The 288,358-nt window shown below is 45.2% G+C and overlaps 5 protein-coding genes and 1 long non-coding RNA gene across 9 annotated transcripts in view; 2 read left to right on the top strand and 4 right to left on the bottom strand.

The window, feature by feature from the left end:
* The window catches only part of MANBAL (mannosidase beta like), a 19,904-nt gene extending 18,574 nt beyond the window's left edge, over positions 1-1,330 (top strand). For both annotated transcript variants that reach the window (XM_084853952.1, XM_084853953.1), the window contains exon 3: positions 1-1,330. This exon is cut by the window's left edge and continues 4,368 nt beyond it. The gene's annotated coding sequence lies outside the window, so the exon portion shown is untranslated.
* A 27,406-nt stretch (positions 1,331-28,736) lies between these two features.
* Positions 28,737-168,063, top strand: SRC (SRC proto-oncogene, non-receptor tyrosine kinase). 2 transcript variants are annotated; one of them, XM_084853954.1, is made up of 13 exons: positions 28,737-29,594; positions 109,285-109,360; positions 120,148-120,393; positions 121,002-121,101; positions 136,149-136,247; positions 139,153-139,256; positions 147,340-147,489; positions 150,193-150,348; positions 152,765-152,944; positions 153,574-153,650; positions 156,206-156,359; positions 160,377-160,508; positions 163,260-168,063. In XM_084853954.1, exons 3-13 carry the CDS (start codon positions 120,156-120,158, stop codon positions 163,466-163,468), a joined length of 1,599 nt encoding a protein of 532 aa, XP_084710080.1. In that variant the 5' UTR covers positions 28,737-29,594; positions 109,285-109,360; positions 120,148-120,155; the 3' UTR covers positions 163,469-168,063. The 2 variants fall into 2 exon arrangements, with proteins under 2 accessions (XP_084710080.1, XP_084710081.1); XM_084853955.1 differs by lacking the exon at positions 28,737-29,594 and adding an exon at positions 105,193-105,386.
* On the bottom strand, positions 125,604-209,902 carry LOC146348759 (uncharacterized). Its single transcript, XR_014790708.1, has 3 exons — positions 209,830-209,902; positions 147,251-147,549; positions 125,604-126,142 (listed from the first exon to the last, which is right to left on the bottom strand). It is a non-coding gene; the product is annotated as an uncharacterized LOC146348759 (long non-coding RNA).
* On the bottom strand, positions 195,243-195,700 carry BLCAP (BLCAP apoptosis inducing factor). The gene has a single exon (XM_084853956.1). It carries the CDS (start codon positions 195,606-195,608, stop codon positions 195,345-195,347), a length of 264 nt encoding a protein of 87 aa, XP_084710082.1. The 5' UTR covers positions 195,609-195,700; the 3' UTR covers positions 195,243-195,344.
* Positions 209,903-212,358: 2,456 nt separating the features above from the next.
* On the bottom strand, positions 212,359-228,730 carry PIGT (phosphatidylinositol glycan anchor biosynthesis class T). 2 transcript variants are annotated; one of them, XR_014790709.1, is made up of 13 exons: positions 228,531-228,730; positions 225,068-225,245; positions 223,220-223,347; positions 222,883-222,983; positions 222,577-222,663; positions 221,419-221,506; positions 221,226-221,323; positions 219,243-219,408; positions 217,782-217,982; positions 216,314-216,479; positions 215,894-215,977; positions 213,182-214,545; positions 212,359-213,095 (listed from the first exon to the last, which is right to left on the bottom strand). XR_014790709.1 is itself a non-coding variant. In XM_084853957.1 (12 exons), the coding sequence occupies exons 1-12, from the start codon at positions 228,706-228,708 to the stop codon at positions 214,293-214,295; spliced, it is 1,728 nt and encodes a 575-aa protein (XP_084710083.1). In that variant the 5' UTR covers positions 228,709-228,730; the 3' UTR covers positions 212,359-214,292. The 2 variants fall into 2 exon arrangements, 1 of the variants encoding a protein (XP_084710083.1); XM_084853957.1 differs by having other exon boundaries at positions 212,359-214,545.
* Positions 228,731-240,068: 11,338 nt separating this feature from the next.
* On the bottom strand, positions 240,069-276,121 carry DBNDD2 (dysbindin domain containing 2). Its single transcript, XM_084853958.1, has 4 exons — positions 275,918-276,121; positions 254,228-254,383; positions 252,872-253,018; positions 240,069-242,997 (listed from the first exon to the last, which is right to left on the bottom strand). The coding sequence occupies exons 1-4, from the start codon at positions 275,958-275,960 to the stop codon at positions 242,795-242,797; spliced, it is 549 nt and encodes a 182-aa protein (XP_084710084.1). The 5' UTR covers positions 275,961-276,121; the 3' UTR covers positions 240,069-242,794.
* Between the last annotated feature and the right edge of the window lie 12,237 nt (positions 276,122-288,358).

Here is a 288,358-nt window from a genome sequence, read left to right on the forward strand (position 1 = left end):
CTATCTTTGCCGAGAAGGGAAATAAATAATAGCAAGACTAAACTGACTTTTATTTCCCGTGGGATGATTCTACTCTAAGAGGAGGGAGAAATAATTAAAAATGCTCCTTGAGAGCACCATTGTGCTCTTGCATTCTTTCCCATTCTTTTTCGGTAGGCCTACTTTGGAAGTTCCCAATGGACAGTGCCCCAGATTTGTGCAGCAAATTTCCTCTCCTGGATTCAGTTTTCTCCCACTCAACAAGAAGAAGCTAGGATGCCGGTGCATCATGTTCACAGGAAAATAACACTTGCGGGTTGGGCTTTTCCCCACCTGCCTTTGCAATGGTACACATCACTGCAAATCGCCCCCCCCTTCATTATGACCCATTATGCATTTATTGTCCCTTTGAGTGAAAGTGATTATGTTAACAATGTGTCTTTTATGCAACTCCTGAACTGGTGGCACAACCCCCTTGAGGCCCAGTGAGAAGTAGCTCATGACCAAAAAATCCTGGTGGGCACAGTTCACTTAAATCTTTATTAATCTTTTTTCAGACCTCATTTACTTATGTGCCAATGTGCTCCCTTTTTATCCGCCACAGATGCACTTGGGCAGAGAGTTGTGCACAGAAGAGAAACAAAAAAGAAGCCTTTGGACTGGTTTGGAAGCAGACAGGTGCCTGCCTCCATTTCTTCTCGTATTGGGAATGGATGGTTTGGGGCTGATTCTCTGTTGTCTCTTTTATTCCTAATGAGGCAAGATCCTGGAGCTGAAAACATGCATGAAATAAGAACATCCTACTGGCACGGACATGGTTCTAATTTAGGGGATGGGGAGTGAGTGCCATTTCATTATTTCATTAATTTATATCCATCCAAAAAACTCTGAGCATCATACACAAACGTTACGTTCAGAAGCAGGGGCATCACTAGGCCTGGGAACCATGGGACACTGGCCCCAGATCTGTTTCACACAGCCCTTGGTCTCTATTGGTGCCTGCCCATAGAAAGTTTCTCAGCTTAATTGCCATTTTCAAGGGGAATTGAAGCGGGGGGGGGGGGTTAACTCTTCCCTCTCCACATGCTTCAACCTCCACCCCCAAAAATCTTCCTCAGCAATTATGTTTAGGGGTGGGGGTGGGGACTTTTTCCATTGGTTTGGGATGATCTGTGGCATGGTGCAAATTAACTCTGTCGTTTATTTTATTTGAGATTATTTGAATGAGAAATTAATTGGCTGGCTTTCTCTCCTGTGCAATGTAAATAACTCATAATTATTTCAAAATTTGCTTATATAGATATAAATTAACATATGCAGATTTCTGTCTTATGGGTTTGGGCCCCAAATATTTTACATGCCTAGCAACATCTCTCTTAGGAAGCAAGAGTGGATTGTGTATATGAAGGTGCTGTCCGGATGTCTGTGCACCAGAGAGCAACCCCAATGGCTCACCTTATCTCCAGTGGTGTCATTTCAGCTCAGGGTAACCTGGGGACTGCCCAGGGGGGTGGGGGGAGGCAAGTTTCACAGTACATTTCAATGGCTTGCACTTGGCTGTATTCAAGACTAAATTGCAAATCAGCAGTGCCTTTTTAAGTAGAGTTGCACCCAGTGTTGACCTGTAAGCACTGTGCTTTTGAGGGGAACAAAATGTTCCCCCTCAAACAATGGCACTGTTCACAGCCATTGTTTCCCTGGGCCGCTGTTGCTGCTTCTGTGCCAATTCTTCCTTTGATGTCTCCTTCCTTGAGTATTCCTAGCCAATCAGGGATCACATTAGGGAGCTGACATTGCTGAGGTCAAACAAAGGCAAATTAGAATGAGTCCAGGACTGGTCACATGCATGATCCTAATCAATCAGGAAGGCGTTGCCTGTCCTTGTAAGCCTGCAAAAGAAGACACTCTTGCAGTTGACAAGAGAAGTGAGGGATTGCACCCAGGTATCTGTTCACCTAGATATGAGCATATCTATGCTATAATCTTAGAGGTTTAATACTAGTTTAACTGCCCCAGCTTTCCCTCAAGAATTCTCGGGAGTCATTTGTAGAGGATGCCAATAATCCGCCGAGATCCTTAGCCGTTGTTGTCGGGTGCTAAAGTTCCCAGGGCTTGCTTCCAAGTGGGAATGACGGTTAAACCCTGTCTTAATTTCTTCAGCATTGAGCACATACAGAGCTCCCCTGAAATCTGAACCTCCTAAACCCACATCCAAGTTCCTGTCCACTGGATCGCATTGGTTTTATAGGAGCATTCAAATATTCCAGCAACCTGGATCACAACGCAACATGCAGCCTGGGAGCAGGGGAGGGCATAGATGCAACACTCCTTTCGGTAAACCACCACCAGTATTGCAGCAATCATGTCAGTGTTTCCTTAGTTGTAGAGCTTGTTCACTCAACTGAGAATGATGTACTGGGCATTCCACATATGTACACAGACAAACGTTCAATGTCAGGCTAGACCTGGGCCAGAGAAGGTAAGTATGAAAGTCTCCTTCAATTAGATCAGTCTTAATTGTTCTGTACTTTTGCGATCTAACTGAAAATCAACTATAGTTTTTGTTCTGTTCTTTTACAATCTAACTGAAAATCAGATAGATAGATAGATAGATAGATAGATAGATAGATAGATAGATAGATAGATAGATATCCTTTGACATTTGCCCTACCAACTGGCAGGCATGTGCCCAAAGATTGGCTCCTAACAACACCCGTAGGCTGGCCACAGGCCAATTTAAGTAGCCTGTCTTTCTTGTTCCTTGTCCTCTTTCCAAACCGAACTATCTGGGAAAGCAAAAACAGAAGAGAGGCTGGCGTGCAGAATATGCTCCTCCCTAAATGAATCATTCCACCCATAATTCATGCTCCCCACCCCCCCACCCCCAAGAGTTCTAGGGAGGTGAGACAAGGGCACTGCAAGAACGAAGGATGAGGAACATGCATGTGAATGAGAAAGGGTCTCTAGTAGGGCTGCAATGTTTAGTTGGTTACTTGTTCCATCTAACCAATGTTAAAACATGATTAGAAAGGTGTTTCAGATTACCTTTCAAAGGAAATTAATGTGTTTATTTTTAATATACATAGTGTCAAAAACTGGATTGCAGGCACCATACTCCTTTAGAAGAGGCCTTCCCCACTGTTCTCTCCCACACAGGAGAATGCTTCTTCTGACATGGGGATTGATGCAACACATGCAGGCATCCCCTAAAACAGAATAGGCTTCTTTTTCTTCAGAACTGTTCTTTATTCCAATGCAGATGTATGGAAATGTAACCGATCAGTTAAAGCCAGATGAATAATTGACCCAAGTTGTATTTACCAGCCCTAATCTCTCAGCAGGATATACCCATCTACTGAATACAGGAGATTAGACAAATACATGGAGGAAAAGTCAAACAGTGGCTGCAACAAAGAGAGAGGCTGTTACCTTCATGCCGTGCCCCTGAGCTTCCTAGAGGCCTCTGAATGTCTGCTGTTGAAAACAGATGCTGTTCTACCTGGACCTTTGGGATGTTATGTTCTTATGGCATCAAGTCTTTAGAAATGTGCCAAGGAAGCCTGCAGCCACATTGCAATGACCCCTAGGTCAGCCCTCAGCAACTTCAACTCCCATCCATCCTGGCCAGCCAGCACAGACAGTGGCTGGGGATGATGGGAGTTGGAATTCAAAGAATCTGGGGGGCACCAGGTTGAGGAAGGCTGCCCTAGGTTATACTACTGCTGCTGTTATGAGTGAGGGGGGAAATAAGAAATGGCTGGATTTGCCTCCCAGCCAGCTGAAAACATATTGTGAGTCACAGCAGCAGAAAGGAAGAGGCAGAACATAATGAGAGGGACGAGTGTGGCATAATGGTATTTTATATAATCAGATGTGACCTACAGATATTTGTCTACACTGCATATCAGCCAACTTTTGTTGAGACTCTCTCATAAATCAGAAGTGTGTATAGGAGCATGTGATCCAATAGCAATAGCAACTACTGCAGGCCCCGTATACAAGGATTACTCATTTTCAACTGCAGTCAGTGTTCTCACTGCTAGTTCCTGGACTTGTCTAGCCTAGCAAGAATCCTCACACTTTGAGACTAACAGTCCTAGATGTGTCTACTCAAGGAGTGAGTCCCATTGAGTTCAATGGGGCTTATTCCCAGGTAAGTGAATATAGGTTTCAAGCATAAAGCTACATTTTGTTACCATTATTAGTAGATCTGCTGGAGCAAAATAGGTTGTGAGTTCTGCGGTCCCTGGTTCAAATCTCACGTGAGCCACAGACTCACTAGGCAGCCTCAGCTTCCCCAAATCTATCTGTCATGGGATATTAAGACGGGCTTCCCTTAGGGCGCAATCCTATCTAGATAGATGGCTGCCTCCGAACACGGAGGTGACCGCCTATCCAAAGCAAGGCAGGGCAAGCACGGGGGGTTTGTTCCCTCTGCACATCTCCCATCTATTTCTGCTAGACAGCCGATTTTGGCTGTGTAGCCAAGGGGAGAGGGAGGCTGCTGTATGACACGTAGGATGTGTCGCACAGGCAGATCCGCTCTCCCTGCCCCGGAATGCCTCCAGCCCCACCCCTTTTCAGCTGCTCTGCACTCCTCTTCTGAACGCAGAGCATGGGGCTTCTCAGGCAACATGGACGTAGGGGGAGGTCAGTTTTCCGGGAACCAACTTCGGAGCGTGGGCTCCGAGGTCGGTTCCCGGAAAACAGCATATCCTATGGTCATCTAGCCACTGACTAGCAGCCATAGAATTGCTCCCTCCCAGGGTTGTTATGAGCAGGACTAAAGTAAAGTGCTTTCAATATTCAAGAAATGTCAAGTTATGTTGTGCGATGTTTATTTTTATTTTCGGCTGAGAGGCCCCCAAAGCAACATAGAAAGAATAGATAAAAGACATGAATACCTAATGAATGAAACCATAAATGAAATTACAAAGGAAGCAAAAACAGCGAAAGTATCACAATAAAACTGAGCAGGCAGCAAGAAACATGGGCCAAAATCAAGGAATGTAATCTTCATTAAGGGCACAATCCTATGCAAGTTTAGACAGAAAAAAAAGGCCTGCAACTCCCAGCATCCCCCAGCCAGCCATGCTGACTGGAGAATGCTGGGAGCTGCAGGCCTTTTTTCTGTCTAAACATGCATAGGATTGCACCTTAAAAGCTCAAGGGAAAAGGATAGTCTTTACCATTCATCAGAATGAGGAGAGGGATGGAGCCAGATGTACCCCTTAGCAAAGGGAGTTCCAAGCCCTAGGCACCACCACTGCTAAGGCTCTGTCCTATGCACCCACCAATCTAATCTCAGATGATGGCTAGATGTGGAACGGAACCGCCTCTGAAAATCTCTATGGGTGGGCAGTCAGCTATAGGAGCAAAAGATCCTTAGTGATACCTTCAACCCAACTGCTATATAATTACAAAGTATTACGATTAATATCGTTGTTTAACATGTGATCATCAACAGCACAGAGATAGGGTGGCCATGAATACTCTTTTACAGAGGACTGTCCTCTATTTGAAGGGCTGGCCTGTCCACTTCCGGTTTAAAGATAATGAACCATCAGAACTTTTGCCCATCAAGCGTTAGCACCAGGACAGCAGGCTGAATAGGCAGACAACAGGTCACCTGGTCACAGTCTTCCATGCTATGGTGAGATGAACTTGTATTCCTGCTTATAATAATTCATTCTACATTCACAGTTATACATATAAATTGGCATATGCAAACTTCAGGCAAATTCCTCTCCTCTTTTCTCCTCTTTTTTGGCAATGCATTTCCAGACCAACCATTGGACCTTTTAAGAGCAGCATTGAGTAATCTGTGGCCCTCCGAGTTTTCTTGGACTCCAGACCCCATCAGGCCCAGCCAACCAGACCAATGGAGAGGGATTATGGGAGTTGTAGCTTGACAACATCTGGAGGGCCACAGCTTCACTGCTGCTTTAAGAGCCTCCACGGCTGGAGTAAAGGGATGGAGCTGGGGAGGAGACAGGTGGACTGAAGACAGCGGGCCAGTTCACATGATTAAGCAGCCCACTGTGGCTAACTTAAGCCATGGTGGACTGTGGTGTGTGCTGGTGGCCATTTTGAATATCCAAGCCATGACTGCAGCTTGTCGTGTCATCCAAACCTGATGAGGTTAGGTTGTTGGCACCCACAACCCTAAAACAGCCCCTGGGTTCTGGGTGGTTTGTTAACCACACCAACAACCCACCCTCGCTGAGTTCAAATGACGTAACAAGCCACAGTCGGAGCTTGAATATTCAAAAGTTGCCTGGCGTGCACCGCAACCCACCATGGCTTAAGCCGTGGTGGGCTGCGGTGATCATGCAAACCTAGTCAGGGGGTCTTGAGGCCTTAGTCCATCTGCAGCCCTTGTTGGAGCAAGTTGCACACTTGGAAGTCCCCATGATGCCGTCTGGGTCTGGGTACTGGATACCAACAGATCAAAACAAATATGTCCTGGCTCTTTCCTTGTAAATCTGCCCTTGTGACCGAGAGGCTGAAGGAAACTTTTCACCTTGAGAACCTTAATCCTGAAAATCACCTCAGACAAACCCTCTCTTAACAGAGAGGATTTATTGCCTTGAGGAGCAGGAGTGTCTTAAGGTCACACACTTCCCGGGCTGTTCCAGCGCAGATTTACATTTGATTGATACAGCCGTCCCCTAGCCCCTTAGTAACAGCTCCAGCCAGAGCACACAGCCATTGTCAGGAGAGAAATGAGTCTCTCTGTGTGATTGCAATGGATTCACAACCGTCTATATTGGATTTGGAGTGCTTAGATCAGACTGTTGAAATGTACTGAGGATTTTATTAGGCAACTTTGCTTCTGCTATTATCTGACAAGAATTGTGTTGTTTAATTATTGTGCTTCTCGATTGCATGGCTCTTGTTTTAACGTGTAATATTATACTAATCTGGAAGTTTTCATGAGAATTGTGACCTGCCCTGAGGGGGCCTCTGAACCATGTGATGGGATATAAATTTCAAAAACAAATAAATAGCTTTCGCCCACGCAGTTCATCCATGTGGATATTTGACCTGTTAGGGCCTTCTAACCCCTGTAATTGGATCTTTGCTGGTCCAGCACAACAATCACAGGTAATAACTGGGCCAGAATGGATGCCACAGTCTGCATCAAAGGAGGAAAAGAGGTGCAATTTTCTCCAATACTTCATTGTTCCTGGTGTGCGTGTGTGTGTGTGTGTGTGTGTGTGTCTGTCTGGGGGGACTTTTTCAGGCATTTCAAGATTTGTGCTAAAAAGACAAAGCAGGAGCTTGGGAGACTCATGCAGATGGCTGCTGTTGTAACTTACCTGTAGTTTTGCACAATCCATAAAATCCAAGAGTTGGATGTGGCCCTGTAGGCCATCAAGTCCAGCACCCTGCTCAATGCAGGAATTCCAGAGATAAGAGAATCCCCAACAGACGGTTGTCCAGCCTCAGGGGAGGGACCGTAGCCCAGTGGCAGAGCACCTGCTTTGCATGCAATGAATCATTCCACCCATAATTCATGCTCCTCCCCCCCCCCCGAGTTCTAGGGAGGTGAGACAAGGGCACTGCAAGAACGAAGGATGGGGAACATGCATGTGAATGAGAAAGGGTCTCTAGTAGGGCTGCAATGTTTAGTTGGTTACTTGTTCCATCTAACCAATGTTAAAACATGATTAGAAAGGTGTTTCAGATTACCTTTCAAAGGAAATTAATGTGTTTATTTTTAATATATATAGTGTCAAAAACTGGATTGCAGGCACCATACTCCTTTAGAAGAGGCCTTCCCTGCTGTTCTCTCCCACACAGGAGAATGCTTCTTCTGACATGGGGACTGATGCAACACATGCAGGCATCCCCTAAAACAGAATAGGCTTCTTTTTCTTCAGAACTGTTCTTTATTCCAATGCAGATGTATGGAAATGTAACCGATCAGTTAAAGCCAGATGAATAATTGACCCAAGTTGTATTTACCAGCCCTAATCTCTCAGCAGGATATACCCATCTACTGAATACAGGAGATTAGACAAATACATGGAGGAAAAGTCAAACAGTGGCTGCAACAAAGAGAGAGGCTGTTACCTTCATGCCGTGCCCCTGAGCTTCCTAGAGGCCTCTGAATGTCTGCTGTTGAAAACAGATGCTGTTCTACCTGGACCTTTGGGATGTTATGTTCTTATGGCATCAAGTCTTTAGAAATGTGCCAAGGAAGCCTGCAGCCACATTGCAATGACCCCTAGGTCAGCCTTCAGCAACTTCAACTCCCATCAACCCTGGCCAGCCAGCACAGACAGTGGCTGGGGATGATGGGAGTTGGAATTCAAAGAATCTGGGGGGCACCAGGTTGAGGAAGGCTGCCCTAGGTTATACTACTGCTGCTGTTATGAGTGAGGGGGGAAATAAGAAATGGCTGGATTTGCCTCCCAGCCAGCTGAAAACGTATTGTGAGTCACAGCAGCAGAAAAGAAGAGGGAGAACATAATGAGAGGGACGAGTGTGGCATAATGGTATTTTATATAATTCGATCCCTGGCATCTCCAGGTAGGGCTGGAAAAACTCCTGCCTGAAACCTTGGAAAGCTGCTGCCGGTCAGTGTCGACAGTACTGGGCCAGATGGACCAATCGTCTGACTCCGTATAAGGCAGCTTCCTATGCACCTATGCTCCTATGCTCTGCTTGGAGACCTCTGGAGAGGGGAAGCCCCCACCCCACTAGGTCATTGGTTCCATTGGCCATACCGGTTGGGGAGGATGGGAGTTGTAGTCCAACATATCTGGAGGGCACCAATTTAGAGAAGGTGCTGTAATGGTCCTGAGATTCCAACACCCGCTTGGCTCCACTACAGTTGAATTTTCATACGGCTTTTGATTTTCAGAACATTAGAATGGAATTTACTTCTTTATTCAAGTATCTATGCCCTGCATTTCCTTTCCCCCAAAACAAGTCACTCAAAGCGGATTACAAAATATAAGAACACATTATTAAAATAATAATTGATCATTAAAACAATCATTGCACTAAAACAGCATAATCAAAGACAAAAACATGAAGAGCCAAAGCAAACAAATTAAATTAAGCAATAGAATCAATCACCTGTTTTACAGAGAAATAGTTTCACTTCCCAACATGTTGCCACCAACCATGCCTCTGAAGGTAACGGCACATGCAAGAAGGATGCAACAGCCAATCTTTAAGGATGGGCAGGTTTACATGGGAGGGCACTATCCTTCAAATAGCCAGGTCCCAAGCCATGTTAGTACGTTAAAGGGAATAACCAGCACCTTGAATTGCACCCAGAAATGAACTGGTCACCCATGCAGCTGATACAATGAAGTGCATGATCCCAGTTTTTGCCCCAGTCAAAACTTTAGCATGTGCTGGAAATTTAAAATAAAAAATACATAAAATGTTTTTTTAAAGAACATTATCATTCCCAGTTTTTAACAATATGGGTTGTTTTAAAGTACAATTATGTGGAGGGATTAACTGCAATGCCCCTTGGGTGGGGAGAGTTCATTTGTTAATGTACTGTTGTTGTGTTTTACTGCAAAGGAGAAGAAATGGCTTGCAAAGAGCTGGAAGTGTAGCTCTGACATTTTGAGCTCCACTCCGATAAACATATCTGACACAGCAGAACCTCAAAATCTGTGTTGGAAGCTGGCAGAGGATGATTCTGTCACCATCCTTGGTATACTCAGTCAAGGAGCTGTAACTGGCTTGAAGCTCCCCGTTGAGTGAACGCTTTGTGACAATGCCAGGTTTGTCTGTGCAAACGTGTGGGATGATCTTCTGATGCATCCTGCTCTCTATAACTTCCTAATATCTGTCTGGTTAGTCTCTTCCAACATGGAAATCACTCGTTACAATGATAAAGTGCAACACCCACACATAGATTGTCACTCATGATTATTACAATTGTCTGTATTTTCCTGCATATACATGACGCCATGGCTTCATAGCATATGTACACCATAGGATCCAGCTTTAGGCGCTTGGAACTGGGCTGCCAGAAACAAGACTTCCCTGCTCCCTTCTCCCCAAGGCAGCCCCTGCACACGCAGAGGGTCAGGGGAAATCTGTTTCCACCCACCCAGTTGCACGTGCCTACATCTGGATCCAAGCCTTTGTGTGCACATAGAAAACACATTGGTGGTTATTACATATGACCATTTACATGAGTTTCCCCCCTTTTCTTACACAGATGTGGTTTACCATGCAGGAAAAGTATAAAGTAGCCCCTGGTTTAAATAAGCAAAGATTTTATAAAGCATAGTTCATGAAAACACCAAATACTGCAACTTTAAGAACATAAGAAGAGCCATGCTGGATCAGACCATGGGTCCATCTTGTCCAGCATTCTGTTCACACAGTGGCCAATCAGCTGCCCATGGGAAACCCATAAGCAAGATATGAGTGCAACAGCACCCTCCCACCCATGTTCCCCAATAACTTTGCTGTTAAAAGGATAAAGACAGCCACCTCACCCCACCCCACCCCATGGAACTTTCTCACTATTCCAGTAAGAGCTTATAAGAGGAAAGGTAGGAAAGGTTCCTCCTGTGCAAGCACCGGATCATTACTGACCCCTAGAGGGATGCTGCTTGCGCTGGCGTTTTCATGGCAGACTATAGCAGGGTGGTTTGCCATTGCCTTCCCCAGTTGTGACTACCTTTCCCCCAGCAAGCTGGGCACTCATTTTACCGACCTCGGAAGGATGGAGGGCTGAGTCGACCTGAGCCAGCTACCTGAGACCCAGCTTCCGCTGGGATTGAACTCAGGTCATGGGGAGAGTTTTGGTTGCAATACTGCCGCCTACCACTATCCATTCCATCTTTTTTATCAACCACATTCCATTAGTCTGCATTAAACCAACCTTATCAGAAGGCCCACATTATTGCATCATGTCACTCGGAGCTGCTCCATGGCAGGAAGTTAACATCTCTGTAAACTTGTATAAACCAGTCTGGCTACTTTCTCGTTATGGCTTCTTTACACCCACCAGGTGAGACTGTGCAATCCACCAGGGTTTATGCACGTATGGTGCTTGGCTTATGCACCAATGTCTGGTCCCTGCTGCACTAAAATCAGAGTTTTGCTGTTTATCTTATAACTTCTACTGCTAGGGGTTATTCTTTTCATTCCATCATTTTGTGGGATCTCAGAACATTCAATCTTCTGGCATTTGATATATCTTAAGGGGGTGCTGTACACTGATCAGATCATTGGTGCATGCAGCCCAGTGCTATCTACTTTGGCAGTGACTCTTCATGGTATCAGATAGGGATGTCTTCCAGCCTTGGTGAGAGAGAGAGAGAGAGAGAGAGAGAGAGAGAGAGAGAGAGAGAGAGAGAGCGCGAGCTGCTCCACGTCAAAAGATATCAGAGAGGTGTACAAAAAATTTAAATACAAAAATATTACAATAAAAACAAGAACATCAATAAAAGAGTGGCTAGAATTTAGTCATTAGTCAGGAAATGCTGCCTGAAAAGAAAATGCAAGAACAAAGTAACGTAGATCCATGCCTGATTTCAGTTGGAAGGGCATTCCATAGGATGGAAGCCAACACACCAAATGCCCTACTCCTGGTGGTTTCCAGGCAGATCTCCGACCCACATGGGACCACCAGGAGTGCTCCTTCAGAAGACCTCAGCGATCAGGCAGGATAAGAGAGATTGTGTGTCTTCAAGTATCCTGCTCCCAAGTTGTTCAGGGCTTTATAGGCTAGAAACGGGACCTTAAATCTGGCCCAGTAGCAGATAAGCAGCCAGTGCAGAGTCTTCAGTAGAGGCCAGAAAGATACCAGGAACTGAATTGTACCTTCTGCATGCAAAGCATATATTGCACCAATTCATGTCGTGCAGTGGTTAAGGGACCACAGACACAATCCTACAGCCCCTGGGAGGGTGTCCTGGCGCCTTAGGATAGGGTGCACTTCCTTCTCTGCAGAGAGGGAGGTCAACCACAAGAGGACTCCTTGTTGTAGCAGTGGAAACCTCCGCTGCCATTCCCCCTCTGCTATTGGTACTTTGAGGGGGGGGGGGTACATGCCAGGTGCAGGAGAGGCCTTGGACCCAGTGGATCCAAAGATCTCCCAACACGCTCCAGACAAGATCAACAATGTACACCACCACTAGAACTGGCAGAGTGATTCCCTCAACCTATTGAAACCACTTGGAGGGGAAATTTTTGAAAAGGTCATCCAAGTCCCCCCCAAGAAAGTAGCCCAAGAAAGGGAAAAGAGTCCCCTGTGCACACACATCTTGTCCCCTGGCTGGTGCTAACCTGGCAGGACTTTGGGTTTAGGGGTGGGTGCGTTACTGATGTCCCCTGTCAAGGAAAGTAGAATGACACTGCCCTCTGTAAATTGGGAAGTCCCCCATTCAAATTTTGCCACGAGCTCCCAAGGTGGCCTGACAATATGATCCTGTGCATGTTGTTTAGAAGTAACTCCCACTTTCTTGAGTGGGACTTACTCTTTAGGAAGTGTGTTTAAGATTGTGGCTTCTGGCATGTCAGCATCTTGCTGCTTCAGTCTCACATCTGCAATACTGGAACCATGATATTGACCTACCTCATAGTGTTGTTATGGAACTCATTTATGTGAAGCATCTCAAGTACTCAAAATTTCTATGTATTATCTATTTGTTATTATTTCTTTATTTGTTGCATGGCTTTGTTACAGAGGTTCTCTGTATCCATACAGACAATCATCTGCATTACTCGTGTTTCCTATAGCAACAGAATTTACATTGGAAGAATCCCAGAAAATGATCGAGCGTCAGAGGCATCGACCTATTCCCACTTCGCTTCTTGACCGAAGCAAAGCTGTGCTCAAGTTGCAACACCGAAAGTTTCCTGTTGTTTTAGCTGAGCATTTGCAGCACCAGCAGCAGGTCCAATCCAGGGTGCTGAGTCATGCCTGCTGGGGCCCATTAGGACATGTTCCATTCGCCACAAGGGGCCATCTTCTCAGTAAGCTCTGCTATTGCTTGATGCATATTGCAGCAGGGCATATTTGTATATTTCTCTGTTGTTATCTTTGTTGCCTGACAGTAACTTCTGATAGTTGATTCCACTGTTAAAAAGGTAAAGGTAAAGGTGTCCCCACCAGTCGTGTCTGACTCAAGGGTGCGGTGCTCATCCCCGTTTCTAAGCCAAAGAGCCAGTGCTGTCCGAAGACGCTTCCATGGTCATGTGGCCGGCATGACTGAACACCGAGGTGCACAGAACGCTGTTACCTTTCCCGCCGAAGCGGTACCTATTTATCTACTTGCAATTTCTTGCTTTCAAACTGCTAGGTTGGCAGGAGCTGGGACTGAAGACGGGAGCTCACTCCATCACGCAGCACTTGGGTCTCAAACTGCTGTCCTGCCGACCTTCCGGTCTGCAGTTCAGTGTCTTAACCACTAAGCCACCGCGGCCCTGATTCCACTGTTACATTCCCCCAAATGTTTAGGATCTGGTTCATACATTCAGAGGGGCATGTGGCACAGTCCTGCACACAACCAAAGTGCCTCAGTGCAAACCTATCCATGCCCATGGAAAACTGACACCTTATCAGTGAGGAATTATCCTTCCAAATGCAGGGAGACTTTGAAATGGAGCTGCTTACAAGCAAGCAATTTCCTATGGTATTCTGAAATCATGTTGAGGACTTTTAGGGTGGCCATTTATCTTGTTTTACAGAGAACAGTCCTGTATTAGAAGAGCTGTCCAGTCCAAGTACAGTGTTGATAAAGACCCATGAATAGGGACAGCATTGCTTCATTTGCCCATACCATCTGGTGATATAGCCTGCGACTATGTAGGCGACTATGACATAGCCTGCGACTATGGAGGTTCTCTATGGAGGCGACTATGACATAGCCTGCGACTATGGAGGTTCTCTATGGAGGCGACTATGACATAGCCTACGACTATGGAGGTTCTCTATGGCGGCGACTATGACATAGCCTGCGACTATGGAGGTTCTCTATGGCGGCGACTATGACATAGCCTGCGACTATGACATAGCCTGCGACTATGGAGGTTCTCTATGGCGGCGACTATGACATAGCCTGTGACTATGGAGGTTCTCTATGGCGGCGACTATGACATAGCCTGCGACTATGGAGGTTCTCTATGGCGGCGACTATGACATAGCCTGCGACTATGGAGGTTCTCTATGGCGGCGACTATGACATAGCCTGCGACTATGGAGGTTCTCTATGGCGGCGACTATGACATAGCCTGCGACTATGGAGGTTCTCTATGGCGGCGACTATGACATAGCCTGCGACTATGGAGGTTCTCTATGGCGGCGACTATGACATAGCCTGCGACTATGGAGGTTCTCTATGGCGGCGACTATGACATAGCCTGCGACTATGGAGGTTCTCTATGGCGGCGACTATGACATAGCCTGCGACTATGGAGGTTCTCTATGGAGGCGACTATGACATAGCCTGCGACTATGGAGGTTCTCTATGGAGGCGACTATGACATAGCCTGCGACTATGGAGGTTCTCTATGGCGGCGACTATGACATAGCCTGCGACTATGGAGGTTCTCTATGGCGGCGACTATGACATAGCCTGCGACTATGGAGGTTCTCTATGGAGGCGACTATGACATAGCCTGCGACTATGGAGGTTCTCTATGGCGGCGACTATGACATAGCCTGCGACTATGGAGGTTCTCTATGGCGGCGACTATGACATAGCCTGCGACTATGGAGGTTCTCTATGGCGGCGACTATGACATAGCCTGCGACTATGGAGGTTCTCTATGGCGGCGACTATGACATAGCCTGCGACTATGGAGGTTCTCTATGGCGGCGACTATGACATAGCCTGCGACTATGGAGGTTCTCTATGGAGGCGACTATGACATAGCCTGCGACTATGGAGGTTCTCTATGGCGGCGACTATGACATAGCCTGCGACTATGGAGGTTCTACGACTATGATATAGCCTGCGACTATGGAGGTTCTCATCAGATGTGATGGCCAATAGCCATTGACAGACCTATCCTCCATAGGGTGGCCATGTGTCCTACTTTACAAAGGATAGCCCTCTATTTGAAGGGCTGTCCAGTCCAGGTCACGTTTAAAAGATAACGAACCATAGGAAGGAAGAGCAACAAGAGCCTTGAAGTAGCCCATCAACAGCTCCTGGGCAGCAGATTCAGCAGCAGGCACACAGGTCACCTGGTCACTGACTTTCTCACTATGTGGTGTGAAATGTCTTGTATTCCAGTGTAAATTATAGTCATTTTTTGCAAACTCGCATCTGCACATGGAAATTAGCATATGCAAATTTAATGCAAATCTGGCCTCTTTTGTCCTCTTTTTTGGTGAGCTGTAAGTGGCCAATGTCATCCAACATGAATGTATCTAAGCCTTCTTTAAAAGCTTTGAATCCCTTTATAAACCATCAAAACATTTCCAGACATGTGTAGGAAAAAGGAACACCAGAATTGGCTCTGAACAGGGAAATGTTCCATGGGATCAGGCCATCCATATGGTCCAGTGCAGGGGTGGGCAACCTGTGGCCAGAGGACCACATGTGGCCCTCATCCTAATTCCATGCAGGGGAGGGGAGCCCAGAGGGAGAGAAAGATAGAGCCTGCTGGGCAGGGAGGAAAGGGAGGAGGAAGAAGAGAGATGGAGTGGGAATATGAATGAGAGGGTCTTTTTGGTGCTGGCCCCAGCAATTGTGGAATGCTTTCCCCAATCAGGTCCACCTGGCACCAATATAGTCATCTTTTCAGGGTCAGGTTAAGACTTCCCTCTACTCCAAGGCATTTGACAGAATATGATGGGGCTTTTTTCGTGTGTGTTTTTTAAAATCAGATCCTAGTAGTTTTATTGTTGTTTTTAATGTCTTCAAGCTGTTCTACATTTTTTAACATTAAAGCATTTATATTATGCTTTATCATGTTGTGTACCACCCAGAATGCCTTAAATGTTGGGTGGTATAGAAATTAATTAATGGGTATGGGTATGCAGAGCACTCATAGCCACAGAGTATCTCCCTTCTTCAAAGTAGGGTGAAACTATGTACTAGCTTAACAGCCTTCTCTTACTCATAGGCTACAATCCCATACACATTTTCCCAGGAGTAAATGCCATTGAACTCAATGAGGCTTCATTCCTAGTAGACATGTATAGGATCATACTGTTAAGCATCAGAGCTCTCCTGATGCGCCTGATCTCATCTGATCTCAGAAGCTAAGCAGGGTCAGCCCTGGTTAGTACTTGGATGGGAGACCGCCTGGGAATCAGGCTTCCTGCATTGAGCAGGGGGTTGGACTCGATGGTCTTGTAGGCCCCTTCCAACCCTATGATTCTATGATCATGCAGAGCAGAGGCAGCCATTCCTCACACTGCAGCTGCTGACATACCTTGCACAACATTGATCATATCATGTAGAACAAGCATGCCTTTTAAAAAAAAATCCAAAACCTGCCTTCTTGACTTTTAAATCAGTGGAAGACAGGTTGTCATAGCAGCAAAGAGTCTCCAACAATGCATAACAGTGGCGGAAGACAGTGGCGGGCTTTGGCAGTGACCTTTGCTCTGAGAATTGGAGTGTGAAAAAGCATTCCCTCTTTTCATCTGCAGAAACCTTGGAGGGTATGGATTCCACATCCATATCAGCTGGTTATGGTTATTCAGAAGGGAGGGATGTGTACTAGGTAGAGGCTGTGGCTCAGTGGTAGTGCTCCTGCTTTGCATGCAGGAGGTCCGAGGTTCAATCCCCAGCATCTCCAGGTAGGGCAGGGAAAAAAATTCCTCCCTGAAAACTTGGGAGAGCTGCTGCCACTCTGTGTCAACGGTACCCGACTATATGGACCCATGGTCTGACTCAGCATAAGCAGCTGCCTCTGTTCCGATGTACTCTGTAAGGGCCAACCCTACTGTGCAGCAAGGTGAAACAGGCTGCTTCGGGGGGGTGAAATTTGGAAGAGTGGCTCTGAAATATCCTACCCCCTGCCCCCAGATGCTGTCTATGAGCCACTTAACATTGCTCTGTTAGAGTAATTATTCTTATTTTGTAAGCCACTTCAGTTATCTGTCTCACAGAGAGTGTAGCACAGAAGCATCAAGCAGAGAGAGAGAGAGAAGGATTTGTCTCCATGCCAAGGATCCTCTGCTGATTTCTACAGATCAGACTGTTGAAGGCACAGTTGAACTGGTATGTTTTGGTCAACTGGCAAACCCGGCTCACTGAAGACAGGTACTCAGGCTACGCCCAGTACATAAAATACTACCCAGTACCCAGGCAACCATATTAGTTAGCCATTGACCTCTCAGGGGCATTGTCACAAGAAAGAACTTTTAAATCTGCAGTGCCACACTTGTGAATGCTGTTAGTGCAAGACAGAAAAAAGGAGATTCATTTCAAACTCAAATATACACCAAGCTAATGAGCTGGTTCACATGTCACAGTTATTCAAGGCTGCGTTACAAGTATGAGTTGTTACTCCCCCCAAGAACCTAAAATTCCACGTTTGGACATCACAGTAAACAACCAGGGACAGAGTGTCTCTAGCTTGTTTAGCACCACCTGGCTGCAGTGGGAGTGACCAGGTGGGGAGAACTAGCACGGTCAGTCAGGCTTCCTTCTCAACAACCCACGGTTTAACAAATCGTGGGTTGTTGCGATGTGCAAACCGGGGCTCTGTAACCCTTTTTGTTCAGGAAATGCATGCGCACGCACACGCACACCCACCAAGGAATTTAAACATGGGAAAAAGCAGCAGAAACAAGCAGTTATTGAACCAAATATTCTCCTTTCTGTGATGATCAGAACCTCAGAAGCTGCCTTATATGAGAGTCCAGCTAGACCTGTATTATCTTCTCCAGCTGTCCCCAATGTGGTGCTCTCCAGACATGTCAGATTACATATCTCATCACCTGCAGCCAACGGGGCCATGTTGGCAGGGGATGATGGGAGCTCCAGTCCAACTCATCTGGAGGGCCCCTCATTGGGAAAGGCTGATCTGCTCAGACTGGCAGCAGCTTTTCAGAATTTCAAGTGGGGGCCTTTTTCGTCACTGGCTACCTGATCACGTTAACTGGAGATGCCAAGGACTGAACCTGTGACCATCTGTATGCTCTACCATTAAGCTACGGCCCCCCAAGCTACAGACTGGTATCACAGGGGCAGGCAGCCTGCTTCAACTGCAAACTGAAGTGATCAAGTGAACATCTCTCTAGTGTAATAGCTCTGGGTATTTGTGTGCTGGACTCTGCAATAACAAAAATGGAACTGTACTTCTGTGTGAAACTGAGTGGAACAGTACCTTTGCTCCCAATGATTCACCAGCATGTCAGTTTTCTGCACTGTCATGGAAAATAATTAAATAAAGGGGAGCAGGTGGGAGAGATGAGGAAGCAATGTTATTTGCTGAGGATTTCTTTTTCTGCTGGTTTTTTCTGTTGCTCATGGCCTGCTCTCACTGGAAACAGCATTTTTCTTAAAGACAAGGCAAAACAGGCTCTCTGCAAGGTGTTATTTTCTCCAGATGCACAGCTAGTAGATTAGGTTTTTATTACCCGATGTAATGGCTCATAGAAAAGCAATAATAGTCCTGGGGATCTAATAACAGGTTGATTCACCCAGTTTCCTCCTCCTTAATAGACAATAACGTGATTGGAAAAGACTTCATTGTTAATTGAGCAGCACAAGGACTGGGGCAGGAGGGAGGTTTACTGCAGAGATTCCCAAATGGTGGATTGGGCCCCTACCACTGTGCTCATCTAAAAGGTATGCTAGCCATGTTTTCTTACCCGTGAACCAATTGTTGGCTTTGACTGAATGCATATCAGAACCCATCCTCCAAAGCCACATTCATGAGATCTTTCTATCTCCTCGTTTGTGTGATCCTACCCCTGATTCCATTGGGCATGGGTTAGACTGCCCCCAAATCCCCCAGTGCCAATGGCGCCCAACGATAAGTGCACATCTGAAATCTATGCTGGCATAGGGCCACTGTTTCATTGGGCAAAGTTGGGGATGGGGCAGGAAATGAGTGAGGCTTTAGTCCAGGTGTTGCATTCACTCAGGGGTGTGCCTCATCCCACCTCTCACAATGGCATAAAATTTCACCCTTAAGAGAGGTGGCATAATTTAAAATGCCCCCACTGAAGTCAAAGGAGACCCCCACATGACTGACCTGCCCTCCACCCCTACAGCCAGTGCTGTCACACTACCAGGGGTATAAAATCCCCAGAAGGGAAGTCAGATCAGGGGTTGGATCCAGGAACTGTCTTCCATGAGAAGAAGGCACCTTCCACAACAAGAAGGGCTCCACTTGCAGAAGGTCCCTCCACCCAATTTAGGGGGATCCCCCTCCCTACACACACCACAGCTCATCCAGTTCACCAGGGTCTTCTGACTCTCTGTATAGCCTCGGGGGGCGGGGTTTGCCGTGGGAAGAAGGGAGCAAGGAAGTCCACTTCCACCAGCGCAGTTGATCCATCGTAAATCTGGATCCAACCCCAAATACAGAAAAATGTGCAGATCTGCCGCCAGAGAACTAGGAGTTCATTTGATGATGGGACATTTTGTACAGATACCAGCAAACACCTAAAAACCCAGTAAGGGTAGGAGGGAAGGTTAATGGACAACACTGGTCTTCTTTCAGAAGTAGTGCAGTTAGGTAATCTAAGACTTTGGACTGAATGGTCTTACTGGGGAGGGAGGGCTCTTTCGACAATAATGGGTAATGGTTCTCCAAAATGTGGTATGTCAGCCCTTCTGTGTTTGGGGGCACTTCAGCCCATTCTGCTGAGTGGAGGGCTAGACCTCTGTCCCCAAATCCTATCCTGATGGTACCGCTGCTCAGGAACTGTATAGGTCCCCAGCCCCCACCACAGACACACATGCTCACCAGGAAATCCACTGTTACAACTGGAGCGTCAAGAAAAAGGCACATTACACAAGCAAACAAGGGAAGGGGTCATGGCTTTAAAGCATGACTTCAGAGCACCCTCCAGCAGATCACACAAATACTTATGGCCTATCCCTCCCCTAAATATTGGAAACTGGCTAAACCACCCTCTTTTATCCACAGCTTCTAGAAGTGATCCCCCCACACCCCGATAGGATAAGTATACACTTCGTAGGAAGTGGAGCCATGTTTGCCACAACCCCCTAAATAGGCAGTGGGGAACTTGTGGCCCTCGGCCGAATTTCATGTGGCCCTCGGCCGAATTTCAGAAACTCTCTGCATGCAATCAGTTCAGACCTCTGGCAAGAGTGATCTATCCCTTCCCTGACAGCCCAGTGGGTGGGAAAGAAGAAGGGGGGAGGGGGGGAGGGAGAGAGAAAAGGAGGCAGAAGAAAGAGATAAGGGGGTGACCCACCCCGCTTTTAATAAAAGCTATGTTTGTTCTCTTGATTGGCAGCCGATAGGGTTGCTCACCGTAAGGCACAATCCTATGCAGGTTTAGACAGAAAAAGGTCCTACAACTCCCAGCATTCCCCAGGACTTTTTCTGTCTGAACATGCATAGGATCACACCTTTAGTTGTCTTCACAGGGGGGCACATGCAATGACAATGGGGGCAATGGGTCCTCCACCAGAAGACTCCACTTGGACCATAGGGCTACAAGTTGCAAGGAATACTAATGAAGTGTATGGGGGGGGGGGAGGTGAAACTCAATGTCCCAGCAGGTCAATGGCCTCCCACCTGCTCAAGTTAATAATGTTCATCACACCGCACCTTGTGGCTACTAGTCCAGATATCTATATGTTACCTCCAGTATTAGAGGCAGTATGCCTATGTACACCAGTTGCTGGGGAACATGGGCAGGAGGGTGCTCTTGCACTCATGTCCTACTTGTGGGTTTCCTGCAGGCAGCTGATTGGCCACTGTGTGAGCAGAATGCTGGACTAGATGGACCCTTGGTGTGATCCAGCACAGGTCTTCTTGTGTTCTTATAATAAACCACATAGAATTTGGAATTTCAGCATCTCCTGCAGAACCAAAGTTGGAGTCCTAGCACATCTCTCAAAAGCGATAGCAAAGAGTCTTGTGATACCTTAACGTTTATGCCACAATACATCTGTTAGGTTTTAAGGCTTAAAACCTAACAGATTTATTGTGGCATAAACTTTTGAAGACTAGAGCCCATTTCATCAGATACATGAAGTCCATGAATGGTTACACCACAATAAATCTATTCGTCTTAAGGTGCCACATGCCCTTTTGTTATTTTTGCTGCAATGGACTAATATAGCTCTCCCTCTGGAAGTAGTCCCATATCAAGGGTTAGCGTTTACTGATTAGCCAGCAAAGGGCATTACTTAGAGCATGCACAGAATGCATTTTCTTCAGCCAGCATTTACACATAAAGCCCAATCTTATGCATACTTATGTGAAAGTTAAGTCTCACTGAATTCCATGGGGCTTACTTCGAAGTATGCATGCATAAGAGTCTAGCTTTAGAATTAGAAGGCAGCATTTCAGGGTCAGGAGAGCAGAATTTCCAAATCCAGGAGCTTTGAGATCCATCAGCTCATTTTAACAAATTGAATGCAAACTATGTTGCCAAAATTAGAAATGAAATCACAAAAATGCTGTATGTAATACCTCTAATATAAATATAGTTTTTGTAATAAAAATGATTTTAAAGCATATGAATTACTTTTAAATCAAACCTTTTTGTTATGAACATAGGAAATGTGAATACTTGCAGTAGGCAAAAAGCACTAGCCACAGTGAGGAGAGGGCAGGGAAGGAAGACAGCTGGAATATCTTTAAACAGTGGATTAATAAATACTAATAAAACAGCTTATTCAGGCTTTACTGGACAAAAAGCATGCATTTTATAATATTTTGCACAAGGATCTTGGTAGCTTCAGTTGCGCTCTGAGCAACTGCTTCATTTAGATTTCAGTTCAGCTTTAACATGAAAGCTCATGGTGAGTTACAAGACGCTTAAAAAAAAAAGAACCAACCAACATAAAATCAGGATTTACAGCACTCTCACAGGCAAAGCATTTCCCATTTTTAATCTCTCTTCCACTCACAACAACCTTGGCCGTAATTCACAAGCCCCATTGAAATAAATGGGGCACCCCACATTTGCAAGGAGTTCCATGTACATCCAGCTCTGGATCAATGCTGCAATCCTATACCCACTTTACTGGGAGTAAGCTGCATTAAACTTAATGGGATGTATTTCAGAGTGGACGTGTGTAAGATTGCATTATAAGGCTGCAATCCCATACCAACTTTACTGGGAGTAAGCATCATTAAATTTAGTGGGACTTTCTTTTGAGTAGGCACGTATAGGATTGCACTGCTAGGTACACAGGTACCTGGAAGAAAGGGTGCTTCCAGATCTGAAGGGCTTCTAGCAGTACCAAGCAAAAAACATTTTGCAGAGCTGTTCCATCTTTTCCTCCTTAACATATTCTTTTTCTAGAAAAAAAAAAGATGGAAGAAGCAATGGGAAAATGCAGGAAGGTTACAAATGGAAGACAATGCCATCTGGAGCCCCCATAAAATTCTTTGCATCAGGCAGGACAACAGTGCAAAAGCATCCAAAGTCTCTATATATTCAATAGGGCTTATATCTGAATCAACATGTCTAGGATTGAGCTATGACAGCCTGATCTGATGCAGATTTACGTGAAAGTAAAGTCCTGCACTTGCTTAGATGGGAGGCATACACCCAATTAAGGCTGCAATTCTGTGCACACTCACCTGGGAGTAAGTCTCCTTGAACTCAGTAGAATTTAGTTCCAAGTAGACATGCATCGACCCCTTCATGGATCACTGCCTTGTTGTGGCGAAGGGGCTTGCGTAACTCAGTGAAGCCATAAGCTATGCTGTGCAGGGCCACCCAAGACGGACAGGTCATGGCGGAGAGTTCTGACAAAATGTGGTCCACTGGAGAAGGAAATGGCAACCCACTCCAGTATTCTTGCCCAGAATAACCCCATGGAACGTATCACAAGGCTAAAAGATATGATGCCAGAAGATGAGCCCCTCAGGTTGGAAGGTGTCCAATATACTACTGGGGAAGACCAGAGGGTATTTCCAAGTAGTGCCAGAAAGAGTGAAGTGGCTGGGCCAAACCCGAAAGGACACTCAGCTGTGGATGTGTCTGGTGGTGAAAAGAAAATCCGATGCTGTAAAGAACAATATTGTTTAGGAACCAGGAATGTCAGATCAATGAATCAAGGTAAGCTGGAGGTGGTCAAACATGAGATGGCAAGATTGAACATTGACGTCTTGGGAATCAGCAAACTAAAATGGACAGGCATGGGCAAATTTAATTCAGGTGACCATCATATCTACTACTGTGGGCAAGAATCCCTTAGAAGAAATGGAGTAGCACTCATAGTCAACAAAAGGGTGGGAAAAGCAGTACTGGGGTACAATCTTAAAAACGATAGAATGATCTCAATACGAATCCAAGGCAAACCATTCAACATCACAGTAATTCAAGTCTATGCCCCAACCACTGAGGCTAAAGAAGCTGAGGTTGATTGGTTCTATGAAGACCTACAACACCTTCTAGAAGTAACACCAAAGAAAGATGTCCTCTTCATCATAGGGGATTGGAATGCCAAAGTAGGAAGTCAAGAAATCACCGGGATAACAGGCAAGCATGGCCTTGGTGTACAAAATGAAGCAGGATAAAGGCTAATAGAGTTTTGCCAAGAGCACACGCTGATCAAAGCAAACACTCTTTTCCAACAGCACAAGAGGCGACTCTACACATGGACATCACCAGATGGTCAATATCAAAATCAGATTGATTATGTACTTTGCAGCCAAAGATGGAGAAGCTCTATACAGTCAGTCAAAACAAGACCTGGAGCTGACTGTGGCTCAGATCATGAGCTTCTTGTTGCAAAATTTCAGCTTAAATTGAAGAACGTAGGGAAAACCACTAAACCATTCAGGTATGACCTAAATCATATCCCTTATGAATACACAGTGGAGGTGATGAATAGATTTAAGGGATTAGACCTGATAGACAGAGTGCCTGAGGAACTATGGACAGAGGTCTGTAACATTGTTCAGGAGGCAGCAACGAAATCCATCCCAAAGAAAAAGAAATGCAAGAAAGCCAAGTGGCTGTCTGATGAGGCTTGACAAGTAGCTCACGAAAGAAGGGAAGCGAAAAGCGAGGGAGAAAGGGGAAGATATATCCAACTGAATGCAGAGTTCCAGAGAATAGCAAGGAGAGACAAGAAGGCCTTCTTAAATGAACAATGCAAAGAAATCGAGGAAAACAACAGAATGGGAAAGACTAGAGATCTCTTCAAGAAAATCAGAGATCTCAAGGGAACGTTTTGTGCAAAAGACGGGCATGATAAAGGACAAAGGCGGCAGGGACCTAACAGAAGCAGATGAGATTAAGAAGAGGTGGAAAGAATACACAGAAGAACTATACAGGAAAGATCTGAATGTCCCTGATAGCCATGATAGTGCGGTCACTGAACTTGAGCCGGACATCCTAGAGAGTGAAATCAAGTGGGCCTTAGGAAGCATTACTAACAACAAAGCTAGCAGAGATGACAGTATTCCAGCTGAGCTATTTAAAATCCTAAAAGATGATGCTGTTAAAGTGCTGCACTCAATATGCCAACAAATTTGTAACACTCAACAGTGGCCACAAGACTGGAAAAGGTCAGTTTACATTCCAGTTTCAAAGAAGGGCAACGCCAAAGAGTGTTCAAACAACCGCACAATTGCGCTCATTTCACATGCCAGCAAGGTGATGCTCAAAATCCTACAAGCTAGGCTTCAGCAGTATGCGAACCGAGAACTACCGGAAGTACAAGCTGGGTTTCGAACAGGCAGAGGAACTAGAGATCAAATCGCCAACATTCGCTGCATCATGGAGAAAGTAAGAGAATTCCAGAAAAACGTCAATTTCTGCTTCATTGACTATGCTAAAGCCTTTGATTGTGCGGATCACAACAAACTGTGGCAAATTCTTAAAGAGATGGGAGTACCAGACCACCGTACCTGTCTCCTGAGAAACCTGTACGAGGGCCAACAAGCAACAGTAAGAACCGGACATGGAACAACGAGTGGTTCAAAATTGGGAAAGGAGTACGACAAGGCTGCATATTGTCGCCCTGCTTATTTAACTTATATGCAGAGTACATCATGAGAAACGCCGGGTTGGATGAATCACAGGTCGGAATTAAGATTGCTGGGAAAATTATCAACAACCTCCGATATGCAAATGATACCACCCTAATGGCAGAAAGCGAAGAGGATCTAAAGAGCCTCTTGTTGAGGGTGAAAGTGGAGAGTGCAAAAGCTGGTTTGAAACTCAACATTAAGAAAACTAAGATCATGGCATCTGGCCCCATCACTCCCTGGCATACAGAAGGGGAAGAAATGGAAGCAGTGACAGATTTTATTTTCTTGGGCTCCAAGATCACCACAGACGGTGACTGTAGCCATGAAATTAAAAGACGCTTGCTCCTTGGGAGGAAAGCTATGGCAAACCTAGACAGCATAGTAAGAAGCAGAGACATCACCTTGCTGACAAAGGTCCGTCTAATCAAAGCTATGGTTTTCCAAGTAGGAATGTATGGCTGTGAGAGCTGGACTATAAGGAAGGCTGAGCACCAAAGAAGTGATGCTTTCGAACTGTGGTGCTGGAGAAGACTCTTACGAGTCCCCTGGACTGCAAGGAGGTCAAATCAGTCAATCCTAAAGGAAATCAACCCTGAGTGCTCATTGGAAGGACAGATAATGAAGCTGAAGCTCCAATATTTTGGCCATCTAATGCGAAGAGAAAACTCCCTGGAAAAGACCCTGATGCTGGGAAAGATTGAAGGCAAAAGGAGAAGGGGACAGCAGAGGATGAGATGGCTAGATAGCATCACCAATGCAATGAATATGAACTTGAGCACACTCCAGGAGAGAGCGGAGGACAGGAAGGCCTGGCGTGCTATGGTCCATGGAGTCACGAAGAGTCGGACACGACTTAACGACTGAACAACAACAAGACATGCATCAAACTGCAGTGTGTGCATCCATGCATACTTAACAATAAATATTAATAATACTTAGCATTTACTTAGCTACAAAGAGAATTCAAATTTCTTCACATACATTATGTGCTTGTAATCCTCACAACAACCCTGTAAGGTGGGGTGATGCTGCTATTCCCACATTGTAGCTGGGGTGCTCAGGCTGAGGAAAAGGTGGCTTGCCTAAAGCCATCCATCAAGTTCATGATTCAAACTGGGGACATGCTGCTTTGCAGCTCAGTCTCTTAGTCGCTCTCCCAAATAAGTTCCACTGAAATCTGTGGGTTTTATCAAATGTTAGCCTAACGGAAGTCCCATTCATTTCAATGGGTCTAAGTAGGACTAACATTGGGTACAACCCAGTGAGAATTATTGCTAAGTAAATAGAGTTACGTTTTTAGACTAGGTTCACCACTTTTTGGACAAGAAGAGGGGAAAATTATCCCTCGACCTGGATTGTGATTCCCTACTCCTAACAGATGATAGGGGGCCAGTGACAGCTTTGTCCCTAGCTGCAGTCCAGCAGAGCCAGTGCTCAACCCAGTGGATGGGGAAGGGGCATTTGATACCCCCAGTCACTCCAAATTCTCCATCAGCGCCACTGTATTGGATGGGGTGGGAAGGTACATTTGGCCTGACCTAGGTAACATGCCTGTCTAGATTCTAGGCTGGGCCAGTGTATGCCCTGGCCATGGGCTGCCAAGATTTAGAGATGCCATGAAAGTGATAAGCCAGATCCAGGTTTGCTTACAAGAAGACTTTATTGCGTACTTACAGTGCACAGGCATACCCAGTGGTTGGATCAGACAGCTTCTCTGAACAAAGAGCTGTTGTGCGCAATGGGTTTTATATCATACATGTTATCCAGGCATAGCAGTGAGGCAGTATGACAGGAGCAAGAGTTAATTAGGGTTCATCTACCACTTTCCCAGCATAGCCTAACATTGCTTAGTAACATATTTGGCAGAAGCAAGACTATCAGAATTTTCCCAGCACAGACACCTGTAGCTATGTAATAAACATAGCTGCACTTCTCAGGCACATCCGAGACTCTGATAAGATAAATGGGACCAGAGCTCGTTAGCATGGAATGGGCTGAGGTGGCCATATTGACCTTTGACTCATCTTACAAGCCAAGAGGCCCACCTGCAAGCAAATTGCAACTAATAATGAACCAAAGCAGAGAGCATTATGGATCTCTGAGACTCTCTAAACTACTATTAGGTTGCTTACAGGCCTAGAGCCTTACAGCCAGGTGTTGAAGAAGCCATCAGGTGAGGTGGTGGCAACTTCTATTTTAGACTAACGCTGCAATGCTGTGGATGCAAACTTGGAATACTTCAGTCCTGTGAAAAGCAGGGTGGCACTTTTCCAAAGGAAGGCTGCAACCCATTAGCAACAGGGAAGCATAGGAACACAGGTCAGACTGTTTGTATATCTAGCCCAGTACTGTTGACACTGACTGGCAGCTGTTCTCTAGGGTATTCCGCAGGATTTTTTCCTACCCCTACTTGGAGAAGCCAGGGATTGAGGCTGGGGCCTTCTGCACGCAAAGCAGGTGCTCTGCCACTGAGCTACATCTTTCACATCGCCGCCTACCTCATTGTATATATCTATGTATCTGGCGATGCCAGGATGGACTGTGGTCCCTCCCATGACTGCTAACCTGGCTGGCAACAAGAAACCGGGAGTACTTGAATTACAGGTGGGAAGCATCCCCTGTACCTTTTATTGATTGCCTCTTTTGCTATGGATGATTTGGCAAAAATTGGGGGTGAATAAGGGGCCAGGACTTGTGGAGTCCATTAATGGCCCCCATACACACCTTCTTCCACTGCCCACCCCCCATCATTAGAACACTGCCTAGGAGTAAACCCCATTTCATTCAGTGGGAGCTACTCCCAAGCAATAGTGCATAAAATCGGACTACACAATTGCACTCCTAGGCATACTTAGCTGGAGGAGGTAAACCCCATTCAACTCATTGGGGCTACCTTGTGAATAAACATGCACGAGTTCAGGCTCCACGGCTGCAGTCCTGGGCATACTTACCTGGGAGTAAAAGCCTTTGGATAGCAGTGGGACTTACTTCCGAGTAAAGCCGCACTGGAAAACCGGGTTCCATGGCTGCAACCTCCTATGTACACTTACTTACCTGCGAGTAAATCGTACGGGATCCTTTGGATGCTTAGGATCGCACAAAGGTGGTGATGGAGAGGGAACTGGGACAGGATGCCCCCCCCAAGACAATTGGGACCGGATCTCTCCCCCCCCCCAAGACAATTGGGACCGGATCTCTCCCCCCCCAAGACAATTGGGACTGGATCTCTCCCCCCCCCCAAGACAATTGGGACCGGATCTCTCCCCCCCCCCCCAAGACAATTGGGACCATCTGCGTATTTCTGAGCGTTATGAAATCCCGACGGCTTCGAGATCCCTCCCTTATACAGACCATCGTCCCCTGAGCGACGCCCCATTTGTCTCTGGCCGGCGGCTTGCCGGGCAGACAAAACACTCGACGTCAGTTCGTCGCTTGCGGACGTCACAGCTTCGCTCACAACTACGCCATAGCCTCGCTCCGACCCAGCTCCGCTCCCCCACGGCTCCTCGAGTTCTTTCTTTCTTCCTCTTCTCCAAAATCAAGCAGGAGGGGAAGGAAGGAAGGAAGGAAGAAGGGAGGGAGGGATTTCCCCCCCCCTTCTTAAAAGCTGTTTCCGGTTCTGCTGCCATATTCCTTTTTGGGGGGAGTGGGGGCGAGAGGAGGAGCCCTTGTAAATGAAATAAAACAGGGCAGCCGACCGTGGCGGCAGCTGCGCTAGAGAAGGGGGGGGGGGAGAATGAGTACAAAACCGTGGTGACGCGAGAGTGCCTCATGCCACGGTGACGGGGCAGAAAGGAGGTGGGGGTGGAAGAACTTTGGATGCTGCTCTCGAGTCCCTTGTTGTTACTGGTCTGGATGCTCCTAATGTCGAAGAGGCGCTGAAAGGATCCCCTTGGGTTTGGGGGTGGGGGGAGAGAGGGAAAGAGAGAGAAAGGGGGCTGTGTCTGAGCCGCAGGCGGGCGTGGACCTCTGCTGCTGACATCACTTCTCGAAATCACTCCAAGTTACAATCAATCCCTCCAGCCATTTGCTGGTTCTCTCGCCTTTACGCCGGGAAGGGGGCTGGTGCAGGAGAATCAGGAGAGACGGGGTTAAGTATACCCGTCACCCAGGAGAGAGAGAGAGAGAGAGTGAGAGACGCGCAGCACCCTCCTCGCTCGCTCTCTCATTCACTGGCTCACTCCACACAAAGCGAGCGCTCTGGTTTCCCTCTCCCCCCCCCCTCACCCCGGCCGCCCCTCGGTTATTTCCACGCTGGGGGCAAGAAAAGCTCCCGAATGGACCAGCTGGCCGGCTCCTAAACTATCGCGTGTGCGATAGTTTCCTTTCATCTGAACTGCTGGTTCGTTGTTGTTGTTTTAAAACGAGTCGCGCAGAAGATCTGGTCCGTTCGCCTGTTTGGGAGAAGACAGACGGAGACAGAGGGAGGAAGGAAGGAAGCCAGCCGTCTCCATCTGGCTGTTGTGTTTCTTGCCTCTGGGAGACTTGAAAGGAGAAGGGGGAGGAAGTAAAAGGTAAGCGATTGCCGGGTGGATGCTGTTTGGGGGGCGGGGGGGGGAGAAAGAAACAGGGTGATGGGTTTAATATTCCGGCTGTCTCTGCTTGCCTGGCCGTGTGCGATATTGACTAACCCTTGGCTGCAACTCACTAGACGAGCTTTGTTAATATCCTGTTCTTGAAGAGGGGAGGCAAATTGGATGCGAAACTCGCAGCAGCACACACTGTTATTGCTGCTCTCCTTAAAACAAAACAAAAAGAGCAATTGTGAGCGGCACAGGGTGGTTACGTCTCAAGGGGCTTTAAAAAAAAAAAGAAGAAGAGGCAAAGAAAGGTATTGTTTAGAAGATAATGATGATGATTGCTGGGTTTGGGTTGTGGGAGGGGTGTGTATGTGTTTGTAAAAGGATAAAACCGTCTGTCTGGATACTGATGCGCGCGACTTGGTTCCGAGTCACTTTCTTTTGTTGTGGTTCCGCGTCTGGTTCACCGGTCATGATGCGATCGATGATCGCTGTATAATGCAAGCCTCTCCCACTCCCCGCCGTGGTACGTTTTCAATCAAATCGCTTGGGGGAAAAGAAACCAGGGCAGAAGGTGGGGTGGGGGGAGGAAGGGGGCAAACCGGTAGCTGTATCTAGGCCAAAATATGAAAAATTAATAATGCCCGCTTCGATGGTTTTTCCAATCCATCTCCTCTTTAACGATTGGTTGAAATATTCATTTTCAGTGGGGCGTTAGAGGTCGTGGGGGAGAGGGGGTCCCTGTGTTTATGTTGCGATAGTATCATCTCGGAGCGCGCCTACTCCTCTGCTTCCCCTTCTCGCTCTCTTAACCTGGCTACGCCTTAGGTAGAATTTAATCCCGTGGAAAATTGGGAAGCTGTTTAATTAAGTAATAAATGGGGCTCTCACCGCCTTCTAACTTTTCCTGCGTTGTGTTTAAAGCCCGCGGATGCAGTGCAATATAATCTACTAATCATTGTCGCAGAGAGACCGTTTCTGTCATTCTTAAACCATGGAGATCGAGTGATTCTCGCGAAGACCTTGGGGGGGGGGGCAAACGGGGATTGGTGGGGGGTGATTCTGAGAAATGACAAGAATTCGAGGTAGCAGCGTCGTTAACTCTTTAGTCGCTGCCGGGGGGGGGGGGGGCAAGCTGGCATGTTCAATCAGCTGCGAGTCTTGTTCTCTGCTTGCACCTGGAATTCATGCTATTCTTGAGGTGCTGTAGCCCAGAATACCTCATCCCGGTGGGCTGTTCAGTTCTGGAGTTTGGATCCAGAGTTAGTCATACTTAGAGCAGACCACTGGAATCAATGGGACCTAAGTTAGTCCTGATCCAGACTTAGTTATGCTTTGCGTAGACCCATCAAAACCAATGGTGCTTAAGTTAGCCATAGCTAACTTAAGTCCCATTGATTTCAATGTGTCTGCTCCAAGTATGTCTAAGCCTCGACCCAACCTTGGGTCTTTCTTTCGCCACCCGTGCGCTTCGTCTGTAACCTTGCATCTCACTAAGATCTTCTGGTTTGTTCCACTGAGGGATGATTCCTGCTCCCTCAAATGCAAACTTGCTTTTGCTGTAAAGAGTTGAAATGAAATGCCTCTTGAAAATGTGAGCTGGGAACCAGGAAGTCCCTGGCTCAGTTTCACCTTTGCCCCAAACTCACCAGACGGCCTTAAGAAAGCCACATCAGCCCCAGCTGGAATATATGTAGATGGTACTGGCCCTATCTTTCAGGGTCACTGTAAAGATTACTTGCAATATGCTACATACATACTAAGAATTGATGTAATCATATGGATTCAGACTTTTGTGAGCAACTGGGCTATCCTTCCCTCTCCTCACCATTTCGATCCCTACTGCCCCCAGAAAAGCCTCACCTGAGGGTTAGGAACCCTCCAGCATGACATGGCGCAGATGGGGCTGCGTTAGGAGCGAGGCACTGGCAAAAAGTTGGGCCAAGGCATATTGTGGGAGCATTCCTCTCATACAAGTCTGGGACCAAACTAATATTTCCTGTAACGTATGTGCCTATACTTGCTATGTGTGTGCCTGCATATGGGGAAATTAATCCCACTGCTATCACCATGTAGGTGGGATTAATAGCATTCTTTCAGTGCATATTGCAGCTTTCCCCAACCTGGTGCCCTCCAGATGTGTCGGACTGCAACTTCCATCATTCCCAGCCAGCATGGCCATTGACCATGCACCAGGTTGGGCAAGACTGGTGAGTTAAATACCAGCATGAGGAATGTCTTGATGGATCTTTTGTTTGATCCAGCTCATCCCACATCCTCTTTCTAAGAGTGGCCAGATAAATGTCCCTGGGAAGGTTTTATAAGCAGGGTGTGATGACAAGAGCCCTCTCCTTTTGTCTGCCTTCAGTCTGTGGTATCCAGTGGCATACTGCTTCTGAACATAGAGATTTCCATTTAGCTATCATGGCTAATAGTTACTAGGTTATCTATCATTCATGATCTTGTCTCCTCTTTTGTGAAGCCATCTAAAGTAGTGACCATTGCCCCCACTTGTGGTACTGAATTCCACAAGCTGATCATGAGTTGTTGACCAAGTACTTTCTTTGGCCTCTCCTGGACTTACGACCAATCTGCTTGTGATGCAAAGTCAAATGCTCTGTCTGACATATCGGAAAAGCCTTCCCTAAATTGAAAAGTATGTGCTTTTTAATGAAACCAGTTAGAACAGCTTGGCTGGGACATGCTGGGAGTTGCAGTCCAACACATTTGGAGGGCACCAAGTTGAGGAAGGCTGAATTAGAGTAACTATGAAGAAACTTGTGATACCTTAAAGACTAGCAAATATATTGCACCATATGCTTCTGTCCCTGCCATTTTTATATTGCCCATTGCAATCGATTTTAGTGCCTTATTAAGGTGCCACAGGACTCTTTGTTGCCTTTGCTGCAACAGGCTAACACCACTACCCTTCCACAATAAAAATGTATGTTTCCAGTTTTAAGCTCTCTCTCTCTCATACACACACACACACACACTCTCTCTCTCTCTCTCTCTCACACACACACACACACACACACGCTCTCTCTCTCACGCTCTCTCATGCTCTCACTCACTCACTCACTCACAGTGTCTGATCATGCCATTACTCAATAGTCTAGCTCACAGATCAATGCGTGATTTGGCTTCACTGTTTAAGCATTATGTTTGGTAGAGGGGATTGCAGGGTTGGGTTCAGAGGGTAGCAAGGTTGGTCATTTGCCAGAGGGTCCCAAGCCCAGTAGAGAGCTCCCAGCCCGAACAGTCGTAGTGTTTTTGCTTTGCATAGAGTATCCAAGAAGATCAGATGTAACCTAAGGGCACAATCCTATGCATGTTTCGACAGAGAAAAGGCTTTTCCCCTGAAAAGGCTTTCCCCCTGAAAAGGCTTTCCCCAGAAAGCTGGCTGGGGAATGCTGGGAGTTGTAGGCCTTTTCTCTGTCGAAACATGCATAGGATTGTGCCCTAAGAGAATCCTCAGTTTTCATGTTTGCCTCTTCTGAGTTAAGGAGACACTAAGGATGCCATGCTCCAAAGCCCCTAAGATCCTGGCACCAGCCTTGAGTGATTATCAGATGAAATGGAAACCCTGATCAATATGGATGGGCTGTTTTGTACCTAGAAGGGAAGGGCAGTAGCTCAGTGATAGAGACCTGCTTTGCATGCAGAAGGTACCAGGTTTGATCCCCAACATCTCCAGGTAGAGCTAGGAAAGGATCCTGCCTGAAACCCTGGAGAACCACTGCTGACTCAGTATAAGGCAGCTTTCCTATGTTCCGAAGTCAGTGCTTGGTTGCCTACAGGCGAACTCTCTTACACTTCCTGTGCTAAAAAACATAGGGCAAACTAATCTCATGAGTGATTCTGTAGCAGCTTTGGTTGGCTACACTGCTGGTTTTCCAGGACAATTGAAAGGCAAGTGAAAATGACTCACAATGAAGCATCTCTCCCAGTTGCAACTAGTCTGGGAGTGGCCAGCATTCCTGCTGGCTTTCAACTAAGCTCACTATTTCTTTTTCTTTCTTTTTTTAAATATATTTTTATTTATTTTATCTTTATAAATGAAATAAACAATATGAAAATTACCAACAACCTGATCAATACTACAATTTCCCAACAATACTGATGAGGACACCACAATAACAAAAAGAGAAGGGGGGGGGAAGGAAAAGGGAGGAGGAAAGGAAGTGAAGAAAAAAGAAAAAGATTCTTTCCCCTTCCCTCCCCCTCTCCCTCTCCCTCCCCTTTAAAGAATTAAGTTTAAACTCCAATACCCCCCCGGCCTCTGATGCCATTCTGTTTTAAAAACTATATCTATAACCTTAACAATCTTACAATTTAATAAACAACCTTACATTTCAATATCATATCATCAATCTTATATCTAAGAAACAGGTCTACAGTTCATTCCCAGTAGCCTATATTAATATTAATAATAATTAGAAGAAATATAGTGTTATATAATAAAACTTAAAATAAACCTTCAACAATCAGTAATATATTTTATATATAAATGCATGTACACAATTACCCTCAAACAATAAATTTAAATACAGCATACCATATCTATTTTGAAATAAAAAATATAAAGAAAAGCAAGAAAAAAAAGATGAAAGAGAATAAATGAATATATGTATAATTTATCTTCTGACCTAGCCTGGATCATGTAGACTAAACACAAGCAGTTAAAGTGTGTTTAAAGATTCCAGTTCATGGCATTGTAACAGAATTCTCATTCATTTTTATATTCAGCCATGCCTCCGCCATTTCATGATTTAAAAACTTCTTCATCTGACCTTCAGACACAATACAAAGTGTAGCAGGATATTTTAAGTAATATTGTAAGTTCATTTGTTTTGCCATATTTTTTGCTTTGATAAATTGCCTTGTTTTATTCGCTACCTCTTTGATGTAGTCTGGAAATAACATAACTTTATTTTGTTTCCAGGAAAGGCTTCCACCCTCTCTTGCCAAACGCAGGATATAATTCTTTGTGGAGACTTCTGCAAATTGGACTATGATCGTGTAATCAGTCCCTTTAGCATTTGGCACACGAAATGCCTGCTCAGTATCAATAAATAATCAGATGGGATAGGGAGTATCTCATGCAAAAGTTTATCCACAAAAATAGGCAATTTTACATCATTAGACAGATTTTTAATCCCAATAATACGTACATTGGATCTCCTCGTGAAGGCCTCCAGTTGAGAAATTCTATCAGAGGCATTTTTAAAACAAATTTGTGTCACAGTTTCGTTTCCTGCCACTCGGTCTTCTAGCTCATTAATTTTCGTCTCCATTTTTTGCCATGATGCATTAATTAAAGTTACAGCTCCTTGCAAGGCGGTGATAGAATTTTGGATTAAAACCAGTCTTTTGGCTTGCTCTGTAAATTGCGAAGATAAAGTCCTTATTAGAGTAAATAATTCCCCTATATCTTCTGTTCTCGAAACTTTTGACACAGGGGGCGTGGGGGGAGTTGATGCCGGCTCCTTTCTTCTCCTCTGCGGAGACATGTGTCTCTCAAACAGATCTTGCAGGTCCTCAGATGTTCTCAAATATTGTTAACATTTCTTAAATCATCCCTCAGAAGTTGTTGATATTTCTTAAAGCATATATTATTATGGAACACGTCAGCCCTGTTTTCTCCTGTGAAATAGGAGTCTCAGTACAGCTTTTTGCGTTGGTAAAGCTCTGAAGAGATAATCCTGGAATCCAGCCCCCCCCCCCCACTATCTCAAGGGGGGTATTTTTCTCCAAGATATTATCCAGATGTTGCCTTGCCCCCCCTTTAATTCCGGGGGGAATGAAAAGGTTTTTCAACCTTTTAAAAAGCTGTTTGAGAAAGCTCCCACGGGAGCGCCCGTGGGATGCTACCAGAGCAAAATTGGTTCCAACTGGACTAAGCTCACTATTTCAAAGCTCTTCTCAGATGATGGAAAGTGTCATTCTCTTGCCAGAGAGCCATATAGCTAAGCTTTGTGTCTACAGAGCTCTGCTTTGAAAAAGAAGAATCCCAAGTTCTCTGTTCAGTTTAGGGCACAATCCTATGCATGCTTAGACAGAAAAAGGTCTTACAACTCCCAGCATGCCCCAGTCAGCCATGCTGACTGGGGAAAGCTGGGGATTGTAGGACTTCTTTGTCCAAACATTGATAGGATTGCTCCCTTAAGGACTCCAGAATGTTAGTAGTTAAGAACCTAAGAAGAGCCCTGCTGGATCAGACCCAAGCCCTGTCTGGGTAGACCAGCTTCCTGTTTCCCACAGTGGCCAACCAGATGCCTATGAGAAGCCCACAAGTAGGTCATGAGGGCAACTGCCCTCTCCTGCTGTTATTCCCCAGCCACTGGTGTCCCAAGTCATATTGACTAGTATCCATTGATAATCTTATCCTCCATGGTTGCTGGAGCCCCACTGTTTGACCTTCAGCCAATGGCATCTCTGGAAGCACCTCCACATGCATGCAGACATCCAGTCCTCTGAAACAAAACACCAGAATCAAAGCCACAAACTACACATTAGAAGGGAGATCTCCATTCTGAACACTGCCGATCATTGCAGACTACTCAGATCAGCACAGAAGACAAAGCTACTATCCTACTAACCAGCACTGGCCTTAATTCCATAACAAGGACCAGCTCTTTAATGAAGTGTTTCATCTTTGTTGGCTACAGTCTTGGGAGTGGGGTGTGTGGAAGTGCCCACTGTCATCTCCAGGGGTGGGGAAGTAGAATTACTGAACCGGAAGGAATGACAAGAGTTTATCTAGTCTAGAGCAAGTCCCACAATGGTAGGATTCTTGTGACTCAAATCATTCCTCTTTTTCAAAAGCTGCTGGAAGAGGCTAATCCATACCTCCAGAGGCCAACCCCATCTGTTGTTTGATTGATTTTAAGGGAAAGAACTTGGTTTGATAGTCAGTCTAAATCAGTGCTATAATTGGAACTATGGATGTATGAGAATTTCGTTTCAGTTTGTTTCTGATCAGGATTTACCCAGCTCACACCTTCCAGACTGACTGCTGATGGATGCAATCTGCAGTCAAAGTCTCTACCTTTTTGAGCTTGCAGTGTGATTTGTGGACTGGAAAAAATGGTATTTGAGAGCACATGTACATTGGGAAAATGTGCATGAAAAAATGTGTGCTTTTGAAAAATGCACATAAATATGCTTTAACCAATGGGAGAAGAATGTGTACATTTCAAAAATGCACACAATTGTTGCATACATCTGGAAAAATATGCACAGAAATACACATGGATTTTCATGTGAAAAACAAACAAACCTTGCAATCTGATACAGACTCAAGTCAGAACGACCTTTGAGATGGAATCCAGAGGATTCGGCAAGCTCAGGTTTTGCTTTTTTACCCATCCCTAATTAGAACACATTATCTAGAGACTAATTCCTCTTTTTGATGGGCGGGGTGTGGGGAAGTGAGGATAGATAAATATCTGATACAAAATGAAACTGACTTACCAACAGGAAAATGATCCACCTTTTCTGCCTCCTGTGAGGAGTATGTTGACAATTCTCTGGAAGTCTGAACTTCATTTGCCCATCTTGACCAGTAAAAGCTGTCATGAGAATAAACCGAGAACTACAGGTGGTGGAAAGCAAGCACAGCTATACAAGCTTCCTGTTCCATGCTTCACATCCAAAGGGGAGCTTTCATACCTCCCTAGAGATGAGCAAGCTGTCCCCATGTCAGGAACTTGTGCTTCTCTCTCCACTAAAAGAGATGTGAATGTCCCCTTCAGACATGCTAAAGAAGCACAGGAAAGAAAGTGCAAATTAGTTTCACTTCATCTTTCTCCTGCTAGTCATCCCACTCAAAACAGTTCCCATGTTTGAGCATTCTAGGTATCCATTGTTCGATATAAAACTTAGGTGCCAAAATGCTATAGTATGCTGCAAACAATTTGTTCTGTGTTACTCATCTTGAAATGAAAATCCAATGAAATATTTTTCTGACATGGAAGCAACTGAAGTTCAACAGATCAGTGGAAAGTCACTTCTGACTCGCTCATGGGTGAAGTTTGGAATTCCCCGCCATCAAGTGATGATTCTGCAGTTGCCTGGAGGAGCCTGTTTAAAATAGTGAGCCACAGACCCTAATTCTGACTGTTGGTCATATCTTCTGCTGAATGGAAAGGAATCACACACACACACACACACACACACATCACTGGGTGGATTTCAGCTAGCAAGGATGCATCATCATGAGCACATAGAAGAATAATCCTGGATTAAGAAGAAAATGATCACGTAATATGTACTTCAGTTGTTTTAGATCTAGTTGTGGCCTAAAGTGTTGTTGAAGTCCCTGTTTTGTTTTTTTGTGAGTGGGGAGTAAATAGTTCAAATCTTCAGATGGTGCCTAGTAATTTCCAACCCTGGTGCTAGTATTTCCATCAGTCTAGTTTATTGCACACCAGACAGCAATTATAGTTCTAATCAAGCCACTGTTCTATTTATTTATTTATTTATTTACAAGGTTTATACACTGCTCTGCATCCAGCAGGATTCCTATTTATTTATTATTACATTTATATACCACCCAATAGCAGAAGCTGCCTGGGCATTTCCCAACAATTAAAACCACAAAATACAGCATAAGACACATGACACTGTAGTTTTAAAATTTTAAATTTTTATAAAGTAAAAACCAAAATAAAACCTAGCAGCAATGAAGAGATTTAAAATACAATAACAGATTTAAAACAACAAAACTAAAAGACTAAGAGTGTAATCCTATGCAAGTTCAGGGAGCAAAAAAGTCATACATCTCCCAGCATGCACCAGCTAGTATTGCTGGCTGGGGCATGCTGGGAGTTGTAGGACTTTTTTTGCTGTCTCTATATGCACCCTACATTAATTGAATGGGTATCTCTTCCTTAGAGGAGCTTCCCTCGTGTGTTACTAGCTTGGTATGCTCATTTCAGTATATGTACTAGTAGAAACGTTTATGAAGGAAGGGCACTGGGGAGCATCTGAATTTCACTGTGTGTTAACTGGTGGTCGTTTATGCTACAGAAGTTTATCCAGAAGCGGGAGGGAATGTGTGTGTTCTGGCTCTTACTGCAGGATTCTCCACATTCTGTAGAAGGAGGTACCATTATGCAGATCCCATTCATTTCAACGGGGTGTGCACTGGAGAACATCCCCAGCACATAGTACGCAAGGAAATTTGATCGGCTTTTGTAGTCATTCATGAAATCTGTTTGACTAGAAAGCTCAAGTACTTGCTACTCTCTCCCTATCCAGCACCAAACTACAAGAAGGGTCTATTTGAGGGAACCGACAAGCTAGGATCCCTAAAGTGAACCGAGTTCATTCATCCTTCTCCCCTCGCCCTCCCCTTTGATAGACTTTTAAATTAGCTCGCTTTTTAAAGCCACTTCTACTAATGGTGGCATTTCTTTATTCGAAATCACTTGAGGAAACTTGAAAGGCTATCTTAAGATCTATTGTTTCCTGTGCTGTCTAGTTTGCAGCTCAGTTCAGTTTTTAGCAAGTTCCATTCTCTCTCCGAACCGATTCCCAGGCTACCTCACTTCCTCAGCGTTTCTGGCCTTCTTCTTTCACACAGCCTGTCTGGAAGGCCTTGTGACTATCTTCCATTTAGCTAACGTTAAAAGCCTCACAAGTTCTCTCCAAAGTCACCTCTTCAACTCCTACTGCTATCACCTTTTCTCTCCCCCGTGGCTCCAATCCAGCATGTCTGCACGTGTTGTAAAACAAACCGAAGCTAGTTGTAACCATTTGCTAGAAGTAGAGGGGAAGCTTTTCCTGGAATGGATCACTTCTGAGTGCAGGAGGTGGGTGTAAATTTGAATTCTTCCCCATTCCAAAAACTTCCCGCTCATAGAAAGCTAGCAAGCTAAGGACAAGGGCTCAGTCTGATCCATAACGTGCCTATGTGCAGGAAGTTTTTTGTTTCTGCTTTTTGGACTAGGGAACATTCAGGAATGCAGTTTTTCATCTGTGGCTTGACATTGTACAGTCCAGGACAGAATTTACTATTGAATGTTGCTGGTTTTATAAACTGGCTTTCACTTTCAGTATGAAGATATAAATTGGTTTAATGTGGTGCTTCTGAATTAGAGATGTATGGATTTTGTTAAATCCGTTTCATCTGTGTTTTGCGGATTGTCAGATATCTTTTGTTCTGTTGTCTGCTCATTGATGAAATCATAATTTTTTAACCAGAATTTCATTCTACTTGTGTGAATTAGCATAAGCGCTAATGCACATTAGTTAACAGGAATCCGAACTCATTTGAATCCATTGTGGATTTCTGCAACATCTGAATAAGAAGCTTAAATAGCTCTGGCATGGAGGTGACCATCTCTGCTCACTGATTCATGATCCGAGTGTTGCAGTTCTAATAATGCCCTGGCCTTTTAGGGAAGGGAGAATTGATATGAAGTTTGTCCTCAAACACTGTTGGCTCTAAGTCAGTCTGGAAACATAGATTGCCAATATACGGTGATGCCACTTAAAGGCATCCTTTTAAAAGTTTGACTTTAGGGAAGGGAGAGAAAAAGCAAGTGAGGAGTTTATAAACTTTTTTTTTTTAAAGCAAAGGAAGCTGTTTTTGTCCATAAGAAAAATCCCCAAATCCACAGTCGGCAATGCCTTTATTATGAAAGTTTACTTGCTATTTTGTTGCATTTTGGTTGGTACTAATGAAAGTATTACCCTAGTAAAGGTATTGTCAGACTGCGGATTTTGGAATTCATAAATGAAGAATGATACACTAGACTGGCTAAAAACTGCAAAATAGAACATTGAAGACTAGGGGACACTGTGGTGTTGCGTTGTGAGCCATCTGTTCTACAGCACTAAAATGCTCTAATATAAAGACTGATTATGTTTATAGGGTCTGGATTATGTAACAATCCTTTTTAAAAAGGGCCATCCATTTACAGTAATGGAGATCTGGAACTCTGTGAAGCAACTTGGGAAGCCAGAGAGGAACTGGAAGTCTACATGTGTGTTTTACACTACACAGCACCCTGAAAATTCACTCCTATATTGCTGTCACCAGCATTTCATTGGGAGAACCTTAGTTATGCTGATCTGACATCCATAAGCAAAGGATACCTACCTACCTGTCTATCTATTTCTAGGGCTAATTCACACAGCTAGGGCTGGTTCAAGATTTCTTCCTGGCCTAGGTGGTGCAGTGATGTCCCTGTATGAACTTGGCCCACCCCAGAAACTGTTGATGTCACAGGGAATTTGGGGATGGATTTTATGGGAGAGCTGAGCCATGCTAGAAGCCATGTAAGAGGCCAGATTCGAACGCTGCCTTTAGTGCAATGGGAGCTTCTTGAACTGTGCTGCCCTAGTCATCTGCCAAGTCTATTACTGTAATAGATGTACTTTGCTTTGAAGGATTCATAGTGTAATCTGGACCCATCCTGATTCCAAACACAATGTCTTACATTTCAGAGCATCTTACAGCAAGCCACCCAATACTGTAACATCCCCTAATTTTCAGATTTCCACTTGGCAACCTTAAAGTTCAGAACACTATTGCCATTCAGAGTCTTACCAGTGTGCTTGCGATCCACTGACAAATGAAGTATGTGCTTGTCAGTGGTGTGGTGGCAAATTTTGACGTGCAGGAGCACTACAATAAACTGATAGCATGAGGGGGTTGTTTAACACTCACATAACCCCAATGGCCTAGTTTGGGTGATACGCCACAACCCCCATAAATAACCCATGGTGAGTCCAGTGTGTCATGCGAACCGCACCATTGTTTGTGGGAAAAGCCATTTCCACCAGCTACTGTGAAAACTGCAGCTAAACTCGGAGGGAACAGGGAAGTCCAGTGGGTGTGGTGGGTAGTGGTGGTGGGGGGGGGGTGACAGATGACATCAGCACCCTACTAATTAAAAGCAAGTGCTGGTGCTGCGTCCCTGCGAACCCTGGTTCCATGACACCAGCGGTGCTTCGGGATAACAAGTTGATCAAAGTGTGGTTTGAAAACAAATGTGACTTGAAGTGTGTGTATGTGTGAGAGAGACAGAGGGGGGGGGGAGAGAGAGAGACAGAGGGGGGGAGGGAGAGAGAGAGACGGGGGGGAGGGAGAGAGAGAGACAGAGGGGGGGAGGGAGAGAGAGAGACAGAGGGGGGGAGGGAGAGAGAGAGACAGAGGGGGGGAGGGAGAGAGAGAGACAGAGAGGGGGGGAGGGAGAAAGAGAGACAGAGAGGGGGGGAGGGAGAAAGAGAGACAGAGAGGGGGGGAGGGAGAAAGAGAGACAGAGAGGGGGGGAGGGAGAAAGAGAGACAGAGAGGGGGGGAGAGAGAGAGAGAGACAGAGAGGGGGGGAGAGAGAGAGAGAGACAGAGAGGGGGGGAGAGAGAGAGAGAGACAGAGAGGGGGGGAGAGAGAGAGAGAGACAGAGAGGGGGGGAGAGAGAGAGAGAGACAGAGAGGGGGGGAGAGAGAGAGAGAGACAGAGAGGGGGGGAGAGAGAGACAGAGAGGGGGGGAGAGAGAGACAGAGAGGGGGGGAGGGGGGAGAGAGACAGAGAGGGGGGGAGGGGGGAGAGAGACAGAGAGGGGGGAGGGGGGAGAGAGAGAGAGAGACAGAGAGGGGGGGAGGGGGGGAGAGAGAGACAGAGACAGAGAGGGGGGGAGGGGGGGAGAGAGAGACAGAGACAGAGAGGGGGGAGGGGGGGAGAGAGAGACAGAGACAGAGAGGGGGGAGCGGGGAGAGAGAGACAGAGACAGAGAGGGGGGAGGGGGGAGAGAGAGACAGAGACAGAGGGGGGAGGGGGGAGAGAGAGACAGAGAGGGGGGGAGAGAGAGACAGAGACAGAGGGGGGAGGGGGGAGAGAGAGACAGAGAGGGGGGGAGAGAGAGACAGAGAGGGGGAGAGGGGGGGAGGGGGGGAGAGAGACAGAGAGGGGGGAGGGGGGGAGAGAGACAGAGAGGGGGGGAGAGAGAGACAGAGACAGAGAGGGGGAGAGAGACAGAGACAGAGAGGGGGGGAGGGAGAGAGAGAGAGACAGAGAGGGGGGAGAGAGAGAGAGACAGAGAGGGGGGGGGGAGAGAGAGACAGAGAGCGCAAGCAAGCAAGCAATCACAGGACAGGCCAAAGAATTAGGAACTTTAGAGATCTAATTCTGTCTTTGCTGCCTACTTCCCCTCAGGATATTTATATGTTCCCTATCATCAATTTCCCCTTTGGTAATATGAAGGGTCAAGTGAGGCTTAGTGTGTCTGTGTTTAGAAAGTGTTTCAAAAAAATTGAGTTTGAGGAGTGCTGTGTGATGTTCCAAAATGTATACTTATTGGTAGAACTAATTTCAGATTTGGAAATAACTATTTGCTTGGTTATCCGCAGTGAGCAGCAGTCATAAATCGGAAGAGAATGGATTCTTCCACCTCACCCAACTCCACTTGGCAGTCTTCTTCCAAGACTGTCAAAGTGCCACAAAAAAGCTTGCAGGCAAAAAAAATAGTAGATGGGGAACTTTGATGAGATTATTTGTGTGCTGGAACTGACCATGTACCTTCGAGATCCAATGTGAAAAGAACCAGGTATAAACCTGGGAGCTCAGCACTAGTTTGGCTGGCTGGCCTTAGCAGTGGCTCGGTTTCTCACCTGTAGAATTAGAATTCTAGAACTTGCCTTGCAAGGGCAGGGCTTTGATTTGAGATAGGGGGTCAATCCTGGAACATTGTTTCAGGCATAACACAGAGATGCCTTGGAGTGCATTTATTTATTATATATATTTCTATTTACCACTTTCCAGTGAACTACCAAAGCATTTGTTATTATTACTATTATTGATTTTATTATCATAATCAATAACAAGAATTCAGTAAAGCAATTGCTAGGCAATAATAAAACTGTAATTCTACTGGCTGGGTCACACTTCAAGGAAAGCCGGTATGAAGAAATGGGTCTTAAGCAGACACCCGAAGATCAAGACTGAAGGTACCTGTTTAACGTCAATAAGGAGCACGTTCCAAAGGGTGGATGCTGCAACATTAAGGGTGCAACCCTATGCATGTTTAGACAGAAAAAAGTCCTGCAAATCCCAGCATTCCCCAGCAAGCTGGCTGGGGAATGCTGGGATTTGCAGGATGTTTTTTCTGTCTAAACATGCATAGGGTTGTGCCCTAAATGTTCTGGATGCAGAATCTCTTGCCATTGCTGCTGAATAACCATAGCTAGCCCCTAAAGATCTGATACTTGACAGCAGGGCTCCCAGGCCAAAGTGTGTGGCTTTTGAGCAGACTTCTTGGCAACCCCATATCAAACCTCTTCCTACTACTACTAGTAGCTGCTTTTAAACAGGGTTGCTTGCTCCTCACAAGTACTGAAATGCTTGCTCTTGCCTGGTAATTCTGATATGGATATTCAATCAAATGCTTCATCTCCATACCAAAGTTGATGAATCCAATATTTATTTATCATAATACTTTTATACCACTTCATACATTAAAGTTTTTAAGCAGTTCATGGTAATGTACAATATAACAACAGAATGAAATTTAATAGGGATAAATGCCTAGTTCTGCACTTAGGAAAAAGAAACCAAATGCACAGTTACAAGATGGGTGATACGTGGCTCAACAACACTACAAGTGAGAAGGATCTTGGAATTGTGGTAGATCACAAGCTGAATATGAGCCAACAATGCGATGTAGCTGCAAAAAAGGCAAATGCTATTTTGGGCTGCATTAATAGAAGTATAGCTTCCGAATCACATGAAGTACTAGTTCCCCTCTACTCAGCACTGGTTAGGCCTCAACTGGAGTACTGTGTCCAGTTCTGGGCGCCACACTTTAAGAAGGATGCAGACAAATTGGAGAGGGTTCAGAGGAGGGTAATGAAGATGATCAGGGGACTGGAAACAAAGCCTTATGAGGAGAGACTGAAAGAACTGGGTTTATTTAGCCTTGAGAAGACTGAGGGGTGATACGATAGCGTTCTTCAAGTACTTGAAAGGTTGCCACAGAGAGGACAGCCAGGATCGCTTCTTGATCATCCCAGAGTGCAGGACACGGAATAATGGGCTCAAGTTACAGGAAGCCAGATTCCAGCTGAACATCAGGAAAAATGTCCTGACTGTTAGAGCAACACGACAATTGAACCAATATCTAGGGTGGTGGTGGGCTCTCCCATGCTGGAGGCATTCAAGATGAAGCTGGACAGCCATCTGTCAGGGATGCTTTGACTTAGATTCCTGCATTGAGCAGGGGGTTGGACGTGATGGTCTTATAGGCCCCTTCCAACCCTACTATTCTATGAAAACAAGATTAAAGTAATAATTAAGAACACTCAAACACTGAAAAACATTACAGCACAATTACATTACAATAAAACAGAATAGCAGCAGAGACTTCACAGGTCAGAGGGAAAGCCTGTGAACAACTGTGTTTTCAAGAGGCATTTAAAACTAGCCACCGTTTCTGCTTCTTGAACTATACAAGGGAGAAATTCCAAAGAGTGGGTGCCGCTGCTGAGAAGGCCTATTTACATGCTGCTGCTTGGCAACATTTCATTGGCTGTGGAATGACCAATAAGGCCGCCTCAGACGATCTCAGAGGTTGACTGGGTATATGTAGGGGAAAGATGGTCAGCTAGGTATGAACGTCAGAGTTTGTTACAGTGGGAAACTCTCCGTTCTTTCATTGCGCATGACACAAGGTGCCTTTAAGGTTTGTAGAGGGTAAACTTTAGGCCCTAAAGAAAGGTGGAAACTTCTTAGGGTTCCACCTTTAATCCAAACTGCCATAGGTGGGATGCTGGAAGGGAGATGCAAATGAAAGGAATGTCATGCATTGCTCCTGAAGCTCTTTTTAGTGTTTAGCTATCTGGTTTGTGTCTGGGCTGCAAGGTCCTTCAGACTGAGGCTGCAGTCAACTTCTGCTTTGTGGGTGGCCTGCTGGGTCTTGGAAACTATGTTGCCAGAATTGCTTGAGGCACCACAATTAGTTGAATTTTAGGGAAGCAGGTGTTGCAAGGAATATCTGAGAGGAAGACAAGAATATTGGGGAGGAGACATTCCTTGAGTATCAGCTTTTTTTCCCAGTGCAATGCTATGCACTTGCCAAGAGGCAATGGCGTAGCGTGGTCTTGGATGGCCATGGGCATTGATCTCAAATTGACCTGTTGCTGGTGTAACATACTGGCCTAGTTCACACATAATGAGAAGCTACTGTGGATGAAGTTCCCTGTGGGGCTTCTTGTTGCAGTGGTGGCTGCCATTTTGAATATTTGGGGCATGGTGGGGGCACATCGTAGCTTCTCATTACACATGAACCCAGCAAGGGTGGGTTGTTGGGGTGGTTGACAAGCCACCCGCAACCCTAAAACAGCCCATGGATTCTGGGTGGCTTGTTAACCACCCCAACATTCCACCCTTGCCAGGTTTGCATGTAGCGAGAAGCCATGAGGGCTTGGATCACCAACCTGGCACCCTTGGGCATTGCAACCCACTGTGGCTAATAAGGCTAAGCCAGAGTGGGCTGCCATGATTGTGAATGGCTAAGAGAGTGGGCTACAATTTAAGAAGTCTTGCCTCTGCCTTGAACACAGTGCTCGAATTACAGGAAAGCTGGGAGGGTATCTTTTGTTAATGTACCCTCTAAGCTACTATTTTAGAAGGCTCAGGGCATGATTTGGTCCCCTACCTCTATTCAAGGCCCATTCCTCTCTCTCTCTCTCTCTCTCTCACACACACACACACACACACACACACCCCTGCAAGGGTGACACACACCCCTGAACTTCTAAGAATATAAGAAGAGCCATGCTGGATCAAACCAAGGGTCCATCTAGTCCAGTATTGTGTACACAAAGCAGCCAAGCAGCCACCTGTGAGAACTATTTCCTTCTGTGGCTAGTTGAGGAGGATGGTCTGGTCTCCAATTCTGCCTTGCTTTGTTTACTCAGGTTGTTATCTGTCCAGATCTACCACAATGCTGAAATTGGTTACTAATTCCCAGTTCCTTATTTGCACGAAGGTTTGAGCTCATTCAAATGTAAAACAACAAATGTTTCTATGTCCTTGCACCCCAAACTATGCTTTGGCCTACCCTATATCATATCTCCATGACTGAGGGACTCTAGTCTATGGGATCCACAAGAATTCTCTCCTGTTGTTTTTGCACAACGCTCAATGCAGGATAACTAATCCACAATGTGTTACAAATCTAGATGACAATTACAAAGAAGGAAATGGGAACGTGAACCTCAGACGAAGCTTTAGTCCACACCCAAACGTCCAGGAGACCGTCCTCTACCATACCATAATTAAATCAAATATAGTTTATTTTGTATAGCAGACGCCATTACAAAACAGAACACATAAAAGACAAAGACCAGAGTAAAATACATTAGTCAGCTAAAATAATAACAAAACCTAGCATTCTAAGAAATAAAAGATTGCTCATCAAGACAGTTCAACTTATCACAAACTTCCCCCTTTAAACTGCTGCTCTAAAAGCAAAGCAGGCCACCTTTTCAGAAAAATGAGGGCACTGTCCCCCGATAAAAATTAATCAAATCCGTCCTCTACAAGAAGGCATAGAATTGTATGTTGCCCGACATGTTGTTTTCGTGCAAGATACTGACCCGGTTGGCACATAACGGTGGTGAATTGTGGGTTAATTGATTAACCTATGATTAATTAACCCACAATTTCTGGACCGTGTGCTGCTGCTGCTTTAAATATGCAATGTCTTATCAGCCCGGTCGTAGGTTACTGCATGCTGTGCAAACCCAGACACTTTGGGTTGTTCGTGGGTTAAACAACCCAAAGTTAATCTATGATTAGTTGTTAGATTAACTGCAGGTTGTTTAATGCACAAACAACCCAAAGTGTCCAGGTTTGCACGTCACACAGGAACATATGATTGGGCCACTTGGAGGCTGCATATTTAAAATGGCAGCAGCACACAACCCAACAAATTGTGGGTTAATTAACTCATGATTTGCCACTGTTATGTGCAAACCAGCCCACTGTCAAGCATGGCATCCCCATGCCAATTATAAGTACTGCATGTAGAAGAATAAGGAACTGGAGACTGCACCGCCAATTGAGCTTTGGGCACCCTAAATCAGGGGTCCCCAACCCCCGGGCCACAGACCGGTACCGGTCCATGGCCTGTTAGGAACCAGGCCGTACAGCAGGAGGTGAGCGTAGAGGTGTGCGAAACCCCCTTACCTTGGGTCCACAGGGGTCCACGGGGGGGAGGTGATCCATCCCTCCCCCCTGGAATCCTTGCTGGCCTTGGCCAGCTCCACTCTGCGGCGAGTCCACAGATCTGCCGGCCGGCTCTGGCCACTGGCAGACTTCTGGCCACTGGGACGCATTTGCATCCCTGTTCTTCAAGTAATAGGCTATGTAAATCTTTACATAGCCTATTACTGCAAAGTAATAAATGTAATGCGCTTGAATCATTCCAAAACCATCCCCCCTGGTCCGTGGAAAAATGATCTTCCACGAAACCGGTCCCTGGTGCCAAAAAGGTTGGGGACCGCTGCCCTAAATCAAACACCCACACCTCCGGGAGAGATCATCCATGAGGTGGCATACACTTGCATCTGAACCAAAGCTTATTGTGAGGCATGTATCTCCAGTTCCTTAGATATATCTACATACTTTGGGTATTACTGGCATGGAAGCACCACGCTTGACAATGTCTTGTGCCCAAACCAAGCACTGGGCTGGATGCAATTTTATACATCTTGTAGAGGACTCTCACCTGCAGGTGTGGGTGGTCCAAAGCTTAGTTCAGGGTGTACACCCTCAGCTCCTTATTAGTAATTGTCCTCTGGAGTCATCATATATTAAAGAGTCTTGCACAAAACCATTTTTGGTTGGAGAGAATTATTGTGGATCTTGGAGAAGGTAGTCCCTCCCAGCGATGGAGGTATGGTATAAACCAAAGCTAATTTTGAGGTGCAGGGGCATAGTAACTTTAGTTCTTTATTAAGTTTACTGACTGAGCTCTGTTTTGAACTTTTGTGTGAACAAGGAATTGGGAACTAGCAACTATCAGTAGCATCCTAGATACACCCATGTTCAATCCTTGAACTACAGGGAGGCCAGAGAGGGGTTGGCCCTTTTATCTTTTGCCATGGCCTTAGCTATTCTTTTTTTAAACTGTGTGTGTGTGTGTGTGTGTGTGTGTGAGAGAGAGAGAGAGAGAGAGAGAGAGAGAGGTTTGGGGTGCTTCCAGACAGAGGGCTCTTAGCACTAACAATCAGAAGGTATTGTACAGCTCTTCCATTTTTTTCCCGTTATGGATTTTCTTCTGTAAAGAGAAAGATGGAAGAAGTCATGGAAAACACAGGAAGGCTACAAGTGGAAGATGGCAGCATCTGGACTATTTGTAAAATTCCATGAATGAAGCAGGGTGATGGCACCATAAAAGCCTTGTCTGGAAGCACCCTTGCTAAAACTGGGATAGTCAGAGGTTGTGCTTATAGATGTTTACTTAATTATCTCCCATAATTTGAGCACTGACTTCAGGCAGGCCCACCATCTGCACTAGGGAGATAATAATACTAACCCACCACACAGGGATCTTCTAAAGATTACCAAGGAATAATGTATGTGAAGTAATTTGACTGTTTAAAAAGCTGTATAAATGTTAAGTGCTGCACCATGCTTGAAGCTGCTTGAGTCACCAGGAATGCCCCAGAATATAATGGACAGGAACAAACATGAAATGCAGGTGCTTCTTTGAGTTGGGAGGTGGTCTTGTCATGGTGGTGGGAGAAGGTCAGGTTTTGTTTTGCTAAAACTGATTTTGATTTCTCTGCTTCACTAGCTTATTTTGTCTTGATGCTCGAGCTGGCATGGTATGCGGCTTTCAGATCTATATTTATTTCCTCTTTCTTCCCACATATGCAAAGCGGAAGAAATTCTTGTAGTCGGTTCTGCATGTCCCAGTCTTGCCCTATGCAGTGGTGTAGTGGTAAAGTTTGAATTTAAACTCATGATTACAGTCCCCAGAGTCACATCCCCAAAGAGAGTTCAAAAATGCATGCAGCTGTGTTGATCTGTGTACACACACACCCTAAATAGCAGCACCGCATAGCATAATACCCAATTTATTAGGATCAGCTGACAGTCATAGAATAGGAAGCTGGCAAAGGCCAATGTAGTACTTAGCATGTCTGCCCTTTGGCTGACAAAGCCTGAGACTGCATGAAAAAGGGAAAGAGGGGACACAACAGGTTCTCAAACAGTATAAGACCATCAGCTCAAGACTTTCCAGGAGTTTCTTTTCCCAGAACCAGGGAGAAACAGTTAATCTCAAAGTCAACAAACCAGTTCTAGCAATTTTCACCTTCATCAGGAACAGGTCTTTTGTAAAGCCAATGGGTCTTAATTGTCCATTCAGGACCAAGCCACCCCCAATGCCTTGCATTGCAACAGGGATAGCTCGCAACGATATATTGTTGCTAGGAAAATCCATCCCCTCCACTCCCAGCAAAATACTGTGGGGATTACAGCTACACTCAGAGGGAGTAGGGAAGTTTGGGGAGGGTGCTAGGGTAGCCAGGTGTACTTCTCTACAGAGGAGAGGACAGTCTTCTGTTTGAAGAGCTGTTCAATTCAAGCCAGGTTTAAAGATAAAGAACAATAAGAAGGGAGAGCAGCAACTTGAATTTGACCATCAACATTTAGCCCCCCAATGGCAGACTGAGCAGGCACACAGATCATCTGGTCAATATTCTCCACTATGGTGAGATATATTGTATTTCTAGTTAAATTATAGTTGCTGTTTCTAAATTTGCACCTACAGTCAGGGCCAGAAATATTGGAACAAGGATAACAGTTTTGGCAGTTGGCCTCTGTACACCACCACATTGAAGTTAAAAGGAAACACACCCAGATGGCAGCAAAATCAGGACTTTCAGCTGTAATTCAAGGGGTTGGACAAAAGTGGGGCACTAACCATTCAGGAAGGACAGCCAGTGGCATACACACACACCCATCGTTGGTGGCTCACAAGTAATGGAACGAATGGCTGACAAGCAAGCTGCGTGGCCAAGTGTGGCCCGTTTCCTGGGTACCCCATGACCAATCAAGCAGATAAAAAGCCTGGAGGTGGTTCTGAGTGTTACATTTGCATTTGGTAGCTGTTCACTGGAACTCCCAACATGAGGTCCAAAGAGGTGTCCATGCGAGTGAAGGAGGCCTGAGGAAACAAAATAAACCCATCAGAGAGATAGCAAAAACAGTGGGAGTGGCCAATACAACAGTTTGGAACATCCTGAAAAAGAAGGAATTAACTGGCAAGCTCAGCAACAGCAAAAGGCCTGGAAGACCACAGAAGACAACTAAAGTGAATGACCGCAGAATTCTGCTCATGGTGAAGAGAAACCCTTTCACAACATCTAGCCAGGTCAAGAATGCTCTTGCGGAGGTAGGCATGTCATTGTCAACATCTACAGTTCAAGAGACGGCTTTATGAATGTAAATATAGAGGCTTCACAACAAAGTGCAAACCACTGGTGCAAACAACAACTGGTGCAAACAACAAAGTGCAAACCACACTCAAGAACCAAAAGGCCAGATTAGCCCTTGCCAGCAAACACCTAAAAAAGCCTGCCCAGTTCTGGAATAAGATTCTTTGGACTGATGAAACCAAGATTAACTTGCACCAGAATGACGGGAAGAGAAAAGTATGGAGAAGGAAAGGAACAGCTCATGATCCAAAGCATACCACATCATCTGTCAAAAATGGTGAAGGAAGTGTTATGGCATGGGCATGTATGGCTGCCAATGGAACCGGGTCACTGGTGCTTATTGATGACCTGACTGCTGAGAAAAGCAGCAGGATGAATTCTGAAGTGTATAGGGCTATACTTTCTGCTCAGATTCAGCCGAATGCTGCCAAACTGATAGGATGCCGCTTCATATTGTAGATGGATAATGACCCAAAACATACAGCAAAAGCTACCCAAGAGTTTCTCAAGGCAAAGAAGTGGGATGTTCTTCAATGGCCACGTCAGTCACCTGATCTCAACCCAATAGAGCATGCTTCTCACCTACTGAAGACAAGACTGAAGGCAGAAAGACCCACAAACAAGCAGCAGCTGAAGGCAGCTGCAGTAAAGGCCTGGCAAAGCATCTCAGGGGAGGAAACTCAGCATTTGGTCATGTCCATGGGTTCCAGACTTCAGGCAGTCATTGACTGCAAAGGATTTTCATACAGGTATTAAAGGTGACCCTTAAGTTTGAAATGATGTTGGTTTGTTCCATTACTTATGAGCCACCAATGATGGGGGAGGTATGCCACTGGCTGTACTTCCTGAATGGTTAGTGCCCCACTTTTGTCCAACCCCTTGAATTACAGCTGAAAGTCGCTCTCATCTGGGTGTGTTTCCTTTCAACTTCAATGTGGTGGTGTACAGAGGCCAACTGCCAAAACAGTTATCCTTGTTCCAATATTTCTGACCCTGACTGTATACATATCAATTAGCATGTGCAAGTGTTATGCAAATTGGCATCTTCTTTTTTTGGTGACGTATTTTCTCTTCTTTGGCGATGCATAAGTGATCACGCTAGGGGCTTCATCACATAGAGTTTTTATCCTGGAGCTTTTATCCTGCGATTGAGATTGCTCCTTCACAGAAGTTTGCGGGCTCTTTACATGATGCCGTGACCCTCCTGCACTAAATGCCCTTTGATCCATTTTTAAATAGATTGCAGAAAATGAGCTACCCATTGTGTTCCGCTTGAGTTTCCTCCATGAAAAGAGGAAAAGCGGCAAGAAGAGACATATGGAAGAGATACAGGGAGTCAGTGGTAATCCTGCATTTAAAACGGAAGCAGAAAGCCCCATTTTAAATGCAGGATTTTAGGCTGGTATAGAAATGCCCTAGGAATGGGAGATGACTTCATCATCTCTGCTATTCAGAAAGTCCCACCACTCCAGCCCTGTGAGCTCTGGCTCCATGACAGCACTGGTTCCACCGCTGATCTGCATGGCCTTACTCCTGTGACCATAGCTTTACTGGCTGGCATGCACTCAGCTGCAACAAACGCTGGAGAAAAATCCAGACTTCCATTGTAGTCCCAATTGGATTACTGAGTTGATTGTTTCCAGTGGGCTGTGTTCCACTTCCTATTAACTGCTTTGTGGGAGGCAAAGCAATAGCTCACTTTAACCAATGCCGATGTATAACTGAGATGGTTGAGATTGTTGGACCATCATGTCTTCCCCAAATGGCAGTGGCTGTCCAAGGTCTTCTGGCTCTGACTTCAGATCTGAACTATTTATCCTTCACCATTGAGACTAAACATTCTGGAGCGTTTAGTTTGTGAGGCACAAAAGCTAGGAGGAATCCTTTGCTTTACAAGGACGGTGGCTTGATGCAAGAACTGTACGGAAAATATCACCCTGTTCCCTTATAAGTAAGCAAGAGCAACGGAACTGCTGACCGGACAATTGTTTGTTCTGCATTTTTGGCCTTTCCTATGGAAGCAGGCTGTTTTCAGTGAATTGTGGCTTTAGGCAAGCTACTGTCTTTCAGCCTGCTGTCCCTCCTGCACCACGGGGATAACAACACTGACCTTCTCTGCGTGATTGTTTTAAAGGTTAGTGATATGAAGTGTTTTGCACAGTCAGAAAGCATAACAACCCAGTATAATGGTTAGAGTCTTGGGCTGGTGCCAGGGCCAGCGCAAGACATTTTGCTGCCTGAGGCAAAGAACAAGATGGCACCTGCTCCCGTTCCATATACAAAAGCTGACTGAACGTTTCTTCAAGACTGACAATGGAACAGCATCCTCCACTGCACCTGAAGGCAGCTGGCTGGCTTAGGGGGCGCAGGGCAGGCCGCCTGGCACTCAGCTCTGTCCTCGACACCTTGCCGCCGTCTCCCAGCCTCTGCTGCCTGAGGCAACCGCCTCACTCTGCCTAATGGTGAGGCCAGGCCTGGCTGGTGCCTGGAAGACCAGGGTTCAACTCCCCATTTGCTATGCAGCTCACTGGGTGACTTTGGGCCAGTCACTATTGTACAGGTCATGAGAATGAACTGAGGAAGGGCCATATATGCTGCCCTGAGCTCCTTGGAGAAAGGGTGGGATAAACATGTAACAAATAAAGTCAAATCTACTATCTCGATAGGGGATGAAAAGAAAGCAGTGCACTGGCATTATGCATCCATGCATTTGCACTAGAGTCAGGATACATCCACCCTTCCCTCCTGGTTGGAACCCAAAAGACTCTGGTGCACACGTGGAGACATCAGATCTTTTTTTAAAGGCATCCTCAAAAGGCAAAATAGGGGCAGGTACCAGGAAACTGTCCCTGATATATAGCAACAGCTGGAGACTATGGGCTCACTGCCCTGAACTTATGAAACAACATGCTTTTGGGCATGTTGTTAAATGCCTTCCCATAGCTTCTGAGTATCCACAAGCAGCCCCACACTTATGGGATTAAGATGAAGGGCTTCTGGCTCAGATGCATTTATTTAAGTTAACCCTTTCTGAGTTCATACCATAATTATCACTGATAGGCAGTTCGTATTCCCTACAAGCCCATCAAAACAGCAGAACCACAGTATGCTCCACTGCTATCGCACCTCAACAAATTCATTCATTGATGGGGCTGTTCACACAACACGCTAACCCACACTCAGTGGTTAAGTGTAGGTTGTTGTTGAACTGTGGTTTGTTGGTTGAACCATGGGTTAGTGTGTTGTCAGTTCAACAGTTGTCACAGCCAGTGAGAGCCAGTGTGGTGTAGTGGCAAGAGTGTTGGACTGGGAGCTGGGAGATCCGGGTTCTAGTCCCCACTCGGCCATGGAAGCTCACTGGGTGACTTTGGGCCAGTCACACACTCTCAGCCCAACCTACCTTACAGGGTTGTTGTTGTGAGGATAAAATGGAGAGGAGGAGGATAATGTAAGCTGCCTTGGGTGCCTTGCAAGAGGAAAAAAGGCAGGATATAAATGCAATAATAAAAATAAATAAATAATAAATTGTCTGAACCCAGGACATTTTCTGCAGGGTGGCATGTTAACTATGCAGTGTAGCTTGTTAACCATGCTGAACAACCCAACAACGAACACTGGATTCTCAAGGTGGCTTGTTCAAGAAAAACAAGCCACCCTGTGGAAAATGTCCTGGGTTCAGACAACACTCTAACCCACAGTTCAGCAAACAAGCCACAGTTCAACAGGGTTAATATGTTGTGTGAACAGTCCCATTGACTGGCCTGTTCTAGGGTTATGGGAGGGTTGTTTAACCCTCACATAACCCCTGCCAGCTGGGTTCACATGACACGACAACCCATGGTTGGATTGAATATTCAGGATGGCACCTGTGAGCGCTGCGGCTCATCACAGTTTAAATAAGCCACGTGCTGTGGTGTTTTGTGCGAACAGCCTCAGTCTCTCTCTCTCTCTCTCTCCCTCTCTCTGTCTCTGTCACACTAAGTACAAATAGACATAAACTACTGAGCATATTAAATACAGAGATCAATATCAGAGGTAGGGAACCTATGGCCTTCCAGATGTTGGTCTCCAATTCCCATCAGCCCCAGCCAGTATGGCCAGTGGTCAGAAATGATGGGAGTTGTAGTTTCCAAAAGTTGGACTACAGGTTCCACAACCTCATCTATACCTTTTCATGTCAATGCACCATATAATATTTCAATTAAATATAAATAATTATTCTTTCTATGAAAGGTACCTGAGAGAAAATTGACCATTAGTATCAACCATGACATATATTTTGTGTAGCAGCACTCTTAACTATAGGGCTCTCTCCCAAGGGAGGTCAGATTGCCTCCATCCGTACCAAGTTTTAGACAGGCCATAAAAACGGTACTGCTTTGCCGGGCCTTTGATGGATTTATAATATTTTGGCTTGTTTTAAATGTTTTGTTCCTACTTTTATTCTGTGATTTTTATTGCACTGTATTGTTTTAAATTGTACATTGCTTTGAGGTCCCTGGTCAGAAAAGTGTTCTATAAATACTTTTAAAAATAGTGAACGATTTTCTACTTAAAATGTGTATTTGATAAGCTATTACAATTTGCTTTTTGATATGCAATTAATTTAACTATCGTAATTAAGTCCCACACTTTGTAAAAACCATTTGTATTTTGGGTAGGGGTGCTGACTTCCAATACCTTGCATATATGATTCTTGTTGCAGTTTTAGTAAGTGCAAAAGTGGGTTATGGGTATATCTCGGATTGATATTCTTCACAAAATTAATAAGCAAATCAATAGGGTCAAGACATATAGTTGTAATTGAAATATTTCATTACAGCTGTATGTGTTATCACTGAGCCTCCACAGACACAGCCCTAGTAAATACTTTCCCAATGATCACATTTGAAGAATCTTCATGAAGTGGCTCTCCACCCATTACATCCAAACGCCCCAAGTCCCAGAAGATGCAGTTAAAGGATATGCATGCATCCTCGTATCAAGTCCCTCCATGCACAACTCAAATGAAATGCTGGAGTCCTTTGTATATCTTATACTGCTGCCTCTTCCTGACAAGGGACTTGTAATCACCTACCCACCCATCCCTTGCAGACAGACAGCTCGTAAGCAATAAGCTGAAGAGTCAGTCTTTTCCCTCTCAGAAACCACCTCAGCGCAGCAGGGAGAGCAAAAAAGATGCTTGTCAGGGGATCCTGGGAGCTGCCTCAGTTGGTTACATTGGTGACGCATCACACTGGCTCCAAACCAAAAGCACTAAGTTGAACTTCTTGGATACCCCCAGAGAGAGAGAGAGAGAGAGATGGAGATGCACACACATTAAAATGGAAGTGAGCATCTGTGCCTGTTTAGCCTCCTCTGCTACCCTAGAATACAGCGGAGAGGAGATAATTCCATCTCTGTTTATCTAGAGATCATATTTTTTCTATCTGAGAGAGTAAGGCTCTTATGGTTTTGACCCCTGTTTCGTTCTCATTAGGAATATCTGAGTGGGGGCCCTTTGGTTGCTCATGCATGCACATCTTTTGCAGGTCCTGGAAGTCTGCCATTCCTACTGTAAAAATGCAGGTGGGGGAACCCCATTTGCTTTTCAAAGGGGAAAACAATCCTACACTTTTTTTTGTGCAAATAAATGTGGATTGTTGGCTATCTCGATTTGTACCATACAAGCTCGAACCTTCTATAAGCTGGGGCCTGGTCACTGTTTAGTATTAATAAGTAATACTGAGCATTTTATATGTATGATTTATATCCCACTCTTCCTCCATGGAGCTCAGGGTAGTGGCATTCATGGTTCTCTCCCACTTTTCCCTGCAAAATTTATTCTCACAACAACCCTGTGAAGTAAGTTGGACTGAGGGATAGTGAATAGCCCAAGGTCACCCAGTGAACTTGGTAGCTAAATGGGGATTTGATCCCAGGTGAAAGTCCAACACTGTACCATTACACTATGATGTCTCATATACTGGAGAATATGATTTGGGTTGCAGCTATTCTGTAATTAATACAACCCAGTCCATTTTGTGATTACACATTCTTTTCTTTGTAAAGTGAAACTGTCAGTAACAGGCCCTGCTTGGGAAGCAAGTGGAGCACAGGTTACTGCAGAGGAAGTGAATACACAGCATTGTGCAATGTGAGCATGGGCTGGGCTTCACGTATTGATGGTCCAGTGAGAGAACAGGTATTGCCAATGGAGGAATGTGATTCCCTGGCACAGGAGACAGGTTATGGGGCTGAAACTTACTAAACCCTAGCCCAGATTATTTTGTCAATCTTACTTGCGAGAGAGAAACTTCCGTTAATTTTGGGGAAAACAACAAAGACTAAGCTGCATCATCAGATGCATGAGGTGTTATCCTTGGTTGACAGGTATGACGTGCACGCACACACAAAAGGGGTAGAGGGGGGAAAGTAATTTTCAGGGGTCAAATGGGATTGAAATGCAAGACGTACAGTCTGTGACAACTCAAAGCTTTACGTGTTTGGAAAATAAGCACAGTGACCATTGCATTTCATTGCCATTTGATCTCACAATACTGTTGACAGCATTTTTTCTCTCTACATCCATTTGTAGTGGTGCTTTGTTTGTGAGATGCCCTCCCCAGAGAGACTAGACTGGCACCTACTTGGCACCAAGTGAAGGCCTTTTTATTTTCCCAGGCATTTTAAGAACTGTTTTTAGTGCACTTACATCTTAGCACTATTTTATTTTGCTACTAGTTTAATAGTTAAACTATGGAATTTGCCACCATAAGATGTAGTGATGGCTTTAAAAGGGGATTAGACAAATTCCTGAAGGAGGAGGCTACAAATGGTGCTGATGGTTATATGATACCTCCAGTATCGAGGCCGTATGCCTATGTACTCCAGTTGCTGGTGAACATGGGTGGGAGGGTGCTGTTGCACTCATGTCTTGCTTCTGGGTTTCTTGTGTGCAGCAGGTTGGCCACTGTGTGAGCAGAATGCTGGGTTAGATGGACCCTTGCTCTGATCCAGCATGGCTCTTCTTAGGTTTTGCTCGAGATCACTCTTTCCTCACTGCTAGCGACTCCCCTATGAGGAAAGGTTACAGCAGCTGGGGTTGTTTAGCTTAGAAAAATAGTGAGTAAGGGGGAACATGATAGAGGTGTACAAAATTATGCATGGTGTGGAGAAAGTGGATAGGGAGACATTTTTCTCCTTCTCTCATAATATTGGAACCTGGGGTCATCCCATGAAGCTGATTGGTGGGAGATTCAGGACAGATAAAGGGAAGTTCTTCTTCACACAGCGCATAGATACACTATGGGATTCACTTCCACAAGATGTAGTGATGGCCACTTTGGATGGCTTTAAGAGGGGGATTGGACACATTCATGGAGAATAAAGCTATCAACAGCTACTGATCCTGATGGCTATATGCTACCTCTAGTATCAGAGGCAGCATGCCTTTGTACAGCACTTGCTGGGGAACATGGGCGGGAAGATGCTGTTGTGCTTATGTGTGGGGGTTCCTACAGGCAGCTAATTGGCCATTGTGTGAATAGAATGCTGGACTAGATGGACCTTTGGTGTGATCCACTATGTCTCTTATGTTCTTACTTTGGTTTTATGTGTTGCACTGTCTTTATTCTTGCAGCTGGTTTTACTTTGTGTTGTTTCATTATCATTGTTTTATTGCCAGCTAAAGATAACACTTCAAGCATCTGATGAAGTAAACTTTAATCCATGAAAGTTTATGCCACAATAAATCTGTCAGGGGGCCTCCAGAGGAGGCTTTTATCATGCCATTGACCTGCTTTGTTCACAGAATTGTATAGGGGTGGGGAGGAATCCACGTTAACTTGTAACTCTCCCATTTTTTACCACCACTTCTTATATCTTTTCTCTTATCGCAGAAAATCCATTGAAGAAAAGATAGAATAGCTACATAGAATCATAGAATAGTAGGGTTGGAAGGGGCCTACAAGACCATCGAGTCCAACCCCCTGCTCAGTGCAGGAATCCAAGTCAGAGCATTCCCAACAGATGGCTGTCCAGCCTCACCTTGAATGCCTCCAGCATGGGAGAGCCCACCACCTCCCTACGTAATTGGTTCCATTGCCGTATTGCTCTAACAGTCAGGAAGTTTTTCCTGATGTTCAGCCGGAATCTGGCTTCCTGTAACTTGAGCCCATTATTCCATGTCCTGCACTCTGGGATGATTGAGAAGAGATCCTGGCCTTCCTCTCTGTGACAACCTTTCAAATACTTGAAGAGCGCTATCATATCTCCCCTCAGTCTTCTCTTCTCAAGGCTAAACATGCCCAGTTCTTTCAGTCTCTCCTCATAGGGCTTTGTTTCCAGTCACCTGATCATCCTTGTTGCCTTCCTCTGAACCCTCTCTAGTTTGTCTTCATCCTTCTTAAAGTGTGGCACCCAGAACTGGACACAGTACTCCAGATTCCAAGATCCTTCTTGCTTGTAGTATTGTTGAGCTAAGTATTCCCCATCTTGTAACTGTGCATTTGGTTTCTTTTTCGTAGATGCAGAACTTGACATTTATCCCTATTAAATTTCATTCTGTTGTTTTCTGCCCAGCACTCCAGCCTAAAGATCACTTTGAATTTTGTTTCTGTCTTCCAAGGTATTAGCTATGCCGCCCAACTTTGTGTCATCTGCAAATTTGATAAGCATTCCCGACACCTCTTCATCCAAGTCATTAATAAAAAATGTTGAAAAGCCCTGAGCCCAGGACTGAGCCCTGCAGTACCCTGCTTGCTACCTCTCCCCAGTTTGAGAAGATCCCATTGATAAGCACTCTTTGAGTCCGATTCTGTAGCCAACTGTGGATTCACCTGATAGTTGTCTCACCTGGCCCTCTTTGAGCTAGTTTGCTCATCAGGATATCATGGGGCACTTTGTTGAAAGCTTTGCTGAAGTTGAGGTATATGATGTCCACAGCATTCCCACAGTCCACAAGGGAGGTTACCTGATCCAAAATGTTGGCTTTGAGTAATCTCTGCATTGTTTTCAAGGTGCTTACAGATGGATTGCTTTGTAATCTGCTCCAGGGATTGATGTCAGACTAACTGGTCTGTAGTTCCCAGGTTCCTCCTTTTTGAAGAGAGGGACAACATTAGCCCTCCTCCAGTCATCTGGCACTTCACCCGTCCTCCATGATTTCTCAAAGAGAATAGACAGCGGTTCTGAGAGTTCTTCTGCCAGTTCCTTTATGACTCTAGGATGCAGTTCATCTGGCCCTGGAGATTTGAACTCATTCAAAGTAATTAGGTGTTCCTTGACCATATACCTAACAATCTCAAGCCTCAATCCTGCCCCTTCAGCCTGTACTTCACCTTTGCCAGGGGGCTCATAGACCCTCTTTTGGGAGAAGACTGAGCCAAAGTAGGAATTGAGCACTTCTGCCTTTCCTTTGTCATCTGTTATCATTTTGCCATCCTTATTTAACAGTTGAACCACCATTTCTTTCCTCTGCCTTTTACTATTCACGTATCTAAAGAAAGCCTTTTTGTTGTTCTTAGCATCCCTCGTCAACCTCAGCTCGTTGTCAGCTTTAGCCTTCCTGACGCCATCCCTGCAATTCTGTGCTACCTGCCTGTACACTTCCTTTGTAGCTTGGCCTTCCTTCCACTTCCTATATGTGTCCCTTTTTGTTTTCAGGTCACCTCTAAGCTTTTTGTGATGCCATATTGGCTTCTTCTGTTGCCTTCCACCTTTTGTTCTTGTTGGAATTGTTTGTAATTGTACCTTTGTAATTTACTTTTTGAAAAACTCCCACCCATCTTGGACTTCTTTTCTCATTAGAGTTGCTTCCCATGGGACCTTACATATCATTGTTCTGAGTTTATTAAAATTGGCCTTCCTAAAACCTAGGGTATGCATTTGGCTACACTCAGCTTTTGCTTCCTTTAAAACCAAGAACTCAAGTATAACATGGTCGCTTTCCCCCAGAGTTCCTGGAACTGCTACTTTATCCACTAAGTCATCTCTGTTGGTTAGGATCAAGTCAAGGATAGCCAATCCTCTAGTTCCTTTCTCCACTTTCTGTAGAGAGAACTTATAAGCAACACAAGTCAGGAATTTCCTGGAGGGGCCATGTTTTGCAGAATTTGTCTCCCACAAATATAGGGGAAATTGAAGTCCCCCATTACTACTATATCATGCTTCCTTGAAACATTGGCAATTTGCTTTTCAAAAGTTTCATCCTCATCTTCTCCTTGATTGGGTAGCCTCCGACCACCATGTTCCTTTTATTCTTTGCTCCATTTATTTTAACCCAGATGCTCTCGATGGGGCGACCAAGCTCCTCCTCCTGTATTTCTGTGCAGAGACATGTATTTTAACATATAGTGCAACTCCACCTCCCTTTCTGCTCCCTCTGTTCTTTTTGAACAAATTATATCCTTCAATTGCTGTATTTCAACCATGGTAGTCATCCCACCAAGTTTCAGATACACCTATCAAGTCATAATTTCCCTCCTGTATTAAGAGTTCAAGTTTGTTCTGTTTGTTTCCCATACTCTGGGCATTAGTATATAGACACTGAAGACTATGTGCTTTATAATCTGGCATTCTTCCTACATGTTTTTGAAGATTATTATTGGGCACTATTAGAGCTGTTCTCTCCCTTGTGGTGCATGAGCCTTCGTCCATTGTTACCCCCAACATTACATCTCCCTCCCCCCATAGGATTCAGTTTAAAGCCCTCCTGATGAAGTTCTTCATGCTGTGGCCAAACACATTCTTCCCAACCCTTGTGAGGTACAACCCATCCCTTGCCAACAGCCCATCTTCCAGGAAGTATAGCCCGTGGTCCCAGAATCCAAATCTCTCGCGTCGGTACCACCTTCGTAGCCAGTCATTCACCCAGAGTATTTTCTTTTCCCTTTCTATCCCTCTTCTAACTACTGGAAGGATGGATGAGAAAAGTATCTGGGCCCCAAAGTTCTTGAGTTTCCTGCCCAAAGCTTCAAAGTCTGACATAATTTCTTCATAGCTCTGCTTGGTGGTATCATTTGTTCCCACATGGATGAAAAGAAAGGGATACCTGTCAGTGGGCTTTATGAGTATAGGCAACCCTTCAGTCACGTCTCTAATCCATCCTCCCGGGAGACAGCATACCTGGTGAGTCCATGGGTCTTCATGACATACTTGGGTTTCAATCCCATGCAGCAAGAAGTCTCTCACAAATACTACTCTTCTCTTCTTGTTGTTGTAGGCCTTGTTTTCATTGCCTCTGCTTGACTGACCTTCAGCCTCTTGCTCACTCTCATGTGGGGTGCCCTGTAATTCTTTTTCTGCAAGCTGTCCTCCAGTCTCATCCTCAAGTACCTGAAAATGGTTCCATAGTTCCACTGCTTCCACTGATGCAGAGTGGCCTTCGGATTGGTAGGCCTAGGAGCCCTCCATCTGGATGCACTCTTAGTCTTTACAGGGACACAAGGCTGTTTGTTAGGTTTGGTGCAACAGATTATCATGGCTACTCTTGCCATTTAATTTTTTTAATAACATGGTTAAAATCTCAAAGTTAGTTTGTGTGTTGGTACCTGCTGCCATCCCCTGCCTGCCCCCAGTCTCATCTACATTATAGTAAAACAGATACGTAGCATAAGAAGAAGCAACACAGTTTATTCTCCGGGTAACCTGCACTGGACAATTTTAAAGAGGAATGTCTGGCTTACATGTGATGAGCAAAGATAACCAACACTGGGCAGAAGCCAATGCTTTGCAAACAGACTTCCACTCATGCAATAGGACTTCCTCTCTCTTCCTCCCTTCTCTGCTGCAGCCACCTGAAAAGCTGCTCCGGGGGGGGGGCACACACACATGAGCATACACACACACACACACACGCACACTCTGTCCAGAGCAGATTTTGAGGGCATGCAGTAGGAAGAGGAATCACCTCCCTCCCAGTTCCACTAACAGAAGTCATTCCATCAGCAGAAAAACGTAATTGGTTTTAACCAAATATTCAGTGGATGACATATTTCCATAGGAAATAGTCTCCATTTTTTAACCCTGTGGAATCAGGGCAGGGGGTTGACAGGAGAGGTAGATCCTCCAATCAGCTAGAGCCATGTTAGCTTGAGCATGCCTCTGGGGGCAGAATTTTGATACCTGGGATGCGGTATGTCCAACGGGTATATAGGGAGAGATGGGCCACTGGCACCTTTCAACAACAGGAAGGTGGAAGTAAAAGGTGAGAACTGGGAGAGATTTCAGAGTTAATCCTAGAAGAAAAAAACATTTGCATGTGTGTGGGGGGGGAGGGGATTCTAGCTTATGTGAATGGAGGATGCTTGAAACATGACAGCTATGTTGCTATGTTATGGGGAAGTTAGGCAAGTGTGAAAACAATTTTAGAAAACAAAACAGCACTTATTGGAAATCTACATTAAGAAGAATCCTTAATGCAATAACCTAGAAGTTGTCATTTGAGCCATAATTTTGCTTGGTCAGTTGAAACATATTGTGGAAAAGGAGTTAATGAACAGATTATTGATTGCTGCAAAGATGAAGTTGGCCTTAAAATTGGAAGGCTACAACTAGGGATGTCGGAAAAATCCACAATGGAATGAAATGAGCTCGGATTTGCATGAATCTGACCCGCAGATTCCACAGCGGACCGACTTTCCCCCTGTCCAGCAGATTCCATGGACTTGTGGACTGGTTTTCTAACTTTCCCAAATTTTGCACAAATAAATTAAAAAAAAAAAAACCCTGCCAAAAATACTCATTTCCCCCCCATAGGTTAAAGTGTGAAAATGTGCATTTTGAGGGAATTTGTGCATTTTCACATGTGTGAATTTGCACAAATGCACATTTGTGCAAATTTGGGAAAAATCCGATTCCACCAGTGGGTGGATGACAGAATGAAAGGCACCTGACAATCTGCGAAACACAGATGGAATGGATTTTTACACACATTTTACAACCCATCCAAAACATATGCCTAGGTGTTAAAAGAGTTTAGCATAATAGTAATCAGTATTGTTGTAGTTCATGATGGTCATCAAAGCCTAAATACGTCTTGGGTACAATTGGACTTTATTATTATATTCCTGGTTGAACTCCAAATTTTCCATGGCTTTCTTGATATAAGATATAGAGAATAACTGATTCCTTATGGGGAACCAAGGGAGCTGCCTTATACTAAGTAAGAATCTTGGTCCATCCAGGTCAGTATTATTGATACTGATTGGTAGTGGCTCTCCAGAGTTTCAGGCAGGAGTCTTTCCCAACCCTACAAGGCAATGCTGGGGATTGAACCTAGGACCTTTTGCATGCAAAGCAAAAGCTCTAACATTGAGCTATGGCCATTTTATGCCGGTTTATTTAGTAGTTTTATTTAGAGGAGCTCTAAGCATCTAAGTTCCTATATCATAATACTAGAACACAGGATCATCACATGAAGCTGATTGGTGGATGATTCAGTACAGATAAAAGGAAGTACTTCTTCACACAATTTATAATTAAGAATTCACTCAGTACCACAATATGTAGTGATGGCCACCAATTTGGAAGGCTTTAAAAGGAGATTAGACACATTCATGGAGGAGAAGGCTATTGATGGCTACTAGTCCTAGTGGGTATATGCTACCTCCAGTATCAGAGGCAGTGTGGGGTTCCTACATGCAGCTAATTGGCCACTGTGTGAATAGAATGCTGGACTAGATGGACTTTTGGTGTGATCCACTATGTCTCTTCTTCTGTCCTTATTTTAGTTTTATTATGTGTTACACTGCCCTAGTGGGTATATGCTACATCCAGTTTCAGAGGCAGTATGCCAATGTATACCAGTTGCTGGGGAACATGGGCGGGAGGGTGCTATTGCACTCATGTTCTACTTGTGGGTATTCACAGGCGACTGGTTGGCCACTGTGTGAAGAGAATGCTGGACTAAATGGACCCTTGATCTGATCCAGCATAGCTCTTCTTCTGTTCTTCAAGTTGAATTTGGATATTCAACATATCACATGTCACCTTGAGTGCCTTTTTTCTTGGTAGAAAGACAGGGTACAAGTCAAATAAATAACTAAATATTTCAGGGTGCATACACTAACAGGGGAGCAAGCAATTGTGGCTGTGAGCTTCCTAGAGGCATCTAGTTGGCCACTCTGGGAAACAAGATGCTGGACTTGACTTCAGTCTAATCCAGCAGAGCTTTTCTTATGTTCTTATAAATGCAGGAGGCACATCTGTATTCATTCAGATAAAGTGTGCCATGGCTACAACCTCTCTTCTAATTGCAGAGCAGTAATAGGCGAAGGGGCTTGCGTAACTCAGTGAAGCCATAAGCTATGCCGTGCAGGGCCACCCAAGACAGACAGGTCATGGCAGAGAGTTCTGACAAAATGTGGTCCACTGGAGAAGGAAATGGCAACCCACTCCAGTATTCTTGCCAAGAAAACCCCATGGAACGTATCACAAGGCTAAAAGATATGACGCCGGAAGATGAGCCCCTCAGGTCGGAAGGTGTCCAATATGCTACTGGGGAAGAGCAGAGGGTATTTCCAAGTAGCGCCAGAAAGAGTGAAGCGGCTGGGCCAAACCCGAAAGGACACTCAGCTGTGGATGTGTCTGGCGGTGAAAAGAAAATCTGATGCTGTAAAGAACAATATTGTTTAGGAACCTGGAATGTCAGATCAATGAATCAAGGTAAGCTGGAGGTGGTCAAACATGAGATGGCAAGATTGAACATCGACATCTTGGGAATCAGCGAACTAAAATGGACAGGCATGGGCGAATTTAATTCAGGTGACCATCATATCTACTATTGTGGGCAAGAATCCCTGAGAAGAAATGGAGTAGCACTCATAGTCAACAAAAGGGTGGGAAAAGCAGTACTGGGGTACAATCTTAAAAATGATAGAATGATCTCAGTACGAATCCAAGGCAAACCATTCAACATCACAGTAATTCAAGTCTATGCCCCAACCACTGAGGCCGAAGAAGCTGAGGTTGATCGGTTCTATGAAGACATACAACACCTTCTAGAAGTAACACCAAAAAAAGATGTCCTCTTCATCATAGGGGATTGGAATGCTAAAGTAGGAAGTCAAGAAATCACCGGGAAAACAGGCAGGCATGGCCTTGGTGTACAAAATGAAGCAGGACAAAAGCTAATAGAGTTTTGCCAAGAGAACATGCTGATCATAGCAAACACTCTTTTCCAACAGCACAAGAGGCGACTCTACACATGGACGTCTCCAGATGGTCAATATCAAAATCAGATTGATTATGTCCTTTGCAGCCAAAGATGGAGAAGCTCCATACAGTCAGTCAAAACAAGACCTGGAGCTGACTGTGGCTCAGATCATGAGCTGCTTCTTGCTAAATTTCGGCTTAAATTGAAGAACGTGGGGAAAACCACTAAACCGTTCAGGTATGACCTAAATCATATCCCTGATGAATATACAGTGGAGGTGAGGAATAGATTTCAGGGATTAGACCTGATAGACAGAGTGCCTGAGGAACTATGGACGGAGGTCCGTAACATTGTTCAGGAGGCAGCAACGAAATCCGTCCCAAAGAAAAAGAAATGCAAGAAAGCCAAGTGGCTGTCTGATGAGGCTTTACAAGTAGCTGAGGAAAGAAGGGAAGCGAAAAGCAAGGGAGAAAGGGGAAGATATACCCAACTGAATGCAGAGTTCCAGAGAATAGCAAGGAGAGACAAGAAGGCCTTCTTAAATGAACAATGCAAAGAAATCGAGGAAAACAACAGAATGAGAAAGACTAGAGATCTCTTCAAGAAAATTGGAGATCTCAAGGGAACTTTTTGTGCAAAGACGGGCATGATAAAGGACAAAGGCGGCAGGGACCTAACAGAAGCAGATGAGATTAAGAAGAGGTGGAAAGAATACACAGAAGAACTATACAGGAAAGATCTGAATGTCCCTGATAGCCATGATAGTGCGGTCACTGAACTTGAGCCGGACATCCTAGAGAGTGAAGTCAAGTGGGCCTTAGGAAGCATTAGTAACAACAAAGCTAGCGGAGATGACAGTATTCCAGCTGAGCTATTTAAAATCCTCAAAGATGATGCTGTTAAAGTGCTGCATTCAATATGCCAACAAATCTGGAACACTCAACAGTGGCCACAAGACTGGAAAAGGTCAGTTTACATTCCAATTCCAAAGAAGGGCAACGCCAAAGAGTGTTCAAACTACCGCACAATTGCGCTCATTTCACATGCCAGCAAGGTGATGCTCAAAATCCTACAAGCTAGGCTTCAGCAGTATGCGAACCGAGAACTACTGGAAGTACAAGCTGGGTTTAGAAGAGGCAGAGGAACTAGAGATCAAATCGCCAACATTCGCTGCATCATGGAGAAAGCAAGAGAATTCCAGAAAAACGTCTATTTCTGCTTCATTGACTACGCTAAAGCCTTTGATTGTGTGGATCACAACAAACTGTGGCAAATTCTTAAAGTGATGGGAGTACCAGACCACCTTACTTGTCTCCTGAGAAACCTGTACGAGAGTCAAGAAGCAACAGTAAGAACCAGAGATGGAACAACCGATTGGTTCAAAATTGGGAAAGGAGTACGACAAGGCTGCATATTGTCACCGTGCTTATTTAACTTATATGCAGAGTACATCATGAGAAATGCCGGGTTGGATGAATCAGAGGTCGGAATTAAGATTGCCGGGAGAATTATCAACAACCTCCGATATGCAGATGATACCACCCTAATGGCAGAAAGCGAAGAGGATCTAAAGAGCCTCTTGTTGAGGGTGAAAGAGGAGAGTGCAAAAGCTGGTTTGAAACTCAACATTAAAAAAACTAAGATCATGTCATCTGGCCCTATCACTTCCTGGCATATAGAAGGGGAAGAAATGGAAGCAGTGACAGATTTTACTTTCTTGGGCTCCAAAATCACCGCAGACAGTGACTGTAGCCATGAAATTAAAAGACACTTGCTCCTTGGCAGGAAAGCTATGGCAAACCTAGACAGCATAGTAAGAAGCAGAGACATCACCTTGCCGACAAAGGTCCGTCTAATCAAAGCTATGGTTTTCCCAGTAGTAATGTATGGCTGTGAGAGCTGGACTATAAGGAAGGCTGAGCGCCGAAGAATTGATGCTTTCGAACTGTGGTGCTGGAGAAGACTCTTACGAGTCCCCTGGACTGCAAGGAGGTCAAATCAGTCCATCCTAAAGGAAATCAACCCTGAGTGCTCATTGGAAGGACAGATAATGAAGCTGAAGCTCCAATATTTTGGCCACCTAATGCGAAGAGAAAACTCCCTGGAAAAGACCCTGATGCTGGGAAAGACTGAAGGCAAAAGGAGAAGGGGACGGCAGAGGATGAGATGGCTAGATAGCATCACGGATACAATGAATATGAACTTGAGCACGCTCCGGGAGAGAGCGCAGGACAGGAAGGCCTGGCGTGCTATGGTCCATGGGGTCACGAAGAGTCGGACACGACTGAACAACAACAACAACAATAGGCACCAGCTTCATCTAGTATGGAGTGCCAAATTCAATAGCATCTTGAGAATCTCAACATTCACATTTAAAAAACAGCCAATTTTCTAGCCCTTATGGCAGCAATCAGAGGAGTGAGAGTGTGGGGGCAATATCTGGTAAAATATCACACTATTGTCCTGTTAGCTTTTAAGATTTCTGCTGATCCCTGGGGCAAGACTTTACTGTAGTTCCTTGCCCCTCCCCATGAGCAGCAGAAGCAGAATATATCAGGTAAATGAACTTAATTTTCATAACTAATGGAGATCACGGAATTCTGTTTTCTTGGTGCAGAATGTGGGTTGTGTTAGCACGGAATTATATTTTATTTTAAAATGTATTTATTTTCTAGTGCCCAGCACACCCACATCTAATAACGGATTACTCCTAAGTCTCTGGAATAAACTGGGATCTTTGGAAGAGAAAAGGCTGATACAACTTGGCTTACACAGCTATTTGCATAATCAAACCTATATGCGAGATTTATAGTATATTATGGTATATTACACTGCTACTTTTCATGCTTATTGTGAGGATCTGTTTAATACCCATAAACTGGTATACATATGTTACAGATGGCAATGACTGCTTATTTTCTCCACTGCTTGGCAGAAGGCAAATGAATTTGCACAAGGCTGTCTAATGGTAGTACAGAAATTTCCTCTTCTTTTGTGCCATGCCAGCAGTTATTTATTGCTTACCCTTGCGGAATACTAGTGATGTGGCATTTTTGCAAAATCTAAATGAGAAAATCAACTTCGAAAGAAGATAACAAAATTAGTTGGAACTGAGATTTATTGTTGAGTAAGCATTCATGGACTAGACTCCAACGATGAAATGGCCCAACCTCAGTCACTACCTGCCTCACCTCAATAGGTGGGGGTACCTTAGAAGGGCCTGCTTCCCAGATGAGTTTATGAACCTCCCTAGCTTCATACAGGAGTAGACAGTCCTTGAGATATGGGGTAGAGATCTGTGGGACTTCATTACGTTGTTCAATGCAGGCCCCACATTTTAATCAAGGCCTTGCAGTCCTATCATTATGGCAAGGAATAACCTCCACAGTGGCTATCAGGCAGGGCTGGCCCTACCATGAGGCAGAGTGAGGCAGTCACCCCAGGTGGCAGATGCTGGGAGGTGGCAGCAAGGTGCTGCAGGAGAGAGCTGTGTGTGCCATCTTTCCTGTCCTGAATCCCCAGAGCTACTCTCCTGCCTTCTGGTGGAGAAGAGGATGCTGTCCTATTGGTAGCATCAAAGAAAGATTCAATTGCCCATCCAGTCGGCTTTTGTACATGGAATGGGAAGGGGCATCATCTTGCCCTTTGCTTCAGGCGGCAAAATGTCTTGGGCTGACTGTGCTATCGGGTGACTTTCATCTAATGAGCAGGATCACAGCACAGTGGTAGAACACATGCTTTGCATCCAGGTTCTGTCCCCGGCATCTCCAGATAGGGCTGGGAAAGGCCTCGTCTGAGCCCCTGGAGAGCTACCAGTCGCCAGACAATAGCGAGCTAAATGGACCGGTGGTTTGACCTCAGCATAAGGCAACTTCCTAGCAGCTGTGTGAGAGACTGTCAGAGCAATCCCATGTATGTTTACATGGAAGTAAGTCCTGCTGTGTTCAGTGAGTCTTTCTCCCATCTATGTGTACCTCAGATTGCAGCATCTGTAGTTAGGAAATAATTGTTTTTTAGGGGTTATTCCTATATGCTAATATAATGGACGATTGAGTTTTAAAGCACAAAGTGAGCAGGAAGCCAGCATGTGCAAGGACGAGTGACTGTCAAGGCTGTTCTATTTCGATAGATGTTTGTGGGTGGTAAGTGAGAGAGATGAGCACATGTGGGGCAGCTGTCACGTAAGGAAAATTCATCCCAACTGGCTCTGGGCCTCTGTGTACAGCAGCCATCTGTCTATCTCTGAAACAGACCTACTCACCACTAGTTGCATGCTGCTAGGAAAAGATCTCTCAGTACTCCTTTTGGGGTGATTTGTGGGACATTGCTCACACATGGTTCCAAACTGCTTAGATCTCAATACACCCGGAAGTGAGCCCCCCAGAATGGCACACCCAAAAGGAAAACGATATAGCACGATGCTATGAATAGCCAGAATTTTCATAATATGGAGTTGTTGTTTATTCGTTCAGTCGCTTCTGACCCTTCGTGACTTCATGGACCAGACCACGCCAGAGCTTCCTGTCGGCCGTTGCCACCCCCAGCTCCCCCAAGGTCGAGTCCGTCTCCTCCAGAATATCATCCATCCATCTTGGTCTTGGTCTTGGACTCTTGGACTCTTCCTTTTGCCTTCCACTTTCCCTAGCATCAGCACCTTCTCCAGGGTATCCTGTCTTCTCATTATGTGGCCAAAGTACTTCAGTTTTGCCTTTAATATCATTCCCTCAAGTGAGCAGTCTGGCTTTATTTCCTGGAGTATGGACTGGTTTGATCTTCTTGCAGTCCAAGGCACTCTCAGAATTTTCCTCCATAATATGGAGAGTAAATAAATTATCTGGTGGCTTCCACAGCAAGTTTGAAAGAAAGACCAGCAGCTGTGTTGAAGGAGAAATGCAACTGCCTCTCCCAGAGGAGATAGCCCCTCGTTTAATGATGTCAAGGTTTCACTTATGACCTGGACCTCCTGAACAACTCCTTAAGGATCTCTTGCCTCCTTAAGAGTCCCATCTTCCTTCTTTTAAACTTCCCCTTCACAGTAACGTTGACTGTAGACATGAGGTGACTGACATGCTAGACACAGGGTTTAACTACAACAATTTACTGGTTAATTAAAGCCAGTGTGGTGGAGTGGCTAAAGTGTTGGACTAGGAGTCAGGAGACCTGGGTTCTAGTCCCCATTCAGCCATGAAGCTCACCGGGTGACTTTTGGCTGGTTACAGACTCTCAGCCCAACCTGCCTCACAGGGTTGTTGTTGTGAGGATAAAATGGAGAGGAGGAGGATTATGTACGCTGCCTTGGGTTCCCTAAGGAGGAAAAAGGGGGTGGCTATAAATGTAATAAATAATAATAATAATTAATTAAAGCAAGCAAATTATAACTAAAGGTATTTACACAATAGAGCTGAGTGACACAAAAGACATTAAAAGAAAACAAAAGTTGCAAAAGTTTCTTTACCCTTGCTGTCCTTAGATTTTTCTAGGCTACTTCTTCCTGCTCACTCTTCAAACTCTGCTCTCACTTCAGGCTCTGGCTATCTCTGCTCCTGCTGGCTGTCTCGCTTTTTTTTATATACCCTCCTTCCTCAAAACCGAAACTACTGTTTCAAGCCTGAAGAAATGAAACTTAAGTGGAGAAATGAAACTACTCCTCTCAGGGTTACCCCTTCCCAACAGAAAATTCCAGGCCTCTAAGCCTGACTCCCCCCCCCCCTTTGCTTCTGTAGGCCTCAAACCTTCACAATTGAATTTTACCTCTCCTCCCTATTTCTCCTTTAAGCCATGAAGGACTATAACAGTAGCATGCCTACATAATACCCACCCTAATTTTTCTGTAGAACTGCAGCTGTTGCCCAAACCAGAGTGTTTTAGGCATCCTATGGGCCCTGGGTGAGCATCCCAGGGACCATAGAATGGCTCAGAAAACCCCTTCCGAGGTCGGAGACAGCTCTCTGACTTCTGAAGGGGGAGTTAGAGATCCAACCCCGACCTCTTACAGCTGGCATGAAGACCACACCAGCTGCCTCTCCACGGTTGGAAAATCAACTTGAGAGAGGGGAAATAGGGGGTGTTCCAGTGGGTGGGGAAAGGAGAAGACTGGAGGGACCAGGATATGATTTATCCTGAGCCTCTTTCAGTTTCCTTCCCTCCCGCTCCAAAGCACCCTTGCTAGATCGGCTGAAAAGCCTGCCTCGTGAAAATCTCAAAAATTGGAGGGTGAGGAAGGAAAGATCACCTCCACTGCTCCTTCCACACTGCCAGCTTCAGCCCAGCAGTGCATAGGAATCTTGGAAACCTCCGAATTCTGCAACTTCCAATCCGTGAGGGCACCGTCCATATGACTGCGCCCTTAGTCTCTTGGTATTGGTGAAGACTTTGCTGCCATGATCCATTCTGTTTTGTGTTTTATAACTGGAGGATGCTAACCTTTAACAAAAACAGCAGGTATAACCTACCTGAGCTGTGAACTACTGAGTGTCCTATTTAGCAAAGCGCTTTTCAAATCTCCAAATTGTTAGGGTGAGGCTGGAACTCCTTTTTAAAATGTGAGCCAAACAGCAAGGCAGAGTAGAGGCATGTATTGAGAGTAAATGCAGACAGCCTCTGAATATGAAGGCAAAACACGTTTAGCTTAAGCAATGCAATATTTATTTAAGACTTAAGCAAGCTAGCCTTAACATAGAAAATAAAGCATAAAAACAAATACTCCTATATACCCTAACTATGCCAGATATCTTCAGCAAGGGTGTCTTACGTTACTGAAAGCACATCATCCTCATGGTAGATAGCTGAAGTGTTCATCTTCAAGAAAATGCCCATTCCCCACAGGACTCTCACCCAGAACTCAGACCTCTGAATGTCCAACTAGGCCAATTTGAAATGGCAACAAGTCAACTCAGTTATATTTCCAGCTTTCCCAGACTGCCGGGAAATGACAAAATACATGAGAAGTTCATCTTTCCTGACACCATAAAGATGCTAACCAGCCAGGAATTAATGATGATACCAGGCTGGATATTGATCAATTAGATTAAATGTCTAAGCAAACATTAATTATAAATGGCAAGATTTCCAACTCAGAAAGTGCAGTTACGTGAGGTCGAGAGGGATCAGCAATGACTCCTAAGGAGTCTAGGAGATTGCTGTAAATGCATCTGAAAGTGACTGAGCGAGATCTTCCAGCAACGTGGAAAACAAACTTAGCATTAGGCATGGGCGGATTACTTACTCCATTCCGGTCTGGGGCATCTGCGATGAGAGGGAGGCAATCCGTCCCTTCCCCTGGAATCCTCCCCAGCTGGCTCCGCTCCATGGTGAGTCTGCGGAGCCGCCAGCCGGGCCCACCCGCAGCCGGACTTACGTCCGTTGCCAGGCTGCAGCCGCAAATGGTGTCCGGCATAATGGGTGCCATTTGCGTCCCTGCGTTAGCCGTGATAGGCTACGTATATATTTACGTAGCCTATCACAGCAAAGAGTAGCAACGCAAATGCCATTTGCGTCCCTGCTCTTTGCCGTGATAGACTAAGTAAATACTTATGTAGCCTATCACGGCTAAAGTAGGGAGGCAAATGGCGGCTGCAGACCGGGGCAGCCATTCGTGGCCGCAGACCAGGGCAGTGGATGGACCAGACTGGCTGACACCAGGTAGGGTCCATCCTGAGGAAATTTCGTGGGGTGGCGGGGGGGAGTGCTCCGTTCCACCATGGACTCCGGGGGGCCGGATTCTAAAGAATCCGGCGTCATTGGAGTCCATGGCGGAATTCTCTAACATCCCTACCCAGCATTATGAAAGTCTCTTACAATGGCTGGCATTCTAACAAGGGTATTCTAGGAATCATTTTTAAGTAATGGGCAGCTAATAAGTTGATGGCAATAAAATGTAAGCATTTCATTGTTCTGCCAGGGCTTGAACCTGTAATGGCTTCTGAGAATATCAGAGAAGTGTTTCACCTGCATACCACCCACCACTGCATACTGGCCCCAAAAGGGAACTAAAGGACAACTAGCCAGACTGGCCAAAAACGTATTGAATGCTAGTGAACAGACCCAGCTTCACATGGATTGGAATAGCCCTTAGTTTGATATGGCGAAGCCTCCAAGCAGAGTTATGCAGCTGTCAGAGTTGGGCACATTGTGTCCACTCTCTCTGAGTGAGACTATCACCCTTGACATCCCCAGGTACAGTCCTTGCCATGGTGCACTCCTATAGCTCCCTGAGGGAGGGTCCCCACTCCGTTCCCCTTCAAAGCTATCTGTTGATTGTGAAGTCTGCCATCTAGTGACTGAAGGTGGTACTGGAGGCTTAAAACATTCAGACTGATTTAAATTATAAAGTAATTGATGTGTTTAAAAAACCAAATAACCTGGAGATGGGCATCCCTAAGGTCCCTTTAGTATGCATGCCAAGTTTCAGGCATCTAGGTTTCATGGTCCTTGGAGCTATGGCACAGGCACACACAGACACACATGCACACACTTTTATTATTGTAGATCAGGTGTGGGCAACTAGTGGCCCTCTGGATGTTTTGGCCTAAAACTCCCATCATCCCTCACCATCGACTATGCTGGCTAGGATTGATGGGAGTTGTAGGCCAAAACATCTGAAGGACCACAAGTTACCCACCCCTGCTATAGATTGAGAAGGTCACATGACAAGAGAAGCTTCCAGACCAGGCTTGATCTTTAGTCCAAGCAACAAGTAAGAGCGTAAGACTCATGCTGGATCAGACCAAGGGTCCATCTAGTCCAGCATTCTGTTCACACAGTGGCCAACCAGCTGTCAACCAGGAACCCACAAGCAGGGCATGAGCGCAACAGCACCCTCCCACCCATGTTCCCCAGCAACTGGTGCGCATAGGCTCAATGCCTCTGGTACTGGAGGTAGCACATAGCCATCAAGACTAGTAGCCACTGATAGCCTTTTCTTCCAGGAATTTGTCCAAGCCCCTTTTAAAGCCATCCAAATTGGTGGCCATCGCTATGTCCTGTGGCAGCGAATTCCATCGTTTAACTATGTGCTGTGTGAAATAGACTCCTCTTTCTATGGAACGGTGTCTGTCGGTCCTCCTCCTTGCTCGGGCCACTGCTCTCACACATGGAGAGAGCCAGTGAACAAGCAGCAACAGCCAAGATGAAAAGGAGCAAGGCTGGGAGTGGGATGCTCTAGGACTCAGCAGTGGGCCCCCCGCTGAGTGTGGGCCTTAGCTGGTGCCCCACAATGCTGACCCTTGACACCAGCTCTATAGACAGGTCCTCTACAGTCTACTTCTGAAGGAGAAGGGAATAGTTTTAAAAGAAAGTAGGATTCTCTTCCTGCTCTGAGAACATTCTTGACTGTGATCGGGTTAGGGTAGAGGTGTGTTGTTGCATTTTCCTGTGTGACTAAGCCGTTGCCGCAGGTGGAACATCTGGCTCTGCGTCAAAATGGGGCCCGACGTGATGCTGTCTGAAATACTCAATCTCCTGTAGTCCTGTCATATGGTGTGGCTAATGTGTACTGATGGGGGCACGGGGGAGAGGAAGAGATGAGAAGAGAAGCAATATGGTGCTGTCTTATGGAGAGGCGGGGTGGGGGGAACAGATTAAAGGATGCAATGTAGATCTGTGGAAGGGGGAGCGCGCCCACAGATCTACATCTTTCCAAACCTGTTCCGTGTCTCCGTCCAGCTGCCTTGACATTTGGCTGCTGCCTCGGGAGAGCCCACCGCGCATCTCACACCATTGTTGCCATTTTAATGCATCTGTCTGCAGCTGGAGTAACAAAGGTAGCTGTGCTCCTGGCTGCAAGTGCGTGGACTCTCCGGCTGGTATTTTGCACAAGCTGTCTTGTTCTGTGCTATTTCCAGTCACTCTAAAGGGGATGCTCTGAAATGGATTCGCCCCTTCCTTTTTACGGGTAAAAAAAAAAAAACTAAAAGAAAAAACCCTGCCAGACCATTCTGAGGATTAAACCGATGAGGCTTTTGCCAAAAGGAGGCTGAACCATCTAAAAGGAATCCTTAGGAAGAAAGCCACCCTGTTACTCTGTTCCCATCAGAAAGATAATCTTTACATTCGATAGGATTTTCCCCACAAGGGTTAATCTTACCATTTGCCTGCTGTCCTTTTTTAATTGAAAAAACTGATCTAAGGCAAGGTTGGTAAACGCTTCTTGTGCCAGTCCTACATCACATCAGCATTAGGCGCCTTTTGTCTTGGTTTTTGTTAAACAAGGGTTGTTGGTATGGTACAGCTTATCGATGCGGCTGGAGCCCAAAGCGGGAATGGAGTGGTGGAGGGGGAGAATATGAACACAGACTTCAGGTTATGTTGCATGTAGGATTGCCTTTGCTTTGTGACAGGTTTTTAAATGTCAGTTACTTATACACACGAGACTTTCTTAAATGCACATTTAAAACTATCCATTGTCAAGAGCCGCTGTCAGTTGGCTGGGTTTGATTTTACAAAGCCGTGCAAGCAGGCTCACGCGCACACGCTTATGTACATGAAATGTAAATCCTTGGTGAGCCCATGTTTTTAATTCTGCAACTCTGTGAACTCTGCTTAGAAGTCGGAATTCTTTTGGTGCTAATCTTTTGAAGAAGTTAAATTAATAAAATGAATATGTATGAGTACTCATGCATAAAATAAAATGTATGGGTATAATTAATTATACAAAAAGCAGCGGGATTGATTAGGCAGAACACAGTGGATTAACATGTTGGTTTGTTATGATGATCTGTATTGAGTTTGTGTGTGTTTCTGTGTTGACTGTACCCTAAACTTATTGCCACATGGTCATAAAATGAACAGCTGATTGTCAAGCACACATTGAAGTGAGCAGCGTGTTGGCATCCCTATTCTTATACAGTGTTGTACCAAAAAAAGCCCAATTAAGCGTTTGTCTTCTACAACCATATGGAGACTATTTAGGGCAGCCATTTATGAATCTCCAAAAAAAGAAGAAATGCACCACCACCACCCAAAAACGAGGACACAAATTTGCATAAATGTGCACATGATATTTATATATGCAAATTTAGAAGTAATAGCGAACATTTAAATTTCACAGAAGGCAAGCCAATTAATTTCACATTGAAATCACCCCAAATCAATTATTTGATTAATTTGCACCCCATCCCCTACATCAGTTCCTCTTCAGTTATCTTCCCCCTATTAAAATGTTTTGAGGCTGTAACCCTAAGTGAATTTACTTCTTATGCAACTGAGACAACAAACTTATTCTCACTTCATCCAACTAGCTTGTTTTCTACACTTGAACTGGTGTACCTGAAATTCACCAGATCAAGAGAGAATACAACAGCTTTAAGGACAGACCCCACTCAATGACAGATTTACAAATCCTTACTGAGTGTTTTGGGCTTCAAGAGTTAATGTCTGGGTGGTGGTCCCTGAAACTTCTCTCAAGCCAGACAACACATATTTGGTATTAAAGGATATATATATATTGCTCAGTCGTATGAGAATAAGGGCACAATCCTATGGGAATAGGCCGCCGCTGCCAAACTCGGAGGCGACTGCCTATCCAATGCAGGGCAGGAGAAGTGTGGAGAGGATCATCCTCTCTGAGCTTCAGCTGCCCTGCATTTGCAGCTAGACAGCCAATTATGGAGTAGAGCGGAGCTGAAGGCGGAGCAGAGGAAGCGGCTGTCGGATGACACATAGGATGTGTCGTACCAGCATTTCCACCTTCCCCCCCCAGAACGCCCCCCCCCCCCAGAATGCTCCGTTTTCGCTGCTCCATGCTCCTCTTCCGAGTGCGGAGCACGGGGCCATTAGGAGCTGCCTGTGAGGCAGTGCAGGAGGGGGGAAGGTTGGTTCTCCGGGAACCGACCTCAGAGCATGGGCTCTGAGGTCAGTTCCCAGAAACTGACATATCCTATGGCTGTCTAGCTGCTGACTAGTGGCCATAGGATTGCTCCCTAACATGCTTTTCTTATGATAAGGCAGTTCACAAACATCCCTAAATACACAAAGTTATAATAACTAAAAGTATAATGAAAATAGTAGCAAGCATATTGTTAACATGGTAAAATCTAAGTTCCTAATATCAAAGTTTCATATTTACTTAAATGGAAGGCATGTTGGGCAAAGCCAGCATAAACACTTTGGTGGGTTCATTCTCCCAGGATCTCTCTCCCAAACAGCTCAAACTCTTGTCTTTTATTGATGACCTCATCCTTAGTTTCGGACCTGGTCATACCACTATTCCTATTTCTCCCAATGTAGCCAGGTTTGCCACTGACACAACTAACACCTAGATGAAGGTATCTCTGCTAAACTAAGCAGCTTTCTGCTTCTAGTACTTGACTGACTGGCTTTTGGCAACCTTCCTCCATTTCCAAGAATACATTCCATTACTCACAGCTATCTCACAACACACAGAGAACTAATCACATCTACACAATACAATAGATTCTTATCAATTTCACACACTACAATGCATATTCCACTACATAACTAAGATTGTAGTTCTATATTACCTGAGAGTAAGCCCCATTGAACTTTATGGGGCTTATTTCTGAGTAGACATGTATAATAGGATTGTGCTGTAAGGCTGCAAACCTCCTCCAAAGTAACCCAAGGCCAGTTTAGTACTATTAAGTGGCAAACCTGTTCTTGGAGTTCTTGTTCCCCATCTAAAAAAGCCCCTGCACACAGAAAACTAGCATGCCAGGCAGACAAGAATCAGCCTAGTTTATACTCAACATGCTATATTTTTAGGTGCAGGAATGTTTTTCCTTTTTGTTTGTATGGTATGGGGAGGAGGGAGGTATTTCATTTTGCTGACATCTCAATGGCTTTTTCTTACTACTAACAGATGGAGATCTTCATTACAGACCTTCTAACAGTGAAACCATAAAAAAAATCCCCAGTATTCTACCCCTCCCATCTTATTACAGATGCCTTGCCGAGATTTCAAGTCATCAAGTGAATCATGTTACTTATTATTTGTGCATGCTTAAGGCTGCAATCCTAAACACACTTACCAACAAGTAAGCCTAATTGAACACAATGGGGCTTATCCACAGGATTGCACTCTTAACTGAGCAGTATTTAATCGGATGAGAACTATTTGGCCTATTTTCTACTTGATCATGTTTTCCTATCCAGCCCATTAAAAGCAGGAAGAGATCGGGGTGGGGGGTGGAGAGGCAAGGTAGAGTAACAGAAAAAGAAAAATATCCAGTTTCATTGAAAGGTAATGTCTGGTTTTAAAGCAAGGATACAGTTACTCTTACTTTCCTATATGGCAAGAATGCAGAATGGGAGGAGTTCTCAATTCCTCAGGCTTCTGCTGCTACAATAAGGAATGGAGCTAGGTGCTGGCAATAATTCCACACAATGAGCCAATCACTGCCTGCTGCAACTGGCCAGGCAGGTCATCCTACCTCCACTCTGTTTCAGAAGAGCTGTGGCTCAGTGGTAGAGCACTTGCTTTTCAGGCAGAAGATCCCAGGTTCAATGCCTGGCGTCTCCAGCTAGGGTTGGAGAAACTCCTGCCTGAAACCTGGAGAGTTGCTGCCACTCAGTAGGCCCATTCGCACATAATGGTGGCAAATCGTGGGTTAATTAACCTATCATTTGCTGAGATGTGTGCTGTACGTGAGCCACTTCCACTTGGCATAATCAACCTATGATCAGCCTGATCATAGGTTGTTGTGTGATGTGTGAACCCAGACACTTCGGGTTGTTCACAGGTTAAACAACCCAAAGTTAACTTAAGATCTAATTGTAGGTTAACCTTGGGTTGTTTAATCTGCAAACAACCCGGCAAGCCACAGGCTAATTAATTCAGGATTTGCCGCCATTATGTGTGAACCAGGTCAGTATTGACAATACTGGACTAGACGGGCCCATGGTCTGACTCTGTATAAGGCAGCTTCCTATGTTCCAAGAGAAGAGGTCTGAGGAACAAGGTCAAGCGCCAGCCCTGGCGCAAGCTCTCTCACCGCCTGAGGTGGGCGAGAACACGTGCCGCTGCATTGCGCCTCTTCCTGCTGCATCATGTCCCGCCTTCCCCTGTCACGTCCCTCCTACCCCTTATCTTTGCCGCTGCTGCGTCAGCTCTGTGGAGAGCCACGCAGCTGGAAGAGGCTGTTGGAAAATGTGAGGGCAACACACAGATCTCTGCAGTCTGCCCCCCCTCCATGGACCATGTGCTGCTGCCTCTTTGCTCTTCTCATAACAAGCCCAGTGAGATGTTCAGTACATCTTATCATAGTGTGACCAGCTGGCATGTGTGCCTGCTCAGTCTGTTGCCCAGGGACTATTGAGGGGAAACTTCGAGGCCCCTGCTCAACCTTCTTATGGTTCTTTATGTTTAAATCAGACTTGGACTGGAGAGAGAACTACCCTCTGTCAAGTAGGACATATGACTGACCCAGTTACTTGCCAATTACACGTAGAAATAAAAGGCTATGTGCCTGAGAGAGGCATGGTAAAGAATCTCTATTTTGTTGTTCCAAAAACTCCAGTTCTTGTTTTTGTTTCCGGACTCTTCTGTTCTGTCACCTCCAGTGGAGGCTGGTAGCTCTGATGCCGCCAGCCTCCACTTCTCCATTCTGCTGTTAGGAAACCAGATGTACCTTTGCTCCTATGATCTGCTGAGTTTAGTCAAAGTCTGCTCTTAAAATTTGCAAGGTTTCATAATATACTGTGAAATTTGTGGGTTCTTAATCTTTCCATCAGCCTTCTCCAATGTGGTGCCTTCCAGATGTGTTGGACTACAGCTCCTGACATCCCTAGTCATGCTGGCTGGGAATGATGGGAATTGTAGTCCAACACATTTGGAGGGAACCAGGTTGGGGAAAGCTGCTCTACATTATTTGGAAGAGAAGGAAGCAAGTGTTTTCCTTTAATATTATCTCTCTGAATGCCTCCATCTGCTAGGAATTGTCCCGAGCATGAAGGCAATATGTCTTGTGCTGGAGAAAGCTATTAAGAAAACAGGCAAAAAGCCCTATAGGGCATTTCTTATTTCTATTGTGTCTTGACTCATGTACCATTTTGATGTAATTTGTGGCTAAAGAGAGTTTCAGTGGGCCTGCCATAAGCACTGGGGTTATTTAAAATTATTTTTAACCTGTCTTGCCTTAACCTCAACAACCCTCAAGGCTGCTTACAAACCAATAAAAACAATATAAAATTCTTACAGTCATAATTAAAACAACATACAAAATCAATTACAGCCAGAGAAAAGGAGCTATCACAGGCAATACACTTGAATTGCTATTAAACGGCCTGGCAAACAGGATGGACTTGGCATCTCAACAGTAGCAATGATAGGGCCAGGCAAATGGAGAGGCAATCCCACAACCAGGGCACCATGTAAAGGGGATTGTGAGTTAGGGTGGCCACTTATGGGCTTTTTCTGCTGTGGCACCCCAGTGTGGAATGAGGTCCCTAGAGAGGTTCACCTGACACCTACGTTGTACTCCTGCCAGCACCAGGTGAAGACCTTTTTCATTTTCCCAGGAATTTTAGCATTTTAGCATTCCAGTCTTTTAGGTCTGCTGTTTCAGATTTGTTCCTGTATTTTAAATCTCTGCATTGCTGCTAGGTTTTATGCTGCTTGCCCTTTTGTACTGCAGTTTTAATGCTTTTATATTTCATATTGTTTTTATGATGGACTTATGGTTTTAATTTTTATGAACCACCCAGACAGCTTTGGCAATTGGGTGACATAGAAATGTAATAAATAAATTATGCCTTGCTAAAAAAAGAGGATATGTATCCCCTCCTCCCCAGAACAAAAGAGTACACAGAGTTCCATAACATTTGCATAGACTAATTTATATGTATGGACATAAATTTAGAAATTCCTTTAATTTAAATAGAAATGCAGTGCAACCCACCCAGATGCTAAGTGTTGATGGGCAACTTGAAACTTGTTCTCTCTTCTCCCTTCTTATGGGTCTTCTTCTTTATAGCAGACTAGGGCCTGACAGCACTTCAAATATAGGACTGTCCCTTGGCAGCCTTTCAAGTAGAAGACTAAGGTCACACCTGGCCACCTTTGGGGGAGTGGATTCTGAGGTTGTGGTGCAGATGAAGGGGAGGGTAGTGCCTGGGCAGCTGGCCAGTTAGGATCATAGAATCATAGGGTTGGAACCCCCTGCTCAGTGCAGGAAGCCCGATTCCCAGGCGGTCTCCCATCCAAGTACTAACCAGGACTGACTCTGCTTAGGTTCTGAGATCAGACGAGATCAGGCACATCCATCCCAACACTTCGATGCTCTTCCTAGAAAAAAACTCTGTTGGCATGCAATGTATCAGGCATATAATGTGTGAACATGTAGTTAGTGGCTACTGGTTGTTGTTAGCGGCTATTTAGCAATTTCTCTATGATCTCACCCACAATATATACTTGTGTTCCTTTTTTATCCTCAGGTTTGCCTGACCTTCCAATCATCCTTTCAGGATCCATGGTCTGTTTTGTTTTGTTTTGTTGTTCTGTTTCTTTCCTCCTTTGACACTAACCAGCAATCAAAGCAGTTGGTGCTTTGTGTTCATGCCCTAAAAAGTACAGTCTATGAATCAGTGGGTGGTCGTAGGGTATTTGGTATAAACATGCATTGCACTTAGTGCATAGCAAATAGGGAGCAACCGACTCATCATTACTAAAGTTCTGCTTGGCCAGCTCTGTTCTGTGTATGCGGACCCAATCTTCCTTCTGTGCAGAAGTGCTTTCTCTATGCGGTGCTAGAAAATGGAACATAAATGTTACTTTAGGAAATTATTAGTGCTAAATAGCAGTCTTCAAGAAGAGAAAGATCCTTTTCCCCTAAGAAATGTTCATTCTCAATTTGACCCAGAGAGTGTTTATAATTCTTTTATTGAATCTTCAGGGTTATTGGTGCAGATATTTGTAACTGCTGTAGATTTTTGGCTCAAGAAGGCTTTAATCAGGCATAAACAGATCAACAATTGTGCTGCATTTCTGGCCTGATGGCTGGCTCATGAAAATAAGGAGATGTGAGAGAGTGCCCTCAGACAATAGGCTGATTCACCTGTTTAATTTTTTTTAAGCTGACAGTCTCATTTTTTCCTAGTATTAGTGTAGGAGAACACATCATTTGATAATGGATGTGACTACCAGCAATTTTCATTACTGTAATAGCTGGAAAAATATGCCACCATGCTCACAGAAGCTGCTCATAATTACTTATGGCTACCTTCTTGCTCTCTCTGTGCCATCATCTTGGGCCGTTTAACAAGTGAATATGAGAGATAGGGCCTTCTCGGTGGTGGTGCCACAGCTCTGGGATATCCTCCTGGTGGAGCTCTGTCAGGGTCTCTCTTTGCTGTCTTTTTAGACAGAAACTAGAAACATTTTTTATTTTAACAGGTTTTCAATGTGCTGCTTTAAACTGATTTTTTAAAAGATGATCCCTGCTTTTAGATTGCATTGTTCTTAACTTAGTATTTTTATTGATACTTTTTTAACTGTACTGTATTTCTTTCATGCTATAAGCTGCTCTGGGCACTCTATGAGCAGAAGAGCAGAACTTAGTACAGATATTTGTTGTTGATGCTGGTGATAATAATATTCGTTATTAAAATACATACTGTCGCTTTGCAAGGTACAAAATGCCCACTCTATTCATGAGTTAATGTTTGTCTACATTACCACAAGCTGGGATGGCTGGGATTGCTCTTGTGGAGAAAGACACAAGAACTCGGAGGTGTCTGATCATCCAACGCATGGCGGGAGGGGGTGATCCTCACCTCTCCGTCCTCCTGCCCTGCAGATTTTGCCAGATGGGCTTTTCAGGCTGTCCAGCAATGGCACTTCGGAGGGGGAGGAAAGAAGGTTGGAGGAGGCTCAGAATAACTCTCGGGTCTTCTCCCCTCTCTGCCCCTGGGCTCTCCAGTCTTCTCCCCTCTCTGCCCACTGGAACGCCCCCTTTCCCCCCCCCCCAAGGTCGACTTTCCGACCTTGGGGATAGCCGGCAAAGTTCTTTCTTCACTGGCTGGGAGAGGGAGGGTGATCGGATCGCTGACTCCCCATTCTGAAGTTGGAGTGCTTTCTCCGTCCTTGGAAGGGAGAATCTGAACAATCCTATGGTCCCTGGGACACTCACAGGGATCATAGGATTGCTCTCTAAGGGGGGTTCAAATGACCCTCCATGTCTTGAAAGAAGATGAGAGGGGGTTTGTGGGTATGTGCAGGCTAGCCATGCCCCCCCTCTGTCCATGCATTCAGAGCATGTCAGAAGGTGTTCTATACGCGCACCACAAGGGGGGACCTTGATTGGGCCCAGGTCCCCTGGGGTCTTCTATGCATGTCCATTGGGATGCTCCAGCTTGGGGCTGGGGGCTGGGCAAGATACCTCAGTGAGCTCCTTCTCGCTTCTGTCCCTACTGCCTGTTCACTTCCCCTCTCCTTTGTGCCCCATCTGTACAATGGCCCAGAAGCAAAAGCCCAAAGCGAGTGAAGGAAGCTGCTCGCTCTGCTTGCTGTTGTCACTGCTTGCATGCTCACAAAGGGTGGGTGAACAGACAGTGACAGTGAGGAGGAGGAGTTGCAGAAAGGCCAGGAGTTTCCATGGGCTCATGGTGGACCCTCTGCAGGAGTGTGGGCTTCTGCAGGTGCCCAGCAGTGCCTGTCTCTGACACTGGCCCTGGGTACACATGTACAGCTGCTTCTGACATGCTCTGTCTGAATGCATCGATAGCAAGGGGTGCAGCTGCTGGGCACAGCTACCCATGGAGTGTTGTGACATCCCTCCTCCCTTATCAGTGCACGGTGGCAGTGCTTGCTCCAGGTTTTTGAGGACCCTTGGGTAAGGCACCCCCAATTGGCCCCCTACCCTCTCACCAGGGGAGACAGGGTTCAGCACTTTGGATAGCTCCGTTAGAGTTCTTACTGGTTCTGTCTGAAACCCAGAGCAGATACATAGCCCCACTGCAGGAGGCGCCATCAGCCTCCACTGCTTTTCACCACCATTTTCACCAGCTGTTACTGCTCCTCCTCCTCATTCTCATCATTGCTACAACTTGCTTTCTTGGCAGGCAGAGAGCCGGTGAGGGAGGAGGAAGTGGCATCTACTCCTTCTCACCACCTTCATTGTCTGGGCCAGGGCCAGAGGCAAGTGAACAAGCAGGCTGCAGTGGTGAAAAGGAGGAGCAAGTCCAGGGGGCTCTTGTCAGTGGGACCCTGTAGGCCCTTGTAGGCCCTGTAGGCCCTTGGCAGGTGCCCAATCATGCCTACCCTTGACACCAGCCCTGCGTCAAGGGATCATCTGGAAGCTACTACCCCTTACTGTCTGAATACATCCCAGATGGTTCAGAGGCACCATATTTCTGAATGCAAGATAATGGGGTCATACAGGTTTGGGCCTGTTATCTCCATGCCCTGCTTGTGAGGTTCCCGAAGGAAGCTCTCTGACCATTATTTGAAACTGGATGCTGGACTAGACCTGGACCTTTGGTCTGATCCAACAGGGATCTTCTTCCTCTCCCCCCCCCCCCGCCCGCCTGCCTGAGTTTAATTGAATAATACACAATAAAATAACAGGCTTAAAGTAGACGGCTTTTAAAAATCCCTTTGTAATATCAGATGGTTAGAAAATTCCTGAGATTCAGAGTCAAGTCAACCAAATACATTCTCATATTTGGGGTGATATGAGAGGTGATGATGCATGAATTGAAGCTGAGAGGACTTGACATCTTTGGATTTTTGATTATTGGAATGATCTTGAAATGTCATGCCTCAACACGCTAGGTTCGACGAACCTCTGCACATATTTTTCAACTCTTGGCAAAGACACTGTCCAAACATAGGTACCTGCCATTTGCAAGACTTGACCCAGCAAAGCAGCTGTGCGAATCCAACCGTGGACAGGGGATCCTATTATATCTCAGCCCTTGTAAGTTACGAGATAAAGAGGGGAGCTTTTATGTAAAGTGGCATAACCAAATAATAGTTGTGCCGATCAATATAGCTTGCAGATTCTTTTTCTGGCTAGGAGATCAAAGTACGTGTGTTCTGGGAAGAGGGGGCAGGATTGGAGGGAATGAGGAAGAAGCTGGGAAGACTGCACTGGCTTCTTCTTTTCAACCGTAGCACAGCAGACCAGGGCCAAGAAAGCTGCATTGTTCAGTTCTTCTTCTACAGGAGCTGCTTTGATTGCTCGCAGCAGGAGTTCTTGGCTTTGAGCAAGAGAGTGCCCCCAAGCGCATCTACGGAGGGTGTTTTTCTTCTTCCCCCACGTTGGTTCAGAGCCCATTCTACTGACAAAGCTTTACTTCACACCAAAATTAAAAGGGAGTTGGAGGGCATAAAGGGGCTGTTTACTGGAGCCACCCTGCATCAAGGGGAGTGAATCAGGGCAGCACCATAGAGTCAGAATAAGGCCAGTTTACCGGCAGGTCACTTGATTGCCTTCCAGGGCTCATGCACAAGATGGCACACAGGTCATGCACACAGGTCGGTTACTCCAGTAATGTGCTTGAACCACCCTTTTTGTACTCTTATTCTCTCGACCAGGGCAATTAAAGGATAGGCTTGTGTGTGTGCTCTCCCTCCCCCAGTGGTCCATATTAACCAAGCAGGGCCAGCCCTGCCTTTAAGCAGAGTGAGGCAGTCACATTAGACCGCAGATGCTGAGTGGTGGCAGCAAAATGTCGGGGGAGAGAGCTGTGGGCCATGCTGCTTGCCTACCATAATGATATGTGATCCTTCGTGTCGGCTCTGGGTTTTGAGGGCCTCCCTTCCTCAGTGCATCTATGTTCTCACAGCCATTGTCACCACACCAGCTGCTATTGCTCCTCATCCTTTCTCATCATTCCTGTCACTCGCTTACTTGACAGGCCGAGAGCAGGTGACCAAGTAGGCTGTGGCATCTTCTGTTCCACCTTCTCACCACCACCATTGTCTGGACCAGAGCAAGAGGCAGGGGAACAAGCTGGCTGCAATGGTGCAGAGGCAAAGCAACTCCAGGGGGCTTTTGTCATTGGGCCCCCACTGGGGTGTGGGCCCTCAGCCTGTGCCCAACCATTCCTGCCCTTGATGCTGACCCTGGCAATCCTTCTGGGTTTTTAAAATCCCAGATGTTTCTTTTAAGTCAAGCTTTTTAAAATGTGGCATGTGTCTGTGTTTTACTGTGGCTATTCTTCAGATTGTTTGGGGGGGGGTTGCTGGCTTTTTTTGTTCCTTGCTCTGTTTTGCATATTATTGGTTTTCTAAATTCTATTATTCTTGTAAGCCACCTGGAACTATATAAGGAAACACATTTATTTAAAATCAATAAATAACCCCCACCCCACCCAAAGGTCTAGATTACAGGCCTGTGTTTATGAGTACTGTTGATGTTCATGAGGAAGAACTGCTATCCAGACAACTATGCTTATGGGGCAACTATGCCTTTGTCTACCATTGTCTTCAGTCCAGAGAATGCACTCTCTGCTTCTAGGTCCATGCAGGACAAGTTACTGCAGAGCAAATTAATGCAGTAAGTAGAGAAGAGCCTTCAGGAATGTATATATCGGGAAGGGGCTCAGGCATTGATACTTGGTGTGAGAATAAGGTGTCCTATTCTCATCTGTGAAATGCTGAAACATGCATATGCCAGTCTTCCTCAATCTGGCACCCTCCTGATATTTTCACTACAAACCCCATTATCCCCAACCAATAGCCATGCTGGCTGGAGCTGATGGGAGTTGTAGTCCAAAACACCTGGAGGGTACTAAGTTGGGGAAAGCTGACAAGACACATATTCTCTAGAGCCATACTATTTATTGCAAGAGAGGAATGTTGTTCCAGACTAATCAGGAATAACATGTTATAGTCCTATGTTTATATATAGTCTTCAATACAATGACTATCACAGTACGCTGTTGACTACCACAACTACTGTCAATGTAGGCTTTATCTGGACTTGCTGACCAGAAGCCAGACACATAATGCTAAACCATTATAAGGATGAGCCAGAGCAAGTCTCACTCGCAAGGTTTCCCCACTCCTCTGGCATGGCTGCAAGGATGAATTTGGAAGCTTTTGCTTCCATTGGAGATTGTTGACCTGGTTCACACAGCACTGCAAGCCAGAGTACAAGCTGAGTGTCGGTTGTTGTGCTATGTGAATCCAGCCACACTAGCAAACAGTGGTTAACAACGAAAATCCCACAGTTCACAACTGAACAACAAACCATGGATTATGGGTTGTTCATGGTTAACAAACCATGGTTTGTTAGTGTAGTCGGGTTCACACAGCACAACAACCCATGATTCAACAGCAACCCACATTCAGCCCATACTTAACCATACTCTGCCTTGTCATGTTGTGTGAACCCAGCAGTTGTGATGTCTGAACCAGATCAACCATGGTTAACCTTAACTATAGCTTGTTGAAACAAGCAAGCTTCAAACTGTAGCTTATGAAGCTAGCTTGTTTCAGTAAACCATAATTAAGATTAACATAGTTTAGGGTTCAGATGTAACACTAAACCACAGTTAATCTAATATGGAAGTGAAAGTTTCCAATCTCCTTGTGGCTATGTTACATGTGTATACAGCCACTTTTTCTGTAGCCATTAGGTCTGATGTCCATGACCACCTCTTGTAGTTTGGAAGCAAGAGGGCATAATCTGGGGCCAACTGTTTTGGTAATACAGGCACCTACCCCACCAGGTAGAAAATGTGGCTTATTGCTTGGCAGACAACCTGAAGAAGTAGTAAAAAAACACACCAAAAAACACACCATGTGGCATAACAACATGATAAACTGGTTATCTACATCGACTTTTAGGAAGTGGGCAGATTATACACATCGGGGGTGCTTAAGGCGGGGGGAGTCCAGTGTTCACTGCAGGTACTACTTTTGAACTTATATATACCTGAGTTGGCAATCATTCTGATCAGATATTTTGGAATCCTAATATAGCAAGTGCATACATTTGGGACCTTGTGATTAGTGTAATCTGCAAAAGTGCAGGTGTTCTGGAGAATTGTTATTGTGTAAGTGTCTGTGTGTGGTTAGGGATATGCACATTCAAGTGCTCCAACTTTATTTTTAAAGTTGCATGGATGATGCAGCTGCAGTTCACATTTCCTTTTTCTCTGTGTACCATGCACTGGGTGGAGCAAACACTTCCCCCAGATATGTCTTCCTTGTTTTCCAGATGTAGAAACATGTGTCTCAAACTCACTATGGGGAAAACATTAATGGTCTCATAGGATTGTATCCTGGCTGTTTATAAACTGGTGCAACGTTTTTGACACATAGTAGCATTGTGAGTCACTGAATGGACAATTTCTAAAACTTGCTTGATTTCTCTTCTACTAAAAAATGTGGCAACCCTAAGAGCTGGTCCAATTACAGATATATGCTACAGCCCAGTCCTTCTTGGACTTCACATCAAAGAAGATGCGAAGGAGGGTTCTTGTACTGGACTGCTCCCCTGTGCAGGGGGGTGGGGAGTAAACAATGTGCTTTTGCAGTTTGTGCTTCCCGATAACACTTGCTACTTGCACATGATTTCATCTATGACTCCATGCATGAATTCTGCATGCATTTGCATCTGTTTTTCAGTGCTTCTTGTAATGTGCAATGTGCATGCAGTGCGATCTGAGAAAGGTCAACTTGTGTGAGATACTCACAGCTCAGCTTATAGAAAGTATGTTGGAGCCCTAAGCATTTGGTCATTGCTTCTCCCTAGAGCAGCAGATCTCAACCTTGGGCCCTCAGATATTGTTGGGTTACAATTCCCATTCCCCCGCCCAGGCATATAGTTTACCAGTGACAATGGGAGTTGTAGTCCAACAACATTTGGGATCCTAATGTTGGGAACCCCTAAGGGTTCACTTTGAATGTGTTTCCCTTTTCAAACATGTGCTCTCTCTTTCTGAAATGTACACTACATTAATTGTCTAAGGCCCTCCTTCAGGTACCTCCTCCAAGGGAGGCTCGGAAAGCAGCAAAAAGGGAGAGGGCCTTCTCCCAATTATGGAACAGTCTTCCCAATGAGGCCCACCTGGTGCCACCATTGTTACCTTTTCAGCTCCAGGTTAAGACCTTCCTCTTCTCTCAGACATTTGACAGCATATGATGAGGTTTCAATCAGGTCCTCCATTTTTCTTTTTATTGATGGTTTTATATGGTTTAAATATATGTGTGTCTGTGTGTGTGCTGTTTATGTGTTTGTATGTGAATGGTTTTTATACTATGTATAATGTATTTTAATGGTTTTTAATCTTTGTAAAGTGCCCAGAGAGCTTTGGCTATTGGGCAGTATAGAAATGTAATGAATGAATGAATGAAATGCTCTCTTGGAGCGGGATCATTGCTTAATAGTAGAGCACATGTTTTGCATGTATAAGATTCCAGGTTCAATCCCTGGCGTCTCCCATTATTAAAAGGGTCTGGTAGCAGGGGATGGCAAAGACCGCTGCTTGAGACCCTGGATAATCCCTGCCAGTTGGAGTAGTACTAGACAGTGCTGGGCTAGGTGTACAAAATACTCTGAGCTGGTAGAAAGCAGCTCACTATGTTCCTGTGATTAATCTGACGAACCTGAATGAAAGTAAAAAGTAAGCTCCAAACAGGCAGTTGTTACCCCATTACTTTTCCTCTCTTCCCTTTTGTTTGCTCGACTCCTCACTTCCTCTCGTGTTGCATCTGGACAGACTCAAGACACCACGGGCTATCAACTGGTGTGTTGTGGTTTTTGCAGACAGAAAATATGTGGGGGTATTTGTTACTGTTGTTGCTCAGAACAGGTAGGGGGTTATTCTCACCCACACAGTGGGGGACATGGGGAATGGAGCATGGAATTGACAGCCACTGTGTACAGCAGGTAATTTATGTCCAATGGAATTGGTCCTTCCCCAAATGTAAGCTGCTGCTTCCTATGCAGGGGGTCAGTGGGGTGTTCGAGGTAATTACTGAGAAGCAGCGTTGAGTGTAGAAGTCCTTAATGAAGCTCTTTAGAAAAAGCCAGCTCCTCCCTCCTCACTTCAGCTGTTGATGACAGCATGGAATCCAAAGAGGAAACAACATGTCTAGACAGAGCTGAGTTAGAAAGCAGGTGAGCCGGGTGTCTGAGATAAGGATTGGGTACTTTGATCACTCAGAATTATGCCACTAACATGGGGGTGACTCATGGGTTAAATAACATCAATCTTCAAGGGATGCTGGTACCTCCAAATAGCAGGGTTGCTACAAGTCCTGCTCACCCCACCAATCCCTTCTTCTCTCAATTCTACCCACCCAAAGCTCTGTCTGTGAAAGCCCCTTCTATCAGCTGTGATATCTAAATGGAACCTCCATGTTTTAGAAACAGTACACTTTATTTCCCAAAGGCTTTGAATATGGAAGTCCTATTCAGTGTTAATGGGCTGGTTAGCTTCCCAAAGGCTTTGTCTACTGTGGAAAACATAGTACTGGGTTGTATGGAAGCAAGTGACTTATCCAAGACTGCAAAGTGAGTACAAGACAGAGGTGGAATCTGAGATCCAGCCCTGTCCCCAAATCATTTCCCCTTCCAGAAATGGCCAATCTTGGCCCAACACACGCCACAGTGCCATGCTGTGAGTGCTTCCTCCTCCCTCAAGCTTCCCATGCTGGCAGAGACAAAAGGGGGTGGGGTGGGGAAACAAATTCAGGCAGCCTCACAAAGCAATACTGCTCACATAACTTCTTCATGTAACACAGCTAACATACAGAGTCCAGTGCTGCAAGGTGTAGTCTTAGCTGCTAGCTTGGGTGACTTTTAAAGGTGGGGGTGGGATAGTCAAATTCATGGAGGATGTGTGTTAATGCTGTTATGACCCAGATCATTGAATGGGGCTTCCATGTTCAGAGGTAATATACCTCTAGATTCTGGAGGCAAACAGAAAGCTCCTTCTTTTACTGCCTTGTCTGTGTGCTTCCTGGGGCACCTGTCTGGCCCAGATTCCACCAAATGAGTCCCTTCCCCTGCAGATGCCCCCCAATTAATTATCCCCTCTGCTCCCTCCAGAAATGAGCAAAAAAATCCTCAAGGTTCATCGCTCACTACCCATTCTGTCTCCCTCAGGCATCGTCTGCATATGTAGCCTATCCTCCACTTTTCATCTTCTCCCACACAGGCAGTCTAGCATGGCCACTTGCGCATTGCCAAAAAAGAGGACAAAAGAGGCCACAGATTTGCATAACATTTGCATATGCTAATTTCTAAGTATAGATGGAAATTTGAAATAATTACTGTCATTTCAGTAGAAATATACTACACCTCACTATAGCTGGGAAGATGGTGACACTGATGTCCAGGTGTTAACTGTGGATGCATGGCCACCCTAGCTTGATCCTAACATCTCAGATTTCCTGGCTCAGCCTTCTGGTGGGAGAACAATGGTACAACATTTAAAATGGGCAGCCAGTTTAAAATACTGATATCTGACTAACTTGATGTCAAATGCTGATATTTAATGTGGCATATTGAACATCAGTGTTTGAAGAGGAGGACTTTGGAGTAAAACTGTTGCAGCTCTAATGAATTCCCTTCCTATTTTTTTTTCTATCCTGGTCTGGCCTAAACCTTCATATGCTTACAGTATGGCTGAAGACTCCCCCCCCCCTGCCCCCCACATCTCTTGGCTCTTCCTCCTACTGGTTCTTCTGATAGCAATCCACTGCAGCATGTTTACAGACCACTTATGTGGAATGTTGCCTGTCTTAGCAAGTTGTTCATATCTTGTTTGCTTGCCAAGTCAAAATACAACTGATGGTGATGGCAGGATTGTCTCTTATCCCACAGGAAGGCTATGTGGTTTGTACGAGAAAGACCATAACTCCTGTTTGCCATCTAATCACGGAGATGAGCTTCAGGATGTTTGTTTGTTCAAGGCTTTCTTGGCCAGACAAAGTTGGTTGCTCTTTTAAAAGACAGTCTCATTTTTTTTTTTCCTTATTGATGCAAGTAAAGCCAGGACTTTTATCTTTGGCCCTTTCCTCTTTGCGGAGTGGGAGTGAATGCTTTGGTGTTTAATTAAATTCTCCTTTCCTCCTCTGTGTAACCTTTGACCTCCATTTAATTTTATAATGGAGCAAACAGTATCTGGGTCATGGTCCGTGGATGTTTTTGTGTCTCCTCTTGGTGAACAGACACCTAGGCATGGCTGTTGCGGGGAAATCCGTCCCTTTTCCCCGAAATCCAGGATCTTTCTCGCCCCCCTTAAAATCATCATTTATGCAAATTGCAGCCTCAATTTGTGTAATTTGTGTGATTTTTGGCCATAATTTGTGCAAATTGCAGCCATAATATGTTTGATTTTGTGCAAGTTACAGGTGCAATTTGTGCAAATTAAGCATATTATGGCCACAATTTGAGCAAATTAAACATATTATGGCTGAAATTTGTGTGAATTATGCAAATTGTGGCTGCAATTTGCATACATTGTGATTTTAGGGGAACCACCACCCCTGACAATCAGCGAGCTGCCCTAACTCGATACAGATTGAGTCGGGCCAGCTCGCGAGTAAGCAAGTTGGAGTGCAGGGGGCTGAGCTGCTGAAAGCTCAGCAAACTTCACCCCCAGACAGATTCCTTTGACATCCAAGAGTGTTCCGAATGCATTTGCAACCTTTTAAAAAAATCAGTCTTGCGCAATTGCACAGATATGAAAGTCTGCTGATATGAAATTTGCATAATATTCCCCTCAGTTTTACTGTTCTGGCTTGAAATTTGTGTATGTTTACTGAACCACTTCACTGCTCTGCTTTGAAATTTGCAACGTTTAACCTTGAAATTTGTGTAACTTTACTGGTCCCCTCACTGGTCTGCCTTGAAATTTGTGACCCCATGTATATCTGATCGCTAACAATGGAGACCAGTGGATGGAAGCGACAAGCACGAAGTTGGGTGGGGAGCGAAAAGCACCCAGCAGCTGCAGGAGAAGGATCCTTGGGGGTGGGTGTGCTTACTTCAAGAGTAGGTGAAACAGTCTATTTTAAAGAAGTGTTCACTAGCAAGGAAACCCTGGAAGGGGAGGATGACATTGACAAGGACATTGACAAGAGGAGGATATAGGTATGCTTGGCTAAATAGCAGACAGGCACTCTTGCACACTTGCACACGGTCCTGAAAAAAAAAGATTGCAAATGTGTTACCACATTCATAAGGGCTCAGAAAATTCCATTTGGTGATCTGATGTGATGTGGGTAGGGGGGAGATCCCTTGGGAGCTGGCAACCCCAGCAGACCAATTGCAGAAAGGGTGCTGATATATGGACTGAGGAAACGAGGAGTTCTACCACCAAGGTGCCTGGGATACATGCTGGGAGGTGGTGGCAGGACAGAGGGTGGGGAACAAGCCACAGCAAGCTGCAGAGCGCTCGATAGTTTGTCAGGTTAGCGAGCCAACAACCAACCCATTATGCCTTATTGTCAGGGTGGCTTAGCCTGACATGATGTGTGAACTCACCCATTAACTACGTTTAGTTTAAACAAGCCAGCTTCAGAAACTGTGGTTTGAAGTTGACTTTTTTTAAACAAACTGATGGTGACGATGTGCCTCCAGATGACACAGCAAAGCACACACTTCCTCCTGGCTGTGCAGGAAGCGCAGAGGGGATGTTGGGGGGAGCATGCAAGCCTGAGGCCCATTTGTACACTTTACTCTAAACCTTCATTCAGCATGATGTGTAAACATGGTCTCTGAGGGTACACAGGGGCTGCAGGGGAAAGGGAGAATCACTCCCCTCCCCATTCTGCTGACAGAAACAGTTCTGTCAGCAGAAGGACTTAATTGGATCAAACCCTGTGTTTTGTGTTCTCTGAGAAGACACCATCCCTACAACAAAGGAACAGTATCTACTAATGAATGATCGTGTTTGATATATTAAAAGTGGAGGATCTTTTGAACCTTCCTGCATATTCTGCTTCCGATCTAAATGCTACTGTATTTAAAAAAAACATGCGTAGGAGTATAAGATCAAGAAAGTGCCCAGTTGGAGTTTATTAACAAATCTGACACAGTATCTCTTAGCTTAAATAAAGATTTATGAGCGCTTATCTCATTAGAAAAAGTAATTATTGTCCATGTGGTGTTTAAACAGCTACTGTTTAGTATTCTTGGCAAATAGAGATTGTGTGTTAGATTGTGGTGTAGCCTGGCTATCAAATGTGTTCCTTGCATTTTTGTTATCTTTTAAGGCTTGCTTTCTAACTTGAGTCAAGATACAGTGAAGGAAGAAATCATTGCCATTCCAGGAGACTTCATCCATCCGATAAAATGGTGTTTTGCTTATGAAATGCCACAATACACTAGTTGATGATTGGTAAAGCACCACAGGATAGTGTGATTTTGGTCAGGATTATGGAATATGCTTAATCCTGAAGTAAAGGTTTGTTGTTATTGTTCAGTCGTTAAGTCGTGTCCGACTCTTTGTGACCCCATGGACCATAGCACGCCAGGCCTTCCTGTCCTGAGCTCTCTCCCGGAGTGTGCTCAAGTTCATGAAGTAAAGGTTAGGCTGACTATTACAGTGTATAATGAATTCATCAGCACATTGGAGTATGGAATGACGTTGAGAACTGTATTTTACCTTTCACAGCATGCTAGAACTAAGGGTGGTGTCTCCAAAATTGTGTTCGAGGGCACATTTTATTTATTTTTAAATCCCACCCTTCCTTCAAGGAGCTCAGGATAATGTAAGCCCCCCCCCCCGCCTTTATCCTCACAACAATCCTGTGAGGTACGCTAGACTAGAGGTTATGACTAGCCAAAGGACACCCAGTGTTGCCCATGACTGAGTAGGCTGGCCACTTATGCATCACCCCAAAACAGGAAATGCTTCACCAAAAAGAAGACTTCTAATTGCATAACATGTGCATATACTGATACGCGAATTAAAAAAAAAATAGTTGCTGTAATTTAAATATAAAATATATCTTACCATAGTGGAGAAGATGATGACCAGGTGACCTGTGTGCCTGCTCAGTCTGCTACACAGGTTCTAATTCTTGATGGGCAATATCACGGCATCTGTTTTTTGTTCTTATGGTTCTTTGTTTTAAAACTGGACTTGGACTGGACAGGCTTTCAAATAAAGGACTGTCTTCTGTATAATAGGACACATGGCCACTCTGTGGCTGAGTGGTGAATTTGAACTGGAGTCTCCCCAGGCCTAGTCCAACACTCTAGCCTTGGGGTCCCCAACTGGTGCCCGTGGATGCCAATGTGCCCAAAAACACCTCCCTTGGCACCTGCCCCTCCCATTTTTTAAATGTAAGAACAAAAACAAGAACAAAAATTGGGTGGTTGCAAAGTGAGGCACCTGGCTTGCAGCTGTCCACCTTTATTTCTTTTTCCCAGAATCCCTCTGGGCTCCATGCAGGCCCAGAGGCATTCTTAAGGAATGAAGATGGCCAGAGGCTGCGGCCAGACACTTTGCACCATGCTGAGCCACCCACTAAAACTGAGAGAGAGACAGAGAGAGAGACAGACAGAGAGAGAGAGAGCGAATCCTGGTTCACACGACAGGAGCTGCAGTGCATGCTGGCAACCGTTATGAATATTCAACCTCTGATCGGGGCTTGTCGTGCCGCATGAAACCTGGCTGGCTAGGGTTATTTGAGGGCTAACGTTTAAAGTGTAAATATCCCCCACCAGCCAGGTTCAGATGACATGACAAGCCACAGCAATCCCCTGTTGGGGGTTGCGTATTCATAATGCTGGCCGGCATGTGTTGGAGCTTCTCGAGGGTAAATTAACTCATGGGTTGTTGTGCAAACTGGCCAAGAAGGGGGGGGGGGCTGTTTCCTGGTAAGTGTAGTAGCAGGGGAGACTGGTGGCTCCCATTTCGGTGGGGCAGAGATTCCCTTCTGGGTTTTAGTTACAACTAGCCAGAAGTCTAAAGGAGCTGTCCAAGGTGCTGAACTCTATCCCCAAAATGGGTCCAGCACTTTGGATGGCTCCTTTAGATTTCTGGCTGGTTATAAGTAAAACCCAGAATGGACTTTCTGCCCTACTGAAATTGGAGCCATCAGTCGTCCCCCCCCGCTTAGTAGAGGGCTAGGCGGCAGCCTCAGAAGAGTAATGGGTGGGAAGGCTGGCAGGTAGAGTTATGGGGTACCCAGGCAGCCACCCACCATCTAGGCAGTGGCCAGATCCAGACCTGCTTAGCTCTATCAAGGTGTCTCTTTCAGGTGCTTGCAGACCATAGCCAAGGACAATAGCCCTCTGTTGGGAATCTCTCTTTACTTGCCGTCAGAAACATTGGTGGGGAGCCAGATTTTCGAAGCACTGGATAATCTTGATTATCCAGTCTTGATTTCCTTAAGGACTCTGTGCTAAGAACATTCTCATTGTACTGTACTGTACTGGATCTTCCTCCTTCCGCTGCTGTCCCTAATTGTGAAGCACAAATAAAGAGCTAGCTGTCTTTCACTCCATCCCTCCCATGCTGGCTGGTGGTGTGTGTGATGTGTGTTTTTTTAAGCTGAACTGTCAAAACTGCATTGATATCGCTGTAGCCTTGAGATATTTGGGTGCAACAAGAGTTCCTTTATGCAGGAGCAGCAGCAGGCAGTCCATCAAGATTCTATGATTCTATGAGAACAGAATGAACCCCCCAGTGCAGCTGGATGTCCTTGGGCTGCAGCCGTTGATGTAGTCTGCCTGCATCAAGGGAGGTGCTTGGGCACTGGGCTGGCTTTTTGCCCCTCTCCCCAGCTCTCTTGGTTTATACCCCAAGGGAACACCAGGCCAGGAAATTGTGATAAGATGTATAAATTGCTAGAAGATCTTCTTCCAGCCTTATTGCAGACAAGACAATAGCTCAGCTTGCCGCGTGGGAAGAGTACTGTCATGTAATGCTTATTTAGTGCCATTTTGTAGTAGTTAACATTTACTTAGCTCAGTGCTATACACATCACAGGCAGTTTATTAGCACTACCAGTCAAGAGATATCATACAGCTATTCTGTCTTTCCCTCCTTAACAGATTTTTCTGGGGTTGGGGGGTGGGGGAAGGCAGAGGGTTGGAATGAGGGCTGGCATCCAAGATAGGCATGATTAGGCACCTGCTGAGGGCAGATGCCCCTTGGTGAGCCCTCTGGAATTGCTCCTCCTCTTCACCATTGCAACCTGCTTGTTCTCCTGCGCTGGCCTACACACTGGTGGTGGTGTGGACGGGCAATAGGTGCCACTGCCTGCTTACTCACCGACTCTCTGCCTGCAAGCAAGTGGCACCAATGATGAGAAAGAATATAGGGAGCAATAGCAGGTGGTGACAATGGTGTTGAGAGGGTAGATTCACTGAGAGAGGGGGCCCATCTAGAGCCAGCACTGGTTGGATCCAACCCTCACGTAAGCGGCTATCTGCTCATGCAACAGGACTTCCCCACCCAACAGGACTTCCCCTCTCTCCAACCAGTGGTTCCCTCCCACTGGCAGAAAAATGCCACTGGCTACAACCCATTAGAAGCAGCAGGGGTGTGTGTTTCCACCAGCAATTTACTCTGAGCTGGCCGCATTTTGAGGTTGTTAGGGATATAGATGACGTCGTGGCCATCCAGCAGCCATCCCAGAGCTTATCAGGGATAAACTGGATTTCCTGAGACTGCTTAAAGTCCGATTCTTTTCCTTAAGTTGGGTTCTCTCTGGTATAGTTGTTGTGTGCCCCACCCCCCACATTTAGCTCAGGTATGCTAGCCCTGCCCAGGGATGTGCCTTTCACCATGACCCCAGTCAAGGGGTGTTTCCTCCCATCGTGCTGAATGAGGCTTGCCCTCTGAATGATGACAGAAATTACAGAGAACCCTTCAACTGACATGGCACATTTTAAAGCCCAATTCATTAAGTGCTATTAAGCATGATCTCGAGGCTCCGATTCATTGCCTTAGGAAATAATTACTTCACAGCTTCCTTATAGAGATCGTGTGCATTAAAATGGGGGATGGTTTCCATCTCTTTCCCACAACAAACCCATTAGTGGCTCCTCAGAAGTAACTCCCATTGTGGTCAATGAGGTCCTGTGGGTTAAAATGGGGGCTGGTTTCCATCTTTGTGTTCTCCCCCTCCCCCACTTTCCCAGCACAAGCATATGTGTGTCTACTCAGAAGTGATTCCCATTGCACTCAACAAGGCTTGCTCCTGAAATGCAGGTGCATCTGGACTTTCAGGGGAAAGGAGAAAGGGCGGGGAGAGGGGGGCAGCCTCTCTTATTGGCTTAGCAGCCCCTGCCAGTCAGATGACGTTCATTCCAACCCCACCCTCACCAGGAAGTATGTTCTGTGAAGCGATTTTTACTGGTCTGGAGAATCTGCTCGTGGAGCCCTATTCACAGCAAAGCCAATTCCTTTTAAAGAATCTGGTACTCCTCCATTAGCTTTTCATTCGGTTGTCATGGAAACATGGCCAGGGAAACATGGGAGGCCTGAAAATGGAAAATGGTGGTGTCTGGACCCCTTGTAAAATTCCAGCATGTTCATGCATTGCAGCTTACTTCATGCATTGCAGCCTACTTCTTACAAAAGTGTCAACTTTTCCCAACCTTGGGTCCCCAAATATGGTTGGATGAAAACTCCCATTATGCCTCACCATTGACTATGATGGGCTGGGGATTATTGGAATTGTAGTCCATCCGCATCTGGGGACCCAAAGTTGGGAAGGCTGCACTAGTCCTTGAGGAACCCGACAGGGAAACTTCTGCTTTGTGCGTGTGAAGAAAAGAGTCCTGCGGTATTGCCTAACTTTGTAAGCCCAAGCTTGGTGAACTGTTACTGCCACAGAATCATGCCACGATTCTGTGGCAGTAACAGAGGCCTAGTTCCTATAAAGAGCAGACGAGACTGGTAAATCTATGTCTGGACTGTACCAGTTCAGACTGCAGGTGGGGTCTCACTTCACTGAGTGCTCCTCCATACGTAAAAATGATCTGTACATAGAAAAGTAGATATTGGGAAGAAGGGTTCTAGCCAAGCCAGGCCTCTCTGATCAGCCAGGTTTTAAAAATGTGCAAGGTGATATTTTTTCTATGGAAGACCACCTGATAATATGAACCCCCACCTGCAGTCTGAAGTGGTACAGACTATAGACTGTTTTGCCACCTCATCTGTTCTTTTGTGAGAAACAGCGCAGAGAAAGCTCTGCTACGCACTGCAGATAATCTCTAAGGACACCCTAATGCGAGCCTTTCCTTGAGATCATAAAGGAACAAGACGACTGTCTCCTAGCAGCAGTGTCCTCCCATACTGGTCTTGTTGGCACTTCGGAGGGAGCTATAGACTTCTCCTGTTACTTGACTTGGCCTTGTCCCTACTCAGAATGGAAAAGGAATAAAAAGGTAAAGGTGTCCCCAACCAGTTGTGTCCGACTCTAGGGTGTGGTGCTCATCTCCATTTCTAAGCCAAAGAGCCAGTGCTGTCCCAAGATGCTTCTGTGGTCATGTGGCCGGCATGACTGAACACCGAGGTGCACGGAACGCTGTTACCTTTCCTACCGAAGTGGTACCTATTTATCTACTTGCAATTTCTTGCTTTCGAACTGCTAGGTTGGCAGAAGCTGGGACTGAACACGGGAGCTCACTTCGTCACGCAGCACTCGGGCCTCGAACTGCTGTCCTGCTGACCTTCCGGTCTGCAATTCAGCATCTTAACCACTAAGCCACCGCGGCCCCCAGGAAAAGGAATAGCAACTGCATATACTTTTTGCCCTGTCTAGGAGACTGTAGTCTGCTGCTTTCAAAAGGGATATTATTTCTGTCCAGGATGGCTAGTTTTACCATTGTTTCTCTGGGGATGTTTGAAACTGTTGCCGCACCTTCCACAGGTAGTTCCCGTAGAATAAGGGTGGGGAATCTTTTTGCTGTCACCACATTCCATTTGGGGTAGTCTGTAGAGAGCTGTTTGCCAGCAGTAGGTGCCATTCCCCTTTTCTCTCTCTGTCTGTCTCCCCCTCTTCCTTCCCACCCAGCAGGCTGTCAAGGGAGGGACAGATTGTTCTTGCCACAGGTCTGAACTGATTGCTTTGAGTGGGCTTTTGAAATTAGACCAATGGCCCCTTGCACCTTTGTCAAAGAACACCAGCAGAATGTGAACTTCATAGTTTACAGGATACTCCAGTGGCTCTGGATTAAGCCCTTTAAAGAGATCTAAATTCTTAATAGTTCTTTCTTCTTTTAGGGCTTTGCATGATGATGTACTGTTTATTAACCCATTGGCTCATCCAAATCAAGAGCACCGGAGCTTTCAAAGTCTTGCCATGTATCAGTCTGGGATATTGCGGGGAGGGGATTGTGCGGGGAGGAAGAGATGTTTCTGTGCTCTGATATGCTCTAAGCTGAATTTTACAGCTGACTGTCTTGTTTTTAATTGCTTTGGCTGAAGGGGAGGGGAGGGGAGGGGGTAGCAGAGAGCAGTGAGAGACCAATTGTTAAGTTCTGCCTTGTTATTTTGTCTTCGGAGAGAGAGAAAAATTGCATGTCTCAGCTTATCCAGAACTTCCTCCACTGCTTCATCACTGCCATAGGGGAAAGAATGGTTAGTTAGCTAGTGGGTTTTCAAAACACGTTTTTTTCCTGGAAGGCGATCTGCCCAGCTTCCTAAATTCAAAGAAGAGGTCTCTTGGGTAATTCATAACAAGTCCTTGGCTATTGTGCATCTTGCTTTGCCACCTGTAGAATGAATGGAGGGGAGGGAGAGGGAAACCACTCTGCTTCACACAAGAATTGTGGCACTAAGCTAGTAGGGATGAGCAGGAGTGGAACCACAGGCAAATCGATGGGGTGGGAATTATAAGCAGGTGTGTGTGTGTGTGTTGCACATGCACCAGGATTTTGTGGAGGCACAGAATGCGGCACTGATTGCAGAATTCAACTTCCTAAGAATCCCTGGAGGGATTTTTTTTAAATTTCTAGTCATTATTACTACAGATATGAGCATGAACATGTGTGGCCAATGCCTGCTGAGCTCTCAGATACCGGCAAGGGGCGGGGGCTAAATAAGATTTCTTGGGGCTGAGTGTAGTTCGCTTACATAGCTCACTGACCTTCACTGTGAAAAACAACATCAGAATGAATTATGCACCCAAGATGGTTGGGTGTAGATTTTAAATTTCAACACAGAGAACCTGCAGCCTTGAATATAAAGGAACCCATTACTGTACCGGGCCCTTAGTCTTAAGGGTGTGTGTGTGTGTGTGTGTGTGTGTGAGAGAGAGAGAGAGAGAGAGAGAGAGAGAGAGCACTGGTCTGGCCATAGTGATTTTCTTTATGGCACTTGTCACAAAAGTCTTTTGGTGTTGTTGTGGTCAAAAGAAATCTTTTCCTGGGGAACACTGACATGTTCTGTACATGGCCAGAAAATCTATTATGTTGATATATACAACAGAGTTTTGTGGCACGCTTAAACACAAAGACTGCTTCTAGATGAGGCTTTTATAGTGCCATCATCCTGCCTCATTCATTTTATGGGGGATCCAGACATTATCTCCCACTCATAACCCTCCCATGTTTTCCCACCTATTTTCCCATCTTTTTCCTTACTGCAGGACAAACATTAAGAAAAAAAAATGGAACTGCTACACAATGCCTTCTGATTAGTTGTGCTGGCAGCCCTCTGCATAGAAGCACCCTAACAGGTTTATTGGACAGAAACCTGTAGTGGGCTAGAGTCCAAAGCATGAAGTGTTATCCTCAATTGGCAGGTCTGCGTTTGTGTGTACATTTATTTGTTAACGTGAACATACGGATATAGGGAAGACAAAACATCTGTTGATACAAAGGCCCTTTGTTCAATAAAGGAATGCAAGCAGTGAGGAAGGGGGGGGAAAACAATTTGCAAGTGTAGCCCAAACCCTCCAGGCTTCACAAAAATATTTGAAACAGAGGGAATAAAGCCACATGATGCTCAATAGTTAGATTATTATATGTGGTAGGCTAGATGCAACTTGGACTAACGGTATATTTGATGAGGGTAGGGAGGTGAAGGCTCAGGGAAATAACCCCAGAAAAATGCAGAAAATGTTTTTTCCCTAAATTTTCCAAAATTCCCGGGCGGGGAAAATATATATATTTTTCCCATTCCCTCCCTCCCCATTTTTTCTGGGGTTTTTTCAGGCCTTCACATCTCTGGACAAGGGATACTAGTGTGTCTATGTTATCTGGATTGACAGTGTATTTTGAATGGAACAGGAAAAGTCCCCAAGAGAACTGTGAGAAACGTTGCCAGAGTACGGCACCCACACTTGTCCCAGGCTGTACCTAAGGCTCATGGTGGTCCCATATAACAAAAGGGTAGGGGGTTAGGGAATTGAAGAAGGGGGGAAGTTCCCAAGTATTCCAATCTTTATTCAAGCAAAGGATTTCCTTTTCCCCTGCCTTACAAAGAACTTTCATCAGCCTCAGACAGCATCAAAAACTGACATCTTACCTTCATAGAAGTTTATACAATTATGAGCAATGCAGAGAATGCATAGAGATAAATCCATTCGCTCATTCGTCCCTCAGACTCACACAATACTCGAATGTATTTATTTATTACATTTATATTCCACTTTTCCTCCAAGGAGGTCAAGGTGACATACATAATTTGCCCCTCCACACCGCCCCCATTTTCCCAATGGCTCTGTGAGGTAAGTTAGGATGAAAGATAACAATTGGTCCAAGGGCACCCAGTGAGTCTCAGAAGGTCATGGCTAAGTAGGGATTTGAACCTGGATCTCCCCACTCCTAGTCGGACACTGTGACCACTACACTGGAAACCTTGACTGCCTGTAAATTCAGGACAGGAAGAAGAGAGCATTTTGATTTAAACTAAGCTTCATCTTTTTTGGTTAATATTAAGTAGCTTCTCAATTTTGTTTCTGTCTTCTATTCTTTGTACCTCCTGTGCTGCTGGAGTAGCAGCAAGAAAATGTGATTTCTAAATTCTAACTCATGAAAGTAGGAGAAAAGATGCCCTTAAAGTTGTACAGAATTCTCCTCTCCTTATATCAAGAAAAATAAATACAACAATCATCCCTCAATGTTCTAGAGATATCCTTTATTCAAATGTCAAATGCAATGTCACAGATGGGGGCAGGGAAGGCCTCATTTGTATGTACTGCAGTCCTTAGTTGAAACACTTAATTCAAGTGCCTGGCTTTACGCAGTACAATTATTTCTAGGGAAATATTAGTCAAGTACAAATTATAACCCATCCTCTCTTAAAGGGCTGTCAGTCAAATGCTGCTTATTTTCCTAATCAAGCACACTTAAAAAATGTGAGGAAGAGAGATAGTTGACAGCGGAAAGATTGGCACGGTAAAATAAAGTGACTGCTCTATTGTACTGCAATGTATAAACAAAGCTTTTTTTAAAAAAAAGTTTGAGAATAGCTACACACATGGCCACACCTGATAGGTACAATACTCATTTCCTCCCAGTGGGTATATTCACCCCAATTATTTTTCTTATGATATCTCCTAGGAACAACTGGTGAACAACCACAAGTCCTAGAGTTTCCTGTATATGCATGCATGCTCATTCTCTTTCTCTATTTGTGTATGTGTGTGTGTTCAGAAGGCTGATTGTTCTGTCCTAACCCTCTGGTTGACTGTCTCACAAGATCAAGGCACACCATATGGATAGGGGAAATACGTTTCCATTAATTTCCTCAATTTAGCCTCAATATTTTCCCTAATTGTTCTGGCCTTGACTCACGTTGGGCTGAGTGTCTATCCCGGTAGTTAAACTCACACCCAGTCCAGTTCTGTATAACTCAGAACTTCATCTTTCTTGAAACAGAAACAGTAAACTAATAAATACAGGATCACTACTTAGTAGTCAAAGGATGAGGAATGGATGAGGTGGCTGGATGAAATGGATGAACAAGATGGATAAGATGAAATGCATGGATGAGCAGCAAAAGAAACGCAAGGTCAGTTCGCGATCCAGAGCGCAGCAGAGAACCAGGTCTGATGGAAGTTTCTTCCAAACCAAGGAAGAGCTCTGGGAAACCTAACAGAAACATTTCCTTTCCTAGGGACAACTAATCAATGCATGGCATCAAGGCCTGATCAGTTGCTAACAGATCCATAGAGAGTGAGGTCGAACAATGACAAATGCAGAGCTTAGGGGGCCATGTAACATAATGTCCAACTGGGGCAGAACATGGTAATGAACTTGCAGCCCAGCCTCCACCCCACAGACTTTCAGGCCCAGATGTAGCATCCAACCCATGCTTGGGCCTTGTCCTTTGCAGAGAACAATCCTTGACATGTATGGACAGGTACTGTAATAAACGTTGCCCTCTTCCTTGCTGGGGGATTTGCTCTACTCAGGAGGAGAAGCCTGCTAAAGCTTCCAATCCAATAGGAAGCCTGATTTAAGGGCTAGGAAAGGGAAGAGGTTTTAAGCTGGGCAGTTGCCTAGCAACCCATCCATACTTAGTCCAGAGATCTTGCTCTGATCAGAGATCAGAGAACTGCAAGGCCCAAGGGCCATTGGTGGCTCCCATTCACCTCCTGGGTGGCTCCCCCCGCCGTCTTTGCAGTAGCTGTTCACCCCAGTAGGGCCTCTCTAGCCTGGCTTTGCTGTTTGCTTTACCAGTGGGCTGGCTGCTGAGACCTGGGCCACCAGAGGAGGCTTTTGGGGTGGGGAGTCAGGACACCTGCCCTCACCAGCTGTTAGGCAACTTGAGTGGGGAGGAAGAGGAGAATGCAGGAGCAATCAGCCAATTAGAAATAATTACTATCACTTAAATTGAAATGCAGCACATCTCATTATTTATACTGGGAAAAGGTGGCACCAAGGGACCTGTGTGCCTTCTCAGTCTGCTGTCCAGGTGCTAAGTGTTAATGGGCAACTTCAAGGCCTCTGCTCTCCTTGTGGTTCATTATCTTTAAACTAGACAGTGCCCCAAGTAGAAGATGCCTTCAAATAGAGGACTGTCCTCTGTAAAGTAGGACACATGGCCCTCCTAACCCAGGTTTGCCCAACGCCATCTACTGTGTTCAAACCAGGATCTTTGTGATTTATAACTCAGTTTTTTAGCTGCTATGCTACAAATTCCAGAGAGGATGCCATTTTTCTGACTCCATCTTATGAAAGGGGTGTGGTGGTGATGAGGTTCTAGTGTAGAGCAGAGGATGCTGTGTTATCTTCAGGTGGCTGGTACTGCTGCTTAGGATGATTGTCGTTGCTAACATTTCTAGAAGTCAGATGAATGTTAATTACAAGGAGAACTCTTCAAACACAGCAGGACAAAAAAAGGCTTCAAATGTACAGTTCCTGTTTTAAAAAATGACTACACACAGCTGCTGCAATGTTTCTGCTCTTAATAAAAGATGCAGTTAGGTTAGTAGCTAGAAGCAATTTAGCAGTGGCAAGAAATGCAGCTATTAAAACATATTGTTGGGTGACCACGCATCCGACTTTACAGAGGACAGTCCTCTATTTGAAGGGCTATCCTGTCCAAGTCTGGTTTAGAGATAAAGAATCCTAAGAAGGAAGAGCAGGCAAAGGGCCTTGATGCTTCCCATCTGGGCAACAGGCTGAGCAGGCACATCGGTCACCTGGTCACAGTCTTCCTCACTATGGTGAGATGGACTGTATTTCTATTTAAATTAAAGCAACCAGGAAAACTGTCTCCCTAATTCTCAGGTGTAGGTAGCAATATACAAGGAAGAACCCAGTCACTGCCCCAATAGTGTTTAAAGAATAAGTATGCTGCCCTGGCTAGATTCCATATTGAATAGCTTTGTATTTTGTCTGTCTGTCTGGGCTCTAGATAAACATGGGATTCTTTCCTCATCAACTGCTTTGCTGCATAAGCATGGTTGATAGCCTTGGGCTGCCGGCAACCACCACCTCTTTTCCTTGCCCCACTGACTTGGTGAAGTGGAGCAGAGAATTGTCCCTTCTTCACGCATGACAGATCAGGAAGGCAGTCTGCTGCCTCCACCCATTTTCAGTAATCTACGAAGGTAGAAAGCATGCAAGGTGCCCATGAGACCCTTTTATACTAGCTTTAGTGCTATGATGTTATCCCTCTTTTAAGACAAAATTGGCAACAGAAGTGTTTTAAAACTGAAGAAAGAGCAATTGCTGATAGTGGGCATTTCTTTGGTATCTCCAGACCTAATTTTGTTGTGCGTGTTTTTTCTTGAGAGCAATAATTGTACAACTGTTTTTCCTAGTGTGGGATCGCAAAGTATTTCCTCTATATAGTTCTGCTCTTGTAGGGACATTGCATTTTCCCCATAGAAAATGGAACTCTTCGCTCCCCATCCCTTAATACTTAGCATAGTTATATTTTTGATCATCATGAATTAAAATATTTCCCTCTCTGTTCCAAATGGAAACCCTCAAGGTGACTGATAACCATATAATATTTAAATCAGGGATGCACAGTCGGCATCCCATGGGCTGCATGCATCCCCCAGAGTTTCCCTTGTTAGTCCTAGCTAGGAGAAGCCTGGGATTTCTCTTGCCAGTGCTAGAGCAAGCAAGAAAAACAATTCCCTTACCCCCAGTTTCTAAGGAGAAGTCTGAGATAAGGGAAGGTGTTCCTTTGCTAGTGCTAGCAAGGAACAACCTGGGATTTCCCTTGCCAGCATTAGCACTAGGGCTATTGAGGGAAACAGTTCCCTTATTTCAGGTCTCTCAGATAGAAGAGCACTAGTTATGGCGTAAGTGTGAATCAGTGTGTGTATGGATGTGCCTGTAGGTATGCATACATGCACATCTTGGCTCCTGGCACTCTGGCAGATGCCCAGTGTGGTTCTTGGGGCTGAAAATGTTTTGCTTCCCTGAAATCAATCAAAAACATTTATTGCTTTTGTGAATGCTGTATGGAATGTGATTACATGAGTGTTGTAGGGATAGCGCAACTCCTTTTCCACAGCATCATTTTCTGTATTTTTTGAAACAATGTTTGCTTATTTCCATTATGTCTTAAATACCTTTAGAAGGTGAACAGTCCTCAGTTGTACCACTGAATGCCCATCTGGTTCTTTAAACAAACAAGACCAAAAGGTGGCTGTGTGAGGAGCTGAGGGGTTGCCGGAAGCAAAGGATCCCTTGCGGCAACACCAAGGACATGAGAGAAGAGGGATCTGAGATCAGGAACAACAGTAGAAATATAAAGGCTGGACTAGGAAGAGGTTATCTAGGCCAAAGGATAGCGGTCAGGAGCGGAAGCATGCACTGGATCCAGGAGTGGCGGAGAGAGAAGGAGGTAGCTGAGAAGGTGCAGAAAGAAGTGGCATGAAACGGAGGCCGGGAGGCCCAACAGCTGCAGGAGGGTGACTCTGGCAAAGGTGCACAGAGTCTGTTGCTGGCTGCCAAGAGTAGAAGAGAGAAACAAGGAGAAAGGATGCAGTATCCTGGTGGGGAGGGACACGAGAAACGGGAAGCCACGGTGTGGCGAGAGCTATAGGCAAGAGCTTCTCAGTGCCTGAGACGGGTGTTATACAGAAGCAGGGTGAGTCTAACGGCTGCCAAAGTTTGCTTGTTTGTACCAATAAATCATTCCTTTGAATCCAACTGCTGGGGTGACTGCTCGTCTTTGAGAAAAAGCAGGCAACTGAATATTGAGCCTTGTGGTGTAGAATTGCTTCCAGCTAGCTCAGAATTAATAGTAACAAAGAAGTGGCAAGGTTTTCACCTCCATGCTAAAAAGAGAGTCAGTGATAGAGAATAGACTTGCACTAGGGAGATTTGGGATTAAATCCCTGCTCAGACATGAAGCTCATTGGCCCATATCAGACGTAATAGAAAACCATGGCTCCTTGCGCCATCAGTGAGCAGAAGTAAGACTTGGGCTTGCCTGCTCCCCCTCCTCTCTTGTCCTCTTTTACATGCCAGGAGGAGGAGATTGGAAGCACGTGCTCATCTGAACTCCCTGTGTACGTCTGAACTCAGGGAACTGTGGTTTGTTTAAATTATGACTTGAGAACAAGTCGGGATCTGAAACCACAGTTTAATTCTGGTTTGCTCTGGGATATAAGAAGTGCTCCGCTTTTAAGAAAGAGGCATGTAGTCCCAAGCTACAATCCTAGGCACACTTACTTGAATGTAAGTCCCACTGAAATAACTATTTCAAGGTTACATGTGTAGGATGGTGCTGTGAAGTCATCTTTGGTTGTGAGGCTTCTAAATTAACATTTATGTTTTCTCTTTGTTAGATTCCAGAAAAGCTGCCCTGGATTGATCTTCTGCCACCTTGTCCTCCATAAAAAGGCTGTCGCCTGACAGAGCTATGTGAGTAATTTGTACTTCTAAATTCCTACTACAGATTCCAAATACTCCAAAATTGGGAACCTTTCCTCTAAAGGCGGTGGCCATAGCTTTTAAAAGCAAATCACAAGGCTCTTGTACACCATGTAACTTGTGTTTGGAAACACCAAATAAATATAATTTCTTAGTATGTATGCATAAATACTGATGCATTTTATAAAATCTAACATATGAAGCAGTCCTTGGATCAAGGAGACCTGGAAGCTATCTGTGAGTTCCAGATCAAGACCCCACTTTACACATTGCAGTAGTAGTGAAGAAGCCAGAGACCCATCCTGCTTCAAAAATTGCTCGGATGTGACTAAAAGTGGATGTTAAATCACTTGTCTCTCCCTTGACACCAGTCCAACAAGGTACTGATGTGAAGGAGCCTATGTCCTCATTTTCTGAATAATAGTCTTTGCCTTCAGGGTGTGATGACCATACATTGCAAAACAGTGCAAATTGCAAAACCACACAAGGGCACAGACATGGACCTGAACATCCATGGCATGCACAGCTGATTCAACTGCCCCTTTTTGGAAAAGTTACCATCACCATGCACATACTTGCAGCCCTTCACTTTATGAAGGCCAAGAGCCTTCGTCTCCTCTTCACCTTGCTTCCTAGGAAGGAGAGCCCAAACTCTGAAGAGCCAGGAGCTGTTCTAAGAGCGCCCATTAGCAGTGAGCAATCCCTACTCTGTGTAAAAGAACACCTTCTCCCATTCTTTTCCATTTGTGAAGGCTGGAGAATTGCCCTGGATTTTTAGACCAAGAGCTACTCTGAGAAATGATTAGGCATTAACTTTGCAAATGAAAAATTGTATCACAGAGGATGTGGAGTAGTCAAAGCTTCCTGGTATTTGGAGTCCAAGGAGCCTCTCTGACTATACTTATTAGACAATGTATCCAGCATGGTGTGTTAGTGAAATAATGAATGAATAGGGTGTGCATGTATGTGAGTCTAATATTTCCTGGAAAATGTCACAAGTCTCCACCTGAATTGCTAGATCATCCTTAGTTTAATCATTACTTATTTAGAACTCTGCAGGTACAGTCAGTACTTCCTGCAGACATGCAACAGAACATGCAGGATGAAGCCGTTTATGTTGCAGACTACTATGGGTGCCAGAATGGCTACAAACTTTCCAAGAACACATTTATGATAGAAATTGGGTTTTAAATTGATACAGTTATGAAGTTAATGAATGGTCTGTCTAGAAAACTTGATGGGATGTGAAGAGTCTTATATTTTAGGCCTGTTAGGATCTGGAAGCCTTTCTTTCCCATCCCCATGTGATTGTGAGTTTTGTTTCCATAACTAGAGAAAAGATCATGGGTGTTTGCGGAGTTGGAATGAGAGAGAAAGAAAAAGAGAAAGCATGTCTCTTCCTTCATGAAGTCCGAGTGGAAGTATTTTGTCCACACTCAAAGCTTGACCTTTCATATTTGGATCTGGGAATGAATTCTTCCCGCCACATCAAATTGGCTAGCGATTCCTGTATGGAGGAATGTATTCCCCTCCCTTTGAAGAATGTGGCTTTGCTTCTTTGAAGCTTTTCTTTTACAGGCACCTTTCCACTTGCCCTTTGCTTATGCTGTATTGTGGGCTGGATAGCATTGATCGATAGGCAGTGGATAATTTTGCCTTGCCCCCATGGAAGGAGATTATAGGGGTGAGCAGAGGGTAGATGGGTATCTACTGGTAGATCTCTGGGTGATTTGCAGTAGATCTGCAAGTGTTTCTAACTACCGGATGTTTAACAACAGCAACAACTAAAAGGCTCCTCCCTCCTTTAGATTAGGCTGGTGAAATGAAGAAATCTTGGGTGGGGGTAGACCAGGAGTGGATTTTTGTGTAAAAGGGCTGCAAGCTCAGACCTGACACTGAAAACTAATTCTTGGTCTGAGCCATGTGCTCAGAAGCACCCTGTTCCTTACTTCTACTAGGTATATGTCTGCCTCTCATCCACTAGGCAGAATATTGTACCTGGCTGTAGCTGGTAGACCTTGAGGTTCTAGTGAAAAAGCCCAATGTAGATCCCTGAAGACTGACATTTGCCCACCCCTGTACTATATGATCTTTGTAGTACTCCCTGATTTTTATGCCTCTTGGGACATAGAGCAAGGAATTTACAAACCATTCCAGCAATAGCTTCAAAACAGTTCTGCCCCTTCTCTGTTCTTTTCCCTCAAGCCTCAGCCAGTCCGGACTTGCCTTCATTACTAATCCAGTTGCAGGAAAGCTTCCCTTATTATGCCATGTCTAATGAGTCAGAAGCCAGGCTTTGAGAATGCTGGCTGCTCCCAATTGCTCTCTGCCTTGGCAAAAAGACAGGGTGGGAGGAGAAAAAAAAAATCCCCATCCTGTCAAACGTTCATGTTTGATCCACATTACCAGCAAACCAGGTGTGCAACCAATTGCAAGCACATTAAACAAATTGAAGATGGATTGTAATACCTACCCTTGGATATATGGAGAAAAGCAGTAGGAAAAGCAAGCGGTAAGGAAGAGGGAGAAGGAAGTGTATATCTTTCAGGGCAGCACAGATGATGGCATGCGGATAGTGTGACCAGGGCCACGTCCATGGTAAGTAGATTTCAAATATCAGGAGGGGCCATAGCTCAATGATAGAGCACATGCTTTGCATGCAGAAGGTTCCAGATTCAACCCCTGGGATCTCCAGGTAGGAAAGAATCCTGCCTGAAACTCTGGGGAACTGCTGCCAGTCAGCGTTGACAATCCTAGGCTAGATAGCCCAGTGGTCTGACTCAGTAAGGCAGCTTCCTGTGTTCCTGAATATGATGGTCCTTGTGTGGAATACCTCCACAGGGAGAGGTTTCTTTCAGTGGTCTCTATGTGTGTGTGTGTGTGTGTGTGGGGGGGGGGGGTGATATTTGAATTGGTCCCAAGTCATGGAGCTCTAGAGTTCAAGATCTCTCTCCCCACCCCCAAAAGAACTGCTGAAAGTGTGGGGAGGTCTTACTGCATTTCTGCTTTATAATTTGGATCTATCTTTCATCTTGCAACTGTACGGGTTAGGTTACTATTCTCGAAGCTGAGAGAGTGTGACTTTCCCAAAGCGACATAACAGATAACATGGCTGAAAATGGGCCTTGAATCCAATGGCTTCCAGGGTGGCACTTTGGAATTGGTCTTGGCTTCATCCACATGGAGTGAGCAGTCCTGCTGGCATTCAATCTACTAGCTGATCTGATTACTGGGATCAAACCAGCCAAGATGCAGGAGATCCATGATTGATTCTTCTTTATAAAACTTCCAAGTTTTATAAAACATCTGCAAGGAGTCTCCAATTTTGATCAGAGCAGTGGTGCTGTGAGAGAGGTAGATGGAATTCTCCCCACCTCATGTCATTTTCTGAATCACAGTCATCCTCCTGAAGATGGTGTTATCCCTTCTGAGGGGAAAAATACAGACATAATACAGGTACTTGTATTCTTCCCCAGCAATGCTGTTGCAGGGAGTTAATTTCCATCAGGAAAGGGTTAAACGCTCCCTCCCCAAGCAATATTGCTACTATGAATATTGAAGCCCCTTACAGCTCGTTTGACATAAAAGAAACGTTGGGATACCCAATCAAGGATTTTTGAGATTTGCCATTTTCTTCCAGTGTTGGTGACAGCAGCTGGAGACTGGGTAACAACTGGGTACCGATGCAACACACTGGTTGCATTCACACATAATAAGCCGGGAATCCAGGCTTATAAAACCCCAATGTAAATAGGGGGCAAGCTTGTGTATGCATCGCTTTCACTCCTACTTCTCCATTTGCATGAGCAGGTAAACTAACCAGGAGGGGGAGAACTTTGTGTGATGTCCAAATCCAGGGTTATGATTAACTGTGCCCAAACAAGCCAGGATTTGTACGCCAAGAAACCTTGATTTAAAGCTGGCTTAATGATCTTGCCTTATTTGGGCTCATTTAACTATAACCCCAGGTTTGGACATCACATGAAGCCCTCCTCTTCCTGATTTTTTTACCCACTCATGCAAAGGGAGGAGTGAACTGGCTTGTTCCATTATGGTTTATTCAGCCAGGAATCCTAACTTAGTGTTACTGCAAACATGGCCATTCCTTCACTAAGAGGAGTGCTTTCATTCTCATAGACCGTAGATCATATGAAAACATAAAATACAATTATCAGCATTCTCTTACCATGAAAACAATGTGACAAAGTAATTTTGGGGTTTTTTCTTGCCACTGCAAGGCAAAAAAAGATGGCCCTACATTTATCTGTGGATGTCTCTAGAAACGAGTGGGCGTGGTTGATGTTGTTGTTGTTGATTATGATGATGAACTAACAAGGTCTCAGTAGTACTCATGTTAGCAAGTTGTTAGTTTTTTCAGTTATTAGCCTCTTTCCTCACTGCTGACTTACCTCGTTTGTCCCTTGGCTCCCCTTTTGCCTCTGCATCACTGCTCTCCTTGTTTTTTTCCAAAGTGAAATGAAGGGCTGTGCCTGTACTGATACAGTGCCCTACAGCACTTCCTTTTCAGTTCATGTGTTCTATTTTTTTTTTTGCACCCAATGCCCTGTAAAACATGTGCAGGGAAAAGGCCAAACTCAGCCTTGTCAGAGCAGCACATATTCAACTCTGGCTCAGCAATAACCCTCTGAGAAGGAAGCTTTGTACAAGATGCACAGTCAGGCATAAATCTGAAGCTGCAATGGGCTTTTATCCAAAGCAGTTGATCTTCCAGACATACAGATTATGGAGCTAAATGGACCGCATGTTCATACCTGCCAAGTTTTGAAAATCTGAAAGAAAGAGATTGAAGTTCCTTCTTGCTGAAAGTAAATTTTTTTTTGATTCCTCCAGATCAGCCTTCCCTAAATTGGGTCCTTCCAGATGTTTTGGCCTACAACTCCAATCAATCTTGACCATTGGCATGCTGGCTGATGGGGGGTTGTAGTCCACAACATCTGGAGGGACCCAGGATGAGGAAAGTTGCTCCAGATCATATTCCTAAATAAATGTTAAAAGAAAGAAGTGTTGTTGCTTTACACCTCTATGATTCAAAGGTTGGCAATAGGTATTTTATAAACTGATCAGAATACATTTTGACCTAGATTAAAGCCTGCAAGAATTTGGGTCAGAGGTATTTAGCAGTTCAGGTTTAGCAAAGTTGTAATGGAGCTGAGGTCTTGAAAGAAAAGAAGAAGCTGCCTTATACTAGGTCAGACTATTGTCTATCTAAGCCAGGATTGTCTGCTCGACTGGTAGTAGCTCTCTGGAGTCTCAAGCAGAGACTTTCCTGCCATCTGATCCTTTTTACTTGGGATGCCAGGGATTTAACCTGGGGCCTGCTGCATGCAGAGTATGTGCTCTACCAAGGAATTCTGCTCTGCTCCAGCACTCAGGTTTTGCAGGGCATATTTTAATATGCCAGCTTGCAGAGGAGTAGTCTTGCTATGCTTGCTTTGTGACTTAAAACTCTTGCAAAATTTACCTTAATTGTCAATGACATTAGCCCTTTTCAGACATCTGTGTTCACTGAATGCACTTGACCAGGTAGGGGAGCAGGATCACAGAGTAATGCCTGCCCCCACCTATGTGTATTAAATAAATAGTATAAGCGTACCTGCCTGCATACAGATATAGAATCATAGAATCATATTTATTTGTTTATTAGATTTATTAGCCACCCATTTGGCCGGCTACCTGGCCACTCTAGGCAGCGTACAATACTAATAACACGAAATACAACGAATTTACATAATCAGCTGAACAAAACAACATAACAAAACTGAACAACACTGCTCTAAAAAACCCTAACCCACCCTAAATGCCCGCCTGAACAGCTAGATTTTTAAAGTCCAGCGGAAGCTCATCAAACAGGGGGCATGGCAGAGGTCACTAGGGAGGGAATTCCACAGAGTGGGGGCCACTATAGAAAAGGCCCTCTCCCTAGTTCTAACCAGCCTAGCTGACCTGGCTGATAGGATAGACAGAAGGCCTACCAAGGCTGATCTCATAACTGGCGTCCCTGGTGTTGTTGGAGGTACTCCTTAAGATAGACTGGGCCGGAACCATATACAGCTTTAAAGGTCAATGCCAACACCTTGAATTGGGCCCGGAAAACAACTGGTAACCATTGCAACTCCTTCAGCACTGCAGTGATGTGATCTCGCCCCTGGCTACCTTTAATCAGGCGGGCTGCTGCGTTCTGCACCAGCTGCAACTTCCAAACCGTCTTCAAGGGTTACCACACATAGAGCGCATTACAGTAGTCTAGGCAAGAGGAGACCACAGCATGAACTACTGCTGGGATCAGATGGTTAGAGAGATAGGGATGAGAGCCAGTGTGGTGTAGTGGCAAGGGTGTTGGACTGGGAGCTGGGAGATCTGGGTTCTAGTCCCCACTCGGCCATGGAAGCTCACTGGGTGAGTTTGGGCCAGTCACACACTCTCAGCCCAACCTACCTCACAGGGTTGTTGTTGTGAGGATAAAATGGAGAGGAGGAGGAGAATGTAAGCCGCCTTGGGTTCCTTGCAAGAGGAAAAAAGGCAGGATATAAATGCAATAAATAAATAAAAATAGGGGCGCAGCCGCCATATCAGACAGAGTTGGTACAGCACTGCCCGGCTCGCAGAGTCTAAAATGACCCCCAGACTGCGGACCTGGTCCTTCAGGGGTAGCCGCACCCCATTAAACACCAGGTCAACCTCCCTCAACCTCCCCTTGTCTCCCACAAAAAGTACTTTGGTTTTGTTGGGGATCCATTTCAGCTTAGTCCTTTCCATCCAGCCACTCACCGACTCCAGACACTTGGACAGGGTTTCTACAGCCAACCTTGGCGAGGATTTAAATGAGAGCTAGGGTTGCATGTCATCCGCATATTCGTGACACTGCTCCCCAGGCCTCCTGATGATAGCCCCCAGTGGCTTCATATCGATGTTAAATAACATCAGGGAGAGAATAGAACCCTGTGGCACCCCGCAAGTGAGCAGCCAAGGGTCTGAAGTCTCCTCCCCCAGATCCAACCTCTGGTACCTGCCAGAGAGGAAAGAACGGAATCACCGTACTACAGTGTTCCCTATGCCCAACCCCTCCAGGCGGTCCAGGAGGATACCATGGTTGACAGTATCAAAAGCTGCTGACAGATTGAGGAGAACAAGGAAGGAGCATTCGCCCCTATCCAGAGCCTTCCCCATATCATCCACCAAGGTGACCGAGGCAGTTTCTGTCCCATGCCCATGCCCAGGCCTGAAGCCCAACTGAAATGGATCCAGATAAACTGCAAAGCCACCACCTGCCCGAAAACAGCAGATTCGAGACCAGGCAAAAGTTGTTCAAGTCTGGGGGATCCAAGGAGGGCTACTTTAACAGTGGCCTGGAAGGGGCCTACAAAACCATCGAGTCCAACCCCCAACTAAGTGCAGGAATCCAAGTCAAAGCATCCCTGACAAGTGCCTGTCCAGCTTCATCTTGAATGCCTCCAGTGTGGGAGAGCCCACTATCTCCCTAGGTAATTGGTTCCATTGTCGTATTGGTCTAACAGTCAGGAGGTTTTTCCTGATGTTCAGATGGAATCTGGCTTCCTGTAACTTGAGCCCATTATTCTGTGTCCTACACTCTGGGATGATCGAGAAGAGATCCTGGCCTTCCCATGTGTTATAATCTTTCAAGTACTTGAAGAGCACTATCATATCTCCCCTCAGTCTTCTCTTCTCAAGGCTAAACATGCCCAGTTTTTTTAGTCTCTCATAGGGCTTTGTTTCCAGTCCCCTGATCATCTTTGTTGCCCTCCTCTGAACCCTCTTCAGCTTGTCTGCATCCTTCTTAAAATGTGGTGCCCAGAACTGGACACAGTACTCCAGATGAGGCCTAACTAGTGCTGACTAGAGGGGAACTTGTATTTCATGGGATTCGGAAGCTATACTTCTATTAATGCAGCCCAAAATAGCATTTGGCTTTTCTGCAGCCACATCACATTGTTGGCTCATTTTCAGCTTGTGATCTATGACAATTCCAAGAACCTTCTCCCTTGTAGTATTGTTGAGCCAAGTATCCCCCATCTTTTAACTGTGCTTTTGGTTTCTTTTTCCTAGGTGCAGAACTTGGCATTTATCCTTATTCAATTTCATTCTGTTTTCTGCCCAGCGCTCCAGCCTATCAAGATCACTTTGAATTTTGTTTCTGTCTTCCAGGGTATTAGCTATCCTGCCCAATTTTGTGTCAGGTCACAAAACCTAGGATGCAGTTCACCTGGCCCTGGAGATTTGAACTCATTCAAAGTAATGAGGTGTTCCTTGACCATATGCCTATCGATCTCAAGCTGCAATCCTGCCCCTTCAGACCGTACTTCACCTTTGCCAGGGGAGTAATAGACCCTCCTTCGGGAGAAGACTGAGCTGAAGTAGGAATTGAGCACTTCTGCCTTTTCTTTGTCTGATATCATTTTGCTATCCTTATTTAATAGTTGAACCACCATTTCTTTCCTCTGTCTTTTATTATGCATGTATCTGAAGATAGCCTTGTTGTTGCTTTTAGCATCCCTCGCTAACTTCAGCTCGTTCTTGGCTTTAGCCTTCCTGACGCCATCCCTGCAATTCTGTGCTACCTGCCTGTACTCTTCCTTCGTAGCTTGGCCTTCCTTCCACCTCCTATATGTGTCCTTTTTTGTTTTCAGGTCATCTCTAAGCTTTTTGTGAAGCCACATTGGCTTCTTCTGTTGTCTTCCACGCTTTTTTTTCTTGATGGAATTGTTTGTAATTGTGCCTTTAGAATTTCCTTTCTTAAAAACTCCCATCCATCTTGGACTCCTTTTCTCATTAGAGCTGCTTGCCATGAGACTTTACTTATCATTGTTCTGAGTTTACTAAAATTGGCTTTCCTAAAATCCAGGGTATGTGTTTGGCTACACTCGGCTTTAGCTTCCTTTAGAACCAAGAACTCAAGTATAACATGGTCACTTTCCCCCAGAGCTCCTGTAAGTGCAACTTTATCCACTAAGTCATCTCTGTTGGTTAGGATCAAGTCAAGGATAGCTGATACTCTAGTTCCTTCCTCTACTTTCTGTATTTTCCTCTTCTGCCTCAGCTTGCTGTTGCTCTCCTGGCTTCTGTACTTCTCTTTGGTGCTATAGTTCCACCATTCTGTCTAAGAACTGTTCATCTTCCTTATTCCCTGGAGGGTTGACACTCGCCGCTCCAGTCCTCTTACTTTTTCTTCCAGCAGCATGATCAACTTGCACTTGTTGCAGGTGTAGGCCATGTTGATCTCAGGCAAGAAAACAAACATTGCACAGACTTTGCAGGTCACCACCACTGGAGAGTCTTTTCCTTCCATAGTCTCTATTCCCTTTACATTTCTAGCTTTCTGATTGTCCTGGAATAGCCTGTGCTTTGTCCTCTATTCACTGGAGAGAGTCCCACTGGTATGGAAGTATGTGTTACAAGAAACAGAATTTAAAAAAATGTTAGGGGCCTCACCCTTGACCTCCCCTTCCTAACGCCCCTGGCAAACTCCTGTTTGCTCTCCCTGTTTGCTTGCTGTGATCGTGAATCCTGCTTTTTTCTCTCCTTAAGTCAGGGTGGGAACTTTCCCTAGCTTTGTACCAAGTTTGACACTCCAAATACACCCACCACTGGATCCCTGATTGCTATGTGATATGGAGGTTAGCACGTTTCTAGTCTCTTGATGGCTGTTAGTCATGAGAGCCAAGAATGAAAGTTCCATGACTTTGCTAATTGCACAGAATTAATTTGTGCTGCTATGACTTGGGGCGCAAAGGGAGTCAAGCAATAATGCTTCATAAGTGTTCAAAATGGTTCATGCTAGCTTGGTAATCTTTACAATAGCCTTAGAACGTAGGTTAATATGGTACCCCCACACTGGAAAATGGGGTAGGCCACCCCAGTTCACTCCATGCATTCAGTCAATGCATGAAAAGGAGTGCTTCATGGCAGCTGGCCCCACCCCTAACCTCCATGTTGGGAGGGACATGAGAAAATACTCTACACTGGTATAGTTGTATGCACATGAAGCTCTTTCTCATTTACCACCCACATGAACATATGAAGCTGTCTTCATAGAATCATATAACAGTAGGGTTGGAAGGGGCCTATATGAGCATCGAGTCCAACCCCCTGCTCAGTGCAGGAATCTAAGTCAATGATAAGCAGTCTTTGAGTCCGATTCTGTAGCCAACTGTGGATCCACCTGATAGTCTTATATGAAGTCAGATCATTAGTCCATCTAGCCCAGGTATTGTCTGCTGCAGAGGTGGGCAACATGTGGCCTGCATGCAGCCCTCCCTTTTTTTGTGGCCCCTGTTGCCATTACCAAATTTCTTTCGGCAGCAGCAACAACAAAATTGGCAGGTAAAAAGGGTCAATTCTACTTTAAAACAAGGCACGTGGGGAACGTGAGCCTTGTTTCCAAGCGAAATTGCACTCCCGGAAGTATCTCAGGAACATGATTTTCCATCCTACTCTTCCTCCAAGAGATTTAAAAATGGTGTAAGATAGCCAGCTTCTCAAAAATACTGCATTGCTGTTAGGTCCAAAGGTGGGTTCAGTAAGCAAAACAAAAACTTTTCCATGTCAGTTCTGGTTGTTCTGAAATTATGTTCCATAGAACAGAGTGTCTCTCTCGAGAAAAATCCACTTCATCTTATTGTTTAGTCTTTGATGAGATAACCCTACTCTAAGGTGAGAAAACATCTGGTATCATCCGGAATCCAAGAACTTGCAGTTCATAGAATGCGGTACTTAAGCTTTGCTGTCATCTTCTCTTGCAGCTTGGGTCATGGGGAGCAGTAAGAGCAAACCCAAAGACCCCAGTCAACGGAGACGCAGCCTGGAATCCACAGAAGATATCCATGGCGGCTGCTCTGCTTCTCAAACACCCAGCAAAACCACAGTCTCAGATACCCATCGGACGCCCAGTCGTTTATTTGGGAGCACAACTCCAGAACCAAAGCTCTTTGGAGGTTCAAATACATCTGATATGGTCACCTCTCCTCAGCGCTGTGGGGCTCTGTCTGGTCAGTATGACTCCTATGCTGGGTAGAACATTTAATTCTCACCTCTTTCATCCATCTGGAATGTATTTCCCTGCATGTCTATTGCACCTAGAAAGGTGAAGTGCATTCCCTGTATTGCTGTTGCACATAGAGAGGATGGTGCAATAGTCCTCAAAGAGGGGAGCTGAACTTCCATGTCTGCGGAAGGTAGCCATGCTTACCTCCAGTAAGAACACTGTGGTTGTGAGGTCAGTATCACTGAAGCACACTTTTATTGAATTAATAAAATTAATGTACATGCTTGGCATGGAGGAGGTGAATGGCAGCATTCTCTGAGGTGCACCTATTCATTTTATTCTCTAGAAAAGGAGGTGTCTCCAGACACACAGAGAAGATCCCTTCGGACATACAGCTCTGTGTGCAGGGATTTTCTAAGACTGTGCAATGAATGTGTGTATGTTAAGGGACTGAGCCAGTTGGCCTCAATGCTGCCCTTCCCACACTCATTCATTGTAAAAATGTCTGAAAGGGGCTTCAGTGCATTAATTGCTTTTCTTGTGCAATAAGAGCCCTAACTAAATGAAATGTGGAATGGCGTTTGGCTATTGACTGAATGTGTATTGTTCCAGGTGGAGTTACCACATTTGTGGCCCTTTATGACTACGAATCACGGACAGAAACAGATCTGTCTTTCAAGAAAGGGGAACGCCTCCAAATCCTCAACAACACGTAAGTGCCTTTTCCCCAGGTACAGGACTACTACATTTAATTTGTTAGAAAACTTGTTCTTCCACTGTACCCCCACAATTATCTATGCCCATGTCTGGAAGTAAATATAATATAATGCTTTCCGTTTTGTTCTGTTTTTGTTTCTAGTTCTCAGTTCCTTTTTAGCTGCTGAGTAGATATGTTAGGTCATTTTAAAAACCTGAACTTAGATGAAAGTTTGAGTACAATGTATGTTGTATTGTCCGAATCTCCAGTGGATGATAAGCTCCAACTGGCAGCCCATGCTGATCCGAAGTTATATCAGTTTCCTCTTCTGTCCTTCAAATAAGCTTCCAGTTTCTTTCCCTAGTGCAGAAAAGGATGGGGGATCATACAGTCACTGTACATGCAGTAAGTTCCTTCCTCTCTGTTTTGCTTCTGCCCATGAAAGATTGTAGGGTTCAGCCTCAAGGCAGGATTCACCATATAGAAACCCTTCTCAGGCTGAGGCCTAGCTACATTTTACAGGGCATGACATGGCTGCCCCACTCCACATTTCCTCCCTGATAACATTTGGCTAAACAAGATATGTGATGTGATAGCATTGCATTTCATGTTTCCTCGCCTATTCTCTACTTTATTGGCTGCTGGGTGCATGTGTAGAGTGGGGGTGGGGTGGGGACACCCAGTAGTGTAGTGGCAAATTCAGAAGTGCAGGGTCCCTTTGTGACAGTCACAGTCACAGCCACTCCCACTCACAGCCACACACCTTCTAAGACTGTACAACCTTGTAAGATATGCAGCCTTCAACCTGGATCCAAAAACAATGAAGCTGAGAGTAAGGCAGGGGTATTTCAATTGGATGTCTGAGAAAAAAGGCAGGGTTGTTAAAATCTTTTTCACTCACTCACTCACTCACATTTTAGGTTTTCAAAATATGATACTCTCTGGAAGCTTCAGCCTCTCAACTCAGCCCTCATGGACAGATCACTTCTCATTTAAACAGCCCCCTTGCACACTCCCTTAGCGCCCCAACGTTACCCGTTAGCCTTTCCTAAGCTCCTTCATTATATCTCTCCCATCCTGCAACAGAAACGTCCACACATCCAGCTGGATTGAACCACATATACACACACAACACACACACACACCCCTTCTTTCTCCTCTCCCCCCCAACTGATTTTTTTCTGTTTCCCTTCCCTCCACCAGGGTTTGTTTGCCCAGATACCTGCCAACCTTGTACCAAAAAGTGTAGCTGACATAGCAGGTTGCATATGGCAATTCTGCTTACTGTAGAAAATAATGTTCAAGAATTAACAGTGCAATCCGATGGGTGTTTATTTCGAATTATATCTTGGGATGGCAGCTAAACCTGCAGTCCTACGCACACTTACCTGGGAGAAAGCCCAATTGGAAATTGAACATAGTGGGACTGACGTCTGAGTAAACATGCATAGGATTGTGTGATAAATCCTAAAAACTGGCACAAACCAGCCACCTGCCCTGCCCCATAAGTAAATAATGGTGGCAGCGCTCCCCGCCCTGCTGCTGCCGTGGCCAGCAGCAGCAGCAGGCCTGAATGGGTGGCCGGTGTTGCAGGAGACAAGAGCAGCGCTGGGCGCTCAGGCATGGAGCAGGGATGGGTGGAGAAGCCAAGAGCTGAGGAGGAGAAGGGGGGGCGAGAGGAGGCTGCAGAGCTCCTTCAGGCTCCCTGTCTTGCTCGCTCCCTTTGTCTGGCTGGCTCTGCTTAGTAGTAGACGAGAGGCAGCCAAAAGGCAGCTGCCCGCACTCCCTCTGCTCCCTCCTCCTTCTCTAGCAGACTGCCACCCGGCTGGGGGCTGGCTTCAAAAAAAGTGCTGGAGTGAAGCCCCAGCGCAACCTGCCACCACTACGCCGCTGGGGGCACCATATATATATGGTGTCTGTTTTGGCTACGGAATGCCAAAAGGGTCAAAATTAGCTTGCAAACAAGCTAATTTGTGATTCTTTGGGTGCTCCAGGGGTTGCAGCTGGGGTGGGTGGGTGGTGTTAGTTACCCCTGTGTTAGCAGGAGGTGGAAATTAAAGTGTGGATGCCTGGCAAGGCATGGAGGTATAGTCAGAGAAGAGCAAGGCACTCTGTAAAATCTGTTTGGGTTTGCAACAAAAGGACATGAATCTCTCCTTTTATAATAATTTCCAAGGTTGGTACAGTGGCTGAGCCAGGTTTCTTAGCTAAGATCCCACTATGGTTTCAAACATTAAGTTTTTTCCTATCTCGTATTATATACTCACTGTGGACTGGAACATCCCTACTCCAGCATGGATGGAGAAGGAAGAGAGACTATGGGATGGTTTCTGGAGTGATTCCCACATACGCATGTACACATATATATGCTTGGGATTGGTAATCTAGGCCACTGGATCCAGCAAAGTTAACTGTTCCTCTGTCCTGCTTCATCTCATAAGATACTTGGCGGATGGGCGACCCATGCCAATGAGACACCTTTATCCACCTTTCCTGAGAGCATTTAGCCCTCAGAAATAAAGATTCCTTTTCAGTGATAAGTGTGGCCTAAAAAGAGAGCAGGGAATTGCTGCATTTCCATCTTAGATGCTGGGAATCATTATTGTCCTACGTTATAGCATCATTGAAAAAGCAAACAGGATAAAGACTGTAGAGCAGTTAGCACATTAAAAACACACTGTAAACAATTCACGATATTATAGCCATATGACTGAGCAGATGGAAGTGGACTCTTCGTGGCAGACGTTGTGCCCTCCTCCTGCTACCTTCCAGCAAGCACATTTTTCACTCATTGTTCTGCTATCCAAACATTGCATCTGCGCTGTACGCTATCTAGGCATCTCTTGGCCTGCTGGAGTCCTCCCTCTCTAGGCTTAAAGTTGGCCAGAACAATGAGACACCTTTATGAAAGGCTGTAGTTAGCTAATTCTTATTCCGCCCCTCCCCTTCATTTTAAAGGCAGGTGTCTTTAATCTGTCTACCTTTCCTTAGTAGGCAATGTGCATGCAATTATAAGATACTGGGGACAAACAACATGCAGGAGGGATGGTTATCCCCGTATCATGCCCTGTTTGTGAGTTTCCCAGAGGCACCTGTTCAGAGACAGAAAACTGGATGAGATGGATGTTTTGGTTTGTCCCAGCATGGTGGCTCTCACATGAAGAAGGTTAACAGCATGTAACAAAGCGAGAGTTCATGTAAAACCGCAAGTGATTTGGGCACAGGTTTTGTTGTCCCCTCAGTAAGAGTGGATAGATAAGCCAAGCGTTTCCTGAGGTGAGCAGAATTCCTGCCCTCTTCAAATCATAACAAGTCAAATGAGTTCCAAAAAGTGCTTGCAGCTTAGGAGACAGAATGTTGCAGGTTTACCCTTTCTTGGGCGGTGGAGAAAAAACTAGATTGGACTAGATTGTGCTCATCCTCCTGTTGCTAAGATATGAGCACTAGAAAAGCAAGATCATGATTGTTCTTGAATATTCTACCTTCGCCATACCCTTTCCATACTTACCTGTGTACCAAGGAACCCCTGCGTATTGCAAAGGATTCTGGGACATCATGTTATAGGGTGCACAGTTAGTTCACACAGGTCACTGGCTAGTTTTTCACCCTTATTGGTGTTCTTATTGAAGAACCCTTGATAAGTTTTTGAGGAACACCCAGGGCTCCTAGGAATACAATTTAAAAACCACAGTCTTAGAGCTATTATGCCTTGTGTATGCACCTTCTCATTTTCAATAGCATCTCAGAACTGCATTTCTTTTAATCTAAGCCCTGTCTCTTTCTCTCTCTCTCTCTCTCTGGCTGCTCATGCTTTCATTTAGGAGAAAGGTGGATGTCAGGTGTGTATTTTCTATTTGATTGATATTGGCATAAACAGTAAAAGCTAATCTGATTTCTGATGTCTAAACTGTGGAAAAGGGATTGGAGAGTGGGGAGGCAGTTTGGAGCTGGGGCGGACAGTAATATTATAGATTAAGCTTGAAGTCCTTATTGTACTTGTTCACATATATTGGCCCAGTTCACATGTCACGACAACCATTGTCATTACTGAGGCAATGTATTGCCTGGCTAAACAAACTAAGGATCTTTATCCGTTGGTTGGTGTTACATGCAAACCAGGAACTCCGGCTTGCCTCTCCCTTGACAAGCCAGAGAAATAACTCACGGTTTGTTGTTAGGTTATTTCTCTGGCTTGTCAGGGGAGAGGCAAGCCAGAGTTCCTGGTGTGCATGCCACAGTGTGCAATCTATGGATGGAACGTGCACAAGCATGTTGCCTCATTCATGATAACCCACAATTTTATTTTTAAATGGATTGTTGTGACATGTGAACCAAGCCAGAGACTCCACAGTTTTAACTCTAGTTTTGAGCATTCTTATTTTTTGTATCCAAACAGATGGTGTATTCCAGAAGTATTGTTCCCAATAAATTTTGGATTTGGAGTGTTGTGGGTGCACTAATGGTTCTAACTGGATTGGGAGAGGAATGTCATTGTTTGATTAAGACAAATTCTTAGTCCTGACTTTCAACCTTAATATTTTAATAAGTGAAAAATCAAGATTCTCTGCAACACGAGCAAACAGCATTAGATACGTGTGTGAGAGCTATTTAGAAGGACATGGCTTTCTTGAGCCCTGCTTCACTGTGTTTGAATAAGAGTGGAGTACATAGAACTGGATTTTTCGACTTCAAAGAACCACAGACGGTGAAATCATGCAGGGGTATCCCAGAGTTCTAACAGTGCAAGTTGCCATACTCCCTGGGACGGAGAAGTGTAAAATCCACTCCAATAGTATACAAAATAAACAGTGGAAGAATTTGAGTAATGCTTAAAAAAAAAAAAGAGGAACCAAACTATGCTGTTTTTCCTGCATAGTTGTCCTGTTTTTGGACTGGAACATTTCATATTTCTGGAACAGGGGGAACTGTATAAAAAAATCCCTGCATGTCCTAGCATGTTGTTAGGAGGCGAGGCTAGAACCGTTCTCTCTCTGCAGTATAGTCCAAGAAGATCCATGCCATGTGATTTTGCTGAATGTGTAGCCCAGTGTGAGCACTGTGATACAAAGAGAGAAAGAACATTAAGAAGTTAAAGTGCATTTGCTAAACTGAAATAGCTATTAATTGTATCGTGGCTCAGTGACGGCCGTATATACATTAACCCATTTGTGCGCATGGAAGTTATATGACTTACCTCATCTTGCTCTGAGCAAATCTGACCCACCCCCTTTAAAGGGCACAACCCAGATCCAGCTGACTTGTGGGCACAACACAATAATGGTGTGTTGAAGTCCACTAATCTGTAGTTTGAAGGGCGGGGGTGTATGCTGCCTGTGCTGTGATCTTTGCTTGTGCTTTAGTTTAAGCTTATATTGGTTCTTGTATAATTTCACTTGTTTCTTCCCCATACAGATAAGATACTTGCTTATCTAGTGCTATAATCCTGTACACACCTAGGCATTTAAAGTCAACTACAATGGGATATTAGCAGCTAAATCTGCAGCTTGTGCATTTTAGTCATGGGGTGATGAAGCTGACAAAGGATTGCTCCTCATTCTGTTCTGTTTCCTGAGAAGCACCCGCTCTGCTTACCTGCTGTCAACAGTGTTCTTTCTGCTGCCCCAATTGCATGTTCACAGTCTCTTAATGCAATGTGCTTCCTTGGGGTTCCCGACAGCAGAGTGAGGAAGTGCTGGAGCAGCACAGATTGTATATTTGGGCTAAAGAAATAGCTTTTCATATATACACGTGCAGAGATGACCACAAAAAATGTACCTGTTGGAGCTTTATGGTGTGGAAGCTCAATAGCTGTTTTTTCCCCTGAAAAGTCCCTGATTGGCCCAGCCAAAGTATATGGCTTGCACAAGTCAAGCGGTTCTGACTTTCTCCTCGGTTTTCCCCTACAATGTTTCTTACATTCTAAGACAAGCAATTTTCCTGAATTTTTTAAAGCATACAATGTCGAGGTCAGGAAATGTTCCGAGCTGAGGTTTCTCTGAAATATTAATGTTTTGCAGTAATAATTTATTCATGGTTTTGAAAAATCCTGTGATCTTGAGCATGGGTGCATTGATGCTGCAATCAAAACCAAGTTCTGTCTGTTTCTTGCTTCTTTAGAGGACAAATTCTTCTTGAGGACTTAATTCAGGCCAGGTCTGAGTGCTAGAACCTGTTTTCAGTGCTGAGGTCTCAGGCCAGGGATGTGTAAAGTAGGAGCAAAAAGAGAATGCCTTTGAACATGTGCAAAGTATCCTGTCATGATGGAGATTGTGTGCAGAGTTTTGGAAACCTCTCTTCTCAATACCACTGAGCAACTACCAGTAGGGTCCACAACTCAAGAATACTTCATAGCTTAGGGTGCATCTGCAGGGCACTGCAATGAACATCTGTACTTTGCAAAGGGGATATCTCAACTGCAGGGGCTTAAAGCTACTGTCATGCTTTTTGGCAAAATGGTAACACACATGTAAACACACACACCAGTGTTGAATGAGTGGCATGTGGGTAATTGGCAGTCCAATTTAGATTTCAGGAATGGATCTAACATGCAGCAAAGTCAGGTGGCAGATTTTAAGCATCATAAAGGCTTTCGGAATGGAGGACACAGACATTGACCCATGGAGTTACAACTCATGAGGAAGTTCTCTTGCACAAGATCTGTTAAAACTAACAGTATCTGTGCAAAAGCACTGTAGGCCTGTTGCTTAGTTCCCTATCCCCAGAGCAGAAATCAGAAAATCAGAAAGCAGAAATCTTCAGACGTTTTCGACTTCAATTCCCAGCATTCCTGACCATTAGTCATGCTGGCAGAGGATTCTAGTTGAAGTCCAAACTATCTGGAGATATCCCTTCTGCCCACCGTCGCTTTAATGAGTCTTTCACAAGAGAACTTCCAGCTGGGTTGTAATCTGTGTGTGTTAAAAAAAGGAGTGCCATTTGGACTTTCCTAGCCAAGGATCACAATGTGCTGGGTCAGCCCTGCCAAAGTGTCAATCATCTGCCTGTTCATTGGTCTCGAAGTACCCTCATACATTTGCTTTCTTGAATCTCTCGTGACCCAAATATAAGGATTGCTGCCATCCAAACGTAAATGTTGCAGCAAAGCTAGTATTTTTAACCTAATATTCCCCCTTTTTAAATAGTAAAACCAAAAATAAATTTTTCTTCCACTGAAAGCTCTGGTTTCTGAGTGTTTGACATACTTTTCTAGGCACAAAGCAAATTGTGCACTTTTTCACTTTAATTAATAAAAGATTATGACTATTTATAATTTCATCGCTGTCTCTTGTATAAATAACACTGAGGACAAAGTGATCCTCAGAGGATGTGTGTGTATGTGTTTTAAAAAGTCATTATACTGAAACCTGTAGGAGGGAAATGAGTTTCAAGCTATGTATTCCACAGTATCCAATATCATTGCACTGTTGGAGCCAAGGGTAACTGCTAAGTTCTCACCATCGTATTGTGTAAGTAATGAAGTGCAATTAATTGAATGGCTGAGGTGCTTGGCCTTCGACCTAGCAACACATTGCATGTGGAGGAAGTTTCTTTGAGAAACACACACCCCTTTGGCAGGTTGAACTCACCCAGCAGTAGCTATGGCTATAGTTAACCCCTAGACCTGAATCAGGGATATGCAAAGGCGAGGAAGCCATTTTTGACCACCTTTGGTTGAGGTGGTGCCTTATATGAAAAGTAGATGAAACTTTGACACCATTAATGTGGAAGCGTGTTATATTCACACTTCACAGAAGAGGAGTCACAGACTCAAAAAAAAAACTTTGTTTGGAATGTGGGATATATATATTATTTTATGCTGTATTTTGTGGTTTTAATTTTTGTGAACTGCCCAGGCAGCTTTGGCTATTGGGAGGTATAGAAATGTAATTAATAAATTACTGGCATCACAGTGCCCTTATCATAACATTGACAACTTCACATGGAAAGGAGTCCCCATATTTTGGAATGATTTCCTTCATCTTTGAAACATTGGTGAATACTCTGTGGACAGTAGCAGTGGAGTCTGTGAGAATTGTCTTTAGTATGGGGAGGAGAAATGGGTTTTACTTGATCAGGATCTGGCGTTTTAGAGCAGCCTGGACTGCTTTTTACACCTAATATACACCTAAAGCTAATATAACTTTTGCATGACTTGCATTTTTGAACTATACAATTTTTCCCCTGGAACTGTACATTTTGTATCTGGTTGCACATTTTTAAAACCCCTTCTTGATTTGCACCTGCACAAAGCAATATCTCAGAAACTTCTAGAGCTTTAATAAAGTGGGAGCTGGTAAACACACCACCCCTCATGAGGGGGCGGGGAGGTGTCCCTGCTGCGTGTGCATGCCTCCAGAGGCAGGTGAGCGCCTCCCTGTCCCAACTGTGAAGTGTCATTGAGAACTTTCATCTCTTAAGCATTTAGGAGCTTCATCTTTTTTGTGAGCAGAGCTTTAAATGCGGTTCACATGTCATGGCGGCAAATCATGGGTTAATTATGAGCATGAGCCACTTCTGGTTTGCATAAACAACCTTAGATTAACTCTGGGTTGATTAACCCATAAACAACCCAGAGTGTCCAGGTTCAGTCTTCATGCTAACAACCTACGAATGGGGCATCTGTAGGTTGTTTATGCAAACTGGAAGCAGCTCATGCGTGGTGTGCAGCCCAGCAAATTGTGGATTAATTAACGTGATGTATGAACTGACTCTTAGCGTCTAGCTTACTTCTGAGTATTAATTCTAACATCTTCATAAATATAACAAGTTTTGGCACCAGCAACGGTTGGCTGTTTCCAGTCCTGGGTCGCCAGTATCTGACAAAGGTGCTGCTTATTACTTTATCGATTTTACTCAGAAGCTCTAATCTTTCAACTTGTCACTTATATCTTTCAAAAGGATCTGATCTCTTGCAACGTCTTGACCTAGCTGCTTGTCTATGACAAATCTATCTTACTTCGCTGTTAATATCTTTTCATCTTAAAATACGGAGTTTTCCCAAGTAACTGCTTTGCAAAATATTGAATGAAAGCAAATTAGAAAATCAGATATAATGTGAATGCAGAATTATGGTTACCCCAAATATGTGGTTAGACATGCATATGGGCTTCCCCATTAATTCCAGTGGAGAGGTTCATGTATAGGCTGATGACGTCCTTCAACTGAAATAAATGGGAAAACCCTTGTAGGCAGGGGAACTGCTCACCTATAAGCATCCACCAGATTGGGAGTGGATAATGATATTCAGACACCCTAAGATGTGAAGATAATAGGCTACATACCCTGCTACTTCCTTGCATATCTAACAGTGGATTTTCCTGACACGTGCTCACCCAAGTGGTACTTTCCTGTCACGTTAGCCGGGGTGGGAATCTTGGGGCTTTCCTTCTACTTGGATTTTCCCTTTGTTGCTGTCACCTCCTCATTTCTTCCTCAATCTGCTCTCCTCCTCCCATGTCATAAAACTTAACTAAAAGGGACTGAGGGAGGAACTTAGAGAAGCACCTGATATTTTGTAAGTGGTAGTTGATGAATCATAACTGAGCAATATCTAGGCTCTTTCCAGCTATACCAACTAAATATTTGGGTTTGATGTGAAAATATTGCCATATTACTAACAAACCATTTCTAGCTAGGCAGACTTCTTGTGACCTTAGCCTACTCTGCCTGTGGAATTAATATAATAAAATGCCCCTCTTAACAGACAGCTGCTGGTCCACACACAAGATATACTGCTTTGTCAGCTAATAACATCTCTCTAAGTCTGAAATGTGTGTGTAGTGAGGCATCCAAACATGCCTAGAATTTGATATGGACTTCATTAAGCTGCATGGCTCCATTATGCTGCATGACAGAAGGCTCCTAGTTCCATTTGTGGCACTCCCAGTTAAAAGGACCTCTTAACTGATGGGCTGTCAGTCACACAGAAGAGAGCAAAGATGACTTCTTTGCTGCCTTAGGGGGCAGGGCTAGATCTAGTGGGCTTAAATTATAGGAGGGTAGATTTTGGTTGGTTGTTAGGAGAAACTTTTTAACAAAAAGAGCTGTTTGACAATGGAACCAATTGCTGTAAGGGCGTGGTGGTTCTCTCCAGTTGGAGATCTTCAAGCACAAGTTGGCAGCCATCTGTGGGGGATGCTGTAGCCCTGCATTTCCTACAGGGAGTTGGTGGCCTACAAGGCCCCTTCCAGCTCTATGTTTCCATGACTTTTGGACCACTGGATGACAACAGAGTTGAAGGAATACTAAAGGAGGATAAGGAGACTGCAGAGAAGCTGAATGAATCCTTTTCATCTGTCTTCATTGCAGAAGATGTAGGACAGTGCCTGAACTGATGTTTTCAGGAAGGGAGTCTGAGGAACTGAGACAAATAGTGATGACAAAAGATTATGTTCTTGACCTTATTGGCAGATTGAATGCTAATAAGTCACCAGGCTCAGATGGTATCCATCCTAAAGTTTTTAAATAATTCGAATGTAAAATTATGATCTTCTAACAAAAATATGTAACATGTCCCTAAGGTCAGTGCTGGCCACCAATTTGGATAGCTTTAAATTCATGCAGGATAAGGCTATCAATGGCTACTAGTCCTGATAACTATATGTACTATGCCTACGTACACCAGTTGCTGGGGAACATGACCGGGAGAGTGTTATTGCACTCATGTCCTACTTGTGGATTTTTTGTGGGCATCTGGTTAGCCACTGGCTGCACGGAATGCTGAACAAGATAGATTGCTGGTCTGGTCCAGCTTGGCTCTTCTTATGTTCTTATGACCTCAGGTGAAGGTATTTACAGACCTGGTACCTAAGGCATCAGCAGCGAGGATCCCGAGATAGTGAGCACCCCACCCCCCAAAAATTGCTCCTACGCTGAATATACTGCAAGCTTTCAGTTGCATTATATTTGTATTTAATATGTATAGCAGAATCCTTGATCCCCTAATAATAGGCTTTGCCACCCCTTTACTCCCTCATTGTTTTTTTCTGGAGTCATCCCCTAGAGAAAGCTGCTGCCAGTTGTTGGCAATGGTACTGAGCTAGATGGACCAGTGGCCTGCCTTGGTGTAAAGCAGCTTCATTTGCTTTGATTGTATGACCATTCCTGAATTTTTAAAGTTGCACATCTTCCCGCTTCTTCCTGCGCACGTTTTGCATGTTCTAAAGAAAATGTAATGTGAGAAACTGCCTCTGAGCTCCAGGTGGCAGTTCTGCTTAATGTGGCATGCTTTAAAGGCCGTATACACATGCTTGCTTCTTTCCAGGATTTGGAAAGATTTTGCCTTTTTGGAAGGTTTAACTCCACAGCATCACAATCAGTAAAACACCAGAAACTCTTGACAAACATTAGATTGACACTTGGCCCAAGATGCCCATTTTGTTGTTCCCAGGCTATTGTGGAGAGCTGGACTAAATATTTGCCACCCACTGCCTCTTTGCTAGTTGCAGTCTCTGTGTGATTCTGTAAGATAAAGACATTCCAAGCCACCTGGACTTTCATTCTGTGAGTGTTTCTAGGCTTAGTCATGTAGAGCGAAGAGAGGAATGTAGGCCTGGGGGAGTCCTGACTGCATTCCTCATCTCTGACCTGTTTTGCCCTGGATATATTGCAATACCTTACTTTGCATGGGATGCAGCTGGAGTCTGCCTGCCTGCCTGGAAAACACTTCGAGATTTCTTGCCTGCTTTTATGGGGATTGGAATATATTTGGTGTATTAAATTCCTGTATAGGCGTTGCTCTTCCCATTTTCCTAAAGGGTAACAAACCATTCAGAATGTAGCACATAGGGGCTGTTCACATGTAGCGCTAAGCCACCATGGGTGAATTTCCCTGCTGGGCTTAGTGGAGTGCGCCGGGCGCCATTTTGAATATGCAAGCAGTGGCACGCTCATAGCTTGCCATGCTGTCTGAACCTGGCGTCATGGGTAGTTTGGGGGGGCGGGTAGACAACCCTCAAATAACCCATAGCTTGTTTTAGGGTTATTTGAGGGTTGTCAACCCCTCAAACAATACACAATGGCGGGTTCGCATGACACGGAAAACCACGACAAGCAGGGGGACCTGCGGGCATCATCCCAAAAGGGCATCCATGGGTGCACGGCACAACACGACAGCCTGTGCAGCTAAATTAAGCCACAGTAGACTGCTGTGTCATGTGAACCAGGTCACTCTCTTTTACATGAATGTGTTCTAAGGCACACTAATGTGTGTCTTGTAGGAGAGACGGCAACTTTGCACAATTGGTACTCTTTCCAGTAGAGAAAGTGAGGGTGCTTCCACATGAGGCTTTCCGCCCTGCCTCATTCATGGAATTTTACAAGGAGTCCAGATGACATTGTTTTCCATTTGTAAATCCACCCACCCTACCCCGTGTTTTTCCCACCACTCCTCCCATCTTTTTTTTTTCTTACCAGACTCCCTGTGACTCCAGTAAAAAAACTGGTCCATCTCTTATGTCACTATGGACTGGTGCAGACATAATGGCCCCCATCTTATAACTCTGGTTACAAATTTTGGAACAGGCTGTGGAATTGTGCACTGCGTTGTAGCTGCTCCATTTCCTGCAGTAAATCCCCCCCCCCTTGTGCCTTAACTGTGATTAAGGAAAAAGCCAGCACTTGCCTTAATGGCAGTTAATGTTAGTGCAGGAGGGGGGGGAACTTGCTCCAAGAAGGGGCTGCAGCTGGAGCGCATGATGTCACAACTAGCTCCTGATCTCTTAACTGTTGCCCATAATGCCTTTGCTAGCTGTGTCTGAAGTGACTGTGGGTGGTTCCAGATGAGGCTTTTCTTGTGCAATCGCCCTGCCTCCTACATGGAATTTTACAGGGGGTCCAGACATAGTCCTCTTACATTTGTAGCTTTCCTGCATTTTCCCATAGCTTCTTGTATTGTTTTTTCTTAACAGAAAAAAAAATCTGTTAAGGAGGGAAAGATGGAATAGTTGCACAACATGATAACGCTAGGAGCCATCCATCTATAACCACCCTAAAACTAAGCTGTGTTAAATATATAGATTTTACATTTCTTTTTCTTTACATCCTGCTTGATGAGGAGTTCTGTGCAACTCAGAAGATTATATAATCTTCCCACGAACAGAAGTTGCCTCAATAAAATATGTTGCCTCACCTTTTTTATATAGCTTAGCTTATTCTATTCATTGGCATTTCTTCTACTGATTTCAAATGAGGCATGTTTGTGTCCTTTTCCAGGATATACTTTCTCCTTCATCACTTATTCTTCCCTGCTGAGCTGCATGTATGTGCTTTGATATTTAGTTCCTAATATTGCTTTATGCTGTTGTGTATTTAAGCTTTGCTTTTGGGCTATGTGTTCCCTTTCTATTATCACAGTTTTTCTTTTTTGTTTGTTCGTATGCCTGCTTCTTCCCCATTCTCACCTCCGCTTTCTTGGACTTCCAATACTTCATACAGCAACCAGATCTGGTTCAGATTCAAAGGGCTCCAAAGGTATTTTCAGTGGGTACTTGACATGCCTTTTTAAGTAAGGAAGTTCCTTATTTAAAAGGATCTTGTGTTATTTGTCACTTAACCAAACTAATAAGGTGTCAGCAGAGGAATCTCTGATAATGACACAGTTCAGTTGCTATGGGGACCACCTTATTTGCTTCTGTTATCCTCATTACCAGCATATCCCATAGTCACGGGCTGAAAAACTTGCTGTAAAGAAATCCTGCATCCTTTTGATGGAATATATTGCATAGTTCATGCATCCATTAACTTAAATTGTCTGCAAAACTGTGTGTATTCGTGTGGATAGATTTTTATCTCGTTGACATTCTCCTCTTTTCATCTAAGCCAGGACGGCCAACTTGTAGCCTGCAAGCTAGGGATGGGTGCTTCTGTCTTATTTCCAGCCTGTGTCAATATTGCATGCTTTTTCCTATAATTCCATTACGTTCAGTTTTTGCATGAATCTGCAGGGTTTTTTTTAAAAAAAGAATCCTCTCAAAATATGTTTTGCATATTTTAGTACACAAATATGCATATTGTCTCAAAATCTTCATTTTAAACCATATTTTGATATATTTAAATTATGGAGAACTGTGTCAATACTTGGAGAAGTGTGAAATCCAGTGAGTAGCTAATTTCTGATCCGCACATTAGCCCAAGAGGTGCAGATCAGGTGATTTTTGTACAGGAATGTGCAAAGTTCCTTACTGCAAGCTAGATCTCACAGCAGCCCTATCAAATTTGAGCCAAGGTGTGCTTTAAAAATTGGTCAGTTTCACTAACAAGAAAAAGAAATAGCAAATTGCTCACTGTATTTCCCAAACATTTTATAATACTGCTTTCTCTTGTACATTCTGGAAATGCAAAGGAATACTGAGGACCAGCTTTGGAGGGAGAGGCAAGTTCTTTTGGGAAGCACATTCATTTTTCACGCATGGGCACGTACACACACAGACAAGAGTTGATGACCTCATGCCATTCCAGCACATGAACATTACTGGCTGATGCTAACTACATTATAGAGCAGGGCTGCCATCAAGGATAGGCATGGTTGATCACCTGCCAAGGGCCCACACCCCAGGAGAGGCTCACTGATGAGAGCCCCCTGGACTTTCTCCTCCTCTTCACCACTGCAACCAGTTCGTTCACCTGACTCACTTTGGCTCAGACATGGTGGTGATGAGAAGGAGGAACAAGAGATGCCATGGCCTACTTGCTCATTGCTTGTCAAGCAGACAAGTGATAGCAGTGATGAGAAAGAGGATGAGGAGCCATGGCAGCTGGTGACATTGGTGATGAGAAGCTAGAGTCACTGAGGGAGAGGGCCCATTGAGGGTATCTTGCCCAAGGGTCCTCAAAAACCTGGAGCCAGTAATGTTACACAGCCTGATCTTCCATGAGTGGGTTGGAGAATTTTGGCTCACAAGCTAACATAGAGTGGGCCCCCAAAATACAATTTGGTTATCTCTGGTCTAAGCAGTAAAGGCAGGAGGAGCTGGATTGGAATACATGGGAATACCAGTGGGTTGGGAAGGTAATTTGACCTGTCTTGATTTTGCTAATACAGTCTTTTGTTTTGTATTTTCCAGGGAAGGAGATTGGTGGCTGGCTCACTCCCTCACAACTGGTCAGAAAGGCTACATCCCCAGTAACTATGTTGCACCCTCAGACTCCATCCAGGCTGAAGAGTAATTGAAATCTTTTAGATGCTTTAAATAGAACAGTGCAATAATTCTGCTGAGTCTTCTAGTTATAACAGCCAGGGGCGCCCCTCCAAATAATTATCTGAGACATGGTTCCTGAGTTTGTGACTTTGGGCTGGTTCACACGTGCTTATTTATCCCTTGATTAATTAATTGTAGTATCAAATGGTGACTTGCCATCTGTGAAGGAGTGTTCACAGATCAGACACCATAGATCAGCCTTCTCCCACCCTGGTGCCCTCCAGATGTTTTGGACTTCAGCCCCAGCTCCAGCCAGCATGGCCTGTGATCAGGAATGCTGGGAGTTGTAGTCCAAAACATCTTGACGGCACCTGGTTGGGGAAGGTTGCCATAAATAGAACTTTCATATTGTCTTGGGCACAATGCTCTTAGATGGGATCAGTTCACACACGCAGCTTCAAGTCAAGGACAGTTGCCAAGAGTAGAGTAATTGAATGATGTACATGCCTGAGTAACTGGACCTCAAGATATTTATTTATATATTTTTACTCATTTAAAATATTTTAGGCCATCTTTAAGGGTACAAACCCTCTAAGTAGACTTCCAGAATGAAATATACATATGCTTAACATTTCCTTTGAACAAGATGTTCTAGGCCCCCTGTCATATTTCTTTGGAAAGACACTGGTGCACACTACAATATCTGAAGATCCTTGAAAATATGTCAGTGATTTATATACTCACATGAATCTCTCTGAGAAGACATAAGAACTCTGCACCTGCTTTCTCCTTTTCTACTCCCTACATGGATCTTTCATACCACCCAACTCTATTTTTTAGGTACAGTAGCTATTGTGTGGCATGTACACGCTGAACTTCTGGACACTTTTAGCATTTAGCAGGTATATCCATGACCATACAAACATATAAGTTCTATCTTTGTTGTGTTGATCTATAAAGGCTCATCCACCCATGGAAGTCACCACTTAAGAATATGTATTTCTTATATGGGATTGTATTGTTTTTCATTGTTGTAAGCCACTCTGTGCAATGCAAATGCACTGGAAGGGTGGGGAAGAGAGAGAGAGTGTGTGTGTATGTATGTATGTATATATATATATATACACACACACACACACACACACACACATATTGGGTGTGTGTGCTTCGTTAGGTCTTGTTCAGAATCCATCTTAAATGTTTGCTCACAATCTAGGAAACATTCACAAGGTTATGAAACAGCTTCCTTCTTTGTGACCTAGGATGGCAGACACTTAGACACTTTGGGAGAGTATCTGTCTCATTGCAAGATGCATTTACTGCAGTGCAACATTTGTTGCACGGGGGTCTGTGGTGGTGAACCCCAGACTTTCCAGCAGTCCCTGGTAACATCCAGGTACATTTCCAACTGTCATCTTTTATCTTAGGCTTTTTTTAATTTTAAATTTCTGTAAATATAAGAAGAGCCCTGCTAGGTCCAGCATTGTTTCTGGAAGCGGCTAGCCTGATAACTCTCGAAAGTCCACAAGCAGGGCATGAAGTCAATAGCCCTCCCCTCTAGTTTGTCCCCCAGTATCTGGTATTCATTGCTAACTAGTTCACACATAATGCTAAGCCATGGTGTGGTTTGTTGAAATCTGGCTTGTTGTGTCTGAATCCATTCCCTCAAACAAACCATGGTTTGTTAATTAGCTATAAACCATAAATATAAGCCACGATTTGTTGTTGGCTTATGAAGTCTGGCTAGTTTAAACCATGGCTTGTCATGATCTCTGAACCCAGAACCATGGCTTGTTTGTGCTGCTTTCTGCCCTGAAACAGAGGTACCCAGCAAGAGCAACCTGAAAATAAAACCACCCTGAAGGTTGGCAAAATAGGCAGGAGAGAAACAAACCAGAAATAGGGAAAAGAAGCCATGATTACTTTGCTCGTCTGCAAGATGATTCATGGCTAAAGCAATAAGCCATGGTTAACATAAACCATAGCTTAGCAGTATGTGTGAATGCTGCTACTGTGTCTGAACATGGAGTTTCAATCTAGCTAATAGCTTTTCATAGACTTCTCCTCCTCCATGAATTTGTCCAATCTCCATGTAAAGCCATCTTAAGTCAGTGGTCATAACTGCATCTTGTGATTTTTTCATGTGTTGGTTATGTATTGCGTATTTTTGTCTGTGCTGCACTTTCTTTTGCCTGCCAATTAGAAGGATTGTTCTCTCTCTCGAGTTCACAATTATTTCTATATTCTATAGAGCCCTAACATTTACTGTTCTGTGTCATTTCAAGCTCTTATCCCAAACAGTGAAAACTCAGAACTTCAGTTCAGACATTTAATAAGTAGTGCAGTCCCCAGGGGCCTCTACCACCTTACAATGCAAGGTGGAAGATGGTATATTAGACTGAACTTCCACATTAAAAACAACAATACACAATGCACTGCTCATGGAAAGCTAGCACATCAAGGGAAAGTTTTCCTACCTAGTGTTTCTAGTCCTAATGTGTCAGCTTTTCAAGTGTAGAGACATTAGATTCGGGAGAACAGTACAACATTACATGCTGCCTGCATTCTGAGATTATATTGTCCCATGAAGTCTGTACCACTTGCTTTTCCTAAATGTTTAAAGTCACTCTCCTCCTCCTATTTATAGCTAATAAAGCCTTAACATTGTGCATTGCAAATCTATATTTTTGCTCTTTGCAGTGCAATTTCTTGATTTGGGGGGGTGGGGTTCAGGTCCACTGCATCAGTTGAAAGATACCTGGTGTTCCTTCCCGTTGATCAAAATTCCTATGCTTAGGTCTTAACACCTGGATGCTGTCCACTTAATAGGAGAGGATGTTGATCCTTCAGATTTTAAAGATTTAGCAATGACTAAAGGAACTTGGGAATATGGGATCTCTCCACGCTGATCTGTTTTCTGCTGTTGCAGGTGGTACTTTGGCAAGATAACTCGTCGAGAGTCTGAACGACTACTGCTCAATCCTGAGAACCCCCGGGGGACTTTCCTGGCAAGAGAGAGTGAGACAACAAAAGGTAATGGACTTTGGTGAAGAAAACAAGTATCTCTGGAAAGGACAGTGCCTGTGAGAAGATTACGCATCCCCTGCATCTGGGTCAATATAAATTTTCTGTGATACGAGAATTTGTTGTTGTTGTTGTTGTTCAGTCGTTCAGTCATGTCCGACTCTTCGTGACCCCATGGACCATAGCACGCCAGGCCTTCCTGTCCTGCGCTCTCTCCCGGAGCGTGCTCAAGTTCATATTCATTGCATCCGTGATGCTATCTAGCCATCTCATCCTCTGCCGTCCCCTTCTCCTTTTGCCTTCAGTCTTTCCCAGCATCAGGGTCTTTTCCAGGGAGTTTTCTCTTCGCATTAGGTGGCCAAAATATTGGAGCTTCAGCTTCATTATCTGTCCTTCCAATGAGCAGTCAGGGTTCATTTCCTTTAGGATGGACTGATTTGACCTCCTTGCAGTCCAGGGGACTCGTAAGAGTCTTCTCCAGCACCACAGTTCGAAAGCATCAATTCTTCGGCGCTCAGGCTTCCTTATAGTCCAGCTCTCACAGCCATACATTACTACTGGGAAAACCATAGCTTTGATTAGACGGACCTTTGTCGGCAAGGTGATGTCTCTGCTTCTTACTATGCTGTCTAGGTTTGCCATAGCTTTCCTCCCAAGGAGCAAGCGTCTTTTAATTTCATGGCTACAGTCACCGTCTGCGGTGATCTTGGAGCCCAAGAAAGTAAAATCTGTCACTGCTTCCATTTCTTCCCCTTCTATATGCCAGGAAGTGATAGGGCCAGATGACATGATCTTCGTTTTTTTAATGCTGAGTTTCAAACCAGCTTTTGCACTCTCCTCTTTCACCCTCAACAAGAGGCTCTTGAGATCCTCTTCGCTTTCTGCCATTAGGGTGGTATCGTCTGCATATCGGAGGTTGTTGATAATTCTCCCGGCAATCTTAATTCCGACCTCTGATTCATCCAACCCGGCATTTCTCATGATGTACTCTGCATATAAGTTAAATAAGCAGGGTGACAATATGCAGCCTTGTCGTACTCCTTTCCCAATTTGGAACCAATCGGTTGTTCCATCTCTGGTTCTTACTGTTGCTTCTTGACCCTCGTACAGGTTTCTCAGGAGACAGGTAAGGTGGTCTGGTACTCCCATCACTTTAAGAATTTGCCACACTGTTTCCCTACTGTTTCCCAAACGTCTGACAGCCAAAGCATACTCTTTTTTAAAAAATGAATTGAGATTGGAAGTACACCACTCTTACACCTCAAAAGGCCTACTTCTAGAGCAGCCTTCCTCAATCTGGCACCCTCCAGATGTGTTGAACGACAACTCCTATCATCCCCAGTCACTGTCCCAAATGGCTGAGGGTGATGGGTGTTGCAGTTCAGCACATCTAGAAGGTGCCAGGTTGGAGAAGGCTGCTGTAGAGGTTGTAAGAGATACGAATGACCAGATTGCAGCAGATTCCGTATTCTCTGTTTTTGAGCAAATCTGGGTTTTTATTCATGTAGCGTCTGTTGACTCATGTAGAGATGCAACAGGCAGCTGCCTCCGAGTATGGCTAATTCTGCTGCATCTGCGTAATCAGGAGTGATTAAAGCTCCAATCATACCTGAAGACAGAGCAGAATTACCCGTCTCTGAGGGTGATTAGAAGGAAATCACAGCCAGAGCAATGCATTGAACAGAGATGTGGTGGGACGCTTCTCCTGCAGGCAGGAAGCTGAGCTCACAGAAGCCTCTAATTAAATATATTTCTCATGGCCCACTAGTGCACACAGTTTGGGAACTGCTGTTCTCGAGAGACCTTTTGTCCTTCTCTGAAGCCGTTTGGGGCAAGTTCACACATTCAGACTGCTAGCATGAACCATTGTGCAGGGGATCACCATGGGCTGATACCTATTTTGCAATACTTCTGGGACTAATACTGGCAGTTGCACATTATATGGTTCCCACATGATAAACTGCCACAGACATGCAAATAATGGGCCTGTTCGCATGTCACAACAGCCCACCGTGGCTTAATTTACCCACGGGGCTGACACACTGCTGTGGGCACCCAGCTTGCCATGGCTTGTTGTGTTATGCGAACCCAGGCGGCAGGGGTTGCTCAGGGGTTAGACAATGCTCAAATAACCCTAAAACAAGTCATGGGTTATTTGAGAGTTGCCTAACTCTCAAACTACCCTTGCCACTGGGGTTTGCATGACGTAACAAGCCATGGAAAGCTGGGTGCACATAGGAGCTATGCAGAAATAGTGCCCACGGGTGCCCAGCATGACACAACAGCCCCCACAGATAAATTAAGTCCTGGTGGGCTGTCATCCCATGCAAACCAGGTCAATGTGTGAACTCACTTTTAATCGTGGGTAATGCTATTGTATTGGAAGTCAGTAGACGTGTAGACAGGGATGATCCAGTAGATTGTTTACTTGGACTTCCAAAAGGCTTTTACAAAGTCCCTCACCAAAGACTCCTGAGCAAATTCAGCAGTCATGGAATAAGAGGAGATGTCCTCTTATGGATCACTAACTGGTTAAAAAACAGAAAGCAGAGAGTAGGAATAAATGGTAAATTCTCCCAATGGAGGGAAGTAAATAGTGAGGTCCTGCAGGGATCTGTATTGGAACCAATGCTTTTCAGCTTGTTCATAAATGATCTGGAATTAGGAGTGAGCAGTGAAGTGGCCAAGTTTACCGATGACACCAAATTATTTAGGGTAGTTAAAACAAAAAGGGATTGTGAGGAGCTCCAGAAGGATCTCTCCAAGCTGGGAGAATGGGCATCCAAATGGCAAATCCGGTCAGTGTAGGCAAGTGTAAAGTGATACACACTGGGGCAAAAAACCCCAACTACAAGCATAATCTGATAGGATCTTCGACCACACTTGGAATACTGTGTACAGTTCTGGTCACTGCATCTAAACAAGGATATTGTAGAGCTGGAAAAAGTACAGAAAAGGGCAACTAAAATGATCAAGGGGCTGGAGCATCTCCCCTATGAGGGAAGGTTACAACAGCTGGGATGGTGTGGAGAATGTGAATAGGGAGACATTTTTCTCCCTCTCTCAAAATACTAGAACCCGGGGTCATCCCATGAAGCTGATTGGTGGGAGATTCAGGACAGATAAAAGGAAGTACTTTTTCACAGCACAAAGTTAAACTATGGAATTCGCTACCACAAGATGTAGTGATGGCCACCAACTTGGATGGCTTTAAAAGGGGGTTAGACAAATTTCTGGAGGAGAAGGCTATCATCGGCTACTAGTCCTGATGTCTCTATGCTACCTCCAGTATCAGAGGCTGCCTATGTACACCAGTTGCCGGGGAACATGGGCAGGAGGGTGCTGTTGCACTCATGTCCTGCTTGTGGTTTCCTGGTCGACAGCTGGCTGGCCACTGTGTGAACAAAATGCTGGACTAGATGGACCCTTGATCTTATCCAGCATGGCTGTTTTTATGTTCTTATGTTCTAAACCTGGTGCCTTGAAGCTAGTGCAGTCTCTTCATGCCCCTTTTTTTCTGGCTCAAGACTTTTAATAACAGCCATTGTGACACAAGGAAATATGTTTTTGTTATGCCCATAATATCTCCATCCTTTGCTTGTATATGCGATTTACAGTCAGCTTTGTCAACAAGGCAGTACTCTGTCTGCCTTCCTCCTTATTCCAATCTGATTGGTAGAGAACTGGGTGGGATTTAAATGTAAACAGAAACTCCAGATCCTGTGCCTGTCCTCTTTGCAAGAGAATGGTACTGAAACTGGGTCATTGAGCTGGGAATAGCTGGGTAACCAATGGCAACAGGAAACTCTGCCGTTCCCTCCTGTTGTTTATTGCATTTCTGGGAACAGTTTTATATGGAATTTGTGTTTGTGTGTGAATGGCACTGTAGGAAGTGGTTGGTGGTAGGGACAAAGGATAGCTGAAATATATGTATATAAATAGCATATATATACCAGCAGTAAAAGCCACAAACACAGAATTCAGCTGGAGATATCCTCTGCCCTGACCTCCTGGTTCCTATCCTATATGATGGGTTTATCCAAGATGGGCATAAGATCACAGAGGGAATGGCCATCACACCTATGAACAGGTCAGATATTTATTAGAAGAGAAGGACACTGGAGACAGCAGAAGTGCTTGATCATTACAGCAGTGACCAAATGTCTGTCTGGCCTATTCCCTTCACTATGTTCAACTGAAGATTTCTTTCTACATTGCTCCCTGAAATATTCCTCATTGCAGTGTACTAAATTGCAGTAAGCCTACGATGTGTCGAAAGGAATGCTGCATTTATTATTTTTATAGAAGCCTTCATATTTGGTTGCTTGCATGTTTTGCATTTCCCTAATGGTGAAACATTGGGAAATCTCAAAGCTGTGTGCATTCCATTGTTCCAGAGCAGGTACAGATGGGTGCAAAATTCAGGTCCCTGGGAATCTCAGTTTTTGGTGTGTGTGTTTTTAGAAAAGCAAGTTTCTAGTCCTTATGGTTGTGAGGATGGACTTGAGAGTGGGCAAGCAATCCCTGCTCAATCTCAAAAGCAAAAAGGGTGGCTAAATGAGATTTCCAAGTGCTAGGAGTAGGCTTCAGTGCTGTGCATAACTCCTCTCTGTGACTAGGAGTATCATAACAAGTTAAATAAAATAAGGAAAAGGTCCTTAGGGTGCAATCCTATGGTCCCTCCAGAGTTTCCCAGGGACCACTTAAATGTTTCCCTCCTGAAGCCATAGACATGCCTACAACCTCAGGAGGGGGACAAGATCTGATCCCTCCCCCTCACAGCCTCTGCAGGAAGAACCACCGTGCCTGCTTTTTGAGGTTGGAAAAGCAGCTTTGGATGACCTCAGAAAGGCCAAAAGGGGTGTTCCAGTGGGTGGGGAGGGGGAGAAGCCAGAATACACAAAATCCTATGGCCTCTCCATCCCCATCCTCACTACCACCCCCAGCAGCTCAGCAGCCGATCTAGAGGGAAAAGCTTAAAAAAGGAGGATGGAGAAGCGAAAATCACCTCCATCGCTCTTCCTGCCCTCCCAGCAGGATACTTGGAAGATTGCAGCCTTCCATCTTGTGGGTGTCAACCCAATAAGTTGCACCCTTAGGTGCATAATTTATGCAGGGTGCAGAAGTCAGTATTTTGGGTACAAAATTTGATTGCCTTGGTGTAATATACTCTGTGCTTTTCTTTTCTTTTTTAAAGCATAGGGTATGCACAGCATTGACCCTTGGTACTTCAGTCTCCAGTCATATCTTTATAAATAACATTTCCCCATAAAACCTCTCTTACTTGGTAGTTATATAATGGATGGGTTTTAACTTGAACAAAAAGTAAGAGTTGGTGTAATTGCTGTGAACTCCCCAGAGAGCTTCAGCTATTGGGCAGTATAGAAATGTAATAAATAAGTAAAAATCATAGAATCATAGAATAGTAGGGTTGGAAGGGGCCTACAAGGCCATCGAGTCCAACCCCCTGCTCAATGCAGGAATCCAAGTCAGAGCATCCCTTACAAATGGCTGTCCAGCCTCGTCTTGAAGGCCTCCAGTGTGGGAGAGCCCACCACCTCCCCAGGTAATTGGTTCCATTGTCGTATTGCTCTAACAGTCAGGAAGTTTTTCCTGATGTTCAGCCGGAATCTGGCTTCCTGTAACTTGAGCCCATTATTCCGTGTCCTGCACTCTGGGATGATCAAGAAGAGATCCTGGCCTTCTTCTCTGTGACAACCTTTCAAGTACTTGAAGAGTGCTATCATATCTCCCCTCAGTCTTCTCTTCTCAAGGCTAAACATGCCCAGTTCTTTCAGTCTCTCTTCCTAGGGCTTTGTTTCCAGTCCCTTGATCATCTTTGTTGCCCTCCTCTGAACCCTCTCCAGTTTGTCTGCATCCTTCTTCAAGTGTGGTGCCCAGAACTGGACACAGTACTCCAGATGAGGCCTAACCAGTGCTGAGTAGAGGGGAACTAGTACTTCCTGGGATTTGGAAGCGATGCTTCTATGAATGCAGCCCAAAATAGCATTGGCCTTTTTTGCAGCCACATCACATTGTTGGCTCATATTCAGCTTGTGATCGACAACAATTCCAAGATCCTTCTCGCTTGTAGTGTGGTTGAGCCACGTATCCCCCATCTTGTAATTGTGCATTTGGTTTCTTTTTCCTAGGTGCAGAACTTGGCATTTATCCCTATTCAATGTCATTCTGTTGTTTTCTGCCCAGCGCTCCAGTCTATCCAGATCACTTTGAATTTTGTTTCTATCTTCAAATAATATTAAATAAAATAAAGTACATGTAACAGGGGTCACTGTCAGATGACACTTTGCTTCTAGCAGGTTGAAGGAGGCAGTTATGCTACCTAGGTTGCAACTGTTGGGCTTTGTCCTTAGAGGATGAATTTTCTGCACATTTGTAATTGCATCTGTTCCGATGATGGGACTGAGTTTTTTATGTAGATCACCATCACTGCTATATTAGTGGGTTCATAACGCAATTAGGGCAAGTAAGTTGTCCCAGGCTTATCTGCAAGGATGGGATCAACATCCTTTGGCCCAGGTATTGCTTGTGACCTGGTGAGCTGCATACTTTGTGCCTTGGCTCAACTCATACTTCTATAGTTAGCCCAGGCTGCAGTACTGAAGAACCATTCCATTTGCACGACACAATTATTTACATCCTTATTTACAGTGGGTTGGATCCAGGCCAAGTTAGTCATGCTTTAGTCCCACTGAAATCAGTGGGATTAAGTTGGTCATGACTTAACTTCTCCAATTGATTTCAATGAGAATAAAGCATGACTAACTTTGTCTGGTTCCAACCCAGTTACCATAAGCCACATATCCAATGGAAATTGCCCAGGGTGGTAAAGATGGTTAAAGAAAAATTAACTACTTTCAAAAAGAGAGGATGAATGTCACAAATAAGATAATAAATTCCTTTCCTATTTTAAAAAAAAATCTACATAAATGCTAAGTAATAATTTTAATAAGCCTGTGTTTTACTAATGGCCTCTGAAACTTCTACAGAGGTCCCCAAGCATTCCTACCCCATTCTGGCACTTAACAGTTAGAGCGTGTTGTTAATTGCTGTCAATGTGTTGCCCACTGCCAGACTTTCAGATGAAGGTAACACACAGGAAACTGGCAACTGAGCCTGTCTCAAAAGCCAGTCTCAGAAATGAACTGTTCTGTGTTTTGGAAAAGCCTGCCCAATAATCCTGGCTTCCATGTAACATCGAAAAGCTGACACTTCTGACAAGTTAACACAACAGCACTTTCCCCATGTAATTGGAGCACTGCATTAGCAGCCGAGGAGGAAAGCACATTTCCCTATAGATCTCCTGCCAGTATCTATTTTTTTCTCCCTTGTGGCGCTGCAGCAAAGGTCTTCTGAGTCTGAGCTCTATGTTAACCTCACACAAATTAGCTGGTGAGGTTTGACAGGCTCAGAGTGATGGCTGATCCAGCTGGAGGCCATAATTAGACAGACCAGGCCTTGCTGACTGCTTTTGTTCTTCAAAGATATCCACTCTGCATCCCCCCTCCCACCCCAAATTCTTAATCCTGCTGTGAAATTACTGTCCTACTGACTGCAGCATCACCAGCTTTCTTATGTGAAAGTGGCATCTCTTGAAAATCTCTGTGTTTTCAATGTTTTCCCCGTTCTAAAGTGCCACAAGGAAACAATGAATCAATAGGTCTTTTTATATTAGTTTCCCTGTACTTTGTTCTCCTCTCTTACAAGGTGGGCCAGCCCAGTTGTATATAAGATGAATAGGAGTGCATGCATAGGCTTTATCTTGGGCCATTCTGTTCCTTGGGTGTCAAAACCTTTACAGTGTTGTTAAAATATTAACAATGCTGTAGAGATTTTGACACTCAAGGAACAGAATGGCCCAACGTAAAACCTGTGTATATGCTTCTATTCATCTTATGCAGAAAATATTCTATTGACCTTCAAAGGAATGAAATAAATAAATAAATAAATATATATATATATATATATATATATATTCCTACCATGCTGTGGGCAGTCAGTCCTGCTAACCATTGGCCCCAGTGTATCTCTTAGGCAGAATACTTGAGCTGTGCGCGCTCTTTTTCGCCAGGTGCCTACTGCCTCTCTGTCTCCGATTTTGACAATGCCAAGGGCCTCAACGTGAAGCACTACAAGATCCGCAAGCTGGACAATGGTGGCTTCTACATCACCTCCCGCACGCAGTTCAGCAGCCTTCAGCAGCTGGTGGCTTATTACTCCAGTAAGTGTCATTTCAAGTCGGCTTCTTATAATGCAGGATTCTTTGCAGAATACGGCAGCCCTGTCCAAGGTACATTCGAAGCAAAGCAAAGCAGTGAATCAGTTTGGACAGCACCTTAAGGGCAGTAAGGGTTTAAGGCTAGAATCATACTGTTACTGTCACCTTACTATAGCACAACGTATTTCTTATATCGGCTCCCTGCAGATTAATCCACACAGTTCCAATGGACTGATCTAACAAGAAATCAAGCATTCATTATGAAAACAAAAGAGGGCCTTTGTCGGGTCCAGGTTTAAGGGAATTAAACCAATGTTTGGCACAGCATGGCCTACCTGCCACTTCACAATAAGGCCCTGATCTACCTATTTACATGACCACACTCAGGATGGCAAGACTGAATGAGGCACACCATTTCAGTTATTCCTGCTTCAGAAGAAAACAAGAAAAAGATACATGCTTTACGAATAATTTGATATTGGTACAGAGAAAACTGCAATGCCAGATAATAAGAAGGTGACGGTCAGCTTACAGAATGGTAACATATGCGACAGGGAGCTAGGGGGACAGTGAAACCAAGGTTTAATTTGGTTGCTGTCCAGTATTCTTTCTAGCACAATGTCTGAGATGGTAGGGGCTGGAAACCTGGTGATCACTTTCATCCAGGACTAGAATAGTTGCTTGCATTCAGATGGACGTGCAAAGGATGGCCTTGTTGAAGCAGTGATGCTGGTTAGATTCTTGGGTGATTCTCAGCTATAAGCATAGATAATTCTGGTCACCTTGGTAATACTTCACTAGATCCAAGTAAATATGTAGTGCAGTTTCTGCTCACATAACAGAACTCTTGTTTCTTATGAATGACCCCAAAGTTGACCTGTCAATTTAAGCCCCAGTTGCACTCGCCCTTAATGAAGATGGGTCTCCTGTAGCTGCTGGTGATTTTTGAAACAACCATTTAGTTGTGCTCAGGGCTGCAAGACATTAGTGTGTTGCAAATGCCCACAGTTGTTTCTAGCAATGGGGTTCCAGTAATTCAGGGGTGGGGAACTTCTTTCACCTTGAGGGATTAATTCAATTATGAAGAAGCTCTTGGGGGCTTCATTCTAGGGGCAGATGGGGCTGAAGGCAAAGGCAGCAGGCTCAAAACAACAAGAAAAAGCCCCAGCATCTTGTACCTTGAAGCTGTTACTGCCAATAACTAAGCCTTAGGAGAGGCAGTTCAATCTTTTAGAAAGGGGGGAGGGGACAGACACTGAACAAAGGCCAGGAAACATTCAAACAATTGGTGTTTGGGAGGAAATGGGTGGGCCTAGGAAAGGGGGCAGGGCTATCTGGGGAGCACTGGAGGGGCAGATTGGGATGCTAGGAGAGCTGGATTTGGTCCCTGGGCCTGAGGTTCCCCACCCCTGCCCTAACTGATGATTTTTTAATTTGATTTGATTTGCACCCCATGTTTTTACCCAGAAAAAATGGCACGCAAGGTGGCCATTTATGATATACTAATAAGGGCAACTATGAAGTGGTGATGAGATTCTGACCCTGACCTGTGTCGTCCTCCTCCTTCGCAATCAACAAAACAAGAGACTAGTAGTTCAAGCTATTGCGGCTTTATTACGCTAAAAGCAAACCTTTCCACAATGCAGATTCAAGGAAGCTCTCAAACTGCCGCAGGCTGTAAATGACTATTCTAAGATCTCTATTAGGGAAGATAATCCACAGGGTATTAAAGTTGCAGACAGTTTGCCCTGGACAAAACCTACCTAACGGTGATGCCCCTCCCTTAGGGTGGCTCCCTTCTATGTTGTCTTCCAAGAGTGGCTATCCTCGCAGAGCGTCTTAGCCCCATCCCCAAATTTGGTATCTTTGACTTGCGATGTGCTCGATGCGCTCTGGCATCTCTCAAGTCACACCCCTCTTCCCCCTCCTCGGAAACTTGGGTTCCTATGGTGGGCGGGGAGGCAGCGACTTGGCCTGGGCCATCTGTTTGTCAAGGCCTTGGGAAGATTCTCTCCTAATGCCTGGGGGCTGTGGGGGAGGTTCCTCCCCTGTTCTAGCTGTTCCTGCTCTAATGCAGAATCAGAGTCCTCAGAACTCTCAAGGGGCCTGGGCTCAACCCTGACATCCTGGAGATTGTAGTGGCAGTCTTCTTGAAGTTAGAACTAGACACTGACCTATGCCTTTCACAACTGTATGTTATGATTTTAATAGCTTTTGCTTCTAAGCGTGGTAAAGTGTTTGATGGACCTCTGAGCTTGCAATGAGTGCTTTCCAATCTCTGGGCTTGTGAGGAGTGCTTTCCCCTTCTTATTAAGTAACTGCAACAAGTTCTCACATTAGGGGCAGGGTTCCAAGCAGATCTATTGAGTCCCTTTATAGAAATAACCATTGTTTTCATCTCCGCAGTAGATAGAATATTAGGGCAATAAATCCTTATAGGAAACTCAGCCTGAGGCACCTTAGGAGGTGTTCTGATGTTTGTGCCCATTTAAGTGCTTCCTTGGTGGTTTGTAGAACATCTTATATAGACAAGTAGTGTAAAATATATATAAAGCACTGAGCTCCAGATTTTAAAAAGTCCTATATATTGAAGTGGCGACTCAAGGGGATTCAAACTGGGTTTAAGAAGGAAAGAAGAAATGGATATTCTTTAAAAAAATGGTTTGTCTTGTGTCTTATTCTGCTCTGTGCATTTGCCTTTCCCAGAACATGCAGATGGCTTGTGCCACCGTCTCACCAATGTCTGCCCAACCAGCAAGCCTCAGACACAAGGCCTGGCAAAGGATGCTTGGGAAATCCCTCGGGAATCGCTGCGGTTAGAGGTGAAGCTTGGGCAAGGCTGTTTTGGAGAAGTGTGGATGGGTAAGGATTTCTAGCAGGTACCTGAGCCACAAAGCACAGATACTGATCTGATGGCCATTGAATTTCTGGGAAGGAAAACGAATTTTTGGCAGTGTCTTTTAGAGGGAGGAGATGCAGAAAAGCAGCCATTAATGCTGCTTGCAGAACTAGCATCTATTTGGGCCTCTTTCATTACTGATGAGATGATCTTGGTTTTCCTGAATAATCTGCAGCTTGGTTTTAATGTCGACCATGCAAACCATGATAGGATCAGGAGCACCAGCTCTCTTTCACCAGTGAACCCCCCCCCCGGATTTGCACTAAAAACAGCTGGGGTGTTGCACTAGAGCATTAGCTGAAGGCATTAGGGCTGTTCACACAGCACGCTAACCCACACTCAGTGGTTGAGTGTGGGTTGTTGTTGAGCCATGGGTTGTTTGTTGAAATGTGGGTTAGCGTGTTATCTGAACCCAGGACATTTTCCACAGGGTGGCTTGTTAACCATACAGTGTGGGTTGTTAGCCACCCTGAACAAGCCAACAACAAACAAACAAACAACAAGAGCCAGTGTAGTGTAGTGGTGAGAGTGACGGACTGGGAGCCGGGAGATCCGGGTTCTAGTCCCCACTTGGCCATGGAAGCTCACTGGGTGACTTTGGGCCAGTCACAGACTCTCAGCCCAACCTACCTCACAGGGTTGTTGTTGTGAGGATACAACGGTGAGGAGGAGGATAATGTAAGCCGCCTTGAGTTACTTGCGAGAGGGAGAAAGGCGGGGTATAAATGCAATAAATAAATAAATAAATAAATAAAACAATGTGTTCTCAAGGCGGCTTGTTCAAGAACAATAAGCCACACTGCATGGTTAACAAGCCACCCTGTGGAAAATGTCCTGGGTTCAGACAACCTATTAACCCACATTTCAACAAACAATCCACAATTCAACAACAACCTACACTCAACCACTGAGTGTGGGTTAGCATGTTGTGCAAAACCAGTCACAGTAACAGTCTTTATGGTTTGCATAACTTCCTCCTGATATGTGAGTAGGGATGTGAGAACCCACCTAGTACAATTGCCTTGTGCAAGGTTTTACTTGGGTCAAGTGTGTGTGTGTGTGTGTGTGTGTGAGAGAGAGAGAGAGAGAGAGAGAGAGAGAGCGTGCACAGTAGCATTAAGCATAATCAACCTTCCATGTCAGTTGTGCTAAGGATTCGCCTTGCATTAGCACACAGTAACTACCACAAAATCAAAACTAGTCTCGTTTAGTTACAGTTCCATATTGGCCACAGACCATAATAGAAATAAACAAGAGTTTTCAAAAGCATGACTGGCCAGTGTGAAATACCATGGGTTGGTTCATATGTGGTCATAGTTAGAGTAGACCCATGTCTCACTGATTTCAGTGAGTCAGCTCTAAGTATGACTAAACCTGGAACCAGTCTCATGTCTCTAACAGACCACAGGATGTTGGCAGAATAAGGATGTCAATTCATTTGTGCCTGTGTAAATCCAGGCACCCTATATGACTGAACTTCTAGAGTTCCCATAAATGACCTTAAGGGACACAACAGGCTACATCAGCTTGAAAGCCAGCTACAATCCAGAGCATGGTTCATTCAAATGTACCTAATAGTTCCATCTCTGAAGCAGAAATGTTTTGAGCCTGAATAATACCTGGATGTGAGGCTGTTTTAGGAACAGCATGTATGTCACACTTAACTCATTTATGGAAGGAAGGATACAAAAATTTAAGTAACTTTGAATGGTCAAATCCCCATTTAAAACCATTCATGTTGGTGGCCATCACTATATTGTATTGTAGCAAAATAAGAACATGTGATGGTGGCCTTCTCATATGAGGACAACAAAAGGTGCCATCCAGAAAATAATTTTGGAAGGGGAACAGATTCGCATCAAATTCACAAGCATCTCGTGGTCCATCTGTATTTGCCTGCAACTGTATCCTCTACAGTTCCTCTTTGAAGGTTTTTAAGCAGGTATTAAAGACTGCCGGCAGGCTTTCCTTTAGAACTCTTGTTCTTTTGCTGACTTTTGTATACTGTTTTTAAGCTGTGTTGTTTTATTGTTGTTGTTTTTTCCAATTGTTTTTAGTTCAAAGTTGTTTTTAGTTATATGTTTGTATATATTGTCTGTATGCTTTTATGTAAATGGTTTTTAAACTTTGTATATTGTATTTTAATGTTTTAACTTTTGTAAACCACCCAGAGGGCTTTGGCTATGGGGCGGTACAGAAATGTAATAAATGATGATGATAGTCCTTTGGCTGTACTTGGCTATACACATTATATGACAGTGAGCATGGTACCAGCATGCCCTAAATGTGCTATCAAAGATATTTTCATATCTGGAGATACCAATATCTGAACACCATGTTTCTCAGTGCCTTGTTAACCTACTTCTATTTCTACTCCAGGGACCTGGAATGGCACCACCAGGGTGGCAATAAAGACCCTGAAGCCCGGGACAATGTCTCCAGAAGCATTTCTGCAGGAGGCACAGGTCATGAAGAAACTGCGCCATGAGAAGCTGGTGCAGCTATATGCTGTGGTTTCAGAGGAGCCTATCTACATCGTGACAGAATACATGTGCAAAGGTGCTCAATGTACTTATGGCAATGTACTATGTGCCGGAGTGGCTGGATTCCTTGTGTGGATGGCCTTTTCTTCCAACTCAATAGGCAAAATTGGACAGGATAGAATTCCAAGGTTGGGAGGGAAAATATTCCCCCCCGATCTTCCTCATTTAGCTATAGCTGGAATAGGCAGAATGTGGAACATGAACGCATCAGCTGGGCATTATTTTAAGACCAATTCACACAGCCAAACTGGTGTGTTATGTATGTGGGATGAATGGATTCATGCAGTGTTTGGCAAGTGCTGAAGGGACTATGTACCAGTCAACTCATGCTTCTTCTTACTCTTCTCCTTCCTCTTTTCCCATTTTTAAACCAACTCACTATTCAACACTCACCATGCTGCTAGAAAACTTGAGGAGTGGAGAATCACACCTAAATCAGAATATGAAGGGGGAAAAGACACTAATTAAAATTTTTATAAGGCTCAAATGCTTTCCACACTCTTTAAAACAGCTGATTGGCCCAATTAAAGGGTATTGTTCATTCGGTGAGATTAAAACATCTGCACATCTGCAGGGGAAACGCACCTGCAAGAGTTTAGGGTTTGCCCCTACCTTAATTACAGACAACTGTATGTTCCACCATAGGAAGCCTCCTGGATTTCTTGAAGGGGGAGATGGGCAAGTATCTGAGGCTGCCCCAGCTGGTCGATATGGCAGCTCAGGTGAGTATAGCCTGCTTTGAGAACCAATCTGCCTGTGCTGCAGAATTGCACGGTGCCACTTTTCCAGGCTGAATGACTTCAGGCTGCAGGTGGGGGAACTGCATGCTACACAAACTGCTAGCATGTTAGGGAGAAGGCTACCCTAGAACCTGCCTCCCTAACACACTAATTTTCTTTCTTGGGGTGGGGGGGTTCATCACGACAAGTTGTCAGGGTGGAAACTGAGCCCATAGAGCCCCAAAGCAGTTCTGATTCTGAGGAAGAACAGCAATCCGTGGGAGAGGAGCTCGCTCATCTCTCACAAGCACAGCAGCAGGCAGAGATTCCTCCTGCCAGCATTCCTGGGATAGATAGTGACCCCGGCAGTGAGAGAGTGCTGGAGGGGGGCTTGCTGGATGCTCGGCGCAGACGCAGGAGTGACGACAGATGGAGGGCGCCGAAAGGAGGCGCTCCACTCGTTTGGCGCTCAGACAACGGTCGCGTCCCGAGGACCCAAGGGAAAGAGGGAGGATCTCTCCATAGCCCATAAGTTCAGAGTCTTCCTGTGGTTCCCCTTCAAACGGGGACCAACTGCCTTACCTGGAGCTTAGGCTACTCTGCTATCTTTCCCCAGTGCTGTTCCTTGCTTAGTCACTAGTGATTAGTATCTGAAAGAGTCATAAAGTAATAAAGGAATAAAGCCTTGGAAAGAATCCTCATCGTCTGTGTCCTGAGTTGGCTATTGGAGGGGACTGCAAGAGGCAGCTAAGGCACTCCTGACACAAGTGTTCAGACATGAAGCCTGTAGCAAGAAGTGGTACAGGCTGAAAAAACTATACCACGAGATCCTGGGTGCTTCCAGACAAAGTGTTTGCTCTGCAATAACTATGCTTTATTCACTTTTCATTGGGCAGCCTGATGTTGCTGTCATCACGTAGTCTGCACTACAGTTGGATGATGTTGGCAGCGCCCTGCCTTTCTGCATTGCTTGCCAGGCATTTCCTTGTAACAGTCGTTTCCCCTTCAGGATTTTGCCTTTTCCCTTATTTTCTTTTAAAGAACCCTCTTTCACCCCCACCCCCATGAGTGAGCTCTGGATGGAGGGGGCTACATAAGGCTACGGTGGTGGTGGCGGCAGCAGCTGCTGCTCCCTCCACCCTCCACACACCCTGTCCATGTCAATTAGTCCAGCGGCCATTGGAGCAGAGAAACGCCCCTGCCTCCTTCTGTCTTGGTGTCATGGGCGTTGGGGGGAAAGCGAGCGGGACTGCCTTGACCCAACAAGACACTGGCTTTGGGAGGAGGACCCACAGCTGTACCAAGGGATTGGCTCCAAGTGTTAGCCTCCTGAGAGGCACTCCTTGGTGGGGTGATGGTGGGGGGGACCTAGCCTTCTCTAGCTTGTGCAGAGCTTAGCAAGTAGCAAGAAAAATCCTGCTACTTCCCCAACTCCTCTGCTCTGCGAGAATCTGAGAAGGCTTGCAGAAGGGAGGAGGGAATCCCCCTCACCTGCACCCAGTTTGGAGAGGGTTGCAAAACACCAGTCCCAGCCCTCACAGTGGCCCAGTTGGCACATAACGAGAAGCCACCATGGCGGAATTTCCACACAGGGCTTCTTGTTATGGCAGCAGCAGCCATTTTGAATATTCAGGACATGGTGGGGGCATGCTGCAGCTTGCCGTTACATGGAAACCCGACCAGGGTGGGTTGTTGGGGTGGTTGAGAGCCCATGGGTTCTGGGTGGCTTGTCAAGTACCCCAACAGCCCACCCTTGCTGGGTTCGCACCTAATGAGAAACTGCAGCAGCTTGGATTGCCAACTTGAAGCCCACAGGAGTCATAACTCACCATGGTTAATAAGCCACAGTGGGCTGCGGTGATTGTGTGAACCGGGTCATTGATGTAAGGCGGCGGAGGGGGTGGCTTTCACCCTCTCCACCCACTCCTTTTGGCATAAAAATGTAGATCCCCACCGCAATTTTGTAGGTAACAAATCCCTGCTGGGCTAAAGCATTCCCTTTTGCCCTTTTAAAAACCAGCAGAGCCAAGAGTTCAGCAGTCCTTTCTCCGTTCCACCCTGCCCCTGCAAGTTGCACCCTGTTCCGTTGCTCCATTGCACCCTGCCCCTGCGGGAAGGAAAAGGCTGAGGGAGGGTGCTGAATTATCCATTCCCTGCGGACTTGACTATGTCCCAACCAAAAGTGTGGATAGAAAGTATGTGTATGTACATCCACAAAAAACACTATGTCCCTCTTAGTGTGGAAAGTCAGTTGCTATTCCACTTGCGCTTTATGGTCATATAGTGGAACAGCAGTGATTCAGGAGCATTAGAAGCTGCCTCTCCGGAAGCACCCTCTGATGCATAGAGTGGAGATTTGTGCTGAAAGGTCTTTCAGTGCCTTGTTGGTTTAAAGCAGGGGTGTTGAACCTCTTTCAGCCCAAGGGCTGAATCCCATTTCGAAGAAGCTCTTGGAGGCTGCATTGCAGTGATGGGCAAGCTGAAGGCAAAAGGGGTGACTGAGCATCATGCTAGTTCAAGCAAACTCAGAATGTCTTTTGTGGTTGGGATGGTTCTAGATTGCATCTGGCATGGCATATGTGGAGAGGATGAACTACGTTCACAGAGATCTCCGAGCTGCCAACATCCTTGTCGGGGAGAACCTGGTGTGCAAGGTAGCCGACTTTGGGTTGGCACGGCTGATTGAGGACAATGAATACACAGCAAGGCAAGGTATGCACCACACTTTTCTTCGTTACTTGTTTGGGTGAAATTATTTGCTTCAAACTAATTAGGGCTTCAGAGGGGAAGAAATCTGGGTGGCAATGCAGGGTGAAAGCCCCCTGGCCTAGAAGCAGGAAGGTATTATACACACTGTTGAGTATGTCTCAGCTTACTGCACTTTTACCATAGCTTGTTAATGATACAAAGGTAGTAACAGACATTTTGTTTGCACTTAACATTAACCCAAGGTTTATTTAACCCATGGGTTGCTGAATTCTGGATTATTATGGTGTGCGAACCCAGCTGCGGTAACAAACCATTGTTTATTAACCACGAACAACCCAGAAAACCCCTTCATGGATCACTGCCTTGTTGTGGCGAAGGGGCTTGCGTAACTCAGTGAAGCCATAAGCTATGCCGTGCAGGGCCACCCAAGACGGACAGGTCATGGCAGAGAGTTCTGACAAAATGTGGTCCACTGGAGAAGGAAATGGCAACCCACTCCAGTATTCTTGCCAAGAAAACCCCATGGAACGTATCACAAGGCTAAAAGATATGACGCCGGAAGATGAGCCCCTCAGGTCGGAAGGTGTCCAATATGCTACTGGGGAAGAGCAGAGGGAATTTCCAAGTAGCGCCAGAAAGAGTGAAGCGGCTGGGCCAAAGCCAAAAGGACACTCAGCTGTGGATATGTCTGGCGGTGAAAAGAAAATCCGATGCTGTAAAGAACAATATTGTTTAGGAACCTGGAATGTCAGATCAATGAATCAAGGTAAGCTGGAGGTGGTCAAACATGAGATGGCAAGATTGAACATCGACATCTTGGGAATCAGCGAACTAAAATGGACAGGCATGGGCGAATTTAATTCAGGTGACCATCATATCTACTATTGTGGGCAAGAATCCCTGAGAAGAAATGGAGTAGCACTCATAGTCAACAAAAGGGTGGGAAAAGCAGTACTGGGGTACAATCTTAAAAATGATAGAATGATCTCAGTACGAATCCAAGGCAAACCATTCAACATCACAGTAATTCAAGTCTATGCCCCAACCACTGAGGCCGAAGAAGCTGAGGTTGATCGGTTCTATGAAGACCTACAACACCTTCTAGAACTAACACCAAAAAAAGATGTCCTCTTCATCATAGGGGATTGGAATGCTAAAGTAGGAAGTCAAGAAATCACCGGGATAACAGGCAGGCATGGCCTTGGTGTACAAAATGAAGCAGGACAAAAGCTAATAGAGTTTTGCCAAGAGAACATGCTGATCATAGCAAACACTCTTTTCCAACAGCACAAGAGACGACTCTACACATGGACGTCACCAGATGGTCAATATCAAAATCAGATTGATTATGTCCTTTGCAGCCAAAGATGGAGAAGCTCCATACAGTCAGGAAAAACAAGACCTGGAGCTGACTGTGGCTCAGATCATGAGCTTCTTGTTGTAAAATTTCGGCTTAAATTGAAGAACATAGGGAAAACCACTAAACCATTCAGGTATGACCTAAATCATATCCCTGATGAATATACAGTGGAGGTGAGGAATAGATTTCAGGGATTAGACCTGATAGACAGAGTGCCTGAGGAACTATGGACGGAGGTCCGTAACATTGTTCAGGAGGCAGCAACGAAATCCGTCCCAAAGAAAAAGAAATGCAAGAAAGCCAAGTGGCTGTCTGATGAGGCTTTACAAGTAGCTCACGAAAGAAGGGAAGCGAAAAGCAAGGGAGAAAGGGGAAGATATACCCAACTGAATGCAGAGTTCCAGAGAATAGCAAGGAGAGACAAGAAGGCCTTCTTAAATGAACAATGCAAAGAAATCGAGGAAAACAACAGAATGGGAAAGACTAGAGATCTCTTCAAGAAAATCGGAGATATCAAGGGAACGTTTTGTGCAAGGACGGGCATGATAAAGGACAAAGAAGGCAGGGACCTAACAGAAGCAGATGAGATTAAGAAGAGGTGGAAAGAATACACAGAAGAACTATACAGGAAAGATCTGAATGTCCCTGATAGCCATGATAGTGCGGTCACTGAACTTGAGCCGGACATCCTAGAGAGTGAAGTCAAGTGGGCCTTAGGAAGCATTAGTAACAACAAAGCTAGCGGAGATGACAGTATTCCAGCCGAGCTATTTAAAATCCTAAAAGATGATGCTGTTAAAGTGCTGCATTCAATATGCCAACAAATCTGGAACACTCAACAGTGGCCACAAGACTGGAAAAGGTCAGTTTACATTCCAATTCCAAAGAAGGGCAACGCCAAAGAGTGTTCAAACTACCGCACAATTGCGCTCATTTCACATGCCAGCAAGGTGATGCTCAAAATCCTACAAGCTAGGCTTCAGCAATATGCGAACCGAGAACTACCGGAAGTACAAGCTGGGTTTAGAAGAGGCAGAGGAACTAGAGATCAAATCGCCAACATTCGCTGCATCATGGAGAAAGCAAGAGAATTCCAGAAAAACGTCTATTTCTGCTTCATTGCCTACGCTAAAGCCTTTGATTGTGTGGATCACAACAAACTGTGGCAAATTCTTAAAGTGATGGGAGTACCAGACCACCTTACCTGTCTCCTGAGAAACCTGTACGAGGGTCAAGAAGCAACAGTAAGAACCAGACATGGAACAACCGATTGGTTCAAAATTGGGAAAGGAGTACGACAAGGCTGCATATTGTCACTCTGCTTATTTAACTTATATGCAGAGTACATCATGAGAAATGCCGGGTTGGATGAATCAGAGATCGGAATTAAGATTGCCGGGAGAATTATCAACAACCTCCGATATGCAGATGATACCACCCTAATGGCAGAAAGCAAAGAGGATCTCAAGAGCCTCTTGTTGAGGGTGAAAGAGGAGAGTACAAAAGCTGGTTTGAAACTCAACATTAAAAAAACGAAGATCATGTCATCTGGCCCTATCACTTCCTGGCATATAGAAGGGGAAGAAATGGAAGCAGTGACAGATTTTACTTTCTTGGGCTCCAAGATCACCGCAGACGGTGACTGTAGCCATGAAATTAAAAGACGCTTGCTCCTTGGGAGGAAAGCTATGGCCAACCTAGACAGCATAGTAAGAAGCAGAGACATCACCTTGCCGACAAAGGTCCGTCTAATCAAAGCTATGGTTTTCCCAGTAGTAATGTTATGGCTGTGAGAGCTGGACTATAAGGAAGGCTGAGCGCCGAAGAATTGATGCTTTCGAACTGTGGTGCTGGAGAAGACTCTTACGAGTCCCCTGGACTGCAAGGAGGTCAAATCAGTCCATCCTAAAGGAAATCAACCCGGAGTGCTCATTGGAAGGACAGATACTGAAGCTGAAGCTCCAATATTTTGGCCACCTAATGCGAAGAGAAAACTCCCTGGAAAAGACCCTGATGCTGGGAAAGACTGAAGGCAAAAGGAGAAGGGGACGGCAGAGGATGAGATGGCTAGATAGCATCACGGATGCAATGAATATGAACTTGAGCACGCTCCGGGAGAGAGCGCAGGACAGGAAGGCCTGGCGTGCTATGGTCCATGGGGTCACGAAGAGTCGGACACGACTGAACGACTGAACAACAACAACAAAACCCAGAAAAAGAACCCATGGTTTGTTCTTGGGTTGTAAACTCAGGGTTGTTTAAACCATGGGTTGTCATTGCATGTAAGCCCAGAACATGGGTTGTTTCACCAGGCTACAGAGGCGGTGGGCAAGAGTGGTCAAAAAGCCCAGCTGCTACACATACCAGTAGTACAGTGCCGCAAAGGCATTTGGGATACAGGGAGCAGGCAGAGGAGGGAAACAAACAGCCCAGGAATAGAGAAAACAAAACATGGTTTGTTCAATTGTCTGCCAGACAAACCATTGGTGGGGCAACAAACCATGGGTTAACCATGTGTTAAATAAACCATGGTTTAGCATTATGTGTGAACCAGGTCTCTGTCATCATCCCTCATTTCTTCCCTTTTTGTGGGCTCTGAAGAATTATATATGACTGGTACTTTTTGAGCTTGTTTTTTTTCTCCCATCTACCTCCCTCAGGTGCTAAATTCCCCATTAAGTGGACTGCCCCAGAAGCTGCTCTCTATGGCCGGTTCACCATCAAGTCAGATGTATGGTCCTTTGGAATATTGCTGACTGAACTGGCCACTAAGGGCCGAGTGCCCTATCCAGGTAAGTGTGTATCCAGTTCTGCTGCAGGTGCTGCTAGGGCCACTGAATCAGCTGTAAAGTACTCCTCGTTCACTTGGGGAGGGGACATAGCTCAGTGATAGCGCACGTGCTTTGCATGAGGAAGACCTCGCATTCAATCCCCGGCATCTCCAGGGTCACTTTGCAGGTCAGGAAAAGACCTCTACCTGAGATCCTAGAGAGTTGCTGCTAGTTAGAGCAGATTTTACTGGGCAGATAGACAAATAATCTGACCCGGGGTGCTTCCAGATGGACAGCTCCTAGCACTACCCGTCCAAAGGGCCTGTTCAGCTATTTCATCTGTCCCTCTTTTAACAGATTTTCTGTAATAAAAAAGTGGGGTGTGGGAGGAAGGGACACAGCAGGGCTACAAATGGAAGATGTCATTGTCAGGACCCCCTGTAAATTTCTGTGAACAAGGAAGGGTAATTGCACAGTAAATGCCCCATCTGGAAGCAGCCCTGAATAAGGAAGCTTCCTATATTCCTTTGGGGTTTTTTTTCAAGCATATCAGAAAGTTGTTCCTGCCCCCATACATTACAATCCTGTTTGAAACAGTCTATTTAGTTTCAGTTCCACTATTGTTGAAAAGCACCCTGTTTTTCTGTGTACTTTTGTGCGAGCCTTCCCCACCCCACCCCAATGTCATTGGTTAGTTTTACCTAAGCCTTGGGACACAATTAGGAACCGTGCAGAAGCCAATCTTATTTACTTTTAAGGCTCCAAGGAACACTGCTGTCCCTGAGCTATTGGTCCACAGGACATATGTTCAGGAAGCTCCCAAACCTTGAGACAAAGAAGCGATGCAATATCTGAGCTTGGCTTCCCAGCCTGACTGAGCTAAAGCTTCAGCAGAGTGTCCTTGTATGCTGGCTGTAAGGCTGTCCCCCAACCCCACCCCACCCCACCCCTCCCAGTCCATGACACTGGTAACAGCCCTGCCTTGGCTCTGACTACAGTTATATGATATGGGAAGGGCTATGAAGGAGCTCTGTCTAAGCTTTAACTCAGTCACATTGGGGAGCTTTCCTGCGCTTGCTTAGCTGAGCTGAGAGATTGCACAGCTCCCTTGATCCTAAGGCTTGAGAACGTCTAGCTTAGGTACTGCACATTTCCCCGGAACCTTAAAAGTCTGTCCTTGGTTTGGGATGAGGTGGAGGGACAGGGTTGCATAATTCATAAAAAATACATGTATTTTTTATGAATTGTTGTAAACTGCCCAGAGAGCTACAGCTGTGAGGTGGATAGAAATGAAATAAATAGTAATAATAATAATTCTGAGCTGTAATTAGCATCCACTTGGCTCTCCATTTTCATACAATTTGCTAAGGTGGTTGACAAAATCTTCTCCCTCATCCAACATGCCAATGTTGACACACATGTGACACTCACAAAAATTTGACTTGGCTCTAATTCTAAGGCTGTCATGTCATCTGCCACTGACCTTGCAATGTCCTGCCTGCACATACCGCTCTGTCTCCCAAATGTAAGAAAAGGCACAGCTTTGAAACTGTAAGATAGCCTTCACAATGGTGGATGCTTGAGAGGAATGGAAGCAGTATTCACCATAGTCTGCCCATAGCTTATGACAGGGGAAGTTCATATTTTTGCTGCTTAATGAGGGATATACACAATGAGGCCTTTTACACTGGGAGGTACAATTGGTAGGTATCTGGGAAAATAATGTCTGCGGAGTTTGAATGCAACTGCAGACCTCTGTCTTTCTGTAAAGCCCAAGTCAGAGATGCAGACCTCTTTCAGGCAGAGGACTGAATTCCATTTCAGAGAAGCTTTCGGAGGCCGCATTCCAGTCATGCATGGGGTGGAAAGCAAAAGGGACTGAGGCCAAAATACCCCAAACACCAGCATATTTCCGTTTAAAGCTCTTACTGCTGGCACCTAAGCCTTAGGAGAGGCATTTCAATGTTTTAGAATGGAGGAAAAACTGCACAAAAGCCAGGAAACTACCAAACAGTTGGGTTGGGAGAAAGGGGATGGAACCAGGGGAAAGGAAAGGGGTGTGACCATGTGAGGAACCCCAAAGGACTTGATTGGGACTCCAGGCAGGCCAAATTTGGCCCCCGGGCCTTTGGTTCTGCACCTCTGGCCAAATTCATATGTTAATTGTTGCAGCGTAGTTGCCTCTGAAACAACCTCTTCTGCTTTCCTCGTGGTTCAGTTGCACATCACATCAGTAATATTACATTGCGTTCTTACCACGTGGGTGGCTCAAGTCATATGATTGCTTCTCATGCTGACATCAGTAGGTCTGATGGGGTGGGGAGAAAATGCAGGAGGAAGCAGCAGTGTGATCTGGACCACCCGCGTGATCAGAATGTCCATATGTTACAAATACGTTGCTAAGGGAGGATTACTGTTATTATTATCATTTTCATCCCCAGCAAGTTTCCAGCTCTGTATTTGCTGGCAGTAGAAAAACCATCTGAAGAACAAGAAGACAGATAATAAGCTCTGTGCCAAACGTCAGGAGAACTACTTAAAATTGCTCTCTTGTAATTCAAATATAACTACACTTAATTAAGAGGAAGTTAGGTTATTAGCAGTGCCTCTGTATATTTCAACTGAACCATGCTGCTGAAGAGCCAAGTAGCATACGCCTTTTAAAGAGTTGTGACAAAGTTTGGGATCCAAGAGGAGTTTGCATGTGCACATATGTACATGCGAGTAGTGCCAGTACTACTGGTGGTGCCAGCTCTCTTTCTGTACCAATAGGGATGGTGAACCGGGAAGTGCTGGATCAAGTGGAACGAGGCTATCGAATGCCCCGCCCTCCGGAATGCCCAGAATCTCTGCATGACCTGATGTGCCAGTGTTGGAGGAAGGATCCCGAGGAAAGGCCGACTTTTGAGTACCTCCAAGCTTTCTTGGAGGACTACTTCACATCAACAGAGCCTCAGTATCAGCCAGGCGAGAACCTATAGTTCTGGAGCCAGAATCCCTTGTCAAAGACTCTACGCTGCTCCTGCTGCGTATGCGCTCAAGAGAGAGACTTTGAGACATACTTGGAACACCTCTGGAACCCCTGGCAGGTTCTGCTCCTCGTTCTGGCGATTTGCCCTTCCTTTCAAGGATTGTACTAGGCCCCTTATTATGCCAATGCGGTGCCCTGGGCTGTTCTGGGTTAACAGAAGACATCATGGCTACTTTTTACTTTGAAGTTGGCTGTGGTGTAGCAGACAGGGTTTCAGAAAAGCCAAGTCATTCCAGAAGAGAAGAAGCCAAGTGAAAAACAGGGATCCTATTCACGAGGGCTGTGTGCCTTCTGGAGTTTGTCCTCCCTCCAGACAACTTCTGACTACAGTCAGAAGGAATATGATAACCCTCCCCTCTGATGGCAATGATATGGGCTGCTTTGCACCCTGCAGGACTTTAAAGCACTTGGGTTATCTCCAACTGAGTGGTGATGCTATAGAATAATGCCTTTCGGATTCATATGGCTTATGTTCTCATTTATGTATAAAACCAGCACAATTTTCCCTTTCCTTCTCATATTCAGATCCTGGAACTGAATTGACTGCTTCACTCCAGGACAAAAAAAAATGTAGCTCACATATATTGTGGATACGTCCTGTTTCCATGTACTTATGATCCTCTTTCTGTGTGTATGTGTGTGTGTTTTTTAAATCTGCCACTATTTTCTCCTGTGCCACTGAGGATGAGGCACTTCTGTCCCATTTGTGTGGGGTGTAGTTGCAGATCTTAGCCATATAACAAGATGGAGTGGAGGTGCTGGGTTTGCCTGGAAGAGCTGCAGTGTGTTTGGTTTGGTTGTTCTCTGCCTGCTTCTTGGTGGGGCTGCAGCCACCAATTGTACTTAACGATGCTTGTGGCGCCAGTGATGACTTAAGAATTTTTCTGGACTATGTTAGCTCTTGGACTGCAGGCTTGCCTTCCATTCCAGCCTGTCAACTAATTATGAATGCAGATTTCTTAGATCTGTGAAAAGGGATAGTCTAGCAGGATCATAATTCTTTCTTTCCCTACACATAGCATACCGCCAACCCCTAAGTGCCAAGCTTGAGTCCTGCCCAGGTAATACTAGTCTTCCATATGGCATTCTAATCATTCATTAAGCACCCGGTTTCTGCTCTTTTCACATGGATGCATTTAATCTTAAACCATTCTGGGGCTCCTTAGCACCTCAGAAGCATAATGTTGCTGCTGGGTGAACTTCAGCTGAATGTTCTGCATAGTGGGTGCAGTTGTACTTCATGCAGGGTAAAGGGACCTTGCAGCCCCATCCTCTGCTACAATTTGTGACTGAGCCACCCACATTTGAGGGGTGGGTCCAACAAAGAGAAGTTAGCAAAGCCCATAGAGCTCTGCAAAACCTGTTTTTTCTCCTGGAGCACTTCACCTGCTTCTCTGTCTGTATATGATCTGGGAGTAGGCTTGCTGGAGAGAATTTTAGGTCAAGTTTAATCCACTCTCCTGTTCTAGAAAGCACACAAAATAGCTTGCACACCTCATGCAGGCTTCTTGCACAGAGTGATTAAACTCCCAGTTTGTGCTTGTTGACTGGTCATGACCTGAAATTGTCCCAGTTATCCCTTGCAAACAAATCATGCCAAATATCCTTGTTTTGCAAGACACAGTTAACACATGCAATTAGTTTTTGTCTAACTTTTTAATTTTAAACTAAAAGTGGTTCTTGATGGGTGGGGGAGGTAAGTTTCAGCAGAGGACCAATGGAGGAGGAGTAGCTTAAACTTTGGCTTCCTGGCTTTTTTCACTCTAAATTACCCCTCCCATGCTGCTTTTCCATGGGGGAAAAGATAATTATGTGTGTGGGTGTGGCTTTGAGTGGGAAAACAGGTGGTAAAGGGTTAAGCATACATGTGCACACACCCTGTGATATTCCTCTACTTAAAACTCACAGCTTGAAAGGCTGCTTTCAATTAAAAAAAAGTCAGAGAAGTGATCCATACTACTGCATGCAATGTGTAGTTTGGCCTTCAGAGTCCTTATTCATGGTGTATGACCCAGGCTTCTGCTGGGTCATACACCGTGCAATCTCTTCCTTGATCATTTGTTAATTTCCATGAATCCTGCAAGAGCTTTCCACACTCATTTCCATCCTGCTGTGCATCAGAAGCTGTTTTAACAGTGACTGGCATCTGAGCAGCTGGTTGCAGCTTACCTTCTAGCTTGTGCATATGTGGCAGAAATCATCTTGGCAATATATGCACTGTGTGTGTGGTGGCGGGAGGGGGGGAGTTCCTAGAATCAACAGTCTGTTTTAAAGTCTGTAAGACATTGTTTCTTTGTTACATGCCAAAACCATCCCTTCTCAGGAAAGGGCAAAACAATTGGACAGAATGGAGACTTGGACACCAGCTCCTAGTCCCATCAGCAATTGGTGCTACGGTGACCTTGCTCAGTGACCTTCACCCAGAGGAGCAACATGTATAAAGCTGCTATTGATTTGGCTAGAGCATGCCTGTTACATTAGATTCTATAAGCCAGGGAATCTGTGCCTTGGGGACGGATAGGCAGATGGAGTGATTGTGCGCAGCATGCTGGGAGAGACCCAAAATGCACTCCAAGAGCTGGCATAAGAGTTCAGACTTGGAGCCATGTCGTTTTGTTAACTAGGGCAACTCTGCAAACAGAGCTATGCATGCCAGATTCATAGCCTGAGACCATGCCTCAAAGTGACTGAAAAGGCAGCTTCTCTGAAGCGCATCTGCTGTGGCCATGAGTTGAGGCTAAAGAAATGTTTTAAAATCAAAAGGTCGTTGCAGCATCTTAAGCAGGAAGATTCTCTGTGGTGAAATGTGGACCACCTGATTAATCATACTTTTACTCAAGGTGATCTTTCAGCTGTTGCTTCCCCACTACTACCACACATAACACATTTCTGACACCTGTACTTTCAGATTCCTAGATTTCTATCAAAATATTAGTGAAATGGAGCCAAATACCACTGTGGTTTATACCGAAATATACACCACAGCATCTGACTAGATTTAAACCCAATTATTCACACTTGTTCCATCTGACAAAAGAAGACAGGTAAACAATTTACATAGGTAACACTTGTACTGAATCTCTCCAATCCACAGAAAGCATTTTTTTGTCTTTCCCACATCCTATTACAAACAATATGACGTTAGTCACAATGTTGCCCTATTGAGACTTAGGCAGACTAACTTTCTCTGGAATTAGGCCTCTGATTATAACTGGGGGTCCCAAGCCAAGAAAGGTCCAAGAAACAGCCCATCTCCTTACAAAGAAATGAAGACTGAGATGGCTTTGGGCAGTCTTTGGAATGGAATCTTGCTATTCTTGCAACACAAGAATGAGGAAAAGATAGGGAAAGCCAGCTCAACAGTCGTCTCTGACGTGGCCTGCCACTTCCTACAAAAAAACCTTGCAAAAGTTAAGCCCCAAGCAGAAACAGCAATCCAAGCCATATGTAAACAGATCTGCCTTTTGTTGCAAATGGTTACTTCCAGCGTGGTACAGAAAACCCTTCTGCAGCACACTGGTTTCTTTTTATTGGGACGTTTCTTACCAGTTGTAAAATAGCCCCTTTTGTATATAGCCCTTGAGTCATCTGAGTTCTTGCTGCTCAGTGGCTTTGGATGTTGACTTACATGCATGTGATTTTTAAGGTAATAATGTTTGTTGCAATTATACTTAGCTGGAATTCATTGTTGTTGGCTTGCCATCACTTGGTCATTTTATTTCATATTTTTGTCTAAATTTTCAATGTTCTCTTATGTGCCAAAACCAAAAACCACCACTTCCAAGGGCAGAAACTTTTTCATTTATCTGATTAACTGTTCTTCAGGATCAACTTAAGTCAGGACTTAAGAGCTTATTTGCTTTGGACAAGTGTCTTATTTTTTCATCCATTTTCCATGGTGTCATCTCATATCTGCAAGATGTAAGCCCTTTTTGCTAGCAGCTTAATGTTAGAATGGGAAGTTGCGTTGGAGTTTTTTTGCTCAGAAAGATCCAAAGATCTGATACTTCTGCCCAGTACAGAGAGGAAGGTGTGTGATTATACAACTATGTATTTGGAACCTAGAACCTCTGTCAGTGCTCCAGTTAGTCCTCCAAAGATCATTCGGCTTAACAAGAGATGATTTCCACCAGAGAAACCTGAAGCACAGCTGAGAAGGCACCAAAAATGGTCTGAAGTGATGACAAGATTTCATGTGCTTCCTTCAACTCAGTTCTAGAACCTTGCCTGTTGACAGGAGAGGGGACCTGGAACAGGGTAGAATTTCCATGTTTTGCACAAGCTCCTTCCCCAAATAATCCTGATTCAAGTGTTTCTGATATCAAGGACTTGACCTCCATATCCTTTTAAGGTAACTGAGCCAAATCTCCACCGTATGCCAAGGCAGTGTGTGTACCTCAGAACCACAAAATGCTCAGTGCATCTCAGCAATAGTGTTTAAAATCTAACCATAGGTTACCATTGGTAGAACAATGGGGCAGCCCGATGACTATTCTTTTGGACAACTGTTACGTGCCAAAATCCCCACCTCCCACAGAACAACTGAAAAAAAAATATTTTCATTGTGTTGGGAACAGGGTCTGGCCTATCTCCAATGTGGACAGGGTATAATGCATTGTGGGAGGCGGTGTCAAAGGTCACCAGCTCTTTCCTGACTTTCTGTATCTCTTTTGCATTGCTCATTCATAATATGCCTTACATGTTTCTTTCCATATGTACCCATGAAGCTCAATGCTGGAATGTCTTGAATTCAAATTCTGGTCCCTTTTGAAATCCAGGGTCATCCTACAGGGGCCTTCTAAAACTGCCTGTTGCATCACATGGGAAAGGAGGTAATCCAGGAATGAAGGAGACTGCAACTTCCCAAGCCTCCAAACCTTCAATTTTTCATTCCTCTTCTTTTTCAAGCTGAACATTCCCTTGTTATACCTCTTCTTCCACAGCTGGGATTGCTGCTGGGACCAGAATGACTTTCTTCCTTCAGCCATTTTGGGGTATTCCAATATGCCAGCATATATCTACTTCCCATCAGTACCATCTTTTATTAAACCAAGGTTATGTGAAATGCCAATGTGGATTGATAATTAGTCTTGGGCAAAGGCCTTTATTTTATATTGTATTTGTGATTAAATGCTCCCTGTAGTCTTTTCAGTTAATGCTTTCTGTACTACCCAGTTCTAACTGTGGTGGTAAATCTGTGGCTGGGATGTACCACTCCTGACTCCAGGTGAGGGCTCTTTCTCTGACATCTAGTTCTCTGTGTACATGGCAGCAGGTTGGTTGGTTAGTTGAGAGGTAGGTGTGGGGTGGCGTGTTCACTCATTTCAGCTCCCACCTACAGTCTGAGAAAGTACGGCCCAGATACAAGTTTACTGCCTCATTCAGAACTTGGCCTAAAATTCCACTGTCTTCAGTCTGTTATTGAGCCATTTCCCCACAATATAATACTGCTGTATTATTATTATTTTAAAAAGCACTCTCCATTTGTGAGCAGGACTTACATTTACATATTCATGTTATGTGTCCAGGGCTTTTTTGTACAATTGTGAATGGGTTTTGGAGAGGGGGGGATTCTTCTCTCCAAAGAGATGCCACTGTTATTATTGTTGCTGTTTAATTACATTTGGAAAGAAGCCCCTTTTGCCGAAAGGGGAAGAGGGTACCACAGTTTTGTGCCAGTGATGCTTGAATAACTTATATAGTTTATTTTAAAATGTCTGCCCCTAAGAAGAACCAGCTTCTTGACAAATACAAAATGGAACATACACCATGCTGGGGAAAGCTTCAACCAGGGTGTGTGTGTGTGTGTGTGTGTATGAGTGTGTACAGATACATATAGATAGATATAGATATTAATGTATAAAGATTCCTTTTTTCCAAGTATGTACATTTTTTAACAAAACAAATCAAGACAAATAGATCAGTTTAAAATCACAGATTTCTCTTCTGGTTTTGGTATAGCAATAACGATGATGAATGCTAATTTAAATGAACAATGTAATTAGTCTTGCTTTTCTTCTTTGTCAAGGGCAAATATTTGAAAGAAAAAATGGTTCAAGGTTCCCTTTTGTGAGTTCCCCATCCCCCCTTTTCATGCATGATCTTGATATTGGTACAGATGCTTTTGCAGCTGTGTGAGTCCTAGAATTGGAGTCCAACTGGCCTTTGCAATGAATTTGTGAACCAAAGGAAGCATTAAAAGAGCTTCCTGTGTTGGCCTTGTCCTTCCTTATTCACTTCATTTCTTTTAAAGCAAGCCCCCAATAGAGGAATCTGTCGAAGTGAGGCTCTGGCCGTTGCTTGAATGAAGTTTAAACAAGTCCGTACATGGATTTCTTCTGCTATTACATTTCTAAAAAAACAACCCACCACCACACGCATTTTGTAAAATCTCCAGATAACTATGCAGAGAATGTGATGATCTCTCTCCCTCCCCACCTCACCTTTTTAGTGTCTGAATACTTAAGTCTTTTTTTTAATAAAATGTTTTGGAAAACTTAAATTCCTAAACGTATGGAGATGAAGGTCCTCTTTTCATTCAGTGGTATTTCTCTCCCTCCCATTTACAATTTTGTTAAATGCAAGTAGATGTTGCTGTGTGCATGTATGGAAAGACAGTTGCAGAGAAAAAAATGAGATAATATACCTACTGTAAGCAATGCCATGTAGGTCGATATCATCATTGGGAGGGAAGTGTCATTCCCACTCCCCCCACCTCAGACCACATGTGTTTCAACTCAAGAGTATATTTTTGGCCAACTCACTATTTCTACATGCTCAGTGACAAGTGTTATATAAAACATTAAATGGGTTTATGTGCTAGGTATACATGCCAGAAACACAAATAACTTTGCTTCAAAAAGGGATTACATTGACTTGTGTTGATAACATTGCTGTAGCTATGAAATGGTGTGTGTATAATATTTTGTTGTTCAGTCGTTAAGTCGTGTCTGACTCTTCATGACCCCATGGACCATAGCACGCCAGGCCTTCCTGTCCTCCGCTCTCCCGGAGTGTGCTCAGGTTCATATTCATTGCATCGGTGAGGCTATCTAGCCATCTCATCCTCTGCCGTCCCCTTCTCCTTTTGCCTTCAATCTTTCCCAGCATCAGGGTCTTTTCCAGGGAGTTTTCTCTTCACATTAGGTGGCCAAAATATTGGAGCTTCAGCTTCAGTATCTGTCCTTCCAATGAGCACTCAGGGTTGATTTCCTTTAGGATGGACTGATTTGACCTTGCAGTCCAGGGGACTTGTAGGAGTCTTCTCCAGCACCACAGTTTGAAAGCATCGATTCTTCGGCGCTCAGCCTTCCTTATAGTCCAGCTCTCACAGCCATACGTTGTTACTGGGAAAACCATAGCTTTGATTATACAAACTTTTGTCAGCAAGGTGATGTCTCTGCTGTCTAGGTTGGCCATAGCTTTCCTCCCAAGGAGCAAGCGTCTTTTAATTTCATGGCTACAGTCACCGTCTGCGGTGATCTTGGAGCCCAAGAAAATAAAATCTGTCAGTGCTTCCATTTCTTCCCCTTCTATATGCCAGGAAGTGATGGGGCCAGATGCCATGATCTTTGTTTTTTTAATGTTGAGTTTCAAACCAGCTTTGCACTCTCCTCTTTCACCCTCAACAAGAGGCTCTTTAGGTCCTCTTCGCTTTCTGCCATTAGGGTGGTACCGTCTGCGTATCGGAGGTTGTTGATATTTCTCCCGGCAATCTTAATTCCGACCTGTGATTCATCCAACCCGGCGTTTCTCATGATGTACTCTGCATATAAGTTAAATAAGCAGGGCAACAATATGCAGCCTTGTCGTACTCCTTTCCCAATTTTGAACCAATCGGTTGTTCCATGTCTGGTTCTTACTGTTGCTTCTTGACCCTCGTATAGGTTTCTCAGGAGACAGGTAAGGTGGTCTGGTACTCCCATCTCTTTAAGAATTTGCCACAGTTTGTTGTGATCCACACAATCAAAGGCTTTAGCGTAGGCAATGAAGCAGAAATAGACGTTTTTCTGGAATTCTCTTGCTTTCTCCATGATGCAGCGAATGTTGGCGATTTGATCTCTAGTTCCTCTGCCTCTACGAAACCCAGCTTGTACTTCCATTAGTTCTCGGTTCACATACTGCTGAAGCCTAGCTTGTAGGATTTTGAGCATCACCTTGCTGGCATGTGAAATGAGTGCAATTGTACGGTAGTTTGAACACTCTTTGGCATTGCCCTTCTTTGGAACTGGAATGTAAACTGACTTTTTCCAGTCTTGTGGCCACTGTTGAGTGTTCCAAATTTGTTGGCATATTGAGTGCAGCACTTTAACAGCATCATCTTTTAGGATTGTAAATAGCTCAGCTGGAATACTGTCATCTCCTCTAGCTTTGTTGTTAGTAATGCTTCCTAAGGCCCACTTGACTTCACTCTCTAGGATGTCCGGCTCAAGTTCAGTGACCGCACTATCATGGCTATCAGGGACATTAAGATCTTTCCTGTATAGTTCTTCTGTGTATTCTTTCCACCTCTTCTTAATCTCATCTGCTTCTGTTAGGTCCCTGCCTTCTTTGTCCTTTATCATGCCTGTCTTTGCTTAAAATGTTCCCTTGATATCTCCGATTTTCTTGAAGAGATCTCTAGTCTTTCCCATTCTATTGTTTTCCTCAATTTCTTTGCATTGTTCATTTAAGAAGGCCTTCTTGTCTCTCCTTGCTATTCTGGCGCTACTTGGAAATACCTTCTACTCTTCCCCAGTAGTATATTGGACACCTTCCGACCTGAGGGGCTCATCTTCCGGCGTCATCTCTTTTAGCCTTGTGATACGTTCCACGGGGTTTTCTTGGCAAGGATACTGGAGTGGGTTGCCATTTCCTTCTCCAGTGGACCACATTTTGTCAGAACCCTCCACCATGACCTGTCCGTCTTGGGTGGCCCTGCACGGCATAGCTTATGGCTTCACTGAGTTACGCAAGCCCCTTCGCCACAACAAGGCAGTGATCCATGAAGGAGTGTGTATAATATATATAACCACAAATGATCTCAAGATGAACTACTTTTTTGCAAATGAATCCTAAATCTATCCAAGAGCTGGGCCTTTAAACCTTTCTTGCTCCCACCCACACTGGAATCTGAAATGGCAGTCCTTGACCTGGCCAACTTGCCCATAGAACAATGAAACATTCTGTCTCTGGTAGCTAACTGGGAAGGGGTGGCTGTTGAGCTGTGCCCTGGATACTCACCGCTGTGAAAAGCTAACCGCATATTTGGCTTCTCTGGTAATGTCAGGGGTAACAGGATGAAGGAAAGTCAAAGGACAGGGATAGCAGTTGCTACCATGCCTTGACAGAAGAAAAGAGGAAGCTGAAGGCCAGGGAGTGGTGTGCACAGCAGAATAGGGTGCATCTAGGTGTACTCTGCCTAGGGCACTAGAAGCATGTCTCCCTGGCCACTGGAAGTCCAGTTTAGCCGCCTCCTGCCTTCTAAAAATTAGCAAAAGTACTGCTTTCATGTGTTCAAGTTTATTTCTGAACCCATAATGGCTTTCAAAACCAAAACCAGTTTTCAAGTGCTGTGTTTGCATGTTCCAGGTGTGAGCCTGCAGAAGACATATAGCCCTCATATCAATCTTACCATTCCACAGCAGAACTGGATAGGCCTGAGTACAGATCATTCTCCCTGTACAGCACCAGTGGCTTTACAAAGATTCTTCTTCAAGATGTTGGCATTCAGATGGCTGGAGCTGGTTTGATGTCTTGTCATCAACATGCCTGATAAGCTGTCAGGCCAGGGGGTCACTATTCCCAAACCCCTTTCACATCTGCTTCTTTCAAGATTGTAAAGTACAGGCAACCCTGTTGCAATAGAATCTATGTGAGGACAATGAAATTGGCTTAGTGCAATCATGCAGCCATTGAACCTTAAGCCACTGCCAAAGTTTTCTGGATACAGGCAAGCAATTGTAATCTATCTTAATGAAAGGGATGTTGGGTGTTCTCTCAGGCAAGAGAACACCCAACATTGCTCCAGTATTCTATTATGTTTCCCTAGGCTTGACAAACATGACTGTTGCACCAGATGTTTTGCAGCTGGATCAGATTTTTTTCTGGCACTTCCAAAAACCTCAAGTCTTCAAAAATAATAATCTAAACCTTGTGGGTGTGATTTGCCTTAACTGCCAAGTAGAACTTTTAAAGCTCTCTCTTTTGCACTGTCTTTTGCGACCCAAGAGATGGAAAACTGAGACTTGAAATTCCCTTGATTCTGATGTTTTAAAAGAAATACAGATTCTTGCCTAGTTATTCCTACCATAGTGCTTTTCTATTTGCTTGCTGCCACCTGGTGCCCAGGTGCAGCATAGGAATCTTGCCAAATACAACTCCTTGAAAAGCTGAATTTGGCAGGTAGACATGTCAGTCTTACTTCCATTCAGTGTCTAATCCAGTATCCTGTGTGGCGCTTGTCATCTGAATGGCCACAGGAAGGCATTGGAATGAGTTTGGCTCCTGCACCTTGACCTCCAATTTGCCACAGTTTTCCTTTTAAAGGTATACCCCCTCCCCAAATCAGCTCATTATCATTTTCAGCTTTCTTCGCCCTCCTGTATCTGTCTCTTATCCTTCCCTCATAACAGTGCTGACCCAGAAGTCCTGAACTGAACCTGGATGCTCTTTTCCTTGTGCCGATGATCATCAGTAAGGTGAGAGCTGCTGCTGCTTAGGCAGAGGTTTTCCAGGTTTTTCCAGGTTTAGATTAGCAACTGGCCTCTGTGTGTGTGTGTGTGTGTGTGTTTTAAAGGAGGGCGTGTAGGCTAGATGGCAGCCATAGCAGTGTGTGCAGAGAAGGATGTGAATATTTTAACCATGGAAACTAGAATTCTCAAGGGCTCAAATGGTCAGTAACTGACATACAATCTAATAAAGGGCAGTTTTTGAAATCTGTTTGTACAATACCTAGTTGTTGTAAGTGCTCATTAAATAATAAATAGTATTAGAATGTGGCTACGTTACAAACACCTGAAGTGGAGCTCTGAATAAATAACAATCTAGACTAATGAGTCCAATTATGCTGTGCACAGATGATAGGCTTTTCAGAGCTGTGGAGGTGGTATTGTAAAGCCATCACTGCCTGTCTTAGTTTCTGGTCATACTAGTTTTGCAGGTTTTAATTCCTATTGCTACCCTGGAAAATCCAGAACAAGCTCCCAGAACCGTGCCCAGCATTGCACCAGTCATATGTAGTATGTGTTAGTGTGACTGCTTTGGAGCTGTGTGTGTCTGTAATGTAGTATGTGACAGGAAGGGTGCACAGCCACACATGTTCTCATGCAGTTCTCTTTAAAAAGTTAAAAAAGAAAGAAAAAAGATTCTGTTCAAGGCTCTGTCTTACTCTCAGCAAGATCCACGATTCCAGAACATGTTCTTTCTCTATTTTCCTATTCCCCTTCAGAAGTGAAACTGGCTAGACCAGAAAACTCTTATTAATCTGGTCTAGTCAATTTCACAGTCCACTGACTTGTATGGGCCATGCCATGGGGGGGGGGGGGGTTTGGATTCAATGACCTTGTAGGCCCCCTCCAATCCTACTATTCTATGATTCCCTCCATTACATTTGTATAGCTATCAAGCTACCAGTGCTGTGCCACAGTACTGGGAAGTGGGAAGCCACTCCTGTCGCACTTCACACAGTATTCTCTGTATGAAGTCCCACTTCTGAAGTCACCAGGCCCAGGAAACCCTGTACTTGCTCAGTTTGCAATCATTGATTTCCTACCTTCAACCTGCTTGGCTCTTTCTTCTGGCTCCTCTGATCTACCAGGCTGGTAAGGGAGTCAGCCTCATCTTTTCAATGTCTAGCTTTGTACTACACACCCCTCTTTAAAGCAGCTTACAAAAAGAAAGGGAATCTCTCTCTGCAGTAACATCTTCCCTGCAAGTCTCTGACACATGGAGTGATTGCTTAATTGGTACATCCGTTTCTACTGGGGAAAAGGTAAAGAGGATTTCTGCTAGCCATTATTTCCCTGAAATCTAAAAAGCACCGAGACAGCATGATGCTAGGAAGAAGTAGGGCACAGTGCTTAGCGCAACTGTTTCTTAATGGAGGTGGCATGAAGGAGGTTTTCCTCACCTGCCATGAAACTGTTATCAAGGCAGAGGCTTCTGAGGAATATTCTAAGGCCTGTTCTGCACTACCAGTTCGTGCAATAAATATGCATGTGCATGCATTAGTCTTCTTGGTCCAGATATTCCCTGCTGTGCAGCCTCAGTGTTAAGAGCGCTCATCCAGACATCCAGCACTAGGTTATTTTTTTAAAGGAAAGTCTCAAAGAGCTAAAAGGCCATTGCCATCTCCATACACTCCTCTGCCACTTCAGGAACCATGTTAATTTTTAGTTAAATATGTAATTTCTGTGATGGCTATCTGATTCCAGTCCTGGTGCAGAATTGGGCCTACACAACTTTCATACTAACTAGGGGGGGACTTTTTTTGTGATTGTTGGGAATGGTGTATTTGCAGGGTTATGGCACTACACCCTGCAGATATGCCCTGTGTAGCACCATCACCTTATCCCATTTCTTATTATGGATGTGAGTGCTCCACAGCAAAGGTAGAAATGGCTTGCCTCCAAGAGAAGAGGAATCTTCTGCTCCCTGAGTCAAGATGGATGAGATGGCCTATGCATTCAAAAGTTACATACACACAGAGAGTGTTTGAATCGGGGTATATGCATAGGAGGGGTTTCACATGCACAGTTTCATCTGAAGTCTTCTGGGATGGAGGTTTTGTTTTTGGAAAGCCTGAATGTGGCCCCCATTAGGATGCGTGGAAAAGATTATTGCATGAACGGATAAATGGAGGCAGTCGGATTGTTTTTCAATGGCAAAATCTTCGCTTCATAACTTGTCTTCTACTGCATATTCCTGTCCAAGTACACCCCATCCAACCCAGATCCTACCAGCCTCATTTCACAACGCCATGGCACTGTAATCCTTTACCAGCCAAAGGTCAAGACTGTTGCTCGTCTAGAACTGAGCTGGCTGATGAGCCTTTGAGGGGTTATGTTACTTTGCTCCTAAAGGAATTAATCTTATTATCTGTATTAATATTTGATTGCTTTGCAATCTAGGGATGGGATTTTATTATTGTGCTGGGCCAGCCCCATTTAATGATAGCATCTTATCTCAATAGGTAGCAATGCAACATCTGGGCTAAGTTTCGTGGTACTTGCTGGTAATGTAATCTCTGAATGCCATCAAAGCAATTTTTGGAAATGAAGGGGAAGGATGTTAGAAGGCTAGTTAGCATTTGCCTTCTGTGCTGAAAATCTCAGTTGCATGAAAGGGAAACCCACATTTGTCCTAAAATAAAGCCAAAGCTTAAAAAGGATCTTGTCCACATTCTCTTTTCCCCCCACCCTGCCTCCCATTTCTTGGTCACAGGCAAATGGTGAGCCACTGAAGCATTCAGTTTTGGAAATCGAAACCTTTCAACCATCCAGGAGGCAAAGTCACTCTGCCTTCCAGCTTGCTGGAAAGAAATAGCTCTTGTGTTGATGGATGAGCCTTCCTCCCTGTAAGAGGTGAGAGAGAATAAGAGGAAGAAGCAAAAGAACAAGACGGTGTAAAAGTATACCCTTTCTGAAAACAGAGGAGTATCTTATATCAGGGAGAATTAATGGGTGGCCTGCAAAGTATATCCATTCTTCAAAGCAATTGGTGGTGATTCAACAGAATGTTAATTAAGCTTTGGTAAACAGTTTGCCCGTGTTTAGCGTTGTTCTGTTAACATTTCTCTTTTGCACTGTGAATGCAGTATCCTGGCTCTGCCTGAGTGCATGTGTTTTAGAACTGCAAAGCCGTTGGTGCAGGGGGGCCCAACCCTTTTGGGCACATTTGAAATTTGTAAAGGGTATTGTGGGCATGACCAAAAAATGGCTGCTCTGGGGAATAGCCAGTCACAAAATGGCTGCTCTGATGTGTGGCTCTCACTCTCTGTGTGTTTTCACCCCATTCCTTTTATTAATCTTGTTATCCCAAATCTGAGAGAAAGCAATTCCCACCCACCCTACTTACCTAAGACAAATGATGACAGTTGGAGAAACATTGTTTTAAAGGGGATTTTTTTTTAAACTCAGTTTCGTAGCTGACCTCTGGTGTTTAGCGGTCTGTTGAATAGTTCAACTGAAGACAGGGCAAGGAAGGAGGCTTCTTGGTGAGAAACTGAACATACGAATGCTCTTAGCAGGCAGCAAGCAAGCTGTGGTTACAGAGAAAAAATGGCAAAGGGCAGATCAGACAGAACCAATAATAAATTGGTTATGTGGGAAGAAGTCACAGAGGGAGTTTCATGCTTCTTAGTATGGTGTGGCCAGAAGATTCTGCAGTAAACGAGGCTGGGGCACACAAGTTTCTGACTTTCAGCTCACCTGCCTTTCTGAAGTTCCTTATCCTTGTCAAAGTGTAGAGTTTTAAAATAGACTGGAATAAAAATCAAAACCTCCTATCCCTGCTACTCCAATAGGGTGAGCTTTCGGTCCACCGCAATGAAATGGCAAAAATAATTAAAGTGGCAACTGCCACCATCCACCAATCTGCAGATTACAAGGATATTTTAGAACAGAATGGTACAGTCGTTGCCCAGCCTCTACAGTGCCCCCCTGTTTCAAAGAAGCAAAACAGACAGTTTCTACGGCCTATGACAACGTAGCTGGTTTGGGCATCAGGAAATATTGCACAACGCCATCAAGCGATCAGAAAGGGGGAAATCGTCACAGCCATTATGTATCCCTCTCCTCTCCAGAAACGGTAGCACGGGGCTGAATTCCATTTCGGAGAAGCTCTCAGGGGCTGCATTCCAGTGCTGGGCAGGGCTACAAGCAAAAGGGACAGAGCAAAGAATAGCAAAAATAATCAGCATATTTTAGCTTTAAAGCTCTTACTGCCAATAACTAAACCTTAGGAGAGGCACTCCAACCTTTTAGAATGGGGGGGGATTGCATAAAAGCCAGGACTCCACCACATGATTGGTGGTAGGGGGAAAGGGGGTGGGGCCACCTCGGGAACCTCAAGGAACTGCACTGGAACCCAGGTGGTCTGGATTTGGCTCCCTGGCCCAAGGTCCTGCACTCCTACTTTAGCACCACATCAATTTCACAACATTCTTTTTCAGTGACAAGGACTGCGCCACCCAGCCTCATCCTGAACAAGAGGAGGTGCTGTGGCTGAGGATCTGACCTCAGCAGGCCTTTGAGGCATCTGCTGCTGGTGCCATGATACTCGGGTATTTGAGTTCTAGTATTCCACTAGGATGTGGTACCAGCTGACTTCACAGCACACCTGCCTTTCTGCATTCTGAGATTATGGGGCACCATGGAGTAGTTGGCTCAGAAGTGCCTAAGTTATGAGGAGAACTATAAAGAGGAAATGTTTTCCCACTCTTGATCACTTTAGATCAGTGGACCCTGGATTGTCCATAGTATCTGTTGGGATTATTTAGTAATGATGCCTCCTGTTAGAAAGGCAATTAGCAGAGAAAAAACAAAAGGCAAAACAGAATGAGTATTTACTCGTCCCACATGCACACAAGGCTACCTTAATAAAAGGAGACCACACTCAGTGAAGAAAAACAGTTTACTCACAATATTCTTGCATATACAAGGCAGGTACGGCATAGAGTTTCAAAAAGAAGTTTGTTCAGTCTATTTTGTGTTCCATTACACTGGCAGGAGTGAGAGAGCAAACACATATGCTCCCAGCAATGGTGGAAGTCAGAGAGAGAGAGAGAGAGAGAGAGAGAGAGAGAGAGAGAGGGAGGGAGGGAGGGAGGGGAGGAGAAAAAGGAAGAAATCACAGGAAACCACATTGTAGGGTAGAGAAATCCTGAGATAGCTGTGGTCAAAATTCCTATGAACTAACTGCAACGCTGCCCCCTTCCAATATCTTGCAGACAAGGTTGCAATATTCCTAACAGTATCCACAGCCTCTAGGCTGCTAGGCCTATTTTTCCCACTGAGATGGTAAAGCCATGTCTGGACTGTACCAGTTGGGGGCTCTCATATGACTGAATGCTCCCCCATTGGGGGGGGGGAAATCTTCCATTCAGAAAAGGAAGATTCTCTAGGTACAAGGAATTTTTATATGGAGGAGCATTAAGTGATGCGATCTTTCACATGCAGTGGTAGAGTCCGGGCACAGCTTCAGCACATCAATGAGCATGAAGTTCTAGATTCTACAGCAGGGGTGTTTAATCTCAGTAGTAGAGCATGTGTGTTGTGTGGAGAAGGTCCCAGGTTCAATCCTCCCATCACTGAAATGTGACTCCCAGGCAACTTCTCTGAAACTGAATTTGGCCCTCGGGTTGAAAGAGATCAACACCCCTGTTCTAGAGTCTTGAAACTTACTTTTTTAAGAAAACAGACTCTGAATTTCCAAGTAATCTTACCTGTGATAACATAACACTGTTTCCACAATTACAGGTGGAATGTCTGTGGGTCATAAGTTGCCACCCCAATCTAATTACATGAACGTGCGATTACACTGCTTTTCAGACTAGCTTATAGCAAGCAGCAAGTCTGGCATTAAACTCAACTCTCATTTACTGACCCATTTACAGGCTTGCAAGTTAAAAGACATTTGAATGTCTCCGCGCCGCAATTCCGCCCCCCTTCTGTTTGATGAATCTTCATCACAGTCAAAGTTACTAGTCAGGCTACTGCTGCATTAATGAGGCAATAAGCCATGACACATAAGGCCATCCTGCCAATTAGTGGAATGCTTAAACTGGGCAAGAGACATCACCACCAAAAGTTAATCATCTGTGTTATTGTGGCTGAAAAGGCTGAGTTCTTAGACGTGCAATGAGCTTGGAGCTCTCAGATGCCTGCTTTATTTGCCCTCACACAAAGCTGCATTATATTCCACTGCATAGTAAAGCAAAGGAAATGAGAGTAAACCAAGCATTCAAGTACCTAGAAGGTCTGCCAAGGGGGGCGAGTCATGGGAGTGTGGGGTTCATGCAGTTGAATGTAGAGTTCAATTACCTGGGCTAAGGTTAAAATGCCTGTTAAAATAAGTAGTCTCTGGAATAGAACACATAGGTTGTCTGAACACACATGAGACAACTCTATTGCAGAAACTAAGCGGGTCTGGCCCTGTGGTTGGGTGAGGGACGGGGTGATAGTTCAGTGGTAAAGCACCTGCTTTGCATGCAGAAAGTCCCAGGTTTGATCCCTGGTATTTCCAAGTAGGCCTAGGAAAGATCCTGCCTGAAATCCTGGAGAGCTGCTGCCAGTCAGCGTCAACGGTACTGAGCCAGATGGATCAATGGCCTGACTCAGTATAAGGCAGCTTCCTATGCTCCTACCACCCAAGTTCCATATATAAGCTGCTCTGAGTGCCCTAGAGAAAAAGCAGGGCTTCAGCGACAGAGGGGATGCTTTCTCACCCTTCCCCTTGGTTGCTGTTTGATGTAATAACAGTAACCTGCCACCAGGTGTCCTCCCTAACTCAGTTTCCTAAGGCAATAGTTTCTTCACAAGCAAGAAGAGAGCAAGCAGCCGATCAGGTTTCCCAGATGTGCAGACTACGGATGTCAGAGAATTCCGCCACAGATCTCGGGGAGGCCGAATGCCAGCGCATTCGGCCCCCCGAAATCGGTAGCGGAACGGTCTGCCCCCCCCCGCCCCCCTCCGGGACAAGGCTTACCTGGGGCGGATCTTCCTGGCGGCGGTGGCTGCGGCGGTTCAGCGGTGGTTCAGCGGTGGTGGTGGTGCGGCGGCGGCTGCCGGTCTTCTGAGCGGCCGCCGCCGCCATTTCCAGTTAAAAAAAAAAAGACGTGATAGGCTACGTAAAGATTTACATAGCCTATCACGGCTAGGTTTTTAAAAAAAAACCGTGATAGGCTACGTAAATGTTTATGTAGCCTATCACGGCTGACTTAAAAAAACAACAACAACGCGCGTATGCAAATGGCAGCAGCCACGGCCGCCATTTGCGTTCCTTATTTTGGCACGTCTTAGTCTACGTCAAGATTTACGTAGACTAAGACGGCGAAAATAAGGGGAACGCAAATAGCGTAGCGTCCGCAGAATCCCTGCACAATCCCTGCGGAGCACAGCTGGCCGGCCAGGATTCCAGGGGGGGGGAGGAACGGAGCGCCTCCCCCCCATCCAGGATTCCGGGGGGAGGGACGGAGCGCCTCCCCCCCCCACCATCAACATAATCCACGAAAGGTAAGTGCCTTTCGTACATCCCTAGTGCATACAGACACATGTACATGCATATTTCATTTCCAAACTTCAGTTGCTTCCTGCAGCAATTGTGATGTGTAGCACTATGGAAGCATTCATGGACAGGAACACAGGAAGGTGCATTATAACAAGCCGGGCCCTTTGTCCATTGAGGCCAGACTGCTTGGCTACTACTATGACTGGCAGCAGATCTACACAGTTTCAGGCAGGGGCCTCTCCTATCCCCTACTACCTGCTCCTTTAAAAACTGGATACCAGGGACTGAACCTGGAACTTTCTGTATGCAAAGCATGTGCTCCACCACTGAGCTGGGGTCTATATCCTCCAGAAAGCAGCCTTCTCCGACCTGGTGTCCTCCAGAAGCTTTGGACTTCAGCTCCCATCAGCCCCAGCCAACATGGCCAGTGGTCAGGGATGCTGGGAGTTGTAGTCCAAAATCTCTGGAAGGCACCAAGTTGGGCAAGGCTGCTCTGAAGAACTATCTCATCAATGATCTGTAACTAGCCTAGTTAATCCTCGCCAGGTCTAGCAGATCAGAAAGCACTTATTTTACACACACATGAAGAAGGCCAGAAACATATAACTTTGTGAGAGAGAAAGGAACTACTCAGAAAGTTGGTCTGATGTGATGTTAAATTACATGGATTTAAAATGCCCGTGCGTCAAGACCCTCATGGAATACAGGTGACGTACGCAAGCCCACATGGCTCTGTGACCCTGCAAACTCACCTTCCCTTTAAGAAAACAGATTTGGATTTTATGATTCTAGAGAAAATGTGATTGCACTGTGCAGCTTATGCAATCTCTTTCACATGCAGTCCTTTGTCTGCAAAGGACCAGCAGAAGGCACGCATTACTCCGCAAACCTCTCGCTCCCTTTTCCCCAGCCTATCCTATGATGACACAGAAGTATTTAGCATGCAGAAGAGGAAACAGGCACATGACCTAAGCTGCTAAACAGAAGCATTTGGAACCACCAGAATAGGAGATGGGTTAGACTGACCTACAGAGAATTCTCCCAAGAAGCCAGGTCTTTGGAGTTTACTTGCTTCCTTGGACGTCTGTTGCAACCACACAGTACAGCAACAGGCTATTAGGAGGCAGTAAAAGTTTTGGAGTTTTGGAGCTGCGTACGTAGCCCCTCCTTGCCATCTTACACAACTAAATGTGATTAGAGGATCCCTGTCATGCCCCAACTGGAGAATTCCTCCTCATAGGAGGAGCTAGAGGCCCCAGAAGCCCAGGGTACCCCAGACCAGGGACTGGCACCAGACCCATAGGACCCTGAACCCTCGGGGGGAGTGGTTGCAGGGCCACCCCTATCAGGAGAAGGGGACTCTGCCTCCAAAGCAGAGGATGAGCCTCCCCCTGATCCCCGGGAGCGTTGTCACCTCAAGCAACAGGCTAGTAGGGCGCCTGTGCTTAGGAGTGGTCACCTCTAGAATACATCTCAGGAGAAAGGGACTTCTCAAGAGTGGGGCTCTGGAAAGGGAGCTCTGATTGCTGCAGCTGAGCTCTGGGTGGGATCCAGCTGGATTTGGGCTTAAAAGCCTTCACTAGAAACCCAGCCAGTGGTAGAACAGCTTGGTCCATCTAGCCTCTGCTGTGTTCTTTGCCTCCTGAATTGTGGCCTGTGATTGATGCTCCGTTTACTGACCTTCTGGACTACATAAAAACCCTGCTTCTGGACTGTGTAACGTACCTGACTGATTTACTCTGTTTGACTTCTTGCTTGCTACCTTGACTAGTCCTGCTGCCTCATCCTCATTGCCTGTGTTCTGACCTCTGCTTGGATTTTGACCACTCCTGCCTCAGCCTAAACCTCCTTGGACTAAAACCTGTGTGCTTGACCATTTGCTTGCCACCTTGACTACTCTATTGCATTGCTCCCTGTATTTGCTTGCAAACAGCTAGGGGTTGATCTAGAGCAGGACAATCCCAGAGATCAAGCATGGTCAGAAGATTAATTCTGTCAACCATGTTTTGTCAACCAAGTTTGGACAAGTTACAAAACAGCAGAGTGACTAGAAATGTCAACATGTATCAGGCTGTTTTAGACAATGAGGTCCACTTCATTCCCTCCACTTGGTGACTGCAAAGATATTTGAAAGGAGAAATACTTGTCTGAATCCACCTCCTAGAGATTTTCTTCAGAAGCTTGTGAAAGTCCATAGTGGGTGGGAACCTGTAGCCCTCCAGGTGTTGGACTCAAGTTCCCATCAGTCTCAGCCAGCCTGGCCAATGGTGAAGGATGATGGGAGTAGTAGTTCAACCACATCTGGAAGACTACAGGTTCCCCACTTCTGGCCTACAGCTTAGTGGTAGAGCACATGCTTTATTTATTGCATTTCTCTCCCACCCTTCCTCCAGGGAGCTCAGGGTGGCATATTTAGTTCCCCTGCCCCCCTCAATTTTATCTTCAAAACAACTCTGTGAGGTAGATTTAATCTGAGAGAAAGTCACTGGTCTATGATTACCTAGTGAGCTTCATGACTGAGCAGGGATTTGAATGTGGGTCTTCCTAGTCCAACACGCTAAGCCTTGTAACACACTGGCTTATATGCAGAAGGTCCCAGGATCAATCTCTGGCATCTCTGGTTAAAAGGATCTCCAGTAACAGGGGATATGAAAGATCTCTGCTTGAGACCTTGGATTTCTGCTGCCAAACAGAGCAAACAATATTGGGCTAGATGGACTATTTATTTTATTTACTTAAAATATTTCTTGGCCGCCTTTCAGGACAGAAGCCCTCCCACAGTGGCTTACAGCAATAAAACACACAAAAACAGTTAAAATGTTAAAAGTGATAAAATCCAACAATAAAACCAGCAATACTGTTAACAGCAGTAACAGCAGCAATAGCAGTCATATCAGGAGAAGGCCAAGGTAAAATATGTTTTCAAGACCTTCTTAAAAGTCTGTGACGATGGAGTATGGCGGACCTCTGATGGCAGCTTGTTCCAAAGGTATGGGGCCACTGCAGAGAAGGCCCTCTCACATATGATCGCCCACCTGAGTGCTCTCAAGGGGGGGCAAATGAGAAAGGCCTCTCTTTCGGATCCTAAACTACAGGCAGGCTGATATGGGTGAAGGCGGTCCTTCAACTAACTTGGTCTCAAACCATTTACGGCTTTAAAGGTCAAAACCAGCACTTTGAATTAGGCTTGGAAACACACTGGTAACCAGTACAGTTGGCGCAGTATAAGCGTTATCTGATTGAATCGCCTTGCCCCCACCAATACTCGGGCGGCTGCATTCTGCACAAGCTGGAGTTTCTGAACCATCTTCAAAGGCAGCCCCAAGTATAGCTCATGACAGTAGTCCAGCCTGGATGTCACTAGTGTGTGGATAACTGAGGCAAGGTCCGTCCTCTCCATATAGGGCCGTAGTTGGTGCACCAGCCTACATTGGTAAAAAGCACTCCTAGACACCACAACCACCTGGGCTTCCCCAGTTAGCTCAGAGTCTAGTAGGGCTCCCAGACTGCACACTTGGTCTTTCAGGGGGAGTGCAACCCCATCTAAGACCAGTTGTAAACCTCCATCTGAAGTAGTTGGTTTCCCAACCCACAGTACCTCCACCTTGTCTGGAGTGTTTCAGCTTGTTCACCCTCATCCATCCCCAAGCAGCCTCCAGACACTGGTTCAAGAGTGCCACAGGCTCCCTGGGATATGTAGATGGAAACGAGAGGTAGAGCTGAGTATCATCTAATGGCATTTCAGCCCAAGCCTCCTGATGACTTCCCCCAGTGGTTTCATGTAGATGTCAAAAAGCATGGGGGACAAGATAAAACCTTGCGGCACCCCACAGGCTAATGGCCATGGGGTGGAACCAAAGTCCCCCAGCACCCCTTCTGAGACCACTTCTCCAGAAAGGACGGGAACCACTTTAAAACTGTGCCTCCCAAGCCCAATCCAGATAAACGATCCAGAAGGATACCATGGTTGATGGTATCAAAAGCAGCTGAGAGGTCCAGAAGAACCAACGGGGTTGTATTTGTCCCATCCATTCCCTGGCGTAAGTCATCAACCAGGGTGACCAAGGCTGTTTCCGCCCCATAACCAGGCCTGAAACCTGATTGGAATGGATCTAAATAATCAGTTTCATCCAAAACAGCTTGGAGTTGTGAGACCACCACACACTCCACCACCTTGCCCAAGAATGGCAAATTTGACACAGGGCGGTAATTATCTGAAACCATAGGATCTAAATTTGGTTTCTTCAGCAAGGGCCTCACCACAACTTCTTTCAAAGGTGCAGTGACCTCGCTGTCCCTCAAGGAGGTATTTACTACCGCAGAGGTCCAGATATCCAGCCTAGCTCTGGCAGAATTCACAAGCCAGGATGGGCAAGGATTTAAAGGGCAAGTAGTAGGCTTCAATCCTCCAAGCAGTTTGTCCACATCCTCAGGTTGCACAAGACAAAAGGTATCCATAACATGACTAGATGGTGCACCAGCCCCGTCCATATCAGACTCTGTCAAAACAATGGCAACCAAGTCAGCACGAATACAAGTGACTTTATCTGCGAAGTGCCTGGCAAATTGTTCACAGCGGGCCTTTGACAGTTCGAATTCTTGTGTTCCAAGGCCTATGGCCAAGAGGCCTTTAACCACACGAAAAAGCTCTGCTGGACGACACTGAGCAGATGCAATGGAGGCAGAGAAGCAGGATTTCTTCACCGCCATCACCTCCACAGAATAAGATCGCAAGTGGATTCTTACCTGTGTTCGATCGTATTCGTTCTGAGTCTTGAACACGTATTGCGTTCTAATCGTTGACACAGTTGATCACCCTCAGCCACTCAGAATACCAAGGAGCTGACATGGTTCTATGACTAAGCTGAGGACATTTGGGAGTGATCAAGTAATCTGTTCTACTATAAGTGGAGGAAGGTTGACACTATCACAGTGTCTGGAACCTCTTGGGTCCTCCTTACCATGGGTCCCACCCTAAGCCCCAAGTCCATCTAGCCCAGTGTTGTCAACACTGACTGGCAGCAGCATTCCAGGGTTTCAGTCAAGAATTTTGCCAGCCCTACCTGGAGATGCCAGGGATTGAACCTGGGACCTTCTGCACACAATGCACGTGCTCTACCACTGAGCCATGGCCCCTCCAAAGCTGGCTAGGGCTGATGGAAGTTGTTGGCCAAAACATCTGGAGGGCCACAAGTTGCCCACCACTGATTAAACCTTCCAAAACCATGGGTAGGGAGCCTGAATCAGTAGCAACATGGGCCAGGATCCAAAGAAGAGCTACTGAGGCTCCCAGAAGGGGCTCATGCTACCCTAATTAATTATCTGTTTGCTCCTCCGTGAACAGCCAAATCCCACACCATCTCACAAGTGCTTTTGAACTCCCCTGAAGTTCAAAAATGATTTGTCACAGGCTGTGGACAGCTGCTGTTGGTAAAAAGCAAGTTGAAAGGCCCCTGGGACACTAGTTTCACTGCTCTTTGGATCCCAGTCAGTATCTACAGATGGTTTTACTGGGCTACATTGAATGTCTGCATTTTAGCTGAACAGCTTAAGAAGCTATACCAGCAGAGCAGAAGATGTGGTGGGTGTGTTTTCCCCCATGCCAAAGTAAAAGCTTTTAAGGCCCTGGCTTGAAGTGTCTGATGTGCTTTTGGCTGCAAGTCAGAGTAGCTGCCTGCCCTTCCCCTCATGGGAATCTTCCCAGGCAGAGTCAAAGGGCACATTAGCTTGTCAATGGAACTGCACAGCAGGCAAACTTGTGCCACTGAGTATTTCCCAATGCAAACTAGATGTGACACACTAGATAAAAAGCCAGCAAGAGGGAAAGAGGAGGAGGAAGATGGGGCACCAAGCAACACTCCGCTGTTCCACACGAGTAACATCTTTTTGCTAGATCCAGGCTGGGATTTCCAAAGCCACCTTTGAGGCCATACCATGAGAATGAACTTGTGTGGGGAAGCAAACTAGGAAAAGCTGCTAGAGAAACCTTTTTCAAATAATACTCATTCATATGGTGAGGTTTGGAGTCCTTAATCACATCAGTAAGTCTGAATGTAAGAATCACCCTGCTGGTTCAGACTACATGTTCATCCGGATGCCTCTGGGGAAGCTCCCAAGCCGGAAATAAAAATAATACCCCTCTTCAGCTGTTCTCCTCAGAAACTGATATTTAGTGGTATTTTCCCTATGAACAGGGGAGCAGAGCCTCAGGTTCGGGGGTCCAAACACAACTATCCTGCCCAGGGGGGACAAATTTGCCCCCCCGGTTCTTCAGAGGGCTACACCCCCTTTTCCCCAACCACCAGTTGGTTTCCCAGCTTTTGCACATTTTTGTTCTCCATTCTAAAAGGTTGAGATGCCTCTCCTAAGGCTTAGTTACTGACAGTAAGAGCGTTAAGCTACAATATGCTAGTAATTTTGGTTTTTTGGCCCCACCCACCACTGGAATGCAAACCCCAAGAGCTTCTGAAAAATGGAATTCAGCCCTTGGGGTGAAAGAAGTTCTGCACTCCTAACTTTGAACCTGAAGGTTCCACATTAGGGATGTACGACAGTTCTGCCACGGATCTCAGGGAGGCCGAATGCCAGCGCATTCGGCCCCCCGAAATCGGTGGCGGAACGGCCCGCCACCCCCCCGGGACAGGACTTACCTGGGGCGGATCTTCCTGGCGGCAGCGGCGGTCAGTCTTCCGACTGGCTGCTGCCGCCGCCGCCATTTCCAGGTTTTAAAAAAAAAAACAAAAAAAGTGACAGGCTACGTAAAGATTTACGTAGCCTATCACGGCTAGATTTAAAAAAAACACCGTAATAGGCTACATAAATGTTTACGTAGCCTATCAAGGCTGAGTAAAAAAAAACCAACAAAAATGCGCGTACGCAAATGGCGGCGCCCATTTGCGTTCCTTATTTTGGCACATCTTAGTCTACGTAAATGTTTACGTAGACTAAGACGTGCCAAAATAACGAACGCAAATGGCGGCGCCCATGGGTGCCGCTATTTGCATACGCGCGTTGTTGTTTTTTTACTCAGCCGTGATAGGCTATGTAAACATTTACGTAGCCTATCATGGCTGACTGCAGGGACGCAAACGGTGGTGGCTACGGCTGCCACCATTTGCGTCCCTGCTAGCCAACGGCCAGATGTCCGGCTGCTGGCGGAACCGGCCAGCGGCTCCACAGAATCGCTGCGGAGCACAGCTGGCTGGCCAGGATTCCGGGGGGGGGGAGGAACGGAGCGCCTCCCTCCCCCCCGGCGAGGATTCCGGGGAGAGGGACGGAACACCTCCACCCCAACCATCAGCATAATCCCCGAAAGGTAAGTGATTTTCGTACATCCCTATTCCACATAGGCATATCCTGCATGAATTTGTTTAACCCCCTTTTAAAGCCATCTAAGCTAGTGGCTACCACATTTTAGAGCAATTCATGCCCTCAAATTAATTGTGCATTGTGTGAAGAAGTACTTCATTTTGTCTGTCCTGGATCTACTGCCAATCAGTTTCATTAAATTAACTTGAGTTCTAGTATAATGAAGGCAGAAAAATGTCTCTATCCAATTTCTCCACACCATGCATCATTTTATATAAATGTCTGTTGTGCTCACCCTTAAGTAATCTTATCGTTTAGAAAAATAAGACCTGCAGATGGCCAATGAACAATTGTATATGTGGATCCAAAGCACAACATTTTTGAAGGCATTCAGAAGATCATACATTTTTAAAAGAAATTCTGGATTAATCCAGGTCAGTATAGTTCTTGCTGTCAAATAAGAGTTTTAGAGTCTGTAAATAATCTATTTAGAACTGTGTTTTTGGTTGTGGTGATCTGTTAAAAGAAAAACCGAACTCCAGAAAACTGCCTGAACTAATTTAATCAGACACACCAGAAATTGTTTTATTACCTGGATGCCAAACTTAGTTCATAATTACAAGTCAGAGATTTTCTTGTTCTTGATGCAGTCAGTGTGGCAGTGAAGCTGACGGACTCAGAGCCCTCTGCCAGGGCAAGTGAATGCAGAGCAAATGAAAACTGAACACTCAGTCCAAAGAGCACTGCATGTGCAAGAATAGTAAGAATTACAAAAAGGAACTGAGTAGCTTTTGGAAGAAAAGCCTCTATCTGCCGAGAGATCTGTTCGAGGTTACAGGGAATAAAATGTAGCAGAACAGTTTGTTCCAGCCTTAAGAGTTGAAGTAGCTTAAAACTCCCCAAAATAAATTGATATGGCGAAAGCACTGACCTTCAGTTTATAGGCAGGACTTCTTGAACTCCATTCTAAAAAATGCCATGATAAAACGCCTAATTATTTATGTTGTGCAAATTAGCATTCATGTAATGAGAGCAATACAAGCAAACATTTGTCAAGATGGACATTTCACAGATTATTGTGCCCGATTCAGAGAAATTTCAGATGCTAATAGAACTTTAGTCATATCTTGTCCCGCTGGTTTTAATGGGCACAACTAACTTGCTCTGGGTAGGAGCCTACATTTTCAACCTGAAATGTTTTAAGCCGGGGTGGGTGGCCTATTGCCATCCAGCTGTTGTCTCCCATCAGTCCAAGCCAGCATGGCCAATAGTCAGGCAAAATGTGAGTTGTAGTTCAACATCTGGAGTCTCACTCACAAATCTCCCCACACCCTGATTTAACCAAACACCTAAAACTGTGAAGCATGTATAGTTATATTACCTAAACGATAGCTGTTCACTCACATGAAATAATCTTGTTAATATTCTGCCTCTTATCCCATAACTGTTATTGTGGGCTGACAGGAAGGAGATCAAAGGCCTTCACTGATCACCATAAAAGCCTTTGCTCAGCTAACAACAGAACTTATGAAAGGTTTAGCGTTATGCACAGCACACCAGAGAGGGGTGTGGTGCATAAAACTGGAAACCTGACTGATCATCCTTCATAACCTGGAAGTGTACGGGTGATATGACATGAAGACTCACAGTTCAACAGCAGTAACAAAGCAGATCTTTCAGCAGCAGGGAGGCAATATTTCAATATCAATTCACCCAGGGAAATTATTGCCTGTCCCTGTCCCCTTCATTTGTTGACCACCTACTCCCAGTCTAGTCCCTTCTCCATTTGTAGCTGACACTCCGAGTTCTTGCCAAATATTTTGCATGCATATTTACTTATTCTTCCCTCCAACTAAGTCTTTGGAATGGGGCATGCTAAAAAAAAAAAAAAAAGTATATTGTTCCACATTTTTTGAAAACCTGGACTGTGGTATTTGCATTAAATAATACCTTCACCATTATCTACAATAATAAAAGAGGGTGTATGTGTGTGTGTTTGTGCACCATAGCCCCAACACCATGAAGCCTAAGCACCTGAAATTTGGCATGTGGTTTAAGGGGGTTCTAGGAGTGCACATCTCAGGTTTATTTTGTTTTAAAAACACATTAATCAGCTTTAATTTTTTTAAATGTGTCTCTGTGTTTGAAGCTTGCAGTACCAACTTCAGTCACTAGGTGGCTGGCTTCCCTAGCCAGCCCATAGCTTTTGTAGTCAATACAGTTGAAGCCAGGGAGGAGTATTCTGAGGGATACAGTTACAACGTCCTTCCCTCCCTCCTGCTGTAGGGTAGCCCCCCTCAGAAGAACGGAGTGGACATAGCCCTCCCTTAGGGGGCTATACGGGTACACCATGGGATGTGCCATGCCTAGGGGTGCCAGTCTACATGTGGCTTCACTCAAATGGGGCAGGCAGAATGTGTCCAAATGTGATAGCTGTGTAAGTTTGCTTGAAGGCTTTGTTGTTTCAAGCTACAGGCTATTCCAACCTGCACAAAGCCTAGTCCATTCGCTAGTACAAAATAAAACAAATGACCCTGTTAATTCCAGGCACACAAGTTGTATGTTAGGCTCCAAGTGTGCATGGTTTTGTGCAAAGGTAAAGCAATTTACACAGCCCACTCTTGACTGTACTTAATGTCAAACAGGGGGTCCAATGCCCTCCAGATAATAAATCTACAGCAAGCAGATACAGCACACAAGGATCCACATTGTATCATGCCAGTGATCGTGGCCAGGCCAAGAAATACATTTGTAACAAGGAAAAGAGAAACAGCTAAAAGGAAGAGAAACCAATCTAGTCTGTGTAGGTGAATTACTGCAGTCAAGCTCCCAGCACAAAAGCATATCCATTGAGGGTAAGGTAATGTCACAAATTACTATCTGGTTAAATTTGTAAGGGCACAATCCTACACATGTTAGACAGAAAAGAAGTCCTACAACTCCCAGCATGACCCAGCCAGAAGCGTTGGCTGGGGCATGCTGAGAGTTGTAGGACATTTTTCTGTCTAAAAATACATAGAATTGTGCCCTAAATGAATTGCTTGAACTCCACTGCCTTCACTTGTAAAAGCATCTATTGCAACTGGCTGACAATGGACCTCCAAGAATAGAAGTTGTTTGAGGTTCCCAGTTTGTCAGCAAGGGCACAGCTTTCAAGGACAAAGACCCTTTTCACCACTAGTGCTGCATGAGTACATACAAGCTGAAAGCAGTGTACCGAGCCCAAACAGTAATATAATTTGTAGGAGCTCAGAAAGTTAACAGGCATATTCTAGAACAGAGAACTTAACCACCAGGCATTCAAGGTCCAAAGCCTTCACATTAGGTGTGTTATTCTACTTAGGACAAGAGTGCACAAACCCTTTGGCTGCTCTCTGTGCAAGACAGCCCCACTCTTCCCCTGCTGCTTTCCTCATGGGGAAACAACCACTGTTCCAGCACTGCGTGATTGGGGTCACTGGGCTTTAGCCTCCCACTCCATTAACCAGAATAGATGTTTTTATACCACTCATGGTTGCAGGGAGGAAGCTAAGGATAAATTAAAAAAAACACTTTGAAGACTTTGTGTTCCATGCATTGAAAGCAATCTCTGAAGACTTTTGTGTTCCATGCATCTTTGCCCTGAAACACCCCATCCCAGCCAGACCTGTCCCCAAGTGGGGTTCCATCACTTTTTTAAAAGGTGTGTTGCTATCATTGGCCCAGTAGTGCCACTTTCCCCTAACTCTGTCCTCTCAAGTGCAACCTCCTCTGGTTTCTTGCTTATTGTCCCCACCACCACCTTCTAATCTTTATGCAAAGAATGCAGCATTTGAAACAATGGAGGTGAGGAAAGAGAAGCTGCAGGTGGACGGACAGACTACAGCAATGTCACTTTTTAAATTTTCTTTGAAGGTGGATGGGAGATGGACATGAGGAGTACCAGTGCAGGGGAAGGAACTGCTTTCAGTGCACAGAGCCCAGCAGGAAAGGTGGAGTGGGGGGAGAAAAAACCTTGGTCAGCACCATTTCCTCTCATTAAATTGAGGGTGGAATTTAAGCAGGTTGAGGGGCTGATTTTTTTCCCCTTCAATCCATCACTGGTGCACAACCCAAGCAGTGCTTAAATTACAAAGAAAGGGGGAGGTGTAACAAAACCCATAAGCTATACCCCTTTCCCTTTTTTAGCTGAACCACTGTCCCTCTGATTTTCTTTAAAAATAGCAGCTACGAAGGCCATCACAAAAGGCAAGAGGGTGGTGCCGCTGTAATCCAAGCACTGTCAGCTATCTAGAACTCTGTTCCCCTGCACTGTTTCACATCCCTTCTTCCTCACATTTTCTACAGGTATATTATTTACTATTATAAGTGTGTTGTTGTTTATTTGCTCAGTTGCTTCTGACTCTTCATGAATTCATGGACCAGCCCACGCCAGAGCTTCCTGTCAGCCGTCGCCACCCCCAGCTCCCCCAAGGTCGAGTCCGTCACCTCCAGAATATCATCCATCCATCTTGCTTTTGGTTGGCCCCTCTTCCTTTTGCCTTCCACTTTCCCTAATATTATAAGTGTAGGAAGCCAATAATGAAAGCTTCAGAAGAAAGTAAGTCTTTAGTTACGAAAGCACAAACAGTCTAGGCTGTGCATTATTGCCCAGGAAACCACAGTGCTTTCTGAATTCAGGGAAATGGTCATCAGAACACTTTGTGAGAAGGATCAGAAGGTCAGTGACTGGACTGCCCCATCAAAGCCCCTGTTTTATTCACACTCAACTCAGTTCTTTGCAAATCATCCTGGAAACAGAAGAAAGTGTGTGTGGGGGGTTGAACAATGAGATAAAATGCTGCAAATCCAAAGGCCTTAGTGCAATGATAGTGACTGCATCATAAATGGCACTAGTCCACAGACCAAAGTTTATAAAGCTTTATTAAACCTGTTGAACAGCTGTGCAATGAACAAACAAAAAATAAAAACTCTCTGTGGAGGTTTCACGATTGGTTTCTCAGTTCCAACTCCCATGGGAGAGAAAAAGACTTTTCAGCAATGTTCCTCCAGGGGAAGATTGTGCAGAGCCAATGCATTGTGAAGGAGATAATCTTGAAAGGTTACAGAAAAAGTGTATGTCTGCTATCCCCCAAGGACTAGCTTATGTTTCTCATAAGCAAACATTTCCTAAGGAAGCAAGGACAGATATTCTCTGGGAATTGCTGATCTGCAAGGGAGTGAAAGCTAAGTTGTGTGTCTGTGGGGGAAATAAAGGTATAATCCAAGAACTTCCAGAAAACAGTTCCCAGAATCACATGAGGATCTTCAGTCCAACCATTTGTTGCTCCCTTCCTCCCATGCATGTAAACACTGGCTCATTTGCTCACGATGACAGAGAATAATACTCTTGGCATCAAAAAAAAAAGCAGCACATCAGTCAAGTGACTGCTCCAATTTAGTACTGAGAAGCAGCTCATCCCTCCCATGTCAGGCCTAGCACATTCAGTCCCCCATCCCTTTACTCCGCTGGCTTTTTCAAGCTAGAAACCCTGAGAGCTTAAAATTCAGAAGCAAAGACAATAAAAGGGATCCCCAAACATTACAGCAGAGCATGCTTTCTTCCCAAGACCTCTGTAAACCAAGGGTATTTGGCAGTGGGTGGGGTGGAGGGGAGAGAATGAGACAAGCTTCAGCACCTGTGCTGTAAAAGTGGCAACATGACAACTCTGGGATTTCTGAGCGATGATCTAGGCAGATAAATAGTTTGGAAAGCACTCAGGCAACACACACATTGCAATTTGGCCTGCTAAGATGAATCAGCAGCCTCTGGCTCCATCAGCTTTCAAGTTTATTAGCCATCTGTAAGTTTCCGTTCAGATATTCAGAGCAATAAACACTAGCTCTTTAACAAATGCAAGATGGAGAGAAGGCTTTCCAACTGTTTCAGCAACATCAGAGGATGCATGTTCCAGAGGATGGAAGGGTGCATCATGATCTATGCAAGGGATCAGACAAAAGCAACTCCAGCATCAAGTAACACTCAATAGGTTTCTTCACCACCAAGTCAGAAATGGAAGGAACAATCTCAGATAATAAAGAAGGCGGGGACCACCCACTAACAGCTCTGCTTCAAACTCCAGAACAGATAGCAATGCCAGTTATCACTATAAACAGGTTTCATCAAATTTTACAGGCAGATTTTGGAAGTGCAGTGAGCATGAGTGAAACACTTTAATCCAGACATACAAACAGGTTGCTTGTACTCCAATCACATGCCTTATAATCCCTCCTTCCCATAAAACTGTCCCTTTAAAAGAAAAAAAGAGGAGTTTGCAACCAAGTAGAAGGTTTTAGGTGCCAACTATGTTGGGATCATGAGCAGAGTCAGGCAGCTGGGAGCCAGAGCAGTGATACAAGAAACAATTCCCCCAGCAGCTGTAGCAGATGAGGAACAAAGCGGCCAAGAAGACCAAGGCACAGATTGTGCAAGGTTTCCGCTCCAACAGGAAACTCAGCAGGTAGAAGCCCATGAACATCGAGTGACTGAACCACAAGGCTGGGTTGAGGGGCTTTGGGATGAGGAGAACAGGCAGTAACCACTGGAGGCAGTACATGGTGTCTAGCAATCAGGGCGTCACAGTGATGGCAGCAATCCAAAGCGGCAGTGTGAAACTTCTCCTCTGTGCATTCAACTCTTCAGAAATCAGATCTGCAGGCTTCATAAGACCGTGTGGTAATGTATGAGTAAGTCTTGACAGAAAGTGCAAGGGGAAAAAAAGGACAGGTCAGCAACTAGATTCTCAGTGTTTTAGATTTGCACTCCCTAAATTAATCAACTACAAACCCATAACTCCCCAAACTCACACATATTGTAACCCTGCAGAGGCCAAAATCCTAATTTCCTCAGCTGCCATTTCAATCCCTTCACTGCCCAGGTTATTGCCATAGATTCTTTTCTGTGTATCTGTGTGTACTGTCCTGCTGCTTGAGAACCACTAGTTTAGTATAAACTTAAAGGTGGTCAAGGCAGCTGTACATTGTATCCATATTTGAGAGAGATTCTTGTCTACTCTGCATCTGTACTGTAATGACAGGTGAATTATCTCATACACACACTCAAATTCTGCAATAAAGTTATGTCAACTGAAAAGATCAGCATAATTTACTTTGTATTCTTCCTTTTCCTCAGATTTGGAGACATGTAGTGTAACATTGGCCAAGTGTGAGAATCAGAAAATGGCAGTTTCAAATTTCACCTCAACATAAATTACCTAATGGTTTGCCAAAAGTAATTACCTCTCAGATCCCTATTTGCGCTTTGGAGAAGATATGGGCTTGCCATACAGGATTGTTGTAGAGATTGTTGAGAATTTATGTGAATCACATTATTGCTTCAAATGCATTATACAAATTATTATTCAACTAAGGTTGCTACGTTCCATTTCCAATGTGATGCATGAGAAACTAAGGTGCTATAAAATAAGAACTGGAAGCCAGGGGAGATGGAAAGAGGTCCTCATCACACATGGAACTGTTTTCTAGTTCTTAAGCTTATTTCAGAATTGCCCAAATATACAGGACCGCCACTACCACCCACTTTCTAATGTGAAAAGCTAGAAAAGGAGTGTCCTAAAAATATGAGATCATAGTATTTTAGGGAATAATTCTGTTTGGCAAAGAAATGGAATGAATTAACTGCAGTTTCAAACTCTCGTTCCTTGGAAATACAGAACTTTAAATAAAACAAAGCTTGTGAGAATACACTGAATGTAGCAAACAAAACTATTTACAGTTTACACTAACTGAAACAATCCTGGAAAAAGAGACCTCCATTAAATCAGGACAGCTCAACTTGTGACCTGCCAAGCTGAACAAGGCCCACCAGACATATATGTACTGCAGCCTGCCATGTGCTTGGCATTCCACCCCCCACTCCCCCCAGACAGGCGACAGAGCCAGAAGGTATATTGAGCCATATGTTGCTGGTGGGCTGTGCTTGACTGGATAGATAGGTCACAAGCTGTGCAGGCTTGCATTACGTTAGAAGAAGGTGCATCAGATGTGAATTCACAGTTGTACTGCCATAACCAAGTCCAAAGAAAGAATGGGAGATATAAGCGCATTCTGTTTCCAAAAGGGATGCTACGTGCCTTGTGGACACACTTGGAATGCTATACAAAGGCCAGCTGCATATATGCCATTCAAATGTATTGAATGATAGATATAAACTTACATTCAAAGTAGAGAGGGATTGGGGGAAAGCTCCTTTCTACCCCAGATTATTAAGCGGAAGCAGGAAAACCCTGCAGAGACCACTCCACTGAAATTCTATGTACTACTCTGTTGAGGATTTAAGCAAAATCAATAATTTAATCAATGATCAACAATAAAAGGAACCATTTTCCACACATACACTGGTAATATCAAGGGTTGGGGCCAGATGGGTGCCAAAAGAAAAAGTGGTAGTAAGCCAGTTTCCCCCCATTTGGGATAGCTAAAAAAACCTAAATAAACGTGTGACTTTCCAATAGATACTAGATAAAGCTGAAACAAACAAGAGTTCTTCTGCAAATCGTGCAGAGTATTCATGGATGTCTTGGGTCCTTTTTGCCATTTGGAAAGCTGCTGAAGAATCAAGTTCTTGGGCCTCAAGTGCCATTCTGCTATCATAGGTTCTACAAGTCACAGTAGAGATGGGAAACAATCCCACCCTGAATAGTTTATGAACTGCTCCACACAGACACAAGACATGCTCATGGACAGTGCTAGAGAAATCCCTGGTCACTCAGACACCTAGAAATAAAACAAATGAACTAGTTCAGTGCCTGACTGGTACCTAAATATTTGATACTGCCACTAGAAACATGTTTGCATCTGGGCTGCTAAATCAAACAAAACAAATTAAAAATGAACAAATCACATCATAGCACAAAAGCTTTAGAAATAGCAGAAATGTTGACATTTTGTTAGATAATCAAAAACATGCCACAAGACAGTTCTACTATACTTTGAAGGTACTTCTCCATTATACTTCTCTCTTCAGACAGTTAGACAGTAAGCAGCATGGCCTCAGTAAGCTGACCATTTTAGGAGCAAAATCCAAACCAGGAGGTAAAAGGAGCAGTGATTAGATCAGATACATCATTCAGACTCTTTTCTAAACAGATGATCTTCCTGTTGCCTTCAGATCTGTCCGGCTGTTAATTTCATTTCAGACTCCTCATAGAATAGAATAATAGAATAGTAGAGTTGGAAGGGGCCTATAAGACCATCAAGTCCAACCCCCTGCTTAATGCAGGAGGGTTCTCTGCTTACACTCCCTCAGATTTTTGGGATCATGGTGGTGAAGAGACAATTCAATGGGAAAAAATCAGGTAGCTGACAGAAAAAAAAATCTGAAACCAAACCTTGAACTAGTCACCATTACTCTTCTGATATATCAATCATTCATTCTTATTGTGTCACCAACAGAAGAGATCTTGTTAACAGCACAGAAGACAAGTCCAGGATGTCCGCCAAGGCCCAGACAGGGCAAGTAATCTCTGCTTTAGAGAATTCATAGTAGAAGTATATGAAGTTGGCTGAAATTCCTTCCATCGCAATCATTCAGAAGCTAGTGAATATTCCCCTTCAAGCTGAAATATGGCCAGTGGGTAAAGTAGAGAGGGGCAACACTATTATTACAGGCCCTACATTACTGACAATTTGCATTCAAAGGAATATCCTATCCCCTCATCAGCCACTGCCACACTTCCCACTCACCGAGGTTTCTGGCCTTCTTCAGAAAAGCTTCAGCTTCCCATCCTCATTTCTCAATCTATAAACATCAGGAAAAAGCAAAGCAGATAGGAAGGAGAACCATCAGCCCAATCCAAATGATGCGACAGGCACAGCTCCCCTGAATACAATGATTACTATAGTCATGACCACTGCAGAGACAAATATGAAGGAAAGCCTAGCACTCCAGCCTCAGTCACTTGAGAGGAAGTGAAAAGAAGAAACAACAATTTTCCTGCACTATGAATGTAGAGTGACCGAGAGGAAAAGTTAGTGTGGCCCATTTCCAGCAAAAATAGTTATTGTAAAGCATGGCATTCAGCTGAATAGCACATATTTCCTAGAGGCCAACCTCTAGGAAAGTAGAGACCTGGACATACAGGGTTCAATCAAGGTGGATTTGGTACACGAGCTCCACTGAAAAAAAATTGACAGCTCCCATTTGTTTCACTGGGACTTGACCAGAAGAGGATAATCATGAACTGTGTCCATAGTAGCTCACTATGAAGAGAGGGGATAAAGAACTTAAATGACAACCTGATAAAGAAGGGCTCCATTTCTAAAAAGTGTTTTAATGTGCACTGTAAAGGCTAAAATACAAAGGATTGGGACAGAGCATGTACTTGTATTCCAAGATAGGATTTAGCTGTTCATTAGAAGCTGGGCAGCAAGATCTTCTGAACAGAGAATTATCCTTAATCAAAGTAAAACTAACCCTTATGGTTTGGCAAGTAGGTAATGAAACATGACAGATCACATTGTACAACCTTCTCAACACAGTATCTTCTAACATCATATGCACACCATAGCTCCCCCGTAACCACTGATTTGGGAACAGAAGGTCACAACTGTCCCTTTTCCTTCAAATACATCTGTCCTTGGAATAAGTACTGTAAACTGAGTCATTTTTAATCTGATTTATTACTTTTTGAGGGTCTGCCTGGTTCAGTAATAATTAAGCTGGAAACTCTTTGCAAATAGAGAGTAGTTATAAAGCAGAGGTGACTACTTGCCAGTTTCTGTTGGACTACCTAGTACCTCCTGATTGATAAGGATCTTTTGCAAAATCTTTGTTGAATCCAACAAGATACTTACACGTTGTTGCTTAATAACATATGCTGGATAGCGTAACACAAATTAATTATATATTAACTACAAAAGAGATCCTGAGTGTATACCCTTGCATTGTAAATTTAAAACACATTTTGGTGGACCAGCTAGTTATTCCAGTCTCACTCTAGATGTTAACTGGAATTAATTTGCCATAAACAGAAAACTGAAGACTTATTGTGTTAGATATGAATGAAATGCTGTCCTCAGTTGACTTTTCTATCTAAATTCCAGATGCTTTGGAGCAAATGAGTTATGCATCCCAGCCAGTCCCCCAGGTTTCTAGAATGGATATGTTTAAAAGGTACACCAAGCATAAGGCTGGGTCTTCCCAACACTTCAGAGTGATAACATTTATAGACTAACTAATGTATTCTGGCATAAGCTTAACAATTAAAGAGCGATGCGTCACCCCACTATATTCAGTTCAAACATAGTTTTCTCTAGGATCAAGCTCTGAATAACACAATTCTGTAAGTTTGTAGCAGAAGCCAGCTATGAAAGGCACTGGCTGGCGCTTGTGATGTCACAACTTATCTCCACTCTCAAAGTAGTTTTACTGCTGTTTTAGAAGTGTTTGCATTTTTATGTATTTATGTATTTATTTGATTTGTGCCCCACCTTTCTACCAAAATGGCACTCAAGGTGGCTTTTTCAACCCAACAGATGAAAATAAAAGAGCAAAAGCCTATATATTGTGCTTTATAGTGAACAGCTCATGTGAAGAAGGGCCAGAATGACTGCTGCACCAGCATGCAACACACTGGCATGCATGCCACTCATTTCAACTGAGAAGCTAAGAGAATGTTGCGCTAGTATCAAGACTGAAGAGTCTTCCTCATATTGTGCCTGTCTTCATATTGACACAGGCTCTCTAAAGGTGGTCCACTATGTGTTTTATTGGTGTATTAAGAGCACTGATAAGTATGCATTTGGGGGGTCACGTCACACTTTGGTGTATCCACTGTAAACACAGCTGCTGCACGTACACCAGCATTACTCTAGACCTTCTTGCACTAAAAATGTTGAGCATGTGAAGGTCAGACGTATATCCTGAAAAATGAAGATGTGCCCTTGGTAGGGATGTATGAAATTGCCCTTACCTGGCCCCGCCAGGTTCCGCGGGGGGGGGGGGAGGCGCTCCGCCCCTCCCTCCCGGAATCCTCGCCAGCCGGCTCCGCTCCGCGTGGATTCCGCAGAGCCGCCAGCCGGCTCCGCCAGCAGCCGGACATCCGGCCGCTGGCTAGCAGGGACGGAAAGGGCGGCGGCCATAGCCGCCGCCACTTGCGTCTCTGTAGTCAGCCATGATAGGCCATGTAAATCTTTACGTAGCCTATCACGTCTGACTTTAAAAAAAACAACAACATGCGTACGCAAATGGCGGTGGCTATGGCCACCGCCATTTGCGTTCCTTATTTTGGGCCGTCTTAGTCTACGTAAATATTTATGTAGACTAAGACAGTGAAAATACGGGTAATGCAAATAGTGTAGCGGACACTATTTGCGTTCCCCCCCTATTTTCGCTGTCTTAGTCTACATAAAGATTTACGTAGATTAAGACGGCCCAAAATAAGGAACGCAAATGGCGGCGGCCATAGCCGCCGCCATTTGCGTACGCGCATTTTGTTTTGTTTTTTTAAGTCAGACGTGATAGGCTACGTAAAGATTTAGGTAGCCTATCACGTCGTTTTTTGTTTTTGTTTTTAAAACCTAGCCATGATAGGCTACGTAAATCTTTACTTAGCCTATTACGTCTCCCCCCCCCCCCAACACTGGAAATGGCGGCGGCAGCCGGTCAGAAGACCAGCCGCCGCCACCTGGAAGATCCGCCCCAGGTAAGTCTCGTCCCGGGGGGGATCCGCGAGGGGCGGGGGGATGGCAGGCCGTTCCGCCACGGAGTTCGGGGGGCTGAATGCACTGGCATTCGGCTTCACCGAGATCCACGGCAGAATTCTCTGACATCCCTAGCCCTTGGTAATACAGTGTAGTTAACAAGTTGCATCAGTGAACGTGTGAGACTAAAGTACTTCAGGATGGTAGAAAACAAGCTAGGAAATAAGCAAGTGTAGGTCTAAAGAGAAACAAAAAACATGTGAGACTAAACATAGCTGATAGCTGGACAGTAGCTTGTTCACTGTCAATAAGTAAAAGTTATCACAGAGCAAAATCATTGTATTTTCCTGGAGGAGCTAGTGGAAATCGATTTTTTTTTCAGCAAGTCTCAATTTGACAGAAGTGTTAAAGATCAGAGGAAAATTTCACTGTCATGGCCTAACCTGGATCACTAGTGCCTACCACAGGTGTCAAATCTGCGATCTTCAGATGGTAGATGACTGACCTCTTGCTTGTTATTCTTATTCTTGTTCAGAAGCTGAAGAAGCCATCTTGTCTTGTTTGCCAGCCCACAGTGTGATACCAGATGTTCCAATAGCTTCCCATTTGATGTCAACATCCAAGTCACAGAGGTAAATGTCCTTGTACCATAACTTTGGACAACATTTGGGTCACCAGAGAGAATCTCCTTTGGTATATGTCCATTTCTAATGCTGCAGTTACCCTCCCATATAAGCATTCATAGTCTCCTCAAGAGCGGTCATTATGAATGCAAGGGAGGAAAATTAACAATAAAAGAGCGATATTATAGTTTCCCTTGATTATGGATTTCCTAGTGTTAATCATAACAGAACATGGGACAAGTATGGTAGGACCTATGTGAGATTTTGCAGCTGGCTTCATTTGCAGGTGAAGACCAAAGTATTATCTGTGAATAGGAGTTCTCCTCTGTGGCAACAGAGCACACCTCTCAGGCGCAGAGTGAAATAACAAAGAACTAGGCAAGGGGATGCAGTACTGTTCTACACCACTCTCCACTGAAAAGCTATCTAACATGGCTCTGCTGAGCTGCGCAGTATTATGCACATTGCCATGGAAACATCAGATAAGGCTAACAGGGGAACATCCAAGGATCTTGTAGAGTCCCACTGTGCTGATTACATCAAATGCCTTGCTAAGATCAAGAGAAGTACGGTAGATTGGCTTATGCTGTCCTTTGCATTTCTCTGGTAGATGGTACAGACAGAAAATCATATCTGCTGCTGTTCTACTTGCTCTGAAGCTGCACTGTGCCTGAGGGAACACTCAATCAAAAAGTTATTGAAGAGCACTCTTTAAAAAAACTTCTAGCAAGTACTTTCCCTAGGGTGCTGATGAGAGATTCCAACATAGTTTCTTAAGTGTCTGTGGTTGCCTTTGCACTTATACAGCGTGATAATGGCTTAGATCCTCACTAGCCTTCTGTGAATAGAAGGGCTCCTTTCATTCATGGACAGAACCAAGATCCAGCAGAGGATCCCACCAGCGCTGTTCTTAAACCCTCCAGGGCAGATTTTCAGTGGAGCGTAAGGGGCTTCAGGAGGAAAGGGAAATCAGTGAAAGTTGTCTCTCTGCTTCTGCTGGCAGGATCATCACACCAGCAATAAGACATTCAAGATCCCAGTCAATGTTAGCACCACACACATTCTGTGGAACTCCCACTTTTCTCCAGCAACAGAACTAGTCTTAACGGACATGTAACAAGAGTATTTCTCCACACCCATGCACCTTGGCTGTGATACCATTCTTAACAGGTACCATCCCACTTGCCAAGGACTCTATGACTTGGATCTTTGCACTATTATCAAGTTCATGTGTGTCAGGTATCTCCAACAGTGCACTGAGGGCTGTCAGAGAAACCATTTTCATAAGAACAGAGCCCAAAGTAGTGTTCCACTCAGAAAGGTGTTTGCTTGCTCATATGGTGATCATGCTGCACTGCAGGGTCTGGTAGTAGTGGGAATGAGAGCTTGTGATACAATGCATGAACACTCGTTAAGTCAGAAGCAGCTTGTATTTCATACAGGCTGATGTGTTACTGGTTTATACATCTAAATGCTTCCTGCACTTCACTTTGTTGGCATTGAATTAAAGTTGTGTTTTAGCCAAGATGAATTCTTTGCCTTAGGAGATGACATTTTAATTTAAGTAGACTTCAAGTCAGTTCTTCTTTCTGGTCACCTTGCCGAAGACAGTTCCAGCTATTTCACATCGGTTACTACTTTGAGAGAGAGAAGGACCCATCACCCAGTGGTTGAGCACATGATTTGCCTACATAAAGTCCCAGGTTCTATCACAGATGTACCTTGTTAAAAGGATCATAGGAGGCAGGACTCGGAAAGACTTCTGTCTGAGACCATGGAGAGCCACAGGGAGAATGAACAGTAATGAGCTACAGGGACCAATGGTCCTACTTCATGCAAGATGACTTCATATGAGAGCCCTAGATTTGATACATTTCCTCAGGTTTTAAAAAAAAGATATTTGTTAATTTATAACCTTTAGTTTCAAGGAGTTCCCTCAGCCTTAAATGCTGGTGATTTTAATGCAAGGCAGACCTTCATGTTTAGATCTATACAGCTTTCAAGTCTGTAGTAAGGTCAAAGTGCAAACAAGAGAATGGTAAAAGTTAGTGCAAGTGTTGCTGGAGAAGCAGGAGTGAAGTATACAGAACAGATCATATCTCATGGTAATTACAAGACCAAGTTGATGATAGGGTCCAGATTCAGGTGAAATCCAGATTCTAGGTCAAACCCAGATCCCATAAAACCCTCTGGCCAAACCTCATTGATGTTGCCCATGCCACGATGGCCAATATATATTAGCCATAACTTGCAACTAACAAGTTATGCATTTTAGATGTTCCTCAGAAGTATATTAATTTCACAATATAAGAAACTGAGAAGAGTAAACTCTCAATTTTTGCCTTGTCACTTCCCTCCCTCCACTCTTACAGACTTAATTCCCATTTCTCCTACTACTTGGAAGCACTTACATGCCAACTAAATGAGATCAGCATCTGGGAGTGGTATGGAACAGGTCATGGCCACCTCTCTCTTTAGCATACACACAGGCCAAATCTTACTCACTACTCATGAACAGTGAGTAAGTGAGGATTGCAAAACTGTACATCCACTGGTTCTAGATTTGGAGAAAAGAAACCATGTATGGTATCACTCTGTTCTCCCACAGGAAATGTCAGCAGAATCTGAGCCATTAGAGAGAAAGAATGAGCTGGGTTTCAAACAAACCCCAAACAAACCAGAAAAATCCAGTTCAGCACTTGCAGCCCTTTGACATGCAAGCTATAAACAGAGATTACTGTTTTACTGATAATTATTAGTTTCTTCTGGCCTGGCGAAAGAAATTAGTATCTTCCCCCCCACTCAACTCTAATACCACAATTGATAGGGAACAACTTTGGTAAAAAGTTTCTTAGCCATTGGGTTGTGTGCATAGGATAGAAGATACAGCCTCCACAGTGCTAAAGTCATTCCTATTGCTCCAAAAAAGATAATCTGTACAGACCCCTATAACTACATTAAAGTACGTTCTTATGCAGCTATAAAGTAAAGGTTTTCATTTCAGGAATTTCAGCCAGAGGCCAGTTCAAGAAATATCTTTTTAAACCCGTCCATAAGGGTTTTAAGGAGTAATCCACAAGAATTACTTGTGCTAGTGAGTAGAAGTGTTGTTCTCACCTTTTTTTAAAGCATTGAGATAGGTAAATGTGCAGTCAGCTCCATCACAGCCAACGAGCTGGCTCACTTCCCCTCTGCTTCCATTTGCCAGTTCTCTTTGGTGAGGGTTTTGGGAGACGTCACTTTGTCATGACCCTGTTCTATAGCCTTCACCATGTCCTCTCTACAGGTTTTCTTACCACTGCAGTTCAGTCAGCAAAATAAGATATTCAAAGGTTTCCCTCCCTTTCCTTTAGCAAACTGCATTATCAGAAATGTGTAGGGTGCGGTTTAACTGTGGCATCCACACAGATAACTGAACCAGATTTCTGACCAAGTGGGAAGAGGTATCCACTGCAAGTGCAAGTTGTGAACTTTAATATGCAAATAACTGTTCTTCAACCTCTCCAAACTAGAAAGTGTTTGGGGATAACACCAAATTAACTGTATTCCTCTAACTAGGATCCTTCACTATCCTGAATTATGAAATAAACAGGGGTAAAGGGAAGATTTAAAATGTCAAATAGCTCAGTTTTTATTAATAAAGCCAGTATAGCTGCTGCAGGCAGTATCTAGTGCGACACTACCACTAACATAAATGACATTTTGCTAGTATAAACTATCTCTAGTGCAAATGCCAACAGCACTAGTTGGAAAACCTGTCACACCAGCAAGCACTATTGGCGATGCATTAGAGATAAGTTTATGCTAGTTCAATGTTATTTACATTAGCAGATGTGTCACATTGGATACTGCTGTTATACAGTTCTTGCATTGTAAAAGTTTCTTGCAAAAACATGTGCAAGCATTGCCCGCACAGAATAGATTACTAGTTCATAACGCTGATTTTCTGCATTCCTTGGACAAAGGGCAATGTGTTCTACAGTAAAATTGAATATTTGGGATAAACAGGAACAAAACCTATATTTACTTGCTTTGCAAGTAGTGGAGTACCTACATTGACTGACTTTCTTCCCTAGGGGCAACTTCTGAGGTAACAACGGAAAAACAATTTGAATCTATAAAACAAATTCTAAGATTTGATTTATAAAGGCAAGCTGGGTTTTTTCTTGTACTCTTAACTCTACATCGGCAGCATTTATATATTTCCCATTTATACAGAAGCAAATTAATGCAGTGTAATGTGCAAGTATTTTACCATTGCCAAGGATGAATGAAGCCAAGATAAATACCTCACCATGCATACAGTTTCACCAAGAGAAATCTTTCATCCTTATTGCAACTTTGGTGTCCTGTGTAGCTCAAGAGAGATTCTCTTCCCTCAAGAAAATTAGACAGACAACTTTCTAGTTGAAACTAGCAATGTGCTAAATGTTTCAATCTATTTATTTTTGACCATTTGTTGCTGGGAAGGGATGAAAAGAAATTGCACTCAAAAATTGTGGGAAGGAGTGAGAATTTCAGATAATTTTTTCTGGGTGCAGGACTTCAGTGCTTACCTTACTGTAAGGAGCTGGCTGAAGGTACCTGTGTGTTCTTTCTTTCACTATTTTTCCCTGCTCTGGCCTTGCAGCCTCTTTGACTGCTTGAGCTTCTTGGAAAGCCCCCTAGAGGACTTAGCCAGAACTTCCTCCCTTGGGGCTTCCCTGTCCTGCTGCCTGCTGAGAGCCTGAAAGCTGAGAGAGGCATTTTTGGTTTTGCTTTGTTGTTATTAAAAGTCCTTACAACAACAACAACAACAACAACAACAACAACAACAACAACACCTCACTCAGCTTTTAGGCCCTCAGCAGGCAGCAGCACAGAGAAGCCCCAAGGGAGGAAGTCCTGGTTAAATTCTCTAGGGGGCTTTCCAAGAAGCTCAAGCAGCCGGAGAGGCTGCAAGGACAGAACGGTGGAAAAAGGTAAACCAAAGAGCATCCACACACCCCTCAGCCATCTCCTTACCATAAGGTAAGCACTGAAGCCCTGCACTCAGAGAAATTTCTCCAAAATTCACAACATTCCAACAAAAGAGGCAGAAAAACTACTGCCTCTTCCACAGGGAAACAAAGGGATTGTGAAAGGGCAGGTAGGGTTTCAGCACAGCACTAGTTGAAACCATCAGTAATAGTCTTGTATAAGAATCAAAGTTATGTACTAAATAAAGAAGAGTTTGAAAAAGTGGTGCAAACAATACATTGTAAGCTAACCTGCCCATTAGGCTGGTTTAGTTAAAATCCATCAATTTCTATCACAAGGTGACTGCAAACAGGCCCAACAAGTTCTCCACAGTGAGTTACCAGCAAAAGAACTATGCGATCAAGACATTCCTTGAGAACTGATTGACTTTGTGAGGAAGTCCTTGCATGGATTGGCGGAAGGGCCGATACGTGACACTTCAGCAGGAGAGAAAATGCGTGCAGTTGTCAAATTCAGACTAGTATCCAAGGAAGAGATACATGCATACAGATAAACTTCTGTGCCAAACAAGGTTAATCAAGGGAGGGGAAAAGAAACAAGGGGAGTTGAAAAAGAGAATATACAGAGGTAAAGTACATAAGCAATCAAAACTGACTAGGAATTGAACAGAGACAGGAAACCTCTCCTTAAAAGAAAGCAAGGCAAACAGTGAAGTTTCAGATAAAGTAGCATAACAACATCTTTTAGCAGTTATCTAGTCATAAAGCATTTCTATTTAACAGAATCAAGTCTGAGAGAAGGCCATCAAGCGAGTCGATGGTGGAGTGAGAGGTCAGCTCTTCGAGGTTTAAGTCCAGTAATTAATGCAAGAGACTGAGCTGTTCAGCCAACTTACCCACCGTGTCTGTGCATTAGCTTCACATGTTAAAGGAGGAACCTCAAACACAGATACCATAAAAATAACCAACATGAGATGAAGATGTGGCAACAGAGACTATTTCACCTCTCCTATATTTCTGAAAAACACATATCACTCTCGTTTCAGAAAGCTGTGTTATTCTTTTCTACTGTTCTGCTACTAAAAGAGAGTGCCCTCTTTTCAAGACCTTTAGTGCTTTGTTTTAACTTGGGATAGACTCGGGCAGTAAGATCTATCCCTACTCCCATCCTGTTATATACCAACTGAACTGCATGCACATCCTGATAAGGCATAACAGTAGTCATGGACAGGAGTACCATGCCAGAGTACTAGGTGGAAGCAAATCTAATACACTAGGTTAGAGCTCCTGGACTAGGTTGCCACATGTCAACTACTGCAAAGACTACTAAAGTTGTGGCTTCAGAAAAGCCAGGAAGATTTTACCAAATAGATTCTGCTGGTTCTACAGATCTATTTAGTTGTGAAATATTATTATTCATATGTTTTATTATTTGTTGCCAACACAGCTTGGGGTACTGTACAAAAAGACTGTCAATGGGCAGGAAGGGGCTTACTATGATAATGACAATTATTTAAGAAGGTAACATTGAGAGGGGAGAACTGGGCAAAGATCAGATGAAAAGCTTTGCTACAAAACAGAATAGAAGAACTGCCTGGCAGAATCAGATCATGGTGCATTTAGCACATCATTCTTTTTCCAACAGTGGCCCACCAGATGACTCAGGAAGCAGGGCAAGATAGCAGCCCTCCTAAATTACCTCTCCCAGCAACCGCTACATCACAGGTCTATTTAACCATCGTGTCCAACAACCTGTGATGGACGTAATCTCCACAAATGTGTATACTCCTTTAAAAAAGTAATCTACGCCTGTGCCCCACACATCCTAACTATCATGATTTATAAAATGTTTTGAATGGCCTTGGTATACTTATGAATCTCTCTGCCACGCTGTTCTGTTGTTTTATCTGTCATTGTAAGCCACATTGAGTGTTATTTTGAATGGAAAGGCGACGACGACGACGACAACAACAACAACAAAAGACCTTGCAGCAGAGGATTTCACAAGCTAAACTTGATTTAAGGGAGGAGGGGGGAATGATTCCTTTTGTTTATCCTGAGGCTACACAAATAAACTTGAGCGGAACACAAATTCTGCTATTACATGAGGGCTACGGGGGGGGGGGAAGGGTAAAGAGGACAGAGAGGGGGGCAAGTGGTACCTCTGCCCAGCCTACCAACATCTGTGGACAGGACAGAGGTCGACCAAAGCTTCCAAAATCCAAAGAGCCTAAAGGAGACGCCAACTAAGCTACCATCGCGGGGGGGGGGGGGATGAGGCCTTGGGGGGGAGACTCTGAAACATAAAGAGGGCCCGCCCTCAACGAGACCCAGGGGCGACCAGCGTCTCCCTCACTGCCCGTGGCCCGCTCCCTGCTTCTTACACTCTCCTCGCCTGAGCTCCAGGGGAACCGGGCGTTGCCGCCCTCAGGGCTGACATGGGGGACAGAGACGCCGGTCACTACAGCCTGAATACATTCCCAGCAAGCAGCGCCGCCGCCGCCGCCTGGCGACACCCCCTCGCTGCCCCTTACCAGCGCTCCTCGCCATGGCGCTCCCTCGCCTCGGGGCCGGCCTCGCGCGCTCGCTCCTGCGCTCCCTGCGTCTGTCGCCCTCCGTAGGGCCCTCCAACTGCCCTCTCAGGCCCCGAGACGGGCTGCCCTCGGCGCCGCCTCCTCTCAAGGCGCGACCGACGCTGCTTTTCCCGAACGGCTGGGCGGCCCCTCCAGCCGTTCACGCACAGCTTCTTCCATCCCTTTTCGCCCCTCCAGAGATGCTGGGTCGGCGTTCAAGAGTCGTTTTGATCAGGCATCGCCGTGGGCAGACCCCTGCCTCCAGATCGAGCCGTCGTTCGGAAGGCCCTGCCGGCTGGCTGGAGGAGGGTCGGAACGCCAGGCTCATGAATATGCAACAGGTGGGGAAGAAAGGAGGCGGGCGTTCCCGGGGCAGGTGCCGGAGCTGGCGGCGAGAGGGTTGGATGCCCTCGTGATGACGAGGCTGAAGCTGGCTGCTCAATAAGCCTCGTGCTTTAGGCAGCGCACAGATGCAGAAGCAGCCAGAATAAGCAATAATTTTTGCAACCATCTGCTTCTCCAAAATTAATCTGGCACCACCCTAACAGAGGTCGGGTCTACACATAAGGCAGCACGAAGTGCGAATGCAGGAGTAGAATGGACCGTACCACTTCAGAGTGCAGGTGGACGATAGCACTTTGAATGGCTCCCTTATGTCAAAAACTCCCTGCAGGAAGAAAACTAGCACATCAGGGAGAAAGGTTCAAGTCAAGGCCTTTGCCAGGTGTGCTTATTTTGTTCTTGCGGGGGGGGGGGGTTAACATAGGGACCATTGAAATAGATGATCCATGCAGTCAAGCCCAGTGCCAGCACATGGTATCCCTGGGCAAATGCCAAGGGCCTGGTGCCCACCGCACTGGGGTGGGCGGAGGGGTGGCCATGTGGTACATCTTAATTCACTGGTGCTGCCTCCTGAATGTCAAGCCTGTAAAGGCAGGTATTATTATCCCCATATTTCAGATAGGAGGAAGGAGACTTAAGGCCAAAATACTGTAGCTTGTCTCTGGTCACCTAGTGCAGGGGTGAGCAAAAGGTTGATCTAGATCTACTGGTAGATCTCTAGATGATTTTCAGTAGATTGGCAAGGATATCTGACTTCCAATGGTTTAACAGCAGCAGAAGTGAAGTAATTCCCCAATTTACACTCATTCACTATGCTTCACCAGTTTAAAAAAACAATACATTCAAAGCTAACAAATTATGCCTTAATATTTTTTTCCCCAAAATTAAACCTGACCCTGTAGGAATGAGAAAGCATTAATATAACTAAGGTTCAAGCATCTTGTGGAGTCAAACAAATAAAAGGAAAGGAGTTCCAAAACAGGGAAGTAACCATCCTAAATGCTTCTCAACATGCCTTGTGCAAACTTGGTGTACACATGTACTAAAAAGGATGTCCCCTAAAGGGATATCCCCTAATAAAAAGGATGATCTGAGAATCAGTTATGAGAGCCAGCATTGGGATTTACAAGTTGTATAGCTTGTTCATTATTTAGATTCCTGTCTGAACAAAATATTTTATCCTTTCTAATTCAGCTGAACTTCAGATGGCTGGGTTGGAATGTTTTGTGGCCTCCTTTCAGTGCCCTCTTTATAACTGACTACATATACCAAATTCACATGTGTTTGGACAACAAGGAACATAAAAATTAGATCCAATTCCGATGGCAACAACAACTCTTCTTTGAAGCCCATTAATATCAGACAGTTGGTTAACCAATTTGCCTTCCTGTCCCTCACTGGGCAGAGCTGGGAAATCAAGGGGAGCATGGCTAAGAGGGAATCAGGTAGAATATATAGGCACAATTTAGAAACTTATTTGCAAGGCTTAATAGTACATTTTATGGTTCAAATGAAAAAAAGAATTTTGGAATTTGCATTTCTGACTCGTAGTATTTCTGATTGCACTTCCTGGCCTATGTATTTGGATTAATATCCAGATTCTATTGGTACCTCTGCTAAAAGACAAGAATACTAAAGCCAGCACCTTAGATTATGCCAGTCAACTTGGGAAATGATGCCATGTTGACATAACTCAAGAAGTCTTCAAATGAATTTAGGGAAAGCTCAAACATCCCAATTCAGCAAATCAGACATCTGCTGGATTCCCCAACCATCAGCAAATGGTTAATAACTGAAGGTGGTACAATATCCCCCTCCCCCAGGGCTTTATGTGTGAAATACACAACAGTGCCTCACACTTCATTTCTTGCATCAACTAGGGGACCCATGCATACTTGCCTTCTGATTCTGAAAGTCTTGCTGGATCTTCATTTTCTCTTTCTTTCTCTCTCTCTCTCTCTCTCTCTCTCTCTCACACACACACACACACACAAAGTGACATTTGCACACACCTGAAGGCCGCAAACACACACACTTCCCAGGAGCAGGTTCCATTCAATTCAATGGTACTTACTTCAGAGTTTACACGCATCCGATTGGCTTGCACAGTTCAGATCTTAAAATGCATGTTTAGAAATTTTACGTATCCCATAAAATGTAAAATATGCCTTTATTGTAGAAACAATGGGGAAAGGTCATAGCTCTGCGGCAGAGCAAATGCTGTCTCATGCAAAAGGAACCCAGGTTCAATCCCAGGTACGTCCAGGTAGGGTTAGGCAAGACTCTTGTTTGAAACTCTGGGGAGCCACTGCCATTCAGTGTAGGCAATACTGAGCTAGATAAATCAGCATTCTGACTCAGTGTAAGGCAGCTTCCCATGTTCCCTAAATGCCAATACTTAGGATTGTGTTTGAGGAACACCTGGTGGTTGGAAGGAGACCCTGCACACAACTGGAAAGAGAATCAGAGATCATTCTAGCACCTTCTCTGAGCAGCAACAATGAGAAAATATTAAATATTACCTAGCAGAAAAATTTCTTGACACTCAAGCGTCACACATTAGATCTTGACCCTTCCACTTTTGTTGCGTCGCTCAACTTTTGGCCTGGCTGTTCTGCCTAACCACACCTCCCTCTCCTCCCTTCCTTTTTACAGTTATTTAACTAATGTGAGCTTTCCACTCACGCTCTGATCTACAGCAACTGCTGAAACAAGGATGCAGCACTGTAAGTGGCAAGTAATAAAGGGCCTTGGTCAGGATAATATTAAGAGCAACTCTAGGTAACATAGCTAGCACTCAAGGCAACCTAAGGAAGGTATCATGGAGTCAAGAGACTAGACCAGCCTTCTCATGCCTGGTGCCTTCCAGTTGTGTTGGATTACAACTCCCAGCAACATTCATGCTGGGAGTTGTAGTCCAACACATCTGGACACCAGGTTGGGGAAGTCTGAACTATACTGTTACTTCTACAACTGTGTTTAAACTTCCAGCTGCCTTGGCTAGTGGTCTAACTCTACAGCAAGACTTAACTCTATCCCTTTTCCCTCATTACTTATCCATCCAACAAAAACCTTCCACCCAACCCCTGTAGCAATGTTTCACTCATAGCTTGGCTACCTAGTTTATCAAACACAGAGGAGAAGGCTGCGTTGAATTTGCTTTGTAATGTGATGTACTCCCCAACTTGGGTTGAGTTTGCTTTGTAATTTGAGAAGGTGCTCCCCAACTTGGGCAGTATGCTCAAGCACATCCTCAAGTTACAAAGCAAACTCAACCCAAACTGGGGAGTACATCATCAAATTACAAAGCAAACTCAACACAGCCTTCTCCTTCTCCCAGCACAGGACCAACTGACACCAACTCAATTCATACAACATAGTTTGCACATCTCTGGGTGCATGCTGCAAAATCACTCCCGTTGCAAGCACTCTGAATGATAGACCTTCAGTCTGTGGTTTGTTTATCATGACATGGGAGCTGGGAACTCTGGCTGGTTTCTCCCTAGACAAGTCAGAGTCATAAACTAAGAACAAACCATGGCTTATGACTCTGGCTTGTCTGGTGGGAGACAAGCCTGAGGTCCAGATTTGCACATCACAGCAAACAAACCACAGCTGGAATATCTGCTGTTCGTTTAGCTGCTCCCTTGTGCAGGAGGAGTGAAGCATGAGTGATCAAGCAGTGTGCACCAGTGCACTGGTTCAATCACAATAAGCCACAATTCACTAGGGGAAGGAAATGAAAACAGGTTTGCCAATACAGTGGAGTGGTCCTACTTTAGCATGGCTAAGGGACAGGGAACAAAAGTTCAGTCGCAGGTCAGGTTTATTTCCAGTGTCTTTCTACAGAACATAAATGTTACCCCTTAAAAGAGCATGCTTTTCCCTTGGGGATTTTGCTCGCATAGTCTCAAGATCAGTGATGGTGCATGCCTGCCACCAACAAGGAAAACAACAGCAGTGGCTCTCTTGGCTGCAAAGGACAAAATATCTTGCTTAGCCCATTTGCCTCTCACAAATTTGTCTCTGCAAGTCCTGGCTCTAGAGTTCTCAGGCCCCAAAAGGGTTTGAGCCAACTGCCCTCAAAGAAGTGGCACGCCTCTCATTTTACGGATTATGTTCGCCAGTCGCTTGGCCAGGCCTCCCTTCTTGGGTTCTTCCACATGGAAGGTTCTGGTCAGCAAGTTATAGAAGGAGCCATAGCATACAGCTACCACAGTGCAGGTCAGGCAGATGACGTTATATGGCATACTGAAGTCTGGGGTTGGCAGGTTCACCAGCAGCGGTTCTGTGTAGAGACGCACGAAGTAGCTGGAGCCATCCAAGGAAGGAAACCTGGGAGGTAGAAAAGGAAGATCAGCAACAGCCATCGATTCAGGTACTGATGTGCTACATAGCTCTTGCGTGCAACTGTAGCATTTCAGAATGCACATCTGGAGGCAGGGCAGAGGAGTAAGTGTGTCACTTATTTGACAAGCAGTTTCAAATTAAAACTCACGAACTGAATTTTCATATGGACACTTTCAATGCACAAGTGCTTTTAAAACGAGCAGCACTCACATGTACACTGTACACTGAGAAGCTAGATCTCTAGATTCACAGGGAACCTTTTAAGGCCCTATAGCAGCCTTCTCAACTGGATGTCCTCCAGATGTGTTGGGCTACACAGTCCAACACATCTAGAGGGCACCCGGTTGGGGAAGGCAGCCCTATAAAACCACCAGCAGCACTTAGGCTGAGGCAGTCATTCAGGAGCCAGGCCTTCTCATCTGGTGCAAGTGCTCCAGTATATCACAGCCATGGGCACAGTACATTCCGGGCACATCAGCATTTCCTATCCATGTGAAGGCACTCCACTGTGAATCAAGTTGAGAACAATCTTGGCTTGTTCTTGACCATAGCTCAAGTGGTAGAGAGCATACGCATGTGGAAAGTCCCCGAGATTCAATGCCTGGCATCTCCAGTTAAAAGGATCAGGTAGCAGGTGACAGAGAAAGACCTTTACACGAGACCCTGCGCAGCTTGCTGCCAGTCAGAGCAGGCAACACTAGGGTAGATGGTTAAATACTCCAACCTGGTTTAAGGCAGTTTCCTGCCTTCAGCAGAACTGCAGGAGTCAGTGGCACCAATTCCACATGAGTCATTCCCACCCTCCACCACAAGAAGATACCTCCAGTATCAGAGGCAGAATGCCTATATACACCAGATGGGGAACATGGGAAGGAGAGCGCTGTTGCACTCGTGTCCTCTTTGTGGTTCCCGGTCGACAGCTGGTTGGCCACTGTGTGAACAGAATGCTGGACGAGATGGACCCTTGGTCTGATCCAGCAGGGCTATTATGTTCAATGCACTTACAGCAGGGGTGGGGAACCTCAGGTCTGCAGGCCAAATCTGGCCTTCCTGGGGTTCCCCAGAAGGCTCCACCCCTCTCCCCCTGACTATTTGCCAATCATTTACTGGTTTCCCGGCTTTTGCTCAGTTCCTTCCCCAATTCCAAAAAGTCAAAATGCCTCTCCCAAGGCTTAATTACTGACAGTAAGAGCCGTGAGCTACGATATGCTGGTATGTTGGCCCCACCCCTTTTGCCCTTTGCCCCACCCACCACTAGAATACAGCCCCTGAGATCTTCTCCAAAACTGAATTCAGTCCTCGGGCTGAAAGTTGCTTGGCATTCCTGACTTACAGCGATGTGAAGAGTGGGCTTAGGTCTTCCTCTTCCTCTTCCATTGCAATGACGCTTGGCACCAGGGCACTCAGGACAGATGGGCTACAGACCAAAAAAAAAAAGGATGAGGGAGGTGAAATGGGGCTGGGGGGAGAGATTATATAAGCTTCAGACATGGTCTGAAGGTACATGAGGCAGCCACCATGCTGAAGCTAAGCAGGTCTGGGTCTGGTCAGTGCTTGGAGGGGAGACCACCTGGGAACCACATGTAGCCACCTTGTGCTCCACAATGGAAGGAAGGTGGGATATAAATGTAATAACTAACTAAATAAATAAATTTAGCCCCCCTGGAGAAATAAGCAAACATAGTCACAAGGCAGCACAGCCAATCCCAAGACAGACAAATCCAGACGTATTTGGCCTCCTGAAGCCCCTTACCTCACATAAAAGCCATGGTTGGGGTCAGGAGTGTATTCTGTCCACTTCAGCAAGGCTCTCTCAAACTGGATGGTGATCTTTGTGACAGAGTTTGCTGGCAGCTGAATCAGCATCTCCAGGAGATGGGGCCGCTGTCGGTCCTGAGCAGGCTGATAGTGGATATAACCTGGCGCCAGAGACACGGTATCATCACACAACAGTTTGTCGAATAAAATAAACAAGAGCCTTCCTTGATGTTTGCATTATGCCTTGAGAAACACTCTTTACTTCGGCCTGACTGACCTCCCCAGCACCTTCCCCTGCAGTGGCTTTGTGGAAGGAGAAAGAACTTGGACCACAAAGTATTTTTCAGCTTGTATTTCTCCCCGTTTGGAATACAAACCTGTGGATTCAGATTAAGCATAGTCAATAATTAGAAAACTAATAAACGAAGGCTGCAATCCTAGACCCACTGGCCTGGGAGCAAGCCTAATTGAGCTTGATGGGACTTCTCAATAGATATCTACAGGGTGGCAGAGAATGGCTGCAAACCTATGAGCAGCTACTCAGAAATACTTCCCACTAATACTCCTGAATAAAGATGTGCAGGCCGGGGCTGTCAGAAGCTCAAGGCAGTGCATTCCAGTAGACAGAGGGTTGGACCCAGATTTAGTCATGCTTTTAGTAAACCCACTGAAATCAATGGGAGTTAAATTAGTCATGACTTGCCCCACTGATTTCAATGGGTCTACTCAAAGCATGACCAAGTATAGATCCAACCTAAAGTGTCAGGATTGGTTTGAAATCTCTGTTCACATACAGATTCGCTAAACAGCCTTGGGCAAAGTCAACATCTCCCAGCTTCAATTCTCATTCTTAAAATAGGGAGTTAATAGTGAGCTTCCTCAGTGACAAGTTGCGAGGAATAATTAGAAGGACTGTAAAGCATGTGGCTATGAAAAGATAAAACATAAAATGTTGGCAACACACTCCTAAAGCATTTTTCAGTGTGCCAAATCCTTTACAGTTCCTGGTGTGCCAAGTCCTTTACAGTTCCCATGCCTCCAGCTCGCCACACAGCTGAGTAAAACCACTCAACCAGGCAATCCTTTGTGCATGCGTGCGCGCGCACACACACACACACTTTAACATTTAATAATCTCATGCCCTGGAGTTTGAGGAGCATGCTCATGACGCTCATTCCCAGCCTGACACTAATTCCCGGCCTAATAAACCATGGTTTATACCAGCCATCGCCAACCTGGTGCACTCCAGATGTGTTGGACTACAACTCCCATCTTTCCCTGCCAGCATGACCATCGAAGTTGCAGTCCAACACATCTCAGGGGCACCAGGCTGGGGAAGGCTGAAGTATATATACCATGACACGTTATTTATGCCGTTTCCTTCCATGAGGCAAGGCACTTTCCCTTCCGATCAGGACAGCAGGGTACAGGGCAGCACGCAGTATGGAGAGGGTGTCTCTTACTTGGTTTGTTTTCCTTGCCCTTCGTGATAATGGTCAACGTGTGAATGTAGAGCCGCAGATACCAGGGCACGGTCTCCAGCAGTAGCACAGGAAAAGCACGGTATGGGTGTGTGTTATAGACCAGGGTGCTGATTTCTCCTGTCTGAAGGCCGTAGCCACTCACATAACGCTGAGCATGGAGCACAGGTACCGTCAGATCCACTGCAGGGAGGAAATCAAACCGGGGTTAGGAATCGAGCTTCAGCAGTGGTGCCAAATGCAGGGCCCTTTCAGCACCTGGCAGAGAGTTTGTGGACAGAGGAATATTTCCAGTCACCTCCCCCCACATTAGAATTGCAGGAGGAAGCTCCAGATCTTACTCTACAGCAGGGCTGTTGAACCTCAATCCCAATTGAGGGGTTTCCTCGGATGACCACACCCCCTTTCTTCTGACTGCCAGTCATTTGGTGGCTTTTCCATGGCTTCGCCCCCACATTCAATGTGTTGAAATGCCTCTCCTGAGCCCTAGTTACAGGCAGTAAGGGCGTTAAACTAAAATATGCTGGTATTTGGGGCCCTTTTGCCTTTGGCCCCACTGGAAGCCCCTTCTCTGAAAATGAATTTGCCCTCAGGCTGAAAGAGGACTGACATCCCTTCTGTACAGAAAAGGGAAGATCCCGCTGTACCCCCATCTACACTGGATCCTCCCTCTCTCCATTCTGGGAATAGACGTTGTCCCACACTCCCTTGTAGCAAGTATGCAAGGCACACTTGCTTACTTGCTACATGGGAGTGTGGAATAAGAACTACTGGCTAGAAAAGTTGGCTAGAGTGTTCAAAGTGGGCAGTAGGCAACCTGGTGCCCTCCTGATGTTTTGGACTACAACTCCCAGAAGGCCCCAGGCTCACTGGCCATGCTGGCTGCGGCTAATGAGAGTTGTAGTCCAAAACATCAGGAGGGCACCAGGTTGCCTACTGCCCAATACTGACACTCTAGCCAACTTTTCTAGCCAATAGCTACCGTCCCATGCTCCCTTGTAGCAAGTGGTGCTGATTTGGACATTCCAGCAAACTTTTCTGTTTGGGAATCATAGAATAGTAGGGTTGGAAGGGGCCTACAAGGCCATCGAGTCCAATGGGAGGACAGTAGCAGCATTCCTGAATTCTCAGACTGCCCATGCTGCCTCTTCAATGCAGCTCCTCCCGGAATGCTTGGGACCACTGCAGAATCTTCCACTGGTGATCACAATCAGATTTAAAACAGACTAAAATACCACTGGGATCCTCTGAGCTCTGAATTACTACGGCACTTCTAGTGGTAGTCTCAGCAGTAAAAAAAAGAAGAAGAAGAAGAGCTAAGTACAAACAGTTAACAGACTCAAAATGCACAGCCTAATTCTATCCCATGCAACTCGTGCCAATTTGCAGCTGGTGGGAGACAGGACTACAGCGTTAGAGGCCAGAAAGCCATTGATCACTCACAGCTATCCTGAGGCCGTTTCCATTTTAATTGCACATTGAGGCTGCGAGACCCATTGAAGAGCGCCGGGTTCAGGAGGTCATAGACTGCATAAATCCTCTGGTCTCCTTGGACAGATGCTTCGTGTATTGACAAGGGAGCTGGGGAAACGTCAAGTAACAATTTCTCCTGAAAACAGAAGCAAAATCATTGTTTGCCACCAGAAAGACAGCCAGTCCCATAAACAGGCCGCCCACACCATAACCATGACCACCTAAGGCAGAGGTAGGCAACCTGGCGCCCTCCAGATGTTTGGGACTACAACTCCCATCAGCCCCAACCAGCATGGCCAATGATCAGGGATCATGGGGGTTGGAGACCAAAATATCTGGAGGGCACTGGGTTACCTACCCTGACCAAATGTCTTCCTCCATGTGTATATCCAACGTATGGGGGAAGGACTGGAACCGTACCCACCTGGCCCCAGACCTGACACCTGTGGATTGAGCATGATGGTTCAAAGGGGAAGCTATTTGCATACAGGCTCTCTATGTAATCAGGAGGCCCAAATGCACAGCATTTCCAATCTGGAGGAATGCCTGCTTGCATACAACTGTAGGCACATAGACTCTCCTTCCAAATGCTGCACTGAACAAAGCATGGACAGGCGGGGGGGGGGGGGGAGGTACAGCCAGCAGGGCACGGCCCAGTTCCCCTCTCCATGCAATGGATGCACACATTAAGGGAATCATTTGAACACTCCTTTATTCTCAAAGGTTCGTGTTCTGCAATAGTAGTGGAGACACAGAGCACCTGAACAGCTGTAGATCTCCAAGTAAATTCCCCCCCCACCCATACTACCTGTTCAGCTCAGTTTCAGCTCAAACCTCCATCAGGGATCTTTCGCTCATGCAGGGGTCAGAGCAAACCCCATGTCAGAAGATAGTTACAATATGGAGACAATACCAGGGGTCTCCAACCTTTTTAAGTCAGGGGGCATATTTGGAATTTTGAGCGTGTCATGGGTATTCTCACAACATGGCTGCCATGCGGGGCTTGCCCATTCATAAAATGGCTACCATGGTGGTCACGGCCAGTCATAAAACACTCATTTTCCAGAAGGCAAACTGGTGAGAGTAAAAGAAAAGCAACTTGCCCAAGAACCTAAGTGCAAGGCAGAGGTGGGAGCTGAACTCCAAAACACAAAAACTCTGTTTTAAAGCCAAATACAGATAGTGCTGGAGGGCAGCACTTTGCTTTGCAGCCTCTCAGCCTCCCCCTTCTGTGTGTGTGTGTGTGTGTGTTCAATTAATTTAAAAAATCTTAATAAACTAAAAATCAGGTGGGGCAGAGAGAGCTGTCTGCGGCTAAATTGGTGCCCACGGGCACCATAGAGACCCCAGCGATACTGGGACTTAAGGCGGCTTTTCAATATTAAAAACTTGTACAGTTAAAACATATACGTAAATAGAAATACACAGAAGTTAAAAATATAATGAGATCATCAATAATATTAAAACTGTATAAAATATTAGATTTTAAAAAGACAACAACAATATAAACAATAGTACCAATCCATCATATTCTCACAGGTCCAGACTATATATCCCCAAAGGCCTGCCGGAACAAAAAAGTTTTTGCCTGCCTGCAGAAATGTAGCAAGGAGGGTGCCACTCTCACCTCCCTGCGAAGGGAGTTCCAGAGCTTTGGGGCAGCCACTAAGAAGGCCCTCTCCTGCGTTCCCACCAGGCGAGCCTGTGATGGTGCGAGGACCGTGAGAAGGGCCTTCCCTGAAGTTCTCAGGGCACGAGCAGGCTCATAAGGGAGAATATGTTCTTTCAGATAACCTGGACCCAAGCCACATAGGGCTGTATAGGTCATGACCAGCACTTGGAATTGTGCCCAGAAATACACCAGATAATACTCAACAGCATCTATGCCTGGGCACTTTCTTATGGCATGGATGCTCTAGCCCTATTGAAAGATGGTTGAAAAGGAAAGGTTACCTGGCCTTTACTGGAAATGTCAATGTAGACCTTGCTTTGAGACGCCAGAGGACACGCTTCAGTAAGTGTGCGAGAGAAAATCCTAAAGAGAGACCAATCTGGTGGGAGATTGACACAACAGTCAGTCAAGAGATGAGTAAAGAGTGGTAACCAGACACAGAGTGGCCATATACTATGGGGCAGTTTGAGTTACCTTTCTTTCCAGGGCCGCTGGCAAAAGTATCGAAGACAACGGTGAGGGTCTGTCGGAGTTCCCATGACATGCTCAGGCAAGAAGCATCCTGCGAGAGAAGGCAAAAAGGAGAGAAAGAAAATCATATCTATCTTAAATTGTAATCAATTAAAATATATAAACTATAGCAATCTCAACATTACAACACCATCTTCCCAAAGAGAAGCACACATTTTTTTCTTCTAAAACCCCTGCTAAGGATAGTATGGTGGAGAAATTAAACCTAAGTGTACATAATTTCTATCCTGCTTTTTCTATGTTAACACATAAAATTCAAAGAAGACTTTAAAAGAAAAGTGAAGCATCAGGTAGGCAGGTGTACTGACATTTATGGCAGCAAGGCCATTTTGTGCTACACACGGATCTTGTTGCAAATGCAGGAGAATTCTTTGGTCAGCAACTTGCTCCCAATAATTTAAACAATCTTAAAAAGAGGATAGGCAGCCAAGAAAGCTGAGGAATGTGAACGAAACTTGCAGATCAGCATCGTCACCCAGAACTGAAGCTACATTTGGAGCAGGGTTTACAGAAAGGCCTGCTGCATGCTTGAAAATTGTGGACATGCCAGCAAGTGTGCATTTAACAGCAAGGGGGAATACTAAGGTATGCACAGGAAATGGGGCCTCCCGCCTCAATACAGTGTTACACAGGAACTCTACATCCCATCCTTAACTGAGCTTGGACCACTTCTATGCTTCGGATCTTAAGTGACCACAATCAAAGAACTGCTTTCAACTCAAGTAGCTCCTGGTATTGGTCCTTCAGTTTGGTCTTAAAGATGGGGATAAAGTCACTTGATGGTATTTTTGCATGCTTAAAAGCAAGGTGGATTGCCATCCTGGCAACTTGGTCAGCCAGTTCATTGCCCCCAATGCCTACATGTCCAGGTATCCAAAAAAAAACCCCACAACAGGGCAGTTGAGTCAAAGCACTGGAAACAAAAGTGTTAGGGCGCGATCCTATGCACGTTTAGACAGAGAAAACTGTCTTCTCTGTCTAAACATGCATAGGATTGCGCCATTAAAGCAGTTAGCCGCAGCAGCTAGATGGTGAGGTCTTGGAGAAACTGTCCCCAGCTCTTCTGACCGACTGATGGATCAAGCACACAGCCAGACTCACCCTGCAGATGGGACGGATATGCACAGCCTGGGAGTGGTAACTGCTGTGGAACAAGCGTTCGGCCTTCAGCAGAACAGCCAGCCCAGCCTTTGGGGGAGAGAAAAGAAAAGATGGCTGAATTTCTGCTCCACATAATACCCAGAAACAAGCCTAGGAACTATGCAACCATGCATAACTACAAGTTCCAGTTGAGGAGGCAGAACTTCCACACCAAAGCTAAAGGTGTCCAAATGTATTTTTCACTCGGATGACGGACTCCACAGGCATGGCACCTGTTGCTTCAAAACTGCACCTCCATGACCTCACCTTTGAGCTGCATGGCAACAGCTTCTTCCAGGGTGTGAGGTTCTCAGTGCAGACAACTTCACGGGGGAGGACAGCATATCGTAGAAAACGATGATCTGTAACTGAGCGAGGGAGCAGAGGGGTTAGAAATTCTGTTGCCAGCGAGCCATGTGCTCTGTAGCAGCTCTCATCTGGATGTGTTGGTACACAAAAATACCATATATTTTTACGCTGGGGTAGATGTTTAAAGATTTGTTATTGGATTTTTTTTATTGTACTATTGTTATGTTTTAACTGACTTTGCATGACGCCTAAAGAGCTTGTTTGATATAAATAATATATACATACAATCTCTTACCATTTGCCAATCCCAGAGGTTTAAAGGATGCTGTTGGAACGACTGTGTTGGTGGAATCAATGAAGTTCAGAGAGGCACAGAATATCCCAGAGAGGATGTTACTAAGATCATTCCAAGCTTTGTCAACACTGGACAAGGAAAACATATAACAAGAAATGACATATGATTCAACTGAAATTTACAACATGCGTTTTAATAAACCATTTTCAAACTCTGTTAATTCTTAAGTATTAAGCTGTGTATGGGGTTGTACACTACACACCACTTCAGGAGCAATTTGGGCAGCAGAGAATGCAGTATATAACATCTGTAAATAAATAAATGGAAAACTAGGGCTTCAGTCCAATTTCAGTACCACACAACAAGCCTACAGCAACGATAAAGTTCATTGCACTAATATAGATAGATAGACCGGCCTTCCCCAACCTGATGACCTCCAGGTGTGCTGGACTACAGCTCCCATCATCCCCAGCCAGCATGGCTAATGGCTAGGAATGATGACGTTGTAGTCCAACACATCTGGAGAGCGCCAGGTTGGGGAAGGCGGGTATACAAGAAGTAGCTCAGCCTTCCCCTACTTGGCAGTATGCCTATGTACACCAATTGCTGGGGAACATGGGTGGGAGGGTGCTGTTGTACTCATGTCCTGCTTGTGGGTTTCCCACAACCATGTGGTTGGCCACTGTGTGAACAGAGTGCTGGACTAGAGGGACCTTGCTCTGGTCTAGCACCACTCTTCTGTTTTTCACCCCCTCCAGATATTTTGGACTTCAACTTCCATCAGCCCTAGCCAACAGGGCCAATGGTCAGGAATGCTGGGAGTTGTAGTCCAAAACAGGTGCAGGGCACCAGGTTGGGCAAGTCTGCTCTAAAGAATAACCTTGGAAAAATGGTCACTCCATTAATGATCAGTAAGGCTAAATAATCCTCTCCAGTTCTATCAGATCAGAAAGCACTTAATTTACACACACATGCAGGAGGCCAGAAATACCAGGACTGGGAAAGCCGAATTAGCCTACAAGCATCATCCGGCTGTTAATGGATGATCTACTCCAGCCTTTCCCCATCTGGCACCCTCAAAATGTGTTGGACTACAACTCCCACTATCCCAAGCCATTAGCCATGCTGGCTGGGGATGATGGGAGTTACAAACTAACGCTTCTAGAGGGTACCAGATTGGGGAAAGCTGATCTACTCTGGTGAAAAAGCAAGCTGCGAGATAAGAGGAACGATGGCCGCCACTGACTTAGGTGGTTGGATGCCCCGGGGGTGCCTCGGCCACCTTCGGCCATGTAGCAGAGTACAAAAGAGGACCCGGGTGACACTAGAATTTCTAAGATGTGCACAGTTAAACTATGGAATTCACTACCACAGGATGTAGTGATGGCCACCAATTTGGATGGCTTTAAAAGGGGGTTGGACAAATTCATGGGGAAAAAGGCTATAATGGCTACTAGTTTTGATGGCTATGTGCTACCTCCAGAACCAGAGGCAGTGAGCTGGGGAACGTGGGTGGGAGGGTGTTGTTGCACTCGTGCCCCGATTGTCGGTTCCTGGTCAAAAGCTGGTTGGCTACTGTGTGAACAGAATGCTGGACTAGATGGACCCTTGGTCTGATCCAGCATGGCTCTCCGTATGTTCTTAAACTGGATGAACAACTGTTTAAATTACATTTAAACCATGTAATGGTTGCCTACATGTCCTGGACTTTTTGAAAAGCGACTTATTCATGCACATACATCAGCGGTGGGGTAGTGGAGGAGGGAGGGAAGGCAGCACAGCCTTTGTATACTTGCCCTTGATTGTTGGAGACCCAATAGCCAAGTCACAATCAGCTCAGGCACTTACTCGGTGACGGAGTCCTGAAACCAGACCCAGAGCTCAGCGCCGGCAGGAGCCTGCAAGTAAGGCTGGCCCCAGCTCCGCGTCCGCCAGAAGCCCTGAGTGAGGGAGAGGTGCAACTCGCGCACCGAATACTTGGAAATGAGCTGCCCCAGGGCTTTGGGGAAGAGCCGGTAATGCGAAACTGGAGGGAGCAGAAAAAAGAGGAAAGCAGAACCACAGTCAGAAGAGCATCCTTCTCTTCCCCCACAACCCACTTCCCCTTTGCAGTCCCATCCTATGCTCCAGCTAAGGTGACAACTCCTGCTGCACTCCTACAAATCAGTCAGTATCCTACTCCCCAACCTGACCAGGTTATCACCCTCTCCTTCTGCTCTGCACTTGCTTCTTTGGCACTGGTGCTGGGTTCACTCTCTTTTTACTACCTCATGCCTTCATTGCTTCTTCCCAAGGGTGCTTCTGGATGGAGGGCTCCTCGGGCTACCAATCCAAAGGCATTGGATTGACAGCTAGTCCACCTTTTCATTCCTAACAGATTTTCCATGGTAAGAAAAGAAGATGGAAGAAGTGGTGCGAAAACATGGGAGGGTTACCAGTTGAAGACGACAACGTCTGGATCCCCTGTAAAATTCCATGACCTAGGCAGGGTGATGGCTCAATAAAAGCCTTGTCTGGAAGCACTCCTGGTGAGATTAGTTTGTACCCGTGGGGCTGGGAGACACATTCACCCTGGAACTGGTTCACGTGTAATGCTAAACCATAGTTTATTGCTACATGGATGATTCTGAATGAGGCTGAGCAAAGCATTGGGCTCACACTACTCCTATGTGGTTAGTTTCGGAAGAGTTTAGTATCACTTTTAAAGAATCCTGGGATCCTGTTTTACAACAAATGTTGGTTAGTGTAATAAGCCAGCTTTATAATGTATGGTTAGCTTGTTGTGAAACTTACCAGAGCTTGTTTTAAACCAGGATCCCTGATTTAAACCCAACGCCAAGCCGAGATTCTTTCAAAGTGAAACTATATTCTGTTAAAGTCCTGCCTGCATAGCAGGAGGGGGATCGTGTGGGCCCAGGCCCACACAGGGTCATCCTATGAAGTGCGAAACCAGCCTTCCCCAATCTGGTGTCTTCAAGATGTTCTGAGCCACAACTCCCATTGGCCCCAAGCAGCAGGGCCAAGGATGATGGCAGTTGTTGTCCAAAACATCTGGAATGTGCTACCTCAATTCTAGAAGCCTGCACTTAATGAGCTTTCCCTCTGCCCAGATATGGGAGACCATTTTTCATCATTTAGCACAGGGAGAAATATGGATTGCAGGTCAGAGGAGAGGAAGGGGAGCTGCCCATAGGAGATGTGGAGTTGTTGGGAGGTGTGGGGGTATTCCTGCAATATGACTGCTGAGGAGTGCAGCTGTTTGTCCTAGAAGGTGCAACATTAACATTAGTCTGGTCTTTAACAGCCAACTCCTATGCATGCTGACTCAGGAGTGACTCCAAGTTCAACGGGGCATACATGCAAGTAAGCATGCATAGTATTGTACCAGTAACACTCATGTTTCTAAAGTACGGCCTTGCACTGGTGCAAGATGGGGTCCCAATCCCAGCATTTCAGATAAGATGCTAACTAGCATGACCATTCCCACATCCCTCTCAACAACCTGCCCTATCTCCACCCTATTGGGATCCTTAGAAGGCTGCAAGTAGTTCAGCTGTACCACCTACATTCTTTGTACTTGTGCAGGGGATGGGTCTTTGGGGGCACCAGTGCAAGGGACAACCTAGCAGCCCTGTGCTGGCACAAGGCTATAGGCCACTTAATCCTACACATGGTTATCACAAGTTCCACTAAATTCAATGAGATTTAGGATTGCAGCATTGTTTAATTGGAAATAAGGAATCCCCCGAGTTCAGTTAGACTCTTACTCTCAAGTAGGAGAGCCTTATGCTGCAAACATATGTATACGTATTTGAACTCGGCAGGATTTACTTCCAGAGGATCAGGCTGTTGCATCCAAGTAAACTACTTAGGATTGGCATAGCAGCCTGATACTGTGCATGTTTACTTGGAAGCAAATCCTTCTGAGTTTAAATAAATGCGTAACATTGCTGCACAAGGCTCTCCTACTTGGGAGTAAGAGTCTAATGGCACTCATGGAATCTCTTATTTCCAATTCAACAATGCTTGGGAACTCCTCTGCAAGACAGGCAGCCTGATCTTATCATTTTAGCCCCAAAAGGATGTTGTTGTTGTTCAGTCGTGTCCGACTCTTCGTGACCCCATGGACCATAGCACGCCAGGCCTTCCTGTCCTGCGCTCTCTCCCGGAGCGTGCTCAAGTTCAAAAAGGATGACAACACCACAATCCTATTTAGCTTGTTTGGGAGCAAGAGTTTGATACTGCATGTGTTTACTTGGAAGTAAATCCCATTGTGTTCATAGTCCCAATAGGATGTCAATACGGCAATCCTACGTAGTGTGGGAGTATTCACTAACATCCTATGCTGGGGTCTTGTTTGATTAGGATCTGTTCTTACTTGATAAGATCAGGTTGCCAGCCTTACAGAATCGTAGAAACATAGAATAGTAGGGTTGGAAGGGGCTATAAGACCATCAAGTCCAATCCCCTCCTCAGTGCAGGAATCAAAGTCAAAGCATTGAGAAAATGCTCAAAAAACCCATGGCCTGTTGTTGGGTGATTTGACAGTTGTTTCCCCCTCAAACAAGCCACACCACCTGGGTTTGGACAACATGACAAGCCAGGCCCAGGCAGTTAATTAGGCTAATGGTGCCCAGCACGTGCCAAGGATTAAATAAACCACAGTAGCTTGTTTAACCCTTGGTGATCGTGCAAACCAGGTCTGTGAAACATCTGAACCCATCACAGCACCTGGCAGAGTGTAATTCAAATGTCTACAACCTCCTCTCACACAGCATCTCAGGACACCAACATGGCAGGATTCATAGTTTCAACATCAAGTCAGCCTCTTTCCCCCCTCCTTGCTTTTTGTAACATCTTGCCTAATTAAGAGATCTAAAGATCTCAAAATGCTTGCACATTTTTGGTGACCTCTGAGTGGGCCTCATAAAGATATTGTCCTAATATGAGCGTAGGAAACTGGATGTAGACGAGCCTTCCTCAACCTGGTGCCCTCCAGAGGTGTTGGACTCCGACTTCCATCAACCCCAGCCTGCATGGCCATGTGGGCTGAGGTTGATGGGAGTTGCAGCCCAACATGGCCATGCGGGGTGGGGATAATGGGAGTTGCAGTCCAGCCTGGCAACGCGAGAATTGCAGTACAACACACCTGGAGAGCACCAGGTTGGGGAACGCTGCCCTCTTTATTCAGCGCAAAGCTCCGCCCACGGGCCCCCTTTTCCTTATAAGACAAATGTCCCGCCCCCACATCAAGGCTGCCGCCCAATGGCCGTGCAGCCCCCAACCCATTGTGACAGGCTCCGCCCCTCACCGCCCTCCCGCTGCAGGTCGGAGTCCCAGCGAGTCCGGAACTGGAAGGTGGCGGCCACGTCCCCGGATGGGAGGGGGCTGAGCAGGAGCTCCTCTCGCAAGGAATCCCGGCGGGCCTCGGCCGCGCTCCCCGCGAGCCCCAGGAGCAGGAGCCCGAGCAGCGCCTTGGCCATCTCCATCCTCGTCGCGCCCCACCAAGGCGAAGTCCCGCCCACTCTCCGGCTCGCGCTAGCCAATGGGGAATGGGAGAGTCTCTACGGTCCCGCCTCCTTTCTCCTTGTAGCCAATGGAAGCGTTTCGTGAGATTCAGGCAACCACAGAGATATGAAAATTTAGAGAAGCTATCTCCTTGTTTGGCTAGTCAATTCCGAGGTAACAGCGGAGTAGCCATTTTTAAATCCCCGCTGGGTCGCAGGTTAAATTGCTGCGCGTAGAAATCCATAGAGAACCCACGGGTTTCTCTGAAGATTTCTATGAACTGCTCTCACTTCCGCCCCAACGGGGGTGGGGGGCTCTGATGAAACTGGAAGTTGGGGCTGTATGGCATTCTAATTGCTATGTCTATGCAGGTAATGACTCAACCCACCCAGAGGGAGTCTTGGTCTGTTAGGAAAAGCCAGGGCGCGCTTGCTCGCTTTCCACTCGCTCTCAGCGTCAAGGCTGGTGGTGTAGCGGAGGCGGATCTCCCAGAGACTCTGTGCTGGAGCTCTTTTATTAGCAGGGATACTGACGTCCTCTGCCACCCCCCTCAGAATTCCCCTGAACACTCCGAGCTTAGCTGCAATCCCCACAAGAGGCGGGGATGATGAATTATCCCAGCAACAAAATATTGTTCCCTGATGTAATGCAAAGTATTTTTTTTAAATTGTGAATGGGCAATTAAGGACGCAATCCTATGCATGTTTAGCCACAAAAATGCCCTACAACTCCCAGCATGCCCCAGCCAGTGAGTTTTGCCCAACCCCACCCCACCCAACACTGGGATGCAGCCCCCGACACATTCTTCAAAACTGAATTCAGCCCTCAGGCTAAAGGAGATCAGGCTAATCTGATCTCATTTTTTGATCAGGTAATCGCCCTTGTGGACTGTGGGAATGCTGTGGACATAATATACCTCGACTTCAGCAAAGCTTTCGACAAAGTGCCCCATGATATCCTGATGAGCAAACTAGCTCAAAGTGGGCTTGATGAAACAACGATCCGGTGGATCCACAGTTGGCTACAGAATCGGACTCAAAGAGTGCTTATCAGTGGGATCTTCTCAAACTGGGGAGAGGTAACGAGTGGGATACCACAGGGCTCAGTCCTGGGCCCAGTGCTCTTCAACATTTTTATTAATGACTTGGAGGAGGAGGTGCAGGGAATGCTAATCAGATTTGCAGATGACACAAAATTGGGTAGGATAGTTAATATCCTGGAAGACAGAAACAGAATTCAAAGTGATCTTGATAGGCTGGAGCGCCGGGCGGAAAACAACAGAATGAAATTTAATAGGGATCAATGCCAAGTTCTGCACCTAGGAAAAAGAAACCAAAAGCACAGTTACAAGATGGGGAATAGCTCAACAACACTACAAGCAAGAAGGATCTTGGAATTGTTGTCGATCACAAGCTGAATATGAGCCAACAATGTGATGTGGCTGCAAAAAAGGCAAATGCTCTTTTGGGCTGCATTAATAGAAGCATAGCTTCCAAATTCCAGGAAGTAGTAGTTCCCCTCTACTCAGCACTGGTTAGGCCTCATCTGGAGTACTGTGCCCAGTTCTGGGCACCACACATTAAGAAGGATGCAGACAAGCTGGAGAGGGTTCAGAGGAGGGCAACAAGGATGATCAGGGGACTGGAAACAAAGCCCTATGAGGAGACACTGAAAGAACTGGGCATGTTTAGCCTTGAGAAGAGAAGACTGAGGGGAGATAGGATAGCGCTTTTCAAGTACTTGAAAGGTTGTCACAGAGAGGAAGGCCAGGACCTCTTCTCAATCATCCGGAATGCAGAACACGGAATGTTACAGGAAGCCAGATTCCAGCTGAACATCAAGAAAAACTTCCTGGCTGTTAGAGCAATATGACAATGGAACCAACTACCTAGGGAGGCAGTGGGCTCTCCCACACTGGAGGCATTCAAGATGAAGCTGGACAGGCACTTGTCAGGGATGCTTTGACTTGGATTCCTGCATTGAGCAGGGGGTTGGACTTGATGGTCTTATAGGCCCCTTCCAACCCTACTATTCTATGATTTCATGAGGTTCAAAATCCTTGGCCTAGAGAATCCAAGCAGGAGAGTGGGACCCGCCACTGTAAAGGTCCTCACTTCACCTACCTAGGGTGTCATCACACAAGGCAGAAATCCTGCACGTGCTTTCGTCTTCCAGAGTCTTCCCGGCATCGCGATCAGCATGATACACATGCCTCCCCCATTTGGTTTTGGGGGGCTATTTCCCTTGTGTGGAAGTTCCGTATGTTCCGTTTATACAGCCACCAGATGGCGCTGCGACGTTATGACGATATTGCATGTTCCCAGAATGACACGTCCTCTTTAATGGCAGTATAATTTATTACTACATTATCAGTGAGTTATATCATTGTGGGATAAACCTAAAAAAACCATGGGAGAATCACTGGAGGATGACAACTACAGCATCATGAAAAGGACCCACAAACTTCCATGAGTAGCCCACCACGAGTGCACGATAAAAGCCTCGTGTGATGGCGCCCTTAATCTTAGAAGGCTGTGGCTACCAAAAAAGAGCCTCTGAGGTAAATCTTAATTGGTGGACAGATTCATGTAGGAAAAGTCAGGCCTGCAACTACCCAGGTCCCAAGTTGTTCAGGACTTTAAACTTTCTGGGCTCAATTCAAAGTCTGGTTTTAACTGTTAAAGTTTACAAGTTAATGCCAGAACTTTGAACTGAACCCAGAAACAAACCGGTAGGGAGCCAGCACAGCTCTTGTGGTACAGCCACTAGCATGTGTGGTATTTAGGATGGGGATAAAGTACATTTCAGGCTTCCCACCACCATCCTGGCTGCATTTGCGGGTTTTGAAATATGTTGATATTCTCACAGTAATGTCAACAACATAGCTGAGAACGGGCTGGAGCATTTCACTTTGCACTTAACAGCTGGTATGCTGAAGCAGAACCTGACCCTGGCAAATGTTTCTTGGCTTCAAGGGAAGCCTTTGCACATCTTGGCAACTCTTTAGATTCCTGTGGAGAGCCAAGCTGGAAGCACTTCTTTATCGGCATTTTGTTTTTAAAATTTGTTCTCTCTGTGGCATTTCTCTGCCAGCATAAAATAGCATCTCAACAGACCTGTCCAGGTGTACATTTAACTGAGAGTGGCTGTCTTGAGAACAACAGGTGGTTCTAGGGCAGTTCAAGTATAACCCCTGCCTAGACTTGAAAAATATCTCCAGGATCAAATGTACAGAAAAATCAATAGTTTTGCATTTATTTTTCATGGTAGGGGAAAATTATTCTTTAGGATGGATCCAGTCTATGAGTCTATGTCAGAAGGAAGAGGAAGTCACATGCAGTGGTGAACCAAGAAAGGCAGGGGTCCCAGGTGACTGGAGGAATGAAGAGGAGATCAAAGTCAGGTATCCATGCTAATCCAGCAGAAAAATAAAGAGTGCAGTTTCTTGAAATAACAGCATGTATTGGAGCCAATCAGTGTTAAAAACTCAGTATGCAAGCTTTTGGGTACCACGGAGTACTTCCTCGGGCAGAATGATTAAAAATAATTTTAGAAAGAAATAAATTTAGACATGTGTTAAGCTCAGCTTCTTCTTGTCTGCAGATTCCCCACCCTCCACCCCTTAAACTGGAAGAGGGAGAAGACTTGCATCTCAATCCTAAATATATTTACCCAGCATCCCATTGGTTTCAGTGGGGTTTCAAGGCGAGCATCAAAGGTTGGCATGGCTGGGTACCTGCTAAGGAACCATATCCAAGCAGGGGCCCACTCACAGGAGGCTCCTGGACCTGCTTCTCTTCAGCATTGCAACTTGTTTGGTCCATTGCAACCTTCACCATTGCAACCTCCTCTCACTCTTGGCCCAGTGTTAGTGTCAGGAGAAGCAGTCGGTACTGGCAACAGTGCTGGTAAGATGGTAGACTCACTGAGAGAAGGGGGCCTATTGGGGGTGTCTTGCCCAAGGACCCTCCAAAACCTGAAGCTGGCACTGTGGGGCATACTTAGGATTGCAGCCTTAGGGCACAATCCTATGCATGTTTAGGCAGAGAAAAGGCCTACAACTCCCAGCGAAGCTGGCTGGGAAATGCTGGAAGTTGTAGGCCTTTTCTCTGTCTAGACATGCATAGGATTGCACCCTTCATTGGGTTAAAGCTAGGCCATTTGCGAAGGTTTGGAGTTACACAAGGTGCCAGCTCTAGGTTTTGGAGGGCCCTTGGGCAAGGCACCCCCCATGGGCCCCCTCCCTCAACGAGTCAACCTTCTCACTACCATTGTCACCAGCTGCTATGGCCCGTCTTCCTCTTTCTCATCGTTGGTGCCACATACTTGCTTGACAGGCAGAGAGCCAGTGAGCAAGCAGGCAGTGACATCTACAGCTCCTCCTCCTTTCACACCACCAGCATCATCTGGGCCAAAGCGAGAGGCAGGTGAACAAGCAGGTTGCCACGGTGAAGAGGAGAAGCAAATCTAGGGGGCTCTTGTCAGTGAGACCTGTTGGGGTGTGGGCCCTTGGCAAGTGCCCAACCACGCCTACCCTTGACACCTGGTGCCTTGGCGTAAACATGCTTCCTGGTTCTCCAGAATTCGATTAAATATGTTTCACCACTAGAGGGTAGGCATGATCTTTTTTAGACCTCAGTCACTCACCATCCTCTTCTGTACTGAATACTCCCATCAGCTTATGCTTAAATCAACCTGCTTAAGCAAAGCCTTCATTTGAAGCAGCCAAGTAGTCCCACTGGCTTTCAGCAGTGACGCAGTAATGTAATTTTAGAGTCTGAACTTAATGCTTTTACCTGGGCAGGGGGGAGCACTCTTTAGATGCTAATGTGTATTACCTCACTTACTTCAAAATGCGGGAAGCCAGCCCTGCTGCGTTCCAAGGTGTGCTGCTTGTTTTGCTGAGTGGAGCCCTGGACGACTGCTCCAAATCCTGCCCCGATGGCATCACTGGTTTTCAGTATTGATTACAGAATGGAAGTCAATCCTTGTGGAATGAAAGACATGCTCCATAGACTATGTCAGTGGAGGCTGGTGACTCCTATGTCAGTGGGGCTGTGAATCTGCTCTGGGTTTCAGTCAGAACTCTAAAGGAGCAATCCAAGGTGCTGAACCCAAAACCCAACTGGTACTGACTGAAACTCAGAGTGGATTCACAGTCTTACTGACAACAGAGCCACCGGCCTCCACTGGACTGTGTGGGCTCTTAACAGAAGTGTTTGGGGAGGGCCTTGGTATGAGAACTTGAAGGATTTTGCAGTGATAATACTGAGGTGGGGAGATTCTTGCCCAAAGTATGCAGTTGTCTGCAAATTAACTCTAAAAGCTGAAAAATGTCTGATGTAGTTCAGATCACGAAGAACATAGTGCAGCACCCATCAATAAATGTTACTTGAATATGTAATAGAGTACTATATTTTTTGGTGGTATCTCCCAGAATCTGGGTGTCATTGTAATCTCTCTGGCTATCCTAATTATGACTATAAGTTCATTATATACGAATACAAACACTGATGAGACAGAACAGATCTTATTAATACATTAATTTTCATTAACTAATCTGATATTGTCTCTCTTGGTTCAAATAAGGATTATGAGTGGTTTCTCACTTCAAATACTAATTTCCTCCCATGTGGTTTAGTAGCTACTGTTCAGCATTTGCACTCTGCTGCTGCAGCAAATACAATTTGTTTTTGATTAGGTATTATCAGGAACAAAGCAAGGATATATAAGGGCTGCTCTAGACACTGCCCTAAAAGGGCAGCTACCACCAAAAACAGTAGCCACCACTTATCTAGGAAAACAGAAGGAGGTAAGCATCCACAGTAGATCACAAAGAAGAGAAATGGGTTCTCAGGGTGCAAAAATAAATTTATTGTAGGAAGCCTAATTCGTTTTGGCATTTTCTTATATTTAGGCCTTCAGGGGGTGGGAAAAAAGTCTGCAGAATTTGTTTGGCAGAAGATTGACACAGGAGACAGTCTACTGGCGACTGGTCTACTGGTCGCCAGTAGATTGACACAGGAGCCAACCTTTTGCTGAAAAAATTCTGCAGACTTTTTCCCCACCCCCTGAAGGAGGCCTAAAAATAAGAAAAAGGCTAAAACTCATTGGGTTTCCTACAATAAATTTGTTTTTGCATCCTGAGATCCCATTTCTCTTCTTTGTGAACCATTTATCTAGGCCCATAATGTCTAGTACAACTTACCCATGTCTTGATGTCACAGTGTTCCACATGTCTCACCTCCATGTACTTAACTTCTGATGGTGGAGTGTAGGGAAACGCAGAATGTCTTGATGTCAGGGCACAGGTAGTTTCTACTAGTTGTTATGTAGGGAGGAGGAATTAGATGAATAGTTGCCTTTTTTCAGCAGGAACCATGTCTCTAGGATAACACCTAGGTTCGCCTTTTAACTTGCCATGTCAAGTTTTTTTTTCTCCAGTGCAGTCTCACAGAATTGTATCTAATGGTGTCATTCCACTAGAGCAGTCTTCCCCAACTTGGTACCCTCCAGATGTTTTAGAGTACAATTTCCAGGATTCCTGACCCTTGGCTTTGCTGGCTGGGGAAGGCTACACTAGTGCAAAGCTTCTACCATTTGCTTGAAGCCCCATTTTCATCCTCAAGCAAACGTCAAATGCAGTACTTCCAGTTCTGCTTGTGCAAGCTGTTACACTAGTTGTGCAAGGCATTTCACCGGCTCTTTCACAAGCCATTCCACAAACTGTCTCACAACTCATGATGGCTTCAGTAGGCTAGGTGTTGCTTGCACTAGTTGCGTTAGTTGTTCCACCAGCAGTTGTGCAAGCGAGAGCAGACCAACACCCACTCTTCTGCTTTTTTTGCAAGCATAGTTGGATTCAGCCCATTTCATATATACAGTCAGGGCCAGAAATATTGGAACAAGGATAACTGTTTTGGCAGTTGGCCTCTGTACACCACCACACTGAAGCTGAAAGGAAACACACCCAGATGGGAGCGAAGTCAGGACTCTCAGCTGTAATTCAAGGGGTTTGACAAAAGTGGGCGCTAACCATTCAGGAGGAACAGCCAGTGGCATACACACACACCCATCATTGGTGGCTCATAAGTAATGGAACAAAACAACATCATTTCAAACTTAACGGTCGCCTTTAATACCGGGATGAAATGACTGCCTGAATTCTGGAACCCATGGACATGACCAAATGCTGAGTTTCCTCCCTTGAGATGCTTTGCCAGGCCTTTACTGCAGCTGCCTTCAGCTGCTGCTTGTTTGTGGGTCTTTCTGCTTTCAGTCTTGTCTTCAGTAAGTAAAAAGCATGCTCTATTGGGTGGAGATCAGGTGACTGACGTGGCCATTGAAGAACATCCCACTTCTTTGCCTTGAGAAACTCTTGAGTAGCTTTTGCTGTATGTTTTGGGTCATTATCCATCTGCAATATGAAGCGGCATCCTATCAGTTTGGCAGCATTCGGCTGAATCTGAGCAGAAAGTATAGCCCTATACACTTCAGAATTCATCCTGCTGCTTTTATCAGCACTCAGGTCATCAATAAACACCAATGACCTGGTTCCATTGGCAGCCATACATACCCATGCCATAACACTGCCTCCACCATGTTTGACAGATGATGTGGTATGCTTTGGATCATGAGCTGTTCCTTTCCTTCTCCATACTTTTCTCTTCCCATCATTCTGCTACAAGTTAATCTTGGTTTCATCAGTCCAAAGACTCTTATTCCAGAACTGGGCAGGCTTTTTTAGGTGTTTGCTGGCAAAGGATTATCTGGCCTTTCGGTTCTTGAGCGTTACCAGTGGTTTGCACCTTGTTGTGAAGCCTCTGTATTTACATTCATAAAGCCGTCTCTTGAACTGTAGATGTTGACAATGACCTGCCTATCTCCCCAAGAGCGTTCTTGACCTGGCTAGATGTTGTGAAAGGGTTCCTCTTCACCATGAGCAGAATTCTGTGGTCATCCACTTTAGTTGTCTTCCTTGGTTTTCCAGGCCTTTTGCTGTTGCTGAGCTTGCCAGTTAATTCCTTCTTTTTCAGGATGTTCCAAACTATTGTACTGGCCACTCCTGCTGTTTTTGCTATCTCTATGATGGGTTTATTTTGTTTCCTCAGCCCTAAGGATGGCCTCCTTCACTCGCATGGACACCTCTTTGGACCTCATGTCAGGAGTTCTAGTGAACAGCTACCAAGTGCAAATGTAACACTCAGAACCACGTCCAGGCCTTTGATCTGCTTGATTGGTCATGGGGTACCCAGGAAACAGGCCACACCTGTCCATGCAGCTGCTTATCAGCCATTCGGTCCATTACTTATGAGCCACCAAGGATGGGTGTGTGTGTATGCCACTGGCTGTCCTTCCTGAATGGTTAGTGCCCCACTTTTGTCAAACCCCTTGAATTACAGCTGAAAGTCCTGACTTCGCTCCCATCTGGATGTGTTTCCTTTCAGCTTCAGTGTGGTGGTGTACAGAGGCCAACTGCCAAAACAGTTATCCTAGTTCCAATATTTCTGGCCCTGACTGAACCTGGTTGGAACCTGGGAAGCCACTTTATATCAAGTCTGCCCATCAGTCTGTCTTACTTGGTATTGTCTAGGGATTGGCAACCTGGTACCCTCCAGGTGTTTTTGACCACAACTCCTATAATCACTCATCACTGGCCATGCTGGCTGGGGTTTCAAGGAGCTGGTAGTCTCAAATGTTTGGAGGGCACTTGCCTACCCCTGATCTATACTGACTATAAATGGCTCTCTAGACTTTCAGGGAGGAGCCTTTTCCACCCATACCTGGAGATGCCAGGAATTGTACTTGGGACGTTTTCCATACAAAGCATGTACTCTTTCACTGAGCTACGTCCCTTCCCCAAGAGCTACCACTCTTCTCCCCCAACCCCTGAAATCTTCCCTTGCTGCAATCCTGAGGAACATCTGTCCTCTGACACTGTACTTTGCTTTGGCACCAATGGGGGATATCTTCCCAATGCAAATATCACCTTTGGAGGCAGGATTTTTCTCAGTACAGCAGTAGGGCGAGAAAGAGTTAAATCCCCCCATCAGTATTTGAAAAACAAAAACACTGCATGTTAAGTGCAAAAAATGCATTTAACATAGGGTGTCCAGATGCAAAAGAGGATAGTACTCCTTTCCCTTTAACAGTTGTGTAGCTTTCATGGCTTTCTTCACACGGAGCTTTTATCCTGCGATTGAGATTGCTCCTTCATGGAAGTTTGCGGGCTCCTTACATGATACCATGAACTACCAAGGCATCTCCTGCACTAAATACCCTTTGTTTCGTTTTTAAATAGATTGCAGACAATGAGCTATCAAATTACCCCATTGTGTTCCATTTGAGTTCCCTCCTTGAAAAGAGGGAAAGCCTCAACGAGATCAATGAAAGATAATGGAAGACTCAGATATGGGGAGAAGGAAGGGGAAAGGGGAGGGAGGAAAGGAAGTGGGTGAAAAAGGGAGTCATGATCCTGCATTTAAAATTGAAGCAGAATGCCCCATTTTAAATGCAGGATTTTAGGCTGGTGTACTGATGCCCCATGATAGTAGCTCCATCTGGTGAAATTCCCTCTTCTGCACAGCTTTTAACAGTGCAGGAGCCCTGACCTCTTTTGCATCTGGCCACCCTAATTTAATGTCAAGCCTGGGTTGGCTGCTAGCAATGCTAGGATCATGTTATTTCTGGTTACTGCTGTTGCGCATGATCACTTATTTGAATTGCCACTATCTCTACTGTTTTTGCATTTCATTGCCATTTGACCCCAATGTTTACATTTCCCCCCTCTCCCCCTCATATCAGCCTTCTCCAACATGATGCCTGCCAGAAGTTTTGGACCACAACAGCTATCACCCGTGACCAGTGGCTATGCTCGTTTGGGCTGATGGGAGTTCAGTCTAAAATATCTGGAGGGCACCATGTTGGGAAAGACTCCCCCCCCCCCTCTCTCTCTCTCTCTCACACACACACACAGAGCTGCCAACTATGGATAACATTTTCTGCATCTGATGGACATGAGCTCACAGAAGCTTATGCCATCATATTTTTGTTAGTCTTTAAGATACTACAAGACTGTTTCTTTTCTGTGTCACACTGTGCTCAATTCTCCAACAAGGTTCCTGTCAGGAGTTTTTCTGCAAAGCTCTTACCAATGGTTTTCTGCCTTTGCAATTCAGCAGTTGACCCTTTTAGTGCTTGTATTTTTCCGCTGGTTTTCTCGTTGCTTAGGGAGGGTTGTCTCTGTGGCTACCAGATCTCTATCACTGGACTCCCTTCCCACCCACCTGTTAGTTCCCTGAGTCACTTCCTCTTTTCAGTTCTTCCCTTTCTGTTCAACCTCTCTGCAAACCAATTGCCGGAGCTGTGTTTGCAAGTGGAGCATGACTCATTTGCACCTGGATGAATGCTCTAATACTGGAAGTTGTAGCTGAGACCTAAGAAGGTTGGCTGATGGGTTGAGTCAGTGCCAATGCCAGGCAGCTTCTGGGAGCTCCCCAGGAACTGGGCTGGCCTGAGATTATTTATAAATCAGGGTCCTTTTATATCTTCTTGGGATTATTCCATTTTCACAATCCGAGTGCTTTTGTTTTTCCATTTGCAACAGGGTTGCCACCTGTCCGGCTGAAACTAGACTTGAGGTTTTCAAACAGCTTGAGAACTGCTTCTGATGTTAGTAATTTCCCATGTCAATTTTCAATGTGGAGAAAAGCATGCAAACTAAATTGATATCATGTGTAACAATTGCATATACCTGTCGTTCCCCCCCCCCCCCAGTGTGCACTGGAAATTTTCCTTACAGGGAAATGGTAATCAGCCATGGCTTCTTTTCAACTCAGCAAAATAGGTGTGTGGTGCTTTGTTTACTTTGTAGCAAGATCTGCAATGTCTGAAGCGACCCTCAGTGTTAAACAATTTTAAAGTTGCATAGGATGCAGAGAAGATAGAATTTGACTCAGGCTGGGAAATTCAGCTTGGAATAATAATAGGTAACTCAGAGGCCTTGTTCACACAGAATGCTAAGCCTAAGTTGATTTGTTGAAATCTGGCTTCTTGTTGTATCTGAACCCATCCCTGAATAAACCATGGTTAACCAGCTACAAGCCACAATAGAAACCATGGTTTGTTGTTGGCTTATGAAATCTGGTTTGTTTAAACCATGGCTTGTCATGATGCCTGAACCCAGAACAGTGACTTATCCCTGGCTTGTTTGTGCTGCTGGCTACCCTTGAAACAAAGGCAACTAGTAAGAGCAGCCTGGGAATGAAACTGCTTTTAAGGCTGGCAAAATGGATGGGAGAGAAACAAACCAGAAATAGAGGAAACATTCTGCAGTTTGTTTGCTTGTCAGAAAGTCAATTTATGGTAAAAGCAACAAACCATGGTTTAGCAACTAACTATGGCATAATGTTATGTCCAAACATTCACTGTCTTTCATCCTCAATTGCCCATCTGTAAACTGACATAATTACCTGTCTTAAAGTCGACTTGAGGATAAACAAGATAGATTTTGTTAAGTGCTCTGTTAAAGGAGTTATATATAAATTATTCATTATTCTGATACAATAATCCACATGTGGTTTTTCTATCTATGTCACACACACAACAGATATAGCTTATGTTCAAGTAGTGATGCCATACATCTACTTTTTCATCCCTCAATGCAATAGAAATTTAATCAAGTCAGTCAAAATGTTTTTAATCGATTAATCTAACCAATTAATTGACTAAATGCTATAGCCATAGGCAAGAGACAGTGTTCCATCCATGGTAGCAGTAATTTCACACACTGAGGTTGTCAACAGATAAAAGCAGTTGGGTGTATAATCTAAAGTGTCATGGATATTCAGACTTAGGGTGCTTCCAGATAAGTGTTTTATGGTGCAATCAAACACCTCATTCACAGAACTTTATGGAGGTCCAGAAAATGTCCCCTTCCAGTTGTAGCCTTCCTGTCTTTTCCCTTTACTTCTTCCATCTTTTTTCTTACCAGAATAAAATTTGTTGAGGAAAAGATAAGTGTTGCTGTACAAAGCCTTTTGATGGCTAACGCTAGGAGCTCTGTATCTGGAAGCACCCCTCCTATATTCAGTTGGCACCGTGGGACTTTTCCTTCCATCACTACATGGGTAGGGAAACCTGTGGACCTCCAGATGTTGTTGGGACTACAACTTCCATCATCCTCACCCATTGCCCATGCTGGCTGGATCGGATGAGAGCTAGTAGTCCAACAACATTGGGAAGGCCTGTGCATTCCCCATCCCTGGATTAATAGTTCCCATCTCCTATACATGTTTCCTTCGTGGTTCTTTTTGTCTCCTGTGTAGAGTGTTCACTGTTAACGTTACATGAGAGTAACTAAGAAAGAGATCTAGGTATGAATAACTGTGTGACCTAAACTGTATCTAAATATGCCACTGCAAATCCCAACCAGGAGGAAAAGACCATACATGGATCTGTGATGTCACAGGCAGAGGTCTTCACTAGCCCCACCTCCTTGGCTTCAGTACCAAAGAGTTGTAGCCCCTCCGTAAGCCACCGGTTTATGTCTGCCTCAATTAATTTCTCGGCATGTATGCCTACTGAACATTCTTCATGAATTGGTGCTGAGCCTGACCATAACAAATGTTCACTAAGAAGACTTAGCATTTAGTGTTCAAAGTGTTTAGCGCTAAAATCCTTTTCAAATTTCTGTAAGGTGGGTCAATGTGACTGTCCCCAAAGTGCAGAGGAAAAAGGCCGAGGATAAGAGATAGTGGCTTGCCTATAGCCTCCTCATGCATTCATGCTGGAGGTGGGACTTGAACCAAGGACACTTTTAAGACTGATCTCACACATCCTATACTCTTAGCCACTACACCAAGAGTAAGTGAACTCTGTTGGGTCCCTTCAAAACTAGCCAGATAGCAATCCAAGGCTACTCTGCTACCAAGACATTCTTCACCTAAGCCAGGCCTGTACAACCTTTGTGACTCATTAAGCCTGCCTTCTCCATTGGCCATGCTGGCTGGGAAAGATGGGAGTTGCAGTCCAACACATCTGGAGGGCACCAAGTTAAGGGAAATGCAACCCACAAGCCACGTATTGTAGAATGGCAGGCAACTTGGGTGCTCTCCACAAGTTTTGGATTACATCTCCCATAATCCCTGACCATTCCCCCTGCTGCCTGGGCATATGGGAGTTGTAACCTGAAACATCTGGAAGGGACCAGGTTGCTTGTCTCTGTATTATAGCCTGCCAGGAACTTGATGATCTGTTCTGTAATCTCATGCAAACAACAATATGGCTTATCAAGTGCCTGCCGGGATAGCAGATGTGACTGGTGTGGGTTGCATTCAGCTTGGTGGGTCAGAAATAAGTAGACATCCCCTCCCTGAAGTCCATTTTTCTTCTTGTGAGCCATTTCTTCCTAGGTGTCTGAACTTCCCAGCTTGGGCAGCACATCTGGAGTGTGATAATGCAGAATGAGATGAACAAAAAAAAAAAAAAGCAAACTGTCCTAGTCCCAGTGGCTTCTCCAGGCATTTAGTCCTGTTAGAGTTCAGCCCTCTCCCCCTCATCCTTACTACCCAGAAGGCCTCATTGGTCTTTTCCCAATAACACACATCATCCCAGTTGCTTGTTTGAAAGGAATATAATTCTCTGTTATATCACAGCTAAACATCTGTGGTGTATATGTGTGTTTTGAGGCTGGGGAGACTGCAAGCTTGCACAAAGGCCTTGCTTGAAATAACCGTTGCCAGGCCCACAGCTGAGTAGTCAGGGTGAGTGAAGCAGGAGCATTAGCTGTAAAAGCCGGTAGAGTTAGATTTTTTTTAAAAAAATTCTACGGTCCCCTTGCCTCACCCCATTCTCCCTCTGCTCCTTGCCTTCTCCATGCATGGACCATCTTCCAGGGAGGAGGCTTATGTCTAATCCTCCCCAGCTACAACAATTGGAATAGGAAGCTTCTGTGGGGTTTGCGTAGTGGGAGTCAAAGAGCCAGCCAGCCACATTCCTTCATCCCCTTGTGCTGGCAAGGTCCATATGGTGGGGTGGATGCAAAGCAAAACAATCCCCCCCTCCATGCTAGCTCTTGGTCTCCTGCTCTTCAGGGCCATCTTGCTGCAGCTCTTCCTCATCTGACTGCACCACAGGGGTCTCGGCCCCTTCCTCACTGGTGTCCAGGCTGTTCAGGTCTGTAGAGGCTGAGGATGTGGATGAGATCCGGGATTTGATCTCGGCCGTGTTGGGCACTTGCAGAGAAATTTCCTCCTGGTAGTGGTTGGAATCTGACCAAGGAGAGAGGCAAAAAAAGGAACAAACTGCTGATGAACCTGCTAGTATTTTGCTGTCCCCTCCTTTCCCCTTAATGTTTCTGGTTGGCTAAGCTTGGCTATCCCACCCACTTCACCCTCACTTTAGGTGCAGAAGGAAATGTAGGCGTTGCTGCAGTTTCTCAGAGGTACCCAGGCACCGCTGTTTATTACAACCGTTTGACACAGACATCGACGCCACACTATTAATAGAAAATGCAAATGTGCCAAGTTTTATCTTTGCTGCAATACCAAGAGTAGTGCGATTCCACACACATACTACCTCCTCCATTCCCAAATTTGCCGCATGCAACTCATTTGCAAAGGTATTATAAGCACAGCAGAAATGGCAAAACCCGTGTTCACATTTTAGGTGAGAGGAGTTCAAACCTCATTCCATATGGGAAGCTTTTCCATATTGATCCATCCATCTGCCACAAATCCCTTGCTGGTAGCAGAGAATTCCACAGGACACTGTAGGACAGCCTGCCCCACTTGGTGCCCTCCAGATGTTTTGGACTACAACTCCCAGCATTCCTGACCATTGGTCATGCTGGCCTGGACTGATGGGAGTTGAAGTCCAACACATCTGGAGAGCACCAGGTTCAGGATGGATGTTGCCCCACACAGCTGCACATTACAGATGACATTATAATCTGCACACAATATTTTACATGCACAGACAAACACACACTCTACCCAGCCAGAAGGATTACAATAAGTGCTCCTTGCAGCCACTCTACAAAGCCTGCAAGAGGGGACACGCTTTCCTCTGGTTGTCTGGATAAGCCTTTGTAGTGTCAGAGGAGTCAGGCACAAGTAGAGTCTTTTCACGCACCTCACCATGCCTGACTTAATTTAATTCTAAATATTAACATCTTTGGACATTTTCCTGCTGTTGCACTGCACAACATTTTAGAATGTAAACAGCAAAATGTAATCAGAGAAGCAACCCTGAGAGTGCCTCTATGCTGTTGTTTTTCCCCTAAAAATTTATCCAGTGCTCAGAACTTGGTGGCTTTTCCCCAGTCACATGACGGGAACAGTGAGTGGCCACGTTCCAAGTTGGTGGGATGTGTCAAATTAATACTAGCATCTTGCTCAGAAGCTTAACTGTGCTGTTTGCACTGTGGGGATTTTAGGTGGATTGTGCAGATTTCAGGTGTGGTATTGGCGGAAGCAGCATAAAAGGATATTTATAGGATTGTCTTGGTATAGCTGCAGGCACACAAGGAAGTGTTGCTTGGGCTCTACTATTTTGTAGGCATGTCTGTAGGATTACTGCACCAAGCACACAATCTCATATCTGGTGCAAAAATTCAGCTCTATGAAAATCTCAGCTTAAGAAGAGGAAAGAAGGAAACAAGTTTCTAGACCTTATGAATTTGGAGGAAAACTTGTAAATGTCCTGGGAGGCATTTGGGTGAACATTCAGGTGTCAGAGCGCCCTCTTGCAAGGAAACCAAGGTGCCTTACATGGTCCCCCTCCTCTTCATTTGATACTCACAACAAGCCTGTGATGCAAGTTAGGCTGAGAGTCAGTGACTGGCCCAAAGTCACCCAGTGAGCTTCATGGTTGAGTGGGGACTAGAACCTGGATCTCCTGAGACCCCAGTCCAACATAATAGCCACTACACCACACTGGCTCTCCCATGGTTGTTATTGTGCTTCGTACTCATACAGTCTTCACCCCCACTCCTTCCTTCTATTCCTCCACTCATTGCCAAAATAATCAGGAAATTATTTGAAAAGATGCTTTTCAGAAACAGAATGAATTACACAGTATAACAGATGGATTTTTTTTTTATTTACACATTCTTTTTCCGGGTTGCTGCATTGGTGTCTTCTTGGAACAGAACATGGCACCTCATATGGTTCGGACAGCGCAAAATATAGTGCACCCCGCTCCCACAGTTTTGCACAATTGTGATGATCCAGTTTGTTAATCCTTTGCAAAAGACATCACTGAATGTGTAATACACTGACCCACTGAGAGTGGGGGCAGGTTGAACCAATGACCCCATAACCCCTCCATCAACAGCCAGTCTGACTGGCCAGATTTTCTCTATGAATCCGCAGCCTTGTCATTAGACAAACCACATGCCTTGCATTCCTTCTCCATGTTTGGCAACGGGAGCTTTTGTGCGTGGCTTGTAAATAACGCAGTCTGATGAGACCTCATCAGTGAGGCTGTTTAACTGGAACGCAGGAGGCTCTGCTGGTAAAGTGTTTGAATCACACTCAGGGTGACTCACTGAAGTAGAACAGGGTTTTGTTGCCTTCCTATAGGCCTCCTCCTGTACAGAACAGAGTCTCCAAGCATGAGAGTGATTATGCTGGGAATGAGAGTGGCAAGAGCTTCAAGCCCATGCTATCTACACCAGCCTTCCCCAACCCGGTGCTCTCCAGATGTGTTGGACTGCAATTCTCATCATTCCCAACACATCTGGAGAGCACCAGGTTGGAGAAGGCTGATCTACACAAATTTAAACCATTCAGAAGTCAGGTAGTGATGTTGGCTATCTAGAATAATAAGAAACATTGATTAGATCCTATGTTGTTTGGTTGGGTATTTTTCCTTCCTTTCAATGTTCAAATCATTTTAATTCTTTCATTCTATGGGGTCAAGCATCCTTCTACTGCTAGTGGTGCTTCTGTGTAAACAGGTATTGTCTTTAACTTCAGTGGGTGGGGTTTCTATGGGTCAGGGGGCATAGTAAGCCTTTTCTGTTCCTCCTCACAACATTTGGCTTAACCTTATGCTGCTATATTCCTACTCCATGCAGTAAGATTTTTAATATGTACACTGCCCAGGCAACTTCAGTTATTGGGCAGTTTAAACATATATTTATATTTCATATCAAATATGAGGTCAAAGGTCATATATGATATATGAGGTCACAAAATGATGGGATGGAAGAAGTGATGTGGTTTACCCCTCACTGTAGAATAAGCTTGACTTGAGGTAACCAGAGTTGTCATTCATAAACTGGTTAATTCAGCGAAGGGTAAGCGTCTTGCTAAGAGGGTTGTCAAGTGAACATAACCCCAACATACATACACACACCCCTACACTTAAACAGGCCTTTAATCACAGCTGTATGAAATCAGCCAGTAAAGATTTCCACAGCATGGGGATTGAGTATTATCCCCTGCTAATTACTTCTATCAGTGGCACAGAAGCAAAGGACAGGAAAAAGAGTGGCAACCCTGTTTGCTATAAGCCCATCTGTTAGCAGGTAAGGAGGGAGACCGCAAGAGGCTCCAAAGGGCCCCTCTTAGGCTGTCTTCACTCCTGGCATTTTATCCCACTACAGACCGGTCGTTTTGATTCCAGATCCTTTCCGGGATTTATACTCGCCCTGTATACTGGCATCTATCATAGCGCGTCCCTCCGCACTGTATCTTTTCATGGCTGGGCCAAGCTGCACAGAACAATCAGGACTGAAGGGGGCTGCTGGTGCCATACCCCCTCCCCTCCCCTGATCACTGGCTCCTGTAACCTGATTGATGGTTCCGCCCCATCCCTCCACAGCAGGTGGGAAGTCAGAAGTGATCTGGATAGCAGGCTATGGGAGGTGGTCCCCTGCTTCCTCCAAGGGAGAGGGAGTCTTCTCAGTGGGTTACCCCAAGGTTGCTGGTGCTGCTAGTCCTTCTCTGCTAAATATGTCAATGTGTGATGGAATTAAATGCAGTATATTGCTTGCACTACTGAGTTTGAAGGATACACCGAGTTCCGAGTTCCAAGCTACAGAAGTAAGAAATCCACAAATGGACTTGTATACAGTCAATGCACCAAACCATCCCTAGCAGCCCCCCCACCCCAGGTGACCGCTTCATGGGGGACACCTTCATTAGATCTCGCTTGCTTCCCCCCACCCCGGCGCTATTGTTGCTCTTCCCCCTTATTCTGGCCTCCCAATGACCCTGCAAGGTGGGCTAGGAGAAGAGATAGTGGCTGGCTAGGTGGGAGGGAATACTATGGAACACCACCTCAGCATTACTGCCTTCTCTAAAACAACTCCACACCCAAAAAGGAAACTATTAAAAATGACCATTCCAAGCTCTGCATGTTGAATTTATTCAGGGGAGGAGAAAAGGCACTTTTAATACCCACTGAAATCCTAACTGTCAAGCCTTTCTCCTGCGTGGCTATGAAGGGAGACTCCCCCATCCACCCTGGAAGGAAAAAAGCCCATCAATCTAGAGAGCAAAAGGGAGAAGAAGCAGTCAGTGAAGTCAATGGGAGGGGGAGGTTCAAAGTAAATGCACTGAAGGAGATGGGAGACCTTAAGACTGCTACTCTAAGTAGACTTACAATGCACTCCTATGCATGCCTACTCAGGAGCAAGCCACACAGATTTCAATAGCACTTACTCCCAGGAAAGGAAAGCCTTACAGCCAATGAGTTTACTCAGAACTAAGCATTGCTGTGTTCAAGGAGATCTTGGAGCCTGTAGTGGAATGGGAAACAGGCAGGAATGGTCATGGAAGCATGGTCGGTGACTGCCCCCCCACCCCCCCACCAATTTGTTGTCATGACAATGTTATTCAACACTGCCCAGCAAAACCCCCTAGCACATGCCCACACAAAGTGGGACAAAGCGCTAAAGGGGAAATACACAGGGGGAAAATGACTATTTCAATCCCAAGCACAGAAAATGCCGGGTTTTCCCCATTCTCAGACAACATGGGAAGAGGGAAGGAAAGTTGTGAGATAGCAGGAGGAGAGCAGCGGCGTCATCTAAAGCTTCTGCAAAAACTGGTGATTAAAGAAGAACAACCCTGCTAAAAAACTCAGGTGTGAAAAGAGACCCAGTGTTTCCCTTTCCTTGTAGCAGCTGCTCCTTCCTTTCTGAAAGCCTCAGGCATAGCTATTCAATCAAACTGAGAAAGTGGGGGGAGGGAGGAAAGCGCCACTGCCTAGCAACAGGCATGTGGTTGCTAGGCAACAGCCTCCATGGGCTTTCCATTATCCACTCCCCAGGATAAACAGCATGGTTGCATTTAAGGAAAATGCAAGGGGGTAGAAAGCAAAGGGTGGGGAGACTCAGAGAAGAAGAGGTACTCCAGAGCTGAAGGTGAAATGAGAAGTCCTGGGGTCCTTCCAGCCAAGGCTTTTATTGGGCTTCAATTCCCTGCCTCAAACACAGAATTTTACAGAGGGTCCAGACTTTGTCTTCCATTTGTAACCCTCCCATGTTTTCATACTATTCCGCTGCTTCCGTCTTTTTTCTTACCAGAAAAAACAAAAACAAAAAACATTACGGGTGCATGGCTGGGGCATGCTGGGAGTTGGAGGACTTTTTTCTGTCTAAACATGCATAGGATTGCACCCCAAAGAAGAAAAGATAAAATAGCTACACAATGAGTTTTGATGGATAGTGTCAGGAGCCCCTCTATCTGGAAGCACCCCTGGTTTTTCCTCTCCTGACTAATAGGGTGGCCACGTATCCTTCTTTACAGTGGGCAGCTTTCTATTTGAAGGGCCGTCCAGTCAAAGTCCAGTTTAAAGACAAAGATCCGTCAGAAAGGAGAGGAGAGACCTTAAAGTTGCCTATATACAGTCAGCAGACTGAGCAGGCACACAGGTCCCCTCCAAGGTGAGATGTCTTGCATTTCTATTTACATTTCTAAATTTGCATCTCTACATACAAATTAGCTTCTGAAGAAGTTATGGAAATCTATGTCCTCTGGCTTGGCTATGCATACGCCTGAGGCCCTAAAGAACACAGTGCTAGGCCCAGTGGAGGCTGGTGGCTCCGATTTTGGTGGGGCTGTGCATCCATTCTGGGTGTCAGCCAGAACCAGCCAGAACTCTCAAGGAGCTCTCCAAGGTGCTGAACCCTATCCCCAAAATGGGCTCAGTACACTGGATAGCTCATCTAGAATTCTGGATGGTTCTGACTGAAACCCAGAAAGGATTCATAGCCCCACTGAAATGAGAGCCACCAGCCTCCACCTGCTATGCCTGCAACTAGGGTCATGGCTCCCATGCAGGAAGCCCCAAATGTGCAGCCTGTAGAGGAGGTCCCAGTATAACAGGAGTGGGCGACCTCTGGGCCTAGGCCTATTTTTATGCAGCACTCAGCCTCATTTCAAAAGCTCTCTGCAAGTGATGACTTCAGGACGTCCAGCAAGTAGCCTGCTGAATGGAGAGAGAGGGAAACAGAGCAGGCATGGCTCCATGTTTGAGGGGGCCCTGGGCAGGCTTCTTCCCTTCCCAGCCCCAGTTGGCTAACCAGGCAATGGGGCCAGGAAGGGAGGAGCACTTCTACCTGCGCTACTCCGGGCCCCACTGTGGCCCCTTTTTAAAAGAAGTCTTCCCCTGTGTTGCATTGAGTGCCAGGATAATGTTTAAAGCAGGGGTGGGCAGACCTCAGGTGTACAGGATCTACTTTGTTTTTTACTAGAACCCTGAGATCCCCCAATGGGAGTCAGGTGCAAAAGGACAATACATTTAGAATCAAAGAATTCTGAGCCCAGGAATTTGTTTACGGTAACAGAACTGAATGGAGCTCATTGTTCTTCCATTCAAATATCCACTCTTGGTTACCCTGAGCTTTCTTTGTTTCAGCGGTATAACTTAGGGCAGCACAGAAGTCATTTTGTTGCTTCTGTTCCTAAACAATTGTGTTAAAGGAACTTAGGAACACATGCAGCAGCCTTATACTGAGCCGGTCTCTCTAGTCCAGTATTGTCGACACTGGCTGGCAGCAACTCTCCAAGGTTTCGGGCAGGATTCTATCTCAGCCCTCCTACCTGGGAATGCTGGGGATTGAACCTGGGATGTTCTGCATGCAAAGCATGTGCCCTAACACTGGGGAGCCCAGAGTAGCATAAGTGATGGTGCTTCTCCAATATCACTGGCCGTCCAGAGAAGAACAGGCAAGTGGCTCAGAAGAGCCAATCTTTACACAAAGGTTGCCGTTGCTCAGGCTCAGAAGAGCATACAGGGAGACGTTCCAAGCCCTCTAAGTGGCACCAATAGAGCAAGCCATTTTTCAGCCCCTGATCCATCTGACGACATGCCAAGTTTGACCGAAGCCCAGAATTAACTATTGGCTAACAGTAGTTGCATCACATTCGGCATTTATTCCATCATCTATTCTTGTTTGGATAGGTTCATGTGAGCACGTTAGGGACTGGAAAGAAGGAAATGTACTTTTCACTGACTTAGGGTGGGAACTTTTTGAAAAAGAAAGAAAATGTAGGGTTAGTAACAGAGAGCAGGGAGGGGTCTAGGTCAAATAAAGCAAAGCCTTGAGATGTGTATTTGAATGGGAAAAAACGGGCAAGAAGAAGGGAGTGGGAGAACAGTTTATGTGAGTTAATAATTTGATAGCTTTTGAATTAACACAGTGGCGTGTGATGTCTTCTGGGTTTAAACTAATTGATTTCAGGGGCATTTGGATTCTCAGCTAGGGATGGGAACCTATGAATCAAAAGCCAATCACTTTTACAGCACATAATTCTTAAAAGCTTCAGTCTTCTCCTTTGGCCATTTGATAATCTGCCTTGGAAGTGGTGACAATTTCACCTCCTAAATTTCACATCCTGCTGAGAGGCAACAACAATGTCACTTCAAGGGAACATGCCTAGAAAAGGAACATATTCAGCTGACCCTGTTTTGATTCATAAACTTTCAATACATAGTAAAAAGAGTGGGTTCATTCTTTATCACTATGTAAAATGCGCATTTTGTGCAGATAAGGATATACAGATACAAGGAGAACATCCCAAATGGGTAAGTAAAAAGATTTACATAGGTTTCATTTGTATTTTTCACCATTGTATGGATGGATGGAGGAGCAGAACAACAGAGTGCTCCCGGGTCCCTGAACTAGCTCCATAAATCCTAAAATCAGGACCAGGCATACAATTGTGAGTCTGAACTATGCAATACACCAGCCATAATCTTAATTCAAATGGATTTTATCTACCTGTGAATTTGTTTTTAAAGTTTCTAGCCCTCATAGTTGCAGAAAAAAGTCTGAATGCAGTTAGGGTCTGCCAAAGGTTTAGAAATTAAAGGTGGTACTTCTAGTAGCCAAGGGGGCCAAGCTTTTGTCTAGCTCAAAATCTCTCAACTACTGGTGCTCTTTTTTTCCCTGCCTCTCCTCCAAGCTATTGCCAATTCTCTTTCCCAGCGCGCTGTTTCACACCGGAAGCTGGCACACCTACCCATGGGCAAATCTACTCACATTTACCTGCCAGTTGATCAAGTGAGCCCCCCGCTCTGCCATGTCAAGTAGCATGCTGGGGTGCTTATTCGTGTTCCTCTTTGCATGTATGGTCTGTAATCAAGTAATGACCATAATCTCACTGGGCAGGAAGGAAGAGGGAGGGAAAGAAAAGGGATGACAGAGTGAAGGGTGACAATGACGCACCCACTTTTGGCTCTGGCCCTGCCCACTGCCCTACCCACTGCCAACATATGGCCCCTGACTGATTACCTGCAAAGGAATGTGGCCATCAACAGAAAGAAGGTTGCCCACCCCATGTAAACAGTATTAGACTATGGAGCAGGGGTACAGAACCTAATCTGAAGGCAAAAGGAGAAGGGGACAGCAGAGGATGAGATGGCTAGATAGCATCACTGATGCAATGAATATGAACTTGAGCACGCTCCGGGAGAGAACGCAGGACAGGAAGGCCTGGCGTGCTATGGTCCATGGGGTCACGAAGAGTTGGACACGACTGAACGACTGAACAACAACAACAGAACCTAAGGCCCATGGGCCAAATCTGGCCCTCCAAGGATCCCCAGATGGCCACACACCCTTCCCCTGGCTCCACCCCCTTTCCCCAGCCACTGATTGTTTGGTGGTTTCCCAGATTTTGTGCATTCCCCCCCCCCATTCTAAAAGGTTGAAATGCCTCTCCTAGGGCTTAGTTGCTGGCAGTAAGATCTTTAAGCTACAATACATTGCTAATCTTTGTATTTTTGGCCCAATCCCTTTTGCCTTCAGTCCCACCCACCATTGGATTACAGCCCCTGAGAGCTTCTCTGAAATGGAATTCGGCCCTTGGGCTGAAAGAGTTTCAACACCTCTGCTACAGAAGGATAGCTTGCCCCCACCTGTGTCTTGGAAAGATGTGGGTGGAGTAGCTTGTGCAGATTCAGCTTAGTATCTGCTCATCAGTGATGCTGATATTGGGAGCCATTTTGCCCCACTTAAGCTGAAGGGGGTGCCGAGTCCTAGCACAGATAGTCTGAGATAGTTCATCAAACTCAGTCTGCATCTCAGCTTCTGAGGTTCCTGTTACGAGCTCCACAGTGCCTCATTGTGTAACACCTCGTGCGCTCATCACCTACCACAATATAGGAGGCTGTCAGCTGTATACCCCAAGTAGTCAAGGAAACACAATGACAAAAATCCTTCCCTCACTGATATCTGTAGTGGAGCTGTGTTGGTCCTCCTCACACATACCCCATGTCTTTGGTTGGATTTCTTGCTCTTTCCCTTTATTTTATTCGTTTGTTACATTTATATCCCACCTTTCCTCCAAGGAGCCCAAGGCAATGTACATGGTCCTCCTGCTGCCCATTTGATCTTCACAACAGTGCTGTGAGGTAGGTTAGGCTGAGAGTCAAAAACACCCTGTGAGCTTCAAGGCTGAGTGGGAATTAGAACCCAGGCCTCCTGGGTACTAGTCCAACTCTCTAACTACTACACTACATTGGCTCTCTTTAATAATGAGCTATACCACAGCAATTGAACCACCCAGAGAGCTTCGGCTTTTGGGTGGTATAGAAATAAATAAATAAATAAATAAATAAAATAGTCAGAAAAGGAGTTGGATGTGGTTAGAAGCTGATAGGGATGGCTATGGGAGTTGTACATACCTGGCAAGAGGGCAGCGACATTGTTGTTGTCCTCTGTCCCACAACTGAGAAACACATCCACAGTGTCTTGGTCAGAGAGGTCCATCATGTCCATTTGTTCCAGCATGTCCACATTCACCTCCATGGAAGAAATGCTGCCTAAGGGAGCTTGCAAAGACATGGAAGCCATCAGATACCATGCTGCACTGATGGATACCCATTACGTACTGTAACATACAGCGTCAGAAGCCTGCTTGATAAATGCTTACACTTAGGGATGTCAGAGAAATCCGCAATCAAACCAAATGAGTTCGGATTTTCATGAATCCAGCCCATGGATTCTGCAGTGGACCGGCTTTTCCCCTCTTGGGTGGATTCCGCAGACTTGCGGACCGGCTTTCTAACTTTCCTGAATTTTGCACAAATTTTGTCATAGGAAAATATACAATGTTTTTTTAAAAAAGAAAAGGCCAAAATGCACATTTCCCACATAGGCTAAAGCATGAAAATTTGCATTTGGGGGGAATTTGTGCATTTTTGCACATGTGAATTTGCACAAATGCGCACTTGTGCATTTGCACAAATTTGTTAACCAAAAAAAGCTGATTCCATGGATGGACAGATTCTCATACATCCCTAGGTCCAAGCCATTTTGCTGCCTGAGGTGAAGCACAAGGTGGCACAGCCTTACGCATTCCACGTACAAAGCTGACTGGATTAGCAGGGGAATCTTATTGCAACACTGGCAACAGAATCCTCCACCTGTACCTCAGGCAACAGGATAATTTCGGAGGCCCAGGACTGGCTGTGTGGCATACGCAGCATTATCTTCTAAGAGAGGGGAACAGCTGGGGGACTCAAGAGGAGCAATGGGGGAGACTGCTGGTCTCCTCCCAGCATCTACCATCTGAAGCGATTGTCTCATCTTGCCTAATGGTAGGGCTGGCTTTAGCAAGTGGTCCAAACCTTTCCCATAGTCCCATCCCAAGGATGTTGAACCTCAGGTCTATGGGCAAAATCTGGTCCATGTGGAGTCCCAATTTGGCCTTCAGGGGTTCCCCAGATGGCTACTTCCCCTGGCCACACCCCCTTTCCCCTGACTGCCAATCATTTGGCAGTTTCTTCATTTTTGTATAGTTTTTTCCCCATTCTAAAAGCTTGAAATGCCTCTCCTAAGGTTGAGTTACTGGCAGTAAGTGCTTTAAGCTACAATATGCTGGGGGGGAGGGTTGGCCCTGCCCCCTTTTGCCTTCAGCCCCACCTACCACCAGAATGCAGCTTCCAAGAGCTTCTCCAAAATAGAATTTGGTCCTTAGGCTGAAAGAGATTTGACACCCCTGGTCTATGGTTTTACACCCGTCCCCAAGTGGCACTTACGTCTCCTGTGCTCTATCTGCAGATGGGAGACTGGGAAGAAGAAATCAACATCATGCTGGAAAACTTCCTCAAAGAACCTCTGTCTCTCACGTAGTTTGAGCTGCTGTTGCTGCATCTGCTCTGCATCCAGCCCCCGCTGCCCATTTTCCATGTCGGCTGCAAAGGGACCAGACAGAAGAGAAGTTGAGGCAACAGAACAGCAGAGAATCAGAGACAACCTTTCTAAAGGGTAAGACTTCCCAGAACATAAACAGGCTAGAGGCCGACAGTATTTTAGAGAGAGTTAAAAGTGACATGACAGAATATTCACTCCTCATGGCTTACACAAGTGCCTTCTTTTGCCCTATTGTCATTTCTTGTCAAGCAGGTTTTGAAACAGAACCCTACAAAAGCTGTTTACCAGAGGTGAAAACGGGATGAGCACATACACATCATAAGCAAATGGGTTTTAGATATATGTTATCTGTGTGCGCGCGCAAATCTGTTTACATGTTTTTATGTAAATGGCTTTGCACTTGGTATAATGTATTTTTAATGGTTTTTAATTTTTGTGAACCACCCAGAGAGCTTCAGCTATGGAGCGGTATAGAAATATAATAAATTAGTGCATTGAAATGAATGAAGCGGCAAACTCTTTCAAACTACCTTGAACTCTAGGGGGTGGGGGAAGCACTACTGTTGTGTTTGGCCAAACAAGGTACATTCGTTCCTGCAGAGCTATAGTTTGGGAAAAGTTGACACCAACCAGAGTATCAGGCTCTCTGTCTACCTTTCAGCCTCTTTTTTTCCCCAGGCTCTGAAATAATTTTTAAGCCTTTCTATATTTCTCCCATCTGTGAAGATAGATCGTCACTCCATTATTTCTTGAAAAGGGCACTGACAGCTTGTCTTGACAGCAGCTTGCTGTACAGTGCCCACATCCAGTCCCAGATAACTCAGCTAGGTGCAGACTTGCAAGAGTCCCCCAACGCCCACATCCCTGCTGTTACCCTCTGATCTGAGTTTGGAAATACTGGGGATTTCCCTGCATGTCACTCTCCCGCCCACTTGGGAGGGGGAGCAGTGCACTGGGGAATCCCCACTGTTATTTCCAGTTTGAGATCAGAGCTGACAGCAGGGAATACTCCAGGGAGTCCAGGAGCACCCACAGGCCCGATGCAGAATTTCCACAGGCCAGAAGTTCCACATCCCTGTGCTAGAATGAAAACCTTCACTCTTAAACAAGTATAAGCAGCTTGGGGAGCAGTCATCAGGCATATGGGTACTCTAGACCAGGGGTGCACAGAAGGGAGATCTCCAGGTGTTCTGGACGTCGACTCCCAGAAGCCCCTGCCAGCATGGCCAATGGTCAGGAATGCTGGGAGTTGAAGTCCCAAACATCTGGAGATCTACTTTCTGCACACCCCTCCTCTGGAACAAGCCATCATGTGAATTACTAGACTGGTGGCCACTCAGAGGATCACCCTCTCCTCCTATCCATGCCATCTTCACAGTTCATTATCTAGTGGTCCTCATCCCTACCAACAATTTTTTTAAAAAAATCCAGAAGGGAGAGATTTAGTCACCTCCCCCATAGTATGAAAGCCCCCACCCAATCTCCATTGCTTGACCTGTGGTGAAAGTAAAAACAAACAAAGGTAGACATTTTAATATTTAATATTTGCATTCAGATATCTGTATACACGTGCTAAAAGCAAAAGGAACCCATTAAAATACTTAATCATGCCATATCTTCAAGGCTGAACAGAAGGTTTAAGTATTAAGATCTGTTTTCCTTTGAACTCAGCTCAGATTTAGCAAAGTTTTCTTAATAAATTGCCCAACCTATATTTGCAGAGATCTTAGAAAGGGGCCTGCTTAGAGCTAGCAACTCAGGTTCTACCTGGCTTATGAAAGTTGCAAGAAATTGCTAGATGAAAGCAAAGAGTCAGCTCCTTTGTAAACTAATTGGAATTACACAAGAGCAAGATGTGTTACAAAGTGCTTCACTCTGATCTAGCAGGGGACAACTTAAATGGACAACAATATGGGTTAGGGAAACTGACCAGAATAAAAACCAATTTATGGATCCCAATTTCGAAGGGAAGGGAGACAAGCTCTTGGATACTTTTCTGCTTGAAGTGGAAAGGTTACCAAGTTTGTTTTTTCCCAATGTTTTTAATGTACCTGCTCACAAGTTTCTTCAGTCCTGTAATCCATCTGGACACTTCCCCAATCACATACAACAATTCACCCTTGAACAGATTACCCTGTTCCTGTCTACATTTAAAAAAAAATCCATTCTTTTAATTCTTTCCATGATGCAAACCACAAGGGGGACAGAAGAGGGGAAAATACCAAATTCCACCAAGAAGCTTAACCATCACAGCTTGTTATGAATAGATTGGGAGTTGGGATAGTCTTTTTCCCCACCTTTCAGGGAATCCAGATAATCCATTATCAAAGCAACAGAGGAGGAGGAAGAGGAGGAAGAACAACATGGAGTAGCCCCTAGACCTCGTCTGTGAGATTTTCCATAGCATATCTCAGATGGCTCCAGGCATCAAAGGATCAGCTCCTCCATTCAATAGCTGTTGTGGCAGGAACCAGCCTGACTGGTGTAAGGAAAATGCAATAACTGAGCTGGGCAGTGCCATAACCAAGGAAACCAAACAAACAGTGAAAATTGTAATTGTCTCTGTCTCGGGCTGAGCAGCCCCGTCTGTTGCTTTGGGGAAATTTTCAGCCAAACAGCAACAACTGTTGAACTTTGTGCCCGCTGTGAAGAAACGAGGTAGGAGGATTGACAAGGCAGTGCCTCTCTCCTGGGGCCAAGGGAGTCGACTCCAAGTTTCAAGCAGCAACAGGGGATCCTGCAGCAGCTATCAAATTACAGAAATCATGCCACTGAACAGGCCTGACGTAGCCTATCTTAACACGTGTTCATCAGCTAACAAACATGCCTTTCCTAACTCAGCAGTCACGTTCAGGATATGTGTGCACAAAAGCAGAGAAAGTAGAGAAGGAACTAGCTGATGTGGAGAGGGTGTGCAATGTTATCCCAAAATGTATTTACTATTATTTATCACAATTATTTGTATGCTGCCTTTCAGGATACACATCCTACCAAGGTGGCTTACACGTAACACAAAAATAATAACATCACAACAATATTAGCATATTTTAAAAATATCATCGGGATCCTTCCTACAGGGCAGTTGATATTAGATGGCCCTGTTGTGGGGGTGGGGATTGGAGGGAAAGTCCAGCTGGGGCAGGTTCTGAGCTCTTATTCACCTGCTTCTCTCCCTCTCCTGGAATTCTTCTCAAAGGGTAGTTGATGCTAGAAGCAGTGGAGGCTGGTGGCTCCGATTTCAGTGGGGCTGTGATTTCATCGTAGGTTTTAGTCAGATCCAGCCAGAACTCTAAAGAAGCTATCCAAGGTGCTGAAGCCTATCCCCCAAATGAAATTGGTTCAGCACCTTGGATCGCTCATTTAGAGACCTGGCTGGTTCTGACTGACACCCAGGATGGAATCATAGCCCCACCAAAATCCGAGCCACCAGCCTCCACTGGATAGAAGGCCCTGTCCAATTCAACATGGAACCAGAAGAATGGACTGAACAAGGAGGAAAAACACTCCTACATCCCCTTTGGCAACTTCCGCCAAGGCCAGTAGGAGCAACATACAAGTGCGTTGCAGTGCATCCAGCATACTCTAGATCAGTGGTCTCCAAAGTGGGGTGTGTGCATCCCCGGGGGTGTACAAGTCGATCCATTGGGGTGTGAGATCTGCCTGATAGCTAAGCAGCCTCCTACTGCCCTGACAAGCTGCCATTGTGTGCAACGATGGGGGCGGCGGAGACAGCAGGATGGGATGGGAGCCGAGAGGGAAGCTCCACGGCATTTCTCTCTCGGCTCCAGTCCTATCCTGCCTCTGCTGCGGCTACCAGGAGCAACCAGTCTCTGTCAGGCACAGCAGAGGAAGCCACAGCACCAGAGCAGCTGCCGTCCTGCCGAAGGAGAGGGGGAAGGAGATTTACCCGAGAAGAAAGCATGTGCTATGGCAGCTATGACAGCCAGTAAAACCAAGTAACGAAATAAACTGAACTCAGAACCAGACCTTCAAATCGCTGTATCACAAAGTGTTAAACCAAGGTTTTCAAAAATAACAAAGTATATACAATCACATTACTCTCACTAAAAAATATTAATCATAGTACTTTTTTAGTGAGAGCAAAAAGGGGGTTTGTACCACTAATAAAATAAAAAACATTATTTTAAAAATATTGTTTATTTCATCTTTATCTCATCCTTTAATTTCTAGTTTTTGTGTATGTTTTATAATGTGCATAATATATTAGTACAATAGTACATGTATACAATTTATAAATAAATATACATTGGGGGTGCATGTTCCAAATTTTTTTACTGATGGGGTGTGCAATCAAAAATGTTTGGAGACTACTGCTCTAGGTAAAGACGTTATGGGACCTATTAATATGGAGGGACCGTAACTCAGTAGTAGAGCACATGATTTGCATGCAGAAGGTCTCAGGTACAATCTCTAGCATCTTCAAGTTAAAAAAGATCAAATAGCAGGTGATGGGAAAGTCGGCTTTCTGAAACCCTGGAGACCTGGTGGCAGTCAGAATAGATTAGGGGTGGGCAGAAGGTAGATCTGGATCTACTGGTAGATCTCTGGGTGATGTGCAGTAGATCTCGCAAGGATTTCTGATGCCCAATTGTTTAACAACAGCAGCAAAATGACCTTGTACACATCTCAAGTTATTCTGCAAAATGAAGAAAACTTGGGGTAGACAACAAGTGGATCGTTGTATGGTAGGACTGTGAGCTCCATTCACTTCTGGTGTTCCTAATTTGAAGTAAGTGTGCATAGGGCTGCAGCTATAGTGTTTTGAACTGGTGCTACTGCATGCCTCTTTAGTCAGGGCTGTTTGCCTTAATTCCAGCCAAGCACCAGCTGTGTCACAACTGGAATCCATTACTAAGCGGCTAGACCAGTCAGCTGCTTAGCCTAGTTTTCCCACAGAAAGTGGTCAGCAGTTAAAACAAGAGCAAATGAGTGATGAAAAGGACTCATGGAGGAAGGGGGGCGTACCATGAGAGCCGATGTGTTCTCTTTGGAGGCTTTCATTCCAGAACTACACCCTAAATAAACCCTTTACTTCCCACAAAGAAGCAGTTCCTGAGAAGTTTCTCAGTTTGAACCAACATAATAAGACAGGGAGGAATCCTACATATGTGCTTAGCTGGGTGCACTCTCTTCTACAAAAAAGATACAAATTCTGAGCCAAGGTAACCTAAATTCTACAACAAGAATAGCTAAATCATGCAATGTATAAGTAAGGCACATTTTGTATAATTTACTCTGTTTCTGGTAGGTGCGGGGAGAGACAAACAGGGATCCAGGGTACTGAAATTGCACCCCTAAAGACAACTGAAAAGCTAATTTAGCCCCCTCCCATTCATTCATTCATTCATTCATTCATTATATTTCTATACCACCCCATAGGCGAAGCTCTCTGGGCAGTTCACAAAAATTAGAAACCACTAAAATACATCATATAAAGTATAAAACCATTCATGTAATGACACAGAACAATAGCACACACAACATATATCTAAAACAATTTAAAACAATCAGCCAGAGATGATCAAAGAGACTTCTTATATGCTGCCAAATGCCTGAGAGAGGAGGGCAGTTTTAACCTGGCGTCGAAAAGATGACAATGTTGGCGCCAGGCAGGCCTCATCAGGGAGATTATTCCATAAATGGGGGGCCACCACCGAGAAAGGCCTCACCAGACATCACCATCCTTCAAATTTTAAAGACTAAAAATTTGCTTTAACAACAACAACAACATGAAACCCAATTTCTCAGGAAGCTCATTCTGTGTTGCAGCAGCATTTGCATGGGATCACTGAATGTGCATATAATCATCCTGCATATGTGAGAGGCAAATATAGGATCGCCAGAGCATGTCAAGTGGGTGCATAGCCTGCACCGAGGTTAACAGTGTTGGGCAACTACTGAGACCCAATGCCCCAGTAGCCAACTGCCAACCCCTGGAGCCCTTAGATATTGCTACTTCTCCTTCATGATGTTGCTGCTTGCTCACTTACCCTCCCCCAGCAAGTGAGCAGTGAAAGGGGGTGGGGGAGAGAAGCAGCAATCTCTCCTCACCTTGTTCTCTCCTTCTGGGAAGTGGTGCGCGTTTGGGGACCAGAGGAGGGCCAGAGCAAGTGGCAGCAGCAACAGTGATGATGAGGAAGGCACTGAGAGCATCTTGCCTCAAACCGCCCTCCACACCTACACACACTGGGGAGGCTATAAATATGCCAATCTGGGTCTCTAGGTGCCTCCATGTATTGGGCCATGGACACATTGCTCTAATCAGTGCTTCAAGTTCTGGCTTTGCACTCCCAGCCTTACTCCAGACAAAGAAAAACATTCCACCTACTTGAATTCTGGCTGAGAATATCAATGAAAGCGAGACTCGGAAACTCTGATACAGCCAATGTTAGAGTTCCCCTCTTTAATAGGGCAACAAATAAGCTGGTGTATACAGCCAGCAGTATTGCAACTGAAACTCTCCCCACGACCGGAGTTCGATCCCAGTGGAAGCTGGGTCCCAGGTAGCTGGCTCAGGTTGACTCAGCCTTCCACCCTTCCAAGGTCGGTAAAATGAGTACCCAGCTTGCTGGGGGAAAGGTAGTCACGACTGGGGAAGGCAATGGCAAACCACCCCGCTACAGTCTGCCATGAAAACGCAAGCGAAAGCGGTGTCCCTCTAGGAGTCAGCATTGACTCGGTGCTTGAACAGGAGAAACAGTTTCTTTCCTATACAGCCAGCACGGACAGCCAGTGTTGCTGGAGTGGTGAGAATGTCAGAGTAGAATTGGGGAGGCGTCAGTTTAAATCCTCACCCAGCTGTGATTCTTGACAGGACAGGCTTAGACCATTCACTACCTCTCAAGTTAACCTACTTCACAGGGTGGTTGTGAGGATAACATGGTGGGAGGAACAGAACCGCACGCACTACCTTGAGCAGTTTGGAGGAAAGGTAGGATATAACTGTCATAAGAACATAAGAAGAGCCATGCTGGATCAGCCCAAAGGCCTGTCTAGTCCCGTTCTGTTCCCATAATGGCCAACCAGCTGCTTGCGGGAAACCTACAAGTAGGAGATGAATGCAGTAGCACTCTCCCAGTTGTGTTCCCCAGCAACTGGCATAGAGAGGCATACTGTGTCTGATGCTGGAGGTAATATATAGCCATCTGGACTAGTAGCCATTGATAGCCTTATCCTGCATGAATTTGTCTAATCTCCTTTAAAGCCATCCAAACTGGGCACCATCACTACATCTTGTGGTAGCAAGTTCCATAAGCTAACTATGCACTGTGTGAAGATAACTATAAACAATACATCCCTGTATTTCATGGACATAGTCCATTCTGAAATTAACAGTTCCTAAGCTTTTTGCCCCCCTTCATGGATCACTGCCTTGTTGTGGCGAAGGGGCTTGCGTAACTCAGTGAAGCCATAAGCTATGCCGTGCAGGGCCACCCAAGACGGACAGGTCATGGCAGAGAGTTCTGACAAAATGTGGTCCACTGGAGAAGGAAATGGCAACCCACTCCAGTATTCTTGCCAAGAAAACCCCATGGAACGTATCACAAGGCTAAAAGATATGACGCCGGAAGATGAGACCCTCAGGTCGGAAGGTGTCCAATATGCTACTGGGGAAGAGTAGAGGGTATTTCCAAGTAGTGCCAGAAAGAGTGAAGCGGCTGGGCCAAACCCGAAAGGACACTCAGCTGTGGATGTGTCTGGTGGTGAAAAGAAAATACGATGCTGTAAAGAACAATATTGTTTAGGAACCTGGAATGTCAGATCAATGAATCAAGGTAAGCTGGAGGTGGTCAAACATGAGATGGCAAGATTGAACATCGACATCTTGGGAATCAGTGAACTAAAATGGACAGGCATGGGCGAATTTAATTCAGGTGACCATCATATCTACTATTGTGGGCAAGAATCCCTTAGAAGAAATGGAGTAGCACTCATAGTCAACAAAAGGGTGGGAAAAGCAGTACTGGGGTACAATCTTAAAAATGATAGAATGATCTCAGTACGAATCCAAGGCAAACCATTCAACATCACAGTAATTCAAGTCTATGCCCCAACCACTGAGGCCGAAGAAGCTGAGGTTGATCAGTTCTATGAAGACCTACAACACCTTCTAGAACTAACACCAAAAAAAGATGTCCTCTTCATCATAGGGGATTGGAATGCTAAAGTAGGAAGTCAAGAAATCACCGGGATAACAGGCAGGCATGGCCTTGGTGTACAAAATGAAGCAGGACAAAAGCTAATAGAGTTTTGCCAAGAGAACATGCTGATCATAGCAAACACTCTTTTCCAACAGCACAAGAGGCGACTCTACACATGGACGTCACCAGATGGTCAATATCGAAATCAGATTGATTATGTCCTTTGCAGCCAAAGATGGAGAAGCTCCATACAGTCAGTAAAAACAAGACCTGGAGCTGACTGTGGCTCAGATCATGAGCTGCTTCTTGCAAAATTTCGGCTTAAATTGAAGAACGTCGGGAAAACCACTAAACTGTTCAGGTATGACCTAAATCATATCCCTGATGAATATACAGTGGAGGTGAGGAATAGATTTCAGGGATTAGACCTGATAGACAGAGTACCTGAGGAACTATGGACGGAGGTCCGTAACATTGTTCAGGAGGCAGCAACAAAATCCATGCCAAAGAAAAAGAAATGCAAGAAAGCCAAGTGGCTGTCTGATGAGGCTTTACAAGTAGCTCACGAAAGAAGGGAAGCGAAAAGCAAGGGAGAAAGGGGAAGATATACCCAACTGAATGCAGAGTTCCAGAGAATAGCAAGGACAGACAAGAAGGCCTTCTTAAATGAACAATGCAAAGAAATCGAGGAAAACAACAGAATGGGAAAGACTAGAGATCTCTTCAAGAAAATTGGAGATCTTAAGGGAACGTTTTGTGCAAAGACGGGCACGATAAAGGACAAAGAAGGCAGGGACCTAACAGAAGCAGATGAGATTAAGAAGAGGTGGAAAGAATACACAGAAGAACTATACAGGAAAGATCTGAATGTCCCTGATAGCCATGATAGTGCGGTCACTGAACTTGAGCCGGACATCCTAGAGAGTGAAGTCAAGTGGGCCTTAGGAAGCATTAGTAACAACAAAGCTAGCGGAGATGACAGTATTCCAGCCGAGCTATTTAAAATCCTCAAAGATGATGCTGTTAAAGTGCTGCATTCAATATGCCAACAAATCTGGAACACTCAACAGTGGCCACAAGACTGGAAAAGCTCAGTTTACATTCCAATTCCAAAGAAGGGCAACGCCAAAGAGTGTTCAAACTACCGCACAATTGCGCTTATTTCACATGCCAGCAAGGTGATGCTCAAAATCCTACAAGCTAGGCTTCAGCAATATGCGAACCGAGAACTACCGGAAGTACAAGCTGGGTTTAGAAGAGGCAGAGGAACTAGAGATCAAATCGCCAACATTCGCTGCATCATGGAGAAAGCAAGAGAATTCCAGAAAAACGTCTATTTCTGCTTCATTGACTACGCTAAAGCCTTTGATTGTGTGGATCACAACAAACTGTGGCAAATTCTTAAAGTGATGGGAGTACCAGACTACCTTACCTGTCTCCTGAGAAACCTGTACGAGGGTCAAGAAGCAACAGTAAGAACCAGAGATGGAACAACCGATTGGTTCAAAATTGGGAAAGGAGTACGACAAGGCTGCATATTGTCACCCTGCTTATTTAACTTATATGCAGAGTACATCATGAGAAATGCCGGGTTGGATGAATCAGAGGTCGGAATTAAGATTGCTGGGAGAATTATCAACAACCTCCGATATGCAGACGATTCCACCCTAATGGCAGAAAGCGAAGAGGCTCTAAAGAGCCTCTTGTTGAGGGTGAAAGAGGAGAGTGCAAAAGCTGGTTTGAAACTCAACATTAAAAAAACTAAGATCATGGCATCTGGCCCCATCACTTCCTGGCATATAGAAGGGGAAGAAATGGAAGCACTGACAGATTTTACTTTCTTGGGCTCCAAGATCACCGCAGACGGTGACTGTAGCCATGAAATTAAAAGACGCTTGCTCCTTGGGAGGAAAGCTATGGCCAACCTAGACAGCATAGTAAGAAGCAGAGACATCACCTTGCCGACAAAGGTCCATCTAATCAAAGCTATGGTTTTCCCAGTAGTAAAGTACGGCTGTGAGAGCTGGACTATAAAGGAAGGCTGAGCACCGAAGAATTGATCCTTTCAAACTGTGGTGCTGGAGAAGACTCTTACGAGTCCCCTGGACTGCAAGGAGGTCAAATCAGTCCATCCTAAAGGAAATCAACCCTGACTGCTCATTGGAAGGACAGATAATGAAGCTGAAGCTCCAATATTTTGGCCACCTAATGCGAAGAGAAAACTCTCTGGAAAAGACCCTGATGCTGGGAAAGACTGAAGGCAAAAGGAGAAGGGGACGGCAGAGGATGAGATGGCTAGATAGCATCACGGATGCAATGAATATGAACTTGAGCACGCTCCGGGAGAGAGCGCAGGACAGGAAGGCCTGGCGTGCTATGGTCCATGGGGTCACGAAGAGTCGGACACGACTGAACGACTGAACAACAACAACAAGCTTTTTGCCAACAGGACATGCCAAGATAATGTTGTTCTTTTTTCAGCATCTTCTTATCAGTCCTGCCATGTCTTGACTCAAAAATCACTCTATTTACCCCCACAGCTGCCTTGCCACCTTCTGTACAGAGGACAGCCTTCTCTTTGAAGGCATCCTCTCCTTGAAGGCCTGTCCAGTCCAAGTTCAATTCACAGATAAAAGAACCATAAGAAGGAAGAGCAGGCAGGGGCCCTGAAGTTGCTCATCAACAGTTAACACCTGGACAGCAGACTGAGCAGGTACGTAGCTCAACTCATCATGGTTTCCCTACCATGTCCAGATGTACTGTATTCTTATTTAAATTACAGTAATTATTTCTACATGTCCATCTATACATACAAATTACCATATACAATTTGTATGCAAATCTGTATTTTATTTTATTCTTTGGCAATGCGCAAGTGGCTACCCTATCCATGGTGCTCCCACAAACACTGTTAGCTCACCTGCAGGATCATTTGAGATAGCCTAGAACCTGGGCTGTAGCTTAGTGGGAGAGCGCCTGCTTTGCATGCAGAAGGTCCCAGGTTCAATCCCAGGCATTTCCAAGTAGGGCTGGAAAAATTCCTAATTGAAATCCTAGAGAGCCGCTGCCAGTTCGTGTCAACAATACTGAGCTAGATTGAACTATGGTCTGACTCACTATAAGGCAGCTTCCTATGCTCCTGTCTGAATGCCGGGGCTCAGCCCTAGACCAAGTGAAATGATAAAGGAGAATGTGTGTCTCAGGCTGGGCTTCAGCTCAGGCTGGGCTTCAGCTCAAAAGGCATCTAGCTTCCAGGCATGCTTACGCGGTGACACCTGAAATTAATCCGTGCTCGTATTCCATGATTGGGCAATCCTATATTAACACACATTGTGTTCAGGGCTGCTGCACTGAGCGCATCTCTACACCATCCTAAAATTCTGCATTTAAAACAGGGTTTTCTGCTTCTGTTTGAAATGCAGGATCACAATGGACTCCCTTTACACCTGCTTCTTTTCCCCCTCCTTTTCCCCCTTATCTGAGTTTTACATATGTTTTATTATACAGCCACTAGATGGCACTGTGGTCTAAGCTCCTCTTAATTGCAAGTTTTCAGTTCTCCTTTTTCATGAGGGAACTCAAGCGGAGCTTAAATTGGAACTGGAACTGTATTGTAATTGTATTGTAATTGTAGCAATACAATTACAATTGTAATTAAATTGTAACTGGATAGCTCATTTTCTCTGATCTTTTAAAAGATGGAATAAAGGTAATTTAGTGCAGGAGACACCCTGGTGGTTGACGGCGTCATCTAAAGGACCCACAAACGTCCGTGAGTAACCAATCTCAGTCGCAGGATAAAAGCTCCAAGTGAAGAACCTTTGAGTCTCCTCCTCTTATTTGTCCCTACCAGGGCAGATCTAATAAGTGAGGAAGTGCACAGGGAAGCCAGGCTATAGAAAGGGGGGAGGCATCCAGACAAAGAGCGACGGGACCGATTGGTACTGTGTGTGAGTCAGTACATGCCACAGCTCACACAAAATGGCTTATGTTAAAAAGGCTGAATTGGGAAGACGTGCCGGGATTTATTCCCCAGATAAATTAACAAACCTGCTGATAAATTCCCCTGATGAGATTTCATTAGCCGGCTGGGCAGCCATCCACAAGCACTGAACTGCCATTATGTAACTTGCACAGATAGCCAGAGGGTTAGTTGAGCAGCTGGCGATGGGTCCTGATTGCCCCATGACTGCAGTGAGGGTCAGAGACAGTGTCTCTGACTACTATATCCCCCCTCCTTTTTGTTTTGTCTACTATGCTTTCCATTTATCTTGGGCAAAGAGGTCTATGCATGCTTCCACTTCTGCTTCTTTACTAGGACAGGAGCAGAAACGAGAGCGCAAACCATTCCCCTACTCTGGGTGACTGATGGTCTCTCTCTCTCTCACACACACACACACACACACACACACACACACGGCCGGGCGCTGGGATTGCCTCATTGGGATGGCATGTTCCCCATGACTGTTATGCATTCATGCACAATGCTGACCCTTGTGTGCTACACTCTGTCTTTGTGGGGAGGGGGGAAAAAATACCTGCTACTGCTGGGCTTTCTTTCCCATAGCATCTAACCAATGGGACCCTGCAGACATTCACAGCTGGGGGAAATGAAGTACCGCTCCCCCCCTGAAATGCTGACCTCCCAACACGCCTGCCGCTTGGGTTCCAAGAGCATCAAATGGGCTTCCCACTGCCTGCTAATCCTTCCGGCTTTTACTGCTCACTCATTATGCACTGAAGGCTGGGCCTGAATGCAAGTACAGGGACCATAAGGGAGGAATGAAGCTGAAAGAAGGAGACCTGGGGATTTTCTTCTAATTCCTCTATTCATCTTGTGGACGAAAGATTTTTTAACAAATGGGAAGAACCCGGAAGCAGGTGGATTGGTCACAGCATCAGCTGCTTTACCTGTTCTCCAGGGAAGAAGGGCATCGCATTGCCTTAAATGTTCAAATAGGAAAAAAGTGGGCTATAATTTTTTTAATAAATAAAATAAAACCCAACTCTATATACCCTACCCTACCCTACCATCTTGGATGCTACATATACCCTATTTAGTAGTAGTAATATTTATTTATTTACAGTGCACTCCTATACATGTCTACTCAAGAGTAAGTCCCATTGAGTTCACTGGGGCTTACTCCCAAGTAAGGGGATATGGGATTGGGATTGCAGCCTTAATTACATTTTTATCCCTGCCTTTCCTCCAGGGAGCTCAGGGCAGTGTGTTCTTGCTTCTCCCTCTGCTTTTATCCTCACAGCAGCCGTGTGGGGTGAGGTGAGCTAGGCTAAGATGGGGACAGTGAGTGGCCCAGGGTCGCCCAGATAGCTTTAGGGCTGAGACAGGATCCAAGCCCAGGTCTCCCTGATCCTAAGCCAGGCTTCCCAACCTGGTGCCCTGCAGTTGTGTTGTACTACAATACCCATCATTCCCAGCCAGCATGGCCATGTTGGCTGGGAATCATGGGAGCTGCAGCCCAATACATCCAGAGAACACAAGTTTGGGAAGCGTTGCCCTAAATTAACATATTAACCACTATTTATTTATTAGATGTCTATACCGCCCAATAGCCGAAGCTCTCTGGGCAGTTCACAACAATTAAAAACCATAAAATACAAGACAATAAAATACAATATAAAAATTTAAAAGTTTTAAATGACAGTATAAAAATAATAACTAAATACAACCTAGCAGCAATGCAAAGATTTAAAATACTGTACCAAACTTCCTGACTGTTGCAGCAATACGACAATGGAACCTATTACCTAGGGAGGTGGTGGGCTCTCCCACGCTGGAGGCGTTCAAGACGAGGCTGGACAGCCATCTGTCAGGGATGCTCTGATTTGGATTCATGCATTGAGCAGGGGGGTGGACTCGATGGCCTTGTAGGTCCCTTCCAACCCTACTATTCTATAATTCTATTATTTAAAACAGAAACCAAAAAACTAAAATCCTTGGGAAGATAAAAAGGTCTTCACCTGGTGCCAAAAAGGGCACAATGTATGCACCAGGTGAGCCTCTCTGTTCATTCCACAACTGGGGCGCTACAGCAGAACAGGCACTCTTATTGGTAGTCACTCACCTCACTCCCTTTGGTGGGGGCTCCGGAGAAGGGCTGCTGAAACTGACACAACAGTGGCCTCCCTTTCGTGCCCCCTCCTACCCCCAGTCTTTGGTGAGTGGGCTCCACAGCGGTTAGGGTTTTATGAGCCAATCTTCCTTTCAGCGACCCCAGTGGGGTGCTGCTGACCCACTCTTGGGCCCACCCCTAAAGCTTTGAATGCTGCTTTGCCTATTACTAATAAGATACCCAATCTTGGTGTCCTCTTTCCCCCCATCCTGGTGTGCTTCCCAGTTTGAAATACCTTGTCAAATGGAATTGCTGGCTGTTTTGAATTGACACTGGTGGCCAGCACAGCAAGTCAGCCTATGAGGTCCCATGAAAAGAGAGCTGGAGCTGAACATGGGACTTCAAATCGCATTTCAGACATGGTCTCGCTGGGTCGTATTCTGCAGGTCACTCCTCTGTTGGCTTCCCATCTGTCAAGTGGGCGCCTTAACAGCACCTTGCCAGGATTGTTACAAGAATGAGTAAGGTATAGATTGTAGAAGGCAGCTGGTGTGGAATGGGAGGTGAAGAGCATGAATTAGGAGTTCAGATCTCTGCTCAGCAATGAGCAGCTGAGGCTATCAGTTCCCAGAATGACAGAGATCATGTTGGAGGTGTAATAATGCTAATACTTCTCTTAATCATATGTTCTGGTAATGCCCGATAGTTGCCTCTTTGGGGGAGGAGGTTATTATACAGATAAACTTCGTATTGGAAAGCTTTTTACTGATGTACATGTTCTTTTAAATTATCTATCTGTTTCCTGGAAGTTAATCCACAGTCAGCGTAAATGAATTCTCTGCGCCCTTTTGACAGCCAAAAGACTGATATTACAACAGTGGAAAGATAAATCCTTACCTCCTATACCACAATTAAGACTGAGGACTTAATAACACTTTCAACATTTGAATGGGTGGTACTTAGGCATCATTCATGAGTGGATACATATATGGATATTTGGTCTGGCTTTGCTGAAGTTTATGTATAATCTTTTATTTCTTAGAAAGCTATGTGTACATATAGTTGTGTAAACACACACACTTCACATGTATTAATTGAAATTGATACATTCAATCATGTCGACATTTTTTTTCTTTTATGGTTTTGTTTTGCTTTTTCTGTTGAAGTTTACAATAAAAATTAATTTTAAAAAAGAATGACTGAGATCATATATGTTAGGCACTTTAAATATACAAAAAGCTCTACTTAGTATTGGAAGCGTTGTGCACTTTGAAATCTGGAAATACTGACCTCCTCAAACCCAGCTATTCAGGAACTATGCCACAATACATGTTTAATGAGAAGAGCCTTGCTGGATCAGACCAGCAAGAAAAGGATCATCTAAGCATCCTTTTTCCTACAGGGGCCAACCACCTGCCTCTGGAAAGTCCAGTGGCAGGGCGTGAAAGGCACTTGCCCTCTGATGCTTTTGCCCCAAAGCAACAGATATAGTGGCATACTGCTCCTGACCAAGGAGGTTCTATTTAGCTGCCATGGCTAAAGAAGAAGTACTGCGTGTGGGGGACCTTACAGCCAAGCCATTCTTTCTATCTTCTCCCAGAAAGAAAAGGTTGCCAGAAATAGTGTCTGACATTGTGAAGAGAATCTGCACACAAGGATTGGTGATAGAAAATAGGATTAACCCCAAAATTCTGGTGGATGCTTAGATTCTTTAGCCTGCATCAAGACTAGTAAGCAATGTTCTATTTTGGCCAAGAGTTGACAGGATTGTCGGGTTGCATTTCCGCCAGGGAGTGGTGACATTTGTCATTATTCCTTGTCCTGCTGGATCCTGAATACAAACGCCCTCTGTGAACTGAGCAGCATGAAAGAAAGAATGAGCTGGAGGGGGAGGCTTGTTAATGTAGGCAACAATCCAAGAAAAGATGGGGGAAGGTTTTTCTTCATTTCAAGGCTTTTTAAAGTCCCAACTGCTTAAAGGGTAAATAACTCTAATGGAGCTGGTGGGGCCTCAGGAAGAATCACAATTATATTTGCAAGATATGAAAAACAGTGGTATCACTCTTTGGCTCGGGTTGCATGTAATAACAACCCATGGGTTGTTTAAACCATGGGTTGTCAGGGCCAGGAGTGAGGGAATGAGTATGCTGCGTCTTGCACACTAGTTGCTTCGGCTTTCAGTCAAGAGCCCAGGAATGCCCTGTTCCTGGGTTGTTATTGTGATGTCCAAACCCAGAACTCTGGGCTGTTTAGGGGTTAAACAACCCAGAGTTAACCTGACAACAAACCATGGATGAATCAGTGCAGAAGTGATGAGTGCACAGGAGGCAGCACACACACTTGCAGCTGCTTGGCCCTAGCAATTCCTGGGTTAAACAACCCAGGAATTGTGCTGATGTGCAAACTGGTTGGGTGCCACTAAGGCGGCAGATTCTGAGGGTGGGATGGGAAAAATGACAAGCTACATTTGGATTTCTAACCCATTTTTCATGGGCTGCCACTCAACCACAGTATAAAACAAAATGCTTGTAATGTATGTGCGTGAGGTGACCAGTTTTCCAGGCCTCATTACTGTGGCTAATGCAGCCTTTTGTACCATTATACAACTTAGTTGTTTATGTTCATCGTTGATGTGCATGCTAAACCACATGGTGAAGAAACTGGCTTCCTCACACTCTCAGCAACTTCCTAGCTCTTGTGGTTGATGAATGGGAGAAAAAAACCTAGAAGATATTCCAATAGGAAGGTTCAAAAATAAGAAGAGCCTAGTGTAGAACTTATTTGTTCTTCACATGGGATTAAATTTAAAACAGGGTTGATCCTGGACTCTGGTTTCAATAGCAGCACTACTATCTACCCTATACGTTAGCTGGGATATTTTCTTTACCGCACTTGCTGACACACATTCTATACATGCTCAGACACTATCTGTCACCATCAAATAGCCAGAGCCAGTTCCTGCATAGCTGGGTTTAAAGAGGTCAGTATTTCTAGATCAAAGGCAATACCTTCTGGGTGTGTTTGAGGCCCAATCTTCTCATTTTACAAATAAGCACTTAGTTTGGTTCCTAATTCCTCCCTCCTCAATGCCCCAGAGGAGCTACAAAAGCTGTTCAGCTTTTCACATAGCTAGCTAGGCCATTTATAAACAGATTTGCCAAAGGCTCCCTGCTCCTGACAGATCCCCCAAATCACCATTTTCGTACCAGGTTAGGGCCCAACTATACACCCTGTCTTTGCATTTAACATGCAGGGTTTTCAAAAATGCAAATAGCATCAGCTGGGATGGGGGGCTGATTAATTATGTGGTTTGCAGCAGGCATGGAAGGGAATTTAACCCTTTCATCTCCTGATGCAGTCCTGAGGAAAATCTGTCCTCTGTCCTGGTATTTGCTTTAAGGAGGAAGAATCCTGCATTAGCACTAGTGTGAATGGCAGCATCAGAAATAATAATGCCAGGCTGGACCTGATGAGATTGCCACAGTGGATATAATAATACAGTAGAGTATTTCAAGCATTCAAAGAATGTCGCAAAAGTTTAACCTGGTAATCTTTACAACAAAACTACAAGTAGGTTATTATCCCCATTTTGCAGATGCAAACATTTAGCAATGGTGGCTTGATTAAGGGCCATCTTGCGAGTTCATGGCTGAGGTGAGAATTTGACTTTTCAGCTCAAACTCTTATCACTTTAGCATACTCAACTGGTTTTAATACACAAATTCTGCACCAACAAAAGTTGAGTTCTGAAACATATAAACAGTGCACATTTGCGCATATTTTTCATTTTACATAATTTACTCTGCTTCTGCTGATCATGGGGGGTGCAAAGAGCTAGCGGGGCAGTGAAGATCTACTACACAATTACTGGAAATCTTGTGCAGGCCCATCTGAGGCTTCTGAGATTGCCCAGTGCATTGGGCAAGCACTTTCGTTTATCTTCGAAACCCTAGGGGCTAGAAACTTGCTTTAAAAAAACAAAAGGAACCTGAGCTTCTTGGAATTTTGTAGGCTCTGCACCCAGCACTAAATTCCACAGTTACGAGTTATAATTATAGAATTAAATTACAGAATGCACATTACCATGAATAGGTCTTGCTAAAAGAGAGCACCAATCTCCCAGTCTTTGCTTTTCCAGGTACTGCTATTCCATGTCCTATTCTATAGAAATATACTAGAATGCATTCCAGGATTTATGTAGTATAAAGATTATTCGTCACCTAGAGAAGCGTCTCATAAAGCTACTAGGTTTATTCAATCTATTCAACTCCAGTAGTTAATTTCACCAAGGGATTCTGCATCTACCACATGAACATTAGCAGGGCCCGTTTTATTCTACATTTGCAGAGTAGCTCAAGGAGACAGTTCCTCTGAGCATATGCAGAACACCTCACCCTCATTGTACATAACCACATGCATTTGGGATTTAAGCAGCAGGGTTTTCCCAATCCAAGGGTGTGCCTTCCATCCAAGCTTGAGCTCAGATTCCATCTTTTCTTTTCTGTATTTGGGCCAGGCTGACCTGTGTGAGACCTTTAAGAGAGCAGCAAAATTGAGGGATTAACACCCAAAGAGGAATGCTTTCACTCCAGGGCCAAGCCCAGAATATTCCTTAGAAATTATTCAGGGACGAAAACACAGCCCCATGGAGGTTGAGCCAGGCAGCAGGGGCAATGGTGTCTCTCAGTGTGGATAAAACATAACACAGAAGCTGCCACAGTTTGTTGTCCTTGGTGCTTTGAGAGCCTCTTGTTCTCCTGTCATCCTCTCTGATGGGCTCATGATTTTATCCTACTCGTCATTCTATATAAAGCAACTCCTGGCCCTGGAAATAGCACGGTCTTATGATGTAGACTCTGCAGGGGAGATGGCTGTGGACGGTGGTGATATTTTTAGCTTTGAGACTCGAGGGATTTGGGGATTGGCTCGTCTAGCTTTTATTATGAATTTGTGACAGAGAGAAGGGTCACGGGGTACCACCTCCTCACCCTGTTCTCCTCCTCTCAACTCTCAGTCTCCCTGCCAAAACCACAGCCTCTCTCGCGCTTCCTCCCTCCTCCTCCTCCTCCTGTACTTCCTCCCACAGTGGTTTGGATTATTTTATGCTTTTGCTGCAGTATCATATCCCAAAGGAAGGATGCATGGAGTGCTTGCATGGGAGCCTGTGATGGATTCTGGGCCTCCAGTTTCAGGCCAATTTATCCTTGGAGACTTCTATCTAGATTGCTCCCAAGATTGTCTCCATCATCCCCATAGAGCAGAAGAGTTTTTGTTTGTTTTTTAAAAGGAAGACTAAAACTTCCTTTGCTCACTCACATTCCTCCAGGGAACATCACAGGCAGTAGATGCTTCAGAGCCAATGTTACCAAATCACTCTTTATAGCCCATTCTTCAGGAAGAAGTCCTTAAGCTTGGACAGGAAGAGACATCAGCTGACTTCTTAGATCCTAACCCACCTCAGTCAACAAATGATGGCTGGTCACCCCTAAGAATTCTCTAACAACAAGGGTAATCTTAGAGCCAAACTACATAGATGTGATGTTGAATGCATTTTGAATTTAATGTGCAGGGTTTTAAATATATGTCTTTCTGATCACATACTGTACCAGAGATATTAATATCGGGTTGGATGAATGTGGGGCAATGTATTAGGGTGGAGGGGGATGGAATTCAGCATGCCTGTGAGCGAAGGGATGTGAAGACGGGGGTGGTGTTGCTTGCGTCCTTTGTGGCAAAAGGACGTTAACCACATGCAAAGTGTAGTGTGTGGGAGTCATGTGAATGCATCAGAGCTGATGAGGGGGCTGCATATGGAGAAACAGTGACTCTAGATGATGCATTTCACAAGAAAGGATGTCTCTAGGGCAAGTGGGTGCATTCTGTCTGGTATCTCTCCATGGGGGTGGCAAGTATCTTGTCGTCATGACATTTATGACACTCCAAATCAGACCCTGGATAGTAGCTCTTAAATGCATTTGCTAAAGCAAAGGGCTCAAGAACTTGTGGGGTTGGGAGGGAATAGGACAGCTAAAGTTGTGCTCAAATTACAGGTGGGGGAGCCAGAAAGGCCTAGACCCTTAACACTGCTGTTGTTTTTAGACAGCGATAGGGGCAAGCATGATTTAGCTAAAAGGGGGGGGGGAGTGGGGCTTGCATGTTTCATTAATGAATTCCCCTACTTTTTTCCTTTAGAATTCATGTCCTAATATTCCCCCCTATTCCATTTTCCCACCAGAGCTGTAGTTTCTTCCTTCCTGGAACCAAATGCTGCTTTCAACCCGGGCTTTCATAATGGCAGGGGGGAGAGAGAGAGAGAGAGAGAGAGAGAACTCAATTGCAAAGGAGTGATCAAATGCACCCATATTTTCCACAAATACTGTGCAGCAGATGCAGGCTGAGGCCTCTTTAGGACTTCACAGATTTGTGCAAGTGAGGAGAAGTTGTTCAGTCCTGCCTGTGTATATTTACAGAATGCTAACAAGGAAGGGATGAGATGGAAAGTCCAAAGGTTGACAGGTGTGTGTTTGTAAGGTAAAGCCATATGAAACAGATTGTGCATGGGGTGAAATAAAAGAGACAAGGCACGCATGTGAGTCAGCACAGCTTGAGAAAGGAATGCCGTGGGCTGCTGTTTGCATGACACACAATACTAATGGGTGACTACAATTACAAGACAATGGTAGCATGGTTCCCAGCTGTTGATCATTGGAAAGAGGTGTGAATCCCCTGCGCTGTGCCCAGAGCGGCACTACAAATCTGACTGGACGCTTATTCAAGCAGGTTAAGCCTGCGTTTCCCATAGCAAAATGCGGTAAGAAAATTCTGGGAGTTGCTCCAGTCTGGGATCAAAACCCAACTTCTGTCTGCATATATGGAGAGAAACTGACAATGGATTCTAGTTGGGTGTAGGAGCTGATCCCAAGGTAGCTCCGTGGGGGCTCTGAACATTGGGGTGCCGTTCAGTCTTCCAAATCCACAGATCAGAAAAATAGGCTCGGAGGACCATTTCTGCCCTACCTCAGCCTTCCCCAACCTGGGGCCTTCCAGATGTTTTGGACCACAACTCCCAGCATTCGTGACTATTGGCCATGGTGTCTGGGGTTGAGGGGGGGTTGAAGCCCAAAACATCTGGAGGGCACCGGGTTGGGGAAGGCTACCCTGCCTCATTTGCCCCTAGATAATCCTGTGCATTTATTTCTGTCTCAGCTCACGAAAAAGCAATATAAAACGTTCAACCCATTTCACAGAAATACCCACTGAAAGTTTTGGACAGAAAACACGAGAGAGCTCCCCCCCCCCCCCGGCTCTTGTTTCCCCCCAGCGAAAAGAACAGACTTACAGGGCAGCCTCCTGTTGTGGCTGGGAGCTTCGGGTCCTGACATCGCCTTCAGGGGTCAGCCAAAGCGGTGGTCTATCTCCGTTCCAAGGACCACCCGGAGGCGCCCTCACAGCAGGTCCGAGGCGACTCCTTCCGCAGCTCCCGGCGCCGCTCTCATCTTCCCAGGGAGGTCCAGCCCAGGGACTCCTCGCTCGCTCTCTGTCTGGCTCGGGCAGGGCTGGCTGGGACTTCAGGCGAGCAGAACGTACCAAGTGGTGTATCCGCGAAGGGGGCAGGAGGCGCAGCTCGGCCCGGGGCTTGTTCCTCGCGCTGCTTGTACCGTTGCCAAAATCGGAAGCGGAGGAGGGGAGGCCTGTGGTTTTGGTGGCACTGCGCTGAGAGCTCCGTGTGCCGCAGAAATCCCCTAATAAGCCAGACCGCCCACTCGCCGTTCTTAAAAAGTAAGCGGCCGAGCTTCGCAGCGTTAAGGCAGGTGTGCAAGGCAGAGGATGACGAATGGAAAAGAAGAAGAATGGTGGCAGAAATGGGGGGGGGGAGAAAGGGGGGTCTAGGCCCACAAAGCACGGGGCACACACTTTTTGGGCCCTATTTATTATTTTATTACATTTCTCTGGCCGGGAGAGGGGCACATATGCACACTCACGTTCAGACACACACTTCCTCCCCCTCCCCAGATCTCAGTGCACAAGGATGGGAGGGGGTGAAAGAGGTCAAAGCCTCTCCCGCCCCCCACAATTGCCACCCAGATCCTTGTTTCTCTAGGGCTACTAGCAGCAGGAAAAAAAGTGATCTCAGAAGCCAGGAACAGCAGGGGTTGTGAGAGGGTGGAGGGGGAATGGGCAGGCCCAGCATTGGGGGCCACACAGCGAGTGGCCCAGGGCAGTAAATTGCATCAAAGAACCTGATGCAGTAAATTGCATCAAAGGCAGTGGGGGTTCTGGCAGCATGATGCTGTTTTCACAGCAGGGCTGGCCCTACCATTAGGCAGAGTGAGGCAACTCAGGCGGCAGATGCTGGGGGCAGCGGGGGCGGCAGCCTCCCCACTGTGCCTCCTGAACCCTCCTCTATTAGAGGACAGAGGTCTCTATCAGTGGAGGCTGGTGGCTCCAATTTCAGTGGGGCTTTAGATCCATCCTGGGTTTCAGTCAGAACCGAGCAGAACTCTACAGGAGCTAACCAAGGTGCTGAACCCTATCCCCAAAATAGGTTCAACACCTTAGATAGCTCCTTTAGACTTCTGGCTGGTTCTGACTGAAACCCAGAATAGATTCACAGCCCCAACTTCCACTAGTTTGTATTCCACACAGCCTGTCCTGGGCACCGCAAACTAGCCTGCTAACTGGTGGAGGATTCTATCCCAATGCCAGTGATGAAGTAAAGTTCAACTGCCAGTTAAGTCAGCTTCTGTACTTGGAATGGGTGGGGGGCACCATCTTGTCCTTCACCATAGGCAGCAAAATATCTTGGGCAGGCCTGGGCTTATGGGTACAGCATTGCCTCATACCATCCTAGTTATGCTCGTTTCTGTTTCAAAGGGTCTCCAGGGCAGATGGTCTAGCAGAAAAGTGACCCGCTCTAATCATCTGCTTCCTCCTGCTCAATTTCCACTTGAGAGCCAGTGTGGTATACCAGTTAGAATGTTGGACTGGGAAGGCCTGGGTTCAAATCTCACTCGGCCACGGAGCTCACTGGGTGACCTCAGGTCAGTCACTACCTCTCAGACTTCCTTACCTTACAAAATTGTTGTGAAGATAAAAATGGGGAAACTATGCATGCTACTTTGAGCTCCTTGGAGAAAACGTGGGATATAAGTGTAAATAATCATAATCAATATCATCATCATCATGCTTCAAGTCCACCAGTAGAGAATTTAAAGCAAATGGACTAAGCTGATGTTGGTTCCTATTTCTGTATACTACACAAAGCTGCAAGAGGCATTTATAAACTTCAGTTCTTTATTCAGTCTGCTCATGGGTTGAATAAGGGAGTGGGAAGTGGGAACTAACTTCAGCCTCATAGCAATTGGCAAATGATGAAAAGTAATCCAAGCTTGAAGACATTTTGCATTTATGGGGCAGGGGCCAGAGGGCAGGGTGGGGAGAGGTCTTCACATTTTACCTTCACACCTCATTGCAGAGGAATTCAGGCATGTAGGGCAGACACCATAGTATAGGTGGAAATCCAAGGTCTCGCTGCCTAATATCAGTGATGAATGCTTAGGGCTTCTCAAAACACACAGGACCTAAGATACTATAAGCAAGATTCTAAGCCGTTAATAGCCCTTGGAATCCATTGTTCTATAACCCACCGGCACTATCTAATCTGCCTCTCCTGTGCACAGGTTTCCCTGTTCTAGACATCCATGTTCTTGGTGTGCATTTATTTATTCCGATCTGCTTTGATCTATTATTAACTGATTTGAAGTACTTCTGCACATGCTGCATAATTAATTCATGGGATTCTATGCCACAAGAGATGTGGTTATGACCACTAGCTTAAATGGGTGTCAAAGGAGATTACACAAATTAATGGAGGATAAGCCTATCAATAGCTATTAGCCCTGATGGCTATATGGCAGGGCTGCAGAACCTCTTTCAGTCTAATGGCCAAATCCCTTTTGCACAGGCTTTCGGGGGCCACATTCCAGGGATAGGTGGGACCAATGTCCAAAGCGGTGGGGCCCCACATCCCCCAAATAATGGCATATTTTAGATTAAAGCTCGCAACTGCCAGTAACTAAGCCTTAGGAGAAAAAACTGCACAAAACCTGGAAAATCACGAAATGATCCATGGTTGGGGGAAAGGGGGTAGGGTCAGGGAAAGGGGGTGTGGCCTTCTGGGGACCCTCGGTGTACCAGATTTATCCCCCAAGCCAGAGGTTTTGCACCTCTGCCATAGATGCTGCCCTTGGAGGCAGCCTGGGATATTAATGTAATAAAGGAAAGGAAAGGAAAGGAAAGGAAAGGGGGAGGGGGGAGGGAGTGACAGAGGGGCAATAGCTCAGTGTGATAGAGCAGCTCCTTTGCATGCAGAAGGTCCCAGGTTCGATCCCCAGCTTCTCCAGGTAGGGCAAAGAAAGAGTCCTGCCTGAAACCCTGGAGAGCCGCTGCCAATCAGTGTCGGCGATACTGGGCTAGATGGACCAAGGGGCTGACTCAGTATAAGGCAGCTTCCTATGTTCCTAACTGGTGCCTTCAATGGGGTGGGGGCAAAGCATATCTCCCAGTGTCCTTCCTCATAACTTACTGCATATGAATCCTCCATTTGAATCAGTTTCCCATCTTTGTAGTTGGTCACCATCATAGTCATGGTTTTATTTGTTTGTTTATAATAAAGAATATAAATAATAAATAATATTATAATAAATAATAGTTATAATAAATAAATAGTTATGGTAGGATGCAAAGTCCAAGGCTGGGAGTACATCTCACTCTGAACCTTTCTACACAAGGCTTTTATTGTGCACTCCTGATTGCTCAGTCATGGCAGTTTGCAGGTCCTTGACATGATGTCGTCATCTGGGGCCTCTCCCATGCTTTGCAACCATTACTGTGGGGGGTTTCTAAAGTCTGGTATATCCTGAATGGCACCATGAAACTCTCCATGTAATTGTGCAATTCTACTATACCATAGCACCATCTAGTGGCTATATAATGAAACGTATAGAAAGGCAGAGAAAGAAAAAGTCTGGAAAAAAAACACGTGTAAAGGAGCTGATCTTAATCCCACAAACAATCTGGAAGTAGAAGCCCTGATAAAGGTGCTGGATAAAAATCTCATGTAGAGATGCCCACAGTCATTTGCTCCTGCATTCTCTTTGCTAGACAGGCAGACCAGGACTGGAAGCTAGCTAGTGCCTCCCCCACCACCTGTTTCTGCACTGGAAAGGCATAAGACCTTCAATGGGGCCCAGTCATGATGGTTATATGGTGCCTCTAGGATCCGGGACTTCATGCCTCTAGGCACCAGTTGGTGGGGGACAGCAGGAGATGGCTATTGCCTTCACGTCCTGCGGCTTGTGGGCTTCCCAAAGGCAACTAGTTGGTTAGCCACTGTGGGAAACAGAATGCTAGATGAGATGGGATTTTGGTCTGATGTAGCAGGACTCTCCTTATGTTCTTATGACTTGCAATTCAATTCCCAGCTGAGCATAGAGATGTGTCTTTTTGAATTCTGGCTGTTCCTGAAATGGACAGACAGGCACTGTTGCCCTCCTAGCAGTATTGGGGATTTCTGGGTATAACAATAAACATTACTTAATAGTATCTCCTAGCTGTTTTTGTACTGGGGTGGCTGTTTAATTAGGATAGCTCTTGGAGCCACAATGAAATAAGTAACATGCTCCTGGTCTACACATGCAGCAAAATGAGATGGTACAATCCTGAGGTGGTAGGTTGGACTGTACCACGTCAGACTTCAGGTGGGGGTGCCTTTTTTTAAAAAGCTCCTTTGTTTTAAAGCTCCCTATAAATTAAGAAAACAAAGAAATCTTGGACACCAAAGAGAAAGGTTCTAGCCCAGTCTATTCCCTGCTATGCTAGTTTTCTGCTTGCAAGGAGTTTGGTTTGTAGGAAAGCATACAAAAATATGATTCCCCCACCACACAGGGCTGCTGAGAGGATAAAATGTGTGGGGCTGGAGAGAACCATGTATGCTGCCTGGAGGTCCTTGGAGGAAACATGAGATATACAATGTGATAATACAGCCACCAAAATCACATGCCACCAATGGCCTTGGCTTGCTGTGGATGAGGTGAGATGCATCATCAAGAAGTTTGGGAGACAGTGGCAGTGGGAACGGATGTTGCAAATTAAGACCAAAGATCATTATGAGCAGCCCAAGACTTAAGTCGCTCCCAGAGAGCAGTTGCCCCATACAAAGCTCCTTGTGGAACAATGAACCCCCTCCCCCAGCTCCCTGCCACTCCACATCTGTCATTTCCACCTCTGCTGTTCAAGTGAGTTTGTGGCTGTTCACTGGGGAAACGAGCAGAAGGATCGACGTGATAGTTGCCAGGAAACCACTGCTGATGCTTCTCCACTGCACTCTCTGTCCCCAAACGAAAACTAAACTGCCTGAGGGAATTCAGGAGGCAGGACTGGGTGTAGGGGGGGCAGAGGGAGAGGAGGGTGCTCCAATCCCCACTGTGCCCATGGAAGTACTTCAACGTTTTCCTTCTCCCCTGATGAGATGGAGGCTCCACACTTGTCACTGAATTAAACTAAGAGTGATTGAGAAACTGGCTTTCATATTTAGCTTACTTGTTTATTCAGAGCACGATAGACAGACAGAGAGAGATATATTTGTATGGAATACAGATGGAGAACTACAACGGACCTAAGAAAAAGGTTAAAGGTAAAAGGTAAAGGTGTCCCCAACCAGTCGTGTCCGACTCTAGGGTGCGGTGCTCATCCCCGTTTCTAAGCCGAAGAGCCAGCGCTGTCCGAAGACGCTTCCGTGGTCACGTGGCCGGCATGACTGAACACCGAGGCGCACGGAACGCTGTTACCTTTCCCGCCGAGGCGGTACCTATTTATCTACTTGCAATTTCTTACTTTCGAACTGCTAGGTTGGCAGAAGCTGGGACTGAAGACGGGAGCTCACTCCGTCACGCAGCACTCGGGTCTCGAACTGCTGACCTTCCAGTCTGCAGTTCAGCCTCTTAACCACTAAGCCACCGCGGCCCCAAGAAAAAGATTCCGTAACCACAAATCTGAGATCCTTTTGTCAAGCATGTCATTGTCTTTTGCTTATTCTGTTGGAAGCATCTGTAAATCTGAGAGACTATGTGAAGGTGAGGCTGCTGCAGGATTTTTTGGTAAGAATCTCAGATTTGTGGTTTGTGGAAAAAGATTCCGTAACCACAAATCTGAGATTCTTACCAAAAAATCCTGCAGCAGCCTCACCTTCACATAGTCTCTCAGATTTACAGATGCTTCCAACAGAACAAGCAAAAGACAATGACATGCTTGACAAAAGGAAAAATTTCTGGATCTATAGGCTGAGAACACTTAGTCCAAATGGCCTTAATCTGGAGGACAATTCGTAGGCATTATACCACTTGCACCTCTGTTTTTTTTCTCCTAAGGAACTTTCATCTCCCAGCATTCCAAACTGCCACTCCTGGTATCCATTTAACATAGTTACTGATGAGGGTGGAAGCCTGAATATTTAGCTTAAATATATTTTTTGAATACTCTCTGTTGTTAGTCTTTCTATCTTTCGTGTGTGTGTATGTGTGTGTGTGTGTGTGTGTATATATATGGTTTGGCATGCTTTTCATACATTGCCCAATACCTGCCTTACATAAGAACATAAGAGCCATGCTGGATCAGACCAAGGGTCCATCTAGTCCAGCATTCTGCTCACGCAGTGGCCAACCAGCTGCCCATGGGAAACCCACAAGCAGGACATGAGTGCAACAGCACCCTCCTGCCCATGTTCCCCAGCAACTGGTGTACATAGGCACACTGCCTCTGATATTGGAGGTAGTGGCAACAGGACAGTGTCCTCCACCACACGCACCTGAGGGCACCAGGCTATCTTGGGGGCTGCAGGGCAGGCTGAGTGGTACACACAGCTCTGTCCTCCAATATCTCACCACCATTCCCCACCCCTCAGCATTTGACACCTGAGGCAGCCACTTCACTCTTTTTAATGGTAGGACCGGCCCTGGTTTGGCATAGATATACACATCACTGTCACACTGTGGGACTGAAACCAAGAACCTGGCATTGGCTCCCTATTCCTTATGCTGCTACAACAGCTAATCAGAGAATGGGAGCTGCTGGCAATACAAGCCAAGTAGCAATCTGCAGACCAAGAACTTTCTTGAGACAGGAAGCCAGGTGATCGTGAAAGGCCAATGGCACTCCATGCCTTACTACACAACCTGCAGGCCCTGCTGTAGTTCCTCAGGAACAGCAACAACCAATGATTGCTTGGATAAATTGCTCGTGATGTATTCCTGTTTGTTAAAGGCCTTTGGGCAGAGGGAGAAAGCAAGCAGCAATGAGAAGAAGAGGACAAGGAACAGGCCAGGGGGTCAGATGCAGGTCACAAAAAGTGAGGATTAATAAGACATGTGGGAGAAAAGCACCAGAAACTTGTGTAATGTAGCATTTGCCTATATATGCCTGCCCAAGAACTGAGATCTGTTGGAGGGGCCCTCCTCTATGTCCCACCAGTACGAGACATACACTATGGTGGGACATGGGAGAGGGCCTTCTCTGCTGTGGCACCCTGGTTATGGAATGCCCTCCCCTTGGAGGCCCGATTGGCACAGACATTGGTCTCGTTTCGGCGCCAAGTAAAAACATGGCTTTTTACCAAAGCCTTTGGGGGCTAAATGCATTCCCTAGCACATTGTTTTAACTGTTTTATTGTTTTAGATTTTAACTGGTATTAGCTGGTTTAATATGTTTTTAGATGTTTAAATTATTTATTGTTTTATACTGTTTAAATTGATTTTATCTGTACGCAGCCCTGAGATCTTAATGATATAGGGTGGGATAGAAATGTTTTAATAAATAAATTTGTATCAAGCCATTTTTAAGAAGCATTAACTTTTTCCCTTGATAAAAAGTTTCCTTGAAAAGTACAGTGAACTATCTGTTTTTTTAGTTCTGTGGTAAGCTGTGGACTTCAGCAGGAGGCTGATAATGTCAGCCCCTAACACTGACCCTGGTTATGGCTGTTTTCCTTTCTTGACTGGCTTCAGGTTTCCTGAGCTGCCCTGCTTGTCTCCTTATGTATATCTGTTTCACTTCACTCTGCCTCCCTGAGGAGATGCATCGCTAAAAATGAGGACAAAAGAGGACACCAATTTGCATAAAATGTGCATATGCTAATTTCTACGTATAGATGCAATTTTAGAAATAATTATTATAACTTAAATAGAAATACAGTACATCTCACCATTCGGTGGAAGCCTATGACCAAGTGACTTGTGTGCCTTTCTCAGTCTGCTGTCCAGGTGTTGCTGGGCAACTTCAAGACTCAGCTTTTCCTTCTGATAGTTCTTTATACCCAACTTGGACTGGACAGCCCATCAAACAGAGGACACCTTCAAAATGGATGACTGTCCTCTGGCAGCCCTTCAAACAGAGGACTGTCCTCTGTAAAAGAGGCCATATGGCCACCCTACAGCTGGTCCAAGCCATTTTGCTGCCTGAGGTGAAGGACAAGATGGCGCCCCCTTCCAATTCCATGTGCAGAAGCTGACTGGCAGTTGAATCCTACTTTAACAACGGTAATGGTAATGTGGTAGTATCCTCCATTGCCCTGAGGCAGCAAGATAATTTAGGGGTCCAGGACAGGTTGTGTGGCATATACAGCTCTGTCCTTCAACATAGGGGACTGGCCAGGATATTCAGGAGAAACAGTGGAGGCATAGCACCACTGTACCCCAGAATCTGCTCCCTGAGGCAACCAGTTTACTTTGACTAATGGTAGGGCCAGGTGGCCCACTCCTGATTTTTGCCTTTGCCTTTGTAACCAGAAAGTAGAGACCCTGCTTTTCACACACACACACACACACACACACACACGTGCGTGCGCACACATGCACACACGGTGGTGTTCGAAAGATGACTGCAGTATGGATCAACATGAAGATGCCAAGAATTTATGAGTGTACTCAGGTTATAGGGTAAAGAAAGGGATGGACAGGGGCTGTGTAAGGAGAGGAAGAGAATCCCCAAACTGAGCCAGATTGGGCCTCTTCAGGACAGTCTGACTGAATTTGCGTGCACAGCAATTACAGCTAAAGTGGGCGCCTTTGAAATTCTGCTTACATATAGAGAGGCATGCCAAGAATCTGCCTCTTAACAAAAAGCATTTTTAAGGCGTAACAGCAGTAATCGCAGCAATGAACTGATTCACCGTAGCTTCAAAAGGCGGAATTAAGATTGGATTTTAACTGGAGCTCTCTTTTGTAAAAGAAAGTTCAGTGCTGATGTAAACATTTTTGTAAAGTCGTTTATTTGCCTCTTTCTTTTTATTCAGGCAATGCTTTTGATATCATGTGCTTAATACATAACAGATTTTGTGCTGTTAGTGGATTTGTTGAACGGGGTGGGGTGGGAGGGAGTAACCTTGACTGGCTGCCTCAGGCTAAATGTGCCTGTCTGTGGGATGTGACAATTTCAGCCTTTTAGAATGGGGAAAGAACTGCAGAAGCTGGGAAACTTTCAAATGATCATCAAAGAGTGGGGCCAAGGGAAGGGAGCATGGCCCCTTAGGGAACCCTGGAGGGCTGGACTGAGACCACAGGAAGGCCAGATTTGGTCCCTGGGCCTGTTCTACACCCCTACTGTCTACATATTTAGCCCTCACAGCGTATTGAAAAGGTGCTCACACAGTGAAGGCTGGTGACTCTGACGGGGTGGTGAATCCGTTCGGGTTTGTCAGAACCAGTCAGAACTCTAAAGGAGCTATCCAAGCACCTTGGATAGCTCCTTTAGAGTTCTGACTGGTTCTGCCTGAAACCAAGAGCGGATTCACCGCCCCCTGACATCAGAGCCACCAGCCTCCACTGTGCTCATGTGAACCATGGTGTGATGTTTGCGCACGAGAAATTATTATCCTCCTTAAATCCCCATGACATACATAAACACTGATGGGACCTGAACTGGATGCAAGTATCCAGCGAACTGTTGGGGCCATCATGGATAGTCCAATGAAAAAAACAACAGACCAATGTGTAGCACAAAAGGCAAATTCTGTGTTACAGATGATTAAGAAAGGGACTGAAAAATAAAACAACCAATCTTGCCATTACATAAATCTATAGCATGGCCACATTTGGAAAGCTGTGCACACAGGTTTGGACATCCCATCTCAAAAAGGATATTATAGAGCTGGAAAAAGTGCAAGAAAAATGCAGCCAAAAATGATTGAGGTGTTGGAACATCTGCTCTGCAAAGAACAATTAACATTGGGGGGGCTTTTTAGTTAGGTTTTTTTTTTTAAGATGGCTAAGGAAGGACATGATTGAAGTTTACAAAATGATAAAGATTCTCCCTCATAGCATTTGGACTGGAGGTCACCTAATGGAATGGATTGGCAGTAGATTCAGGACAGATAAAAGAAGGGGCTTCACACAACATATCGTTGACTTATAGAATTCACTACCACAAGGAGTGGTGAGGGTCCCTGGCATAGATGGTTTTAAAAGGGGGTTAGGAAGCAAAGCTATGGCCCCTGTCTAGAGGGCCATAAGATTTTTTGGTCTCTGGGAACTGAGGTCAGAGCCTGGACTCCAAGCTTGGTTCCCAGAAACTGCGATCCCTGCCCCTGATCCCTTGTAGCCGGCACAGTTCTTTCTGCATGGCTACTTCTCTGCACTAGAAAACAGAACATGGAGATGGCAAAAAGGGGGCGGTCCCGGGGGCAGGGAGGGGAGGAGACTGCGGAAGCCACTATATGAGGCTTCCTATGCACCATGCAGCCTCCCCCTCTCTCCCGCTCCAATGTCCCCAGCTAGATGCGTGGAATTGTGCGTCTAGACAAAAATGCAGGGCTGCTGAAGCACAGAGGCGGGGATCTCCATGCTCCGGCTACCCTGCATTGGATAGGCATCAGCCTCCGAGTTTGGAGGCTGACATCTATCTCCATAGGATTGCGCCCTTAGACAAATTCATGGAAGATGGGTCCATCATTGGCACTGAGTCACAGTGACTCTATGGGACCTCCATGGTGGTGTACTTCTGAATATCAGTTGTTGAGGGGCAAACAATGGAGGCAAGGATGTTACCTTCCTGCCCTACTTCAGAGCTTCCTGGTGACATTAGTTTGGCCACTGGTGGAGACTAGTGATGGGCAAAATGCCCCATCATATTTCATAATTTGCTCACTGAATTAAAATATATACTCAAGTGAACATTCTCTGTTATTTCCAGATTTTGATGAATCTTTGCATTTTTGCTCACGGGGCATTACCAAAATGCAGTTTGGGAAAGCGTTGTTCATAATATATTGTTCTTTTCTGCCCCATGTGTCATGAAGTTTTGCATCACAGCACATCCATCTCTGATTGGCTGTTATCACATGTGCTTTGTTTACAGTGGGGGTAAATCAACATGGAGTCACCATAGGTGGAGGTAGAGGGTCTAAGCTTTGGTTCCTTTGGCAAAGAGTAACTAGAGGGTAAAATTAAAATCATCCCCCCACACACCTGTGCATTGCAAACAGGACTTTTTCATTTCCTCTGGAAACTGAAGGGATACAGCAACAGACAATTGAGCATGCTAAGAGATGGTCGAGTGTGGTTGCTTTGTTATGCCAATCATGCAGATCGTACAGGAGCAGAAAATATGAATTAATTGGATTGACAAAAATATTAAAGTTAGTTGGATCAAAGTCAGGACTCCTTAAACATTTGAGAATCATACTACATTTGACATCCAAAATGATTAATTTCATCTTTCTGCAGCATCTCTAGTGGAAGCATGAAGCTGGACTAGATGGACCCTTGGTCTGATCCAGCAGCAGAACTCTTCTTATGTTCTTAAGGCTGCAATCCTATACATATTTACCTAGGAATAAGTCCCCTTGAACCCAGCAGGATTTCTGAGTAGACGTGTATAGGATTGCACTGTAAATGTCTTTCAAGCATCATCTGTAGTGAGATGCTGCAGTGTTTATTTAATGAATCAGTTAAAAGCCAGACAACTGATGGACTAAACATTTTTTCAGTTGGTTGACGTCTCTGTTAAAAACAACAACAAACATGCAGGCTCTACTTCACCTGCCAGTCATGCATTGTTGTTTCCATGGTGAATTCAGTCTAGATATAGCACTGAGCAACATTGCCCTCTGCTGATGAAATACAGAGAAGCATCTTGAGGTTATAACAGAGGGCCTCAACAGTCTACTTAATACTGCTTTCAATCACACAATCGATTTATGTAACAAAGCCCTGCTGCCTGTTTGATCGTCTCATCCCTTTCCACTCTCTCCACTCTTATATGCAAGAGCCACCCTTCCTTCTCTCCAGATCATCCTTCTTGTTGTTCAGTCGTTCAGTCGTGTCCGACTCTTCGTGACCCCATGGACCATAGCACGCCAGGCCTTCCTGTCCTGCGCTCTCTCCCGGAGCGTGCTCAAGTTCATATTCATTGCATCCATGATGCTATCTAGCCATCTCATCCTCTGCTGTCCCCTTCTCCTTTTGCCTTCAGTCTTTCCCAGCATCAGGGTCTTTTCCAGGGAGTTTTCTCTTCACATTAGGTGGCCAAAATATTGGAGCTTCAGCTTCATTATCTGTCCTTCCAATGAGCACTCAGGGTTGATTTCCTTTAGGATGGACTGATTTGACCTCTAACTGGGGTATAATACCTAAATTGGAATATATGGCACTGTGGCTAGGTGGTACACCCATTATTTTGCTGCAAATCTGTAGAAACCACAGATAGCACTGGAGTGGCTGGCTGTGTCCTG

The sequence above is a fragment of the Heloderma suspectum genome, chromosome 4, assembly GCF_057233095.1.
Source record: "Heloderma suspectum isolate Gila_16-S chromosome 4, 16-S_ref, whole genome shotgun sequence".
Classification (NCBI taxonomy): Eukaryota; Metazoa; Chordata; class Lepidosauria; order Squamata; family Helodermatidae; genus Heloderma; species Heloderma suspectum.

What these genes read in the sequence shown, in the direction of transcription:
- SRC (XM_084853954.1), top strand. Translation starts at nt 120,156, where the DNA reads ATGGGGAGCAGTAAGAGCAAACCCAAAGACCCCAGTCAACGGAGACGC. An exon ending in GCGCTGTGGGGCTCTGTCTG is followed by an intron (nt 120,394 to 121,001) that starts GTCAGTATGACT and finishes GTATTGTTCCAG; the next exon opens with GTGGAGTTACCACATTTGTG. An exon ending in GGGCCGAGTGCCCTATCCAG is followed by an intron (nt 160,509 to 163,259) that starts GTAAGTGTGTAT and finishes CTGTACCAATAG; the next exon opens with GGATGGTGAACCGGGAAGTG.
- BLCAP (XM_084853956.1), bottom strand. Translation starts at nt 195,608, where the DNA reads ATGTACTGCCTCCAGTGGTTACTGCCTGTTCTCCTCATCCCAAAGCCC.
- PIGT (XM_084853957.1), bottom strand. Translation starts at nt 228,708, where the DNA reads ATGGAGATGGCCAAGGCGCTGCTCGGGCTCCTGCTCCTGGGGCTCGCG. An exon ending in TTTCAGGACTCCGTCACCGA is followed by an intron (nt 223,348 to 225,067) that starts GTAAGTGCCTGA and finishes TTCCTTGTCCAG; the next exon opens with TGTTGACAAAGCTTGGAATG. An exon ending in ACATTTCCAGTAAAGGCCAG is followed by an intron (nt 219,409 to 221,225) that starts GTAACCTTTCCT and finishes TTCTGTTTTCAG; the next exon opens with GAGAAATTGTTACTTGACGT.
- DBNDD2 (XM_084853958.1), bottom strand. Translation starts at nt 275,960, where the DNA reads ATGTCAGGACCCGAAGCTCCCAGCCACAACAGGAGGCTGCCCT. An exon ending in CCACAACAGGAGGCTGCCCT is followed by an intron (nt 254,384 to 275,917) that starts GTAAGTCTGTTC and finishes GTCCCTTTGCAG; the next exon opens with CCGACATGGAAAATGGGCAG. An exon ending in GCAGATAGAGCACAGGAGAC is followed by an intron (nt 253,019 to 254,227) that starts GTAAGTGCCACT and finishes TGTCTTTGCAAG; the next exon opens with CTCCCTTAGGCAGCATTTCT.